Source organism: Tenrec ecaudatus, chromosome 2 (assembly GCF_050624435.1).
Source record: "Tenrec ecaudatus isolate mTenEca1 chromosome 2, mTenEca1.hap1, whole genome shotgun sequence".
NCBI classification, from domain to species: Eukaryota; Metazoa; Chordata; class Mammalia; order Afrosoricida; family Tenrecidae; genus Tenrec; species Tenrec ecaudatus.
Window position 1 is genome coordinate 48,517,081 of NC_134531.1, and position 288,358 is coordinate 48,805,438.

Sequence of the window (288,358 nt, forward strand, 5' to 3'; positions counted from 1 at the left end):
TGATCAATTAAGTTAATTTCAGATTCGTCTTTTCTGAAAAACTGGGCAGACATCGTATTCTGCTAACAGGATATTAGCAACGCTAATAAAGTTTGAGTCCACAATAGTAATAACTGAGCGAACAACTCCTCCTCAGAACGTCTATGCATTTCACGAACCTGGTCACCGAAGGAATTCAGGCTCACCAACTTCCTGGGGGTTTGTGGGTGAACTTTTAGAAGAATCAGCAGATTTGGAGATTTCTTAGGTTCGTCTGTAAAATCGTCAGACATGGTTATGGAAGATTCTCTTTGCAGAACTGTGACTGAGATCATGGGTGGGAAATGGCTCAATAATCAAATCAGCTCCTTGTGTATTTTGCGGTGGAGGATTTATCATACACACACGTCCTCAGGTAAGTACCACTTTGGATAATCATAACTTGTGTGCCATTCTTCTGTCCTGACGGTTTCGTTTCTAACCTGCTCATTCTGCACTTATTTTGGTCCGTCTCTTCTCCACCCACTGTGGAAACACAGAACTGCCTCGGGCGCTTGCAGCTCAGGGGCCAGAGCGGCTCTGGGGCGCTGGGTGGCCTGCACTCCCCTGGACCCTGAGGGTCTCCCGCGGGAAACCTCAGGCTGTCGGGGGCAGGACAGCGCCGGGCGACTCTCCGATGTGCCCAGAAAAGCCTGCCGGGAGGCGCGAGCACCATTCCCAGCGGCTTCCTGTCTGGCAGTGAAGGTGCGGCTGCCGGGGGTGTGGTGGGGCGAGGTCCTCGGGAAGGGGGACCCGCGGGGCGGGGCGGGGCCGGTAGATCTGGTGTCAGTTTAGGCGGGAGGCCGGGCCGGGGCGGGTCTTGGATACCCGCGAGCCGCCCGGCAACTTTTCTCCGCTCTCCTCTCCCGGCGGCTGGGACTCCAGCCCTTGCCCGGCTGCCGCAGACTCTCGGGCTTTGCGCTCCGTCCCGCGAGGCGCCCGCTGCAAGCAGAGCGGCTGCATCCCCCGGGCCCTGCGTGCGGCATGCGGCCGGCCAGTGCGGAGGACGCGCCGCGGCGCGGGCGGCTCGGGCTGCTGCTCCTGCTCGGGACAGGTAAGCGGGCGGGGAGAGGGAGGCTCCGCAGCAGCTGCCCAGGGTCCCCAGAGGACGGACGGGACGGCGGAGGGGGAGCGCGCAGGGTGGGCTCCGCTCCCACCGCGTCGGATTCCGGCGCCCAGCCATCCGGAGCTCACGGAGAGATCCCCTTCCATCCCCGCACCCTGAGGGTCCAAAGTCTGCTCACCGGGCCCTTTGGTTCTGCCCCCGCGCGCGCTCACACCTGGAGGACGTGTGGGGGCGGGGGTGTCTTGGAGACCGCGCGTCCTGCAGCCCACCTTTACCGAGAGCGGACCGGTGCTGCGCCAGGGGGCCCAGACCTGGCCCACCCCTGCACCCCAGCCCCCTGCCGAGTGGAGCGGCTTCTCCTGGGAGATTCGGAGCTCCACGCCGCTTAGCTACCAAAGTCGGTTCCAAGGGGATCAATAGTTCTCCACCACCACCCCCTCTTCACCCCCTAGTTCTCTTCAAGTCGCAGCGCTGTTGGGTCAGCCTTAGGGGACATAGAGACGGAAAAAGAAAGGTTAAAGAAAGAGGAAAAGTTCCCCTAGGTCCCTGGGCAGAGGGGAATTCTTCCTTCCCGCCTGCCTTCCTCTTATTGTTGTAAGGAATATAAACTTGGGACAGGATAGGACTTTTCCACTTTCTGGTCCCAGACTCCGCAGGGGAGGGAGAAGGGGCGTTAGCTGGCGTGAAAGCCCCAATTGAAGTAACAGGGACGCGCCCCCCGCCCTCCCACCTGTAAGCCTGGGTTCCTTTGCCCCAAGTGGGAAACTGAGGCTGGGAGTGTGGAGGTGCTGTGTCCGCAGCCCTTTCTCCATTGCTTGGGAACCCAGAGTGAGCTTCAGTGGCAGGGTTTCCGTTTATTGGGCAGGAGGACAGCATCCTATTTGCATCCTGTCGTTTGAACAAAGATCTTTGAAGAAAATTAGGGGTGGGGTGGTGGTGTCTGTTTTTATGTGTTGTTACCAAGCATAAAAATATTACTTAATCAGCCCACCTCTGCGTCTGACGTTCACCAGGCACTGTCTTTAGTGTGGTTGAAACAGACAGCCTAGGTCCTTTGGCATTCTCTCTAGGTCAGAAACATGGGAGGAATTATCTCTGTCTAACACTCGCACACACTTCCCGTAGCGAATAGGATCCGCTCATTTGGTTTTTGGCCAACCAGCTCTGCTGGGTGGTAGATCTTCTCTGCCCGGACCACATTCCAAATGTATACAATTGGGAGTTTCTATGCAAAAAGATACCTGCATGTATCCTTCGGACTGTCCTGAGCAATATTTGTATTGCTATTTGGTTGTGCTGTTCCTCAGTTTAGCACCTGCCTTATTCTCTCCTCGCTCTGTCTCTCTGTACTCATGCACAATTGTGGGTTTCCTTCGCCAGACTTCTCTGTTGAGTTGTACACGGGCGTGAAGGGATGGAAGAACCGACCCAATGGAAGGACTGGGAAGGGATGAAAAGGAGGCAACCAGGGAAAATAACCCATGACAAGTTGTCAGGGTCCCCTGGGTCTTGATCTGAAGACTCACACACCCAGATTACTCATACCTGAAGGCTACACTTGACATTGACCAGGCCCAGATGCTGATTTCTTTATTATTCTCTTGCATCTAAGGACAGTGTGTTGAGAGGGCTCTGGGAGAGCATAGAGAGACTCTCTTTGATGGGACCCACTCCCGTCTTCTGCTGAACAATTAGCTGTACAAATAGCAGTGTTTTAGGGAGCTATGAACACCAGCCTGGGAGCCCTGGTCGTGTAGTGTTTACGAATTGGGCTGTGCTCCTCATGGTAGGCATTTCGAAACCACTATCAGCTCCATGGGAGAAAGCCTGGGTTTTCTACTCTGGTAAGCAGTCACAATCTCAGAAACCCCTAGGGGGTCAACTATGAGTGACAACTGACTCCATGGCAGTGAGTTTTTATTTATTATTATTATTATTATTATTATTATTATTATTAATACCTGCTCAGGAGTTTTTGATAAAGTTAGACTTAACATTGAAACTCTAAATCTCTGGAAGAACACAGCCTTCCCAAGAGCAAATTGAAATATAAAGGCATGCTCTTCTTCTCTCTGTAATTACCTGGTATTAGAGGAAGCCAGGGAAGCATAACATCATTTTCCTATCTTTGTGGTGTTGAGGCATGCTCCTTAAAGAGCAGTGGGGAATGCTTGGGTGGAGTGTGTTGCTTCAAGGCCTGCAGCCAGGTAGAACTTGAACATGCAGCTAGTTAAGATTGGCAGCCCGAGGCAAGCAAGCAAGAAGTGATTTGAAATTATATCTGGACAAACGGTGGATTTCTTTTCTGCTCCTCTTCCAGATGGAATAGGCTTTCTCTTAGCTTTAAGGTGACCACAGGGACGTTGTGTCATTTATCATCTTCATCAAGGTCTTCCGGCAGTGGCATCGTGTTTTGATGCTGTGCTCCTCCAAGGGCGGCATTCGTAGTTTAAGTTGGTGGCGTATGAATTTTTTATGGTTTAAAGTTTTTGAGCACTCATCATCCCTATACACACAAGCATAAGCTATAATATGTGTAAAATTCTACAACCGAAACTCACACCCAAAATTAAAATGTAAAGGCATATATATATGTGTGTGTGTGTGTTTATACATCTTGCATCTTCTCCAGCATGTCTGTAAAACCACATACAATCCTCAAATTTGACTTTAACTCTTAGATTCACATCTGTTTTCCATAAGTCTTCTCACAGGTGTTTACAAAAATACATTGGACATAATTTAGGTCTGTATTTTTCATCTTTTGTTGAGCATTCCTTATCAAAATGCTTATCATCACTAGAATGGTAACTTGATTGGTTAAAGATAGAAAAGAGAGACTCTAAGAGCCCTATATGAGCTATAAACTAAAAAATAGGTTCACACAGCACAGGTAAACACATGAAATCTCTCACAGTCTCCAGTATTTTGCTAGGGCAAGGATCATCCTTCTGTGAGATTCTGGATCTCAGTGTTCTCCTCTCCAACTTTGGTACTCTGGCCATCAAGTCATCTACTCTTGTCAAAAGAAATGACGTGGGAGTGTGGTGTGTGACCCCTTCCTGCTATGCAGAACTCTCCACCAAACTCACCGCCATTGAGGAGATTCAGACTCAACAATTAATTCCTGTAACTCGTGACGACCTTATAGGATAGGTAGAAATGCCCCTGGGACTTTGCAAGACTGTAGCTGTTCACAGGCGTAGAAAGCCTTATCTTGCTTCTGAGGAATGACTAGTGGTTTCGAACTGCTGACCTTGCAGATTGCAACCCAGAGCCTGCAACTACTACTACACAGGGCAACTGAAAATCAACCGCCAAATCAGCATCACCCCGTGCTGGTTTCTATGAGGCTGAGGTCAGACACACCTCACCCGCCAAACTTCTTAACAATTCTATCACCAGCTGGCTGTCCCTCCCACAGCTCTTTCTGCTTTTCATCTAGATTTGAATATTTATTGGAATGGCCACGCAGAACTTTCAAGACAATATTCGTGATTATGAAATTTATTAAGAAAGTTAATAGGCATATACTTGACACAATGGATGCATATATGGATTGTGATAAGAGCTGTACAAGCCCCCAATGAAATGATTAAAAATAAAGTTAAGAGGCTAGATCTTTATTCATACTGGATAATCTCTTCTCAGTTGTGCTTGGAGGCAGAGCTCTCTCTGGCCTTTGGTCTGTCTGCCACAGGGCCCCTTGGCTTATGCTGTACTTGGGCAGTGTTACAATGTACCTTCTAGGGCAGTCAGTCAGTACTCGGAGGGCATGCTACTCCACCATTAACCCCAGCCTGAAGGCACTCAAGTCCATTTCTTTAGGTCAGCAAGTGTCGCTCCCCCAATTAAGTTCTTGGAAGCACCCCTACTCCCCAAGTCATCTTGCTGCCTGAAGGCAATCAGCTTGACTTGTTTTGTGAGCTGGGAAGTTCAATGTTGTGCCTCAGGCTCCAACTCTTGATTCTTCTGCTGCTGGTCCTCAGATGTCAAAGCTGTCTCCTGGGTCAAGGAGAGTCCATGTAAAGGCTCCTCAGAATCCCAAAACACTCTGTTCCCTGCTCTCCTCCCTTGCTGGTAACGAGATCCTCCCTTCCTGCTTCTGAAATGACTCGTTTCAGACCCTGGAGGATGGCAATAACAATTAATGCCTGTAACAGTCACTCACAATGGAATCCTAGCAATGTCTTCTACACTCTGGTACCCAGAACTATCAGATAAAGGTAATTTGGTGAAAGTAACAATAACCACAGCTAGAAGAGCACATACTTCACTGCCCTGCAATCCCAGGAATATAGACAAGCTCTCTCTCTAATGTTCGTTCCCCTCATGTGAATATGCTAACTCTCTTGTAGTAAAGAGACCGTCCTTTAAATTCAGATATTTAATTTGGTAACTCTTTTTTCTTCTGAAATACTCTCTTGCTGCTGGTTCTTTCTCAGTTGTCCTCCTACTTTCCTGGCTTTTCTTCGTGTCCTTCCTGGGCCCATCTAGTTCTATTCCTGGCTGGCCTCTTCAGAAACCTAGGCTGAGTTCCCCTTTTCATTCTTCTGTCTTGTTCCAGGTCTTTATCAAACCTGTATCTCTAATTATGCTGCTTTCTGGTGTCCCTGATCCGTATTTTCCATCTGCTACCAAATATCTCCACCTAGATATCTTTTAAGCACCTCCAAGTCAACATTTTGCACACTGAATTTAGCACCTGTGTTCTAAAGGTGTCTTCATAATGGATGCAAACACAACATTCCTCTTGCTTTCAAACTCAGTGCCAAACTCCAAATTCTGTCCATTCTGTTCCCCAACCCAGGCAGCTTCTGCAGCTCTCCTGCTCAGGCCCTTACCTTTTTATACTTGCACATTGTAGGTTTTAAACTGTTCACCCCACCATTTGTTAGTTGCTTACCTTTCCAGTACATTCTTCCCATTATCACTAACATTATGGTTCTAAAACACTCCTCTGTATTCACTTTATGCCTTTCTTTCAAGCATTTGCTAGCCCCTATCTCATGTCGGGTAAAGTCCAGATTTCTTGGCATGGCACACAAACTCCTTTGCCATCTGGCTACAGCCTGCCTATTCAGGTCTTTCTCTGTCACTCCCATGTTTGCACACACATCCACACACACATAAAAGCGCATGTGCGAACGCCACACCCCAAACCATGTAAACACTAGTCTATCTTCTAACTACACCGAATCAGATCAGATTCAGTGTTCAACAATTTGATGTTTGTTTTCCATTTGGTGTTTCCTTTCTATTTTGGGGAGTTCCTAAAAGTAAGAATGAGATTTAGAATCATGACCTTCCAATCATCTTGCCAAAAAGGGTCGTAAGTTTTCCCTCATCAGTTCCATTTTATACATTGACCAAGATGCCAGCTATGCCAGTGAGTGAACCCTAGAAGCAGTGTGTGCACGTTGGGGTGAAGGGAAGGAGAGGGACACCAAGAAAGGAAGCAATGAAGGGGAGAAGGAGAAAGCAGCAGACCAGAAGAGCAGGGTGAGGACGCCAGTTAACCCCACACCAGACACGCACGTTCAGGTGTTCATCCGAGACCAGCCCGCACATTTAGGAAGAAAAATCCATCCCATTTCAACGAAATCACTGTCCATTATTTAGTTAGAAAAGACAATACAACACCTAGAATAATTACAAAGTAGGAAACGTTTCCTTTTGAAGCAAAAAGGGAAGTTTGAGGTAACCTCTCATTTCTGGAGCCCTGCATAAACCACTCCTCCTCAGCCCTCAAGGATTTCCGTCCACACTCTTGACAAAGCCTGCCCCCTGCCCCTGTCCGCCTCACCTTCCCCCACAAGGCTTTTTGGTTGGACCTGTTTAACCTCACCTAAGCTTTGCTCTCTTAAAATGGATTCACAAGACATTGACATAAATTCATCAGGTTGGGTTCAAAATTCAGTAATTAAAAGTAATTGCTCAATTTCGAGTATAGCCAGGCTTGCAATTAATTGCTTAAAATGATCACTTCCCGCCTTTCCTAAGACATTAAAGCTCTGGTGTTGCCAGTACTACCTTGTTGTGATATGACCACGAAGACAGGTAGATTTCAACACCAAGAGTCAGTGAATACGTCATTTTAAATGAATGCAGTCTAAATTGGACAATGACTGCTCCTGGCCTCCTGCCTTAGTGCTTAATAGACTAACCACTCAAGTACAGGCGGTGGTGGTTGGGTTGGGGGTGGGGGAGGAAAGTTGATCAAATTAAAGAGATGAGCTTGGAATGATGGCATTTACGACATTCGGAAGAATTAAGACACATTCTATCAGTCGGTGTGTTAAAAAGACACCTTTTTTTCTGAAGGAATGGGGAAAATATTTGGGGCCCAGAGATCCTTCTGGCATCACTTGAATACCAGTGCTAAAGCCACAAAGTTTGGAACACCACCCTGCGGAGCTTGCAATGCAATTGAAAGCTTTAGCCCAGCCTGACAGAGGAGGAGTCTTGGAAAGTTGTTACTTTAATCAGCAAATCCAATTTCTAGAGGTTTTCATTTTATTTGTTGTATAGTGACCAAATGATTTATCTAGAAGAACATTGTAATGCCAAAGAATGCCTCTCAGGAGAGGAATTCGGTCCCGCAAATCTTGAGACAATGAATTCGACATGTGAACGCGGTCCCGTACCATATCCCTTCCAACGCTCCCGAGATAGCAGTGCTCGGCTGAGCTGCAGTTAACTCCGCAGCTAGTATTTGTCATGCCTTTTGTGTTAGGCTGGCTTGTATAGAGACATAAACCAGTGATACTCATCTTTGTACAAAAAAGAACTTTATATCAAGCAGCAACTATAAATCAAGAAGGAGACCCAGGTCAATCCCACCTCAAGCCCATAGGCCAAGTGTGAACCAGGCCCTCTTCACACTCCTGCGGCTTCAGGGCAGATGATGCAGAAAGGCGGTGACTGATACAGGAAGATCACATGCCAGTGAGTAGAGAGAGTCACATGGCTCCAAAGTCCATGGGAACATGACAGAGGGCTGAGAGCTGCCAGGCTTGGGGGGACCCACATGGGGCCACTCCTGGAGGCAGACACCGAGTCCCAGCAGAAAGAAAGGTGACTCGGTAAGAGAGAAGTCCCCCAAATCCCTCCCTCTCTTTTGTGGATGACTATAGATTTATTGTTTTTTATAAAGAATTTTATTGGGGATTCTTACAGCTCTTAAGACAATACATACATTAATTATATCAAGTGCCTTTGTACATATATTGCCATCATCATTGTCAAAACATTTCCTTTCTAGTTGAGGGCTTGATATCAGCTCCTCTTTTCCCCTCCCTCCCCTCCCCTCCCACCCTTGTGAACTCTTGATAAATTATTATTATTTTCATATCTTACACCGTGTGCTGTCTCCCTTCACCCATGTTTCTGTTGTTTGTTTCCTGGGGAGCAGGGGTGGGTGGGCTTTATGTCAATCATTGTGATTAGTTTCCCCTTTCTCCCCCTTCTCCCCTTACCTTCCGCCTACCCCCATGGTATCGCTACTTCCATTATGGTTCCTGAAGGATTGATTTCTCCTGGATTCCGTGTGTTGAGAGCTCTTATCTGCAGCAGTGTAAATGCTCTGGTCTAGCCAGATTGTAAAATAGAACCGGGGTCATGACAGTGGGGGGCAAGAAGCATTAAAGAACTAGAGTAATGTTGTGTTTCATTGGTGCCACACTGCACCATGTTTGAATCGTTCCTTCCTTATGACCCTTCTGTGAGAGATGTCCAATTGTGTACAGATGGGCTTTGGGTTTCCATTCCGAACCTCATTCACATCCCTGTAATTGTTTGTTTTGAGTCTTCTGATGCCTGATACCTGATCCCGTGAACACTTCGTTATAGCACAGGCTGGTGTGCTTCTTCCATGTGGCCTTTGTTGCCTCCCTGCTAGATGGCTGCTTGTTTAATTTCAAGCCTTTAAGACCCAAGACACTATATCTTGTAATAGCTGGGCACCATCAGCTTTATTCACCACATTTGCTAATGCACCCACTTTGTCTTCAGTGATCATGTTAAGAAGAACATGACAAAATGCCGGGTTATTAGAACAAAGTGTTGTTGAGGGAGGACTTGAGTAGAAACTCAATGTCTGTCTGCTACCTTAATATTTAACATATAACTATATGTACACAGACCTATATCTGTATCATTATAGAATATATTTACATATGTACATACCTATATTTGTACCTTTATAATTGTCTTCTGTCTCCTAGTTCTTTCCTCTATTTCCTTTTACTTTCATCCTGTCCGACTATCATGTTTGACCTTCATTTGGCTCTCAGTAATTCCTCTCGGCTACATCATTACACTTGATCAACCCCCACCAGGCTTTCTACGCCCTCCTAGCAGTTGAGTTTAGATTTCTTGTTGTTCCCTTGTCCCTGGGTTTGTTGACTCCTCTCTTCATTCTCCTCCCTCCTCCTCTCCCATGTCCTCACAGAGTCATTGGCCTAGTTGTTTTCTCCTCAAGATTGTTTGTGCTGCCTCTCTTATGTGGATGTACATGAGGGAGGGGGCAGGGAAGCCTATAAATAGCTCCTAGTCTGTCTGCTGACCCTTATGACTGTCTTCCATTTGGGTCTGGTGAGGGACCAAGCTCTGCCCACCAATTCCGAAGTCTATTTTAGGGATTCTTCGTGAATTTTGTTGCTGTGCTCCCCTAGCTGCTCTGTTGACGTTTTTCTCTGGTGTGTGGAGGCTCTGACGTGGCACGCTTCCCGCACTGCGCCTCCAGTGCTGTCCTCCATCTCACTGTGGGTCAGTGAGGGGCATCACGTCTCATGGTGGAGCCTCTCTGTGCCTTGACTGCTCTGAGCAGGAATGTCATCCTTGAGGCTTGGTGAGCCAAGTTGCGATTTTCTCTCTCTCTTTCTCTCTCTCTCTCTCTCTCTCTCTCTCTCTCTCTCTCTCTCTCTCTCTCTCTCTCTCTCTCTCTCTCTCTCTCCCTCCTTCCCTCCCTGCCTTCCTCTTTCCCTCTTAATTTGTTCCTGATTGGTCTGGGCAGACCCACCACTCTCTCCAGGCTGTATTCTCAGCGCTGTCCTCTAGCGCATGCTTCTGCGGAGGGTGTTGATGCAGCTGGGATTGGAGCCAGGCCCATAGACCTTTCTGTTAGGTCACTTCTTCATGCTGGTGTGTTGCCCTCAAGGCTTGGCACCCCAGGGTGAGGTCTGGTCCCTCTCTCCCTTTCTGGTGATACATAAGCAATACCCTCCCATGTGTGGGTTAGTGCCCTGTTCCCCTACTATCCACGTCCTCTTTTTTTGCCCTTTTCCCTTACTTTTTTAGTTGGTTGCCATATGCGTCCCTGGAGTGGGTCTGACCCCTGCCAGAGTGCCTGGACCTTGCGCCAGGAAGTTATGCATTTAGACCCTTTCTCTCTCTCGCTCGCTCTCTCTCTTTTTTTTTTTTACCAAAAAGCCACATCCCAAGGAAGTGTCATCAAGTTACCACTTGATTGACAAGTTGGACTTGACCTCTAGCCAGGACTGTCTAATAGACGTAAAACCACCCACTACCACACCTTTATACCGCTTTTACTTTGTATAAGGGGATGTGCTAGACTCATTATTCAATCAGAGCAAATCATGTCCCATAGTTCATTGGCTTCTTAGAAAGAAGTCCAAACACAGTGGATGTAAATTGTCTAAACCCTTGTGGGTACCTAACCAATTTACATCCATGCTATCTTGATTTTTGACAAAAATTCATTCTCTTGCTACTACTGTCTTCTGCACAGCTAGGATGTTAAGGAGAAGATGGGAGGCTTTGGGCCACTTACAATGGTCCCCTGCCTCTCAACAGTGTGAGATGTCTACACAGAGTATCATGTACTTTGAGCTAGTGGGATTTGGGATGATATTCTGAGAGAGCTCTGGGAAAGAAATTTTTAATCCTAAGAAACATGACCAAGTTTAGATGTGAAGCTTGGAACAGCTATAGTATCTTTAAACCATGTTTTTTTGTAACCTGAGGATAAAGTTAGTAGATTGGGGATGGCCCAAAGAAACACAGCAAGAAAATTATCCTTGGTGCTGATTTTGAGCTCCTAGATTGACATTTAAAACTATTAAGCTTCTACGTACCTTTGTGCTTTAAGACACAGTTGTGTTTGGGTACTTAAGTATGTGACGTAAGCTTCTGTAACATAATAAATGCCATGCAAGTCACTGCCATTGGCCATTGAGTTGATTCTGTCCCATCACAATATCTTGTGCGTCAGAATCCAACTGTGTTCCATGGGATATTAATTGTTGTTCTTTCAGAAGTAGGCATTTCTTTTGAGATTCCTTTGGATAGACTCGAACTGCCAACCTTTTAGTTTGCAGGCAAGTGCATAACTACTTGGGCTATCAATTACTCGATGAGCTGTATTGAAGCAAGCATTGGGTTTAGTGAACAAAGACATATCATCGTGACACTTTGCACTGTCAAGCCTCCTAAGTATGGGAACAGTGAAAGACTTAGGACAAATAGTATACACTTTGGGGGACCTCAGAGAGTCCACTTTGCTCCTTTTAAAATGACCGAGAGTGGCAATACGCTACGGTAGAGAGCAACATGACCAAGAACTCAAGTCTTCTAGTTCCTGGGCCAGGTGCTTTAATTTGAAAATAAAACTCACATGATGAAAGCAAAAGCTCACCATGCCCAGACCATCCTGCTGAAGGTGTGCAGAGATGGAAAAGAAGGCTGAAAGGTTAGAAGGACCAGACTGCCAGGCAACTTGTCCAGCTTGGGAAGAAGCGTGCACTTTATCCCGAGGACTGTGGAAGGTTCGGGAGGACCTTAACAAGGAGGAGATTTGCTCCTTAGGTGCGTCCGAATTGGTGGAAGAAGGAGGGGTGGATTAAAGGAAGGCCAAGTGAAAGAATAATAGATTTGCTCCGTAGGCACATCAAGTGAAGGAAAAATAGAATCTTTAGGAAAGAACTGTTTTTCGTGTCCATTTTCATGCCAGTGTTAGTATGCTCATTAAGCAACGATTGTGATAAAAACTCAGAGTGATAGCAGTACAGCAGATAAGAGGACAGATTTGAAAGATAATGTGGGAGAGGAATGGGCAGTCGTTCATGATGGCCTTACTGTGATGGCAGTGGGACAGGAAGAAGACCGGACAGACAGTGAGGTTTCTGACAGACAACTCATCGTGGTGCTATTTAAAGAAACAGCATGCTGGATGTGGGCAAGTGGGAGGAGAAAGATGATCAGTTTAGTTCTGGACAAGTTGAGTGTAAGACATTTTTTTTTAGTGCTGAGTCACTTCTGACTCACAGCCACCCTGCGAAGAATAGAAGGAAACACTGCCGGGCCCCCTGCCCTCCTCACAATTGTTCTGATGTTTTAGCTCATTGTGCACTCACTGTGAATTCGTCTAATTGAAGGTCTTGCTCTTTTTCACGACTCCTCCACTTTACCAAACATGATGTCTTTTACCAGGTGGGGGTCCATCTAGTCTTAAAGCATGTCCAAAGTACGTGAGACAAAGTCTTGGCAGCCTTAACTTTAAGTAGCATTCTCGGTGCGCTTCTTTCCAGACAGAACAAGCGGATTTGTTTGTTCTCCTGACAGTCCATGGTACTTTCAATATTCCTCACCAGCACCACAATTCAAATGCAGATCCCCAGTTAGTGGTCTTAGGATCAGGGGTATAATATAGATGGAGCTAGAGGTTTAGGAGGCAGCATACAGAAAGTAATTGAAGACATGGGTGTTGCTAAAATGACTAGAGTAAAGAGACTCAAAATTCAATGTCATCTAGTCAATTCCAATTCCTAGCAGCTCTGTAGGTTTGGACCCCAACGTGATCCTTAGAGGAACATGTGACGAAGGGACCCCATGGAAGGGAGCAGTGGGGAGACACTGCTGAGTGGGTTTCCAAGGAAGTTGTTGGCCCACTTCTTCCCAAACACAGCAAATCTTACAAATCAGTTCAGAGCAGTTGCCTTGAAGTGAAAAGAGTAGAAATGGAGCTGAGGAGGAAATGGAAAGTGAAGCTAAGCGGACGGTGTTGGAAAGTTTGGCAGTCAAAGGTGGGACGGAGAGTTGGTAGCAGAGTGGCATGCCAGTGTCCAACATTTTTGTTTAAAGACGAGAGAGACTTGCATAAAATTATAGTATGGTATTTTTTTTACCACTATTACCTATTGTACTTACTGTAGAACACACTTTTCAACAGTGTAAGAGTTGGAGGTTGGTGGTTCCAACCTACTAGCCCTTGTGCAGGAGAACGATGAAGCTGTCTGCTTCCATCAAGATACACAGTCTTGACAACCCTGCATAGCATCAGCAGTGACTTGATGGCAGTGGGTTTTTGTTTGTTTGTTTTTGTCAGTTTGAGCCTCTCCTGGTATCACTTCCAAATGACATGAGGTGACGTTTTGTCATCCTTAATTCCAAGGGACTACTTGCTCATACATCTTCTAAGGTAGATTAGTGCATTGTTGTGGAGGACGTTCAGGGTACTTTCCATTTTCTTTGTCAATATCATGATCCAAGTGCATAATTCTTTTCCCATATCTTTGATCATTGTCCAGCCTTATGAAATGTGGAGTGTGCTAATTGATGAGAGAAAGGGGTGATGTTGATGGAAGATGCAATAAGGGAAAGAAAGCAGCATGTCCCCATGGTCCTTACTTTAATTAGCAAGGACACCATCTTAAATGTTCCTGTTTTGTTTTGGAATGTACAACCTCAAAGTCGTTGTAATTAATGAGCTTACTGATATTTTAGGATAACAACATTCCGCTTTTCATAGTAGAATTAATTTCAGTGCCTTACTCAGATTTCCTTAGATTTTTACTAATTAAAAACTATAGATTTCTATTTTCCCAGTTATGTTTTCAACATTAAAATTTCTATCTACTATAATATACATACCAAAATATTAATCGCAGAGTGCTCATTCCTATATGTCAGAGAAAGACAATGTTGAATTTGAACAATTTTATTAGTAAAGTATTAAAGCATTTAATGTTGTGTACTCAGTGGTGTTTTTTAAAATTCCATTCATTTTAATTTACACAGAATTTGCCCTCTAGTCATATTTTATAAAGTCATAATTAGTTCAAAGTGTTTATATCCAATTGTCCTATCTACTCTGCCTTCTGAATGTTGTACGTGGGCACTACGTTTACTGACCAATAGATACCTGAACTGCATCTTTTACTAATGTTTCCTATTTCTCAATACATTTCAGAGATCTTTCACTTCTTTTGACGAAGATGTCTCCTTTGTTGTCCAAATACTCATGTCCAAATAGTGCAACTTATTCAGGAATGATGCTTGTGTTATTTTATGATGTTCTAGAAGAGGAACGGCCCAATTTTCTCTTTTATTAATCTAAAGTGAGTACAGACAGTTTTTACTACAGAAGTTTTGAAGAACTCTTGATGACTGAAAGGCTCTCTATAAAAATTAGGTTAATGTTTAAACAGAGCAATGGAAAGGAAATAGTGATAAGCATCGTATTGTCAGGGCAGGGGATTACTTCTTTGTGCTCTGAAAAGCATGACCAAAGGTATTGTGTCAACGGATGCATTGAACCCTGGCAGTGTCAATCTTCCTGGACCATTTGAAGGTGACTTTTGTTTGTCTTTGTACAGCCTTGGTCTCATTTCCATTGATACAATGTAGAAATGCAGACTGAACACAAATTGCCTTCTGCCAGTTCAGACAACTATATCCCAGAGTTTACCAGTCGCCTTCATCTCTTTTAACCAAATATCAAACTGGACAAGACTTAGATTATGGACCCAAACCTACTTGGATTTGATAGCCTTTCTAAACTGTATATTGAATACTGGTGCATGAAATACATATTTATTATAATGTTTATTTTTCTTCCTTTTAAAACCATAACAGTTTTATACAATAAATAGCCGGATGCAAAAAGCTTTAAATTTTTTTTTATATTGAAAAAGTTTATATTTAGCATTAGCCAGCTGGGCTCACTTTAGATGATTCCAATCTGAAAAACAAAAGGGAACTTTGTTACAAAGAGCTGCACTATGAAGCTGGAATCTTAAGGTGACAGTTGAGAACTTGGACGGAGAGGTGCCATCAGTCAGTCAGGACTCAGCGCCACATGTCAGGCTTTGGTCACCAACAGGCATCATCTGCACCCAGGAGGTGGACACTGAATCTGTTTAAGAGGAAGCTTACTTTGTTGGCAACATCGAAAGCGTCATAGTCAGGAGCCAGGTGAACATATGCCTTCTTCTCCCCGTCAGGCCTGATCAAGGTGTTGACCTTGGCTACGTCAATGTCATAGAGCTTCTTCACAGCCTGTTTGATCTGGTGTTTGTTGGCTTTGACATCCACAATGAACACAAGTGTGGTTATCTTCGATCTTCTTCATGGCAGACTCTGTAGTCAAGGGGAACTTGATGATGGCATAATGGTCCAGCTTATTTCTCCTGGGGGCGCTCTTCCGAGGGTATTTGGGCTGCCTTCTTAGTCTCAAGGTCTTCGGCTGCTGGAAGGTGGGTGATGTGCGGATCTTCTTTTTTTTGTGGCTGTGGATGCCTTTCAGCACGGCCTTCTTGGCTTTTAAAGCCTTTGCTTTGGCTTACGTTTTGGGAGGGGCAGGAGCTTACTTCTTTGCCTTCGGCGCCATCTTCGTGAAAAGCAAAAAGCTTTAAATTTAAAATTGAAAGGTGATTAAGTTATTATATATATATGTATATATCATAGTCATTAAGAAATTCTTTAATCATCACAAATAGCCCAGAGTGCATTGAGGTAAGATTTCGGCTCCTGACCAAAGGTTGGAAGTTCAAACCCACCAGATTAACCTCATAAAAAAGATGAGGCTCTCTACTCTTCCAAAATGTACAATATTCAAAACCCTATGTAGCAATTCTACTCCATCCTATAGGATTGCTATGAGTTGAAATTTGAAATGTCAGCAGGTTTGGTTTTCTAATTTATTTGTACAGTATTTATTTCTCTCCCAAATAATCAGACATTAATACATTTAATTCAAAACCAAACTCACCGCCATTCAAGTTAATTCTTACTCATATCAACAATATAGGACAGAGTATAACTCACCCTGTGGATTTCTGAGACTGTAAATCTTTATGGGAGTAGGAAGCCTCCATTTTTATAGTAAAGCAATTTCTTCTGACTTTGTTTTATACTTGAGGAATTTTTAGGTCATTTTTGGATTTCTCTATTTCAATATAAATTTTAGAGCAAACTTGTTAAGATATGTCACTTAAAAAATAATAGCATTTAGTCCATTACTTAATTTAAAGAAGAATGTCATTTTGAATATACTAATCCATGAACCTGACATCTTGCTTCATTTATTTCCAAAGCCCTATCATCGAGTCAATCTACCTATAGCCATGCTGCACGTCAGAGAAGAACTGACCATTAGAGGCTCGACGTTTTTATGGGAACAGAAAGCATTGTTTGCCATCTCGTCTCCTGACCTTTTTTTTTTTTTTTTTAACTTAGGGGCTCATACAACTCTTATCAGAGTCCATACATACTTACATCAATCGTGTAAAAGCACATTTGTACATTCATTGCCCTCATCATTATCAAAACATTTGCTCTCCACTTAAACCCCTGGCATCAGGTCCTCATTTTTCCTCCCTCCCCGCTCCCCCCTACCTCATGAACCCTTGATAATTTATAAATTATTATTTTATCATATCTTGCCCTTTCTGACGTCTCCCTTCACCCACTTTTCTGTTGTCCATCCCCCAGGGAGGAGGTCACATGCAGATTCTTGTAATCGGTTCCCCCTTTCCAACCCACCCTCCCTCTACCCTCCCAGTATCACCACTCATACCACTGGTCCTGAAGGGATCATCCGCCCTGGATTCCCTGTGTTTCCCATTCCTACCTGTATCAGTGTACATCCTCTGGTCTAGCCAGACTTGTAAGGTAGAATTTGGATCATGATAGTGGGGGAGGGTGAGGGGAGGAAGCAATTAGGAACTAGAGTAAAGTTGTATGTTTCGTCATTGCTACATCGCACCCTGACTGGTTCATCTCCTCCCCAAGACCCTTCTGTAAGGGGATGTCCAGTGGCCTACAAATGGGCTTTGGGTCTCCACTCTGCACTCCCTCTCTATGGTAAAATTTTTTGTTCTGATGATGCCTGATACCTGATCCCTTCGACACTTTGTGATCGCACAGGCTGTGTGCTTCTTCCATGTGTGCTTTGTTGCTTCTGAGCTAGATGGCTGCTTGTGTACTTTCAAGCCTTTAAGATCCCAGACGCTATCTCTTTTGATAGCCGGGCACCATCAGCTTTCTTCACCACATTTGCTTAGGAACCCATTATCATGGAGGTGAGCACACAATGATAGGATTTTTTGTTCTTTGATCCTGATAACTGATCCCTTCGACACCTCGACTATTTCATTGGGAGTTTATAAACTTCCAAAGAGTGAATGTTTGGCTCTGTTGATTAGCTATATGGCATTTGTCTCTTTTCTTCTTTAATAACTTTTGCTCTTAATTTCAGGTTGCTATAATTGTTGTCATCCATGGAATTTAATATTCCTTACCAACAGTCTAATTTGAAAACATCAGTGCTTTACATTCAGAATCATTCTCTAGGATTCACATTCCTATGAAAGGATCAAAAGTAGCATGGATTGGTCCAGGCCCATCTTAGACTTCCAAGTGACATCTTTGCCTTAAAACACAAAAACAAACAAACTTTAAAGAAATCTTTTGTTTCACAGTAGATTTTTCCAAAGCAATAACTCATTTAATTTTCTGACTGCTGCTTCCAAGGGCTTTGATTGTGGATCCAAGTCAAAAGAAATCTTTGAAAATTTTGTCATGCTATCCCAGATTGGTGGATGTTTATGATTTTGTGTGTGTGTGTGTGTGTGTGTGTGTTTATGTTCAGATGTAATCTGTGATGTAATCTGCACTGAGGGCTGTAATCTTTGTTCTTCATCAGTAAGCCCTTCACGTCCTTTCAGAAAGCAATATGGTGTCATCTCTATAGTGTAAGTGGTTAAGAAATCTTCCTTCAATCCGTTAGCCAAGTTCTTGTTCAAAAAGTTCAGCTTCTTGGATTTTTTTATCCAGCCTAGAGATTACATAAATATGGCAAAAGGATACAACCCTGGACACCGTTCCTTAGTTTAACCCATTCCTTATTTGGTCCTGTCAATCTTCTTTGTCTGTGTACAGATTCTGCACGAACAAACATAAGTCTTCTGGACTTCTCATTCTTGGCAATGTTACCCATAGTTTGTTATGAATTACACAAATACATTTGCATAGTCAATAAAACCCAGGTAAATAGTCTTCTGTTATTCCTTGTATTCACTTAAGATCCATCTAATAATAGCAATAATATCCCTTGCTCTACATCCTCTTCTGAAGTTGGCTTGAATTTCTGGCAGTCCCTGGCTACAACCACTTATAAATGACTTTCAGTAAAATTACTTGCATGAAATAGTAATGTTGAATGATTTCTGCATTCTGTTGGCTCACCTTTCTTTGGAATGGGCATGAACATAGATCTGTTACACCTGGTTAGCCGGCTGGCTGTCTCCCAAAGTTCTTGGCATAGATCAGTGAGCACCAGCAGCACTGAATGCATCTGCTGAAACATTCCAGTGGGTGTTGTGTCATTCCTGAGCCTTGTTTTTTTGCCAGTGTCTTCCGTGTAGCTTGGATTTCCTCCTTTGTGCTATTGCTTCTTGATCATATGCTACCTCTTGAAATGATTGAAAGCCAACCAGCAAACCATGACTTTATTTATTCTCTTTATGTTTTCTGTATTATTCAATATGAATACAAAATGATGGATTCCTTCAATATGGCGTATTGAGGGTTGGATTTTTTCTTCAGTTCTTTCAGCTTGAGATATGCTGAGAGTATTTTTATGTTTTTGGTTTTTCTAACTCCAAGTCTTTGCACATTTCATTATCATTCTTTATTTTGTCTTTTCAGGCTGTCCTTATAAATGTTCTATGTAGCTCTGCCCCCCTCATCATTCTTTCCATCTTCTTTAGCTACTCTAAGTTTAAGAGCAAGTTTCAGAATCTCTTCTGACATATTTCTTTCCTGTCCTTTTAATGACCTTATGCTTTATGTGTATGCTGTCTTACTTGTCATTTCATAACTTGTCTGAATTCAGGGGTAATGTACTCAAGTCTGCATTTTGGCTCTTGTTTCAATTTTCTTTAGTTTCAACTGACCTTTCATATGAATAATTAATGGCCTGATCCTCAGTTGGCTCCTGCCCTGTTCTGACATTATGTGAGCTTCTCCACAGTCTCCTCCCACAAATAAAGTAAATTTGATTTCTTTGTAGTCCATCCAGGAAGATTCAGTTATATCACCACTAATGTTGTTGAAAAAAGGTATTCACAATGAATAAGTCGTAGATCTTTCAAATTCTACAAGACAGTCTCCAGTGGGTTTTATTTTAACACTAAGACCGTATTTTCCAACTCCTGATCCTTCTTTCTTTCCAAGGTTCACTTTAAATCACCAGTAACTATTTATACATATTGATCAACTGTGTGATCAGATTCTGACTCCAGAAGTTAGTAAAATCTTTCCTTTCCTCCCCTTTGGAATGCGTGGTGGTGCATACATTTGAATACTAGCTGGTCTTCCTTGTGGGCATCATCCCATCACCAAAAGCATTGTGTGCACACGGACATTATCCCATCACCGAAAGCACTGTGTGCACACAGACATCATCCCATCACCGAAAGCACTGTGTGCACACAGACATCATCCCATCACCGAAAGCATTGTGTGCACACGGACATCATCCCATCACCGAAAGCACTGTGTGCACACGGACATCATCCCATCACCGAAAGCACTGTGTGCACATGGACATCATCCCATCACCGAAAGCACTGTGTGCACACAGACATCATCCCATCACTGAAAGCATTGTGTGCACACGGACATCATCCCATCACCAAAAGAATTTTATTTCTGATGTAGTAGAACATATGATTATCTGATTCAAAATGACTGGTACCCATCCATCTTAGCTCAGTAATGCCTAAATTATTGGTCTTTGTATGGTCCATTTTATCTTTTACAACTTCCAATTTTCAGCACGCATGCTCAGTTCTGATGATTAGTTCCAATGTGTGCAGGTGGTTTTTTTCTCTTTCCCAGTTTGGGTCCTTCAACATCTGCAAACTAAGGCCCCACAGCTTTGCTCCATAGACTTCATTAAGGTGGAGTCTACTTTGAGGAGAAACTCTTCCCCGCTTGTCTTTTGAGGTCCTTTCCACCTACGGGGCTCATCTTCCGGGACTCTCTCTGGCCATGATCCACTGTTAGGTACAAGGTTTTCAGTGGCTACTTTTTCTGAAGTGGCTCTCCTGTTCCTTCTTCCTAGTCTGACTTCATTTGGAAGCTTCTCTTAAAGCTGTTTATCTTTGGTAACCTGGTTTCCAGGGTCACAGCAACATGTACGTCACCAAAACAAACTGACGGATGAGGAGTGACTTGCTTTTATCTTTTCGCTTATTTTTTTCTGACTGAGATAATTTGCTTTTTCTGACTCAGCCAGAGTCTCTTCGAATACTCTTTGTGTTTCATTCTTACTTTTCTAAGGGGTATTCCTGGCATAGTAAGTCAACAACTCGAATCCACCAGAAGCTCGGTAGAGGAAACGAGACTATCAGCTCCGGTCCCCTCCCTGGCTGTCAGTCTGTGTACTGCGGCGGCTTGTGTGTTGCTCTGACGCTGACAGCTGTGCTATGGATGCTCCACTATAATAAGCAGGGTCAGCAAAGGGGAACAGGTTTCAGACGCGTTTCCAGACTTAGCAGAGGCTGTGAAGAAGGACCAGGAGTCCATTTAGAGGATGCTGGAAACCCCATGGACAGCATCAAAACATTGTCAGGGGTGGAAAACCTCATCTAGTGCCCAGAGATGAGCCCCGGAGGCCCTCCAAACATGACGGACAGTTTTATATGTAGTATGCTTTCTGTAACATTTGTAAGCTTTTAAGAATAGGTTAATTTCACTATCTACAGTATCTGTGAGCCTGTCTCTGTTGCATCCTTTGCGTTGTTTATTATTGATGTTGCTTCTCCTGCCTGGTGATTGCTCTTTTCTGGACGCTATATTTGAAACATTGCCTGAGAAAGCACCTTTAAGCCCAGGACGAGGTTGTCTTTTTCCAGAGTACATTTACATTTGCTTCAACTGAATCAAACCCTAAGGGGCACTAGTTCGTCTTTGTCAATTTTGTTCAAATTCAGGACTTGATCTTTTGTAGAGCACCCTAACAATTTGTGCAAGCGTTGATTTACTTCCGGCACATGTTGTGTAGGGGGCCATATTTCAGCACATACAGTCTATGCACGGAGTGTTTAACAGCTACGCCTGTTTCCATAGCTTTGGACTTCAAAAGTTTCCTCTCCCCATTCCTAAAGCACTGACCTTTCCCCTTCCCTCTCCCCAACAAATGTTTCTAGCCTGACTTTTAAGATTGAGAATCATATTTCTACCCTTTCAAAAAGTTTTCAACTGCTTTGGTCTCTTATCTGAATTCCCTTGTTTTCCTCATCTTATTCCAGAAAATATTCACCTTTCGAATAATCTGAAATATTTATTTATTCATTTATATTCAATATAAATTTTAGACATATAGTTTATTTCCAAAAAGAGCTAAAATGATGTTGTTTCCCTGTTCTAAAATTTTAATTTTGTGATGGAAAATTGTTAACACATTTATCAATATTTATTTTAAATTATTTAAATCTTGTATTTGCCAATATTAATTATTCTCTTGTTTAACTGTGATATACTAAGTACTAAACATGATTAATCATTTTTATATACTGCAAGTTTTCTTTATAAAGTTGAATACTTAAATATCTTTATAAATGTAACACATCCTGAAATATTGACCTTCATAGGAAAACATTTTTAATTTTTATAATGGAAAACATAATTTTCCTTAGATATCCTCACTACATGCAGATGGATGCTTCATCTTTGATTACATGTTGCATTTACTTTTTTACGTATATAAATTTTAGTTAATACATCTTGCTGCATTATGCTTAACTATTGTCCCATTGTTGGCTATTCTGCTTCCTGCAGTTTTTAATTTCCTTTACTGTAAATAACGTGGCTATAAACACCATTGTAGAGATTGTTTTTCCTTTTCTTTTTTTTTGGACCATCTCCAGAGAAGGGTTTACTGTGCCAAAGTGGTTGTGCATTTTTTTCTCTCCACATGTGCCGTTTTTAATGGACGTTGTGTACAAGCCTATTTACTCTTGCATCTACTCAAGCGATTCTTGCTGCTATTTGCCCTTTTCCCGTCCTGCTGGGCGAGCTTTGGCTTTCCGTTGGAGGATCTGTGTGCAGTCTTTGTCCTGCGGGAGCCTCGTGATAACAGCCTTGCTGGGGTGAATGCCACATGGTCGGTTGTGCACCCATTCAGTGTACATGATGGATTTCTTCTTGGAAACCTGGACCACTGGGCCAATCTTCTGCCCTTTGCGGTGCCCTCGCGCACCTGAACTCCATCATCCTTGTAGATGGGCATGGACCGATCATTGTGTTTCTGTGTCCGTTCCTTGGAGAGAGGGGAAGACATCATCTGCCTGCGAACGTGGGAAGGTGCTTTTCTGGTTTTGCTCTGGTCCACGGTATCAAAGGGACTGAAGTTCATTTTGGCAGCTGCTCCTTCAGCGATGGCCCTCAAAGGAAAAAGAGTTACAAGTTGTTTTCTGTTCTGCATGTATATCTGTATGTGCATTTTTATAGCAACTGTTGCATACTGCAGGGCCGTCTTCCAGGCCAGTGTAGTCACAAGAAGTACCCGAGTTTACCAGTTCTGCCAGTATTACATTTCTGTTTATATTTCATAGTTGATGGGTGTAAAGTACTGCTTCACGTTACTTTAATTTGCATCAAATATATTCATAAGGAAGCATTTTTGCTTGTTTGAAATGAGTTGATATGTCCCCAAAGAATCCAGCCAGTTTTACTTTTTCTTTTAGCCGCTCGCTCAGGTCAATGTTCGGATCTGATGGGTAAGGAAGTTGTAATTTATAAATGTCTATTTTAAAAATATATAGGTGTTGATTCTTATTCTAGAATATATGCCTATGACAATGCTCAATAAGTTGAGCATTTAGTTCAGGATCCTACTTTATTTTATTAAATAGTTTTATTGGCACATAATTCAGCTATTAACAATTCAATCGTTTGATCATATAAAGAGTTGTAAAATCATTACCACAACCAACTTTAGAACATTTTCTTCATTCTTGTACTCATTGTTATTAGCCCTCAATCTCCCCACCACCAACCTTCCCTGCCATTCCCCAAAGAAACCCCCAATCCACTTACTCTCTATAGATTTACCTATCACTATTTTTGTAGTAAGACATTTTTGACATGTCTAAAGTTCGCACCACCAATCTTCAGTATCAGCTGTTTCATATAATTTTCTGTATATTTCCTTTTTGAGTTTCCTTTATAAAAATAAGTTTTTGTTGTCAATTATGTTGGGGTTTACATTTCAGATCATCAACTTTGCATTCAATAATCCAAACTACTCAGCCACACCTCCTGTTGCCCCACCCACTCCCCAGCCTCGGTCACCACCCTCCAGGTCAAGCCCATGGACAGCCCAGCCCAGCCCACTGCCCCTTCCACATCCTGTGACCCCACCTGCTTGGAAACCTCTGAAGTCTGTTCCTTGGGGTAAGAGGGTCTACTCCCCCACCCCCTTACATCAGGGGTCACGTATGGTATTTGTCCCTTTGTGATTGGCTTATATTGCATCGAGTCATGGTCTGCAGGCCCATCCATGTCCTGAGGAACTTTGCAGTTTCCTCGCTGGTTTTTTGCAGTGCATAGTAGTCCATCGTGTGTGTAGAGTTTCTTTAATCGCTCTCCTACAGATGGACATTTCACGATGATCCGACGGCCAAGGGACTGATCTCTAAAATCTGTAGAAAACGGCCAAACCTTAATAAGAAAAAAAATGATAACCCAATTGAAAAGGGGGCGAAGACATGAAGTTCGCTGAGGATGACATCTAGACAGCCCAAAACAAAAAAAAAATAAAACCCATGAAGAATAATCCCGATCATGAACCACCTGGGAGATATAAATCAAAACAATACTGAAATCCACCTTATCCTGAAATTGACAGCAAACAGGAAAAACAAACAAACAAACAAACACCCCAAAATGACAAAAGCTGGAGAGATTGGAACCCTCATCGACGCCTGGGAAGACTGTGTGCTCGTACAACCGCCGAGGAAAGCGATAAGATGCTTCTCCAAACACTAGGAATAGGAATTCCATCCTATCCAACAAGCCCTCCACTGAGAGTGTCGCCTAAAGAGGGGTGGGAACTACCTGGTCATCAGGCAGGAGCATTGGAGACGTGACTGTAGTAGACTCTTAAGCTAAATCTGACTTGTGTGGTTGAAACCTTGCCATTTGATTTCCCTTTCGGTGTACTTTGTGCTTGAGCTTGGTTTTTAATATTTTCTTTGGTTATCTTTTTTTTCCATGTTGGGGTTTATCTCTTGCATTTTTTCATTGTTGGTAGCCTTCCCTGTTATGTATGTTTTATGTGCTTCAGTCTATGAAGCCCAGGATGGATGAATCCATAGAGACAATAACTGGGATAAGGGTTCCCGGGGGTACAGCAGGGGAGGGTGTGTGGGGGGTTGGTGGGATAGGGAGCTGATATCAAGGAACACAAGAAATAAGAAAATGTTGTGAAACTGATTGTGGTAGCAGTCGTGCAACACTGCTTGATATGATTGAACTATGGAATGGTATGATGTCTGGACTAGTTCCTAATACATGGTTTGAAAAAGAACATAAGCATCATAACACAAAAACACATACGTACACCCATGTTCAGTGCAGCCTTGTGCACATTTCCTTCAGTTTCCTGTTTCTCCTGGGCTACTTCCATTTCATTTGGACTATGGAGTGGTAGTCTTTGACTTAAGATGTCCACAAAGCCATGGATCAGAACCCTTTAGGACAGTGGTTATCAACCTTACTAATGCCGCGGCCCTTTAATACAGTTCCTCATATTGTCATAACCCCCCCAGTCATAAAATTATTTTTGTTGCTACTTCATTACTGTAATTTTGCTAATGTTATGAATCAGGCGACCCCTGTGAAAGGGTCATTCACCCTCCAAAGGGGTTGCGACTCACAGGCTGAGAACCACTGCTTTAGGAGAAGGAGGAAGGCCTTCTCTTTGCCAGATCACCTGATTGAGAGTTAACTGACTCTTGTGATTGGTCTGGAGCAGTCTAGCCACTTGAACCCAAACAGTGGCTAAAAATCACCAGCATCATTCGTATTTGCATCTAGTTTCTTGGACAGGACTTAGCAAATTGCTTGACATAAACAGTTCGGGGTCTAGGTCTCTATGAAAGTTAACGTCCGAGGTAGGCACCTCTCTTTTGCTCTCTTCACTAGGCACAGGGCCTTTTGTTAAGTGGTCTCTCCTCCGTCACACGTTGAAGGGAGTTGGACTTGTTACCTGGGGCTCATAGATCCAATGGGAGCGTCCCAAAAGGAAGGCTGGGAGCTGCATGGCTTTCCACAAAGTAGGCTAGAAATCATGCAGCAGCCTCTGTAGATTCCAACCTAGATTCACGAGAAGACTTACCTTCTGACCTTGATGGACAGCAAGTCAAATAATTCCTAGACATGTTTTACAATCAACATTGTAACTTTTTCAGTGCGGTGGCACCTACAAGACAGTTCACTGCTCGCATCAGGATTTCTCATCCTTGGAATTGTTAATATCTCGAGCAAGACACTTCCGGAGAGCTGTCTTATGATTGTATGATATCGATTACCTGTTTAATGTCACTGTCACCCTCTCCTCAGTGTGCCAACAAAGATTGATCTAGGCTAAATTGCTAAATGTCTCCTGGGATTCAAAATGCCTCCTACTTTAGTACTTCATTAAGCATTTGTATTAAGTACCAATATTCATAATATCATGAAAAGAATTCCAGTGTGGAAGAATTCAACTCTATTATTTTTAGGGACACTTTAGATAAGTCACAGGACAAATATTCCCTACCTCCCAAGAATATAAGATGAATCAAATGGAATTATGAATGGAAAAGTATGTATTAAAGTAGAGGGAACTATAAGTCAAAAAGGATTGCAACAAAATTATTAAAAAACCTTTATTAAAAAAATATCAAAATGTGAAGCTATTTTCCCCAACATGTCCTTCATACAGCTATACAGTTCTAAGTCTGTACAGTTCCGGGTTTGTTTGTTTGTTTGTTTGTTTGTTTGTTTCCTTCTCTCTAAACATTGTGGCCCTTTCAGATAAGCGTTGGGCTCCTAGCTGCAAGGTCAGTGGTTCAGATGGAGATGGAACCACTTGGTGGAGAGATGAGGGTACCTGCCCCTGTGAAGATTTCCAGCTGATATGAGGAGCCCAGGCTGCAGGGGTTACACCCTGGGCTGCAATTCCCAAGGTCAGCAGTTTGAAACCACCTGCAGCTCCATGGGGAAAAGACTGGGCTCTTTACTCCCGTCAATAGTGGCAGTCTTGGAACCCACAGGGGTCGATGTGAGTCAGCACTGACTCAATGGTAGTGAGATGAGGGGTCATCCAGCCAGCGACCCTGAGTCTGGTTTGGGGTCAACACGTTCCTGAAACATTCTGTGTGCTTGGATTTACACCACGTCAAAACAGCATTTGAGCATCCTCGGAGGACTTGAATTGCTTCTTCTCAGTGTTCTTTGCGTTTGGTGAAGGGAAAGAAGTCCGACATCACAAGACCAGGGCTGTAGGGTAGGCAGGATAAGGTTTCCCAATGAAGCTTTCATAGGATAATCCTTGCCACCTCCAAGAATGAACAGATGCCTCGTCATGATGGCAAACAACCCCTCAGCTCAACCAGTCTGACCTTTTTCTCATCAACACAGGTTATAGTTTTCCTGCAACATCTTCCTAATAAACCCCTGTGATTCTGGCTACATTGAGAAAACCTATCAACATTATCCTTTGAGTGTCCTCCAAATAGTTGCTGTCACCTTCTGAACGGACATTTCTGCCTTGAATTTACCTGTCCCAGCAGCAGGTCCCTTTAGATATTTTTTAGAAGAAGATTATGATAATGCATCTGCTCGCTCTTTGAGGGTAGCAAGGACCATCCGATACATTTTATACATATGTGGAAGACACACAAATAGAGAGGCCAAGAACATCGCACAAAGAGTTACAGAAGTGGCCAAGTTCCATGTCTGTGAGTGATATGTTAGACAGGAGGCTGACCTTGACTTATGCAGCTCCATAGGCTGATGAACCCGAGTTAGGCAAGAAGACAGCCTTCTGGTTGGAGAGGGGAATTATTCCAAGGTCAGCATACCGAGCTTGTGACCCAAGAGTCTGAAGTATTCCAAGGATGGCAGATGACAGGGCAGTCCTTTGATGACTCCTAGGCTCTTGGTTCAAATCTAAAAACCTAAAGGCCAGTGAAACAAATGCAGAATCCAGACCCAGCAGAAAGCAAGCCAACGTTTTCATGGCCTCCACTTGTGTTGGAAGCAGGCCATACTCTTGAGGCTGTCTCATCATCATCATCATCATCGGGGATTGCTAAATCTTCACTGTTCCGCCACTGATAACCTGGTCAAGTCAAAGTGACACAAAACCTTAACTCTCCCACACCTTCAGGAGACTAAGACAAGTGTATTAGGGGAACAATTGTCTGCGTCCATCCAGGATTACAGACAAGTCCTTAAGCTGGTTTTGTTTGGAATAAACCAATGCACCCCACTAGTAATAGGTGTGCGTTTACCCTTTTGTACTGTTAATGACTTTGTAAAACATTCATCTCTTTGTATTCATTTCCAGTTATTTCATTCACTCTGTGAAGGGGCCTTTTCGTGTCAGCAGGGGGGCGGCCACTGGAGGGCTGGGTGATTTAAGGCAGCCTCCTCTAGGAGCAATTCTTTGCTTTTCAAATATCGTCTGTGAAAGAGAAGGGTCTCACATAGATCCCCAGTAGATGTGAAGTTCCACCCTTAAAACAGCCTTAGTCACAGTTTTGTTTTTAAGTGAAAGCAGGGTTCCAGGTGTATATCGATGATGGAGCATCGCGTGTACTTTTGTACCACTTGGCCCAAAGCACTGCAGCTGCGCCAGACTTGCTAGAGCTCCAAACCCTTAGAGCCTGGTCCTTTCCGAACGGGCCCACGTTTTCTAAGCGTAGAGAGTGAGTTTGGGGTTTTGTTTGGGGCTGCTTTTTATGTACAGCAAGAAGCAAACGCTGTTCAGCACGAGATAGCCTGTGGTTATGTGTGCTCAGGAGATCTCACTGTGGCCCAGGACCATTTCCCGTTGATGGATGCATTCTGAGCAGCAAAGATTAACTAGATACGTTTGAGTTGCAGTCTGCTTCCTTCGTTTCAGAGTCAGGTTCTAAGAGACCCCACTTCCTGTTTTTCTGCCTTCAGGAAGATCCATGGACTAATCTTTTTTGTTGTTGTTTCCTGGGGGTGCCTTGAACGTAGTCAAGCAAATTATAGCAGTGTGTCCTGCCCCTACCCATTTTATGGGACATTTTAGAAAGCTCTGTAGAAACTTTATTCAGGATAAATGCTTCACATTAGATGTAAAAGTGGTATAAGTAATCAGTATGTCTTATTAAATTTTTCGAGATGTAGGCTACCCTCAGTAACACATAATGATATTAATGTTAAAGAAAAATGGTCGTTGGTGACACAGTGGGCTGGGCATCGGACCGCTAACCACAGAGTCAGCGGTACACATGCCCCAATCCCTCTGTGGGCGAGAGAGGGGGCGTTTTGCTCCAGTACAGACTTACTGTCTCCGAACCCCTAGAGAGGGCCACTATGAGTCGGAATCCACTTGATGTCAGTGGGTTTGGTTTGGGCTTTTTTCCCTTTTTTCTTTCAATCACTTATGAAACAGCAGAAGGAGTGATTTGTAGGGATCACCTGATCACAATGAAATAAGCACCTATATTATGTCTTTCCCTTATTTAACTGTGACCAGAAAATGCATACACATGTGGCAATCCAGGGCCTAGTGAGTGATTAAAAGACAAAAAACAAACAAAAAAATCCCACCTATTTTGTAAGGATTTTAGAAGTTCTGGTGATATTGCAGGTTACATGTTCCAGCCTACTAGCCACTCCTTGGGAGAACGATGAGGCTTTCTGCTCTGGTACAGAGTTATAACCTCAGAAAGCACAGGAGCAGGTCTACTGTCTGCATAGGGTTGCTATGAGCCAGCATTGACTCAATGGCAGTAGTTTAAAAAATTCCAATTGTATGTATTTTACAGATGAGAAAGCTGTGACACATGTAGGATGAGTAACTTGTCCCAGGGCACAGAGCTAGTCAGACCTTAGAGACCATAAATACTACGCTATGCTGTGTACTTCGCTCAGTAACTGGATTTTTCAGGGGGAAATTTAGCAATGGTATAATGTGCCATCCTAAATAAATTCTCATCTTTATGGTTCTTATGTAACTGGATAAAACAAAACTACCATATATATTTTCTGAAATTCTAAATAGAGAGTAAAATGTGCATGTATGTGTATCCTCCTAGCAGCCATATTGAACGAAGTAGAACTGCCTGAAAGGGTTTAATCTCGTGCATTGTAATGCCTTAATGGCTGTCATCTTGGCAGAAGCAGATTACCACATCTTTCTCGCATGGAGCACCTGGTGGGTTTTACCCACCAACAGTGCTTTAACCACCATGCCACCGAGGATCCTATGTGTGCATGCATGTGTGTACTGATGGACACATGTTTATCTATAACTTAATGCATCTGCGTATATGTCCTCTCTGTAATCAGAGTTCCAGCATCTTTCTTTGTATTAGTCCAGAATACTAAGGATAGATGTATTGGCATATGTGTTAGTCTGAATAGAGAACCAAATTCAGGAAAGTGCGTATGTGTATAAGAAAGAGCTTTATCTACAAGAACAATTGAGTATTGAGAAAACATCTCAGCCCAGTGCAGTTCGAGTCCCTAAGTCCAATATTAGCACGTACGTCCAATACCAATCTGTAAATTCCTCCTCAGACTTATGCAACACACGCAATGACACTGAATGCAGGATGCTCACAGGCCAGTGGGTGGAAAGTCTTGTGGATCCAGTGGCAGTGGAAGCATCTCAGCGCTGGCAGGAGTCTCCACATGGCTCCTTCAGCTCCAGGGCTCTAGCATAGCTCCATGTGTCTTGTCCACAGGAATGTCTCACAGAAAATGTGCACATGTCCTGCCTCCAGCGAGCTATTTATCTCTTTAGCACCTCCAAATAAGGTCATCAAGCTGTGACCTGATTGACAGGCTAAACCCCACCCCTTCACTCTTAAGTCTTAAAGTGACAACAGATTATGTAATGACCACAGCATATGATTCACATATCTTACAATTCAGTTTTCAATGTTCAATCATTAAAGAAGAGTTGAGCAATCATCACCGCAATCAATTTTAGAATGTTATCTTTATTCTTGTACTCATTGTCATTAGCTCCCCATTTCTCTCCAACCTCCCCTGCCGTATCCCTAAAGAACCATTAATCCAGTTATTGTCTCTATATGGTTACCTTTCATGGATTTCATGTATAGGAAAACATTAAAAGCAACAACAAAAAACTAGCAATAATAACAAAGTAAAGCAGATTAAAAACCTCAATTGAAAAGACAGCAGAAAACATTAAAAATGAGGACATATTTAGAATAGGTAAAAAGGGAGCTAAATGACAAGGTACTGAATCTTGACCTCGGTGCATCTGCAGTAGTGCGCTTTCTAGTGCGCTCTGCATGCTAGCAGGCCTACCACATTCCTGGTCCGGAGTCAAAGGGCTTACCCATGTGGATTTCCCCGTCACTTCTTTTAATTGCCATAGCTGACTTTGCAATGCTCTCCGTCTGAAAGACAAGCGATCATATCCCCTAACTCTGATAAGAGGGGTTCCTGGAGGCTTAATCCATGTGTGGACACTGAAAATGGATTTTGGGCTTCCACAGTCATGCATGTTATATTGTTGCTGCTAGGTGCCATGGAGTCAGCTCTGACCCATAGCGGCCCTATACACAGCGGAAGGCAACACGGCATGGTTCTGGGCCATCCTCACAGCTGCTCCCATGCCTGAGCCCAGTGTTACAGCTGCTGTGCCAACCCATCTCTTTGAGCGTCTTCTTTTTATTTTTGCTGCCCCTTCACTTTACCAAGCATGATGCCCTTCTCCAGGATATGCCCTCTGTTGACAAATGTCCCAAGTGTGTAAGATGCCGTCAGGCCTTCCTTGCCGCTAAGGAGTCCTCTGGTCATACTTCTTCCAAGACAGACCCGTTTGTCCTTTAAGCAGTCCATAGTACTTTTAATACTCTTCTCCAGCACCACAATTCAAAGTCATTGCTTTTTCTTTGATCTTCCTTATTCAGTATACAACTCTCACATGCATATGAGGCAATGGACTTAGTCAGGCATGCCTCCATCCTCAAAGTAACACCTTTGCTTTTCAGTACTATAAAGAGGTCCTGTGCAGAAGATTGACCTAATACAACACATCTCTTGAGCTCTTGACTGTTGCTTCCATGAGTATTGATCGTGGATCCAAGTAAGACAAAATCATTGACAACTTCCATTTTTTCCCCCTTTATCATGATGTTACCTACTGTGAGGATTTTGGTCTTCTTTATACTGAGTTGTCATCCACACTGAAAACTTTGATTTTCATCAGCAAAGGTTTCAAATCCTTTTCATTTGTAGCATGCAAGGTTGTTTCATTAACTTTTCTCCAATCCTGATGTCACATTCTTCATATACTACAGTTTCTTTGATGATTTGCTTAGTATACAGATCGGCCCAGTATGATGAGAGGATATGACCTTGACACGCACCTTTCTTGATTTTAAACCATGCACTATTCATTTGTTTTGTTCCCACAACGGCCTTATGATCCATGTACAAGTTCTGAATGAGTTCAGTGAAGTGTTCTGGTATTCCCATTTTTCTCGAAGTTATCCATAGTTTGTTAAGGTCCACAGTCATGTGCCTTTGCATGGTCAATAAAATAGACGTAGACATCTTTTTGGTATTCTATGCTTTGAGTCAAGATCCATCTGACATCAGCAATTGGTCCACCTCTTTTGAACCAGGCCCGAATATCTGAGAGTTTCCTGTTGATGCAACCATTGTTGGATGATCTTCAGCAAAATTTTACTTGCATGAGATATCAATGATACTATTCTAGTTTGAACATTCTTTTAGGTTACCTTTCTTTGAAATGGGTACAAAAATGGATCTTTTCAGTCAGTTGACCAAGTAAGTGTTTTCCAGATTTCCTGATATACATGAATGAGTGCTTCCAGTATTTCATCACTTTGCTGAAACATTTCAATTCCTGAAACCTTGTCTTTGGCTAATACATTCAGTACAGTTTTAACTTCTACTTTTAGTACTATTCGTTCTTGCTCATATACTACCTCCTGGAATGGTGGAATGCCTACTCATTCTTTTTGGTGCACTGTCACTAGTTAAGTTCTGATACCATTCCCTCCTTCAGATTTGGATTATATTATTTACAATCCTTGGATCACATAGTCTGGTGTGCTTCGTCCATCGTGAATTTGGTTGACACCTCACTTATACGGCTGCTTGTTTGAACACACGTCTTTAAGACCCCAGATACCATTCCTTCTGATAACTGGGAACCATCTAGTTTCTTCTCCACACTTTGCTATAGCACTCTTATCTTCAGTCATTAAAATGATCTTTATTGCGCTTCTATTATATGCTTAACTTATTCTTTGGTGGGAACAAGTAAAATAATGTATATTTTATCTCTTTAGTCTGTAATTATTATTGACTGCAACTACATACAAGGTACTGTTGTGGATATCGAGAATATACCAGTGAACAAAATAGTTAAAAGTCCTTATTCTCAGGACAAAGGCTTGAGTTTCAAAGACTCTCAGCACCCAGGCTCCTCCTACTTTGTTAGCATGACCTGATATTTGTTAACTGTGCAATCAAGTTGTGGACTAGAACTGATATCTCGTCCGAACACTTGACTGGGGAAGTATCTACTTCCTCATTTACTTCAATTTTTGGCAGAATTAGTATCCGCAAAGGCTGTTTGCTGGAGGGCCTCAATTCCTTGCTGACTTTCAGAATCTGCCCTCAAATATTTGCCACATGGGCCTCACCATAAAACAAAACAAAACAAGTTATTTCTTATCTGACTCCTCCAGGAAAGTTCACATGTATTCAGAGCAGAATCTGCACTCCATCAGGTTTTCATGACTGTGACTATTGAAGTAGATCGGCACACGCCTTGTTTCCAATGTACCTGTGGGTCCTTTCGAACCACCAACCTTTCAGTCAGTAGCTGAGTGCTTAACCGTGTGTATCAGTGAGGAACTTCTTGGGGCTTTCCCTAGGAGAACTCAACACATGGCAGTGTGCTTGATCCAAGCCAGCATGAGAAAACATCTGCTATCAAGGCAGGAGTTCCAATGTCTTGGTGGGAATTGATATCCCTTCTCCTTGGCTATATTCTACTAGTTGGACATCACAAGTCCTGCTCATGCTCAAGGGGACCGGGATTATCCAATGGTGAGAATATCAGGAGATAAGGATCACTGGAGGAAGTCCTGAATTCTAGCCACCGCAGATGGTGAGCCAAGGCAGTCCTGATTGGTTGACGATTGAGCGGAAACTGGAGACGTGGAAGTGAGCGTACTTCTAGGAAGGTGCATTCCAAGCAGAAGGACCAAACCCAAGTTAAAGAGAGAGATAGAGAAGGAGAGGTCAAGGGGCGAGAGGAGGGGAGTATGAAGTCTATGGAGAGAAATCTACACTTGGAAGCAGTTGAATATTATTTCCAGATAATAAAAGTTGCAAATGGGATCGGTTGTTATTCTTGTTAGGTGCTGGCTAGTAGGTTCCAATTCAGCAACAGAAGGAAGGCCTGCCGGGTCCTGTGCCATTGCTCACACTGTTCCTCCCGACGTCCTCCTCCAGAAACGGCCTGTGTCAGAGGAGTTAGAAAAATGTGCTCTGCTGGCTGGAAGAGTTGAGAACAACCCCCATTGAACATTTCAAGAAGGAGTCTGTAAACAGAGAAAATGGAACAAGTACTAATATAATTTATGTGTATTTTTCCAGGCATTGCCTTAAGATATGTGAGACATATTTTGTTCCTGAGCAAGTGAGTTAACAGGCAGGGACTTGCTAACTGCACAAAAATGTATTTTGAGAGAGAGAGAGATAAATGTGTCTCTCCTTTCACCTCAGAAGAACATAAGAAGAAAGTGGAAAAACAGCGGGAATTCATGTGGTGGAATTCTTAGCAGGTCTCTCAGGAATGTTTGGGCCAACATTCTTTCGCCTGGCTTTCAGTGTTTCCTTCTCAACTGCTGGGAGACAGTGACAGTCAGCCAGATGACAACTCACCCTTAAGAAAAAAAGACTGTTTTGAGTTGCCAGGAGGCACTGGTCATAGATTGAAGAAGTAGCTTCCATGGGCTTTTGGAGATGTTCATTGTCTTTGAGATTGAATGTGTGAAACTGAAAGGACCTTGAAGTTGTCTGGCCTGATGCCACACGGCTCCAGAACCTGATATACTTTGCTGAACACACACACACACACACACACACACACACACACAAGCTTTAGATTTTTGTGTGTCATATAAACTTTGAATAATGCACCTGAAATTGATAGATACTTCTGTATTTGTGTGTGTGTGTGTGTGTGTGTGTGTGTATGCCTTGAGGGGATTTTCTTTGAAAGCCAAAATAGTAATATTTAAAATTTCAGGTCTATTTAGTTTTTTCCCTTAGGCTTAATATACATATAAAGGGGTTTTATTTCTGGCCGTGAAAATGATGCCCTCTTAAACATATATGAACACAGAGTAATCAAATAGATGATAGGTATATATAGAATAAAAATGTAAAGGCTACAAATCAGAAAGCAGCTGGTGTCTGCGTCTTAACACTGTGCTGGGTTCCTTCGAATCCTGAAGCTACCTTGTGAGAAAACAGTATTCTCGGCCAAGATGATTCTCACCGTTTTCATTGTCATTCAGCCACCCAGGTCCTGATTCTGTTCAACTTTTGTTCTCTATTCTGTTGGATCTAATCCTTGATTTTACCCCAGTTACAAAGCTCCTAAGTAACTTATCTTGTTCCTGTTTCATGACTTTCTGAGTTGCGTCTCCTGGCTTAGAGATGAAGGATTCCATGACTCACAGCACATTAATCAGCACACACATCAGCCTATTGACATAGGTGACCCGCACTCAAGTCTTATGGGAGCTCTCGGCACACAGAGAGGGTTGTGATAGAAGAGCTCACCTGGAGCGTATGGGACACATTGTTTTCTACAAAGTCGAACAGGAAGCTTACTTCTTGTTCCAAAGAAAACTGTCACCTGGCCCCTGGAGGTTACTTGTTGTAAACACAATCCTGAGACATTGTCCAAGTAAACCACTGTCAGGGTCTGGCATTCTTGGCATGCCCATAAGACATGGAGAAGGACAAGAGCCCCATGGAGGAGACCTTACCAACACATTTGCCATCCAACAGTTGTTCCTGGAATTCACTCTTCATCGTTGACTTTCCTCTGCAGTCACCTCAAGGTCTTTTATATTGACCTTTATATTGGGGCTGTAACAAGTGTCTGGTGAGATAGGATCCAAGTTGTTGTATCGTACCTGTATTAACACTTTCAACAAGCATAGCAATTCCTAAAAGTTCCAAAGAGTTTTCCACCTCACCACTCAGTCAATGACCATCTGTTCCTTGTTTCCCTTTCAGCAGGCTGCTCCTACCTCCCCAAAGTCCTATTGTGTTTTCTCTTCAATATTCCTGCTTCCCTACTGCCTGTACCCTTCAAGTACTGTCTTCCACTCCTGTTTATCAAGAATTGTTCTAAGCAGTAACTTCCCCCCCCCCTCCAAAATTAATCAATGGCACCTGTGTAATATTGTTTAAATGATCTTTGAGAAAAAAGATTCAAAACAGTGATGGTGCCTGCATGAGGAGAGAGTGAGGGAGAGGGAGCCGAACAGATGGGAAATCCAAGAAGCAAAGGATCTTGGGATTGGAACTGCCCCAAGCTGGGGTGGGGGCCCTGAGTCTGAGAATGTGGTCTCATCCACCCAGACAAATCCCAATTGCGAAAGGGCAGAGTGCGCAGAATGGAAGTACAAGTAAGAAATGTATGGAGGGTTGTCGAAGGCTCCAGGGCAGGAGGTTAGTATGGAGGGGGGTCTAAACTCCCAAAAGTGGTACCTCGGGGACCATGGCTAAAGTTGATCATCACCGCACTAGCTTGCTGGCTGCAGAGGCAGCAAGTCTCCAAGAACAACTGCTCACATGGGGAGAAGTGAAGCTGGTGGCAGACAAAGCCTGCAGAGGGGAGAGAGCCTGCTTTCCACCTGCCATCGTGGTGTGGCGTCATTGGTCATTGATATCTCTGTTGATCTACTTACTGTCTACATCAGTGTTTCTTAACCTGTGGGTCGTGAGCCTTTCACAGGGGTTGCCTGATTCACAACAGTAGCAAAATGAGAGTGATGAAGTAGCAACGAAAATAATCATATGGTTGGGGAGTCACCACAACATGAGGAACTGTACAAAAGGGTCATGGCATTAGGAAGGTTGAGAACCACTGTGTTACATGATCATTTAAGGTATTAAAAAGATATAAAGGCACTAACATTAAATCTGTCTATCATCAGTGAGGTTTTAAATCTACAGACATAAATATGGAGATCCAGTTCTTAATACACACTTAGCAAAAGACATTGAATTATTCTGAGTCAACTTGAGCCCAGTGTTCCAAAGAATGTATAATTTCTTTTTCTTTAAAAAAAAATTATTTTGTTGAGGGCTCATACAACTCTTATCACAATCCATCCATCCATCCATTGTGTCAAGCACATTTGTACATTTGCTGCTATCATATTCTCAAAGTCTTTTCTTTCTACTTGAGCCTTTGGTAGCATATCAGCTCCTCATTGTTTTCCCCTCTCTCATGAACCCTTGATAATTTATATATTATTTTTTTCATGTCTTACACTGACCATTGTCTCCCTTCACCCACTTTTCTGTTGTCCGTCCCACAGGGAAAGGGCTACTGTCTCTCCCCACCTTCCCCTCCCCTTTCTGGTATGGTTACTCTCAATATTGGTCCTGAGGGGACCAATCAGCCTTTATTTGAGTTTCAGTAATTCCTCTCAGTTACATTGCCCTTGATGGTGCCCTACCAGGCCTCCCACACCCTCCTTGCCATCGATTTTGGATCACTTGTTCCCTTGACCCTGGGTTTCTTAACACCACTTCCTTTACCCCACCTCCCCCTCTTTCAAGTTCCCTCTGGAATGGTAAGTCTGCTGTTTTCTCCTCCAGATTGTTTATCCTGCTTATCTTATCTAGATATGCCTGCAGAGATAATGTGCACAAAAAAAAAAAAAGACAGAGCTAAGCAAAGCAACAAAAGAAAACAAAATAACAACAAAAAAAGAAAAGCCTGTAAATAGTTCAAGGTCTGTTTATTGACCTGTAGGAGTAAGTCTGATGGAGTGCCACGCCTGGCCCCAAAGTCTATTTGTGGTATTCCCTGGGGGCGTCCTTGCTCTGTTCCCCTTGCTGTTCTGCTGCACACCTTTAGTGTTTTGCCTCGGTGGGGTCAGATCAGGCACAATTCCCCCACTGTGTCTCCAGTGTTGTCCCCCATAGTGCTATGGGTCAGTGACGGACGTCGTGTCTTGTGGTGGGGCCGGCCCTCTGGTCCTCTCCATGCTTTGGCTGCTGCTCCGATCAGGAATGCCATCCTCAGGGCTTGTTGGCCCAGGATGTGCTCCACTCTCTCCCTCTTCCTCTCCCTTCATTTGCTCCTGTGTGCGCACATCAAACAACGCCCTCTCCCCTAGCTGTAACTTCAGTGCTGTCCTCTGAAGTGATTTGTTCTGCAGGAAGGGGGTGCTGTGCATGTAGTTGGGATTGGGGCCAGCCCCTCAGACCTCTCCATTGGTTCCCTGCACCATGCTGGCATGTTGCATTCACATCTTGGAGCACCGGGTTGAAGTCTGGTCCCTCTTTCCCTGTGGAGACACAAACAACACCCTTCCCTGATAAGATGCACTCTTGATGTGTATGATCGGACGAGAAACTGCACAGTAAAGTTGGAGTGAAAACATGCTTGTCTATAGGGAGCAAGTTGTGTTTGTTCCTACAAATTTTTAACATGATTTTCTTTAGAAGAATTTTAGATTCGAAAGGAAAATTTAAAAGAAAGAAATTGTACCCACAATTGTACTATTTGCTCTTTTCATATCTCCACACACTCTGAATAGAATTTCTCTGTTCCTGTCACTATTGTGGCAGCATTTTATTTTACGCGTTAGTCTTCAGAATTGGTGTTTGGAATGTCTGCACCCATTTCCACCCCATTGCTAGTCTACAAAGGAGCTCGCGGGGCTCGCTGATCAAGCGCTCAGCTCTTAGCTGACAGATCAGTGCTTCGAACTGACCAGCCACTTGAGGAGGGAAAGACGAGAGAGTCTGTTTTGTAAAGATCTTTGTACAGGACCCCTTGGCAGCAGTTCAACTCTGTTTCATGTGATCAATGTAAGTCTGAATTGACTCAATGGCAGTGGCTTTGAATTTGGTCATGTGCTCATTTACTTATTTATTTGGGGTTTGCTACAATAGTAATGAACACATATGTAAATTTATTTATTAGTTTATTAATAACTTTAAAAATAGATGACCAGGGATGTGCAAGGAGATCGGTGGCACAGTGAGCTGCTCCTTTTGCTGTTAAACTCAAGGTCAGCAGTTTGAAGATGCTTCGTGGGATGAAGCTTTCTGCTCCCTTTAAGATTGACCGTCTAGGAAACCCATGGAGGCAGTTCGACACCCCCCCCCCTGTGCTATGTTGTTATGAGTCAGAGTCAGTGCTATGACGGTGAGTTTCGACTCAGTGAGAACTGTGCAACATTTATTAAGACCACCTGCTTCCTTCCCGCAAAAACCAAACCAGCCCATCCTGGTTCCTCGTGCCAGTAAAACTCCACTCCATAGGTGTTCAAGTTTATAGCATTGCAGAAGCCGACTGGCAAGCCTTTCTCCCAAAGCACTGTCTCCGTGGTTCGATGGTTCTAATTGTCAACCTTTTGGTGAATCGTCGTGTGCTTAAGCCTCTGCACCACATGGGCTAATGACAAAATCATTACTAACAACAGCAGCAACATACCTCTGTGGCCTGGGCCCCTACTTGCAAAACCGAGGCCACCTATCCCTAAGGCACGCGTCTTTGTTCTTTAAGGGTAAAGTGACTCTCCTGCACCCTCAGATGCAGCTCTGGAAGTCTTTGCCCTGATCATGTTTCCTGTGCCCTGGTCACTCCAGATCTTCCTGCTGTCCTGTCTCTGGACTGAAATGGCACCCGGAGCTGTCCTCTGATCCTACTCCCCCCGCCGCCCCCCATGCCTCCCCAGCCCGGAGGAGTGACCTCAGAGAGACTCAGGCCTCACAGTCTAGTTCTTACATTTTTGTTCACTGTTTCGATGGACACATTATCCTCTCCACTAAAATGCCACCATCTGTCGGCAAGAATGCGACAGGGTACAATCTGAGAAAGATTACTTGGTATTTTCTTTCCGAAACTACTTCTTGCCTTAGGGAAGCAATCTCACCTTAACTTTGTTTGGTCTCTCATATAAATTTCATCAGGTGAGGTAAATGCTTAAGCGCTTGGCTAAGCATTGTATGAATCTGCCCAGGAATCTTTGAAAGAAAGGTCTACTTCCAGAAGGTTGCAACCTGGAAAACTCAAGTTCACTGGGTCATAACTAACAATAATCACAGTCTCCCTAGAGACCTTTCTGAAAATGAATCCCTTCCCCGAAAAACCCGTTCCACCAGTTGGAAAGCGCAGCAGATGAGCCTCCCTTTGCTTTGCCATCCATGACTGCGGACCTGTTCCTTCAGCTCGAGGGTGGTCTCACGAGGCCAGGAGATGTCAGGGGCCAAATTCTTGTTGTTGTAGGCGGAATGGCATGTTTTCTTTCGCATGCTAATTTGTTTCTGCTTTTCTTAAAACAAAACACTTTCCCCCCCTTTTTTTTCTATCTTTAGGCTTCACTGCAATTTTAGAGCAAAATTAGGTTAACAAGCTATGGGCAACACCTGCTCCTTTTATTTTTCTCTTACATTGTCTTGTAATGCAAAGTTGCGTTCCAGAAAGCAAACCAAATAAAATGAAACACACTTGCGGCCCAGTCCGGTCCAACCCTGGCAGCGCTGCGTGTGTCACAGGGGAACGGTGCCCTCAGGACTGTGGTTCTCAACCCTCCTCAGGCCGCCACCCAGGTACAAGGTTCTCGTGCTGTGGTGCCCCGAACCATAACACTGCTTTCGTGGGGACAAGAAGTCCAAGGGACGTGTAAATGAATGAAAAGAAAAAGCAACCCGTGCTAGAAATCTGTGCAGAGCCATCTGGTTCATGTAGGGAAACGAAAACTATAACAAATCATTTCCTCTTCAAGGATGATGCCCCTCTTCTTATGGAAATTACAGAAGCCATTCAACCCTCCGGGAGATCTGATGTTCATGTTTACACTAAGTTTGAGTGAAATTTACTGGAAAACTGCGCCTTGGTCACGGCTGGGAAATGTAGTTTGTACAGAGTGCACCTTGAGTTTCATATTCGACAGTGTGTGGGCCCTTTGTCCCCACCCTTCTGCTGTAATCCCCTGAAGGCAGCATGCACCTTTCTACTCCTCCTGTGTTTCCTGCTTCCATTTGCCCGCCTTCCGGAACTCCCTTTGTCCTTGGGTATATATTGCACTTCTGAATGGCTGATTTTGCTATCACTGGGGTGGGCTCCCTTCCGGAACTGAGGGGGTAACTCAGGGCCATAGTCTCAGGGATCCTCCCCCTCTCTCTGACCATTGAACCTGGTCCCTTTTATAGTCCTGGGTTTTGTTTCACTGTTTTTCCACTCTCTCCAGAACCTTCTAATGCCATTCTTTTCAGAACATTTGGTGGAGGGAGACAGGCACCGATTGCTCTACTTACTGGTCTCAGGGTTGTGGAGACTACCTCTTGTGTGGTCTGTTAGTCCACCGATCGGATTGTTTTCATAGGTTTTCATTGCATTTCCTCACTCTCCGTTTATTTTTGTTGTTGTTTTTCTGGACAAGGAGACATCAATGGTTGCACCTTATACGGTTGCTCAGGAGCTTTTAAGATCCCTGGTGTGACTCACCCCACTAGGATGTAGACGTGGTCTTTGTGAACTAAATTGTGCCAATGGGCCTTGGTGTGATTTGAGACGATGCTCCGGATTCCCAGGCCCATGGACTCATTTCCTCAAGGGGTTTGATTATGTCTAGAAAGAGTTTATAATTTGCATCCTATGTATGGTCTGCCACCTTCATGGGTATATTTCCAGCGCCTATACACATGTACTCTGTCAAATCCCATATTGTGGGCATACGCCCTCCCTCCTTCCCACACGTCCTCAGGATGTATGGCTAGCTAAACATCTGCTCACAGCTCATACTATTGCAGGATTGCGTGTACCTTAGTATTTTCCCATTGCTATTAATTCTTGCAGACCTCCCAATATCTTCTCTCAAGTTAACACCTGTGTACTCTCTCATCTTTCAATTCCTTTTTCCCTTCTCCTCCCATCGTTGGTAATGATCAAAGTCTATTTATTTTTTGCATGTGAAAACCTATTCTTGAATCTTTACAGCTATGGTTTCATATCATATTTTTCCCTTTGAGATTGAATAGTTTCCTTCAGCAAGATGTCCTTCAAGTGCATCTGTATTTTGGATTCCTTACTATTCTTTAAAGTTGTGTAATATTCCATTGTATGTATGTACCAAAGTTTGTTTATTTGTTCTTTCACTGATGACCACTTAGTTTGCCCCCATTTATTTGCTACTCTGAATAGGGCTCTGATGAACGTGGGTGTGGATATACATGTATTCGTGCTTCAGATAAGCTCAATGATCTGCAAACAAACAAACAAAACCAAACCCACTGTTGACAGTGTATTTGTGATTCATAGTGATCTTTTAGAATTTGTGGGACCTGGATCTATAAGGCTTGCAAGACTGTAAATCTTTTTTCCCCAGTAGATTTTTTTGGGTATATAGTTCACATATCACACAATTTACTAGTTCAATCACATCAGTAAGAGTTGCACAATAAGTTTTAGGACATTTTCTTAGCAAACCTGTTTTAGCATAGAACGAAAAGGTGAATGAGTGGCAAGATGTAAGTGCTGAATAGGAGTGTCCAGGTCCTGAGACAGGCAACTGCAGAGTCATAGACAGACTAAGCTCGGCATGTTCGAAGGACAGAGGAAAGCCTGTGTATGAGGACAATGTGAACCAGGAGGAAAGCCATGTGCAATGAGGTCAGAAAGATACCCAAGGGCCATGTCATGAAAAACCTTTGAAATCATGGTAAGGAGATTGGATTTTATTCTAAGCTCAGGGGTAAGGCACTGAGCTATTTTAAGTAGATGAAATGATCTGATATAAATGTCTAAATTAGAATGTATGTATAGCGTATACCCACATACATATATAGCTTGTGTATACATACGTATATATAATAAAAATTTGAACTGCTAGCGGGAAAGTGGACTTCACTGTGATTTCATGTCATAACTTGGTCTGCCAAGGCTCAGTTAACGGGAGAGAAATGAGATCATTGTATATACAGCCCGATGTGTTCTTTCCACCATTAGTGTTCTAAAAGTAGGAGCAGTTTGGCATCATCTCCCCAAACGCTCACTAGTATGACACATAATTGTCAACACATTCAAACAATGTCCATCGAGCTCTGCACTGTGTGCAAACATGAATAAGCTGAGTGTCCATGAAGGGTGTTTGCTTAATTTGCTGTGTGATTTTCCCCCTCTTATTTTATTAACTAAAAAAAAAGTGCTTTTGAGCAATAGATATAAAAGAAAAATGTGTCATTGCAGAGCGTTGTTGAGTCTTCTGGGGAGTATTTTTCTCCTTGGCAGTACATTTTCTAAGAAATGATGTTCTCTTTTGATTGAACGGATGATCCTCTTGAAGAGAGATTTTGGCGCATTAACTTCTTTCAACCCTGAAGCGCTGTTGGCTTCCTTATTAGTTTGGAAAACTCTAGAGAATCAGCCCCCAGACACAGGAAGGCATGACAGACGAGCCAGCAGTTGTCTTTCAGTAGCTTTATGGAATAGTGCACACTCAGTGCTGCAGAGAAAGCAGGATGTGCTTTGTGAAAAGATTTGTTGATGGAACTTTGCTATTAATGTGAACGAGTGTCTACTCTGACTTCAACATTCATAAATGACCTGAAATTACTGTCTCAATAGGCTGCATCAGTAGTCCCACACCCTTCCTTTCTGTAGAATAGAGGACTATCACCTTTAATGCTATCGTCAAGGGAAAGGACATTTCATTAACTTACTGTATATACTCGAGTATAAGCCGATCCGACTATCCAACAAGGGACCTAATTTTACCACAAAAACTGCATTAAAAATGTGCTGAAAAACTCGGCTTATACAGGTACTCTTTTCTCCCATTCGTTTTTCATCAGAAACAAAGTTGCGCAAAAATTTCTACAAAGGTTCATTCCTTGTTTGTCTTTGGTTCTTTCTTTCTTCTGCTGCTTTTAAAAAAAATGTGTATTACTTCTGGATAACTCAGAAAGAAACATCCAAATGAAGCCACCCTTTGGCAGTTTCTACTGGAGTCAAAGACACGTGACACCTTCCCCTGCGTTTTTATCCTCAACAATTCTTTCGGGAAGATACTGATACACCTTCAGGGGGCTCTGATCTCCCACCTCCTTCCGTGATGGAAACAGTGCTTTTTAAAGTGATTTTTTTTTTCAAATATCTTCAGGGCAGTTAGGAGAAATGGAAGATTTTCTTCAGACCTAGGTGACTTAGAGTCTTATTGAGTTAGAGAGGACAAATAGCCCTCAAATTACATAAGGAGACTTAGATGGAATCGTGGTTTAAAGGATAAGTCTCTTGAATCCAAAATCCCTGTTCAAATTTAGTCCCTACCACTTTTCAGCAGTGAGATAGGCTTACCTCCTCACTCAAACTCAAAAACTCATTGCCATCAAGTCGATTCTGACTCATAGTAACTCTGTGGGACAGAGGTTTCAGAAGCTGTTAATCTTCAGAGGAGTAGAATGTCTCATCTTTATCCCTCAGAGCCGCTGTTGGATTTGAACTTCTGATCTTGTGGTTAGCAGGCCAACGCATAGTTCACTCAGCCAACAGGGCTCCTTGCTTATTTCTGAGAACCTTAAAATCTTTGCAAAATGAAGTCAATATTTATTAGTGACCATATCCTTGAACTAATGATATAATAAATCATGCATATAAAGTACTTAGCATGACACCAGGATCCAAATAAGTACTTAAAAAGCAGTAGCCATTAAATTTTGATAAACATCCATAATCATTATATCAGACAAGTTTTTATAGTGCTTTTGATATTTGTATTACAAACTTATATTCATAAATTGTAAATATGGACTGTATTTTTCTTTTTCTTATAGGGATTTTAAATAGTTGTGTGGCATACAATGTTGGTCTTCCTGAAGCAAAAATATTTTCCGGACCTTCGAGTGAACAGTTTGGCTATGCAGTGCAACAGTTTATAAATCCAAAGGGAAACTGGTAAGAATATTCTATTCTTTATCATTTCAATAAAAATGCTAAATAAATGCTTTAAGAGTACTAAATTAATAATAGTTAACTCCAATTGCATATTCAAATTCGTGCCTGTTATACTATTAATGGATAACCTTCTGACCTGCTAACGCGAGAGCTCTTTCTTTGAGAATAGATTGCTGTAAGAAAATAATTAATAGGGTGATTTACAGTTTGGGTACTTTTCTTTAGACTTGAATAAAAAACGTTCTCTAAACAATGCATCTACAACTTGCTTTATCAGTTTGACCATTTAACACCCACTTACTTGCAAATTAATGAATTGATCTATTGATCTCTCATCTATAATATAACTAAAGACCAAGTCCTTTTTCATCAAATAGATTCCAACTCCTTAGCTCTCCTATTGGACAGGATTGAATTGCCTCCTGGGTTTCCGAGGCAGTGAGCGCTGCAGAAAGAGGCTGCAGCTTCCTTGTACCGTGGAGGGACTGGTGGGTTTGAACTACTGAGGTTTCAGGTAGCAACTGAACACTTAACTGCAGCGCCGCCAGGGCAGCTTATATCTGCTTAGAAGTATACACAAATGAAGATGTGTCCTTTAATTTTTTTTCTGTCTTTTTAATGATCTTTTGCTTTCTTCATGTATGATGTCCGTGATATCATTCCACAGCTCATCAGGTCATTACCGTCAATATGTCAAATCGGTTCTTGACATGTTCTCAAGAGTCATTTGTGTTTAGGGTCCCATCAGTTTGTTTTAATTTTCTTTAGGTTTAGCCTGCACATATATTTGAGCTATTGATGATCTGTTCCGTAGTCAGACCTTGGCTTTGTTTTGCTGATACTTTTGAGCTTCTCCATGGAATCTTATCACATATGCAGTCACTTAGGTTTCTATGTATTTGATCTGGAGAAGTCAACTGTATAGTCCCACTTCACACTGTTGAAAAAGGTATTTGCGATGAAGAAATCATTGGTTTTGCAAAATTCTATCATCCACATTCCAGCTTCATTTCCATCACCAAGACCAGATATTTCAGCTACTCTTCCCCCCTCCTTGTTTCTTAGTTTTGTAGTACAGTCGTCTTCATTACGTGTTTGATAGATTTCAGATGGAAGAAATTGGTAGAATGTCTTCATCACTAGCTTTTGAGCTTGGTATGGAGATTTGAATAAAAGTTGTAATAACTGGATTTCAATCTATCACAGACAGCATTGTACTTCAACTTAGATCTTGAAATGTCCTGCTTGACAATGATGTGGTTCTATTCATCTTGAATTTGTTATTCTCAGCAGATTAAGCTATAGGATTGTCGAACTAAATATGGCCAGTACCAGTCCATTTCAGCTGACTGATGCTAGGAATCTTGATCTTTATGTGCTCCATTTCATTTTTGGGGTCTTCCAATTTTCCTACATTCATATTTTGTACATTCTCCATTCCTATTATGAGTAGCTGTTTGAAGCTATTTTTTCTAATTTTGAGTCAGACCTGATCAGCTAATGAAGGTCCTGAAAGCTTTACTTCAACCACGTCATTATCGCCATCCACTCTGGTGTAAGAGGGCAGCTCTCTTTCATTCATATTCTGAATGCCTTTCAACTTGAGGGGCTTCTCCTTTGGTACGATAGCTGGCAATGCGCTGCTGAGATTTGTGAGGTTTTCAGTATCTGACACTGTTCCACTACTCTTTGTTAGGTTTTCAGTGGCTGATGCCTCCGAAGTGTACAACCTATTCCTTTTTACTCATCTGCCCTTAGTCTGGAAGCTGTGCTGAAACCTGCTTTCCTTGGATGACCCTGCTGGTATTCGAAATACTAGTGACATAGATTTCAGCCTCACAGTAACACACAGGCCCCCACAGTACGACCAACTGACAATCGGAAGGATTGCAGCCTTCAGTATGGATTACAACTTAGTATAAAGAAGGCAAAATTCTTCACAACTGGACCAAGAGGTTACAGCATGATAAATGGAGAAAAGATTGAAGTTGGCAAGATTTCATCTTGCTTGTGTCTACAACCAATACTCATAAAAGCAGCAGTTAACAGATTAAATGATGTGTTGTATTGGGTACATCTACTGCACAAGATGTATTGAAGAGTAAGACTGTTACTTTGAGTACTAAGGTGTACTTGACTTAAGCCATGCTATTATCAGTTGCCTCATATGCATGTGAAAGTTGGATATTGACTAAGGAAGACGGAAGAATACTCAGAGCATTTGAGTTATGGTACTGGGGAAGACTATTAAAATATTGTGGACTACCAAAAGAGCAATGAAATCTCTAGGAGTAAACAGTGGGACCGATGGTTCTGGTGGTCAGGGAAGGGGTTAATAGGGGATGGGGGATCATGGAAGAGGGGGAGACGGGGGGGGGGGGAAGGAAGGGTTTAGCCAGGGTCAGGGGAAAAACAAGTGATCCAAAATCAATGACAAGGAGGGCATGGGATGCCTGGTGGGGCTTGATCAAGTGCAATGTAGTCAAGAGGAATTAGCAAAAGTCGAATTAAGGTCAATATGATAGTGGGACAAGAGGAGAGTAAAAGGAAAGAGAGGAAATAACTAGGAGGCAAAGGACATTTATAGGGGTCTAAATACAGGCACGTACATATGTAAACATTTATATATAATGGTAGGGAAATAGAGCTACATAAATATATTTATATATTAAGTATTAAGGCAGCAGACAGACACTGGGCCTCCACTCAAGTGCTCTCTCAATGAAAGCACACTTTGTTCTAATAATCCGGCACTCTGTGATACCTTCCCAACATGATCACTGAAGACAAAATGGGTGCATAAACAAATGCGGTGTAGAAAACAGATGGTGCCTGGCCATCAAAAGATATAGTCTGGGGTCTTAAAGGCTTGAAGATAAACAAGTGGCCATCTAGCTGAGAAGCAACAAAACTCACATGGAAGAAGTATGCTAACCTGTGTGATCATGAGGATGAGGTATCAATGGGATCAAGTATTGGGTATCAGGCATCAACGACCCAGAACAAAAAAGCATATCTATGCGAAAGAGGGGGAGGGCAGAGTAGAGACCCAAAACCCATCTGTAGACAATTGGACGTCCCCTCACAGACTCACAGAAGGGTCACAAGAAAGGGATGAGCCAGACAGTGTGCAATATAGCACTGATGAAACATACACCATTCCTCTACTTCTTTACTGCTTCCTCACCTGCCCACTATCATGACCCCAATTCTAACTTACAAATCTGGCTTCCCCAGGAGGGGAAGGGGGAAGGTGGGAGGAGAAAAGGGGAACCGAACACAACGATCAACGTATAGCCCCCACCCACACTCCCAGAGGAAGAACAAAAGAATAGTGCGTGAAGGGAGACAGTGTAAAACATGAAAATAACAACAGTTTATAAATGACCAAGGGTTCATGAGGGAGGGAGGGAAAAATTGAGGAGCTGATACCAAGGGCTCAAGTAGAAAGAAAATGTTTTGAAAATGTTGATGGTCACATATGTACACATGTGCTTGACACAATGGATGCATGTGCACTGCACGATAAGAGCTGTAAGAGCCCCCAATGAAGGGATTTAAAAATAAAGAGAGAGAGAGACATTAAGAAATGAGGACGGTGAGACTTTATTGCACATACTTGGGACATGTTGTCAGGAGCCATCAGTGTCTGGGAAAGGACATCATGCTAGGTGAGAAAGGCGACAGTGAGAGGGAGGACGATCCTTAACCAGGGGGCTTGCACAGTGGCTGCAACAGCAGGGTCAAACACAGCAGCGACTGTGCGGACGGGGCTGGACGCGGCAGAGTTGCGCAAGGAGCCATTAGTTCTCACCCGGTGGAACTAGGTGTTTGCCTCAGCAACAACATGCGGTGTGGCTTCTCACAAAGGTCTCTGAGAATTTTCACAGAGCTGACTTCTCCTGGCATACGCAGCTTCTTTTATTGTTGAAAAGCACACCTAACCTTTTAGCACTGGGTAGTGATTATTTTATAAATCATATCATGGCCTTCACCCCCACCCCACCCGATGGCAAACATCACCTTCCTCGCTCGAGATGGGAATGTATATCCCTGTTTCTGGTTTAAGTTGTCCATATAGTAATGAAAATCAATTGAAGACAAATCAGATCATTCTGAAAGTTGTATTTAATAGTGGACAGAACTGTAGCGCTTCGTGGCCTAGAGGTGATGTTCCCTCGCAGACAGTATTGGCTTGTCCCTGGAGCCTTTCCCCCCTTGTGCCGCAGCAGGTCCAGACCGTCCCCAGTAAACCTGGAGGTTCAATTCCATGTCTCCATCTCTCTTCTCTTTTGGATGATTACATGTGCTCTTGCCTGCTGATCAAAGGACAGTTATGATTTACAACTTAATTTCTGGGTCAACTTATCTTTGGATCACCAGACAACTGAATTCACAAACAGTTCGAACATGCCTGTCTCTGTGTTGAGGAAACAAAAGGAAATTATCCCTAGAGAGAGGAGTGTCTTAGAAGCTTCCTGGAGGAGGTAAATTGTTCATTGGATTTCACTGTTTCATATGATCACTTTAAATGTTGGAGAAGAACGTTAAGTAATGCTAGGAGACTAGAGGAGCAGTGTGTGTGGGAGACAGCATATCCACTCACCTGTCTCCTGACCACTCAGGAGATGGATAGGACCAGCCTGGTTGGAAACCCAAGGTTTAGCAATTAACGCAGCATTTGGAACATGAGAGAATTCTATCTCTGTAAATTACCAAATCATACTTCAATAACCATACTCCTTGGCAAAGGCATTAGAAATATAGTTTATTTCGACTTTGAAATTTAGCAGGTGAAGTTGCTAATGACACACTATATGACATCTCCCTATTTTTTTTCTGAGCGTCAGGCTCCCATAGCAGACAATGTATTCAACAACATCTCCATGTTAATGTCTTAATAAACATAGCAACTTTTAAAAATGCCTACCACATTTAACTGAAGGACAACAAATCTCTCGTTATCTTTTTAATTTGATCAGGCCCTACTAAGTCCTTCACTCCTCTCTTTCTCTCATGTCCGACACAGGTAATCCATTCTCTAGTCCCGTTGACCCTATCATCAAACACACAATATATCTGACCATTTCTCTCCTACTGCCAAGACCACCAGTGGCACAGTGCTTAAATTCTTGGCTGGTAACTAAGCAGTTGGTGGTTCAAACCACCAGCGACTCCATAGAAGAAAGATATAGTAAGTAGTCTGTTTCAATAAAGATTACAGTCTTGGAGAAACCATGGGGCAGTTCGACTTCAACCTATAGGGTTACTTGGGGCTTGGGGTCAGAATAGACTCCTCAGCAACATTCTCCACCACAACCCCACCCTATGGATGTTGGCAAGTGTTGGACTGAAAGGTTCAAAACCACTAGACGCTTCTTAGGAGAAAGATGAGGCTCTCCGCTGTGTACAGGTTTAGAGCCTCAGAAACCCTATGTGAGTCACCGTGAGTCAGAATCGAACCAACAGCAGTGGGCTTTATGTGTGGAACCACCACTGTAATCAAAGTCAGGTCTGGCTTTCACGTGTGCGACTGTCCCAGCGCATCATCTCCCTTCCTCCCTGGTTACAGAGATTCAATCTGTTGTCTGTTCCTTGAACACACCAAGCTCCTGCCTGATTGAATGGCTTTTGCACACCGTCTTCTCCGTGCTGGGACAGTCTACCCCAAGAACCAATGCTTGGCTCTTATCTTTACTCTCAGTTCTTACGCCTGCTCCTCACGGAGACCTTCCAGAAAGACCCTCTCTGAAATAGCACTTCATGATATCATCTACTCTTTCTCTAGCCAGTTCCTTAGATTCAGTTTCTTTGTAACAATTATTACTAGCAGGCAATACCTTTGTGTATTATTACCGGTCTTCTGCCCAGGGAAGATAATTTGCTCACTGGTGGGCCCTCAGTACCCCAAGATGGTTTCTGTCACTGAAATGGGGCTACTTCAGAGACCTTCAGATGCACTCTGATTTCACAGGGGTGGCCTAGCAGAGAACAATGTCACGGCAAACCAAGGCGATTCTTTGTACGTAATGACTTTCATGTATACACACAGGACAATGACTATGGGAGACAAGCCATAACAAGCATCTCTATTATTGGCTGGGATCATGCATTCAATTCCAGGGTCAAGCTCTCTGTTAAGGTGTAGCATTCAGTTTGTTCCCCCGAGCCTATTTGCCACCATCAACTGATCTTCGCATACTCCACCCACGCTGAGGAAGAGGAGGCAGTGGGAGTGTGAGCTTTCCGACCTGGGAGTCCAAACCACACAGATGGAGGTGGGAAGCAAAAAGGAAGCGGAGAAAAGCTGGTCGTTCTTCAGTTATTTTATCAAAATGGTCTTGAGAAGCAAAGCCGACTCACAAGCATGGACCGTGACTGCTGAAGATGCAGAAAGTACAGCACATACACCATCATCCTACAGATCATGGAGAAAAGTTGATGTGGAAGATTCATAAACCGAGTAGGCAACTGTGAATAACATAGGACAGGTGATATTACTTAGGACCAATTCTTACAGTTAATTGTGTTTTAATTCTTTTTAGTATAATAAACTCTTCGCAATGTTAAGAGGTTATTTTGTCCTCTGCGGCAAAGGACACAATTGAAATGTGTTTGCTCACCAATAGAGAGGTCTAAGGGGCCAGCCCTAATCCCAAGTACATGGACAGACCTCCTCCCCACAGAAGAATTCACTTCAGAGGACAGCACTGAAGCTACAGCTAAGGGAGGGGGCACTGTCTGATGAGAGCACACAGGAGCAAATGAAGGGAGAGGAAGAGAGAATGGAGCACAACCTGGGCTACCAAGCCCTGAGGATGATATTCCCACTCAGAGTAGCCAAAGCACAGAGAGGACCATAGGGCCAGCCCCACTACGAGACATGATGTCCCTCACTGACCCATAGCGCTATGGGGGACAACACTGGAGACACAGTGGGGGAATTGTGTCCAATCTAATCCCACCACATTGGTTTTTGGGGCATTGGTTTTTGTTGTGGTTGTTTTGTTGCTTTGTTTTGCTCTGTCTTGTTTTTTGTGCATATTATTGTTTCTGCAGGTCTATCTAGATAAGATAGGAGGGATAAACAATCCTGAGGAGAAAACAATGGGACCTATGGTTCTGGAGGGACACGGGAGAGGGGAAGGGGAAAGGAAGTAGGTGTTAACAAACCCAGGGACATGGGAACAACATGTGATCCAAAATCGATGGCAAGGAGGGTGTAGGTAGGAGGCCAGGTAGGGCTTGATCAAGGGCAATGTAACTGAGAGGAATTACTGAAACCCAAATGAAAGCTGAACATGATAGTGGGACAAGAGGAAAGTAAAAGGAAATAGAGGAAAGAACTAGGAGTCATAGGGCATTTCTAGACGTCTAAATACAGGCATATACATATGTAAATATCGGGCCTCTACTCAAGTACTCCTTCAATGCAAGAACACTTTGTTCTGTTAAACTGACATTTCATGATGCTCACCTTTCCAACACAGTCATCAAAGACAGAGCGGGTGCATAAGTAAATGTGGTGAAGAAAGCTGATGGTGCCAGCTATCAAGAGATATAGTGTCTGGGGTCTTAAAGACTTGAAGATAAATAAGCAGCCATCTAGCTGAGAAAACAAAGCCCACATGGAAGAAATACACCAGCCTGTGTGATCATGAGCTTTCAATACGATCAGGTATCAGGCATCAAAGAACAACAAATCATATCACTGTGAATGAAAGGGGAGTGCAGAGTGGAGACCCAATGCCCATCTGTAGGCAATTGCACATTCCCTTACAAAAGGGTTGTGGCTAGGAGACAGGCCAGTCAGGGTGCAGTATAGCACTGATGAAACATACCACTTTTCTCTAGTTCCTTAATGCTTCCCACCCCACGCTATTATGATCCCAGTTCTACCTTATAAATCTGGCTAGACCAGAGCATGTACACTGGTACAGATAAGAGCCCGTAACACAGGGAATTTAGGACAGATAAAACCCTCATGACCAATAATGAGAATGATACCAGGAGGGTATGGGGAAGGTGGGGGAGAAAGGGGAATGGATCACAATGATCTACATATGACCCCCTCCCGGGGTGGTGGACAACAGAAAAGTGGGTGAAGGGAAACATCAGGCAGTGTAAGAAATGACAAAATAATAATAATTTATAAATTATAAAGGGTTTGGGAGTGCAGGAGGGTGAGAGAGGGAGGGGTAAAAAGAGGAGCTGATACCACGGCCTCAACTAGAAAGCAAGTGTTTTTAGAATGATGATGGCAACAAATGTATGAATGTGTTTGACACAATGGATGCGTGTATGTATTCTGATGAGAGTTGTATGCTCCCCCAATAAAATGATTTTTAAAAAAAGAAAGAAACGGGGTTCCCTCTTGACACCTGTTATTAGCCTGGCCTTGCCAAGAGGCCTTGCCACAGAGGTTAGGGCTGAGCTCAAGGTCAAGGTGAGTGGATTCCCCCACTTCTCCATTACTCACGCCAGGGTTAGAGTGGGTCACAGTTAGGACAAGCAACCTCCACAACTCTTTGGCCCAAGGAAAATATCATGAGCCTTGGAAATTCAGGAAGGCCTATTTATTCTGACATTTGGCCCCATGCCCTTCTTCACTCTGGATTTAGGACAATTTCACAGACTTTATGGAAGTAGCAGATGTGGGGAGGATGGTTCAGACATTAACTTTCCTTTTGCCATTCATCAAGTTAACTTTGGACACAGAGAAAAGTGAGTGAGAATTCCTTTAGTAAACCTGTGAGTTCTTGGCTTAAAATGTTATAGATGTACCCCTCCACCCCCACGCCGCACACATACTTTCATTTTTCTATCCTCCCTTCCTGCTTGTTTTGACGCTGTTTTGATAGTTTTCATTCTCCTTAGTTTGACTTTGTTACCATCTGTCATGAGAGAATCTGTCATTCTATCCCATCACCCTTTCCTCCCCTCCAACCACTCACTTTGAATCTCTCTGACTTTTCTAAAATCACAGATATTTTTGAAGCACAAGTAGAGTCATGCCATGTGCTCCAGGTTTATAAAAATGGACAGTCATATTTCACATCGAGAGCTACTTCATTTTAACAGAACAGCCTGGACTCTTTGGCTGGCTTTATTCTACTTTTACTACCCTGTGGCCTTTTAGTCTAGAAACTGTTTAATAGGGCTTTGAAAAATGTTTGGGCCATTTAGGTAGTCCACAGTGGGCTGGGTAATTTTAAAAGCAAGATGATCTTCCAGCCTGTTCCCCAATAGCTCTTCTCTGGCTGTGATGTGTGCTCTCTAGTGGGTAAGTGGTGGGGCCACCCTGCTTTGAAGCCCACAGGTTACATGCAGGATGTTCAAAGGCACACGATGAAAGCCTTATCACAGGTCATCTACGAAGGATTGCAATCTGTAAAATCATTCTCTGGAAGGTTTAGTGGTAAACACAGTTTCTGTCTGTCTTGCCAGAAGGTTTGTCCCTAGGTAAAAAGAACCTGAGCTCATCCTGGGATTCAGCGACCTGTGAACTGTGCAATAACTATGTGATGACGGCGAACAGGGAATTGGGGGAATTTCCAGTCGTAGATGTGTATTTTCTTGCTCTGGCGAGGGCTAGCACATGCTTGTTTCTTGACAAGAGAAGGTAAATATAATTAAAGTAATGGTGGGGGAAAACCCATCTCTATATGAGCCTATGTGACAGTTTGAAAAAAAGATACTTTTTAGGTAAGATTTAAATGCAACAGCCTGGCTTCCACAGGTGTCTCTGTAAGATAACAAAACAGGTAACTTTTGCCAGGAGTAGAAAGCCTTCTCTTGGTCCTTCAGAGCGACTGGTGGTATCAAACTGCCAACCTTGCATTTAACAGCCTGCTGGATAGCCCACTGAGCCATCAGGGCTCCCATGTCCTTTGAGAAGATCTGTCAAAATAGCCCCCCCAAATTAGTCACCATAAAATTCTGAGCAGAATTTCTTATTTTGAATTCTCTGGCCTAGTAGACTCCCTCAAGACCTCTGTTTTGATTGATGCCACTTTTTCTTTCTTCTACTGGTATCCCAGCGAAGCTAAGGCATCACTGAGAACACTTGTCTGCAGTCATTCACCGATCACAGTGATATGTTTAAATGCTTCTTGTTTGGCATAAGCCCATGGATGTAGAAACTGAAATCCTTCTTGTAGTACCCTTGTCTCATAGATTACTTTGGTTATAATAATGTCCAATATTGATGGAGCTTACTGCCCTTTCCAAACATGCAATACCTATCATACCACTAAGAAGTTGGTAACAGTATCCTCCATTTTTACAGATTAAGAGGTGGGATTTAGAGTGTACAACATGGCTAAGACTGCATAGCCAATAAGTGGGGGAGAGGTAGATGCACAACAGAGACAAGATATTCCTAATGGATTTATGTGTTTGTTTGTTAAGAATTTAAGGGAGGAACCAGCAGAATGCAGTTAATCTCTGTATATACTTGTTATTTTATCTCCAGGTTATTTTAATGTCCAGGGAACCAAACTCACTGCCACGGAGTGGATACTGACTCGAGAGCCCCCTCTGTGCATTCCAGAGACCATGACTCCACAGGGCCAGTACAAAGCCCTGCCGTCCTCCTTTACAAAATACGATAAACTTCTCATATTTTGAGTCCAGTGGTCTGTTCTAGACATTATCTATAATTTCCCCTAGTTTTCTTCTAAGTGTCCCTGGACAGGAGTGACGGTCACATGGATCGCTTTGTTCTCTAAGGGACAGGATTTGCCATATGATCCAGGAGTCACAGCTCAGAGGTTCGGGGAAAGTCACACAGTGCCTCTGGAGTACAGAGAGGGTATCACCCTTACCAAACTGGGGTGCTTTGAGTACTAGTTGAGGGAATGAAAAAACAACAACAACAAAATCACTGAAAAAAATGCAGTTATGTGGTTCATTAGCGATAACTCAGAAACTCCAAACTCAGTACCATTGAAGCCCAAGCCAGCAACCCTATAAGACAGAAGAAAGCTACACCTGTGGTCTCCCAAGAATGTACATTTTTACCAGTGTAGAAACTCATTTCTTTCTCTCACAGAATGGCTGGTGATTTCAAACTGCTTACCTTGTGGTTAGAAGCCCAGTCTCTATAGAGCCCAGTCTGCTACTAGAGCTCCTAGTGAGAGAATATATAGGAATATATTCAGGTCACTGCACCTTAGTCATTTTCATCTGCGTTAGATTAGCCTCCGTGCATAATGAATTAGTTTTGGTCTGGTTCTTTTACTTGGCCAAAAGTGCTCTTTGGATTCCTTTTCCAAAAAGAATAATGTCTTTGTCTTTTATGATTGTCTTTAAATATTCATCAATATTGACTTTTAGATTTCTTTCCAAATGTAAAATCCACTTGCCATTAGGTTTTCATGGTAGTGCCATTTAAACTACTTATTTTCTTTCTTTACAGAATTTCACTTTATTATAAGTCATATGCCAAGTATGTATTCCTTTTTTGCCTATGAAATTTTAGTTTCTTTTACTAGCTTATAATCTAAGGCAAATTTTGTGAAATGTTAGAAATCTGACTGTAATATAGGCTTCCACTTTTAAATATGAAAACATGTTTATATTTTAATAACTCACCAAGCTAGTACCATGTAAGGAAACCATTCATCATCCTGTGTAACATAGATGTGTTGTGATCCCCTGTCACCAGGGCCTCCCTTGGCTAGGAGGCAAGGTGAGGTGAGTAGAGAAACACTATCCTTTAGGACACTGCCCCGTTGACCACTCTGGTATTGATTTACCCACTTTTTTCATATCATACTTGTTCATTTCATTTTCACGCAATTAAAATAATTCTATAGTCAAAATTTTCAATGACGAGGCATTTTTCATAAATACAACCCTGTAATAGAAAACTCCACCACCCTTTAGTCCACTCTGAGTCATGGGAATCCTATGTAAGTTTCCCAAAGCTATAAATTCGAACTTGTGATGAGCCTGTAGGATAGAGTAGAGCTGCCTCTGTGGCTTTGTGAGGCTGTAACTCTGAAGGGGAGTAGAAAGTCTCATCTTTCTCCTGCAGAGAGACTTGTGGTTTCAAGCTCCTGACCTTGCAGGTAATAGCCCAATGCATAACCCACTATATCACTGGGTGGGTGTCAGAATCAACGTGATGACGTTGTTTGAGTGAATGAATGAGTGAGTGAGTGAGTGAGTGAGTGAGTCAGTCAGTGAGGGAGTGAGGGAGTGAGTGAGTGAGTGAGTGAAGGTGATATTTATGGATGGGGGTAGCTTCATATTTGTCCCTGGGAACTCCTGGTAGGTTCCAATCATCATCGACCTTGAGGTTAGCTTACTGGACAGCGACATCAGGACTTCTACAAGCAGTTCAGCATGCATGGGAACCCACGGGTGGAGATTTTGCTGTGGGCTAGACCTTCAGATGCTTTAGATAGGCTAGAATCCCCGAAGCCCTTCGATCATCCGTACAACTCCTCCATGCTTTCTACAGTCTTTCCATGTAACATTTCCCTCTGCGACCTCTGCCTGCCAGGTTCTGGAATGGCGTTTCTTTGCAAATGTCATGGATCCAGTACACACATCTCCCTTGTGTGTGGTTGTGCATTTGTCTGAGGTCCAAACAAGGGCAGGAAAATGAATACCGCTCCTAAGGAAGACGTGGCGGGCTGGAAATGATCAGGGATTTGGAGCGAAAGGACATGGGTGTCAATCAGTTGCCACTTAAACACTTAGACTCAGTTGCTTTGTGAAAAGCAGAACTCAGTAGTTATAACATTTGACCTCACAGCCTATTTACAAAGAACAAAGGAAATAATATGTGGGCCTACAAACATGGAATTCGTATTATCACAAGGTTTTAAAATAAATATTTCAGGATTCGACTTTAACATCAGGAACCTGCGTGCTGGATGGGTCAAATAACATGATTGGTTCTATTGATTCAATTGCTTCCAGTGCAAAGCTAATTTCCAGGGTTTTTATGAGACAGGGGACTGGATGCAAGGTGGTTCTGTAATGAGGAGGCTGGTGGATTCTGATCATGGCCCTGGAGGTTAGCTGCGCCGCTGTTTAAGGAAGCAATCTGGCATCCAAAGGAGTCTGAGGCGGCAGTAAGAGGTTTTGATATGAAAATTGCTTTTTAACAAATGCCAAATAGCCCCTGTTAAATGTCTAATCACAACTGTTCCCAGCCAGGACCTAAAAATGAACTGTCTCTGCTTGTCTTTTTCTTTCCCAGAGACATCAAGGTGTTTTTGTTTTTGAGGAATTTTTTCTACAATAAACTCCTTTTATAACAGTCAGACGTGCGAGGGAGGCCATATAGGACTTACCTTGCATTGGCACGAGCTGGATAATAAGAATATAGCCTATGGTTTATATGTAATAGAGTTATCATTCCACGTAAAATCTCTCTTCAATGACTGTTAGACATTTCAGAATTTAAAATATCTCATACTGAACTTCTGAGTTCACTCAATCTAAAATAAAATCATGACAAAGCAGAGCCTCACAAGACAAAAGACCATGGCCTGTGAGTTGATACTGATGAGCATGGGTTCTCCCGGGTATCACCCAACAGAAGCATATCACCAAGCAGTTCTTCTATGGTACAACGGGGTGGTTTCGAACCACTAACCTTTAGTCTAGAATCAAGTGCAAGCCATTTGTACCACTTAGAAATCTGTTCCATGGACAGTATAACCCTTATCTGGTAATGATCTCTCATTCCTTTCCATTTCTCAGTCAAAACCCTTGGACTCATTTTTACTCCTTAAAAAAAAAATTCCCTCTTGAAAGTAAAACCAAAATAACACCTTCCTACGATCAGTTCCGTAGAAACCCTCCATCACCTCACGACTGGAAACAGGCAATTCTCAAGGGGGCAGCCTTCCTAGACCTTCCCCAGGGTAAGTCAGATCACATCACTACTCTGCCCAAAATCTTCCTGTGGCTTTCCCGTTTCATGTTCGAGGAGAGCCAAGTCTTTACACCACAGCCTTGCCTCTGTACGCCCCCACCCCTTTATCGGTAAGACTCCGTCCCCTACACGGTCCTCTTCAGCCACAGGGCTTTGGCACTTTCTCTTCCAGCAGCTCAGACGACTTTCGTGCTCCATTCTTTCACCTCCTTCCAGTCTCTGCTGAAATATCACCTTTTCTGTGACCTTGACTACCCTCAAATAATGACCCCAGTGCACTCGCCTCAACTTCCTCCTGCTCGTTTCTTTCGTCTCCCATATTACTGATTGCCATCTGACATACCATATAAGTTACCAAGTTCTTGTCTATCTCCTCCTCTAGATGTAAATTCAATGAGATCAGGGAGTTTTGACTGGCGTATCCATTATTGAATTCCCAGTGCATAGATCCATAGTTGGTACATACTACATCTTGCCACTCCTTAGAGCCCCACAGTTTATGTATTAGCCAAGACCGTGACATAGCAATCAGATAGACTACATTAGAGTTGGTGCCCCAAGGAGTTGTACAATACCAAGCTCCACAAGTGCTCAATAAACTGCATCGATTTAAAGAAAACAAGGTTTTACCCCCTACTATTTTAAACACCCCTCAGTAAGTTCTGTCTAGAAAAGTCCCTTCATTGTGAGTTTGGAGAGTTTAGACACCCGCAGACCAATGGGAGATATTTCTAGCAGTCCCTGGATTGTGGGTTTGAAAATCCACACTGCCATAAATACTGTTTACTAAATAAACAAAGTATTTTGAATTCCACTGGAGGTGGGCAAATTGGCTATGCTTGGGAAGTCTAGATAATCACTATTTTCCCACAAGATAATTGAACAGAGTAAGTGTTATTTAAAGTCGTCTTAGAAAATTTCCTGGTTTCACTGTAGGAAAAGAGCGGTTAGTAGTTTGGGCTTTGGTTTCGAGGGTCAGCACACAGCTGTTTACGCAGCTCTTTTGTCTGGTGGAGATTAGACTAAATCTTCTACTTCAAAGAGATTCGGTCACACTTTGGCCATCTTATCCTCTACCCAGACCTTTAACTTTTGGCACGTTGTCCGGCCACAACGGATCGCATAACATTTCACACGTAGATATACACCATCCCCTCTCCTCTTCCCGTCGCCTTCATTTAGGGAAGCCATTATTCTCTTCCAGTGACCCCTGCTGGCGTCGTAATGCTTCTTCGTGGAGGCTGAGTTTTCAGAAACCAGTATTCCACTGACGTCATCAAGCGGAGGAAAGTTCAGAGTCAACTGAAAACCGGTGATCTTGCCAATACTGGGAGTGATGAGTGGTCCTTGAATTGTTCACCATAGCCTACAGCCTGGCCTGGAGGCGACTTACTACTGTGGTTCAGTCTAATTAAAGAATGAGTCACAAACCATGAGGACATCCTTGTTATTCTTTAACACTTACCAAACATGGTCTTTTTTTCCAGTGTTGCCTCTGAACTTGTGTTCAGAGATGAATATGACATAATGCTGACCGAAACGTGTGTGTACTTTTTCTCTGAGGATTGCACCTACTCGCAGACCCTTCTTGGTAAACGTCACAGAATGTTGCAGAGGCTTGCCTTTCTCTTCTTCCTGCCTAAGTAATTAGGGGAGTCCCAGTCCCATGTGGGTGTGATGATGTCATGGCCCCTCCTGCGCAGCTCGGTCAGCATCCTGAATTCTGAGACAAGGAGGGAGATCACGAGGAGAGGGCTCGGGGAATCTTGTTGGTGATAGGGAACAACAAAGGGCCTTTTGAGCTGTCCAGTGGAGAAAATGGTAACAGCTTCTGGTCCTCATTTTTGTTTGTCTTGGGCCGTGTTCAGGATCGGTAGGAAGTGTGGACAATCGGCCCACTGCAGTCGAGTGGCTTCTGACCCATAGCAACCTGATGGGGCGACAGAGAACTGCCTCAAAAGCTTTGGGGTTTGCAACTGAGCTCTTTAGTCGCCTTACCACCAGGCATCCTGGTGCCCAGTAGAAGAATCGAAAATGCCTCACGTGCTATTTCCTGAATTCCATGCTTGCCCTGTTCCGATCTGCTTGGTAATCAGTACACACTGGGTCCTTCCGTGTGCATCTGCAGTACCAAAGGAAGGCCGGGGCTGGGTCTGATCTGCAGCCTTTTGACAAACCACACACCCCACCCACCATCACAGTAACTGTGCTCTGAACTTCGGGATCCAGTTTTTTTTCCTTGCTGCCCCTGGAAGCCAATTCATTTCTTCAGATGGTTTTTTTTATGCTGCTGAAAAGAAAGAGAATAGCTTGAGTGGAGCTTTGGCTTCAAAGTTGGACAGACATGGCTCTTCCTAGCCACGTGAACTAGATGAAGTTGCTCACCTCCTTGGGTCTCAGTTGCTCCATCTGTACAAGGGAAATGATGTTGCTGTTTGGTACTGTTGTCCACAATTCTACTCAAGGGGCTCCCAAGTGACAGAATAGAACTGTCCCATAGTTTCTTGGCTGTTTTCTTGGCAGTAACCAGGTCTTTCTCCTGCAGAGCTATTGGGTGGCGTGAGCTGCCATTCTTTCAGTGAGTGACTGAAGACTAACAGTTGGAGCTACTAGGGCTCCCTGAATGGAGGAAACAGTGAAGTGCTCAGGTACCAAACGCAACGTTGGTGGTTTGAACCTACCGGAAGGCAGTTCAGACAACAGCCCTAGCAGTCTGCTTTGGAAAGGTGGCAGTCATGACGATGCTGTGGAAAGCCGGTCCCTGCGACATGTGCGGTTGCTGTGAACCAACAGCAGCTGGCTCTTGAAATGGAGATAAGACGGTACAAGACATAAGTCCTTTCTCATATTCAGTTGGTGAATGTTTGGAAAGTCTCTTACATAGTAAGACTTACTTCTGGTAATAGGACTTCCCAGTATGTCAAGGGTCAGAGTCAAACTTCCTATGATACTTTCTAACTATATAAAAAGAAAAAAAACATCTCTAACTTCAAGTCGATTCTGACTCGTAGTGACCCTATAAAGTGGGATAGAGCTGCCCCTGTGAGGTTTTGTGACTATAACTCGTTATGGATGACCGAGCCTCAGCTTTCTCCTGCAGAGCAGGAGGTGATTTTGAACTGTGGACCTTGCAGTTAGCAGCCCAATGAGTAACCACTATGTCACCAGGGTTCCTCTTTTAACTACAAGGTGCTATTTTATTCCCTATAAAGGGTTCACAGTCACCTTGTGTTTTAAAAAGAAAACAAGTTTGCTGCATAGTAGATGATTGGCAGGTAAATCAGGAACAGTTGGCATAGACTCCACGAAACAAATCTGCTGCCGTTGTGTTGCGTCTCTCATAGCAACCCTGTGGTGTGGTTACTCACTGCCAGCAAGGCTTTGCTGGGCCATCAAATCAGTTCCAACTCATAGGACCCTTTGTGCAACAGAACTAAACGCTGCCTTGGCCTGTGCCATCCTCACAACGGTTCCCGTGCATAAGCCACTGTCCCAGCCGCTGTGTCAATCCATCGCCTTGATGGCCTTCCTCTTTGTCACTTACGTCTGCTTTACCAAGCCTGATGTTCTTCTCCAGGACTGGTTTCTCCTGACAATGTGTCCAACCTATTGTGAGATGAAGTCTCACCATCCTTGCTTCTAAGGAGCATTTTGGCTGTACTTCTTTCAAGACAGATTTGTTTGACCTGTGGACAGCCCATGAGACTTTCAATATTGACATAATTGACAGACAAGTGATCTGGCAATGCTGTAAGACAGTGAGGTAGTTAGTTTATTGTGCCAACCTGGCCGATAAACACATGTGGGGTTAATTGAAGGGAGGAGAGATAAATGGCTCAGTGAGTCTCACCTTTCTACTTGTCCGGTCTCTTGCTTTCTGATGGTTGAACCAGGGTGCTGCTGCCTTAGCCAGTTCCCTGCTACAGCTGGCAAGGCTCACTTCTTGCAAGACATCCCTGAAGAGAAGCCACATGGATGTACCCTGATGTAGCCCTGGGTGCTGAAGCAGCTGTGTGGAGAAACCTGACAGCGCTGAGATGCTTACACGCTCACTGACTCGGCTTTCCTCCTGTAGTCGGCATCATTGCGTGTGTTTTGTGAGATGGAGGACTTGTGGGCTTGGGCAGCACTGGGTTGGGATGTTTTCTTGATGTACATTTAACCTTTATATGAAACTCTCTCTTATACATGAGTTTCTGTGGATTTGTTTCTCTAAAGTACCCAGACTAACACAGACAGAGTTAAACTGTTCCTTAGGACTTGTGAGACTTGTAAGGAATTTTGGGGCGTGAAACAGAACCAAAGATCCAATTGGCAAAATTTAGAAGCAGGCTTTATTGGGACGCTTGCGGTCTGATTCAGCAACTCAGGGAATTGAGTCTTTGAAACCGCACTTTGGGAAATTTAGGCTGTGGTTTTTATACCCCTGCTGGCAGGCACAGCTGGGAAGGGTCCAAGCTGGGGAGGATCTGTGCACACAGGTGCTTCAGAAGGGAGAAGGTCTTTGACCTTATCTATATGCCACGGATGGCTAGAGTGGAGTGTGCATATCTTCAGAAAACATTCTGGCTCAGGAGGAGCCGGCTCCAGGAATTTGAAGGTTGAGCAGGGGAGGAGGAGATCAGTGGGAGAGGGAGGTCAGTGAAAGGGAGGTCTATGAGAGGTGAATTCTGAGAGCCAAGCTGAAGGCACCGGATTCAAATTGGAGTCCCTTTTGCCAAGACCAGGCAAGACTGTCAATCATTCTGCAAACAGACAGCCTCATCTTTCTGCCACGGAGCTACGGGTGGGTTCACACTGCTTACTCTGTGATTCTAGGTAACCCACTGCATCCCAAGGCTCCTTCTGCAGAGAGCAGCCACAACACCGTGCTTTGCTTTCAGTTTAGGTGTTCTTTGTTTGATTTGCCTCCTTTTTTTGCCTTTTCGTTTGTAAAGAATCATGTCAACCGACAGGAACAGAATTAAGGATTTTCTATCTAACTCTTCCTTAACTGAAGGAAGTTATAAATTAATACTATCCATTCTTTTGTTTACGCATTTGTTTCAAAACCAAAAACAAACTCACTGCCTTTGAGTCAGCTGTGACTCATAGTGACCCCCTAGGACGTAAACTGTCCTGGGCTTTCTGAGCATGTAACTCCATCCAGGAGCGGAAAACCTATCTTTCTCCAACTCGTTTGTCAGGAAGCACTTATTCGGGGTTGCCTTCATCAGGCGCGGAACTCCCCCGGCCAATGGAGCTGCCCACTTCAGGGTGGCACTTAGTCAGCCCAGGCAGCCAGTTACAGACCAATGTGGTAAAAACTGAAACAAGTCCACGGTTATGCAAGTCCTCAGGAATGGCACCTTACCTATTCCAAGAACCAGAGAGAATGCCTAAAGGAAGTGGTGCATCTGAGGATAACTAGCTACTGGGTAGAACTTTACCTACAGGTGTGCCAATTTGGAAGCAAGAATTACTTTGACTTGGTGGAGGACCTGAGTTTAATATGGCTGAAACATCAAGTTGCATAGAAAGAGAATCTTCCACAATCGCTCTTTCTTTCTTGTACTTTAAGATGTGTTCTGTACCCAAACCCAGAGTTAGTTAGTCTCACAAGACTAACGCACAAGAAGATTAGCTGCTGGAAGACAGTTTTCATCTTGCAATGTCTTTGTAAGTTTCCTAATTTTCTCTGAGAAGTCATAAATTTGAAGACCATCGATATGCTTAACCAGGCATTCATATCCAGTTACGGAGCCCCTTCCTCTATTTAAGTAAATATTGGTATTTAGTAACACTCAATATTTCTAGTTCCATCTTTTCCAAAAAGCCTTAGCAACATGCAGTTGAATAATTTTAATCTTAAATATGGGTTGTGTGTTAATCAATCATCTACTTAGAAAAAGACAAAAATCGTTCCTCTCGATGATAGTTTTAATCAAAGTTCATTAAGTTAAAGTTAGGAGTCTCTACCTCAGTTTGAGAATAAGGTTATGTGGTGAGTGACAGAAGAGACTTCATGTTAAATTTATAATTGTTCCATCAAAATAATCTGCACTTTCTCCTTTCATGACTGTGCTTGCCATTTCCTTTGCTAAGAATATCATCCACCACCTTCATCCTTCAGTGTCTATCTTTGAATCTTTTCATCATTTTAATATTTGTTCCATAAAGGAACTTACTCATATCCTTTGATTCATTTGAATGATTATTATTAGACTTGTCATGTATTTTAATCAGGGTTAGTAGAAAGAACTATACCTTAGTCTTTTTTATCCACTGTAGCATAGGACATGGAATATATCTCAATATATATTTTTTAATTGAGAATGATAAATTATACAGAAGGCTCATGAAAGAATTTAAGTTTCATAATTAGGCAATACATTCTAGACCACCCCCAGTTTAGAGAAGAATAAACTTTGAATCAATTACATATTCTTAATAACTGAGTTCTGAGTAATTAACCTGCTATATATTTTTTGAAGGTCGGACTGTGAAATGGGCTCTTACTAACAATTCTCCTATGGTTAGCAATGTTGAGAAAACAGTTCTATGGGGACAAGGGTAGCTCTAGTTGGAGAAGGTCGGTAGGGGAAACTACTAAAAGTTCCACTCCAGTCTCTGCCCTTGACGTTCCGCTCTCCAGCTGTGTGTCCCTTCTTCCATCTCAGGAGAGCTCCATCGTCCATCAGCTCTGCCCTTTCCCTGAGGATCCCTCCGGATGACCACAAATGCACATCGTTGTAGTGGTGGTCAGGTGCAGTCTGGTCAGCTCCATCGTGTAGCAACCCTTTGTACAATAGAACTAAACAGTCCCCAATTCTTCGCCATTTCCACAATTGTTTGTAGTTCATTGTTGCAGCCTCTATATCAATCAATCTGATTGAGGGTCTTCCATTAACATAAAGCTGCTTGAAGAACTCATTGGCTCCCTAACTTAATTATATAATATGTGAAAGTACTTAGAGCATGGAACGGACTGAAACATGTTAGTTGTTATTCTTGGTTCTGGGACTATCTCATTCTTTAAATCTGTGCTGAGCAATCTAGAAGTTGCTGGTCACCTATGGCTGTTGAGCAGATGATGTGCTGTTAGTCCACATGGAGATATGCTCTAAGTGTCAAATAGGTTTCAAAGACTTAGTGACCCTCTCCCCCACAAAGGAGAGAGAGAATTAACAATAGTTTGTTAATATTCTCTATCACTTGTCGACGGCATACCATTTTGGATGTATTGAATGTAATAAAATATTTTGCAAAAGTATTTTCACATTTTTTATTGGCGCAAGTCATGAACATGTAAGATGCCGTAGATGGCTCCCATGTGTGGCTTGTGCCACATTTCTTTGGAGCAGTACTGGTTAGGACTCCCTTTCCCAAGCAGAGTGTTGTGGCAAAACAGCGGTAGTGCACACACTCACCCAGGATCCTGATCAGCCGAAACAATGAGAAAAGAGGCTCAAATGATAGCTGAGTACGTCTGACGCCTTCACTTATGAAAAGCTCAAGTTAGATATGGTATTCGCTGCCTCGTGGCCATCTTTTAGAAACTATAGTTTATATTGTATGTCTAATGAAGACCCCCTGTGTCTAGGTTACTGGTGGGCTCACCTTGGAGTGGCTTTCCCGAGAACCGCATGGGAGATGTCTACAGATGTCCTGTTGATCTGCCCACTGCCACGTGTGAGAAACTGAATTTGCAAAGTAAGTTCTAATTAGCGATGTGATATATTTTTGTATTTTACGAACAAACACAACCTTATTTCTTATATCCTAGACTTAAAAACAGTAGCGAAATGGACCATGTTTGTTGTTCTCTCTTCAGTCAAATGGGCCCATTTGAATTCTAAATTTCCAACCCCGTTTGATTTGGTACAATGCATGCGAGTGTACTGGTTCCTGGATCATCTATCCGCAGACTGTGGTGTGGTTCCTATGAACTCTTCTGTGGATTTGCTGATTCCTTACAGAAGACTGAGGCTCTCTAGCACTCTCTCCTTTGTCGTCTCAAAAGAAGCCATCCTGTGTAACAATAACAATTCTAGGGCTGAGTTTGGAGGTGCCAAGACACACTCTGTTCCTAATAATGTCTGATTTCTTTGTACTGAAAGAAATGATGATTTGTGCTTATTTGCTATTTTAATTATATGCATCTTCTATTTCTTCTAATGCACAAGGTTACTAACGTGCCGTGGAATACAGCGTTATGGAAAGCAAGTGTTCCTCCCTTTGATTAATATCACCTGCCTCAAGTTCTCACGAGGGAGGGGCAAAAATGAGGCGCTCATACCAAGGGTTCAAGTAGAAAGAACTTATTTTGAAAAGCAACATATATACAAATGTGCTTGACACAATGGATGGATGGATTGTGATAAGAGCTCTCATTACCAGCATCACCATGATAAAAACAAAAACAAAACAAAACTCTGAGGAGACATTGAGTGTTCCTGAAGAAATCAGATATGATTTAGGAACGATGATATGGGAATCAAAGGCAAGAGGAGTGTGCTAGACAGGGTTCTCTAGAGAGATAAAACCAGATTGCTGATAATTTTATCTCTATATAAAGATAGATATGTAACCCAAGAAATGAACAGTTAAATTATAAACAGATATATAATCTAAGAAATGAACAGTTAAGTTATAAACAGATTGATATATAATACAAGAAATGAACAGTTAAATTATAAAGCAGTACAAATGGCTCATTGCAACTCACTCCCGTGAGAGAGTTGTTAGACACTGGCAGTCCTTCAAGTCTTGAGGGCTGCCAGGTAGTTCTCTGTAGAGAGAGCTAGGTTGTCCCAGCACAGGCAGCAAACAGCAAGGCAGGTCACCAACTATCAGCCAGGTCACCAACTGTCAGTCCCCAGCTCCGGAGATGTAAATTCCAATTGTGTGGTCTTAAAGGGATCTCAACTTACAGCGACACAGTCCACAGGCTAGGCGTCCCACCCTTTAAATTGAGGCACAGAACAAGCAAGACAGCCGCACACTTGTCCAATGATCAAAGAGTGAGAGACAAGAAAGGCGAGGCTCACCTAGCCACTTATCTCTCCGCCCTTCAATTAACCCCACTCGTGTTTATCAGCCAGGCTGGCACCATAAACTATCTCAAGGAGTTTCAGATACTGCGAGGAAACTTTCAGGAAAGTTTGTTTCTTATATATCTCTGTTATTTAATATCTAGAATAAGTTCTGGCATAGAACCCAATCAACCACTGCTGTCAGGTGAATTCCAACCCACAGAGACCCTATAGTATGGAGTAGGATTATTCCCCAGGGTTTCCAAGACTTTAAATCTTTACTGAGGCAGGCTGCCTTGTCTTTCACTCAGGAAGCCGTTAGTGGGTTCAAACCACTGATGTTCTTGTTGCCATCCTAAAGCTCAATCCACTGAACCACGAACATCTCTTCTTTGACAAATGATAGGGTTCAGGAAGATGCTTATGAGAACGGAGAAAGGATGGGCTTATTTAATAAGGTTGAAGTTGACCTAGATCACTAACCTCCAAACTTTTTGAATACTCATCCATGTCTCTATATGTATATCTGTATCTCTTTCAAAGAATAAAGCTTTTGAATATTCACCCCACATTTTTATGTGTTCCTGACTATATGCACACACTGGCACATCTTCCTAATTGTATGTTTGCATAATATAAAATATGAAAACATATTTTTCGGCACCCCAGTGGATCATCCTTTGTGTAAGTTGCTAGAATATAAATCCAGTTGTGCTGAGGGAAGCAGGTAGATTATAAAGAATTTGGGGTAAATGATCAGTGAACAAGTTACCAGGCACCAAAGTGGGCTTCCATCTCCAGAAAGGGAGGCGTGATGGAGAGCTGGAGAGAATTTTTCTGGATAAATCAAAGGAGATGCACTTGTTTGTTTGTTTGGAGAGTGGAAGGAGACAGTGGAGATGGAGTAACCGTTAGTCGAGGATAGAATTAGACAATGGAATAAATGAGCCTTAGAAGAAAATACTTCATCTCTCTAAAAGAGACAAGATCTAAAGACCTAAAGGGAGAGCGTGAAGAAGAGTCCTGAGATGACCTTTGGGTGGTGGTGGGAGGAGTTGAGGGTGCTCTCCCAGCGTGACTCATCTTCGCTGCAGAAGACAATTTGTTCACTGAGAGCGACGGGACCCAGATGGAGAGTGAAGGCTTGAGAGGATAAAGTTTTAAAGCCAGTCTTTTGGAAACAGAGGGAAGGAGTTTCAGTACAGAAAAATGGAAGTGGTAAAGATGACTTGGTAGACAAGAGGACAGGAGCAAAGAATGCGATTGAGGAAATTTGTACGTAATGCGCAGTAAATTAAGGATCAATAAAGTGATGTTCTGGTTCAGTGGCAGAGAGGAGGGTGGAGATATTTATCTGCTACTTTACATGGCTGGTCTCATAACTGGAGCCTCGGTGGCTTAGTGGATTATGCATTGCACTCCTAACTGCAGGGTCAGCCCTTGGAGCTCAGCAGTGACTCCAGGGAGCAGGATGGGGCTTTCCAATTCTCTAAAGATTTAACTCTCAGAAACTCCAGAGTGGTCTACTCCCTTGGGTCACTGTGAGTCAGAACAATTCAATGACAGTGGATTTGGGGTTTTCGGGGGAGGGGGGTTGTTTTTGGTGGTGGTCTTATAACTTCTACTTTAGAATGTGCCCTCTATTGCTCTTCGCTAGATACCTTCACCAGGCAACTTTTGTTAAAACATGAAGAATATTTTACTGATGGAGGAAAATGGCATCAGGGCCTTAGACAGAACAAGGGTAGCAGGTTAGGGACCAAAGCGGTTCCTCAGATGTGTTTTCTTTAGCCAGCTCATTATTCTTATTATTTACCTAAATTTGAAGATTTGCAGGCTGTTTCTTCTCCACACCCTCCTCCTCTCTAATCTATTGTACTCTGCAGCACCATATACTGAAGCAGGCTTCCAGATCACGAGCGATTCCACTTCATTACATAGATCTTGCTCTAGGTCCATGGCACGATATTCAATGCTACATAGAACCCCTGGTACACCCCTCCCCCTTTACCCCTCTTAACTCTCCAAACTTAAACAGGTGAAGGTTTAATCACTTAAAAATGTGCTTCCCTTTGAAAGCTTCGATCAACGTTCCAAATGTCACTGCGATGAAAACCAACATGAGCCTTGGCTTGACCCTGACAAGGAACACGGACACTGGCGGCTTTCTCGTGAGTGTTGCCCTTCCTCACGCTCCTTCCTCTCAGGTGACCACGGAAGCCCCGGCCGCTAGCCGTCCTTCCCGCTGACACGTGCACGTGAGAGCCCACCTGGTCTTCAGTTGTGCTATTTGCCATCCAGCATTAAATGGCAATTTCAACTTCCTAGGTATCCAGCATAACTGTACCTAATATGGTCACAGACTGTTGGGGGGCGGGTGAAGGAAACAAAAGGAACATTAATTATTTGCCCTTGGGAGGAATACTCAGTATTTCTTGATAACTGCAGAATCTCAAATCTCCTTTCTAACTCAGGAGGAACATTATATATAGGTACTAGTATTTTAAAAGGTAGATTTCAAGCCAGGGATCACTTTTTTTTTTTGGTAGCCATTGGCTAATCCGATATTACTTAATGCATGACTCAATGTCGCACATGACCTGGTGTTCATATTTATTCTCATTCAATTTCTGAAATGCTATAAAAATATGATAAATTAGGAAACTGTGATTCCTTATTCAATAAACGGTTCAAGAAGGATCGGTTAATAATTTGTACATCTTTGTATAGTAATTTGTACATTGCAGGTGAATTAAATAATTTACATAAAATTAGGAAGAAATGGAAACTTTTCAAAAGAAGAAATTTTTATGTAAGGTAAACTACAGAGACATTGATAGGAAGAACTAAGGGCATGCATCATGCAGCAAGGGGAGCAAAGAAATGAAGTGCCCGAGGAATCCCAAAAATAGACTTCGGGGGGCCAAGGCGTGGCAACCCATCAGACTTGACCAAACACTCATAAAGGTCAACCGACAGACCTGGGACTATTTATAGGCTTTTCTTTTGTGTTGCTTTGTTTTCCTTTGTGTTGTTTTTGTGTTAATTATTGTTTTTGCCTATCTATCTGGATAAGATAGGCGGGATAAACAATCCTGAGGAGAAAACAACTGGACTGATGATTCTGGGGGAACACGGGAGGAGGGAGGCAGGGGAAAGGGTGGGGAGCACTAACAAACCCAGTGACAAGGGAACAAGTGATTTACAATCAATGTCGAGGAGGGAGTAGGCTGCCTGGGGGTGTCGTGGGGTATGATCTAGTGCAATGTAGCCAAGAGGAATTAATGAAAGCCAAATGAAGGTTAAACATGATAGTGGGACAAGAAGACAGTAAAAGGAAATAGAGGAAATAACTAGGAGGCAAAGGGCATTTATAAAGGTATAAATACAGGCATGTACATATATAAATATATTTATATACAATGATAGCGAAATAGATCCCTATACATATATTTACATGTTAAATATTAAGGTAACAGACGGACATTGGGCCTCTATTCAAGTACTCCCTCAATGCAAGAACACTTTGTTCTAACAACCTAGCATTTTATGATGCTCACCTTCCCTGACACGATCACTGAAGACAAAATGGGTACTTAAGCACATGTGGTGAAAAAAAGCTGATGGTGCCTGGCTATTAAAAGAGATAGTGTCTGGGGTCTTAAAAGCTTGAAGATAAACAAGCAGTCATCTAGCTCAGAAGCAACAAAGCCCACATGGAAGAAGCACACCAGCCTGTGTGATCATGTGTCAATGGGATCAGGTATAAGACCCAGAACAATGTGAATTAGGGGAAGTGCAGAGTGGAAACCCAAAGCTCATCTGTAGAAAATTAGACATCCCCTCACAGAAGGGTCACGAGGAAAGATGAGCCACTCAGTGTACAGTATAGCACCCATGAAACTTACAACTTTCCTCTAGTTCTTTAATGCTTCCAACCCCCACTATCATGATAGATTTTTGGTTAGTAGCAACCCTACCTGACAGGGTACAACTGTACTGGAGTAAATTTTTTAAATCATTTTATTGGGGGCTCTTATCACAATCCATACATCCATCCATGGGTCAAGCACATTTGTACATATGTTGTCATCATCATTTTCAAAACATTTTCTTTCTACTTGAGCCCTAGGTATCAGCTCCTCATTTTCTTTCCTCCCTCTCCCAAACTCCCTTTCTCATGAACCCTTGATAATTTATAAATTCTTATTTTCTCATGTTTTACACTGACCGCTGTCTCCCTTCAACCACTTTTCTGTTGTTTATCCCCAGGTGGGTGGGTGGGTGGAGGTTAGGTGGCCATCACTGTGATTGGTTTTCCCTTTCTCCCTCCACCTTCCCCTACCTTCTGGTATCGCTACTCTCATTATTTGTCCTGAGTGGTTTATCTTTCCTGGATTCCCTGTGTTGCGAGCTTTTCTCTGTATCAGTGTACACATTCTGGTCTAGCCGGATTTATAAGGTAGAATTGAGATCATGATAGTGGGAGGGTGGTGGAAGCATTTAAAAATTAGAGGAAAGTTGTATGTTTCATTGTTGCTATACTGCACCCTGACTGGCTCGTCTCCCCCCTGAGATCCTTCTGTAAGGGGTGTCCTGTTACCTACAGAGGGGCTTTGGGTCTCCCCTCTCACTCCCCCTCATTTACAATGATATGGTTTTTTTGTTCTTTGATTCCTGATACCTGATCCTTTCGACACCTTGTAGGGTTACTTTTATTTGCTTGTTTGTTTGGTTTGGGATGTGAATAAATTGAGAAAGGATCCTATTGAAATTTGGGGATTATGGAATATGCTTTACAATTTTTAATCTGTAACTCCAGATAAAGTGAAATACAATTGCAAGGTTTTTGAGAGACGAATTTTTCAATCAATCTAGCTTGCAAAAGAGTGGGGAGAGAGGAACCAAAGAAAGACGAGAGGAATGGGATGAACCACGTGCTGCCGACCCATCCCAAGGAGGCCAAAGGGTTATGTGGAAAAGGGAGACAATCATCACGCTTTCTTTAACTTTCTGAAATTCTGGGCTTACAACAGGAATGCCGTTCTGGCATTAACTATGGGCATCTCCTAATTTCAACGTTTTAATGCTGCTTTTCACTGCTCAGAAAATAACTTTTTGACCCATTACTTTTTAAAATAATGAAAAAGCTAAAGTGCTACAGTAAACAATTTAGGGGGGGGCATGTCAATCAAACATTGGAACTTGTTGTTTTATGAGCGGTCCACTGCCATCCACCATGGTTTCCCCTAACTAACTGGCAAAATGAACTAGCTTTATCGGAAGAAAGACGATGCCTCACCCAATGAGCATGAAGTAAGTGAACAGTTGCTTCCACTTCTCCTTACAAGCTCAGTTCTCTAATTGATCCGCAGCGTTACTCGATGTAAACTTTGGTATGCATTTTGGAAGGATCTGACTAGACTTCTCTTTCTAATTGTTCTTCTTTTATATCTAGTAATTTTGTCATTCTTTGCTCCACTGTTGGCCACAGTTTGCATGGATTTCATTGTCATTTAGTTAGGGGTTCCTGGCATGCAAGTGCTGCTTAAAGGAGAGAATTGGGGCTGGGCTAATGGAGACTTTACGAATTGGCACCCTCATGGCTGTTTGTAAGGGAGAAGGCGGCAGCCGGCTTTGAGGACTCCCTGTTTTAGGGAGTGGACATAAGAGGGCTTTGATCTTCTCAAGGAAGGAAGCCCTGGGTAATGCAAGTGAGGAATGAACTCAACTGAAAGGTTGGAGGGTACAGTCCACTCACAGGCACCTCGGCCCAAAGGCCTGGTGACCAACTCCTAAAAGTATCACGTCCTACAAATAAAACCATGGGGAGCAGTTTTACCTTGGCCTAGAGGACGTAGATGGTATAAATCAGAATCTAGGGCTTTTCTTTGTTTACTGGTTGGAAGTCCACAACATAAAGAGATTCTCCTCCTACAGAGTTACAGTCTCAGAAACCCAAGGGAGCAATTCTATGCTGTCCTATGGGGTCACTGTGATTGGAATCAACTCTATGGCGGGGTGTTGTATAGCAAAGTTGGAAACTGGCAGTCCATGAACCTCATCTATGTTCATTTAGCCAATGTGATATTGTTTGTTGCGTTTCGTTCATTTTTTTGTATTGAATTTTGAGTTCTCAAATTTTATGACACTGGATATTCTTGAAAACTTGGAAGATTCAGGAACACAGGACTTATATAACCCTGGTGGGTGGACAGGACCCATAATGGCCTGCTCTGTGTAGAAGGCCTGGATTCGTCAGTTCATCATGCTGTCTCTACTTGGCCCAGAGCCTCTTTTTGGTTTCCCTCAGTAGCCCATGCAGCTACTTGGATTCATGGTTTCTCCTGAAGCATGAGCGGCGGGCACGGCATCAACCAACAGCAGCTATGATACTGGATGGCAGTTATGTAGCACTTACTGTTTACACAGGGAGCACTGGGGAGTCCGTCATGAGCGCTCAGCAACTGTCCAGAACACCAGTGAGTCAAAGCCACCACCTGCTGCTCCTTGAAAGAGAGATATGACCATCTGCTCTTATAAAGGTTGAAGCCTATGAAATCCTCCTGGACAGTTGTACCCTTTCGGGTTGCTACTAACCAAAAATCCATCCAACCACTGTGAGCTTGGTGTGGGTTTAGTATCATCTACTGGCACTGTTCAGTGTTTCCCGTAAAGGGACCCATGCTCCCTTCACAACAACCTTAAAGGGTAGGAAATATGAAGAGGCTTCAACAAGTTTCCATGATCCTTCAATTCCTGTTTCCATGAACTGTTTGAAGTCCTGGTATGGTTGGACTCATTTTGGTGCTGAGGTACTCGAGGCCCAGGTAACCGAGCCCCACTCAGAAAGCGAACCTGCTCTTGTTTTCCTCTCGGGTGCTATCCAGGAAGGAAATGCCCTTTTCTCCAGCTATGGTGGGTGGTCTCCTCCCAAGGTTGACATCTGCCCTGACAGTTGTGGTGCTATCATTCAAGGTCATTGCACGCTGCACTTCTGCCTCTGCCCTGCCCCACAACCTGTGTCTACTTGCTCCGTGCACGTTCAGCCAAAGACATTTTTTAATGGTTTGTTTCACAAGTTGACAATTTCGGGCATCTTATTAAAGAATAGGCATGATTTCTGAGTTTCACAAACGGAGAAGCAGAGCTCTTGCAAGGTCGTTGTGATTCCACCGTTCTCATGGCGTTCGTTTCATTTTGTTTTCAGACGTGCGGTCCCCTGTGGGCACAGCAGTGTGGAAATCAGTATTACACAACCGGGGTTTGTTCTGAGCTCAGTCCCGATTTCCAGCACTTGGCCAGCTTCTCACCTGCGGTTCAGAGTAAGTGATGAGCACTCAGCGGGATGGCTACTTTCTCAGTTAAAGCAACGGGAAAGCGCACTGACTAGTCCATTCCGGCTCCTATGGACGTCACAGGACGGGGTAGAACTGCCCCTGTGGGTTTCTGAGACCTAACTCTTTTTGGCGGTTTCAAACCGCTGCCTTTGCATATCTAACCCCCCAATGCGCAATCCCCATGCCATCAAAGGGGGGGCGGGGAGAAAATGATCAACAAGTGCCACCAAAACCCTCACCTCCGTTTTACTTGACGTTTCCACTTTACATGGCCATAAACTTTGATTCGGAATGCCTGGGTGGTGCACAGGTGGAAGCATACAGCCTGGGGTGGGGGGCAGGGGGGCCTGAAAATCGTCCACTTGTACTCAGAGACAAAGGGGCTCACCCTGACGTGGACGTGACTCTGGCAATGAGTTTAGTTTCTTTTGATTTATTTACCTATGGAAATCTATTTCTTTCAACTTTTCCTTTGCAGCCTGCCCTTCCCTCATCGATGTTGTGGTTGTATGTGATGAATCAAATAGTATTTACCCATGGGACGCAGTGAAGAACTTTCTGGAAAAATTTGTACAAGGTCTAGATATTGGCCCTAAGAAGACTCAGGTAATAAAATCAGTAACATATACACTGCTCCACAACTTTTGTTTTGAGGAAATATTGTTACACATGAAGTCTTAAATTTTACATGTATCCTAGCCTAATATGAATTAGGCTGGCAGTAAACTTGGATGGCACTTGCAAATTGTGCTCTGACATGATCGTCTGCGTATGACCTTGCCCAGGGCTGGTCTGTTGAACTTGGATTTCTGTGTCTGGCAGCAGCATCAAGAGTTTGGCGACTCTTTCTTTTAGTTGCTGTATTTCCACCTTCACCCACGACATTATCATCTGTTTTAAAATTCAATATTTTCTTTATGTCCATGCTTATACCATGCTGGTGGAATAAAAATCCTTGTTAATGTCTGAGAAATGCATAAACACGTCTACAGATGTTACAACTTTACCATTTGTTACTGTATAGTCTTGCGTCCTGTTCTGTTGCAACGGCCGTCTCTCCACTTCACAGGACAAGTCTCTTCAAGAATTTGTATGACTCCCTGTATTTTAACAAGCCTTTAAAGTGCTTTTATATCTCCTGGAGGTAGGCAACCACAGCTCAGGAGCAAAAGCTACATGCTTCTACAAGAAGACTAAATAATACCTATTACACTATTTTTGGTTTTTGTTTCCTACCCTTTCTGATTGGATCTACCATTTCATGTTTATTATGTAATTACCCTCATTGTCTATGGTTGTTTATAATTGTTCACAGGTTTATATTCTCTTATAATTAGAAAATTTATATCATTTAGCCCTCCTTGTTCTAGTATCTATTTATATTAAAATATATTAATAGTATAGTTATATTAAAATATAATAGGACAGTTCTGGTCTGTAATGATTCATCTTGAGGACAAAAGTATAAGCCCTAGAAATAGTCTTCCTGGATGATAATGCTTGTTAATGGCCTCTGAGAAGAAGAAACCGCTTCACAGAAAGCTCCATGGGAAAAACTGGGAAAAATTGAAAATGATTCTCTTAAGCTATCAGATCAGTTTACACTTGATTTTGATTGTATTGATTACATAGAAATTATTTATAACTCAGTGACATTCCAATACTTACTAACTCTCTGCTCTTTTGAAGGTGGGGCTAATTCAATATGGCAATTATCCACGAGTTGTGTTTAACTTAAATACGTATAAAACCAAAGCGGAACTGACCGAAGCAACATCCCGCACTTACCAGCATGGTGGGGATCTCACGAATACATTCAAAGCGATTCAGTACGCGAGGTAAGCGGTGGTGTTAATGGAATAAAAGTGTAACAGGAGGGAAGAGCTTGTGTGACAGTAAAAGGAGAGGCAAGACAACGAAAATGGGTCTGAGACATTAAATCAAATTAATAAAGAAGGAAAGCTAAAGCATTAGATAATGCGAATGCTTTAAGAAGAGATCTTGAAAGTGGAAATAAAAAATCTGTAATCTCTGATATTTTAAAGTATTAATCTAAAAGTTTATATGGAATAAATGGAGTTAGAACGATGGGAAAAAGAAACATCTGAAGTTAAGTCTTGATATTGATCGTGGTTGCCAACAACATGAACGAATGGAGCCCCTCATGACACCTTACGAGGACCACAGCTCCAGAACATTGCGAGCCTGAATGGACTTGAATGGCTTCATTAAACACATTATGATCTTTAGGGAGTGTGATGGAGTTCTCATGTGACTTGTTGCCCAGTTTCTCTATTTTCTGAACTCCACTGACCTTCATCTTTATGCTACTTTAACCAGTTACCTTTAAAAATATGAATGGCTTTCTTATTGTTCAAAAAAAAGCACAAACAGCATACCTCTGTGTGCCCTTGCTTTTTTCACCTTATTGTTCATTTGTTCCACTACCATAATACGGTTAAAAAGTATCTTTAGCCTCTTCACTTCCGTAAAGCACGGTCCTCTTAATCCCACAACCCTGAGGTCCTGACTTAAGACGCATCCCTTACAGTGCGTCTGGATATGTGACTGCTGAACGCACCCGCCCCACACCGCTGACACGACACAGCAGACTGCTGGGATGCCTGTCAGCGTTTGGTCAACAAGTGCGGCCTCTTTGCTGTTTCCGCTCCATATGTTTTCTTTCCTGAAGAGAGCATTTCTCAAACCTCAATCTTAGTACTCTTTTCTTTTGGTAGTCTTTCTCTCCTAGGAAGTAGATCAGCTGCCATGCCGGCAGCTACCTCCTGCCTCTCCTGTGAGGCTTACCCCATGGCTCTGTCGTCAGCCTGATGTTCTCCCCAAGGCTGCACCCAGCTGATGGCGAATGCCTTTAAAATAAGTGTCTTAATTTATGCTGCCCTCTGCTACTCCAGTCAGCCAGACTCAAGACTGGACAGCTTTCTTCATTTCCCCACTCCTTCCTCAGAGCCCACATCTGGCTACTCACCACATCTTCTCGTTTCTAGTTCTGTCATTCCTCTTCAGTCCTCCCCTTCTTTCTTCTGTCAGGGAGTTGCATTATTGATATATTTATTTGCCTCTTGTATTACTAACGAGTGATTCTCCCCGCCTGTTGGAGTAGCAGATCTCTCAGAGGAGATGAGGGTCTGTTTGTGCTTGTTTCATCAGTAAGTTCATGGTCATTAGATGAAGTGCCCGCCCTGAACCAGGCAACTGTACGCAGGGGAAGGTCTATGTGTCTATAGAGAGCAGCTGCCCGGGAGGGGGGCTCCTTGGAGGGCCCCTTTCTCAGCAGAGACTGTGCATGTGGCAGTTTGTCCTGAAAGGAGCCTGAGAGCCTGTAAACTCTCTTCCAGCAGAATGGCCACTGTCGAGGGGGGTTTCTGGAATGTAATCATCTTGTAGAGGAACTCTGGTAGCACCAATGGCGTCCCAGTGGCCTCAGGGCTATGAGTTAGGAGCAGTTTCAAAGCACCAGTCGCTTCGTGGGAGACGGACAGGCCTTTCCACCCAGAGTGACCGTCTCGGAAACTCACCGGGCAGCTCCACCCTGTCCTGTAGGGTTGCTCTGAATCGGAATGGACTCAATGACAGGGGCTTGGTTGTTTTCTTTTTTTCTGAGAGCATGATGGTTCTGCACTAGGTTGCTAATCAAAGGTGGGTAGTTTGAACCCACCAGCCACTCCAGGAGAGAAAAACAACAAACCCAAACAAAACCGGACTATCTGCTTCCTTCAAGATCAGCCTAAGAAACCCTATGGGCCAATGCTACTTCTTCCTCTCGGGCAGTGGTTCTCAACCTTCCTAATGCCATGGCCCCCTTAATACAGTTCCTCATGTTGTGGTGACCCCCCAACCATAAAATGAATTCGTTGCTACTTCTACTTCATAACTGTAATTTTGCCACTGTTATGAATCGTAATGTAAATTGTAATGTGTTTCCCATGGTCTTAGGCGGCCCCTGTGAAAGGGTTGTTCGACCCCCAAAGGGGTCGCGCCCCACAGGTGGAGACCACTGCCGTAGGATCACTATGAGTTAGAATGGACATCGGGGCCATGCACAATAGTCACTTTTATAAACTTTGAGTTTCCCTCCTGTACGATTATTTTCTTTTTACTATCACTTTGCCGAGGAAGGACATTTTTTTGTTCCCATTACCAGGGAATCAATCAACTTTTTCACACCTCCCGGCACTTAGTTTCCCCCATAGCTTGTCTGTTGATATACAACATCTAATTTAAAAAATCTGACACTCTTTCAGAAAGTATTGTCATATTCCCCATTCACCTTTACTTTACAGAGAACCTGCTATTTATTCTTCTAAGCACTAAAGGTAATGAAATGTAAAGGAGGTCTAATTTCTGTCTTCAAAAGCTTGCTATCATTTGGAGTTCCAAGGCACAACATAAAATATACTTCACTCAAAAATAATTTAGCTACTGGTTCAGATTGCCTTACTGGTTAATGTGGCTTATTCTCTGTGTGCCTATGTTCTAAAACAAGGAGGGACTAGTTTAGGGGAAAGGTCATGTGGTCAGTTTTAGATATTGCCTCACATGCACTTGAAGGCTGGACAATAAATACAGAATACTGAAGAAGGATTTATATATTTGAATTGCGATATTAGTGAAGAATACTGAATATACCATGGACTTTCAGAAGAATTTTCAAATGTGTCTTGAAGAAGTACAGCCAAAATGCTCCTTCGAAGGGTGGATGACAAGACTTGCCTTGGGCACTTTAAGAGGAGAGATCAGTCCCTGGTCAATGGGAGCGTCAGTGCGGAAGACTCACGTCAAGATGGATTGACACAGTGGCTGAAACAATGTCCTCAAGCACAACAATGCTTATGAAGTCTAGGCAATGTCTTGTACTACATCGGCTTGCTATGAGTCAGAACCAACTCTACAGAACCTAACAGCAACCACGTAGTCCAGAGTTCACATTGGAATCCACTGTTCATGTTGGACAGTTCAATGAACTTGGACAAACGCTTGCTGGCATGTGTCTCCCATTGCAATTACATACAGAATATTGCACCATCTTCAAAATCTTCTGTGCTCCAGCTATTCTTCCCACCCCTGGCACCCCCTGAACTCATGACAAGCTCTGTTCTTTCCAGTCTATGATTTTGCTTTTTCTAGGATTTCCTATGGCTGTAATAATATAGTACATGTAGTTTTTCCAGGTGTGTGTGTAATTTTTTCTGCCTATTAATAAGCATGTAAACTTCCATGTATTTTTATTACAATATACTTTTCATCATTGAATCATATTCCATTGTATGGATGCACCAAAGAATGTTTACCCTTTCTCCTGTTGAAGTACATCTTGGTTGCTTCCAATTTGAAGGAATTATGAGTCAATCTGCCTTAAACATTTCTTGGTTGGTTTTTATGTGGTCGTATATTTTCTACTCATTTCAGTAAATACCAAAGAGCATAATTTCTGTATCAAATGCAAAGATTATGCTTAGTTTTGTAAGAAACTACCAAAGAAAGTTTTTCTTTTCAAACTCTTTGATTTTTATTTATTATGTTTATCTATTCTTTTAAAGTATATATATATATATATATAAGCATAAGTGTAAGCCCACTGACTACAGTTGGTGACAGGAACATATTTACCTGATTGATTAGTATTAATGAATTTCATTTTCTTATCAGACAATAAATTCAAGATATTCTGGCTATAAGTATACATACACACAATGGAACTCATATACATTATCTTTAATGCCATGAAAGTTTCATACTTTTGTATTTTTCTTAATAAGTTACCATTAAAACCAACTTAGATGTGTCTTCAGAAGTGACGTGAAGAGAAATTCTACATTACAACAGGTTCTAGTCACAGAAGCCACTTTCCTGTATATAGTTCAAAAACGGTGTCCATATCCTAGCCTCATCTTTCGAGTGGGTCTCTTGGATTTCTCTCCGCAGGGATTTTGCTTATTCAGCAGCCGCAGGCGGACGACCCTGGGCTACGAAAGTAATGGTGGTTGTGACTGACGGCGAGTCCCATGATGGTTCCAAGCTGAAAGCCGTGATCGAGCAATGCAACAACGACAATATCCTGAGGTTTGGCATAGCAGTAAGTGGCTTTCCTTTTTACTCGCCTTTTCATTTGTGGGCCAATCCTTTTTTGTTCCCAAGACTGCACTTTCTCATCGACTTTACAGACTTACATGTAAAGGAGGTTGTCGCTCTGTCTGTGCTCCTTGACAGGGATCTGTCTCGGTTTACTTCTCCGGCTGTGTTCAGAAAGGGCTAGAATGTGTTAGTAGAGAAACTGGAGTACAGTGGGGATGACTTTCTTTTCCTCTTTCTCTTGCTATCTAAAGGTTCTTGGATACTTAAACAGAAATGCTCTTGATACGAAAAATTTAATAAAAGAAATTAAAGCAATTGCCAGTGTTCCAACAGAAAGATACTTTTTCAATGTGTCTGATGAAGCAGCTCTACTGGAAAAGGCTGGGACATTAGGAGAACACATTTTCAGCATTGAAGGTAAAAATAATCTTTTTTTCTTTTAAGAACTTGTTTTCCGGAAACTTTTTTCAAGACTTATAATGTTTTTCTACCACGTACTTGGCTTATTCATGTTCAATTGTAGGTTATGTATAACTTTTTAAAAAACACCTATGAATTTGTAAGAAAATTAGTCGGGGAACAAGATACAAATGGCTAGGAAACATAATTCCAGCAGTCCATGGCGGATGACCCCTCAGGACCAGGGGTGTGAGGGGCGATACTGGGAGGGCGTGGGGAGGGCGGGTTGGAAAGGGGGAACTGATTTCAAGGGTCTACATGAGACCTCCTCCCTGGGGGACGGACAACAGAAAAGTGGGTGAAGTGAGACAGGGGACAGAGAAATATATGACAAAATAATAATTGATAAATTATCAAGGGTTGAAGGGGGAGAATGGGGAAGGAGGGGCAAAATGAGGACCTGATGCCAGGGACTTGGGTGGAGAGCAGACATTTTGAGAATGATGAGGGTAACGAATGTACACACGTGCTTTACACAATGGATGTATGTACGGATTGTGATAAGAGTTGTATGACCCCTAATAAAAAGTTTTTTTTTAAAAATTACTTATTAAAGTGATACCATGTTTTTGCCTAACGGGTGGAAACAATGCTTCATCTTAGAGGGGTTGTGTAGAAAACAGACGCTCATGTACTGTTGATAAGATTATAAATTACTACCACCTTTTAGGGAGACAATTTAATTATATCGATAATAAATGTAAATAGTTTTTTATCTTTTCATACTATTTCTGAAATTCTTGAATCTGTTTACAAGCATGTTTATATTTTCAAAATTAGAAAAAAAAACATACAGCCAAGGTTTTTGATAATTCCGTCTTTGAGGAAACATCTGAGGTATAAGATACACAATAATTTACAATGTGCCCTAGAAAAGTCTAATCAGTGCAGAAAAAAATCACATTTTCTGGAGTTCACTTGTGTAGGACTGAAACACTCTTCCTGGTTAGTAAACATTTCCACGTGAGCCAAAGTTTGGTTTGTGATAGTCAACTTAAATACACTTGCAGCAATGAAGGACATGAATTTATTAAGAACAAAACTCACATCAAGTATTACCTCAAAAAAGCATGGGTATTAAATAATTTAAATAGGTAGAGGATTAATTAATTGTTTAATTATCTACAATTTTTTAAAAGATGATTTGAAAATCCTGATCTTCTGGAAAGTTCTATCCATGAATTGTCATTGCTCCTTATAACATTCAAGTGCTTTCAGTTGGCGAAGTCATCTTCAACATTGTGCTCTTAAGCCAAAATAAACCATTGCCACCCGCCAATTTAGACTCATAGCAACCCTGTTGGACAAAGTAGAGCCGGCCCATTGGGCTTCCAAGGCCAGAATCTTTGTGGAAGCAACTGCTACCTCTTTCACCAGCAGAAAGGCTTGGTGGGTCAAGCCAAACCAAGCTCTCAACCACAGCCCCAGCAGGGCTCCCAATGTAGCTCCTAATTGTAGTCCTTAGTGAATACAACATTGTTAATCTTCTTAGATTATTAACTTTATGGTGACATAAAATAAGAATAATCAGAATATAATCTTTCGGTCAACTAGAAATAATTTGAATAATGTGTGTTGTCATCACAGTGACGCTACAGGACAGGGTGGAACTGCCCGTTGCGGTTTCCAAGACTATAGCTTTTCATGGGAGTAGAAAGTGCCATCTCTCTCCTGCAGAGAAGATGGTGGTTCTGAATGGCTGACCTTGCGGTTGGCCGTCCAATACAATGAGTCGGCACCGACTCAATGGTAGTGCGCCCGTCATTATATGTTTTGGAGGCCACTGTTTGAATTTAAAATGGTCTCTTTTCAACTCTCAACAATTGACTAGGCCCTACAGAATAATTTGTATTTTCTATTCATGGAAGTGGAAGTCCTGGAATTTAACTTCCTTTTTGCCAATATTAGAGGGCCCGAGCGTTGTAGTGATTACACGTTGGGCTGCTAACCACAAGCTCAGCAGTTTGAAACGAGCAGCGGCTCCTTGGGAGAAAGATGAGGCTTTCTACTTCCGTAAAGAGCGACAGTCTTGGGAACCCACGGGGACCTTCTTCCCTGTCCTATAGGGCTGCTACAGGTCGGCATCAACTCCATGGTAGTGAGTTTGCCAAAATTAGTGAGACGTAACAGCTTTGACAGCATTGAATGGAACACCCAAAACTCACTGCTATCAAGTTGATTCTGATTCGTTGTGACACTACAAGACGGAGTCTTGGGTTTCTGAGACTAGAAATCTTTACGGGAATAGAAAGCCTCGTCTTTTCTCCCTCATGGCAACTGATGATTTTGAGCGACAGACTCTGCAGTTTCCAGTCCAACACACAGGCCACTTCACCACCAGAGCTCCCGGAGTGGAAGATGAGTACTGATCAAATTGTTTGTATAGTGTTCTTGACAGAAAGCAGGGTACATGTAGAAATGGGACTAACTTCCCGGTTGGTAAAATTCATGCTCCATCTTGAGTTCTGGTTACTGAGGATTAACACAAATATTGCTCAACCTGAACTTCACTACATCTCACTTGCTTACTTCTTCCACTTAAAAAGCAAAAACAACAAAACTCACTGCCATTGGGTCGCCTCCGACTCATAGTAACCCTGCGGGACAGAATAGAACTGCCCGGTGGGTTCCTGAGACTATAAATCTTTCGGGGAATAGAAAGCCTCTTCTTTCTCTGGAGAAGCAGGTGGTGGTTTTGAACTGCCAACTCCAGCAACACAACGCATTCAAGACATGTATATATTAGTTATTGTTGTGTTCCCTTGTCTTGATTTCTACTCAGCGTCCCACTACAGGACAAAATAGAGCTCTCCACAGGGTTTCCTGTGCTTTAATCCCAGTCACTGGCTTTCAGGTAGCATCTGAGAACAAATGTTTTATCCCTCGTTTGTTTATTAGTACCCACATTTAAAATAAATAACTTAGCTAGAAATAATCATAGTAGGTTTTGTTTTTTAAAGGGATTTCTGCTCCAGTTGCACACTGAGACGGGCACTAAGGCTTCATCAAGGCTGAATGACAGCCCAAAGCCACCATGGAAGGAGTGGGGACTCCTATCATCCTTTCTAAACACTTCCCTGGTGATTTCTCCCTCCTAGAACTTGCCAGCTCCAAAGTTTGGGGTGAACTCAGAATGTTATATTTGCATGTGTTTAATTTTTTATTTCAAATGCATGGACAGTGTTCTAACTGTTTAAATCTGCTATCCCCCAGGTACCGTTCAAGGAGGAGACAGCTTCCAGATGGAAATGTCCCAAGTGGGGTTCAGCGCAGACTACTCTCCTCACAATGTGTGTAGCAGATGATTAATGCAGCAGGTCACTTGGCATAAGCCTTCCGGACAGTAGTTTAGACATCAGAGGGGGAAACAGCCAGTTAGTGGTCAGCCGTTCTGATGGCTGGTCTTCCTTGTTTTATTTCTCAGTTCTGTTGAGTTATCACTTAAATTATGAAGGTTAATAAATGCCTTCTCTCCCCCTTTTTGCAAGGATTTTATATGGAGAGGGGGATCGGGATTGTTTAAAGAAAGCTTTGAGCGCTTCAGTGTATTCGATCAGTCTAAGGCAGTGGTTCTCAACCTTCCTAAGGCTGCGACCCTTTAATGCAGTTTCTCATGTTGGGGTGACCCCCAACCATAAAATTATTTTTGTTGCTACTTCATAACTGTAATTTTGCTACTGTTATGAATTGGGCGACCTCTATGAAAGGGTCGTTCGGCCCCAAAGGGGTCACATCCCAATAGGTTGAGAACCTCTGATTTAAGGTGTGATGATAGCAGGGATTTCCTTTGAATAAATCAATTACTGAAAATGTTCATCAGGAACACAAATCCTTGTGGTTGTTACTGAATTCTACGCACAGAGGCAGAAAGGAGCTTAAAAAATTAGTTGGAAATGCGAGAGGGGACAAAGCAAGTCCTTATCCCTTTCTCAGAAGCATCCATCTTCCAGGTATCTAATTCTAATTATAGTCAGGTTATGATTGGGGTAGAGAAAGAAATAAAGATATGAGGCAATGGGAAATATTTAGGGGATATAATGAACTCAGATGGAAGAGCCCAGAACAGCTCATTTTGTCTCTCGGATAAAAGAGGCTAACTTTTCCTAGACTATCAGACAAAGCTGATCATAAAGTTATGAGTCTTTCCCTTAAAAATAGAAGTTATAAAGTTATTATACTCCCCCACAGATAATTTCATAGTCATATCTGATCTCTGGTTTCCCCCTGCCTGTGAAGCACAAGGGTCGGACAAGGCTCGACCCTCCATCCTTCTTTATTCTATTTTGACGCCAGTAGTTACTCCCTGGCATTCTACATCTATTCTGGGACCAGTCATTCATTGCCATGGCTGCATAGGACTCAAAGACAAGGCTCACCACAAACCGGGTTCAGTCAATAGTAGGTTTATAGTCATTGGTCCACACACATCTCTCCTCAGCCAGCAGCCTAGTCTCTCTCTAGTTCTCTGCCTCTCACCCACGTGGTCCCTTCGCCTTTGCCTTCAGGAGCCAGGAAGCCAGCCTGCTGCGTTGACTCACTACTTCTCTGATCCCCTTGCCTCTGGTGCCTCTGGTCTTGGCTTCCACCACTTTGGACGGAGATCTCAAACCTGCTTTTCATCCAGTGGTCCTGGGATTTCTCTCCCACTGCTTCAAAGATGGCTTTAAGGTGGTGGGAGTTATAAAGACATGGGGAAAGAGTCACATGAAGACATCTCATGCCACCGCAAGAATTCCACAGACAATCTCATGAGGTTTTCAGACACCCCTTGTAGCCCGCTCATGCACCTCCGATCCAGAATTTTGAGCTCAGGATAGTCTTTGGCGGTTTAAGTCTCATCCTCAAAAGAGTGCGCACAAGTCCTTTTTCCTTATTTATTTGCTTGCTTATTTTTGAAGTAGCTTGTATTTGTAATCCAAAATCATATCTTAAATGTTTTTTTCTGAGATCGAAATAAGACATAACAAACTTAAAAATAAATATTCACAGTGGGTTTTGAGCCAAATCCAGAGTAATCTGCCTTTCTTTTCCCACCTGTTCTCAGAGATGATGGTGGTTGATTTTCCTTCCAATTGATTGAATGTCATAACCAGAACTACCTTTCATAGCTGTGGCCATTGCCAATCAGATGAGATAGGCTACAGATGGTAAGGAAACATTTGAGGAGGAGTCAGGAAGAAAGAACCGAGTTGAAAGTAGAGGAGGTCAGACAAGGCCTCTCAGGACCTCCCAAGGGGAGCAGCAGAATTCTCTCTCTCCACCTGCAGCGTCAGCACTTCCTGTTTCCCGCAGGCATCTCTGTCTATCCAGCTGTGATCTTTTCTTAGAACCCAGGCTCACTTTTAACCCCATCCTAAAGGTTCACAAGGGCTCAGTCTTGGCAAGTATGTGCCTTTGACAGGAAATCAAAAGATGATTTATGTAACCCTCCTGTACTACATTTTACCACCAAGATGAACCTATCCAATGTATCCTATTACATAATGTCCTGGTGACCCAGCTCAGTGGAAGGCTTGTTCTTGAGCATAGATCTAGTTAAATATTTTTATTTATGTTGACATATTTAAAAGATAGAAAATATAAACTATATTCAAGTACTTCTGTTATATAATAGGCAATCCATACATATTATACTTGATTATACTTAGTTGTCTTTACCTAATCCAGGGAATCTATTTAAATATCTCGCCTCTCCTGCTTTATTACCTTTGAGAAGTGACTAGTTTGAAGGACCTTCATTTCTCCCCCATTCCAGGATGTTCTGATGCTGGGTGCAGTGGGAGCTTATGACTGGAGTGGAACCATTGTCCAGCAGATGTCTCACAGAACTTCCATCTTTCCCAAACAAACATTTGAGCAGATTCTGCAGGATAGAAACCACAGTTCGTATCTAGGTAAGCTATAGAAACATTTGACTGAGCTTAAAAAGTCATAAAAACTTTGTAAAATTCATTGTTTGGTCTGCCTTTAAAACAATCTATGGACAGCTTAGTTATGTCTTCTTCCTGTAAGCTAGCTTTGTCTCGACGCTCCGTCTATTCAGCAAAGCCTTTGACCTGCCATCTGATTCTTGCTCTTTGTTACCCATGGTTACGTTGCCTCCATGATCGCCAGGCCTGAGCGCATAGCTACTTATGAAACAGTCCTCAGACTCCCTCATCTCCACGCTTCTCGTTCCTGAGGACGTGACTGGGCGTCCTTACAAGAGAAAGCATTTGAAAAAGCCAATGCGGGAAGAGGTAGTCTTACACTATTTTAGACTTCTTGGCCTTTTTATTCCAATAATGATAGCACACACTGACTTTGAATCCCTGCTTTGAGATGGCCCCTCAACTGGCTCTCCTAGCCACAATGACATCAACATGTAATGTTTCCAGTGACCGCTGTGGAAGGTCTGATTAGCTGCATTTTGCATTTTCGAGCTGCGTTAAATAATTTGTCCAAGGTCAAAGAGCCTCGTGGGAGACATAAAGAATGTGAACCTGGGACTGTTTTCCCCAACGTTGTGTCCTCTCCATCGGACAGAACCTTTCATGCAGTGTATTCATTCAGTCAAGGACTACTTGGTGAGTGCTCGCTGTGGGTCAAGTACACGATGTCTTGTGCACCAATGGCTGATGGCGACAACCCTAATTTAGTGTCTGCTTTATAGGTAGCAGGTGCAGGTCAAAGACAGAGAGCAGCTTAATGGACTCACTGATTTATTTAGGACCCGCAGACAGTGTGCACCACACCTGAAAGAACAGGACGTCGATCACCTGCTCTCAGCCCTTCCTGACTGAACTATGCAGTATTCCCTCGTAGGTTACTCGGTGGCTGTGATTTCTACGGGAAAAAACCTCCACTTCGTTGCTGGCGCGCCTCGGGCAAATTACACCGGTCAGATAGTGCTCTACCGTGTGAACAAGAGCGGTAACGTCACCGTTATTCAGCCTCACAGAGGTGACCAGGTAAATCCCACTGTTCAGCGGGCAAAACTGCTATTATAGTCAACTGAGGGGGGTGAAGGGGGCGGGGGAGTAGAAATGGAAACGGACAGGTATTGAGTGCCTGTCCTGTGGCGGGTCTCATAATCTGAATGGACTTGCCTACTTCCAGAATCTTCACTGGGGTGCTGAGAAGATCTGCACTCGCCTTTTGACAGGGGCTACACAAAATTCATGTGGTTGAACTGACATGAAAGCCCAGTCCTACTTGACCTGAGAGCCTATGCTGCTTCGGGACACTCCGCTCGACACCAGTGACTAAATGAAAAATGGCCGCTTTAGTCATCATGGCAGGAACCTAACCACTGCTTTGTATGCAACTCACACTAGGGATTCAGGGATCTAGAGAAATGAGGAAAGTGAACAAGAAGAACAGCGTTATTCTGATTTATGATATCCGTAGATATTATGACGAGGAGACTATAACTTGGTTATGTTGAACAACCCATCAGGAAAGGACGTTCTTTGCTAAAGTGGAGAGTCAGTGTAAGTGAGGAAAACCCATGATCAATGGGTTGATATAATAGTCTCGACAGCGATCTACAATATCCCAATAAGCTTGGAGGTGGTGTACATTGGACAATGTTTTGTTCTGTTATGAAATTACTGTGAGTCGAAGCAATGGCAACTAATAACCACCACCACCACCTCTCAGCCTGCCAGTGCGTCCTGCTGACTGTGATCTTTAGAAAAGCCAGTAGCTATCACATTCTACTGATCCATGATAACTCCCAGTTCTACCCCTGCCACCTGCACAAAGAACTGGTACTAGAACCAAAGTCAGCTGATGCAGTCCTGTTTCTGTGCTAAGCAACTGGGACCTATGAAAGTGTCACTTGTTTGAAGTGAACATCACAGACCCTCAAAAACAGATGGAAATCGGTTTCCTTCCTTGAGTCAGAGAAACCAGAAATTAGGTGTCCCTCCTAATGCTTCTCTGGGACTGTCTCTGACTTCCAGGGGTAAGAAGATCACAGGACCCGATTTCCTTGACCACAGACTTGCTATGGTCACATATTTTTATGTCTTCATTAATATTTTAAAAATGTGTTTTGTTATTTTCAGAAACTCCATGAAACTTTTATGGAGGAATTATTTTTTAATATGTTTCTGGATCCTTAAAAGGTATTCACATAGTAGGCATGCACGGAACACTTACTCAGTGGGATGTACATTCAAGTTTCCAAACTCTGTTATTTACCTAACCGAGTTATAATTATCATCTATTTCACCCTGGGAGCATAATGGTCTGTCCCTATCCCTGCCCCTCGTGGACCTCCTATGCTTGTCGGACCAAGCACAGCAGAAGCAGCTGGAGTGTCAATGGGAAATAATGTTTCTAGGATGCATCCTAGACACTGCACAATGAGCTCTGGAAATCGGTCTCAGGAGCCTCTCTTTTAAACGCATTTTCTCGGTGAGTTTGTGCACACGAAATTGTAGGAAGCAGGTGTTTGATAAGAACACATCTGAGGTAAGGAGCTAGGTTATCTACATGTGGAAACATGCTAGTGGTACGGCTAGCTGAATGAGTGAAATATCCAGGGCAACAGTGGGCACATACATATCCTAGGAATCCTACAGCTGATGGTTGGTTGGTTGGTTTTTTATTCCAGATTGGCTCCTATTTTGGGAGTGTCCTGTGTTCGGTAGATGTGGACGGAGACACCATTACAGACGTACTCTTAGTAGGGGCACCAATGTACATGAATGGCCTCAAGAAGGAAGAGGGAAGAGTCTACCTATTCACTATCACAAAGGTAAAAAGAAAGTTATTAACTTAGTTTAACTAAGTTAAACTTAGTTTAACTTACTCAAATACTGGTACATAAAAGTGAATCTGAATTTGGAAGAGAAAGTTTAAACCAAAATGAAATTCACTGCCATCGAGTCGATTATGACCCATGGTGACTTCGCAGGGTTTTAGAGACTCTTTATGGGAATAGAAAGCCTTGTCACTCTCCTATGGAGCACCTGGTGGTTTCGAACTGCTGACTTTGCTATGAATACAGTACACATTCAATTCTCCCCAACACCCCCCAAAAAAAGATTATTTTTCCAAGCTATGTATTTAATCTTTTTAAACAAAACGACCTTATCACCTTGAAAGTACTCTCCATTACATTTATCAAATCTGTAATTCCATTCTTGGAAACATTTTTCAAACTCGTCTGTTTGGATGGCTGACAGCACCTCCAAATGCACTATCACCTTCACATCAGAAAAAAAAAAGCATCATCTGATCTTTGATTTCACTTGATGAGCTTTTTTGGGGCCTGGCGGCGATGGCATCTTCCACTGGCTTGATTGATGTTTGCTTTCGGGGCTGTGAGAAGAGTAGCAATGACCGTGGGGAAAACGTCTGGGTCACTTGGGAGCTGTTCTTTCAAAGCATGGACTCTTTCCACGTGACACTCTGTTTACTGGTCAGTCAGAACGAGGCACACATTTCACAGGGACCCTTCTCATTCCCAAATCTTCCGTTAACATTCGCTGAACCGGGATCCAACACATCCCAGGAAACTTCCCCATCTCTTCAACGGTCCACCATCTGTCTTCAAGCACAAGTGAACACATTTTGTTGGCATTTTTGTCCATTTGAGAATTTGATGGACTTCCAGAATGAGGCTTGTCATCAGTTGACATTTCACCTTTTTGAACTGAGAAAACCACTTGTACACTTGAGTTTTTTCACAGCGCTGTCCTGTGAGCTCTGGTCAATGCCACCACTCAGCGGCTTGTTCCTGAGCAGGAAACAAAATTTCACAGCTACACCTTGTTCTCTGAAATCAGCCAGCACCAAAACGAGGTTCAAGCAAAACTGCTTTTACGAATAAATTCACTGTTACCAGAGAGAACCTTCCCAGGCTGCACCCCTGGGCCCAAGGGAGCTTTTTTCTGTTGTGGGGGGTGTGTGCTTTTTAATATAATCTGTGAAATTTTAACTTAGCGAAGATGTCACCATATTTTCCATGTGGTATTTTTCAATACATGTTGTTACACAAATAAAAACCAAAAACCTACAGCCACTGAATCAATTCCAACTCATAGCAAACCTTCCTTGGGTTTCTGAGACTCAGTTTTTATGGCGCAGACAGCCTCATCTTTCCACCACAGAAGAGCTGGTGGGTTTCCACTGCCTACCTTTCGGGACAGGTCAAACGCACTAGCAGCTCTGCAGGAGAAAGACGACTTTCTACTTCTGTGAACAGCCTTGGAAGCCCACAGGGGGTCGCTATGAGTCATCATTGCCTCAATGACAGAGAGAGAGAGAGAGAGAGAGAGAGAGAGAGAGAGAACTTTTCAGGTCACAGCCTGACACTTTTCCCACGGTACCCCCAGGATTCCTTTACACAGATCAAGTCCTTTTTGACACCACTTTTTAAAAAAATACACAGGTGTCCAGGTTATTTCATACAAATTTTCTTCTTTGTTATAAAGATATAATAAGAATCAGATCAAACTCTCAATCATTGGTCTTTTGGAAATATCCATTTAATCCCAGATGCTTTCTACATTAGTACGTCAGGAAATTCCATTGCTTGATGTAATGTTTAGCTATCTGTCCAGATCTTGAAATTTCCAGTTCTTACACTTAAAAAAGCAGCATACTGTAACATGGAAAAGCACAGTTTTTCAAGTTGAGGCTGAATTCTCCAAATACATACATATATGAGCATGGTGCCCTCAATGAAACCAGAAAAGAAAAACAGCATTAAAAGTGTCTGTTGATAAAAGCATTAAATGACGATGGAAAGGAAAGGTTGCAAAAAGGGAAAGAAGCTAGCACTGGTATAATAGAGATTATGCTCGGCTTGCTGTGATACGGTGCCCTCATGGTGTATTAAAATTAATGTAAAACTCAACCCTTCAACAGCAATTGTTAAAACAATTCCAAAGTGCTTAAAGAAGGCATAAAGATATTTAATGACAAAAATTCAATAGGGATACCCCCAGAGACAAACCCCAATAGGAAACAAACAAACAAACACAGGAAATGTTGAAAACCAGAACCGGCACAGCGCATCAGAGCAGGGATCCGCCGACACGGTTTCAACCACTCAAGCCCGGTCCATCAGTTTGATCTTCTGTGCTCATCTCTCCAGTGCACGGTTGGGTAATTAGTTTATTCCCATCTGTTCATTGTGGATCAAGGGAAACCCCTGGAGGCTTGTTTCCTGTGTACCTCTCAAACTGTATCTTGGGCTTCCACCGTCCCCCATAGCAAGCAGAATAGGGCTTCCTTGGGGCACAGTGGCCAGCGCTCCATAAAGGGGGGCTAATGTGAAGCGTTCAAGAAGGAAGGGAATGTTTTGAAAATGATTGGGGTAGTAATTGTGCAATACTCCTTGATGTGCGAGAACTATGGAACGATATGATATCTGTATTAGCACCCGAGAAAATGTTTTTGGAAAGAAATTATTTAGCAAGGGAAGGATCTATACCCACTTGTTCCAAAGCCCCCGTTTCTTAAACGTTGGTGGCTTGCCAGATATTTTGAATTTCCATTAATTGTTGAAGATCAAAAGATAGCCTAAGACTTCCTCAAACCTCAGGAAAACGAATCTCTAAAAGATCCTGCAGAGGATATAAGATAAACATTGTCGCAGCTCCATGGTCGAGGAGCATTGCCTTCAGATGAAATCAGGAGAGAGTTCCGTATTGGTTCCAAAATATGATGGAAAAATGTATTTTCCAAGGATATGTCTTTCCCTGTGGGCAGATGTATGTAGTGCTTCTTAAAATGAATAGGCTCTTCGTGACCTCACTTGGTGCAGCGATGAAAAGACTTGGCTTTTCACGGAATGGTCTGCATTTCCAAACTCCCAGCTACTCTGCAGGAAAAGATGTAGTCATGAAGGGGGAGAAGGGGAGGGGTAAAAAGAGGAGCCGGTACTAAGGGCTCAAGTAGAAAGAAAATGTTTTGAAAATGATGGTGGACACATATGTACAAATGTGCTTGATACAATTGATGTGTGGATTGTTAGAAGAGCTGTAAGAGCCCCCAATAAAATGATTTAATTAAAAAAAAATTACACCTTTGGAAAATCTCTGGCTAATCCTATTCTGTCCTATAGGATCATTAAAAATCAAAATTGATTTGATAGCAAGGCAATTAGTATTTTGGTTTTAAACTATAAAATTTATGTCACTGTTCCATCATTTAAAATATATAAATGAAGCGATTGCATTTTGTTTTGATTCTGTTTTAGTTTTATTCATGGTACCTGTGGCTTTCTACCAGTAAAAAAGATATAAATCAAAATATTTAGAAACAGACGAGGAACTAATAACAAGGGGGGAAGGAGTCAACGTGATGGTTATTTTTATATAGATTGTGCAGCTACTGTAAACAGTTCACTTTGCTTTACGAGCAGTTATCTGCAACCTCACTCAAATTTGCATTTATAATTACCATCATAAATTGAAAATGTTGTATTTGAAGTTTAAACCCTACCTACTTTAAACATCTTGCAAATGGTTAGGGCCTCATTAGCTGTGCACTTTAATTGCACACGTTATTAGGATTGGTGTAATCTCTCTCTCCTTCTGAAAGGGCGTTTTGAACCATCACCAACTTCTTGAAGGCCCCGAGGGTTTGGAAAACGCCCGGTTTGGCTCGGCCATTGCAGCTCTTTCCGACATCAACATGGATGGCTTCAATGACGTCATAGTTGGGTCACCTTTAGAGCATCAGAACTCTGGGGCTGTGTATATCTACAATGGCTATCAGAGCACCATTCGCATGAAGTATTCCCAGGTAACCCATGGTAACATCACGGTAATGTACTGACATGTGTATGTCATCATGGTCGAGCTGGAATATGTATCAGGCAAACCATGGAGTGCATTTCGCTTAGTTGATAAGTTCATTCAATCAGCGAGTATTAAGTGAGCCTTTATTATGTGCCAGATGCTGGTCTACACTCTGGAGATGCTGTCAAGAATGAGACAAACCAAAATCTGTCCTTCATAGGCTCTACATACTAGTAGGGGAGAGATGTAAAAGCAGAGATGCTCATATATTACTGATAGCAATAAAAGCTGATGACAAAGAACTAAAGCAGGAAATAAGGGATCCCTGGTGGAATGTATCTGGTGGGTGGAAGGGTGACGAAATAAGGCCTTGCTGAGCAGGTGACTGAGGAAAGACCTGAAGAGAGTGAACTAGATTAAGAATCAGGATTTGCTCTTGTATCAAGTCTCTCCCCATTCATAGACCTGAACCTATTTACTGCTAATCTGTGAATTTCACCTTACGACTCTTCTTTGATGAACGTGTGGCTGTCAGAATGAATATAGTTCAGATAAGATATTGAAAAGACAGTGGAATTTTGGGGAGAATCAAGACACTCTTGAAAAGGCCTAGACTAAGAGCATAATATGGCAATGGAGAACCTGACATTTTTAAAAGTTTGGTCCAGCTGGTGCACCCTGTAATTTCCTGTCAAATTCGCTCTTGTAGAAAATCTTGGGATCTGATAAAGCCTTCAGGACCCCTCTCCAGTACTTCGGGAGATCCTTGGATGGCTATGGAGATTTGAATGGGGACTCCATCACTGACGTGTCCATTGGGGCCTTTGGACAAGTGGTTCAACTCTGGTGAGTCTGAGAGAGCCTGAGATGAAGACTCGCCTACTGAAAAGCAAAACATATTGTTGTAGCTGCCATGCAATGCCGCATGACTTATATAAGACTCTGTGGGTTACTTATTAGGCTGTTAACCCCAAAGTTAGAAGTTCAGAACCACCAGCTACTCAGGAGAAAGAGGAGGCTGTCTGCTCCCAGAAATCTCAGAAGCCTACAAAGGGAGGTGCACCATGTCCTCCAGGGTCCCTGTGAACTGGAATCAAGGGCATGGTGCGAAGTTGGGCTGAGCTGTGGTATTCTGGGGCATCTATGCGTCAGAGTTTGCATGAAGGAAGGAAGATCTTTCCTAGTAGGAGAAAAAAAATATTTGCTTAGCAGTAGAATCATGTTTCTCTTCTCAGAACACCAAAAGCCTTGAAATAGCCTTATCTCAGCACACTGTAAGGAAGTTTCGTGAGAACACTCAGACCACACCACGGTATTGCAGCTTCTTATGTGATAGTTGTTTCAGGTCACTGACTCATTTCCCTACTCCGCAACCCCACGTAAAACTGAAAGGAAATCTATCCCCCAGGGGTTGTAGACCAGACCCTTGTGAACAGGAAGCCACTGTGTAGGCTAAGATGACCTATCTCTGACCTCGGCAGGAGCTGAAGAATCGGGGAATCATAAAAGTTTTAAGAACCATTGATTCAGGTTTCAAAAATAAATATATACTGCTGATGAGAGAATGGAATCAGGAAGACGTCAAGATTTTACTCAAATGTCTCCAAGAAAATATAGCTCAACTAGTTATTCACCTGTCCGTTGAAATGTATTTAAATGTCATGTCAGCAAGGACAGAGAAACATTCCCCATCATGGTAATGGTATTTATGAACTTAATGACCTTATTAGCAATATCTCACTTAGGTTTTTGAAGGATAAAGGTGCCTTGTTCATTGCAGAATGTGGAGAAAAAGAAAACCCCAGGGTAATATTTAAGATTTTTAAAAATAAGAAAATAAATTTGTTAATGGACTCAGCTAAAATCAGTAAACTGAGTCCATCTTACATTTTTCCAAAAACTAACAGGCTTTTGGAAAAATTTAAGATATGATAATGTAGTATAATAGGACTCTCATGAAACTTTTGTATAAGAAACTCTCTCTCCTGGTGAGTATCAATAAAGTCAGTGGAGACAAAGCTTTGTTCTTTGATGGGGACTTTACCTCCTCAAAACCGTCAAAAGGTACATGGCAGCGAACCGCGGAACGGCATTGACAGCCACACTAGGGTGAGGCCGTGGTGTGACATCTCCCTAAGGCTAGTGGATCTGGAAAAGTCCCTGAGGATTATTTTCAAATAATAAATATTTTACTTGACAGAACAGATAGCTGCTAGTCTTCTGTAAAGAGTTGAGGGTGTGTACTAGGAGTGATTATCATCAAGTACAAATGCCACTGGCTAAGGACTTAGGAGACCGTGGGGTCTAATTTCTTACCGACTCTTACTGAAAATTGCTAACTGTTAAGCCACCAGATGTCTTTGTACCTCTGCTGTTTCATTTATAAAATGAAGATATTCATTCTACCTCTGTGTTAGGCCAGGTTGTCTAGGGAAACAAATCCAGTGACACTCATATAGCCTTATAGAAAGAAGCACATTATATATCATGAAGGCATCCCAGTTTCATCCAACTCATGCCCCTAAGTCCGATGCTGGTTCACAAGTTGCTCTTCAGATTCATGTAGCCACATGCTGGTGATGCAGAGGAGTGAACCAAGTAGCAGGAAGACCACAGACCGGTGCTGCAGGGTTGCGTGGATCCAAGGTCCATGGGAACATGGTAGGATGCCGGCAGCTCTGGGGTTCAAGTGGCCCACATTGGGCCACCCCTCAAGGCAGGTAGTTCCAGTAGGCAGGAAGGTACAGTTGCATAGAGAGATCAGTTCTCTGAGTCCCTCGCTCTTATGCAAAAGGCTTATGACATCAAGGAGGTGGCATCAGGCTGTGACTTGATTGACAGGTTTGACCCCACCCCTATCCAGCTTCTGTGACAACAGGAAAAAGCCAGGCGCACACACACCCCTCACCCCCATTACCATCACCTCTACCTTCACACCTTCTGTCTCTCTCTTGCTTTTATGATAAAAAGTAATATAATTTCTTCCAGTAGTCAACTTACCAGGTATCATGATTTTTCTACCTCCCTTCCAAATTAATTGACGACCCCTATTTTTGTGCTAATGCATTGATTGGCTCATTTGGAAAAAAAATTAAATGTGAATTTTACTGGTGGTACCCAAATAAAACTCCAACCGCCATGAAGGCAATTTTTATTAGTATCTCCCCTCTGTGGAGTTTCTGAGGCTCTGCATCTGACAGGAGCACAGTCGCTTTAAGGAGCGATTGGTGGGCTTGCTGATCTGGGATCAGCAATCCAACACTTACCTGAAAGCCCGCCTGGGCTCAAAGGGACACAATCCCTGCAGTCTTAGAGCTGTCAAATATAAAATGCTGCTAACGTGCTTTGATTGAGCTTTGAGAGAACAATCTGAGAATTCTGACACTGGGACCTTGATGTAAGGTGTAGAGTGTGTGTGTGTAGTTCAGCTACAAAGACCATCTTTCGATTTTCGTTTATGCCTGCCAGGTCACAGAGCATTGCTGATGTATCTGTGGAAGCGTTTTTCACACCAGAAACAATCACTTTGTTCAACAAGAATGCTGAGGTCCTCCTCAAACTCTGTTTCAGTGCAAAATTTCGACCTGCTCAGGGAAACAATCAAGTGGGTAAGTAAACCTAAAACCATCTCAAAAGAAACAGGTGTGTGCTTTGAGCTGAATCCTGAATAGATCCTACATTTTGGATTTACAGTCCAAAGGAAGTATAAGTCGGCACTTGCGGGTACTTAAATTGGCATACATTCGAAGGCTGGCAATGGGTAATTGGTCCGGAGAGAGTGGTTGCTATCGCCCTCTCCTCGGTTCTGGATGATGACACTCTGCCGGGCCAAGTCAGAATCTCTAAAACATATCCTGGGACTCTCCCAAATCGATCCTGCAAACTCTTCTTACCCACGGTTCCTTTACTTGGATACTTGGATATTCCCAGATTATTCAGGATTGCAGGAGTACTGATTAATGGAATGCGTGTTGGCTCTGCTACCATCTAAATTGAATGTATCCACTAAAATATAACATATTATTCCTGATTGAAGCATGAAATAATGAAAGAGAAAATATAAGACAATATGCAGTTTGTGCCCAGTGTTTTAAATCTGATAAATAATTTATCAATGTGAGTAAAAGTCTGAAAGGTGTCCAAGCAGATGGGGAAGCGTTAAGAAGACGCTATGGAGCAAAGCCAGCTCTTCATTGGGTCCAGCCAAGTCATCATTCATGATATGAAGCACGCAAGTTATATTTCATTAGAAGCTTGTGATTAGTTGCTTTCAGATCAGCTTTGGTTCATAATAACCTCACATAAAACAAGAGGACCTCTCAGCTCTGCGACGTACTCGAGTCCCTAGTTGTGGCGATTGTGTGGTGGCTGTTGGGTGTCCTTGAGTGGGCTCTGACACATAGTGCCCCTCTGCACGACAGAACACACCCCGGCCTGGCCTGTGCCATCCTCACAGTTGTTCCTGTGCTAGAGCCAATGGGTGCAGCCACGGCGGCTACTGGAGGACCTTCCAACTGGAGGGGCTCAACTTCCAGGACGTTATTGGGCAGCAGTCTGTTTTGATCCAAAGAGTTTTCATATATATATATATGATCAGTCAATGAAAACTAATCATAATATATATTTTATAACACTTAACTTTTAAAATAGAAGCCACAGTAATTTTAATAATAATGATTAACATTTGTTGAAGATTGATACGTCAAATATTGACAAATACTTCACATCTGTCATCCAAATTTATCCTCGCAAAGTCTTTTGAAGTAGGTATAATCCCAAACCCAGTGATCAGACTAAGGAAATACAGTTCAATAAAAAACTTGTCCAAGTTCTTATTGCTACCAACTGTTTTATAAAAAGTACTTTTAGGTCCCTTCTCAGAGCACTTTAAATTTCTGTCGTTTTGAGATAACAAGCTTTCCCTAATTGCCTTTTCAAGCAAGGTACTTTTTAAGGTACACATTTACAGTTGTTTGAAATGCTTGTCATTTGCTTTATTATATAGAATAAAGTGAATGTCTATGAAAAAATAACAATTTAACTTTTATTGATTGCCTTGATTAATAAGCATATTTGGTGCCTAATGATTTTCAAATCACTACTTTTCCTTTTATTATTTTCTAAATTGCCATTATCCATCCACCATTCAATATTACATTGTATCTATTATATATTTCTTCTATTCCTTATTTGAATTGGAAAGTTTCTCTCAAAAACTGGATGCCTTTTTCCCTCTGCTTTTTTAAACAGATTATCTATCTAATATGAAGGCACCATCCATATCTTGTTATCATAACCTTGATTAAATTAACTTTTTAATGAAAAACTTTAGCCAAGATTAAGTATTTATTTCATATTTGACTTATTTTCTCACTTATTAAAATTTTAAATTATACTCTGACCCTGAATGAGAAAATTATATCAACAATAGAAGCAAATTCTAAAGACATTAAAGAATATTGTCTAATTAATTATTCACATTTCACCCCAAATTCCTTCCTTTTTTGTCTCTATCAGAACTTCCTTCAATAAAAAATATTTGTTATGTTTCAGGAGCTTAACTTATATGTTTTTTGTGTGCCACTTAATTGGTTCAGGGGAGAACCATTTAGGAAAGATTAGAACTACATCATAGGGTTTCCTAGACTGAATTATCTCTCTTTTTAAAACATTTTAATTAATTTCATTTTCTTTCAAATCATTTTATTGGGACCGAATCCAAACATTTCCTAGTTCGATCATATCAAGCAGTATTGTGCAATTGCTACCACAATCGGTTTTTAATCATTTTCTTCCTGCCTATATTCCTTATAGCTGCTCCTTCTGCCCACCTCCAACACACACCTCTCCTGCTGTACTCAAGAAGGCGACCAACAAAGACAAAATACAACAGAGATAAACCCCAAATATGAAAAAAGAAACACCGAAATATTAAAAACCTGCACACAGTGTACCAAAAGGGAAATCAAATGACAAGGTCTTAACCATTCGAGTTAGATTTATCATTTAAATCCATTGCTGTCATCTCTCCAATACTCTCTGTGTGATCGCCAGGTTATTCTCACCCCTCAATTACGGTCAGAGAGAAATCACCGAGACTGATTCTCTGTGTGCATCCTGCACATGTTTGTTGGTCTTGCACTGGCATCCATAGCCTCTGCATGACCGAATCTCACAATTTAAACTCTGATGCTATTCCCTCTTTCATATTGAGATTATATAATTTACAGTCCTTGAATCACAGATGTTGATGTGTTTCTTCCATGTGGGTTTAGTCTATGTCTCACTTCAATGACTGCTTGTTTTAAAACAAGCCTTTAACACCCCAGATGCTGTACTTTCTGAGAGCCAGACACCATCTAGTCTCTTCACCACACTTTGCTATAGCACCCATATCTTCTATGTTTTCTTCATGAGGGAGAATGTTGAGTAGGCTTATGTTGTAAGAACTAATTGTTCTTAGATTGGAGTTACCCAATATCCATTCCTGAATCTGTTTCTTATTTGCCTCTGCTTCACCTTAGAGGCATTCTTGTAATTTTTTGGTAGAGGATTTTATTGATTATCTCCCTGGAGTAGGAAGACCTCCTGTTTGTAGTATCTTTGATTATAGCCCATGGTAATAATTTTAAAACACTATTGAGAAAGGGAGACTGAGCAAGGGTAGGCTAACTAAAAATCACAATGCATGGACTATTGAGTTGTACAGAAGAAATCCTTATATGACTGAACACTAAACTTCTCAGTAATATTCCCTGACAATGTCAGACACGGGTCTGCCAGAATAAGACATACATTAAGAAAGGCAAGTGGGGATTGCAGTAGGAAATAAACGTTAGTCCCCCCACCAACAGATCAATAATCTTAGTATAGTTGTCTGCTTCTTCACACAGCATATAATTTCAATCTTAAGTCTTCAGGTTGCAGGAATGTTTGAGGTACAGCTTAGTTCACCTAGTGGGGTTTCAATGCCACATCCCTCTGATAGGACCTTTGGAGCAAGTTGTGCACCTTCAAGATCCAGGGTTCAGTGTCCCAGTGTTCTATGGCACATGGCTTGGGTCCCCAGGGAGTGGACAGCAAGTCATCCCGATGTAGCCTATTAGGAGCGTAGTACCAGGCACACTCCCCTCTTAGGGTTTTTAAAAGTATTATCAACCACCCCCCCCCACTAGAAAGTTGGTTCTCCCCTGTTTTCTACCAACAGACATGACCTTGTCTTCTCCAAGATGTGTCTGCGCCCATTCCCTGCTCCTGACTTGACTTTCCCAATAGTATCCCTCATGTCGGCTGGTTCTCAGGGACTTCATCACACTTTTGCATGGCAACCACTAAGCTAGCAGTTCTCAACCTGTAGGTCGTGACCCCTTTGGGGATCAAATGACCCTTTCACAGGGGCGCCTAAGACCATCAGAAAACTCATATTTCTGATGGTTTTAGGAACCGAGACAGCGCTCTTCTGTCTCCAGGCGGGTCTGCCCACATGCAGATACGCCCACATATGAGCCCCCTGCGTGAAGACTGTAACCCATGCTACACCACGCTTCAAACAAAATTCCATTTGTCATTAGAAATAAATATTGCACAACATATAATGACATATTATCTTTGTGATTAATCAGTATGCTATAATATGTTCAATTTGTAACAATGAAAATACATCCTGCATATCAGATTACCATTCAAAAAAGTAGCAAAATTACAATTATGAAGTAGCAATGAAAATAATTTTATGGTTAGGGGGGTCACCACAACATGAGGAACTGGACTAAAGGGTCGCACCATTAGGAAGATTGAGAACCATTGCACAAAGCCCTCCTGTCCTCCCCCTCTCTAGAACAATCTAATCCAAGCACACCCTCCAGTGAGGACCCCTGAACCAGAGTGGTCTCCAAGGTGCCCCCACAGGGGACAGTGCACAGTTCAAAGCACCAGTCAGGCTCTCTACCAAGCTTCCTGGCTGCCTGACCGCAGACTGGATGGCCTGAAAGCCTGAACCGGCTCCCCTCCTGGTGCTCACTCCTACAGCCGTGAGCTTACACAGTCTTTGTCCTCTGGGATTGCCTAGCTTCACTCAGCATAATCATTTCCAGATCCCTCCATGTCATGAGCTATCTCATGGTTTCAGCACTGTTTTGGGGGTGCATGTTTTCCACCGTGTACATATACCACAGTTTTATGGTTTTGTTTTGTTTTAATTCATTCTTTTTTTAATCATTTTATTGGGGGCTCATACAACTCTAATCACAGTCCATCCATCCATCCATTGTGTCAAGCACACTTGTACATTTGTTGCCATCATTATTCTCAAAACATTTGCTTTCTACTTGAGCTCAGTTCCTCATTTTTCCCTTCCTTTCCCCACTTTCCCTCCCTCATGAACCCTTGATAATTTATAAATTATTATTATTTTGTCGCATCTTACACTGTCCGATGTCTCCCTTCACCCACTGTTCTGTTGTCTGTCCCCCTGGGAGGGGATTATATGTGATTGGTTCCTCCTTTCTACCCCACCTTCCTCTTACCCTCCTGGTATCGCAACTCTCATTGGTCTTGAGGGGTTTATCTGTTCTGGATTCCCTGTGTTTCTAGTTCCTATCTGTACCAGTGTACATCCTCTGGTCTAGCCAGATTTGTAAGGTACAATTGGGTTCACGATAGTGGGAGAGAGGAAACATTAAAAAACTAGAGGAAAGTTGTATGTTTCATCGATGCTACACTACACCCTGACTGTCTCATCTCCTCCCCGCCACCCTTCCATAGGGGATGTCCAGTTGTCTACAGATGGGCTTTGGGTCCCCACTCTGCACTCCCCTTCATTCACAAGGATATTATTTTTTGTTCTTTGATGCCTGATACCTGATCCCTTTGACACCTCATGATCACACAGGCTGGTGTGCTTCTTCCATGTGGGCTTTGTTGCTTCTGAGCTAGAAGGCCTTTAAGACTCCAGACACTGACAGAAATTTAGTCCGTTTCAAACTTCTTGCTGTTGGGAATTGTGCTACAATGAACATGAGATATCATATGTCTATCTGTGATCTGTCTCTTCTTTCTTTGGGGTATATGCTCAGCAATGGCATTGTTGGGTCCCATGTCCTTTCTATTGCCAGCTGTTTCAGGAAGCACCATGTTGATTTCCACAGTGGTTGTACATATTTTCAAGCCCCCTAGCAGTGTGTGAGTTCCAATCTCTCTACATCCTCTCCAGCATTTGTTATTCTCTGCTTTGTTTTGTTTGTTTGCTTTTTTATCGGGCTATGGTTGTTGGCATTGGATGGTATCTCGTTGTTGTTTTGATTTACATTTCTAGGTGGCCAGTGGATGAGAGCATTGGTGTCTTCTTTTGTAAATTGTGTATTCACGATCTTCGACCACTGTTAAGAGGGTTATTTGTTTGTTTGTTTTCTTGTGTGCTTAGAGTGTTCTATAGATTTTAGTAATTAGTCCTTTGTCCATTATGTAATTGCTAAGCATATTTTCCCAATCTATGGGCTCATGTTTTAAGATTTTAATAACGTCTTTTGATTTACATAGTGCTTTTTTGGTGGACTTGACTCTATCCAGGAATACAGTAAGTTTTATTACACCTCATGCTTTTACTGACTTAAGAAATCTCAGGACTTTGCATCTGAATAGCAACAGATTGACTAAAATTACAAATTATATGTTCAGTGAGTTTCACAGTCTCCAGCATTTGATATTGAACAACTGTCCGTTGACTTTGGTTTCTTCTACAGCACTTGAGGGTGTCTTTGCCTTTGAGAAGCTGGATTTGTCCTATATCAATCTTGAAACAATTCCTTGGGATGCTGTTGAGAAGATGGTTGCTTGCACACGCTTAGTTTGGATCACAATATGATTGATGACATTCCTAAGGGGACTTTCTCCCACTTGCATAAGATGCCTCAGTGAGATGGAATATCACATAGTTGGCAGAAGCTACCAGGTGACCCTTTCTAGTGGTTTACATTTAACAGGTTCCACCCATCTAGTTTGTCTCCTACTGTGTGTGCGTCCTTTGTTCCCGTGTATGCCCTGTACTAGGACCCTTATATTTGTCTCAGTTTTCTCATTGATGATCCTGATAGCTTTAGGTCTCTGATCGACCTTGAGTGTGTTTTTGTGCATGGGTATGGGTTTTATTTCATTCTTCTGCAGGTAGATTTCCATTTTAATCCAGCACCATTGGTTGAAGAGGGCATCCCCTTCCCATTTAATGTTTATTAGGCCATTGGCGAAGATCAGTTGTCTAGACGCGGTTGCTTTGATTTCTGGATTTTCTATCCTGTTCCTTTGGTTTTCTATCTATCATTATAACAGGCCCTAGCTGTGTTGACAGCGGTGGCGTGCAGTAGGTTTTGAGGCCAGGTATGCAAGACCACCTATTTTTTTTCCTTTATGAGAAGTTCTTTGCTTATCTTGGGCCCCTTCCCACTCCATATGAGGTTGGTAATGAGTTTTTCCATTTCTTTAAAGAATGATGTTGGGATTTGGATCAAGATTTCATTGAATATGTAGATTGTTTTAGGTGGTCTTGACATTTTTCACAATACTGAGTCTTCCTTTTCATGAATTTGGGATATTCTTCCTGTTAGGTGAGTCTCTTTTGGTTTCTTATATTAGTGCTCTGTATTTTTCTTTCATTGACTAATCACTGGAAGTAGAGTGGCAGACCTTGAGCCCGCTAGTATTTCAGGTCTGTACAAGTGATATGGTTTTCAGTGTCTTTGTAACACATGGACCAACACAGTGTGGCAAACTGACAGGTGGGTGGCAGTGATTAAATGGTGTCTCCTTTCGTTGACTGCTTCAAGGGTCCTAACATCATGGCTGACACATTCAGCTTCTAATTATTTTTTGGAAGCCTGCAGTTCCACAGGTTTTCCATCGAGTGGCAAGCAAAGTAATTTAAAGGCCAAAAAGTACAGAGGAAAGTTATTTTCCATAATTCATAACAAGAAAAGAATTGGTATGAACACAAAACAGAAGTTAAGCTCATGCCCTGGCAAGCTTTTTCTATTTTCCTCTCCATGAAAAATTGTTCCTTGCAGGTGCTCAAGCATTGCCCAGCACTGAGTAGCATATTTCACAGGGCTGCTTTGTATCCGTTCATTCGATGATCCTTGAAAGCGGGGTCAGAAATATTGCTGTATAAATAAATATTATAATAAACGACTGCTTGACCTAAAAGCTAACTTTGAACATGTATGGTTAGTTGGTGGAAACAGTCGACTGGCCGGCACTATTGACCTTGACATTTAGATGGCCTCATGTGTCTTCCGTTTCTTGGCTGTGCTTTTTCTGTTGTCTTACACTTCAAGAGGCTGCATCATCAGAATTCTCTTTCCATCCTCTCCCTTTCTGGGCCTCCGAGTTTCTTGCTTGTTGGGTGAGTAGTTTCCTTTTAAATCTTCTTTCTCCACATCCCCAAGACCACATGGAGAAGCCAGTCATGATCATCTGTGACATTTCTTCGAAATAATAACATGTATGGCACAAATCGCATCTTTACAACTTTGAAAAGTGAATTCTATTGCTGGCTTGTTTTTTAGTTTGTTGGATACCAATGAGTTGGTTCCGTCTCATAGCGGCCATGTGTACAACAGGGACTCCCCCTCCTGCGCCCTCTGCATAACTGGTGTTATAGTTGAGCCCATTGTTGCAGCCACTGTGCCCGTTCATCTTGGTGACGCTCTTCCTCATTTTTCATGCCCTGAGACTTTGCTACATATGATGTCCCTTTTCAGGGACTGGTCTTTCTTGATAAAGTGTCCAAGTCCATAAGATGAAGTCTCACGAACCTCACTTTTGGTTCCCTGTCATCAGTATTTTTAAAAATCATTTTATTGTGGACTCGTATAACTCTTATCCATCCATCCATCCATCCATCCATCCATCCATCCATCCATCCATCCATCTATCCATCCATCGTGTCAAGCACATTTGTATGTTTGTTGCCCTTTTCATTCTCAAAACAGTTGCTTTCTACTTGAGCCCTTGGTATCAGCTCCTCATTTCCCCACCTCCCTCTCCATTCCCTCCTCCTTCATAAACCCTTGATAATTTATAAATTATTATTATTTTGTCATATCTTACATTGTCTGATGTCTCCCTTCACCCACTTTTCTGTTGTCCCTCCCCTAAGGAGGAGGTCATATGTAGATCCTTGTAATTAGTTCCTCCTTTTTCTACTCCACCGTCCCTTCACCCTCCCGGTATCGCAACTCTCAGCACTGGTCCTGAAGGGATCATCTGCCCTGGATTCGCTGTGATTCCAGTTCCTATCTGTACCAGAGTACATGGTCTGGTCTAGCCAGATTTGTAAGGTAGAATTGGGACTATGATAGTGGGGGGGGGGGGGGAGGAAGCATTAGCGAGCTAGAGGAAAGTTGTATGTTTCATCATTGCTATACTACACCCTGACTGGCTCATCTCCTCCCCACAGCCCTTCTGTAAGGGGATGTCCAGTTGCCTACAGATGGGCTTTGGGTTCCCAATCTGCACTCCCCTCATTCACAATGATATGATTTTTTTGTTCTTTGATGCCTGATCTCTTCACTAACCTCACTTCCAAGGAGTACTCTGGCTGTCCTTCCTCCAGGACAGGTTTGCTTGTTCTTTTGGCAGTCCCTGGTACTTTCAGTATTTTTCTTATCAGCACTATAATTCAATTCCATGGATTCTTTTTCAGTCTACCTTATTCATTTTTCAATTTTACATGCGTATCAGGTGATCACAAATACCATGGCTTGGGTCCGGTGAACTCTAGTCCTCCCAGTGACGCATTTGCTATTCAACACCTAACGAGACCTTCTGCAGCATCCTTGCCCAATGCATTGCATCACTTTTATTTATTCACTGCAATGTTTTCGTATTTATTGAATCAGATGAATATTCCAATTTAAAGTTAATTATATAGAAATGCTATTTTGCTTATAAGACTGCATAATTTTTAACCAGCTGCTTGAAATCAATGAAAAAGTTATATTTTAAAGTAGCATAATGGAATTGGTTTGAGAAGTATATTCAACAAAAAATTCCAAATGAAGTTACCCAAATATATGACTAAGCCAGATTCTCGCTCTCAATTTTGGACATGTGACCAGCAATGCTACCTTGAAAGACTAGTTCTTATAGTTTGAAGACACTGACTACACACATCAATTTTTATTGCATTATTATTTTAAAATTTTTTCATTTTGACTTCCCTTGGTTAGTTTCATTTTAAAAATAAAGAAACAGAGATTCAAAAATTTTAAGCAAAGTGCTCAAGTATACACAGCTCAAAGTGACAAATTAGAATTAAAACCAAGTTTTCCTGATTCAAACCCTATCGCTACAATGACCAGGCCTTTCTGTGCCTGTTCACAGAGTAGAGTTAATCCTTGCAAGAAGTATTTAACCCTCACAAATTCATGTAATCTGATTTCAAAAATACCCTAATATGAACACTTGGGCAAATTTTCAAGCATCTTTTATTCTAGTGTACTATATGAGAAATAGGCTCATAATATCCACTTTCCAGGATTATTATAGAATTTATTCCAGATGCTACGTCAACATGTATCCAACGGTAATGTTTCCGGGAGAGACTGGCAGCATTAGCCCCATTCTCCTGGTTCTTGTTAGCTCAAAAGGCATTCCTATGCAAGCTAGGGAAGCTTTTCAAGTGAGTGGGTGAGCTCATTCGAGTTGCATCAGCACGGATCACGCAGGTGAGCACTCCAGCCAGTCTGCAGGCTACATTGGATGGAAAGTTATTTTCCCCTCATCAAAATTCATCTGCCAAAGAGCAAATGCTAGTGAGAGAAACGCTCACACTGTTGGTGGGTCTCTAACATGGTGCAACCCCTGTGGACAATTCAATGCTGCTTCCTCAAAAATCTAGGAATACCAATCCCATATGATCCAGCCATCCCTCTGGATGATGACACAGAGAGATAGGTGTGCACCCACGTTCATCACAGCATGGTTCACAAGAACAAACAGATGGACACAGCCTCAATGCTCTCAGTGGAAGAATGAATCCATAAACGTAGGCACACGCATACAAGGGGAGACTGTGTAACATCAAAGAACAAAACAGCTCAGAAAGTAGAGGAACCTGGAGGACGTTTTGATGAGTGAACTTAGTCAACCGCAAATGGACAAATATTGTAGGAGATAATTATTGCAGGAACTGTTCTAAAAAGCTAAGAAAAGAGTTTTACACTATAAAAAGTATTTGATGATTTGGAAGGGTGGATGGAGAAGTCATTGACTAAAAGAAAAAAGATTGATCCGCAATAATATTTCCATATCGTTTTTATCATAGGCATTACGTATAACATGACCCTTGATGCAGACCGATTTTCATCCAGAGTGACCTCCAGGGGATTATTCAAAGAGAGCAATGAAAGGTACCTGCAGAAGAACATGGTAGTAAGTCAAGCTCAGCGTTGCTCGGACCACTTCATCCTCATCCAGGTGAGACCTCAGGGTCGTCCTTTCCCACCTCGTTCCTTCTGCTTAAAGAACAGTGAAGGCCTAAAGGACAGAATGAATGCTCACAGGTTAAAAAGTATTTGCCATCCTAATTAATCCTAATAATTAGAATTCTAATTATTCTAGTAATTGCTTACTTGGTAGAACAGGAGATCTGTTTCCTTTATGAGACTATTTAGGATCCACTTCAATTATGATACAACTTAGATGCATCACATTTCACTTGGGATTACAAGTCAAAATCTCCTCTAAGATACTTAGAGAAGTCAAAGACAGATGCTTTCCTAAGTGCTTAACAGGGACATCTTTCAAACAATACATCCCACGTTGACATCTTCCTACCAGGGAAAATGCGTATGCATTTTCAAGCTATTGGAAGGAGCGGTTGCAAGTGTGGTTTCCACCGTTGGAGTGAAGGCGATCGAGGCCAAGACTGGGGATTATGAGACGTTTTGTTGTTAGGTTCTCTTGAGTCAGTTCTGACCCACAGCGATCTTAAATAGGCACAGCAGAGTGAAACCCGGCCCAGGCCTGCACCATCCCCAATTGCTCCAGTGTTTGAGCCCACTCTTGCAGCCACTGTGTCCATCCATCTCCTAGAGAACCTCCCTCTGTTTGGCTGCTCCGAACTTCACCAAGCATGATGCCCTTCGCCAGTGACTGGTCTCCCCTGGCAACATGTCCAAAGTATGCGAGATGAAGTTTTGCTTTCCTGCCCTCTAAGGAGCTGTCCTTCCTTCAAGACAGATTTGCTTGTCCTCTTGGCAGTCGCAGTACTTTCAATATTGTTCACCAGCACCACAATTCAAATGCATTCGTTTTTCTTTGATATTCTTTATTTAATGCCTAACTTTCACACGTGTCTGAAGCAATTGAAAATATCATGTCTTGGGTCAGGTGCACGTTAGTCCTCAAAGAAACAAGAGATATGAAATAGGGTTATTTTTTTCTAATCTTACGATGGAATTCATACGATGTTTTAAACTCTCCCCAAGTATGAAAAGATGCTTCTCAAGGGAAAGCTTTCAACAGAAAATACATTTTTAAAAGATATGAACATCACTCCTTTGAAACCACATGATGAAATTTCAGAGTGTCATTTTAAAGGAATCGTTTAAGAACTCACCTAGAATTTTTAGCACGGTGGTTCTCAGAGATTAAGGTTCATAAGAGTGGCTAAGAAAACAATTATAAAATAACCATTCTGCCCCCCCCCCCCGACATTTGGTCTCGAGGGGCGGCTCAAAGGAATGTTCGTGTCTGCGGCACATATCCAGACAGTCCTACTGTAGACGATACAGAGATGACATTTCAAAAGGTGCTCATGACAAAAGGTGGGAAAGCACTAAGTCAATGGCCTGGGGAATGAAAGCCATCTCAGTTGTTTTATATTTTGTTAGGTTTGTTTTATATTTTGTTATTGTTTATGGCGCCCAGGTTATTTTTGTATGGTTAAGTGGTAATTACACCCAAGGCTATTGAGTTGATTCTGACTCATCGCCTCCCTATAGGAGAGAGTAGAACTGTTCCAGAGGGTTTCCGACACTCTAGGTCTCTATAGATGCAGACAGTTTCCGCTTTCCCTCACTGAGTAGCTGCTCTGTAATCAGCAGTGCAATGCTGAACTCGGGGTGCCACCAGAGCCCCTACGTACTCACTGTCGCTCTCTCACTGCCATCACCGACTCAGTGCCGGGTGACAGTGACCCTACAGGACAGGGCAGGACTGCCCCCTGAGTTTCCGAGACATCCATTGTTTATGGGAGTAGAAAACTCCATCTTTCCTCTGAGGAGCGGGGGGTAGTTTGGAAGCACTGTCCTCGGGGCTCATCGCCCAACTGATAAGCACTGCGCCACGCTCACCGTATAGAGTGTTAAAGTGGAGGAAGTGGCTTCCATTCTCTCGTGTCCACGTACAAGTGTGGATCAAATGACACCAGTTGCCCTTTGTAGGGGGCACAAAGACAGCCAGTCTCCCCACCCCCACCCCCACCCCCGCCTCTATCTCTCTCTCTCTCTCTCTCTCTCTCTCTCTCTCTCTCTCTCTCTCTCTCTCTCTCTATCTATCTATCTATCTATCTATCTATCTATCTATCTTCATTGTCATATGTATAAGGAGCCCTGGCAGTGCAGTGTTCAAGCACCCCACTGCTCACTAAATGTCTGGCAGCTCGACCTCACGCGCCCCTCTAAAGGAAAATGAGGTGGCAGTCTGTTTCCTTGGAGATGCCAGCCTGTGGGGTGGTTGTGTTAATCTTGAGAATAGCGGTTCAAGGAGGAAGTGCCTGCTGGTCTGCTCTGTAAAGATTGCATCCCAGAATAGATGAGGCAGTTCTGCATCATAACACACGAGACAGGAGGAGTGGAGCTGACTCAACAGTAAGGTTTGGGTTTGGGGTTTCCTTTTTTTTGGTAGTCTGGTTTTCAGATCATCCAGTCTGTCCATGTCATCTAAATGTTCAGAATGACTTGTGTACTTCTTTTTTAAAATAAAAAATCACCTTTACTGGGCTCTTGCATCTCTTATCACGGTCCGTACATTCCTCCAGTATGTCGAGCACATCTGCACATGCGTCGCCATCATCATTGTCAAGGCGTTCTCTGCCCACTTGAGCCCCCTGACTCAGCTCCCCATTTCTTCCCCCACCCACCTGTGTACTTCTACTGACATTTCCCATCAGCAAACTACCAGTTGGTACTCCAGAGTTTCTCTTTTGTACTTCTTTCACAGATTTATTGGCATATAATTCATGCTTGATACAATTCAGTCATTCAATCCTCTTGATGCTGAGTTGTACAATCATTGTCTCAGTCGATTTTAGCACACTTCCTTCTTTCTTGAACTTATTGTTACTAGGTTTTCTTACCGAACCTCGCTCACCTCTCTATCATGAGGATGTTGAACACAGGCCAAGGAAAGCAACACGTTTGGGTAATTCAAGAGATGGTTATTCCACATGAGCTAGAGCTGAGTGTAAATAAGTTGATGGTCATTTTCTTAACCAAGTAAACTGACTGAGTCTGTGTGTGTGTATTTGTGTGTGTGCACATGTGCTTAGGAGCCCTCTGATGTTCTTAGCCCTTTGGATCTGCGTGTGAACATCAGTCTGCAGAACCCTGGCACCAGCCCTGTCCTTGAAGCCTATTCCGAAAGGGCCAAGGTCTTCAGTGTAAGTACAGTTGGCCTCTTCAGGTTTTAGACATGCTAAGCAAGTCCCAGATGTAGCCTTTCTATTCTTGGGTTTTATTTGTAAATGAAATACAATGGCATACGTGAAGGTTCATTAGAATGCAAAGTCCATGAAGCAGAGTTTATATCTTGCATGTTCACTCTTCTAGAGCAGCTCCTGCTGTTTGTAACCTTTTTACTGAATTGATCCATTACAATAAAGTAAATCCTGTGCTCACCACCCGCTCAAGATTATCAAACCCCACCAGTGCTTATGCCCCCTCTTCTGCCATTGTACTCACTTTACACCCCCCTATTCACCCCATCCCACCCCCACAGGTCTTTAGGACATCGACACACTTGTTAAGTTGTACTTGACTCGTCTTTGAGCTGTATGTCAATGGCCTCCTATTGTATGTGTATTCTTCAGCAACTAGCTGTTTATGAAGCAAATCGCTAATAGAGGGTTCTTGGGGCGGGTTGCTTTGCTCTTTTGTAGATTCCGTTCTATAAAGATTGCGGTGATGATGGACAGTGTATCGCTGATCTAATTCTAAGTGTTCAGCAGCTGCCAGCTGATCGGTAAGTTGCATTTCAAAGCTCGGTGTGCAATACCGAGATAGAAGATACAGCCGATAACCTTCCCCATGAAAATAGCTTTTCTAGGAGAGAAGCCCTCATCCCTGGAAGAGGCTTGTCTCTATCAATCGAATGCAATTTATGCCGTTTACATAGAGTATGAAACAAGAAGTGTGAAACAATGTGGACAGGGATGGTTCCCTTCCCTGTTTATACTGTCTCATACACTTATGAGCAGCAGAGGGGGAGATAAAGTATATTTGTTTACTATAAATATAAATTTAATCTGAAGATAGCTTCTGAATAAGCAATTATAAGTGTTTTTTATAATTCTAAAGAGTTCCTTTGGAGGGAAAAATGTTTAATACTGGCCTTTCCTCACCTTAATGTTTTTGTGGGTTTTTTCCTTCTACCTTTGTATTTTTAACAGCAAGCAGCCCTTAATTGTCAGCAACCAAAACAAAAGGCTAACATTCTCAGTAACACTGAGAAACGACGAGGAAAGCGCCTATAACACGAGGATCGTTGCTGCTTTTGCCGAGAACTTGTTTTTCGCGTCTTCCTCCGTGCCGGTAGGTGCCTGTCGTCACGGCGTTCCCTGCGAGCGTCACGCCTTGTCTTCCCAGGGCAGGCTGCCCGGGGCTGAGCGCGACTCAGCTTTTCTTTCATGCAAGAGCTCTGGCCTGGCGGCCTCATAGCCACGCTCTCCGCCGGTCAGTAGTTCAAAGGATCATCCTGTCTGCGGGAGGAAGACAGACTTTCTGCTCCCAGCCAGGGTTTCCGCCTCGGCAATCTACAGGGGCGGCTCTGCCGGTTCTGTAGCGTTGCTGGGAGTCAGAATCAACTCAATGGCCATGGGATTTTTTGAGTGTCCATGCAATTAAAAGAAGGGCTGGTGGCACCGTGGGTTAAGCGTCGGGCTGCGAACCACGACGTCAGTGTGTTTTCAAGCCTCCTAGCTGCTCAGCAGGCAGAAGAAGAGATTTATAGTCCCAGAAACCCGATAGAGGGCCGGCTCGGTTGGCATTTACTCCTTGGCAGATAGGCTGGGTTGGTCGGATTATAGCTTTTACAAAACACACTGCTCACCTGTCTCCTGCAGAGTGGCTAGTGGGCGGGAAGGTTAACCTTTCAGTTAACAAGTCCACACTTACCCGGTGCAACAACGCACCAACTACAGCCTAATTGATTTTGACTTGTATCAACTCTCTAAATCTTCACAGGAGCAGTAGCCTCACTTCCTCTCTCAGGCAGGCCAGTGGGTTTGAACAGCCAACCTTGAGGTCAGCAGGCCAGTGTTTCCCCAATAGGGCCACCCGGCTTTATTTGTGTAAAAGTGGCTTTTAAATACCCCCAAACCTACTGCCACCAAGTCAAATACGATTCATCGCCACCCTGAGGAAGACAGGAGAATTGCTCCGTAGGGTTCCCAAGACTACAAAGCTCACTAGTAGGGGTTCGTTCAATCATTTCCCAGAGAACAAATGTCTGTAATATTAAGCGGCAGGTAGGAGTTGTCCACGGCTCCTATGTTCTTAACCTGGGAACTGCTTGTCTGCAAAACTCCATTCATCAGGATCTATTCTAACGTTGTGACTCCTAACTAGTTAAATCACAGGCGCACACACCCTGGCTCTTATTCTTGACCAGTTCTGCTTCATAGCCCGGATCAGATTTTCCTTTACCCCAAGACTTGGCCGCAGTCCTGTAACCCTGCTCAGTCTTCTGATGCTGCTGTTGCCCTGATGCACACAGAGGCTGTGGGCCACACTTGCCCAGGGGCATCCAAGTCCCCAGCTCAGCCCCAGCTTCGCAAGCAGAGGTCTCTTTGCAGCCAAGACGCTGCATTCCGGCGGAGCCAGTTCATCACATTCACTTGATCACCATACCAGAGACACGCTTGACCAAGAATGTCCCCCGCCCCACCCCTGCCACAGGCAAGCAGAGGGAAAGAAGGAAAAACACAAACTCCCCCACCCCATTCCACCCCAAAGGAGTCTCCCAATAGAAAGATTTTTTTTAATGATTTCCTTTACTTGAAATTTGAGCAATTGTGATTTTTAAACATATTCTGACTGTAGTGTTTTAATTGCCTGTGATGAATGTCAACTTCATATCTGAAGGAGGAAAATAAAATCGAGGAAAATACAGATTAATTCTTGCCATGATTTGAAATGTGAGGGTATACCGTTATAGGATTTCATTTTCTTCCCTTGAAAGAGACCAGCTTCAAATCCCTTCAGGCAAAAAAAAAAACGTATATTAAAATCAGCATTTCTGACTAGTGGATGAAAACTGTGTTTGTGGTTCTGAAGTATAAAAACTATGTGTACTTTCTGGGAAAGTATTTCAGATTTGACTTCTCCTTTGGCTTGTTGGGAGTTCTGGTCCTCTTTATGGTCGGCAATAAAAGTAGGATAGTAGTCAGCTGGACAGTCCTCATCGTTTGAGTCTTTGGAGACAATAAATTAATTCCATGGGACCAGCCGTCCTACAAAAATGTCTGCGGTTTGCACACTTCCCAGCAAATGTCTCCGTACACAGGTGGGTTAGATGCTAATTGGTTATTTTTTTTTATCCCATTCAGGTTGATGGGACTGAAGTCACATGTCAGGTTGATGCAGCTCAGAAATATGTTACCTGCAATGTAGGCTACCCTGCTTTAAGGGGCGGACAACAGGTACGACCTGCATTTCCTCCTCTGATTCATGTTCATCTCTCTTCAGTACTAGTATTAACTCACTAACCTCTCCATTAGGAACTATCATTTGATCTCTCACTGATAGTCAATACTGACTCATAGTGACCCTTTATGGTTTCCAGACACGGTAACTGTTTACGGGACTAGAAAACCCAGTGTTTCTCCCGTGGAACTGCTGATGGTTTTGAACGTGAGACCTTGGGGATCACAGCCCAGTGCGTAACCACTACACCACCAGGGCTCCATTTGACTCCTGTGAACAGTTACCGTCTTAGAAACTCAGAGAGGCAGTTCTACTCTGTCCTATAGGATCGCTATGAGTTAGCATTGGCTCAATGGCAGTGAGTTGTTGTTTCGCGTATTTAGAGAAGTGATTTAATGCCTGAATATTATTTCTTTAAACAATCAATCAAAGTTGAATTCCTAGCCCCCTCTCCCTTCACCCACCAGGCCATTTATTTTATAAACCACACAAGATCTAGAAGCTTCTTTTTCTCTGAATATGTTGATGAGTATGGGTCAGAGAGCTATGCACATGTCATTTGTTAATCAAAACAAAGCTTTCAGTTGCAGGCACAGGCCTGTGTCCCAAGAACTTGTATATATTTTCAAATAGGGCATGCAAATACAAAGTGACAAATAAATAAAGGTCATCGTTCACATTTGCCAACTGAATTAAAATCAAATTCAAAATCAAATTGGAGTCAGTTTAATTTCATGCAGATTGTTTTATATATATATAAATGCCGTGTGAAGAATGAAGCATCAGTTTGATACATTTTTATTTTGCGTATAGGTGACTTTCACTATTAGCTTCGACTTCAATCTTCAAAACCCTGAAAATGAAGCAACTGTCACTTTCCAAGCCATGAGGTAAAATATAAGGGCATCATGAGTCAGTGACGGTGGTGTGTATATTTCTTTTGAAGTAATTCTCTAATGTTCTTTATGATAGTGAGAGCCATGAAGAGAATCAGGCCGACAATCTGGTCTCCTTCAAAATCCCTCTGCTCTATGATGCTGAAATTCACTTAACAAGGTAGGTGGAGCCACGGCAGTTCACTGGCGCTGTGCCACATTGTCTGTACAAGGAGCCAGCATTCTCTCTGAGGACACACAGACCGGCTAATGATCCCTGAAGAGACGCCAGGAAACCCTCTAGGAAGCCAGGCCGAAAGCAGTATCTTGTGACAGTCGATTCTCTAGCTCCGTCTTACATCACCCAAGTCCCTGAAAGTGTGGAATAAGTAGATCATCCAACAGACTGCCAAGCCACATCATAAAAAGACAATAGGTTTTCATGTGCAGAGCTTGAGATACCTGAGCAAGGAGAGAGAGAGAATGCTTCTGGGTGGCTCGCCTTGCAAGCAGCACACACAGAAGTGCAGACAGCCACGTTATCCTCACTGGACAGGTACCCACTCACTGCAGAGGACTCTCAAGTCCTCACATTGTGACCAGGCGAAGAAAAGTGCACCCCAAAGTGCCCAATATTTCCTGATTAGTTCTCTTCTCCCCACCTACGTTGATTCTTCCTCCTTCTAATTTTATTATACTGCCGTCTTTTCATGATCCCACTTCCCACCGTGGAAATACTTTAAAATTCACAACAATATATTATAGTGATCACAAGCAATGCCATAAATAGCATTTTAAAAAATAAACAGCTTGGTGATATTTTTTCTTAAAGTACTACCCAATTATTGAGGACATCCCTGGGTAACTATTTTGACACTGTGTAGATATGCAAGCATGTTGTGCACGTATGATGCAAGGAAATTGACCAAGGTAGAATTCTTTCAGAAACAGGATTTCCGTGAGTAGAGATAACTGCAACTATCTGAAAAGACTGACCAACACTAAAGAGACCAGAGAAAAAAGTCCTATCTCCTTAAAATGCAGAGAGAATGTCTGAAAATAGAATACATAAGAAGCTGGCCTAACTGAATAGCTGTCTAAATATCTAGGCCTTTAAGTCAGAAGTATCAAAGTGCGCAGTTCTGGGAAACACTGCATTTTCCCACAGGTCGCTGGATGTCGGCATTCCCGGCTAACCCTCGGGAAGGGTCTCTCTCTGAGGGGAGTCCCTTATCTCCCTCAATTTTCTCCTTTTTTTTAAAGATTTCTGCTCTTGTTTGTTTGTTTGTTTGTTTGACATCCTCATATGGTGCAGCAGCTGCCTTTTGCTGTTCTCCGCTGGGACTGTGCCGATCCTGTAACTCACACATGATGAGGTCAGGGCACGCCCAGCACTGACATAACAAAGAACACCGATCGGGATTTCGACCACTTCCATACTCGCCTCCACGGAGTCTATTCTGACTCGTGGGGACCTACAGGACACAGTGGAGCTCCCTCTGTGCGTTTTTAAGACTGTAATCCGTTATAGGAGTAGAAAGCCCCATCTTTCTGCTGAGGAGCACCTGTTGGTTTCAAACTGCTAACCTTTTTGTTGGGAGACCAATGTGTAGCCCACTGTGCCACCAGGGATGGAGGGTGTCACCATTGAATCCATAACATTGCTCGCACCAAGATCCTTGGGGAGGCAAAGGGGATGATTGATGCACGCATAGGCAGCCCATTGTTTACACAGCTGACTCAGTTGTTCCGTATCCATTAAAAGACGGGTAAATCCTTGCTTCCTCACACATAGGTTACCTGAAAACAACCACCTCTATTAGTCTTCCTATGACAACATATTATCCTTTTGAGGATTTGGAAAGGTGTGTGTGTGTGTGTGTGTGTGTGTGTGTGTGTGTGTGTGTGTGTGTGTTGAAGGCATAAGAAAGAGAAAGGCAGGGTTTGTGTAGACAAATCAAGAAACTGGGAAAATATTCAGTTTATTTTACTAAAAACGAGGATGCATATCTCATAGTTCTGATCAATTGTTTCGTGGGAATAATTGGAGACCATGAGTACAGTGCTTGCCAGACTGGTTAGTGCCGTACCTAAAGACGCTACCTTGGTGGGGATCCAGACTCGGGATCCAGAAGTAAGTGACAAGGGGAAGGAGTCTCTCGTTGTACTGTTGTTTGAGGAATCCTATAGGAGCGCTGGTGGCATAGTGGGTTATACATTGAGCTACTAACTATGAGGTTAGCAGTTCAAAACCATCAGCCACTGCACTGGACGAAATTGAGGCTTTCTACTCCTGTACAAAGTGGGAAACCCACAGGGACACTTCTACTCTGTCTTATGGGCTTGCTACAAATCGGAATCAATCCTGTGGCAGTGAGTTTTTTTGGTATGGGATTCCTCGGACCTGGCATGCCCCCACGTGTACAGCATAGGTGGCAATCCTGAGCGAACAAACGAAAAACTGACCAATGCCTTCAGGTCTAACCTAATAAAACCTACCCATCAACCCCCACAAAGATGGTCCCTGCAGTAGTGGAAACAGATTTAACCAAACCTATCTCAGATCCAAAACCTAAGATTAGTTTGAACATAGAAAAGAAGAGAGAGAATAACAAGGGAAAATATACTAATGAATATTTCAGAAATTAATGCTCAATATGCTACAATTTGGAAAACTGTGTTTGGTAATGGACATTTAGTAAATCATTCATCCGATCACCTCCATGAACTCCCAGTCAACATAAAAACAGGGGTTCCACTATCATCTCTAAAGTAAGACGCCCATACTTATTTTAGAAAAGTGACAACTGACAACATAACAGAATTCCAGCAGAAAGATGATGAATTGAGGGATGTTTTGAAAGGCCTGTGAGCATTTGTTGTTATTTAGTGGTTTTTAGTTTTTATCTAAATGTAAACTGTTTTCCTTGTCATTTAAGCTAGAAGACATTTAAATCAAAGAAATACTAAACATCAGGAGCTAGAGCAAAGCTAAAATCTTTGGTTTTCCATCTCTTAACAGATCTACTAGCATACATTTTTATGAAGTTTCTGCAGACAGCAAAGCTCCTTCCGTCATTCATAACTTTGAAGACATTGGTCCAAAATTCATCTTCTCCCTTAAGGTGGGTAACCCTTAATAAGGACAGGAAAACAGGAGGAAGGGGAAAGAAACATGAAACAAAACTGGGAAATCAGAAAAGAAGTTTGAAAGGAGTTGAATGTGGCAGTGGTTCTCAAACTGCAGGTGACATCAGAGTCCCTTAGAGAGCTTGTTTTCCGGTAGTTTTCTGGGCTCAGCCTAGAGCTTTTGATTTCAACCTTGGTTTGGTTAGGATCCAAATTTTGAAATTATAGAAAGTTTCCCGATGATGTCAATGTTGTGCGTCCAGGTGCCATACTTTGAAAACTACTGAGACACTCCATATTAAAGTCAACAACCAAGCTTTGTGCATAATTATATATGCTGGGCAAAGGATAATTAATCATTTTCAAAAGTACATGCTCAAGACTGATTAGTGGGATCAGAAACCCTGGTGGTGTCGTGGTTACATATTTTGGCTGCTGACTGCAAGGTCGGCAATTCAAACCAGCACCCTATGGGAGAAAGACAAGGTTTTCTACTCCCATGAAAAGTCACAGTCTCAGAAACCCACAGGGACAATTCTACCCTGTCCTACAGGGTCATTGTGAATTGCAACCGACTTAGTGGCAGTGAATTTGTAGTGTAATGCTGTTGTTGTGGGTGTTTGGAATTTAATGATTGCAGTGTGTCGCATTCTAAGTTCTCAGTGAAGACAGTTTGGGGAAGAGCACAGACCAAGCTCTGCTCAGATGGCAGCGTCACTTGGCATTTGTTCGCAGAGTAAACAGAACCCCAAAATACAAACTCGCTGCCAACGAGTCAATTATGACTCATAATGATCCTATAGGGCAGGCTAGAACTGCCTCGGGCAGCTTCAGAGACTGTAACTCTTTATGGGGGGAGAACAGAATAGGGGTGAATGAAATAATGGACATCCTCATTAGCCATGGCTCCTGTCCCAGGCTGTGATCCAATCATCAGTCACCTCTAGACTTACCTCACTCTACACCACAGAAGAGAAATATCAGAGTCCCTTCTCTCTCAGGCTTAAGACATGAACGGGCAGCCATGACAACATCTCAGACAACATGTGCAGTGAGAAAGTAGGGAAAGGGGTAATAAAAGTGGAAAGTCCCCTTTATGATACTCATTGCCTTTGTTTAGAGTGAACAAACACCTAGAGATGATTCTTCTGTTGGTACTAGCCGAGCAATTTTCCCCTAAGGCACATACCTTACTCTTGTCCACTAGTAATGATTATTCCCATTAGTAGCTAGGGAGACTGCAAGAGAGATTAGAGAACACCTTTGTCACCAGAAATATTGGCTTTACAAAGGGTCTTCAAAAATTTCATGGCAGAAAGGTAATAAACAATGGAATTTTTCCACCAACTTTTTGAGCTCCCTAATGTAATAAGAATGCCAATTTAATCTTAGAGAGCACTTCTAGTTGAAAAGATTACAGTTTGGATACAAATACAGATTTTGTAGAATCATTCTAAGAAGTACCTTAAGTATATCTATATTTTAAATTTTTATTGGCTACTAGTAAGCAAAATTAATTTGTGAAAGAATAACTACTTTGTAATATAAAATATATATGAAAAATTAATCTCTGAGCCTAGATCAAAATCATTTTATTTGGTTCATTTCCTTCTAATTCTTTACATAGTTACAATCCTTCAATTCTGTGATTAAAAAGAAAATAAAATGTTTTAAAGAATCTTAATTTGCAATGTAAATACTAAAATTTATAAAATATGGGAGGCATTTAGCAGCTATATCTTTTATTGAGACCTTTTATTCTGAATAGTAATAATAAAATGACATTATTTTTCTGTAGAGTTATTAATAAAAATACTGAATGTCCACTGTTGTGCCAAGTCTTTAATATATGTTCACCCCTTTAATTCTGGCGTCAATTCTAGCTTCAGAATATTAACATGCCAACGGGGCTGGCTTGTTGGGTTGCAAACTACAAGGTCAACAATAGGAATATAATCTTGGAAACCAACAGGGATTCCACCTGTCCTCTAGGGTGGCTATAGGACCTAAAGAATCTTTAGGCTACAGGTGCCTAAAGAATCTACTTGATGGCGGTGAGTTTGGCTTGGTTCTTAGAGGGCATGAATAAGGAGCTCTTATTCACAGTGGTTAAAGTTGCCGACCAAAGTGAGAAGTTCAAACCCACTTACTACACGAGGAAAGAGTTGGCAGTCAATATCCCTATAGATTTACAGCCTGGGAAACCCCATGGGGCAGGTTTGCTCTGTCCTTCCTATAAGGTTGCTATGAGTCGGAATCAACTCTTTGACAGTGGGTTCTGCTTTTAGATCAAGAGTACCTCCAACTAAAACGGAAGCCATCAGAGAGAAAGATCCTAATCAGTGCACTCTACCAGTTGAGTTTCTGCTTGTTTCGACTTTTCAAATGTGAAAAGAGAAACAGAGAGAGGTGACGTACCTTGTCCAAGTCTCACAGCTAGTCAGTGCTAGAGAGAGTTTCCACACCTGCCAGCCCAACTCCATACACAGTGTTTTCAATGCTACTTTATTACAAATTATAGTACAGTTACAGATGGTGACATTTCTCATCAACAGGTGAACCAGAGACCCAAAATGTGAGTGAGAAGTCTGACTTCCATGTGAAATCAGTCTTACTGTAGGGTTGGGTAGTTGCCCCTCATAGACATAGAGGGCTATTGATTATTTTTGTGCATCATGTATTGATCACTCATTCACTGCCAGTGAGTGGACGCCGACTCATAGCGACCCCGTAGGTTATAGCTGTCCCTGTGGGTCCCAAGTCTGGAACTCTTTCCTGGAGTGGATAGCCTCATCTTTCTCTCCATGTATCAATAGCATTGTTTGATTCCCTGTGTAGGTGACAACAGGAAGTATTCCAGTAAGCATGGCGTACATAACCATCCATATACCTCAGCATACCAAAGAAAAGAACCCACTGCTGTACCTGACGGGGGTGCACACAAGCCAGGTAAGGATCGCACTGTTGCCTGTACAACATGTGCGCTTTCCAAATGGAAATACGCCATGACTTTGGGGTGATCATGTCTGGCATTTCGTGGATGGGACCTGCAAGCATCCTGGGCACCAGTTAACTAGCAGCGTAGTTCACATGGGAGCAGCCCGTCCCTGTAAGAAAGAAATGCTTGAGTCTAGGGCAGCGGTTCTCAACCTGGGGTCGTGACCCCTTTGGGGGTTGAACGGCCATTTCACAGGGGTTGCCTGATTCATAACAGTAGCAAAATGACAGCTATGAAGTGTCAATGAAAATGATTTTATAGTTGGGGGTCACCACACATGAGGAACTATATGAAGGGTCACGGCAATAGGAAGGTTGAGACCCACTGAAGGGGCTTATCAATGGCAGAAATCATTCCAGACCCCTCATATTGGCCAACTGAGGATTTGGCTTCGTTAGCAATGTTAAGAGAGAAGTCTGGGGAGAGGTGGAATCTGCAGTTGGTGAGGAGTAGGTCTACACACAAGCAATTAGAGACTGTTCTTTCAGCTGCCAACCTGGACTTCAGCCAGACACTATTCAACACTGGTTGCTCATTACAATCATCTGCTCGTTTTTACACAAGAGTTTAAAATTGCCCAGGCTCTGGTCATTCACTCTAGTATTGGTATCTTTGTTCAAAACCCTCCAGGTGTTCTTGCAAGCAGCCGGGTTTAAAAGCACTGCTTTTTCAAACCCTTGATAGTGACTGCGCTAGCCTAGCCCCTAGCCCATTTTCCAGTCGTAGGACTCCTGAAGTATTGCAGAGATGACTCTGGGAAATCAAAATGTTCCAGGAAAAAAACCAACGTTGAATTTAAACTATTTCAGTATACATCGCACATTTGTCTCATATGAGTTCCAAGGAGCCACACCGCCCCCATGAAATTATGTCAGGGTGATTTAAATACTACAGGACGTGTGGCAGCTCCTTCCTTGCCCCAGTAGAGAAACGTTGACTGTGGTAACATATTGAAAGGAACGTCATAAACTCTCTTGTTGCCTCAGACTGATCCCGTCCTTCTTTACAGGCTGGTGACATCAGTTGTCATGCAGAAGTAAATCCCTTGAAAATAGGACAAGCATCTTCTTCTGTATCGTTCAAGAGTGAAAATTTCTGGCGCATGAAAGAATTGGTAAGGACAGTTGACCCGGTGAACGCTTCCTTTAGCGAGTCTGGGTTTGTTTTATCTGGAAGTCAAACCACTTCTTCACGCCACTCCTTTTCCCTGCTAGTTTATATCCTGCACAACTAAAGTCAGTTCTGATGGATGACAACCACCTGTGTGTCAGAATAGAATTGCACCCCCAAGCCCTGGTGGCACAGTGTGTACGCATTGGGCTGCTAACCACAGGGTGAGCAGTTTAAGACCACCAGCCGGCCTCGGAGGCTTCCTACCGCTGTAAACAGTTAGTCTTGGCGATGCACGGGGACTCTATCTTGTTCTACAGGATCGCTCTGAGTCAGAGTGGGTGGGATGGCAGAGTGTGGTTTTGAGAGAGTTTTCAGTGGCCGAGCTTTCCATAGTTTGGGGGCTTTCTTCTGAGGCCTCTTGGCTAGGAAGTCAACCGCCAGCTATTCAGTTAGCGGTTGAGTGCGTTCACCGTTTGTGCTACTCAGGAACCGTTCTTCTTCCTTTGCCGTTTGTAGCCTGTGCGAATCGAAAGTTAGAAAATACAGCCTGGAATCTAGGTTATTGGAATATTCACACTCGCTGCTGTTGAGTTGAGTCTGAGTCATAGTGACCTGAAGGGAGAGGTTTCTGGGACTGTCACTTTGTGGCCAGCAGTCCAACACGCAAACCACTACGTCACCAGGGCTGCTTTTGAAAGGATTTCTTAGACCATCACTATAAAAGACATCCTCCAAAGGTCATGAGATTAAAGAGCCCGTGAAAGACTTATTCCTGTGTTTCTGTTCCGAATTGCATAGGAACAGATGGAAACTGCTGGGAGGGCCTGGGGGCATGTGTTGTAGCTGTGATGCCTCTGAAGCTCCGTTGCCACATTGTTCCTGATCCTTTTTTGCTCAGCTGCTATTAAATAGGCCTCCCTGGCCACCCAGCCCTGCATTTCTACATTGCATCACCTCCCTCTCCCTTTCAATATGCAAGAAATAGTAATGGTACTGAAGGGCTTTGGTGTCCCGTTGCCCAGAAGTGATAGACAAAAGGAGGATGTCTGGGAAAGGGGCTGAGCTTTGATCAGAGTGAAGAGGGGTTTTGACTGCTACACGCCCTGTGAGTCTGCCCTGCACCTGCTTATCTGTCTCTGTAAGACTGAGGTAGTTAGGGTGGTGGTTGTTTCTTAAACCCATGCTAACCCCATTTTTTCTCTCACCAATGCCTTCAACGGGAAAGAACTGCAGAACTGCCTCATGCAGTAACGTTACCTGTTGGCTGAAGGACTTACAGGTGAAAGGGGAATACTTCGTGAATGTGTCTACCAGGATCTGGAACGGGACTTTTGCAGCCGTGAGTATCTGTATCATTTATTGGGTTTATCAATAGCAAGGACATGGGAGTTCATACCTTCGGACAAGGCAGCTAAGGCCTATGGTGCCCAGGGGCCTTTTACACAGTGCTTGTCCAATTCAGCTGTGCCCTCCAACCACCCGGGCTGTATGGGAAAGGGACTGGATGTTTAGACTCCACCTCCACCTACTACATCAGAATCTCTAGGAAATAGTGCCAAGGCCCCTCTGTTGGCCCTCAGCTGTAATGGGCCCCCCCACCCTTGAAGGTTCCCTCCCCAGGCTCTCCCCAGTTCTCTACTCCCACCCCATCTCCTCCACACACCCAAATCAAAGCGCACAGGTCCATTCTCATCCCTACAGCTCTCAACGATGGTCGCCTTGATCTCAAACCACCAGGAGGTGAACCCGACGTAAAGACCCTTCTTAGTTATTTTCACTGCTATACTTTCCTGTTAAGCCCCTTTGCTGATGACAGCGCAGTGGGCAGGGAGCAGTGGAAGTCATTTCCATCACCATGAAATGTTTGAAGTGAGCGCCCAGACGGTGTCAGCCTAGCTTCCCACATGGCAGGCGTGACTGCCCCGAGTGCGAGCCGCTTTCAGCAGGGATTTTTCCATAGACAGAGTTTCAGTCTGGCACGAAACGTATAAGAACGGGCCAAGGACCAGACCCGAGACTCTCAAGCCAATTCTGACTGAAGGCAGCCCCGTGCGTTTTAAGGAAGAGCTGAGCACCGTGGCGTCTCCTTCACTGTCGTCTGTAAGGAAGCACCTTGCCAGGCCTGTGGTTTCGGTGGCTGAGTGGCGTGGGACCACCGACCTTTTGGTTCGTAGCTGAGTGCAAGCTACTCAAATCGCACCGCGACCTCAAAAGGGTGAACCAAAACCCAAACCGAACCCGCCCGCCAGTCTGTTCCAACTCTCAGGGCCTTTCTGGAGGGTTTCCCAAGCCATGGATCTTTACAGAAACAGGCAACCACATATTGCTCCTGTGGCGCTCCTGGTGCATGTGAACCCCTGACCTGGTGGTTAGAGACCATTGCATAAATTAAGACAGGCAGGATCCCTTCAATCTGACCGTGTACGTGGCTAGCTAATCCTTCCATCACCGTTGACTTCTTAGATTGAGGCGTCAACATGGAAATTAGTCCAGAACCTCTTGGGGGCTGGGACTACACGGGCTTTTGTTTGTTTGTCGTTGTGGTCTGTCTGTCGGCTTGCAGTGGATACGTCAGTTCTTGAGTTACTTACCAACCAGTCTCCATGCCGCCTGTCCTCACTCGTTTGTGATTTCACCAATAAATCCTATTCCCAGCTGTGGGCTTTCATATAAGATGGGGAAACGAGCCTCCTCCCTCTGAACTGGTCCTCGTATCCAAAATCTGAGCGATATTCTTGGATAAAGATATAAAAAGCGGACTTGTTTAAGGTGGGAGAAAAACACGAAGAGAGCACTAGGTGAGTGGGAAGTGAGGTGCTTGGCATTCCCCTTGATTTTTAAGGTTTTGTTTCCAGGTAGTCACATTTGCTTTTTCAGCCTTCCTGGTGACTTCAAGCCTGTAGGAGAGGCAGCGTGCCCATAACCTCACCACCTGCCCAGTCGCTGGAGTCTGGCGCTCTGTTTTGCCACTTGGCTCCTGGACGGAGGGAACAAATGTTTTCCTAGCAACCCTTGGGCAGCCAGGGAGGGAAACTGACAGCCATGCATCAAAATGCAATCACCCAAGCTCTGGAAAAAGCATTTGAGTTTTCTCGAGTTTGTTTAAAGCTACGTCATTTTAAGGGTACGACCTTTTCAAGTACTTCCCCCACAATCTTCAAAAGTATCCGTTTCATTGCTGTGAACACAATTGTGAAACGTGTTACACTTTTCCAATGTGGAAAAGTATATAAAGTTCTATATATCTTCTGCTTTCATGAAAGGTCAAATGTTCACCTTCCCCCTCTTTTTCAGTTATTTTAGCCACAGAGTGGATGTTCTCAGACCACCTAGGAGATCCGGTCTGCAGCATGGGTCTCGCTTCCTGGGGGGAACAGGGTTAAGGCGCAGCCAGGAGTTGTTGCCGTCTTTTATTCTCTGATGCAGTAAAGCCAACATTGTGTTACCAGTGATTTTATAATAAAGCACTTGCTCAGGCCTCCAAGAGGCTGGCAGTGTCGGCCACCATTTGTAAGGAAGCGCCGGCTTGCTGGACAGTAGAAGTAGTGAGACGGCTCTCCCGGGGGTGTTCTCTCTCCACACCACTTGTTCGCCCTACAGGATACTGCATACCTGTGAGAAGGACCTGACGTGGGTGGGCATCACAGGTATCTGTTTTGTAGGGAAAATTCTTTCATTTTGACTCAGTAGAGACTGAAATCAATATTCAACTTGACGGTCATATATTTATTTATTTTCTTCAACCTTTATCAATACACTTAGTGTGACTCCTGAGAGTGTAGTGGGTATGCATTGGGATGCTAACTGCAAGGTCAGCAGTTTGAAACCACAAGCTGCTGGGGCTTTCTACTAACTCTAAAGAGTTACAGTCTACGTAATATATTAATTTATAATGAAAGGGATGGAGGCCTCTGTACATATATTTATATGTTAAGTTTAAAGATAGCACATGGACTTCAGGCCTCTACTCAAGATCTCCCTTAACACAAGAACACTTTGTTCTAATAACCTGGCATTCTTTGATAGTCACCTTCCCAAAACAATCGCAGAATACAAATGGGTGCATAAGAAAATGTGGTGAACAAAGCTGATGGTGCCCAACTATCAAAAGATGTGTCTTCTGGGGTCTTAAAGTCTTGAAGTTAAACAAGCAGCCATCTAGCAGGGAAGCAAATAAGCCCACGTGGAAGAAGTACACCAGCCTGTGTGACTATGAAGTGTCGACGGGATCAGGTATCAAAAGATCTAAAACAATAAATTTATCAATATGAAAGAGGGGGGTTGGAGTGGAGACCCAAAGCCCATCTGTAGGTGATTGCACCTCCCCCTACCGAAGGGTTACAAGGAAGGAATGATTCATCCAGGGTGCAGTAAAGCACTGATGAAACACACATCATTCCTCTAGTGCCTGAATGCTTCCCCCCTGCCAATACCATGACTCAGTTCTACCTTACAATTCTGACAAGGCAGGAGTACACACATTGGTACAGAGAAGAGCTCTTGACACATAGAATTCAGGACACATAAACCCCTCAGGGACAGTAGTGGGAGTTTCAATGTCTTGAGGGTAGGGGAATGGTGGGAGCAGGCGTGGGGGGGTGAGCAAGGGGGGACTTATCACAAGATTGGATATATAGCCCCAACCAGGGGGACAAATAACAGAAAGGTGAGTGAAGGGAGACAATGGACTGTGTGAGACACAAAATAACGACAATAATATCTAATTGATCAAGGATTTATGAGGGTGGGAGGGGGGGGGAAGAGCTGATACCAAGAGCTCAGGTAGAAAGAAATTGTTTTGGAAATGTTGATGGCAACATATGTACAAGTGTGCTTAATACAATTGAATGATGGATTGTTATAAGATGTGTACAAAGCCCCCCATAAAATGATTAATTTAAAATAAAATTAAAAAGAGTTTACCATCTTGGAAACCCAGGAGCCGTTCTACCCTGTCTGTCACCATGAGTCAGAATCGACTTAATGGCTGTGAGATTTGGTTTTGTTGTTGTTTTAATTTGTTTAAGAAGCCAGTGAAGTATAGTAAAGTCTGATGCTGTCTGCATCTTGATTAAATTAACAAGAACCTGGGCCAGTGGAAAGGAAAGAAATTGCTCACTCGTTGGAAATACGTTCTCTCTTTCTGGCTGGTAGATACAGTTTACCGAGTTGCCTCAGAGTATGTTGAATTATGGACCCTAGTAACCAGAAGAGCTGGGTCTCACAGGTCAGAACAGATGACAAACTGAGCATCTTATTATATTTCCCAGTAATCATCAGGCTCAATATTTGCTTTATAGAAAAACTTTTCAAAACAGTTGACCATACACCTCATTCGTGTTTTTATCAGAACCAGATGCATATAAATACACTTCGTGTTACAAAAGTACTTGGAACTTCAGCATAAAATACAGGAGTCCTTTCAATGCACCTGCTGCCATCTAATCTAGTAGATGAATGGCATGCACAGGTTTAGGAAGTCTAAAATTCTGACTGATGGCATGTGACTGGACTGTCTATTGCCCCCAAACTTCAGGAAGTCTGCTGATTACATTCATAGCTGCTTAAATTCATTCAAATATACTTCTCTTTTACTCTTTGATGTGTACTTTACGTACATAGCAGAAAACAACATCCGAACGTGAACAATTCACTGCTGTTCAACCATCACCCATAGGAAACACACACCCTACTCTTCCATTGCCCAGAGCTCCTGGCAGCCATCTGCTCTGAATACCAGAGGTAGATGCAATCATGGAGCAGGTCATCTTTTGTGACAGGCATCTTTCACATGACAAACTATTTCCAAGGTTCATCCATGTTCTAGCATGCACGAGCACAGCTAAATAATATCCCATCATATGGATAAACCACAGTCTGTGTATCCATTCATCTCATAGACACTTATTCTTTTTTAATTTCCTGGGGTAAAAACTATATCTATATCTATAACCAAAAATGATATTTTAAGAATATAGGTCCATTGATTGTATTCACAATGTGATGCAACTCTTATTCTCCATTTCCATTTTTCCCCACATCTTCAACCAGAAACTCAGTCAAGTACCCAAAGCTAGAACTTTTCATCTTTTCCTCCCCTAGTCCCTGGTAATCAACTTCTATCTCATAGATTTGTGAATTCTAATCATTTGATGCAGTGAGATCATAAAAAAAATTGTTTCATTTTATCTGACTTATTTTACTTAAAATGTTTTCAAAGCTCAGCCATGTAAATCAGAAAGTTATTTCTTTTTTATGACTGAATGATACTCCGTTTACCATCATCCCATATTTGCTTAGCTGTTCATTTGTTGATGGAGGTTTGGTTTGTTTCCGCCTTTGGGCTGTTGTCAATAACACGCCTGCGAATCTGGGTGCACAAGCATCCGACGAGTCCTTGCTTTCCAGTCTTTGGGTACATATCTAAGAGTGGAGTTTCTGGGTTGTATAGTAATTTTGCATTTGACTTTTTGATGAACTGCCAACCTGTTTTCCACAGTGACTACACAACTCCGCCTTCCCGTTGTCATTGTACAAGCGTTCTAATGTCTCCACATCCTTGTCAACACTTACTAATCTCCTTTTTCTCTCCCCTAATAGCCATCTGAGTGGGTATCAAGTGGCATTTCTTGTAGATTTTACTTGTTTTCCCCTCATAAGTAATGACATGAAGCATATTTTCTTTTGATTGTTGGCAATTATATGTCTTTGAGAAGTGTCTATCTGAACCTTTAGCCATTAAACAAAGCACGAGGTTGATTTTCTTTTTATGGTTGGATTGTAAAAGTTCTTTATGCATCCTGGATATTAAAGCTTTATGGTTTGTGGTTTGCAAGTAAGTTCTCCCAGACTATAGGGTGGTTTTTTTTTCACTTCCTTTGCAAAAAATTTTAATTTTATTGACGTCCAATTTATCCATTTTTCTTTTGTTCGTGCTTTTGGCGTCATGTCTACGGGTCCATTGTCAGAAGCAGGGTCTTAATGCTTTATCTTTATGTTTTCTTCAAAGAATTTTATGATTTTAATTCTTATCGTTAGGTCACAGACCATTGTGAGTTATTTTTATATACTGTATGAGATATGATTCAAATTTATTCTTGCATGTGCAAATACAGTGGTCACAGCACCGTTTATTAGCGAGATGATTCTTTGCTCCATTACTAGGGACCCTTTGCAATTCTTTACCTTCAACCTACTAATGACTTTGGATCTAAATTAGGTCTCCTGAAAGCAGCATATGATTAGATCATGCTTTCTTATTGATTCTGCTCATCTCTACCTTTTGATTAGAATGATCAATCAATTTACACTTAAAATAAATTTCACTAAGTAAACACTTGCCTCCACCACTGTGTGTGCCCTTTGCCATTTGTTTTCTTACTGTCGACCATCTCTGTCCTTCATTCACTCTCTCTGCTTTTCTGTTTCTTTGGGGTTTTAGGTAGTGACCTATTTTGATTCTCTGCTCATTTCCTTGTGTGCTCGTGTGTGTGGGTGTATTTCTCCTTTTTTTGGTGATTACTATCGGGATTGTATCTAAAATTATAAATTAATAATTGTCTAGTCTAAGTTGGTGCCAACATAATTTTAATAATATATAGAAATTCTGTATTTTTTTATTCTGAACCCAACTTTATCATGATGTTACATATTGTAGTTGATCCTTGAACAGCGTGCGTTTGAACTGTGTGGGTTCACATACGAACAGATTTTTTTTTATTCTGGGTGATGCTAATCATCTCTGTGAGCTGCCCGTCTCCAAAGCGAATTGCGTATCACAGTGAAAAATGAGAACTCATGGTTTTTGTATATTTATTATGCAAATTGTGTTTAGTGTTTATTAGTCTGGGTAGACTAGAGAAACAAATTCATAGACATTGATATGTGTATAAGAAAGAGCTTTATATACAAGAGCAATTGAATATTGAGAAAACATCGCAGCCTAGTCCAGATCAAGTCCATAAGTCTGATATTAACCCATATATCCAATACCAATCTATAAATTCGTCTTCAGACTCACTTTCAATGACGCCAAATGCAGCATGATCACAGGCTAGTGGGTGGAAAGTCTTGTGGACTCAGTGGCGGTGTAACTTAGCATCTCAGCATTGGTGTGGGTGTCTAGGTGGTTCTTCTAGCTCCAGGGCTCTAGGGTAGCTCCATGTGTCTTGTCATCAGGAATACTTTGCAGGGTGTGAGTGTGTCTGGCCTCCAGTGAACCATTTATCTCTGTCACACCTCCTAATTAGGTCATCAAACTGCAATCTGACAGGCCAGATTCCACCCCTTCCTCGAGTTGACAGATTATGTAACTGCCACGGTGTGATACAATAAATCTCGAAGAGCATTATGGGTCCCACACAGAGTGCCACTAGTGATGATGGGAGTGTTCCTAAGACAAGGAGGAAAGCCATGTCTTATGAGAAAAAGATGCATTGCTTGATATGTACTTTAGATTAAGGTCTAGCTAAAGGTGAGTATAGCATAGGGGCTCCTGGGGGTGAGGAGGGGCAGACATGTGAAACTGTAACTGTTGCTCTGCCAGCATGCATAACAACTTCGCACTTTTTGTGAAATGCCTTTTGATCTCCTATTGAAAAATGCCACTTTTATGTGAGTGCATTATATAATAGGAGGCGTCAATAATTTATGGAAAAACCCCATTATCTTTTCATTCTGTTTTTTTGATAAATTTTTGAAGTTCTGTCCTGTGTATAACATACAGAACCTGTGCTACTCAACTACTTATGCTATTGGTAAGGCTTCTGGTCAACAGTAAGACCATTAGTTGCTAAAGTTTGGCAAGTTCAAATTATACATGGATTTTTCAACTATATGGGGGGATGAGGGGTAGGCAACCCCTAATCTCCACGTTGTTCACTGTTAAACTGAGTGGATATATATTTACACATATTGTTATATATTTACATTGCCTACTAAATACATATACAATTATTTTTTATGCACCTGTAAATTGTGTTTGACATAAAAGTGGAGTTATAACACAAAAACACCACGGAAATAGCCTGATAGTCACCTGTGAAATTATTTTACTGTGATCTTTTTTGCTTCATTTGAATTTCTGTTGCGGTCTAGCGCCCTAACTTTTAAATCTTCAAGACTCCTTTTTGTATTTCTTATAATGCAGGTATTATTGTGATGGATTCCCATAACTTTTGTTGTCTGTGACTATTTTAATTCTACCCTCGGTTTTTCCAGCTGTAGAATTCATGAGTAAGAGTTCTTTTCTTCCAGCATTTCACATTTGTCAATGTCTTTTGACCTCTAGCTCTTGAGGACAATTGACATTTGTTCTCATTAAGGAGATCTTATATGTGGCTGTTTGCAGGATGCTCTCTTTATCTTTAGTTTTCAAGAGTTTTATTATCATTTTCTTGATATGAATTTTTGGGTTTTTCTTACATAGAAGTCATTTGGCTATCTTGTACTATAGATTCTTTTCTTTCACCAGATTTGTGCAGTGTTAGCTATTATTTCTTCAAATGTCTATTTCTTCTTTCTCCCTCTTCCTTTTCTGGGACTCCTAGCATGAGTACGTTAATGTGCCTAGTGGATCCGTTTGCTTTTCGTTGTCTCTGAAAACATTTCCTTGTGCTTGACAATTCACCTGTCCTATCCTGACATTTGCCCACACTGTTTTCTTCCTCTGGCAGCTCCCACCTGTTGCTGAACACCTGTAGTGAGCTTTCCTTCAGTCATCCTTTTCAGCAATAATATTCTTTTTAAAATTTCAATCTCTTTGTATTCTCATCTTTGTCCCTATATGAATTTCATTTAGCCTTCCCTTCATCTTTATTTATTTTAGCCCTTTGAGAATATTTAATACTCATTTTACAGTCTTTATTTCATGAGCCTCAGTGCTTCCTCTGAGACAGTTTTGGTCACTTAATTTTATTATTTTAAATAGACTATTCTTTCCTGTTTCTTTGTATGCCTTTTTGTTTTTTACGGACTATTTGACTCATAATGTGGTAAATGTAAACCAGATTCTCCCCTCCTCCAAGGTTTGCAGGATATATATATATATTTGCAGCATGATTGTTTGCTTTGCTTTGTACAGTCATGCATTAGTTTACTGACGTTCCCTATGACTGCAGAGGTGGCGTGACTAAAGCTGTGTGGACATGAGGATGTTTTAATATTCAGCTAGTGTTTTGACAGAGATTTTCTTGAACACCAGAGAGAAAAACAAAACCAAAACAACTCCAAAAGGGAAACCTCCTTCATTCTTGTCCAATGCCCAGGCCATCATTCATTCCTTCGTCCAATGAACCTTCAGTATGGAGATAATCCTAAAGCAGAAACCTCCTTCATTCTTGTCCAATGCCCAGGCCATCATTCATTCCTTCGTCCAATGGACCTTCAGTATGGAGATAATCCTAAAGCAGAAACCTCCTTCATTCTTGTCCAATGCCCAGGCCATCATTCATTCCTTCGTCCAATGGACCTTCAGTATGGAGATAATCCTAAAGCAGAAACCTCCTTCATTCTTGTCCAATGCCCAGGCCATCATTCATTCCTTCGTCCAATGGACCTTCAGTATGGAGATAATCCTAAAGCAGAAACCTCCTTCATTCTTGTCCAATGCCCAGGCCATCATTCATTCCTTCGTCCAATGGACCTTCAGTATGGAGATAATCCTAAAGCAGAAACCTCCTTCATTCTTGTCCAATGCCCAGGCCATCATTCATTCCTTCGTCCAATGGACCTTCAGTATGGAGATAATCCTAAAGCAGAAACCTCCTTCATTCTTGTCCAATGCCCAGGCCATCATCCATTCCTTCGTCCAATGGACCTTCAGTATGGAGATAATCCTAAAGCAGAAACCTCCTTCATTCTTGTCCAATTCCCAGGCCATCATTCATTCCTTCGTCCAATGGACCTTCAGTATGGAGATAATCCTAAAGCAGAAACCTCCTTCATTCTTGTCCAATGCCCAGGCCATCATTCATTCCTTCGTCCAATGGACCTTCAGTATGGAGATAATCCTAAAGCAGAAACCTCCTTCATTCTTGTCCAATGCCCAGGCCATCATTCATTCCTTCGTCCAATGGACCTTCAGTATGGAGATAATCCTAAAGCAGAAACCTCCTTCATTCTTGTCCAATGCCCAGGCCATCATTCATTCCTTAGTCCAATGGACCTTCAGTATGGAGATAATCCTAAAGTAGAAAGCTGAGGGTCTTCTCAAGTAATTTCTGGGCACGAGTGAGTTCACAGACTCAGCAGCTCAAAACCACCAGCCACTCTGCAAGAGAAAGACAGGGTTTTCCTCTCTCGTAGAAAAAGTAGTCTAGGAAATGCACGGCAGCAGTTCTGCCTGGACGCTCACGCTATGGAGTTGATGTCAATTCACAGCGACTAACTTTTGGGGGGAGTAGTAAGTCCCCCTTTTCTTCTGTGAAGCAGTTGGTGGGTTTAAACTCTAATCTTGTGTTTCACGGCCCAACTGGACCTAATATACCACTGAGGTTCATTTATATTCTGACCTATTCGTCAGCAACGGCTCAACGTCAGTGAGTTTGAAAAACGTGTTTCATCTTGTCCTGAAGATGCAAGCAGTTTCCTCAGCCCCCCCTTTAGACATTAAAACAAACCCAAACTCACTGCCTTCAAGGCCGTTCTGACTCATGGTGTCTCTGTGAGACAGAGTAGAACTGCCCCTGTGGGTTTCTGAGACTGCAACTCTTTACGGGATTAGAAAGCCTCATCTTTCTCCTGAGGGTCAGCAGATGGTTTTGAACTACTAACCTCAGGGTTAGTAGCCCAACGCATAACTGCTATGCCAGGAGGGCTCCTCCCTTAGACACAGTGGCTTTTAAAGCCTTACACTTCTGAAGACATGCTCTGACCTCTTTCCAGTATTGTGTATGCCTTTAGGACATGCTTCAGTCCCAGGTGACGACCACATTTACAGTTCTAGGTGACGACATTACAGTCTGGGTCTGGGTTCATAATCCCGAGCTCGGGATGAGCTGCAAGAGTGAGAAAACTGACATCACTGGCATGAACACGTCGCTTCAGTCTTTCCAATAGCTGCTGGACTGTTCACAACAGATCCTCAGCAAAGGGCTTGTAAAGATTTTCTACCTCTTATGTATTGCTTTCATCTTGATTCAGCTTTTGCGTTGTTTCCCTGAGTTATGCTAGATTGATTGATTCTTCCAGCTTCTGTCTTGTGTGTGAGGGATGCGAGCACGTTGCTGCTTCTGCCCGCCATCTTGCTCCAACCTTGACATGTAGTGGAGTATAATTACCTTTAGAAGATTTAATATCAGACCAGCCCCGGGAAGCTGGAGAGTAAAGATGTCCCAGTTGTCACACTCTTCCAAGATGCAATTCAGCTCCTTTTCCCCAGACTCCTCCCTTGAGGACATTCCCTCATGTCCTGGGTTCTGCACATCCCTGCAGTGACCCACGAAAAGTCTGACAAAATCGTTCATGTGGTGGGGGTGCTGTTTAGTCCAAACTCAGGTCAGGCAGGGGTGAGTCAGATGCAGGGCCCAGACCCAGAGACCAAAGATGTCCAAAAGTCACAGCAGGTCCCCTGGCTTCTACTAAAGCTCAATCTGGAGTGTGTGTGTGGCGGGGGGGGGGGGGGGAGAGGGGGGAGGAGAGGACTGGCTTTCCAGGCTAGACCCTATTCCAATTAAAAACACAGATTTCTAAGAGGGCTGTGTTAAGTGTTAATGCCAGGGCCCTGCTGCCTGGCCATTTGGATTTAATAATCCATTGCAGGGGACAGTCGCCCTAATATATTTTAAAGTTTCCCAGCTATTTCTCATATGTAGCCTAGTGGTCTATCACCAGTAGAAGTGACTCGGGATTCTCGAGTCACCCGAGTTGCTGTTTGTTTTTGTCACTTTCCAGAAGAAAATAAACAGATTATAAACATGCCTAATATTACGCCTGAACTTCTGCTAAGATAAAATGTAAATTCTGTTCTTATGTTCTAGTCTACTTTCCAGACAATACAGCTGACAGCCTCTGCCGAAATTGACACCTACAACCCTCAGGTCTATGTGATAGAAGAAAACAGCGTGACAGTGAGTTCAACACACACCTCCTCATGGGTACAATAATTCCTGATAGGATTTCCCTTTCTGTCTTCTTGCCTTCACTTATGTAGTAGTGTTTGATGAGAAGGCTGAGAACCTGCATTCGTGACACTGAGCTTTTGGGAGGCGTGTTTGCTTCTCAACAAAACGCAGTGATATACTTGCTCTTCCCCTTGCCTATGTTGGAAACAGTTTCCCAAGGGATAAGGAATCCATGAAAGATGGGACAATATGGGTTCCAGCTTCTCTGTACCTCCATAGTGGTTCTTAAACCAGCATGTCCAGTTCTTCTTTCTCCTTTGCTTACATAAAACACGTTAGATGCTAGTACAGTACATTAAAGCTAAATTATGAGACATAATAATTTGGGACATCATTTAAGTTATCTTACTTAACCATATAACACATTACCATGTTTTAGAGTGTTTATGTTGTTGTTTTTCAGAGAGTAGTGCTGAAGCATCTTTAGTAAATAAGGCAGTTATTAGAAAGATTCTTTTTTATTTATTTTATTTTTAGCAGTCCTCCTTACAGCCATTCACTGACTTGGTTTAAAATGCCCATCAATTCAGTCTTACATTCTGGAAAACGATAAATGCTCCCCTTGATAAAAAAGTTTTTTCAGAGAAATATACTCTCATAGAAAACAAAGACTCTCTGTTCCAAGAGTTGGCATGACGCAACTTTCCCGAGCACTAAAATTCTGGTTAGAATAGACCATATTTAGATAAAGCAGGATTTCCATGTCCAGCTAATCTGTTGGCAGAGCCCTGAATGTTTTCCGTCCAGTGCTTTTGTCAGGAATTGCAAGGCAGTTCTCAGCTCTGCCCCAAAGGCCAGCTTGGCAGCTAGCCCCAGTCCTCTGCTCCAGCCTACAGGCTTCATTGAAGAGCCAGTGTCCTTATGAACCTGGGCCTCTCTCAGTGACCGAGCTCATGGCACTGCTGTCGGACGCTTGTCCCAGGGAAGTCAACAAGCACAATAGACAATGCCCTTTCCCTAATGTTCAGGAGCCTTGGGGAGACCTTACACCCTCTCTTCAGTAACTGGGGCTTGGAAAATCAGGAATAGAATCCAAGGAAAATGTGAATTTCAGAAACAAAGAGCTTTGTCTTGGTCCACGAATAAAGTTCTTTTATGTTATCTATATTTTAAAATTCATTGTAGAAAAATAATACGGTTCAAAAATTACCTGAAAAAAATTAAAAGAATTACACAGATAACACACACACAAATAAATAAAATAATTTATTTCCCCCCAAAATATATATAGACATACAGGAAACTCTCCCGAAGTTTTTATTTTTCATAAAGCAGTATTAGCTAACTGTATGGATTGAAAATTCATAGGAATGTTTTTAATGAATCTTCTAGAGGATTTGTTTTCTCTGAGCAATACTGATCGTTCCAGAGGCCAACTGTTAGTTGTGTCTATGAAACTAACTTTTTAATCCTAATAATAATTGGAATAATTTTCAAATCATATTTTGAATGTAAATATAAATTGACATCTAGCCACGGTTGGAAAGTGGTTCTTACTGTTTGGGGGGCATTCCTGAGCCACTTAAAAATCTCATAGGCAAAATATTGTCCTTCTCCATTGGGATCCATGGACCCCAGTTCATCGTGGAGCAGAGTAGGGCCCTGACTGTCATTAGAAAGAGCACTACCTGACTCTCGTCACACCACGCACACACTGATGAATCCTTGCTTCAGTTCTTGAAGATACAAATGAGAAGAAATACAGTTACTGAAAAGGCCAACTTCAAGTTTAGCCAACCCCACATAAAGCCACTCTTCCGTGGTTATACTTCAGTATTAAGTCAAGGCTAATCCCTTAATCTTGCTCCTGAGCGCCTCCTGAAGCGCATAGCTCATGGAGAAACTGGCTGAGAATCTTTCCACAATGTACACGATGACAGTTTGACGCTCTGGTACACTGTGGGGCACTCATTGCGATGCCATGCCCCAGTAGTTCCAGGACTGGAATAGCAAAGCATCTGGAATCTCAAGAACAACTGGAACATTAAAGGACAGCTAGAGTCCAGGACATCAATTCTATTTTTCCAACAGGTATCAAGTAACTTTTCATGGGACTTAAGTGAACTCGATCTTTTTGAAACCCAAGACAGTACAGAGGTTGTGGTTGTCGCTGTTTAATCACACGGAGCTGGGGTTTAGTTAAACTTGTCCTTTGACTCTCCCCCCAAGGCTGATCGCTAAATGGTTTCACTCCAAGGGAGTGCAGGCCCCAACTAAGGCGCCTCATTCATCAACACTGAACACATCTGAGATGTCAGACGAGACACGGCCAGGAAACCCTGAAACCATGCAGGAAAGAACTGCCTTTCTCACCTGGACTTGGGAGCAATTTTCTCTTAACAAGTGTACATGACCTTTGCAGAGTATGATGTCACCTTTGTGGAGTGGGGACCTTCAGCTGTCATATTAGGGAATCAGATTAGGTCATCCCACCTTTTTGTCCAGTGCTGAAATGAGAAGACTTCATTGTGAATATGCCCTTACAGATTCCGGTCACAATAATGAAGCCGGATGCGAAGGCTGAAGTGCCGGTAGGCGTTATCGTAGGGAGTGTCATTGCCGGACTCCTCCTGCTCTTGGCGCTGGTGGCAGTTTTATGGAAGGTAAGACGCAATTCCTACTTGGGGCTTTATATGACGTCTGGCTGGAAGTTCTTAACAACACAGCACCTTTAAGTTCTCTCCGGGACTCTTTGATCATGGAGAAAAAGGAAATGCTTGTCTATGTGTACTTTCCTATTTGTGTTCTGAGAACAATGTTTTCTGCTTTGTCTTGCCTCCCTCTTTTTCTGTTTGCTTGCATAGTTTAGCCCTGGTGGCATAGTGGTTATACCTCAAGCTGCAAACCCACAAGGTCAGCAGTTCGAAATCACCAGTCACCCTCTATGGGAGAAAGATGAGGCTTTCTACTCCAATAAAGAATTATAGTCTCAGATACTGACAGGGGCAGTTCTATGCTATCTTTATCTCTGTTTTTTAAAATTGGGAGTTAATGCATGTGTCATATCATTCTATAGTTCAATCACATCAAGCAGTATGGTACAATTGCTCCCACAATCAGTTTCCGAACATTCTCTTCCTTCCTGGACTCCTTGACATCAGACCTCTTCTACCGTCCCTCCCCACTAGCCCCCCGCCACCACCACCACCACCACTGTACCTCCCCCAGCCCACCCCTCCATCCCAGAACCCAGAAAGCCTTATTCTACTTGCTCTCCCTCTAGGTTCATCAGTCCTTGGTTTCTGTAACACAAATTCAAGAGGGTGACCTCCAGTGACATATCATATCTGAAGTAAACACTAATATGAATGAACAAAAAATACAGAAAATGGTGAAAACCAGATCAGGTCCAGCCTGATCAGAAGGGGGTTGACTGACAAGGTTTTAACCGCTCAGGTCAGGTTTAGCATTGTGGTCTCCTATAGCCATCTCTCCAATGCCCTCTGTTTAGTAACCACTTTCCTGCCAGCTCTCAACAATGGGTAGAGGAGATCATCCACAAATGTGTCTTGACCTCCCACTGCCAGCCTTTTGCAAACCTGATTCTCAAACAATTTAGGCTCTGATAGTAATCCCTCCTTCAAATTCGGGTTATATGATTTATAATTCTTCGGTGACTGATGATGATGTGCTTCTTCCATGGGAGCTTAGTTGACACCTCACTTAGATGGCTACTTGTTTAGAGACAAGTCTTTAAGACCCCAGCTGATATTTTATCTGATAGCTCATTGGTTCGCCACATTTTGCTGTAACACTCGTATCTTCTGTGTTCCATTCCTGAGAACGAGTATCAAGCAGGGCCGTGAAGTGTGAACCAATTGATCATAAGTTGGAGCTAGGATTTAGTGTGAGCCCCAAACCCATTCCTGCATCTATGTTTTGTTGCTTTTTATTTGCCTTTGGCTCTTTTTCAAAACCTGCTTGCTGATTTATGGTCATCATATTGATCATCCCCCGAGGGGCATACCAATCCTCCATATATCTTGTCTTTGACTAGCCCCTGATACTAATTTTTTAAAGCCCTGTTGAGAAAGGGTTATTGGACCAAAATAGGATAACTCCATTTCACAAGATCTGCATTATCTACTTGTACAGAATCTGTCCTTCCGTGGCTTGACACTATTTCCGAAAACAGTGGCAGATAACTGTCAGGGAAAATTTACAATAATAATCACTGAGAAGGTTAGTCACAAGTTTGCCGGAATAATACATATCTTCATAAAGGGCGTTGATGTAGCAAGACCATGTTTATCTGCCTACCAACAGTTCAACCGCCTGGGTACACCTGGCTTCTGATTCCTCAGACACCATGTATTCTGACTTAGGTCCTCAGGTTACACGTGTGTCTGAGGTAGATTCCACTTCACCCAGTGGAGTTTCTCCATCGAGTCTCACTGATGATGCCTCTGGAGCATGTTGTGCGCCTTGAAGATCCAGGACTCAATGTCCCCGTGGCCCACAGCACCTGGCCTGGGTCCTCAGGATGCACCCAGAGATGCATGCCACTGGGGACACTGTCCCCCCCCAGTGTGCCCCAACTGGAGATAGGTCCTCTGCTTTTCCTACCAACAGACATGCATCTGTGGCCCCCCTCGCCCAGCTGTGTTGCTCCCTCCCCCTCTCCTGCGTTGTTTTTCCCATCAGTATCTCTCATCCCTCTACCTGCCTGGGGGACCCCATCATAGATTTACATGGTAGCCACTCAGTAGACAACACCCCCTTCCCCTCTCTCAAACATTTGATCCCAGCTGATGTGAGGTACCCTCTGCCAATGTGACCTTCAAAATACTCAGCTAGAGCAGTTCATTGGTGCCGCCAGCCAGGCTCTCTACCCAGGCTGTCTGGCTTCCCCGGCCAGGAGACTGGATGCCCTAAATCATGAACTTGTGTCCACTTTGATGCTTGTTCCTACAGCACAGGACTCATACACTATTTGTCATTTTGTGATTGACCAACTTCATTCAGCATCCTGTCTTCCAGATCCCGCCACATCTCCAAGTGTTTCAGTTCCATCGCTGTTTTTGAGGGCTGTGTAGTATTCCACTGTTTCTTTGTCTATCCACATTTCTATTGTTGGGGATTTAGGCTGTTTCCAACTTCTTGCCTTTGTTAACTTTGCTGCAATGAGTATGGGGGAGCACACATCTGCTCATGATCTGTTTCAGCTTTCTTTGGGGTGCATGCCCAGTAATGGTATTGCTGGGTCCTGTGGTATTTCAATTGTCCTCTGTTTTAGGAATTGCCATTGCGCTCTCCACGGTGGCTGTATGTATTTACAAGCCCACCAGCAATGAGTAAGAGTTCCGATCTCGGCACACCCTTTCAGCATTTATTGTTCTCAGATTGTTTTCTTATAATTGGGCTATGGTTATGGGTGTTGGGTAGCGTCTCATGGTTGTTTTGACTTGCATTTCTTGAATGGCTAGTGAACACGGCAATTGCCTCACGTGTTAATTACCATTCGAGTGTCATCCTTTGTGAACCTTCTATTCAGTTCCTTTGTCCACTTTATCAGAGGGTTGTTAGTTTTTTTCTTGTGGTAGGTTTGTACTGTACTGTAGAGTTTAGTCATTTGTCCTTAATGCCATTACTAAGTGTCTTTTCCTAATCTGTGGCCTCTCTTGATACCCTTTTAATGAAGTCTTTCAGTGTACCCAAGTATTTTATTTTTAATACGACGCACTCATCTATTTTGTCTTGCACGGAGTGTGCGCCCTTTGTTGTCTGTGATAGTCCGAGGGTTCCCTGCGTTCGGGCACTTAGCTTTTCCCCAAGTTTTTCGTTGATGATCCGATAGCTTTGGGTTTTACATTTAGGTCTTTGACCTCCGTTGAGTTTTCTTTTGTGCCTAGGGTGACATTTGGACCTAGTTTCCTTTTTCTATGGGTGGATATCCCAGTTTCCCCAGCACCATTTATTGAAGAGGGCTTCTGCTTCCCATTTAATGCTTATTGGGCCTTTGTCACAATCAGCTGTTTATATGTGGAGACTTTGATTCCTGGGGTTTCTGTCCTGATCCGTGGGGCCGTCCGCTATCATTATACCAGGTGCAGGCTGCTTGGGCCACTGTGACTCTATGGGAGGTGTTGAGGTCAGGGAGAGCGAGACCACGCTCTTTGTTCTTCTAGCGGAGCTCTTTGCCTAGCCTGGGCTTCTTCCCTCTCCATATGAAGCTGGTAATTAGGTATTTCCCTTTTCTTTAGAGAAGGATGGTGGGATTTAGCTCAGCATTGCACTGGATTTGTAGATTGTCTTGGATAGTTTTGACATTTTCACAACAGTGAGTCTTCCGATCCAGGAACACAGGATATTCTTCCATTTGTGTAGGTCCCTTCTGCTTTCTTATAATAATGCTCTGTGGTTTTCTTTTGTTTTGCTGGTTAGGCTATTTCTGGGTATTTCAGATTTGGTGTGGTTACTGTTTCTTGATGCCCATTTCAGTATTCTCATCACTGGCACAGAGGAAGCCAATTGGTTTCTGCTTGTTAATGTTGTATCCTGTTTCTCTAAGAAACTCCTCTCCTGTCCCCCCCCCCCCCCCAGCAATTCTATCATGGACCCCTTAGGAGTCTCAATTTATAAAATCCTATCATCTTTAAATAACCACAGTTTCACGTCTTCCTTGCCTGATCATACTCTAGATTCCTTGCTGCTGTCTTATGGTACTGGCTGGGACTTCCAGCACAATGTTGAATAGAAGTGGGGACACGGGGCATTCTTGTCGGGTTCCCTTATTCAGTGGAAATATTTTCAGCTTTTCTCCATTGGGTGCAATAGGGACTGTTGGTTTTTTTCATATATGAACTGTATTGTGTTGAGGATTTTCCCTTCTAATCCTGTCTTCTTGAGAGCTTTTATTCGGAATGAAGGCAGGGTTTTTTACTGCATCGCGTTCTTGTGTGACCATATGGTGCTTATCCTTTTTCTTGTCTTACAGGGTCCCTGTGAGTTGGAAACAACTCCATGGCAGTGAGTTTGTTTTGTTTTGTTTTCAGCCCCTTGGATGTTTTTGCTCTGCTGCAAATAAGTCATGTTTGAGAAATTTAAGTGTATACAATATGGTTAAATTCTCTAGACACGATTTTCTTCTTCAGGGTGGTGATACCAAGTCTTTGGTTTCCACGCTGTATTCTTGAGGCCCCAGGGAAAGGGGTCTTTAGAGAAAGTGGGAAGCAAAGGTGAGAAAACACCACCCGTCTCTGCTACTCAGTCCACTGGCATTCATGGTGAGCCTGGGTGTGTCTGCAGGACAGTGGAGGGTGGAACTGTGCTCTGGTTGGTTTTCAAAAGCAGATCTCCAGGTCTTTCTTCTGAGGCACCTCTGGGTGGACTGAATCCCCCAACCTTTAGGGTAGCAGCTGTGTATGTTCTTCGTGCACCCCCAGGGACAATGGGCCTTAAAGAGACCATACAAAATAAGTCATCGATGAGCTAACATGTTAGTACCTTCAACTTTACAGCTCGGCTTCTTTAAAAGAAAATATGAAAAAATGACCAAGAATCCAGACGAGATCGACGAGACGACAGAATTCAACAGTTAAACCATCCAGCAGTTCTGCCTGCGGAGCGATCGGAACCAGCCGGGACGGTTATTTGCATGAATGGACTTTTTAACATCTCAGTGTGTGATAATGTACTAGCTACACTAGTCCAATGTTTTCAGAGAAACCGCAGGTCGGTTTGGAAGGAAGAAACTCGTGATGGGGGTCTGGGTAGAAAGGGCAAAAGATGTATTTTATACGGGGAGCGGGGTGGTGGGGGAAGGGGTGTCTTTTAAGCTGGCCGGTCCAGAGTTTACATTTTAATGTACACTGTGTCCGAAACCTAAAATGCCTCCATGTGCGACCAGTCTTCACGCCAAATATTAATACTGCTCAGATGGCTTTTTTGGTGGGGGTGGGGGCGGGAGCACTAGTTTTAAAATCCTGGTTTTGACAGCAACATCAAAGTGGGTCAACCCAGTCCAGGTACACGGTGCACTTGGCTCTTGATGTTAACAAGACTAAGGCTTAACCCTGCGGGGCTTCAACATCACGGTGCTCATCCACGTGGCAGGAGACTACACTTTAAGTGGGCCTTTCGTTTCTAAGTGAGGGAAAGTTTGCCTGCCGTTCCTCGAAGCCCACAGCAGAGATCCAATCCTGCTCTAACTGATAAGCCTTGCTGGAAGAAGCAGCCAGAGCCCCTCTGCCTCTTGCAGAGAAAGATCTCGATGCAAACGGGAGGGGGTCGGGAAGGGGGAAGTTAAAGGCCAAGGAATCACACTCCTGTTTACCTATAGCCCAGTCTGAGCCGGAGTGGAAACAAAACATCAACAAACTTCACTTCCATGGAGCCCATTCTGAGTCACAGCGACGCGATTGGACAGGGTGGAGGTGTCCCTGTGGGACTCTTCTCGGGAGGGGACAGTCTAGCCAGAGGAAGGGCTGGCTGGCTGGCTGGCTGCCATGGCTCAGGTGACTTTGTAAGACGAGGGCTCTCTGGCATCCTTCCTCCTGCCTGACTCAACCACTTCCACTGGACGCCAGCTGCTGTCAGTCGAACTGCGCGCCGCAGATTCTTCTGGAGCAGATCCCAAGACCCTGTTCCCTCACAGCCTCCGCGTGGCGTTATTTCTTGACAGTCCAGTGCTTGGTCGATTGGACCACACAGGGACTGCTCCCCACCGGCTTTTGTTGGTGGTATGTGTCAGGGGCTCAGTCTGACTCACAGCAGCCTGACCACGGAGGACCACAGTTCCCATAGGCTTTCCGAGGTTGGGAGCTCTATGGGGGGCAGCTCCACTGGGCTTCCGCCCGCCTCCCCAGGACCCTCTTCTCCACCAGGAACTGCCGCCGTCTGTTCGCAGCTGAGTAGATTCACCATGGTGCCACCAGCACCCCCTGGCCCCCAGGTTGCATTGTAGACACCCACTGAACCCTGTCTTCCTCTCCCACGGCCCAGACTCATCCACCACCTCTACCCTCCAAAACTCCCACTCGGTCAGGACTGCCGCTCTCAGCCAGGCCCTGGAGGGAAAACTGTGTAATTCACACCCTTCCACGAGCTCTGTAAACCCCTGAGCTTTGGGGGACTGTTTCCTTTATTGCCAGGGGAAGGGAGACAGCGGTCGGTGTAAGGTATGAAATGAATGATTTATAATTTATCAAGGGGTCACGAGGGTGGGGAGGGAGGGGGAGAAAGAGGGGCTGAATCAAGGGCTCAATAGAAAGTAAATGTTTAGAAAAGAATGACGGCAACATATATACAAATAGGCTTGATACAATTGAGATATGGATTGTTATAAGAGGTGTAAGAGCCCCTAATAAAATAATCTTTAATGATAAATTAAAAAGCAATTAAGAAAGTGAGCCTGCATGAATTCCTAAGTGTTGGAATTCCAAGCAGTGTAAAGTAAAAACAGTTTTTGGAATTTGTGAGAAATTGCTGAGTGCCAGGCATGGGGAGGCTCCCTGGGGTGGATGCACCTTCTGGGTTGGTCTCTCAAACTTGCCAAATTCACTGCCATCGAGTTGGTGCCGACTCATAGTGACCCTTTAGGACAGGGTAGATTGCCCCTGTGGGTTTCTGAGATTGCCCAGGTTTCTCCTGCCCAGAGGCTGGTGGTTTTGAACTGCTGACCTTGTAGTTAGGAGCCCAACATGTAGCGCTACACCATCAAAGGCATCATGGATTGGTCTTTAGAATAGTCCAATTCCTGGAAGAGTGAATGCCACCTGGACAAGCTGGTTCAAAAGGCAGAATCTTTGTCCTCTCCCTGGACAACTATCAAGGCTGGGATGAGGCCCCACCGTCTACAGTTAAAGAGCATTCTGATGGGACATCATCATTTCTTCTTTACCCCAGGGGTCCTCAAACTGTTTAAACGGGGCCACTTCACTGTCCCTCAGACCTGTTGGAGGGCCAGACTATAGTTAAAAAAAAAACCTATGAATAAATTCCTATGCACAACGTACATATCTTATTTTGAAGTGAAAAAAACAAACGGGGCAAAAACACTGGGCAGGCTGGATACATGTCCTCGGCAAGCTGCATGTGACCCGCGGACCGTAGTTTGAAAACCCCTGCTTTGCACGTACCATGTTGATTGTTTCAGAGCTCACTCGTATTCTGAGAGAGATCTGTGGAACTACTTCAGAGCTGTGGACAGTCACTTGGTCTCTGTCTCGTCAGTGTGCCCGTTTCTGAAATGGGAAGATTGGATTGGAGCCCAGCAGGGGTGCTTTCAGCTATAAGAGCCTAGGATCTGGGTTTCGGATAATGCACATGGACAATCCTCCAGGAATTCGACATTGCAAGTCAGAAAATGTACTGATGTGTGGTCCAGCTTTCTCTGCCTTCCTTGACTGGCCCCTACATAAGCAGCCCAGGAACTAGCTGGACTATTTACTGACTGGTTTTGTATTGGACAAGACAAACAAATAGCCCTAGCATTCTTGGAGTGTATAGCAAATGTGGCATGGTGCTGTTCGGTGATGTGCTTCAGAGCCTAATTCTTGTAACAGCTGTGTGTGTCTATAACCACTTTCATTCCCCCACAAAATGTATGTGTAATAGTGGAGGAGTTGATAAAGAATATTTAATAAGCAATGTAACTATTAGATATTTATACATATATATATTTTTTGTGAATGTGAATTAGAACATGGTCCTCCTGTTTACTCTGCCTCATATTCTATGGGTAAGCACTGAACTGATGTCAGGAACCCTGTAATCCATATGGTCAGCAATTCAAAACCACCAGCAGCTCTAGGGGAGAAAGACTGGGCTTTCTACTCACATCAATAGTTACAGTCTCGGGAACCCACGGGGGGTCAGCATTGACTCGACGGCAGTGAGCTGGTTTTATGGAAACTCAAGTCACATACAACCAGCAAGCTGGAAAGCCTTGGCAAGCCTGGCCTTCGGTGATCCGGCTTGGTGGCATTGTCACCCATGAAGCAGATGGATCCCCATCAAAGATGCACCAATGGTTTCCACTCTCATCTCCCTAGGGCAGGATTTCTCAGTGTTGGTGCTGTGGGCCTTCTGGACCCAGTTACTCCTTCAGGAGGGGAGGGGCTGTCCTGTTCCCCGCAGCATGTTGAGCAGCATCCCGAGGCCAGTGGGCCCCCTGCTCTCTCACTTGTGACCATCAGAACTGTCTCCAGACCTTGCCGAATTCCCCAGGGTAGGTACCACCACCCCTCTTGGTTGGGGACCATTTCAGGGGGAGAAAGTGGCCCACGCGGGTGGTTTCTCTGATCAGATCACAGGTTCTCGTGAGGCGTATGGTGTCAGCATTTTTTAGCAAAGGTGATTATTCATCTGAGAAACGAATCCATTTCGTGACTGGCATGTCGACGAGACGTAAAGGAGATGACCACACTGCCCGTTGCTCCATGCACGGTGGCGGCAAAGCCTCCGTGCAAGTAACCATGGCAACGACAGTGCCCGGATGTCACATGGTGTGTGACGAGTGACCCGGCTTCCTGAAAAATGAGGCCTCCTAACTCTGGACAGAAAGACTTTCTAGCTTGCTGCTTTCCCAAACCAAGAGACGCTACTTATTGTGGAGCATAAGATAAAAATGAAAACCATGCGTCACAACCACACAACCGACATTAAAAATTACCACGAGTTACAACTGTGCAGCGCGTTTCTTTGTCTCTACCCAGCTGCTGTGTTTCTTGTTAAATGTCACCGATGGGTTGGGTGTGCACACGGAGTGACTTTCAAATCTGCTACTTCTCGGAAGCACGTTGCCAGTGAGTCTTCGAGAGCCTCTCCTTCAGCTACGTGCTTATCTGCTTGTGCCACCCAGGGGCTCGCGACAGACAACTGGCAGCGACGTACGAAAACCTTTTCAGTGCCACCATCAGTCACAGAAGGCGGGATTCCTGTCACGGAACACTTGGTCCATTCTGAATATTTCCCTTTGCACATTCCAAGTAATTGTATAGATGGGTGTTCTCGAACTACGATCTTGGTGTATTTCAAGGTACATCCATCACAGTCGACTTGAAAGGCTAATGTAAATACTGGGGGAAAGACGTAAACGTGGTGGTAACATTTGAAATCAATGAGGATGCTAAACCACTTTGAATCTTAACGACCAAAAATGTAGCCAGTGTGTAAATATAAAAGGTCATTAATATGTACCTGATTAATGTTGATAAAATCAAAATATAAATGTATATGAGTAACTAAATTGGAATTGTATATATTAAGAAATTTTCTTAGAGATTTGTTTATATAGGATATGTCAATCTGTGTTGATATGATTCTGATGAACTGAATATCGCCTTTTCATTCCATCAAAATATAGAAAAGGATGGAGGCGTGTTTATGCAGCCAGCTGCACAATCCACTGGATTTTGGGGACAAGAACCAAATTGGTTCACTCAAACTTATCCCAGATTAAATCAACATCAATCAAATTTATCCCAGATTAAAGTACGCGACTCAAACAAATGTATTATTTAATTTTAAGTTATTTAATTCTATACCTCTCATTACTGAATACCATTAAAAATTGTTCTAAAAATAAAGTGGTTTAATCTGGGCTTTGATTTTATATATATATACACACACACACATATATGGGGCTTCACAAGGGTAGTGCAAAAACTCCATTATCCCATGAACCTGTAGCCACACACACCCCCTATCTTACGACTCCACTTTGCAGTCAAGAGGCACAATTGAAGAAGCCGGAGGCCGTGACCAGCCTAAGGCGCTAATCTCTTGCATTTCAGCCAAGACCACCTGGATGATAAAGTGCCAATCAAGCTTAGAGACTTGGCGGACAGCTCTGCTACTCAGTGTGGTCTACAGAGGCCAGACTGCGTTATCAGGGAGGTGTTACCAAAAGGCAGGTCTCAAGTGCACCCTGAATCCAGACCAAGTTTCACAGGGTTTCCAGGTGACTCGGATGACATTGAAGTCTGAGAAGGGCAGTGCAGCTATTGAATTCGGGATCGAGAGGAAAATGAGAAGTAAACAGGCAGGAATGTGAAATCATAGGTGCATTTTATTTTTCCTCAGTAAGCCAAACCTACTTCCACTGCGCGATGCTGACTCACAGCAACCCTCTACAGGGCTTCCGGGGTGTTGTAACTCTTTATGGGGAGCAGACGGCCTCATCTTTGTCCCGCAGGGCAGCTAGCGGTCCACTGCTTACCTGACAGCGCCACCAGGGCTCCCCTTAAACAGAGGGGCTTAGGGCTGAGACCTCCTGAATATGCTGACAATATGCCAGCGCTAGAGAGAGAGCACTCACTCTACAGAGGCTGAGAGCTCCATCGCCTTCCACGCGCACACAGGTGATCATGCACCTGCCTTCCTGCCCATCAGCACTACAAGGGATCGTTTCAAAAGGGCACCTTACTGGACAAGCACCGCCGCACATGGGGGTTGGCTGTGTGTTTATGGCTGACTTCTGCCCATGGCTGAAGCATTAGGTTTCCCTGGCCCAGAGTTGTTGGGAAATGCTGCTACCCTCAGATCTATAGGAAAGCCATCATTTTGCCCCATACAGATCATTGGAAAGTGGCTTAATATTTACTCTTAGAAAAATTAATTTGTTTTATCCTAAATCATCTTTACCTTAAATCACTAAAAATGATTTTTAAAACTCAGATAATAATTGAAAATTGGAAATCACCTTTTACAAACAACCTAATTTTTAAAAAGCCTAATTTTCATGTAAGGACCATGTGATATAATTCACTTGACTTTTAAGAAAAAGTTATTAAGTTGAACTGTTTGGTTAAATGAAAGTCACAAGACTAAATCGCTAAGAATCTTAACTCCTACCTTACTATAGCTCTCCCTCTACCGCCCTCTGCTGCATTATTTTTGCAACTACAGCCCATGAACCTTTAATACCCAATAGCCCATTGTGAGTGAGTTGAAAGATTCATAGGGACCCTACATGGTGGGGTTTCCCAGGCTGTATGTCTTTATGGGAGCAGGGAGCTTCAACTTTTGCCCCAGGAGCAGCTACCTGGTGGGCAGTCTGGCTACTAGGACTCGTTCTCCTAGGAGGGGAAATCTTCGCTTCATTGGATTCTCAGTAACTATGCAGGTGTTGTGGTAGGGGAGGGGGAAGGCAGTGCAGGAGAAAGGTGCACCACTCAGTCTTTTGGATGGATCCATAAGCACTGTAAATACACATGCCCCCACGCCCCACCCCCAAAGCAAGAAGCCAAACCCACTGCCGTCGAGTCGATGGCACAATGACCCTGTGAGGCAGAGTAACCTTACATCCTGAGGGTTTTGAGATGGCATTCTTCTGACAGCATGCAGCCTCATCTTCCAACCACAGAGCAACTGGTGGATTTGAACTGCCAACCGTGCAGTGAGCACCCTAATTAGCTTCGACCACAGGGCGGCCAGGGCTCCTTATACAACATGCGTTTAAGTCGGGACCCAATACCTAACATAAACAACACAAATACCCAATCATTCATGTATACCATGAGCTCGCATGCTGGCTTAGGCACCATGGGAAACACAGAGCCTGTCTCCAGCTTCATCCCTGGTCTAGTCTATGCACCAGGTGCAAGAAGTTCCAAGACGGAACTTCAAGCCAAGAAAAGCAGACAGTAGCTTTTGGGTGAAGCACTGGTCTGTTGACTGGAAACCTCTCTTAGTTCACTAGGGGTTTAATGTTCACTAGGGGTTGGAGTTGATGGGGTGATGGTAGATTCACTTCTAAATCACTAGGGAGGCTGCTATGAAATAAAATAGACATAGGGTCACTATGAGTCTATATCCACTGGATGGCAGTGAGTTTTGAGTTTGAATGGGATTACCAGAAAGAGGTGTATTCCAAATAAAGGGCTTGGTGAAGGCCTTAGACATGACCTTTGTCTTAGACCTTTGCCTGGCCCTCCTTCCTGTCCCAGCATAGCAGTGAGCTCAGAGAGAGTGAGAAAGAGGGGCAGACCGGCGCCATCGTGTCAGGTCTACCAGGCCACGGAGTGACTGAAGCTCTGTGATGTGATTAGCTAAGGGGAGGCTCTGCCCAGGAAAGGCGCAGGGACAGGGGAGAGTGGCAGTAGCTCGAAGGCCCTGCAGAAGTTCAAGGGAAAACCTACATTCCAGAGTCCACAAGTAACTCCTCCTCAAGGGGGCAAACGGGGAGAAACAGCAGCAGAGCACCTTGGACGAGTTGGACATTTGGGACATCCTTAATCTCCAACTCCTTTGGATTAGTCTTCTAAAGGAAATCCTTACCAGCGTCCCTCTGACCCCGCTCTTGGAAGCTGCTGCTGGAAGACCCTGAGGAATAGCAATTGCACAGGAAGAGAACAAAAGTCGCCTTCAGCCGATTGGTTGGAAAGTTTCAAGGGCAAGTTAAGAGCTCTGGGGTAAATTTACTCCTGAACTTACTGAAGTAGAAAATCCAGCTGCCCGTGCTAGGTTAAGTAGGAGCATTTTGAACGGGCAGTAAAATGACCACTATTGTATCTTCTTTGCAGGAAGTAATAGCAGGTGGCCAACAAGTTACATAGTTTTGTTATTTGAACATGACGTTTAAAATCACCGTAGATGTTCAATAAATTGTAAGACATAATCATTTAAAAGTGAGTCGCTTGCATCTGATCTCAGATCTCTGAATGAAGCTACTGAGAAATCAGAAATTGGACTCTGGCATAGACCTTGAGTTACTGTCTCCCTCTCCTGCCCCAGCCCCTCATCCATTTCCCTTGAACTACATTTATCTTTTTATACTTTAATAACATTTTTTTCTTTTTAATTGGCTGTGAACCAAATTTTAAACATCCACACCACTGGGACATAAAACCAAATTGTAGCTAATTTGCCTGCTTGCAAAACTGTATCCTAAATTTTAGACTGATGCAAAACTAAAGCTAACAAAACACATTAAACATTTATGGTGAGACTACAGATTGGGAAAATCAGAAATGCCCATATTACAAAACACTTTCAGGTGAGACTACAGATTGGGAAATATCAGAAATGCCCATATTACAAAACACTTTCAGTATTGCCACTTGCCGGGTGGGGGGCGGACAAAACTAAATGGGAAAAACGCAGCTCTTAATTTTCCTTCAATTACATGTTTATTAGGGTTCAGTTCATAGGTTATATATGTACGTTCTGAAAAATAGATGTTGAGCCTCTCTGGTACTGGACTGTCATTCAATCCAGGCCTGCCAACATTCCTAGTACACACGGTGAGGACAGGGACCTCCCTGGAGGTGAGGGGACGGAAAGGGGCGAGAGCAGCAGCCGGCGAGGGCCACGTGCCTGTGTGGACCGAGTGATATGGGAATTTAGTCTGCCGTGGAGTGCCACCCCTCCCCCCAGGCACTCTCCTTCTCAGTGAAACTGTCCCCTTTTCATCGTTGGAGCCCTTCCTAGTTCTTAGACGAGGAGGCTTCAAAAAGGCCATGGAGAAAAATGAAATGAAAAGATAAATGGAATTGCCCCCAGGCTTGCTGAGGCCCCTCCGGCAGCCCTCAGCTGACACACCGACTTGGTTCACTTTATCGCCCCTCGTGTTTGTCTTATTTGGTGACAAGTAAGATATTGTGCATCAGGACAGGAAACTGTTGAGAAGAAAATGAAACGGGGCAACAGCCTACCAAATTAAAAGTTCGGGGCTCTAAAAATAGATGCACTTTAATCACTGGTGGCCCAAAAGCACTCTTCGTTTCCTTTCCAAGATGGCGCTGACTCTCCGTACGTCTCCTGAAAGAGAGAAGCGTAGCGTCCATTCAGAAGAGCGCACTTGAAGAGATGCAAACGCGTTAGAGCACATCAGCCAAGTGACTGTCACAGGAGCTAATCGGCTCCTCTTTTAACAGCCCAATGAACACCTGTATGAGCACTGAGAGTGGAAATAAGAGCAAACACACTTCCTACATTTAAGGGTGCCAAATTAGTAGGAGAAACAGCGACATGAAGTTCCACGAGGTGGCAAGGGACAGCATCAAACCCAAACCAGGCCCACTGCCATGGGGCTGACCCTACCGGACAAAGGACAACCGCCCTCTGAGTCCTGAAGCCCCCGGGGCTAGGGGGTAAATGATTCATTACATCCGGGACAGGCCCCCGGGCTGTAAACACCTCTTCCTTGCAAACACACCCAGTACTTCATTCCTAAAGATGCTTTTCCGAACACGCAGTTTCTTGTCATTAGCTGTTCAGATACGCAGCGACCCGCAGAAGGATTTGAACAGGACTGAGCTGCCCTCTGGAGACCTTCTTTCTAAAGCACAGTCTGGGTCCTGCTCGCCTGCCCACCCTCCTCCCTGGACCATGGAGAATTTCCAAGGCCGGGATCAGAGCCAGACTGGAATTTGGGTGCTTAGAGGGAGAGAGGAGGGGCCTGGCACTTGCTCTTCTCGCTCTCCAGTCAGTTTCTACTTCTGCAGGAAACAGGAAGACAAACACAAAGGCCATCGTCCTCAAGCCCCCTGCACCTCATCGCCACCCCCAGTCCTGTCCCGGCCGCGACGCCAGCAGAAGGCCCAGCTGGAAGACAAATGGGTGCATAAGCAAATGTGGTGAAGAAAGCTGATGGTGCCCGGCTATCAAAAGAGATAGTGTCTGGGGTCTTAAAGGCTTGAAGGTGAACAAGCGGCCATCTAGCTCAGAAGCAAATAAGCCCACATGGAAGAAGCACACCGGCCAGTGCGATCACGAGGTGCCCAAGGGACCAGGTATAAGGCATCATGCAAAAAAAAAAAAAAGATGTAAGTGTGTGTATGTATGTGTATATATGTGTATATGTATATATGTATGTATATATATGTATATATATATCATATTAAATGAAGGGGGAAGTGCAGAGTGGAGACCCAAGGCCCAAGTGTCGACCAATGGAGATCCCCTCATAGAGGGGTTTAGGAGAGGAGATGGGTTAATTAGGGTGTGAGGTAGTATCGATGAAGAACACAGCTTTCCCCCGGATCCTGGATGCTTCCTCCCCCCAACTACCATGATCCGAATTCTACCTTGCAGGGCTGGATAGGACAGAGGCTGTACACTGGTGCATATGAGGGTTGGAGGTACAGGGAATCCAGGGTGGATGATACCTTCAGGACCAAGGGTGTGAGGGACGATGCTGGGAGAGTGGAGGGTGAGTGGGTTGGAAAGGGGGAACTCATTACAAGGATCCACATGTGACCTCTTCCCTGGGAGAGGGACAGCAGAGAAGGGGGGAAGGGAGACTCCGGATAGGGCAAGATATGACAAAACAACAATGTATAAATTACCAAGGGCATATGAGGGAGGGGGGAATGGGGAGGGAGGAGGGGAAAAAAAAGAGGACCTGATGCAAGGGGCTTAAGTGGAGAGCAAATGCCTTGAGAATGATTGGGGCAGGGAATGTATGGATGTGCTTTATATAATTGATGTATGTATATGTATGGATTGTGGTAAGAGTTGTATGAGTCCCTAATAAAATGTAAAAGAAGAAAAAAAAAAAGAAAAAAAAAGAAGGCCCAGCTGGCCCTGGCAGCGTGAAGGAGGGGGGCATTCCGACTCTACCCGGCCCCTTATTTTCTGAGGTGGGTAAGTCAAGGATGGCAATACTTCATCTTAGATACTTTGCACGTGTAGTCAGGAGAGCCCCGTCCCTAGAGAAGGCCATCATGCAGGAACGCGAGGCAGGCCCTCAATGAGATGGACTGACGCGGTGGCTGCAACAATGGGCTCCGGCCTCGGAACACCTGTGAGGGCGGAGGGGACCGCGCAGTGCTGCACTGTTGCGCCCCGGGCCGCGGTGAGTTGGCTCTGACTTAATGGCACCCAACAAGTCCGGACCTCAGTAGAGGTGAGACCCGACTCACACTCTGTTCCCTTGGGGGCGTCTTTAAGACTACGCTCCTTAGAGGGTGTCGCTTAGCGCACCATCCTTTGTTTCCCTGGGGGGCAGGGCCAGCTCAACGACAAACACCACACCTCCATCAAAGCCATGCCTTTGGAGGCGAAGAGCCCCCTGAGAAATCCCAGGGCCACCGGAGGAGCACATCAGGGGTCTGTGTCAGAAATGGAGGCGGCTCCGAGACCAGCTGCACCCAGAGACGGGGCGAGGGCACTCGGAGCAGCAGTGCCAAGACGATGCGGTTCCTTCTCCTCGTCTGGCCCGAGACACTGGAACGTCAGCCGGGCTGCCTTTCCAGCCCACGCAGGCAGAAGCCACGGGCCCGCAGGCTGAGAGGCGGAAGACCGAAGAGACTCCTGACTGCTGCCTGAGGAGGGCTGCCGCAGACCACTGACTGTCTCCGGCCACGGAGCTGAGGATCTGAGGGTCAGGGCCCCGGGTGCGGGCTGAGGAGCGGCGTTTTTGTGGCCCAGTGATTGCATCCTCACCCTTCACTGATCTTGACGTGTGGTAACCTGTCACGTCCACAATCAGTCCCCTCACTGTGTGGCTAGCTACTGCCAATAAGAGGATTCTGACTCACGGGGGTTCCGGGGCTTTGAAAATCTTTAGGGCGCACAGAGCCCATCTTTCTCCTGAGGAGCAGCGGGTGGGTTTGAATGGCCAGCACCGCTGTCAGCAGTCCAATGTTTACTGAGGAGCGTCACCCCGGCTCAAAAGAAACTCACTGCCATCGAGTCAATGCCGACCCACAGGGACTCACAACTGCCCCTGGGAGTTTCTGACACTGCACCTCTCTGCAAGCGTAGAAAGCCTCGTCTTTCTCCACGGCTCCTACAGTCAGGCAGCATTTCACCTGTGTGAGCGAGAGACTGAAACTCGGAGGAGGAAAGGATGCCGGGACCCTTAATCCTTACCTCTCACGGAGGCCTCGTGTGGGGCATGCACGATGTGTAGGACTGGCTCTCCATGCTTAGCAGACACGATACAGAAGAGTATATTTTAAAGCCCTCCTTCACAGACAAAACAGGTTTCTATACAGTCAGAAGGAACACAACCACCCGCTACAAGTACGTTACCCTCCATCCTTTCTCTGGGAGCCCCTGAGGAAAAACATGTCCACACCGGGAGATCTCTGTCCAACTTGCCTTTTTCCAAATAGGAACCTTGGCTTTCAAGGCATCGATGGCGTAGCTCACGGCCTCCAGGGACGCAGCCCTGTGCACTGAGGACACAGCAATGATTACGCTGGCTTCTGACACGGGCACCAAGCTGGAACAAGACGAAGAACAGAGTCTGCCATCAGCTCCGAGTGTACATGTCCACCAATCTGCAGCACGTCCGGAACGAAGCCAACAGTAGGCACTCTGCTAGGTACCATTGCAATCCTGCCTTACTTGAAGATCTGGGGTAGCAATTCCTCCCCGGGGCCTTCAGAAGAGCGCTGCAAAGTATGGCAGATGCGCTCGCATCCGTCCACTAACCCGCTCAGATGGGCCCCAGGAGGAAGAAGAGCAGGCTCTCAGCCAAGCAACGTCTGCTTCTGACACACAAGGCACAGGGCCAAGTAGGTCATGCCGAGAAACACAGAGTTGCACCGTGCGCGCCATGCAGGGTTGAAAATACAAAAACAGTTACAAATACAAAGTAATGGGCCTGGTAACATTCATTGCTAATAAAACACATGGCTATTTCTAATACTAGAGCTGTTGAAAAAGAAAGAAAAGAACAGCGGACAAAACAAGATAGCTGCAGTTTCAATTACGAGTGGTTTTTTTTTCTTAGCATCCCAAACTCCACTCTTCTTGGTGGTGGCGTTGGCAGATGAGTTTCATGACCTTCAGAGGCGCTTACGCCCCAAAGGAACCTCTGGTTGTCAGTCATCTCAACCGAGTGCAGCCCAGCAGATGGTTGTGAACAGGCGTCAAGGACGAGCATGCACACTAGCACAGGGATGCAGGCCCAGGGGCTGACAGGCTTTCCGAAGGGCCCTGTGTTCCTGCGACTGCCCACAGGCCCACAGCACCTGCTCTGCGAACGCACGGCCGAAGTAGCTCTGCAGAACGCCCGCTCACCTTCTCTTGGGCACCGCCGGGTGTCGCTGAGAAGATCCCACGGGCAGAATGTGTGCCTAGGGGAAACCCGCGTGCTTCACTTTTACGTTGCTTGAGGAAAACGTACCCGAGCCTGTGGAAGACCGCTATGTGCCGGACTGGCCATTTCTGCCGGATGTCCCCACAGATTTTCCGGACTTCCTTCTCTGCCATAGGAAGGTAGGCTTCATATTCCAAGCTGACGACCTTTTTCCCTTCAAAGTGATTTCTTGTGGTTCCTAAAAGAGAAAAATGAGAAAGCCCACACACACACACAAGAACCATTCACACCAGGCTTCTTCCTGCAACATAAACAGAATGTCCCCAGAATCCAGAAGGAATCTTTACGAAGAGCAAAAGGGAAACCGGTTCCTCTGGAGGGTCCTTTGGAGTTTTCTTAGACACAAACTTCATTACTAAAGCCAAAGGTAACTGATCCGCAAGTAGTTACGGATTAAGCCAGCTTATTGAAACGAATCATATTCCTTGTCTAACAAATCCTATTCCTTTTCTGGCTATTGAAAAAGAGAACCCTTCCGCTCCCAGGAGTATCATGGAGCACCTTTCTCAGTGACAGTGGGAAGGGATAGGTCTCACTCTGACAATGGCTTTCATCTTACTTCTTCATGTCCTGTCGATTGAATATGCGTTCATTGGAAGACTATGAAAACAAAGACAAGACAGGAGGAAGCTCTGGCTCCCCCGCGGCCTTCTTGGGGTGTTGCTCTCACAATCAGATGAACAGGAATATGAAGGCAGACCACGGCAGCCGGCAGCTCATTTCTATAGTCTGTGCAGACTGTGTAAGGCTGCGAACATCACAACTCACCTACAAACAGGGACACGGCACCACAGCAGGGAGAAGTCACCAACTGTGACACTTCATCAACGGAAAGCCTCTCAGCAGTGAATTTTATGACATCTTCAGCTTCCTCTTCAATGTCATTCGCATCCTTCCTAGAAACAAGCCATTAACAGACATTACTGTGGGTAACTACCTCAATGCTACGCAGGCAATGCTGACTCACAGTGACCCTCCAGGACAGCACTGCCCCTGGAGTACTGCCCCCCTTCTGAGACTAAATCTTTGCAGGAGTAGAAAGTCTTTCTCCTGTTGAGCAACTGTGGGTTTCAAACTGCTAACTTTGTGGGGAGCCCATTGCATAACCACTATACCACCAGGGATCCTCGATTAACACTGGTATTAAAGGCAAAACACCTAATTTATGGACTATTTTTCGGTTAACATTTTTTCTACATCAGATGGGGGAGGATTTGAATGATAAAAAATAAGCTGTGTAAAATTTTAGTAAGACTCAATGCATTTATAAACTCAATGTAGTTCCTAATGAACTAGGTGTGGTAGGAAAGAAAAAAAAAGATCCATTAACATGATCGTCTTCCAATGCAATCCAGCTGATACACCAACTTATTCCAGATTCGGCAATGGCTGCCGGTATCGGCCACCATGGTGCAGTTTAGCTACTGCCACCTTCATGTCGGAGCACATCACCTTAAACCACATCCATCTTACCGAGCACCGCATCTATACCACTCTTTTCCTTCAGTCGGAGAAACAGGAGTTGTTAAGCCAAGCTAGGCAATGGCTACGCTACAGGAACTGGGTTTATTGCACAAACTGCTGTGTCGTCAATTGCATAACTGAGGAAATGATTCCTATTCACCAAGTGTGCAAAACCCTTGCCCAGCTGTTTTCTCAATTCCTGCATCAAATACTTAGCACCACACACTCAGGGCCAGAGATTCCTACATCGAATACTTAGCACCACTGCCTCAGGGTCAGAGATTCACGTTCCGGACATAGATCTTGAAACAAAGAGAAAAATGAACTCCCTGACCTCTTGGTGTTTGAACTCTTAATAAAAGTTCCTTAAATTCAAACACACATGCATTCCATGCTTCAGGTCTCTGTTCAAACTACTTTCTTCTACCTAAAATTCTCTCTTGATCCCCAACCCTCCCCTGCAATACCTGGTGTCCACATGCTGAGCAACCTGCTTCGTAATATTTAGTCTTAACCTTTGGGGATGTTGGCAAGGGCCTCCCGGAGAAGAGAAACAAATGAGTGGAAATATTTTATATATATATATATATATATATACACATACATATGTATGTATATCTACATATATATCTTATTCCTTTCTTTAAAGAAACTAATGTTTGCCACTAAATATAATATTTACTATTGATTCCTGATTGAAAAAAAAAAACAACTCCAGTGCCGCAAGGTGTGAATGCAATATCCCGGCGTGGAGTAGGGAACCAGTGGAGAGGTCTGGGAGGCTGGCCCCAGCACCAAAAATTAAGTGGATTCCTGCCCCTCCCCTGAGAAGAATGTGTTTCAAAGGGCGACATGGATTCTGCAGCTCCTGGAGATGGACATATCTGATCAGAGCACACGGGAGCAGATGAAGGGGCAGGGGGAGAGAGTGGAACACAGCCTGGCCCACCAGGCTGTGAGGATGATGTTCCTGAGTAGAGCAGCCAGTCCACAGAGAGAACAACATGGCTGGCCTCACTATGAGAAATGACTAAGGGCGATACAGGGGACAGCACTGGAGACACAGTGTGGGAATTGCACCTGGCCTGATCCCACCACACCGAGGCAAAGCACTGAGGGAGTGCAGCGAACAGCAGGGAATGGAGTGGCAAGGTCCGCAGGGAATGCTGAAAGTGGACTTTGGGGCCAGGGTGTGGTGCCCCAACAGACTGGACTGGAAAATGCTCCAAAGGGCCAGCAAATGATCCTTGAACGAACTACAAGCTTTTCTTGTGTGAAGTGTTTTGTTTTGTTCTTTGTCAGTGGTTTGTTTTTGTTGATTTGTTGTCTGGTTGTATACTGTTGCTTTGTTTTCCTCTGTCTTGTTTTTGTGCATGTTAATGTCTCCACAGGTATGTCTGAATAGGACAGGCTGGATGAACTATCTGGAGGAAACACAACGGGACCGACAGTTCTGGGGGGACTTGGAGTGGGAGGGGTAGGGGGGTAAGGAAGTGGTGTTAAGAAACACAGGGACAAGGGAACAACATAGGACCCAAAATGGTAGTGAGGGGGGAGTGGCAGGCCTGATGGGGAACGATCAAGGGTAAGGTTGCGTAGAGAAGAGATACAGCTATAGCCCAGGTGGGGACGGAGCATGGTAGTGGGGCAGGAGGAAAGTCAAGGGAGATGGAGGAAGGAGCTGGGAGTCAAGGGGCATTTATGGAGGTCTAGACAAAGACATGTACATGCAAATATATATATGAGGATGGGGAAATAGATCTATGTGTCTATATTTATAGGTTTAGTATTAAGGTGGCGGAAGGACCTTGGGCCTCTACTCAAGCACTCCCTCAATGCATGAATACTTTCTTTTATTAAATTTGCACTCTATGATGCTCACTCTCCCGACACAACTGCTGAAGCCAAAGCGGGTGAACAAGTAAATGTGGTGAAGAAAGCTGATGGTGCCCGGCTATCAAAAGAGATAGTGACTGGGGTCTTAATGGCTTGAAGATAAACAAGCGGCCATCTAGCTCAGAAGCAACAAAGCCCACATGGATGAACACACCAACCTGTGTGATCGCATGGTCCCAAAGGGATCAGTTATCAGGCATCAAAGAACAAAAAATCATATCATTGGCTGCACACCTCCATGATACGATCGCCGAAGACAAATGGGTGCATAAGCAAATGTGGCGAAGAAAGCTGATGGTGCTTGGCTATCGAAAGAGATAGTGTCTGGGGTCTTAAAGGCTTGAAGATGAACAAGCGGCCATCTAGCTCAGAAACAATAATGCCCACATGGAAGAAGCACACCAGCCGGTGCAATCACGAGGTGCCAAAGGGACCAGGTAAAAGGCATCATGCAAAAAAAAAAAGATATATATATGTGTGTGTGTGTGTGTGTGTGTGTGTGTGTGTATACCATAGTGAATGAAGGGGGAAGTGCAGAGTGGAGACCCGAGGCCCAAGTGTAGACCACTGGAGATCCCCTCACAGAGAGGTTTAGGAGAGGAGACGGGTCAGTCAGGGTGCGATGTAGTACCCACGAAGAACACAGCTTTCCCCCAGATCCTGGATGCTTCCTCCCCCCAACTACCATGATCCGAATTCTACCTTGCAGGACTGGATAGGGCAGAGATTGTACAGTGCTGCACATGGGAGCTGGAGGCACAGGGAATCCAGGGTGGATGATACCTTCAGGGCCAGGGGTGTGAGGGGCGAGGCTGGGAGAGTGGAGGGTGAGTGGGTTGGAAAGGGGGAACTGATTACAGGGATCTACATGTGACCTCCTCCCTGGGAGATGGACGGCAGAGAAGGGGGGAAGGGAGGCTCCGGATAGGGCAAGATATGACAAAATAACAATCTGTGGATTATCACGGGCTCATGAAGGAGGGAGGAGGGGGTAGGGAGGGGAAAAAAAAGAGGACCTGATGCACAGGGCTTAAGTAGAGAGCAAATGCTTTGAGAGTGATTATGGCAAAGAATGTACAGATGTGCTTTATACAATTGATGTATATATGTATATGTGTGGATTGTGCTAAGAGTTGTATGAGCCCCTAATGAAATGTAAAAAAAGAAAATAATTAGGGCAAAGAATGTACAGATGTGCTTTATACAACTGATGTATGTATATGTGTGGATTGTGATAAGAGTTGTATGAGCCCCCAATAATATGTTTAAAAAAACCTCAGAATAAAACATTTTCTTCCATCCCTAATTTTACATGAGTGTTCATCAGAATTGATGGTCACTTTTTATATTATGTATTCTTCACTTGGCCATACGCCTTACTCTGTCTGTGCATAATTAACATGTTCTCTCTAGGCAGTACCAAATGCTTCTGTAAATCAGCCTACTCAAATCTGGACTGCGTCGCTTGCAAAGTTGATGAGCCATAGAGCTGCCTGCAAGGTCACTATAGTACAGGTGGGAAATGCTAAGCTTTCTTTTTATGCACGACAGTCTTTGGATTCAGGAGCTGTGCAATTTTTTTCTGCGTTTCTCTGAATTCAGGAAGGCGAACCGTCTGGGACCACCATGTGTCTGTCACTTGCCGTCCTGCGGTGGCTGCTGTGCCGCTGGGAATCTTAAGTTACTGCACCTTTCCAAGGTCAGCAGGACCACCTAAAGTGAAGAGGCTTCAGCAGAACTTCCAGGTAAGAACAAACCAAGAAGGAACCACTGTCTCCCTACTCCAGAGGAAGCAGCCGATCCTTGAGCATGACACGGGAACACCGTCGGAGACTGAAGGCCTGAGGGTGGAAGCAGCGCATTGTCAGAGATGGCGCCGGGGTCAGAGGGCGCTCGGGACGTGACTGAGGAGGAGCTGCTTTCTCACAGTCTTGAACAAGGTCATGTGTATAGAGTGGAGCCGGTAGGAGGGAAGCTGTCATTTGCTGATGCGGCACAACTAAAAATGAGAAGAAACAGCTCTAAAAATCTACTAAACTCCAAATCTGGAATGTATGAAGTACAAGTCTAGAAAAATTGGAAGCCATCAAAAATTAAATGGAATGCAAAAGTTGATATAGTAAATGTTAGCGAGCTAAAATGGAGTGGTATTGGCCACATTGAATCAAACAATTTATATGGATTATTAGCCCCAAATAACACAATCAAGACAAATGGTGTTTCATTCACTGTCAAAAAGGACACTGCAAAATCGATCATGAAGGACAATGCTGTCTGTGATAGCGTTATGTCTATCCAAATCCAAAGAAACCAATCAATACAAGTATTATTCAAATTCACCAACCACAAATGATGAAGAAACTGAAGTATCCGACCAATGTGTTCACTCTGAAATTGATCAAGCAAGACACTGATAATTATTGTTGATTGGAATGCAAACGTTGGAAACAAAAAAGGAAGGAATAGTAGTTAGAAAATATGTTGGTGGTGACAGAAATGAAGTTGGAGATCGCATGGTAGAATTCTGTAAGACCAAAGACATGCAAGACCAAGTTCATTTGTTTATAGCAAATACCTTTTTCACCAGCACGAAAAGCGACCACAAACACGGACTTCTCCAGATGGACTGCACAGCAATCAAACTGACTACATTTGCGGGAAGACAGGATGGAGAAGCTAAAACCAGGTGAGTTTAGCTCACCTGTGAAAAGACCATCAATCCTATGAAAGTTCAGCTTAAAGCTCAAGAAAATTAAAACAAGCCTACAAGAGCCAAATATGATCTTTAGTACATCCACCTGAATTTTTCAGACCAGCTCAAGAACATATTTGTTGCACTGAACACAAGTGGCAAAAGATTTAATGATCTATAAAAGACATCAATACTATCACTCATGAGGAAAGCAAAACGCCTTCAAAAACAAAAGAAAGAAAAGATCAAAGTTAGAAGAGACTCTGAGACTTGCTCTTAAGCATGGAAGAGCTAAGACAAATGGAGACAATCATGAAGTCAGAGAACTGAACAGAAAATTTCAAGGAGCAATCAAGAAAACAAGGTCAAATATGACAATGAAATGTACAAAGACCAAGAATGAGAAAATAAAAAACAGAAGTGCATACTCAGAATATCTAAAACTGAAAGAACTCAAGGAAAATTCCAAGCCTCAAGTAGCAATATTGAAAGAGTCTCTGGCAATGTAGTGAATGAGGAAGGAAGCTTCAAAGAAGGAAAGACTAGTCACTGCACCACAGAGAAATGGTCAGCATCCACTTGAGGAGGCAGCATCTGTGCAAGACCAATGGCACTGAGGCAGAAGCTGAAGCTGCGCTGAAGGCACTAGCCAAAACAAGACTCCGGGAATGGATGGGAGACCAACTGAAATGTCGCAACACGCTGGTGACGCACTGGAAGCACTCTCTTGTCTGTGCCAGAGATTGGGAAGATAGCTATTTGGCCAACTGACTGAAAACCATCCATATTTGTACCGATTCCAAAGAAAAGTGACCCAAAAGAATGTTCAAATCATAGGACAATATCACATCGAATAAAATATTGCTGGAGATCATCCCAAAATGGTTGCCGCAGTACATTGACAGGATGCTGCCAGAAGTTCAGGCCGAATTCTGAAGAGAATTTAGAACAAGATAAACCATTGCTGATGTCAGAGGGATCTTGGCTAAAATCTGAGAATACCAGAAAGATGTTTACTTGTGTTTTATTGAGTATGCTAAGGCATTGGGCACTTTGGATCCTAACGAACTGGGTAATCTTGAGAAGAACGGGGATTTCAGAACCCTTCTCTGTGCTCACGCGGAAACTGAGCAGGGATCAAGAGAACAGAACAAGGGAACACGGCATGTTTTAGAACCAGGAAAGGCATGCATCAGGGTGAGATACTCTCACCACACTTAATTCAACATGTATGCAGAGAAAAGCATATATTCATAACCTGGGATATGCAGATGACATAACTTCATTTGCTGACAGTGAGGAGCACTTGAAGCACTTGCTAATGAAGAAGATCAAGGATTGCAATCTTCAGAGTGAAGATTTACAACTCAATGTAACGAACACCAAAATCCTCACAGTTGGATCAGTAGGTGACATGGTAACTGGAGAAAAGACTGCAGTTTTCAAGGATTTCTTCTTCCTTGGATCCACCATCAATGCTCATGAAAACAGCAGTCAAGGAATCAAATGATGCATTGATTGGGTAAATCTGCTGCACAAGACATCATTAGGGTGTTGAGAAGCAGGGATATTATTTTGCGGACTAAGGTGCACCTGACCCAATCCATGGTCTTTCCCATGGCTTCATACGCATGCAAAAGTTGGACCCTGAATAAGAAAACCAAAGAACAATTGATACATTTGAATTCGGTGCTGCCGACGAATATTGAAAGTGCCATGGATTGCCAAAAGACCACAGAAGTTGTGTTGGGGGAAGTAAGGCCTGAGTGCTTATTTTTTTCTTTTAGAGATCATTTTATTGGGGGCTCTTACAGCTCTTATAACAAGTCATACATCAATTGTATCCAGCATATTTGTACCTATGTTGCTAACATAATTTTCTAAACACATACTTTGTATTTGAGCTCTTGGTATGAGCTCCTCTTTTTTCCCTCCCTCCTGTCCTTGTGACCCCTTGATAAATTATAAATTATTATTGTTTTCATATCTTACGCCAGCCAGTCTCCCTTGACCACGTTTCTGTTATTCATTCCCCTCAAGGGGGGAGGAGGGACTATGCGTCCATCATTGCAATCGGTTCCCATTTCCTCCCCTCCTTCCCCCTACCCTCCTGGTATCACTACTCCCATTCCTTTTCCTAAGGGCTTTATCTGACCTGGATTCCATGTGTCGTGAGCTCTTATCTGTACCAGTGTACATGCTTTGGTCTAGCCAGAATTGAAAGGCAGGATTGGGGTCATGATAGTGGGGACTGAGAGAGCCTCAGAGAACCAGAGGAGTATTGTGTGTTTCATCAGTGCTATCCTGCATCCTGGTTGACTCATCCCTTCCTTGTGACCCTTCTATGAGGGGAGGTCCTATTGCCTACAGAGAGTTTTGGGTCTCTGCTCCAACCCCCTCATTCTCAACAATATGGTTTTTGTTTGGTTGGGGCCTTCTGATGTCGGTTGCCTGATCCGGTTGACACCTCAAGAGCGCATCTGAGCGCTCTGAGGAGGCACGGACAGTGAGTGTTAGCCTTACATACTTTGGTCATGTCAGGAAAGATCAGGACCTGGAGAAGGCCATGCTGTGCGGTAGAGGGGCAGCGAAAAAGGCAGGCCCTCCAGGAGCTGGAATGACACAGCCGCTGCAACAACACTGGATTCAAGACTAGGACCCACTCTGAGGAGGGTGTCGGGCTGGGCGATAGCGAATACTGTGGGACACCGGGTCAATATGGTTGGGACCGACTCACTGGCACCTAACAACAGCAGCAGTCTTGGAAGAAGTACAGCCAGAATGCTTCTTAGAGGCAAGGATGGTGAAACGTCACCTCACAATATCTGGACATGTTATCAGGAGAGACTAGTCCCCGGAGAAGGACATCATGCTTGTTAAAGTAGCAGGGCAGCCAAAAAAAAAAAGGAAACCTTTGACAAGATGGACTGATACAGAGGCTACAACGATTGATTTAAACCTAAGAACAATTGTGAGGATGGTACGGGACCGGGTAGTGTTTTGTTCTGTTGGATCTATAAGTCAGAACAGACTCAACAGCACCAAACAACAATAACAGGAAGGCTATTATTCAGTGTTAGCACAGACATTGTGAAAAAGCACACGTTGCTGCTGATGTTAGTTCTTATCAAGGCAATTCCAACTCATGGTTAAGCCAGGTGTGCAGATTGCAACTGCTCCAGAGCGTTGTGAATACCATGTGTATCGTGTGTCCATAGCTTCTAGGTAGATGCACGACAGAATTAGAGCCTCTGCCAGGTAGAAGGCTCTAATTCTGAATTGAGGTTGTCTGTTCCAGGAGAAGGCTTTCTTTCTGTTAGCTATGAAGGAAGGCTCCTGTTTTAATTGAGCATCTGGGGGCCTAGGATTCCATGGAGATCTCTGTCTGGGCATCAGCCTTCACCTGGGTTCAGGAGGTTCCCAGCACAGGGACCCTGAGGTCAATGGATGCCCTCCACTCCTGGCTCTGCTTTATTAGTGGTACTGGATCCCTCTGATCTCGGCTAACTTGTGTACTCTCTTTTTTGTTTCACAAGAGATTGGCTCAAGATAAAATGTAATCCTGAATGTTGCAGCCTGCTTCATCAGCTGAACTAGTATCACATCTTCACTAGTATCACAGCCATTAGGAATTACAACACTTAAAATGATGACTTCAGATCATCAGATGGAGAATAATTTCATCATACCTAGAATCAAGGCCTAGCCAAGTTGACACATACTGTTGAGGGGCACAATTCAATCTGTAACTGTGACCTTTCAGAAGCAAATCGTCAAGTGTGGCACTCAAAATCTCCAAGAGCACACGGAGAATCCAACCATCTCAGTGCACAGGTTGTCACTGCCATCATCACCTATATGACCACATGCAAATGTTCTAACTTACCCGAAGTTCTATTTTCCCATCTACTCCAGAGCCCAGCACTGCTGCTGGCATGCCACAAACCAAAAAATGCACTGCTACCCAGTCAATTCTGACTCATGGTGACCTATAGGGGTCTCAAGATGTAACTTTTTAGGGAAGTAGAAACCTGTTTTCCTCCTGCGGAGCAGCAAGGAGTAGGTCTCAATAAACTATACTAAATGAACCTATTAACCTGATAGTAAATTGTTTACAGTAGAGCTGATGGACAGAAGGTAGGTAGGTACCATGGGCATTACCGAAATGGAGTGACTGCCCCAAAAGGGTTGATACAGACAGACTTACAGCACAGTCACAGCAAACTAGTTACAAATGACCCTCCTCCACAACAGTGATCCAGAAAAGTAAATGTCACTTACTTAAGTGGCTCAAAAGTGCTACCCTCCACTAATGGGGGGGATAACGGCAATTTCGTCTCCTGGCTGAAGCAGGAGGACTTGATCTCCAAGTTCGACATATTCTTGACGAACAGCAAATATCACTTGGTTTCTGATGTCTGCCAATCTAAAGGGGGAAACAAGAATCGATACTATGTTACATCTCACAGATCTTCATTTGACATGAAGGATAGCAACTGTGTTTTCATCTGGGAGTATCATCTACAAATTACCAGCTTCTCATATTCTATTGTGGAAGGACAGAGCCACCAGAGAACACATTCAACTGCTAAAGACATTGTACTGGATGAGGAGCACCCAGTGGGTGAAATGACAGAGGCAAAGTCGAATGGAGGCTGTATCACACTAATTTGATGGTCAATCCAGGCACTTTATGAGCAATTTAAAAGATAGAAAATAAAGATGGAGTGTGTTTTCCGTGTGAGCATGCATTGTGGAGTTGTCTTTCATGTCGAGGTAGTATTCCCAGTTTAAGCATCTACATAAATTTAATTGATGCTACTAATATTTTTGGAACATATAAAAAATCACTTTTATATTTCAAAGCTTCTGAGGTAGCAATGGTAACATAAAAATGACAGACCTTTTAAGAATCAAGGGGAAAAATCCAATACTGCAAAAATCTCAGCAGCGTCTTTCATAGTCTATCTTTGATTTTAGAAAGTACAAAAATTTCTATTCTGAATCTTCTGAGCAGTAGGCAAGATCAACCATGTTTTATAGAATCCATAATAATTCCATTTAAACTTATTACAAACATTGATTCTATCTTGTCTGAATTTTGTAAATTATAAAAGCAGATGTCATCACGCCCCCCTGAGAATGTTTTTTGAGTAAAAAAAAGTTTAGTTGTCTTTAATGAATTGTACATTTCCATATACTAGGATCTTAATTTTCAGTTGTAGATCAGAAAAAATGCGACTAATAACCACTTTTCACATTCACCATAGACATCAAAAATCAATCGTTTTTATCCTTAGGCAATTTGCACATTCTATAAATCATTAAAAGATGTCAATCCTATGCCCTCTACAAGTTTCCATACCCAGGATGTCGGCTTTCTATCTCGCCCCACAGCTGCAGTGTGTTGATTTGTTGTGGCACCGAAATAGACTCTGAACGCACGCCTGTTATTTCTGCACTTCTGGCAAAATACAGCACTTCAACCTGCAAGGAAGAGGCCGGACATGCCTTTAGATGAAGCTTTCACTCATCGTCGTTTTCTGACCACCCCAGCTAAGAAGGTGTCTTGTTTTCCAAATTCCTCTCTCTACAAAATACACAATTTAAGTGAAAGAAAACTGAACGGCCATTTTCAGTGTCTCGGCGGTCCGTGGGGAGTGACTCGGACTCGTCAGGACCCTATGGGATGGAGAATTGTCTCAAAGGGCTTCCAAGGCCGTGGACCTTGTGGAGAAGCAGAAGGTCTCATTTCTCACACCCAGGGGCTTGAGGATCTCTCAATTGGCATGCGAGCGCTCAGCCACTGCGCCACCAGGGCTCTTTCATAAAAGCATGGCACCTTTTACAAACACTTCTCACCCGGACTATTTAAAACGACAAGCCTGTGATTAAATCCAGAGATGAATGGCGAAAGCTTGTCAAATGATCCTTGATTGCAGCCTACACTAAACCCTGCTGCCAGATTAAGTTATGCAACATATAAGACGCCAGACATTTACAAAAGCAGGTGGCTTTGAAATACAGGAAAAACGGGTACTTCCCAGAGCAAACTTCAACCGTCTACTCGGAACCTAAGAGAGCTGGCCCAGTAAAGTGCCCACTCGGGGCAAATGATTTCCTACGAACCAGAGGTGCGCACATCAGGGTTTGCAAATGCAGACCCGGACGTGTCGGGGGTTCATCAGCACGAAGACGAACCCTTAATGAAGGGCACTTCTTTTTCATCGAAAACGTAACTTCATCAAAACGAGTCCGATGAGAAAGGGGCGCAAAGGTCAGAGACTCCTGTGAAGCCAGTGCGGTTTCCGTGACCAGGGCGTTTATTGGGCTGACTTCACTTCTCCCGGGCGGCGCGAGCAAAGTCCCCGAAGCCGGGAGGGGCGCCGCCGGGGAGGGGCCCGCAGCCTGGGGCCGGAGCAGGAGGACGAGGTCCCGGCGAGCCGGCGGTCTCGTGCTTGGACGGCCGGGGCTGGCCCGTTCCGGCGGGCTCCGCACCCTTACCTGGCACCGCGGGACCATCCCGCCCGAACCCGGCCCGGAATCCCGGCGGCGGAGCCGAGTCGCGGGGCCCACTCGGTGCGCACGCGCACCTGCCGGCGGCTTCCGTCCACACTGAGCATGCGCGCGGCTAGCTCCGCCCCCGCCCGTCGCGCTCAGCCGCCGCCTCGCTCCGCGGAGCGCTTGCTGATCACTTGCGGACGGGAAGCTTGAACCGCTGTGAGTTACAGATGTCACCGAATGCAGGCCTGTCACCTGGCTGTGCAGGCCTTCTGCCCCGGAAGGAGATCTCCATATGAGAGAGCAGCCGCGGGACTCACCTGGTCGCTCCCCACCTGCGCTAAGAAACCAGCACTTCGAACACATGAAGCAATGAGTGGTGGAGTGCTGGGCTGTTCTTTGAATAGTGGCTCAGCATCTGGCCCCTTAAAAATTGCAGCAATTTAACTTTGGCGTATTTTACTCAGCCACAGGGGCGCACCAAGTGGACTTGACTATTCTGGCCTTAACACCCAGACTGAAGTTTCTTCACTCAGCCCCGATGCTTCCTTGGACCCTTTTTATCCGCTCTCCCATCCGGTAGATTAAACCCAGCATCAAGTTATTTCGACTCATAGTAGCCTTACCTAGGATTTTCATGACCAGAAATCCTTTTAGAAGCAGAAAGCTTCATCTTTCTCCCCAGGGGCAGCACTTGGGTTTAAGTCTCCAACCTGGTGTTTAGCAGTTGGATGCTTCCCTACAGGGCCAGTATATTAGGATTCCTTAGGGAATTATCAGAACTTTGGCCTTATTAGGGCATTCAGCTGTATCAGATTTACACTTTGTTCTTTACTAATATCCAAATTTTTGCCTGTAAAAGAAAAACAATTGTTTTTTCACTGCCATCAAGCCAATGCTGACTCATTGACCCTACAGGACAGGGTAGAACTGCTGCTTGGACTTTCTGAGACTGTTTATTGGGAGTAGAAAACCCATCTTTTCTCCCTCAAGAGGCTGGTGGTTTCAAACTGTTGACCATGCAGATCGCAGCCCAATGCTGCCCTGCCTATCTAGCTGAGAGGTTCTCAAAAGAATTCATCAAAAAAATTGAATGGAAAGATAAAAATTTTAAATGACAGTTTTTAAAAAGGGAAATAAATAAACATGCTTCTTTTGCCAATAAAAAGAAAGAAAAATTAAAATATATATTCTTTTAAAAAATCATTTTATTGGGGGCTTGTACAACTCATTACAATCCAAATATATATATATTTAACATAAGTTCCATCAAAGTCAAGACACTTATAAGCCATGATGCCAGTCATGCATCTAGTCTATCCCTACAGAATTGACAGTCCTGGGAATTAAATCTAGTCTAAGCAATCCCTTTTACTTGACAAACAAAAGAGAAATAGGTGCCCTTTAATGATATTTTTTAATTAGGAAATTAAAAGAAGTTGGACAGAGCCAAATCAGGACTGGGAGATGGTGTCTAATAATTTCCTATCTGACTTCTCTCCAATTTTCCCTTTTTTGATGAAAGGAATGAGAAGGAGTCTTATGGTGGAGCACCAAGAAGGTGAAACTTACCCAGGCATTTTTTTTCTGCAACAGCTTTGGCTTTCTTTCAAGGCTCTTACAAGAAGCAAAATGTAATTTTTCTTCTGCCACCCCCCCCCCCAGAAAGTAAAAGAATCAGAATATGTTTACCATCCCCCAAAGCTTTTGGAATGAACTTTGCTTCTCACCTGCCTACGTTTGCTTTGGTCAAACCACTTCCGCCTGTTGGTAGCTATTCCTTTGCTTGTACTTGGTCTTCAGGATTGCCCTGGGAAAGTCATCTTTCATATCCTGGTGCAATTCTTCCAAGAAATGCTTGTGGTTCTAGATCCTCGTTTAAAATTTCCATGGAAATGCTTGTCTCCAGCTGCTCTGGCTGCAACTGTTTGGGGATGCATCCGGGGGAAAGTTTGCTCAATTTCAATTTTTCAGGCAGAATTGTGTCAGTGGAACCAACGGAGATGTCTGTGATGTTGACTGTTGCTTCTGCTGGTATTCTTTGGTTCTCTTCAATTAAGGAATGAAAAAGATCAATATTTCCCTCAAACATTAAAAGTGGATGGTCTGCTTCAATGGACTTCATCTTCCACATCCTCTCGCCCCTTCTAAAAACCGATTTCTTCAGGACTTTGTCCCGTAATCTTTTCATAAAACACACATTTTCCACTCACATGCAACATCAATTTGCTGTTTGTTCTGGTTTCAGTTTCAGCAGAGTACATGTTGTTCTGGCAGGGCCTCTTTTCAAATGGATGTCCTATCCTTCCTAGCACCCCTAAGCAGAGCCTGATCAGACATGTGATCACAAGTTAGTAGGAGCGTATTGGGGTGCAATTTCCCCATGCATTTTCAAAGGACTTTTTGAAGACTCCAATAAACTTCTGAAGACTTAGCTAAGTAGGGTCTTCAAAAAGCTTGTGGGAAAAGGCAATGAAAAGATAAAGGGATGTTTCTGCACACTTTTTCAAGTCCCCTCATTCCATCCATTCCATGTTTGTAACGCCACACCAACAAGAGCTCTCTGATTTAGTTAAGTGGCAAATATATTTATGTGATTAAAAGTCAGATGTGCCTGTGAAGCTCACAGTCTAAGATAGGAAAGAATCACTAAGGATAGAATTGTCCCAGGGCCTTTCCATTCTACAAAGAAACTTAGTAAATAAGAAAACAGAAAGTACAGTCTGTCATAAGTGAAATGAAGAAAGGGAATAGAGAAGGGACCAGGTATGATCTTATTAGGGATCACAAAACAATGAGTGCAGAGGAATAAACACCTCAATTGAACTTTAAAAAAAAAACCCAAAAAACTGAGAGGATACAACTTTATACTGTACTGGTAGAGAGCATTCTGGCCAGGCTTCACCTGGTTCTGGGGCAGGAAAAGACTCAATCTGTTATAAATGGATGAATGAGTGAATGAGTAAGTAACTAAAAGCAAAGCTGGGAGAGAGAAGCTCAGGTGGCATCGTGGTTTTGTGTTTGGCTGATAACCCCAAGATCAGTAGTTCGAAACTACCAACCATGCCTCAGGCGAAAGATAAGGCATTCTGTAGCCACCGCTTGTCTATTAGTTGGTTGCATGGTGGTGACTTTATGTTGCTGTGATACAGGGTCACTTAGAGTAAACAGGTTTCAGCAGAGTTTCTGGACTAAGAACAGACCATGAAGAAGGAATTGGTTGCCCACTTTGAAGGAAGTAGCCCCTGAAAACCTTATATATCACTTGGAACAACTGTCAGTCTGAAGGCCTAATGAGTGGAAGGAGAACCTGGTCAGAGATAGTAATAGAGGCTGGGCTCCTTGGGTCAGAATGTACCCAAACTGTGCCTGAGGAGAAGCTGCTTTCTCAGAATGGAGGTGACCATGGTGAAATACGTCAGTTAAAGTTGGTGCCAGTAGCTCTTCTTTGGCTAACTCCAGATAAAGAGAAACAGCTGCAACACACCAGCTATGAATCTAGGAAAGTTGGACATCATCAAAAGTGAAATGGAATGCATAAAGATCAATATCATAGGCATTAGTCAGTTGAAATAGACTGATAGTGGCAATTTGAATAAAAATATATGATTTTCATAGAGTAGCTAAAATTAATTAAAGAAATGATTAAATAAAAGAGTTAAATTAAAAAATTTAAGGGACACTCAAGAAGACAACGTAATTAGAAGGGATTGTGTACATTAGAATGTTTATAATGAGAGACACACCCACCACATCTCACACTGAAGGAATGAAGAAAAATCCATGCACTATTGCAGGATTTTTTCTTTTCTTTAAAAAATACTTTTATTGGGGACTCTTACATCTCTTATCACAATCCACATATTCCTTCAGTGTGTTAAGCACATTTTCACAGATGCCACCATCATTTTCAAGTCATTCTCTTTCTACTTGAGCCCCTGATATCTGCTCCCCATTTCTTCCGACTCCCTCCCCTGCCTGCCCTCCCCTGTGAGCCCTTGAAAAGTTATAGATTATTATTTTCATATCTTACCTCATCCTCTGCCGTCCTTCACCCACTTTTCCATTATTCGTCCCCCTGGGAGGGTGTTATAGATTAATCTTTGTGATCAATTTCCCCTTTCTCCCACCACCTCCCCTAATCCTCCTTTATCTCTAATCTCCTTGTTGGCCCCGAAGGGCTTATCTATCCAAGATCCCCTGCAGGCTCTTATCTGTAGCACTGTGCACATCCTGATCTAATCTGATTTTTTTTGTTTTGGTTTTGTCATTGTTGTTTGTTTTATTTTATTTTATTTATTTATTTATTAACAATTTATTGGGGCTCATACAATTCTTATCACAGTTCATACATATACATACATATAGAATTGAGGTGATGATAGTGGGGAGAAAGAAACACCAAAGAACTAGAGGAAAGTTGTGTTTTATCGGTGCTATGCTACATCCTGACTGGCTCATCTCTTCCCTGTGACTCCTCTGTGAGGGGATGTCCAATTGTCTACTGATGGACTCGGGTCTCTACTCCAAGCCTCCCCCATTCACATTGGGCATGATGTTTTTCTGGTTGTTAGATGCCTGGTACCCGATCCCATCAACACCTCATAATCACACAGGCTGGTGTGCTTCTCCCATGTGGGCTTTGTTGATTCTGAGCTAGATGGCCCGTTGTTGATCTTCAAGCCTTTAAGACCCCAGACGCTATATCTTTTGATAGCCAGGCACCATCTGCTTTCTTCACTACATTTGCTTATGCACCCATTTTGTCTTCAGCAATCATGTCGGGAAGGTGAGCATCACAGAATTCTGGATTGTTAGAACAAAATGTTCTTTTGTTGAGAGAGTACTTGAGCCAAGGCCCAATATCCAACTGAAACCTTAATTCTTAACATACAGATATAAGTACATAGTTCTATTCTCCTCTTGTTATATATATAGTTACATATGTGCATGCCTCTATTTAGGCCTTTTTGCCTCCTGGTTATTTCCTCTCTTCTCTTTTACTTTCTTCTTGTCCCACCATCATGTTTTGCCTTCATTCGGGTTTAGTAATTCCTCACTGCTACACTGCCCTTGATTAAGCCCCACTAGGCATCATGTGCCCTTCCTTCCAGTGATTTTAGTTCAGTTGTTGTTGCCTTGTCCTTGCATTGGTTTTCCACCCGCCATTCCTTTCTCCCACCTCCCCTTCTCCCATATCCCCCCAGAAATTTTGGCCCTGTTCTTTTCATCTCCAAATTATTTATTCCACCCATTTTATCTAGACAGACATGCAGATACATCAATAAGTGCAAAAACCTGGCAAAGTCAAATAAAACTGTCAAAACCAAAAAAACAATATTTAAATGTTTCAACAAACTAATGCAACACTGGAAACACTCAGACCATGCCAAGAAATTTGGAAGAGAGCTCTCTAGCCAACTGAATGGAAGAGAATCATATGTATGCCCTTTCCAAAGGAAAGAACCAACAGAATATGGATATTATTGAACAATATTGTGTGCAGGTAAATTTTTGCTGAAGATCATTCAAAATAGTTTCTGTAGTACATTGACAAGGATCTTCCAGAGATTCAAGCCAGATTCAGAAGAGGACATGGCATGAGGGAAATCGTTGCTGACATCAGATGGATCTTAACTGAAAGCAGAGAATGCAAGGGTGTTATTGAGTGCTAGATAAATTTGTAGAGAATGAAAAGATATTTAACTGTGTGAATAGTAACAAGTTGTGAACATTGTGATAACATTGTGAAGAATGGCAATTCCAGAATGCTTAATTGTGCTCATGTGGAACCTATTCATAGGCAGAGATGCAATTGTTTGAACAGAACAAAGGAATCCTGTGTGGTTTAAAATCAGGAAAGGTTGTGTCAGCGTTGCATCCTTTATTGCTACTTATTTCATCTGGATGCTGAGGAAATAACACAAAAAGTTGGACCGTACTGGCAGGACTGGATCAAGGGCAATGTAACCGAGAGGAATTCCTAAAACCCAAATGAAGGCAGAACATGATAGTGAGACAAGAGGAAAGTACAAAGAAATAGAGGAAAGAACTAGGAGGCAAAGGGTACAGAGATCTAAATACATGTATATACAGATGTAAATATATTTATATACGATGAGAGAGAAAGATATTTGTGTACATATATTTATAGGTTTAGTATTAAGGAAATAGATGGACAGTGGGTCCCTGCTCAAGTACTCCCTCAACACAAGAACACTTTGTTCTAACAATTTGGCAGTATGAGATGCTCACCTTCCTGGCATGATCACTGAAGACAATGGGTGCACAAGCAAATGTGGTGAAGAAAGCTGATGGTGCCGGATATCAAAAATATAACATCTGAAGTCTTAAAGGCATCTGAAGTCTTAAAGCTGTCATCTAGCTGAGAAACAACAAAACCCACATGGGAGAAGCACACCAGCCTATCCCAACTCGATTGCTGAGGACAAAGCGAGTGCATAAGCAAAAGTGGTGAAGAAATGGTGCCCAGCTGTCAAAAGATATAGAATCGGGGGTCCCATAGACTGGAAGATAAACAAGGGGCCATCTAACTGAGAAGCAACAAAGCCCACATGGAAGAAGCACACCAGCCTGTGAGATCACAAGGCATCGAAGGGATCAGGCATCAAAAAACCAAAACAAAAAAAAAAATCATAGCATTGTGAATGAGGGGGAGTGCAGAGTGGGGACCAGGGCCCATCTGTGGGAAATTGGACATCCCCTTGCAGAAGGGCTGTGGGTAGGAGACTAGCCAGTCAGGGTGCAGTGTAGCAATGATGAAACATACAATTTTCCTCTAGTTCTTGAATGCTTCCTCCTCCCCACCCCCCACTATCATGATCCCAATTCTACCTTAAAAATCTGGCTGGACCAGAGGATGTACACTGGTACAGATAGGAACTGGAAACATAGGGAATCCCGGACAGATGAACCCCTCAGGACCAGTGGTGAGAGTGGCAATACCGGGAGGGTGGAGGGAAGGTGAGGGAGAAAGGGGGAACAGATTACAAAGACCTACATATAACCTCCTCCTTGGAGGATGGGCAGCAGAGAAGTGGGTGAAGGGAGATGTTGGATGGTGTAAGATATGATAAAATAATAATAATTTATAAATTCTCAAGGGTTCATGGGGGAGAGGGGAGCAGGAAGAGGTAAAAATGAAGAGCTAATGCTAGAGGCTCAGATAGAAAGCAATGTTTTGAGAATGATGATGGCAACATATGCACAAATGTGCTTGACACAATGGATGTGTGTATGGATTGTGATAAGAGTTGGATGAGCCCCCAATGAAATGATTAAAATAATAAAATTAGAAATCAACCAATAAATAAATATGCAATTTAAAAAGTTGGACTGTATTAAAAAGAACGTGGCATTAATATTGGAAGGATTCATATTAACAACTATGATAAATAATCTTATGTCAACTGGAAGATGTCAGAGTGGAGTCCAACCTGTCACTCAGGTCACAGCCTGATGATGCTTCCCTGGGGGTGTGGGCTTATCATAATGAGGATTCTGGAAACATTCTCCTCTCTCTGCTACCCCACATTCCTACTTTCTGGGACTCTGGCGGCTATGCTGAGAGTCGCTATTGCCCTGCCATATTTCCATCGACCTTGGATCCACCCCCTGGTCTGTGATCTCCCTGAGTTCTGCATCATACCATGTGGCTGCATGCGTCTGAAGCAGTACCTATGGGCTTGAGTTGTACTGGGCTGGGACGCTTTCTTGATATAAAGCTCTTTCTTATACATAGATGAGTGTCACAACATATGTTTCTGTAGTCAACATGGCCTAACACAAAATCCTATGGTATGAAGATGACACAACCTTGCTTGCTCAAAGTGAGGAGAACTTGAAGCAATTCCTCAGGAATATCAAAGTCTAAGACCACCAGTATGAATTGTGACTCAGTGCAAAGAAAAGTAAGCCATTCATAAGTGAGCCAATAGACAACAGAAAGATAATAGAGAAAAATGGAAGGTGTCGAGGATTTCTGTTTGCTTGGATCCACAATCAATACTCATGGAAGCAGCAGTCAAGAGATCGGAGGACTTTTGGTATTGGCCAAAGATGCTACACAGAGCTTTAAAGTAAAGCTGTCACTTTGGGGAGTGAGGTGAGCCTGACCCAAGCTATGGTATTTTTAATCACATCATATGTCTGTGAAATAATCTGGACAATGAGCATGGAAGACTGCATAAAAATTGATGCATGTTAGTTATGGTGTTGGCAAGGAATATTGAATATGCGGTGAAATGCCAGAAGAACCAACCAGTCTGTCTTGGACAACGTATAGCTAGAACGCTCCTTAGAAGAGAGAAAGGGGCGATTTCATCTCCTGTACTTTGGGCATGTTATCAGGAGAGACCAGTCCCTATAAAAGAATACTGTGTTTTGTAATGAAGAGGGTTAATGAAAAAGAGGAAAGAGAGAGAGAGAGAGAGAGAGAGAGAGAGAGAGAGAGAGAGAGAGAGAGAGACTGACTATAACAATGAACTTAGGAATGGCTATGAGGATGCTGCAGGGTCGGGTGGTGTTTTCTTCGGTTGTATATAAGGTCACTATTAGTTCGGCTTACTCGGCACCACCTAGCAACAATAGCAACAACAGTAAAGACATTCATAAATACATTTGGAGAGTTTTAACCTTCATTTATCAGTACCCACTCCCCACTGCCATCAGGTTGACTCATTGCAACACTCTATGGGGCTTCAGGGCCTATAAATCTCTGCAAGAGAAGAGGCCTTCATATTTCACTCATGAATTTGAACCTATGATCTTGGAGTTAGCAGTCTAACATATATCAACACCATCAAGGCTCCTTATCAGTAACTGCGATTGTTTGACATAGCTTTTTCTTCCATCTATTAAGAAGCCCTGGTAGTGTCGTGGTTACATGTTGATCTGCTAACTGCAAGGTAAGCAGTTTGAAACCACCGACTTCTCCATTGGAGAAACATAAGGCTTTCTACTCCACGAACAGTTTCCTTCTCAGAAACCCACAGGGGCCGTGCTAGCCTGTCCCTATGGGCTGGAATCCACTTGGCCCTGGGTTGGTTGGTTTGGAGTTATCCGTACATTTGTAATTCCCACCAATTATGGGGTGGGGGAAGAGGGAAAATAAGGTGTAGAGGACTTCAACCTGGGGATTGGTCAGCTCTGTCATTAAATTGAGAAGCAAGAACAGGAACCCCAGGACTACCAGGAAAGGAGAGCCCATGCAAGACCGCTGCCTGGAGAAAGAGGACACTTTCTGCCCAGGAACAGATTGAGTCTCAGGAACCCACAGGGGCAGTCACCAGGAGCCATAATCAGTTGGTGACTATGCGTCACATTAAAATAAGGTTACAGTGCATGGGAATTAACTCCAGAGCAGTGGGTTCTGTTTGGATATCTCAAGTTGATAGAACAGGCAGACATCTAATTGGTGGGCAAATACAAGATTTGAACTTAAAAACAACTTATTTGATCTGCCATGAAGAAACTACATCTAACAAGTGAAAATGTCTAGGTTGACAAATCTTTTCCCTCTTGTTATTGTTGTTCATTCCCTGTCATTGAGTCAATGCCATCTCATAGTGACCTGATCACACAGGGCAGAACGGTCCCTGTGAGTATCGTAGATGGTAACTCTTTACAGGAGTGAAAAGCCTCATCTTTCAGTAACTGGTGGTTTCAAACTGTTGACCTTGCACTTAGCATCCAATGTGAAACCGCTACACCACTAGGGCTCCATATTATTGTTGTTCCAAAACCAAAACTCCAAACTCACTACCAGCGAGTCAAGGTTGAAATACAGGTTCCATCAAATCCATTTCTACTCATAGAAACCCTACGATGCACAAAAGAACAAAGCACTGCCTGCTCCTGCTCCTGCTCCTGCTCCTGCTCCTGCTCCTGCTTCTGCTCCTGCTCCTGCTCCTGCTCCTGCTCCTGCTCCTGCTCCTGCTCCTGCTCCTGCTCCTGCTCCTGCTCCTGCTCCAACCTCACCGCTATTGCTGTTTCCATGCGTTGTTGCAGACACGGGGTTAATCCAGGTTATTGAGCGTATCCCTCTGTTTCACAGCTTTCCATTTACCAAGTATGATCTCCTTCTGCAGACTCTGGTCCCTCTTGAGAATATGGCCAAAGGACATGAGACACAGTGTCACTATCTTCGCTTGTAAGGCGTATTCTGAGCGTACTTCCGGAGCACGGTTTTTCATGCTGTTGTTAGGTGCTGCCAAGTCACAGCAGAATGAAACACTGCTAGCCCGGGGCCACCTCACAATCACTATCATGTTTGAGCCCAGGGTTGCAGCCATGTGTCAATCCCTCTTGTCACAGGTCCTCCTCTTTTCTCTGCTCCTCAACTTTGCCAAACAGGATAACATTTCCCAAGGACTGGCCTCTCCTGATAACATGTCCAAAGTACATGAGATGAAGTCTTGCCATACTATTTTCTCAGGAACATTGTATTTCTCCCGAGACTATTTGATCTTTTAGCAGTCCATGGTATGTTCAGTATTCTTTGACCAGCACCATAATTCAAACATATCAAATCTTCTTTGTTTGATGTCCAACTTTCCCAAGCATGCCAGATACATCTCAGTCCTCCAAGTACCGCTCTGACTTTTCAACATTTTAAAGTGGTCTGTGCGGCAGACTTGACCACGTCATAGGTCCTGTCAAAATGGTGCTCCACTTCGTGCTAGAACGCATTATTTTCTAACTGAAATCTTCTGTTACTTCATTCCCCCCCCCCCCCCCCCCCGTGGAAACTAATGAGCCTTTTTGTTTCCTCTGCTCTGGATATTTCTGTCTTTCTTTATCGCTGCTTTAAGCAATTTGAATACAATGTGTGTTTTTATTATTTTCCTTGTGGTTCTTACATTTCTGGAATCTATGAATTTATTTATGCTTTTCAAATTTTGATGATTTTTAGCCAGGGCAGTATTTCTTTAGTATCCCAGATATCCTACCCCATGTCTTTTGGAGAATAAAATTACCCACATATTTAGTCATTTGAGTTTTCCAGTGCTCTTGGATTCTGTTTACCTCTTTTCAGTTCTGTTTTCCTCCATTTGAAATAGTTTCATTTGGACTGTTTTTACCTTCAAGCTCACAAACCTTTTCTTCTGTAGTGTGTAATTTTCCACACAACCATCTAGTTATTATTCCCTTCAGATATTTTATTTTCATCTTTCAAAATTTAATTTGTTTTTGTTTATACCTCTCCTGCCTTGTCCATAAATTGCATCATCTGAGTCACTTCTGTGTCAATTTGATGACTGAGTTTCTCCTCATGATGAATTGTATTTTTCTGTTTCTTTTCAACCCTGGTGACTTTTTGATTGAATGCCAGGCCTGGTGAAACTTACCTTGCATGTTGGATAATTTTGAACTGCTATAAATATTCTTGGGCTTTGTTCTGGGATAGATTAAGTTGCTTGGAAACAGTTTGATCCTCTTAGGTCTTGCTTTGAACTTGTGTTAAGCAGAACCAAACAAATGTTTAGGGTTAATTTTCCCTAGGCAAAATTCCTCTATGAACTCTATGCAATGTCTCATGAATTATGAAATGTTCCACTCAGATGACAAGAACAGTCACTAATCCCGACCCTGAGCGACGAGCTCTGGGCATTGTTTCTTCAATGCTGAGGAGCGGTTCTTTCACCAGCCTTGGGAAAGTTTCTCACGCAACCTGTGGAGTACTCAGAGGAATACTCAAAGCTTTCCAGAGATTTCGCTCTGTGCAGCTCCATCCTCTCGGTCTCTGCCTTCCAGTGCACCAGCTTTCTTGGCCTTCCCAGTCTCCCATCTCCTTCTCTTCCTCAACTCGCGGCCACTGGTGTCTCTTTAGGTTTTTCCTTCTGCATCACAGCCTGGAAACTCCCTGCAGGCATTAAACTGGGTCAGTTCTAATGCCTGCCTCATTTTTCCCTGGTCTTCCAGAGCACATTGTTCTTCATTGCCTGACAGTAAGTGTCTCAAATACTATTGCTTCATCCATTTTGTCCAGTCATTTTTATGTATTTTTAAGTTGAGAAGATAAATACATGTGATTCTATCTTTGCTGGAAGCAAAAGTTTGTTCTCTTCTTAATATTTGGAATAAAAGCCGGAGAGAAAACTTTCCATCCATTTCTTAGTGATAGGTATTTAGCTGTCTTTGATTCTTTGCATGACTCCAATAAAAATGGGATTCTTTGCATCCAATGAAAACAGCTACCATTTGATTGTCATTTTGTCATACTGTGGTGGCTTCCCCACGGCAACACTGTCAGATATTGTTCTGGAAGATGAGACTTTCAAGTTGGAAGGCACATAAAATATAAGAGAAGAAGAGTTTCCTTCTCAGAGTAGAGCCAACCATACTGACACGGATGGAGCGAAGCCTTAGAGAATCTGCATTTGCTCCGGAGGAATGATTCAAAGTAAGAAGAAAGCACAGCATATTTATAATTGGAACTTGGACTAAATGAAGTACGAGTCTGGAAAGTTGGAGGTCATCAAATTGAAGTGGAATGAATAAACAAGAATGTCTTAGACATTAGTGCATGCAAATGAACTGGTAGGGGCCATTTTGGATCAAATGATCTTATGACTTATTCTGCGGGGAATGACAAATCCAAGACTAGCGGTGTCATTCATATTCATTGTCAAAGGAACATTTAAAAATCTTTCTTGAGTTACAATGTTACTTGTATAGGGATACAAGTAAATCAAGTTAATACAACTATTATTCAAATTTACACATCAGCCAATACCAAATTCTTTTATCTGAAATTGATCAAACATGCAATCAAGATCCATTGATCATTATTGGTGATTATAATATGAAAGTTGGAAATGAAGAGGAAGAACCGATACTTGGAAAATATGGCTTTGGGATGGAAACAAAGCTAGAGATTACAGGACCAAACTTTGCAAGACCGGTGACTTCAACACTGCAAATACTTTTTTCTAACAACACAAAATGTAACTATACACGTGGATTTCTGATGGAACACACAGAAGTCAAATTGACTACATCTGTGGAAAGACATTGGAGAAGCTCAATATTAGCGGTCAAAATCTAGATGGCTAGGGACTGACTTCAGAGCAGACTACCAATTGCTCATATGTAAGTTCAGGTTAAAGTTGAAGCAAATAAAAATAAATCCATGGGAATGAAAATATGACCTCAAATATGTCCCACCTGAATTTTTAGCATGTTTTAAGAACAGAATTGGGTCATTGGACACCAGTGGTAGAAGACCTGATGAATTATAGGGTAACACCAAGAACATCATACACGAAGAAAGCAGAAGGTCATGGGGGGAGAAGCACACCAGCCTGTGCAATCACAAGGTGCCAAAGGGACCAGGTATAAGATATCATGCAAAAAAAAAGAATATATATATATGTGTGTATGTGTATATATGTGTGTGTATGTGTATATATATGTATGTATATGTGTGTGTGTGTGTGTATATATATATATATACACACACACATAGTGAATGAAGGGGGAAGGGCAGAGTGAGTGGAGACCCAAGGCCCAAATGTCGACCACTGGAGATCCCCTCATAGGGGGATTTAGGAGAAGATATGGGTCAGTCAGGGTGTGATGTAGGACCAATGAAGAGCACAGCTTTCCCCCAGATCCTGGATGCTTCCTCCCCCCAACTACCATGATTCAAATTCTACCTTGCAGGACTGGATAGGGGAGAGGTTGTACACTGGTGCATATAGGAGCTGGAGGCACAGGGAATCCAGGGTGGACAATATCTTCAGGACCAGGGGTGTGAGGGGCAATGCTGGGAGAGTGGAGGGTAAGTGGGTTGGAAAGGGGGAACTGATTACAGGGATCCACATGTGACCTCCTCCCTGGGAGATGGACGGCAGAGAAGGGGGGGAAGGGAGACTCCGGATAGGGCAAGATATGACAAAATAACAATCTGTGGATTATCAAGGGCTCATGAGAGAAGAGGGAGCGGGGAGGGAGGGAAAAAAAAAAAGAGGACCTGATGCGGAGGGCTTAAGTGGAGAGCAAATGCTTTGAGAGTGATTAGGGCAGGGAATGTATGGATGTGCTTTATACAATTGATGTATGTATATGTGTGGATTGTGATAAGAGTTGTATGAGCCCCTAATAAAATGCAAAAAAAGAAAAGAAAAAAAAATAAAATGATTAGGGCAAAGAATGTACAGATGTGCTTTATACAATTGATGTATGTATATGCATGGATTGTGATAAGAGTTGTGTGAGCCCCTAATAAAAATTTTTTTTTAATTTTAAAATAAAATAAAAAGATATGGGGGAAAAGGTCAAAATTAATGTCAAAAGAGACTCTTAAACTTGCTCGTGATCATTAGGCTGCTAGAGAAAATGGAAGAAAAGATGATGTAAAAGAGCTGAACACATCATTTCAACAGGTAGCTGGAGAAGGCTAAATATTATAATGTGCAAAGAATAAACTCAAGGTGGATCACAGACCTTGAGATAAAACCCCAAACAATTAGGGCCATTAATGAGGGAATTGGGACAAACCTGAGATCCTTGGCACAGGGCTATCAGAAACAGGGAAGGCCACAAATACAGAGGAGTCTCAAATAGACAAGTGGGATAAAACACCTGTGTGCATCGAAAGAATTCACCAAGAGAGTAATAAGAGAGTCCACCGACTAGGAAAACATCTTTAGCAATGGCGCATCAGACAAAGGCCTTATTATGAAAATCTACAAAACTTTGCAAGCTTACAATAAGAAAAAAACCTAATTGACCACTGAGGAGGTGGGCAAAGGACCTGAACTGAAGTTTCACAGAGTCTGAAATCCGAATGGCCAATAAACATATGAGAAAATGTTCCCAATAATTAGCCATAGAGAAATGTAAATCAAAACAACTGTGAGATACCACCTAACACCCTCAAAGATAGCCCAATTCAAAAAACCAGAAAGCAACAACTGTTGGAGGGGCTGTGGTGAGATAGGAGCTCTCATCCATGCTGGTGGACCTGTAGGTATGTACAGCCACTATGGAAATCGATTTCACAATTTCTAAAACAGTTAGAAATTGAGCTACCATATGACCCAACAATCCTCCTACTGGGCATATCCCCAGAAAAGGCAAAAAACAAACCACGGCCAGACATCTGCGCTCCAATGTTCATTGCGGCACAGTTCACAATCGCAAGGAGTTGAAAACGACCAAATTTCTATCAACAGAAGAATGGATTAACAAACCGTGGTACATTCATACAATGGAGTACTATGCATCGTTAAAAAGCAGTGATGAACACACGAAGCATATCGCCACATGGGAAGAACAGGATGAAATGATGCTAAGTGAAGTAAGCCAAGCACAAAAGGACAAGTATAACATGAGCACACTGAGGTAAGTTTATAAATATCAAAGAAAGAACAGAAAGGTAAATGCAAAAGGGGCACAGGGAAAAAGCAAACCCCCAGGGGTGAGGTCCAGGTAGTATGGCAGGGGCCAGACCAAATCCATGGGTACATATGGTAGCCAACTAAAAAGGGGGCGGGGAGGGAGGAAAAGTGAAAGGGAAAAATAAAGGATGTGTGATGGGGCAATAGGGCACTGACCCACCCAAGAGGAGGGTATTGTTTGTGTCTCCACAGGGAAGGAGGGACCAGACTTAAAGCCAGTGCTAGAAGAATGCAGCGTGCCAGCAAGGAGTGGGGAGCCAGGGGAGGGGCCTGAGGGCTCGGCCCCCATACCAGCTACGTGGACAACTGCCCCTCCCCCAGAAGAATTTACTTGAGAGGACCACACTGAGGCTGCAGCTAGGGAAGAGGGGCATGTCTGATCAGAGCAAATGGGAGCAAATGAAGGGGAAGGAAGAGAGAGTGGGGCACATCCTGGCCCATCAGGCCTGGAGGACGATATCCCTGCTCTGAACAGCCAATGCACAGAGTGGACAATATGGCTGATCCCACTATGAGGCACACCATCCCTTGCTGGCCCAGGCCCCTAAGGGGGACAACACTGGAGACTCAGTGTCGGGACTGGCCTGGACTGACCCGTGACACCGAGGCAAACCACTAAAGGAGTGCAGCACAGCAGCCGCGGGAGCAGAGCAGGGAGCTCCCGAGGGAGTACAAAGGACAGACTCTGGGGCCAGAGCGTGGCACCCCATCAGACCTGACTGAAGGACACTCCTGGAGACCCAAAATCAGACCTTGATTTATTTATAGGTTTTCTTTCTTTTAATTAATTTATTCTTTTATGGGTCATTGGTTTTCTTTTTTGCTGTCATCGCTGTGTTCTCATTTGCCACCTATCTTGCTATGGCTTGATTTTTGGTGCATATTTTTATCTCTAGATATCTATCTAGATAAGATAGGCTGGATGAATAGTCTGGAGGAGAAAACAACAGGACCAATGGTTCTGGGGGGACACGGGAGAAGGGGAGGTGGGGGTAAGGAGGTGGTGCTGACCAACCCAGGGACAAGGGAGCAACAAGTGATCCAAAATCAGTGGCAAGGAGGGTGTGAGAGGCCTGGTAGGGATTCAGCAAGGGCAAGGTAACCGAGAGAAATTACTGAAACCCAAATGAAGGCTGAGCATGATTGTGGGACAAGAGGAAAGTAAAAGGAAATAGAGGAAAGAACTAGGTGACAAAGGGTATTTATAGAAGTCTAAACACTGGCATGTGTACATATGTAAATATATTTATATAGGATGGTGGGGAAATAGATCTACATGCATATATTTATAGGTTTAGTATTAAGGCAGCAGCTGGACACCGGGCCTCCACTCAAGTACTTACTCAATGTAAGAACACATTGTTCTATTAAATTACTATTCCAGGATGCACACCTTTCCGACACGATTGCTGAAGAAAAATGTGTGCTTACGCAAATGTGGTGAAGAAAGCTGATAGTTCCCGGCTATCAAAAGATATAGCAGCTGGGGTCTTAAAGGCTTGAAGATAAACAAGCAGCCTTCTAGCTAAGAAGCAACAAAGCCCACAGGGAAGAAGCATACCAGCCTGTCTGACCACAAGGTGTAGATGAGACCAGGTATCAGACATCAAAGAACAAAAAGTCATATCAGTGGAGCTACCTTCCAGATGTGATCGCTGAAGACAAAGCTGGTGCATAAGTAAATATGGTGAAGAAAGCTCATGGAGCCCGACTATCAAAAGATATAGCGTCTGGGGTCTTAAAGGTTTGAAGATAAACAAGTGGCCATCTAGCAGAAGCAACCAAGACCACATGGAAGTACACCAACCTGTGTGACCACGAGCTGTTGAAGGGATCAGGTATCAAGCATCAAAGAACAAAAAAAAATCATATCATTGTAAATGTGAGCGGGTGCAGAGTAGAGACTCAAATTCCATCGGTAGGCAACTGGACACGCCCTTACTGAAGCATTTTTTGGGAGGATATGAGGCAGGCAGGGTGTAGGGTAGCAACAATAAAACATATAACTTTCCTTTAGTTCTTAAATGCTTCCTCTCCCTACTATCATGATCCCAATTCTGCTGTACAAATCTGGCTAGATCAGAGAATGTTCATTGGTACAGATAGCAAATGGAAACACAGGGAATCCAGGACAGATGACCCCTTCAGGACCAGTGGTGAGAGCAACGATGCCTGGAGGGTGGATGGAATGTGGGGTGGAAAGGGGGAGCCGATTACAAGAATCTACATATAGCCTCCTCCCTGGGTGATGGACAGCAGAGAAGAGGGGGGGAAGCAGATGTTGGACAGTGTAACATATGACAAAATAATTTATGAATTATGAAGGGTTCATGAGGGAGAAGGGAGGGGAGGGGAGAGAGAAGGGAAATGAGGAGCTGATATTAAGGGCTCAAGTAGAAGGCAAATGTTTTGAGAATGATGATGGCAACAAATGTACAAATGTGCTTGACACAATGGATGTATGTATGGATTGTGATAAGAATTGTATGAGCCCCCAGTAGAATGATTTTTTAAAATGCGCAAAGACCTGGAATTAGAAAACCAAAAGGGAACAACACAATCAACATATTGCAAGATAAATGAACAGAAGGGGAAAAAAATCCAAGCCTTAAATTGACTATTGAAAGGTCCTATGGGCAAATATTTAATGATGCAGGATGCATTAAAAGAACATGGAAGGTGATGCTCACCTTCCCAACACGATTGCTGAAGACAAAGCGGGCACATAAGCAAATGTGGTGAAGAAAGCTGATGGGGCCTGGCTATCAAATGATACAGCGTCTGGGGTCTTGAAGGTAAATAAGTGGCCATCTAGCTCAGAAGCAATAAAGTTTACATGAAAGAAGCACACCAGCCTGTGTGATCATGAGGTGTCGAAGGGATCAGGTGTCAGATATCAAAGAACAAAACAATCATAAAATTGTGAATGAGGGGGAGTGCAGAATGGAGACCCAAAGCCCATCTATAGGCAACGTGAATCCCCTTACAGAAGGATTGCAGGGAGGAGATGAGCCAGTCAAGGTACAGTGTAGCAACGATGAAACAGACAGCTCTCCTCTAACTCTTAAATGCTTCCTCCCCTCCACCCCACCCCTACTATCATGATCCTAATTCTGCCTTAAAAATTCAGCTAGACCAGAGGATGTACACTGGCACACATAGGAACTGGAAACACAGGGAATCCAGGATAGATGAACCCTTCAGGACCAGTGATCAGAGTGGAGATACCTGAAGGGTGACGGGAAGGTGGGGTAGAAAGAGGGAACCAATCTTAAGGATCTACATATAAGCCCCTCCATGGGGGATGGACAACAGAAAAGTGGGTGAAGGGAGACGTCGGACAGGGTAAGACATGACAAAATAATTAAAATTTATAAATTATCAAGGGTTCATGAGGGAGTGGGGGCTGGGAGGGAGGGGGAAAATGAGGAGCTGATACCAAGGGTTCAAGTAGAAAGCAAATGTTTTGAGAATGATGAGGGCAACAAATGTACAAATGTGCTTGACACAATGGATGTATGTATGGATTGTGATAAGAGTTATATGAGCCCCCGATAAAATGATTTTTTAAAAAGGAAGAAGATGGAAGGAATCCACAGTCACGATACCCAAAAGAACTAATAGTCAAGCATTTCAAGAGTTAGCTTATTGTCAAGAGTCAATAGTACTGATGGAAGAAGTTCAAGCTGCACTGTAGCCATTAGTGAAGAGAGAGACTACAAGAATTGATGAAATGCCAACTGTAATGTTTCAACAAGCGGATGACGCACTGGATGTATGCATTGAACTATGCCAAGAAACCCCGGACAGTGTACTCAAGTGACTGGAAGAAATCCATATTTGTAGCCATTCCAAAGAAAGGTAAACAAAGAGAATGCAGGTACTATTGGGCAATATCAATAATAGCACATAGACTCTATGTGATATTAGAGAGATTTCCAACCTTCCTAATGCCGCGACCCTTTAATACAGTTCCTCATGTTGTGGTGACTCCTCTAACCATAAAATTATTTTCATTACTGCTTCATAACTGCAATTTTGCTATTGTTGTGAGTCAGGTGATGCCTTTGAAAGAGTCGTTCGACCACTAAGGGGGTTACAACCAACAGGTTGAGAACCGCTCACATAGAGGTATAATTTTGCTTAAGATCATTTAACAACAGCTACAGCAGTACACAGACGGGGAGCTGCCGGAATTTCAAGCCGATTCTGCAGAGGACATGGGACAAGATATTATCGGTGAGGTCAGATGGATCTTGACTCAAATAAGAGGATATCAGACAGATGTTTACTTGTGTTTCATTGACTATGAAATGGCATTGGACTCTGTGGATCCTAACAAATTATGGGCACTAAGAATGATCATTTTAGAGCAGTTTATTGGGCTAATGTACAACCTGTACCAAGAGGCAGTTATTATAACAGAGCAAGGGAACGCAGAATGGTTTAAAATCAGAAAAGTTGTATGTCGGGGTTTCATCCTTTCATCATACGTAGCCAATCTGTATGCTGAGCAAATAATCCAAGAATCCAGACTGTATGAAGAAGAATGTTGCTTTAGGATCAGAGGAAGCCTTATGAAGAACCTGTGATTTGCATATGAGATGACCTTGCTTACTAAAAGTGAGACAGATTTCAACCACTTGCTGACAAAGATCAATGACTGCAGCCTTTGGTATGGAATGCCACTTAATGTAACGAAAACCAGAATCCTCGCAAGAAGACCAGTAGAGAACATCATGGAAAACCAAGAAAAAAATGGAAGCTATCAAGATACTTCAACTTATTTAGATCCACAATCAAGGTTCATGGAAGCAGCAGTCAAGAAATCAAACAATGCATTGCGTTGGACAAGTCTGATTCATATGCGTCTTTAAAGTGTTGACAAGAAAGAATGTCTCTTTGAGAATTAAGGCGTGCCTTCCCCAAGTCCTGGTATTTTCAAGAGCCCTTTGTGCTTATAAAAGTTGGACATTGAATAAGGAAGACCGATGGATTGGTGCATTGGGATTCGGGTGCTGGTGGACAGTGTTGAACGTACTATGGAGTGCCAGGGACAAAAATGTCTCCAAAGAAGTACAGCCAGAATACTGTAGGAGGGAGAGGATGGCCGGATTTCAGCTCAGATACATTGGACGTGCAATTAGGAGAGAATAGTCCCTGCAGAAGAGCAGCCTGCTTGGCACAGTGGAAGGGAAGCAAGAAGGAGGAAGACCCTCCATCAGAGGGATTGACACAGTGGCTGCAATGACAGTGAGATTGGGGCTGGATGAGGGAATGTTTTGCTCTGTTTCACGTAGGGTGGCTAAGCTAATCGACTTGACGGCATCTAACAAGAACAATAAAATCAGCAATAAAGTCTCAGTTTGTGCAGTATTTAAAACAAAGATAATCAAAATGAAAACCAATGTATTAACTTATCAAAAACTAATGAATAGTTCATTAAAAGTTAATAAAGACTCCTAATTTTAGAAGTGATTCTCTAAGCCTACACTATATTTTGCTACTGCCACATGGTGGAGCCACTGTAGCCAATAATTGCGAACACCATCTGATAACATTTGTTGTAACATTTCAGATAGGCCTTCATACATGAGTTCCTTTAAACTATTCTCTCCCAGTTTGTAGACATGACCAATCCAGAAATTTGACTTTGAACTGTAGCATCGTTTAGAGTGAATTAGTCGGTGCTCATCTATTAAAGTCACAAGTGATTCTTCACAGTGGCAACTAGAACCTATTATTCCCTAAAAAGGTTTACTGTCAACCTTCGGAGACATCCTTAATGAAAAGCAAGAAAAGTGCAGGTTATGGAGTTCTGTCCTTACAGATATTTGCTTCAGAGTTAGCTTGTGTGAGTCTAAATGCTGAGAGATTAAAATGGGATGCAATCAATAGTCCAAAGGTAAGATCTTGGAGATGGAAATGCAAGCCTAGCCAAGAAAAACATAGAGGCAAATTTTAAATCTGCATGAGAATATTTATTGAGTATTTTTGCTCCCCTTTCCTTCCCTGTCTGTTAAGTCATTTAACATCAAGAACACTTCATGCCATTGCCCCGGCGTCTAGCTTCCATCTTCCTCCTAAAAATGACAGCCAGTGCTTTTGTGACATTTCTGTGCACAAAGAGCTCTGTGTCGTTTTTTGCATTTGTATACACTTCCCTCCTGCAGTAATATGTGGGGTCCCTATGTTGCAGTCGGGAGCGGCTCAGACATCACCCAGGCTCATCCATCTAGTAAGATACAGAGCCAGGCTTTGAACCTGACTTCCTATGGGCTCAAGTCTAGACCCTTTCCCTCTAGAATGCGTCCGGGTTTCCCCGGAAGGTGCCTGCTCCACTCCCTGTATGGTCCCTTGTTTCTAGCTAGAAATCATTTACACAATCCTGGATTATAATTTCTTTTAAAATAATCTTTACTGTGGTCCGGTGTCCTGATGAATGTGCATTTTCATGGTCCTTTGCAGATGGTTCTGAGGATTTACTTGATAGAGTAATTCTAGAAGTAGAATGTACAAACCAGAACTGCAATGACTAGGTTCAAATATTTATGAGACATCTTGTGTCTGTAGAAGAGCAACAGAAGTTACTAATTCATTTGGTGGAGCTGGCCATCCAATTAAATAGAAGAGCTTTGGAATCTCACCGTTGGAAGAGATCACAAAGATTAAGCCAAATAACTAAACTTGAATGGCGTCTGCCATGTACCCAATTAAACAGTTGAGCATACTCACATTAATTGCCTACAGAGCCAGAGAATTCTACAGATTAAGAATAATGTTGAGTCTCTTAGGCAAGTATGACTGTCCTTTCTATTCTGACACATAGCAAGAGAGAGTAGCAATACAGGAAGTGGAACAGTAGCCATACAGGAAGTAGAACAGATTGTCTAACCTGCTGGAGGATGTCCCCCCTAGTCAGAACTGGCTCAGGAGCTGGATTTGAGTCTGTTCCTGGGGTCAGTGGCATCAAGTGAACTCTGGGCAGGGCAGATGCTGGAGAATAAATTGCCGATGGAAACGCCGTAGACTTAAGACTTACAAAAGTATTTTATTGCAATGGTTTTATGTGGTTCAGACTTTGATGATGAAATGTAAGTTTTAAAACAATCTCTGATTCAAGTCCTCTGAACAGCTGAATCAGACAACAGCCCCAGTTCTATTGAAGACACCGCTCACTCCAGAAGCCATCTCTTGCCTAGAGGCACTCAGCTTTGCTTGTTCAGTGTGGAAACCCGCTGCTTTGCCACGTGCTGTCACTCTGGGTTCACTCTGGTATCACAGCGCCATCTCCTAAATTGGGCAAGTCCAGCCTACAGGAATCATGGGATCCAGAAGACATGCTCCACTACTTTATTGATGAGAATCAGGATCCCTCAGCCCGGCTTCTGAGATGACTGATTATAAACCCAGTGGGGTGATAAACCTGGGCAACCTCCTCATTAGGGTCCCAACCACCTTAACTCTATGGCCCAGCCCAATCATTTTGTAGGAGTTACAAAGGCTACGAATAGCAATTAATTCACTTCACTACAATTTCCATAATTTGCTTTAAAAGATTTTCTTTTTCCAATAGCTACAAAAGTCTCTTCCACAAGAGGGCACCATCTGATATCTTATTCTCGAAATAAAGGGAAAGTTAGTTTTGAAATTACTTGGGGTGCCACCACGTTTTCTATTTAATCATTACATCCAATAACCTGATATAATGTGACATACTTGGAAAATTATCTTTGTGTTACTGTTGCTCCAGACTACAGAATGGTGCTGTTCCTAGATAATATTGAAAAGAAAGTTTCCTTGCCCATTCAGGCCCAGTAGTGTCTCATTTTTAAACAATAACATTTCTTAAAAATTCACTCTGGAAATGAGATAATACTTTCAAATTATTTGTACAACTTTCTTCATGTATGAAATCTGGGCATGCTTTGTCAACTTACACCTTAAAGGAATGCATTATTGTTGCTTTTTTTTTTTAAATGTTCTCTGAAAACAAACCTAAGAATGGATGGCCTCACAGGCCTGGCTTGAGAGGTCACTAAATTCATAGGTGATTTAAATTGTGCAGATTCTCTAGAACACCTTATGTTGCTCTTTCTTTAGATGACTCTCTACTAGCTTCATTCTAGCAAGCATCATACTCCCGAGATTAAAAGATAATGGAGTTTTTCCAATAACTTTTTGAATTCTTCTTATATATTCCACAGGACTCCAATATATTTGATGCCACACTAGAGTCAATGAACATTTATTTAAAAACTTTACATAATATTTGTATATTTGTGGCATATCATCTTATTTTCTATAACTTATTATAATTATGTAATTTTAATTTCTCACTATATATTTATGAAAGAAAAAGCCACCATTATCAAGTTTATTTCAATTCATAGCAACCCTATATAAGGTTCCCAAGCCTACAAATATTGATGAGGCAGTAGCCTTATCTTACTTCTACAGAGTGGCTGGTGGATTTGAACCATTGGCTTTGCAGTTAACAGTTCAATGCTTACCTGACAGCACTACCTGGGATCCTTACATATTTATAGCACATGTATACACATAAACATATACATATATCATGCATTATATGAATAGATGATTGGTAAAGAAGAAGATCAGCAAAAGAAAGGAAGACAGTCAAGGAGACAGGTTGACACAGTAGCTTCAATGATGGTTTCAGGTGTAACAATTATGAGAATAGCACAGCTTTATCATACCTAACAATAATTATAGCTATATAATTTCAGTGTTTTCAACAATACATACGTTTAATTTCTTCTACCCTTCATTTCTCTTATTTTTGGTCTTCCACTTGTAGGCAAGATGAACAGGAGAATTGATTGGCAGGAAAATATCCTTATTCTTGGTTTGCTGTTGTTAAGTGCCGTGAGTCAGGTCTGACACAGAGTGGTCCAATCTAGCCACGCTCCCCTCTAAGGAACGTCCTGACCACACTTCTTCCAGGACAGACTTGTTCGTCCTTTTGGCAGTCCATGGTACTTTCAATAGCCTTCTTTGGTGAAAGCGTGTCAAACCGGCCCTTTCTAGAGTACAAGGGCAGCCTTTCACAAAGGAAGAAGCTCTGAGTAATTCATAATTATACTGTTTACTGGACACTTTATTGTACATCAAATATTAATAATTGTTACTTTCTTAATAATCTAAAGACATCCATATTAGCAATGCCTCATTTGATAGCTAGGAAAATTACTTCAGTGAAGTTAAGCACTAGCCAAAGGAGCCTCGTGGAGCTAGGTTTGGGATGAAGAGTTGTCCTGTTCTTGAGTCTCAAACTTTTAGTCACTGTTCTTCATGCTCCACTGGCATTCAGCAATAGCTTCACTTTATTGCCAGCCCCATACCCTAGAATCAGGTCTCAGGGAGTATCTAGTGCCCTCAGGTTACTTTTACCCAAATCTAGACCTGAGAAACTAGAGGAATCCTTGCTTGCACAGACAGTTGTGAAGAGTGGAGAAGAGTTATTTACATACTCTGAGTGACACTTCGAGTAATGTCAGCTATACTTTAGCGTGAGGATTATGTTCAGAATAGGTACTGACCTAACCTGGGGAAATTCAGTCACGAACCCAGGACTTTTGTGTGAGCAACTAAGAACTCTCTTCTGTTGATTTATAGTAATGTGAGTCTGAAAAATGCCATGGGCTTCCCCAGGGATTCTCCAGAGTCATCACCTTCTATTTCTCACATAGATAGATAGATAGATAGATAGATAGATAGATAGATAGATAGATAGATAGATAGATAGATAGATAGAATTAAGACAGGCATCAAACAAACTAAAGGACCACCATCACTACACTGTAAATCTAAGACAATCTGATATTCCCAATTGAACTTTTAAGTAAAAGGTTCAATATACTTCCTTCTTGGCAGAGTCATTTGGCATGGTAATTTCCCTCATTTGTCATTGGAGATATCCTACCTGTTTCTGAAATAAGAGGTTGTTTAGCAATGCTTGACAGAGAATGTTTATGAAGTCCTTGCACCCTGAAGAGAGTGGTCAATAATAGACCAGATTCTTGCTTCAGGGCTTATGAAAACTCCAAAGAATTGGCCTTTTATGATAGTTAGGTTTTGTGTCAAGTTGGTTGGGCCAGGATGTTCAAGGGTTTGACTGGTAAGGTTTAGTAACCCTCTATGATGTCACACAATACATTGTAATCAATTCCATGATAGGCTCTGCTCTGAATCAGTTGCAAGAAGATTAGGGAGGAGTTCAACTCTCTTAACTCACAACACTGATTTCATTAACAGGAAATTTCCTTGGGGTTGTGACATACTTCCTATATAAATCCACTCTGTGGGAAACTGGCTGACTTTTTTTGCTAGGTCTAGATCCTTCGTCTGATTCAATAAACTCCCCTTCTTTGGATTTGAGCCAATGGCTTGCCATATTGCCACTAAACCCAGGAGTCATCAACAGTCTTCCATATGATGTGTCTGACCTTGGATTCATGCCCTTCTCCAATCACAAGCTGAGATAAAGTTTTTATTGTGCTAACCTGGCCGATAAACACATGTGGGTTAATTGAAGGGTGGAGCGATAAATGGCTCGGTGAACCTCGCCTTTCTAGTGGTCAGGTCTCTTGCTTTCTGATGGTCAGAACTGGGTGCAGCTACCTTCGTCAATTCCCTGCTTCATCTGGAATGGTTCACTTCCTGCAAGACATTCCCAAGGAGAAGCCACATGAACTTACTTCCCAGATGCAGCCCTGGGAGCTGGAGCAGCCGTGTGGAGACCCTTAACAGCACTGAGATGCTCACATGTTCACTGATTCGGCATCCTTGTATGTGTGTTGTGAGATGGAGGAGGACTTTGTGGATTGGTGTTGGACATATGGACTAATGTTGGACTTATGGGCCTTGGCAGCACAAGGTAGGGATGTTTTCTTGATGTGCACCTAGCCTTTATATAAAACTCTCTCTTATACATGAGTTTCTGTGGATTTGTTTCTCTAATGTACTCAGAGTAACACAAAAACCTGCTTTGTTGACCTTGGATTCACCCACCTCTGCACTCTGGGGTGTTCCTTCAGGTCTTCAATTCATCAGCCCCTAAAGTTATGCCAGTCAAGAGAAATCCACAGCTTAACATCTGATCCCCAAATTTGAAACTGGATTCAACGTTCCTCCTTCTATAAGTATGTGGGCCATTCTTGATACACATCCATCTTTTAGAGATAAGCATCACTGGTTTTGCTTCTGTAGAGAACCGAGCCTAACACACCCTTCCTTAATCTTTTAAATCAGAGAGCAAGGTTAAAAAGTCCCTGGATGGTATAAACAGTCAATGATTCCAAGGTACTGACCAAAAGTTCGGAAGTCAGAGTTACCATATAGGCATCTCATAGAAAGGCTTGATGACCTATGTCTGAATGAAATAGCCATGGAAACACTAGGGAGGGCCGTTCTATTCTGGGACACATGGGATGTTCATGTGCTGGTATCAACTCAATGGCAACTGGCTACTGGTTAAAAACAAAAACAAGTACCTCAGTTGTTATCAAATTAAATGCAGCCTTTCTTCTGAGGCACCACTGGGAGATTTAAATGACCAATTTTATACTAATAATCAAGCTCTAACTGTATGCACCACTCAAAATAGAGTGGTTAAAGAGAAGGCATGGAAAAGACCTACCTGATTTCTGGGTCTTGAGGAAATTGAAAGGGAAGGACAATAGATGAGTCATTAGATACACTCTGGGCCCTGAGTCTAAAGTGTGGGCCTGAAAGTAAGATGAGAATTAAGGTGCTGGTGAATAACATTGAAAGTACCATGGATTTTCAAAAGAACAAACAAGCCTGTGTGGGAAGAAGTAAATGCAGTCAGAACACTCCTTAAAAGCAAATATGGTGAGGCTTTCTCCTACATCCTGTGCAAATATTTTCAGAAGCTAACAGTCCCTGGAAAAGGTCATCATCGTGCTGTGTTAGGCTGGGTTCTCTAGCTAAGCAAGACCACTAACTCTTGTATGCGTATAGAAAGACAATTGTACAAAGAAAGGCTCACACCACTGTAGAAATGGGTACACTCAATCAGCTTCATGTCCACAAATGAGATGTAGCTGAAAGCTTTTCCTGATTCCTGTGGCTGCAGGGGCTGATTAACAGGAAGCAGAAAGACCGCAGGCTGGTCGATGAAGAGATGAATGAGTCAGATACTAGTCCAGAATCCAAGGTCTGCTGATGGCTCCTGGGATTAGCAGGTGACACAACAGGAGGTCTATGAACCAGATTCAGGATACAGATCCAACACACTGTCAGTACTAAGAGTAGACCACACTCCAAATGAAATATCTTTCAATTTATCAAGACTGTGACCAAATTAACTGCTTGGCCACTTCACAGAAGATCCCATCATAGAGCTGATCACACTATGTTAGAACATATCTAGGAAGAATCCTGACTCACCCAAGTTGTCCAAAAGCCTAGCAATTAGAGTCTACCCCTTGTGAATTTGGCACTTGCACACATCACCTTAAACCACATATAATCTCTAAACCAGTGGTTTTCAACCTTCCTAATACTGCGACGCTTTAATACAGGTCCTCATTTTGTGGTGACCCCCCCCCCAACCATAAAATTTTCATTGTTACTTCTTAACTGTAATTTTGCTACTGTTATGAATTGGGCGACTTCTGTGAAAGGGTCGTTCAACACCTTTGGGAACCACTGATTTAAACAAATAAAGTTATACTTTCCCCTATCATGATATAACTAATGTGTGTACAATTAAAACACACTAACCCCACTCATATTTTATGTTTATAAGTGAATAAAATAATATTTGATGCTTACATACTTAGAGGAAATATTCATAACACTCACAGCAAATATTGATAACACCCTAATTTCTGCAGATTGTTACATGGCCATGACTGGTTTTTAAAGCTACTTTATTCAATTGTTCATTCCATATTCAGTTTGGCTCAGCAAGTTCCATATTCACTTTGGCTCACTACCTTGTCTGGCAGTGGTTCTTTGCCTGGTGGGGTAACCCAAACCTTCATTCCTGGAGAATCTGGGCCATTACTAGTCATGCCAGAATTGGGTTGCCATAGTTTGCCATTGACTTTAGTCACAGGACATGGTAATACAAAGAGACAACTTGAAGAATGTCCTGGATTCCAGATATAGTCTTTTCACATCCATTATGCAATATTAATTTGGCTTCCCCTTGATAATCAGGACCAATCACACCATTCAATGCAATGATATCTTTCGTTGCCTGTTGATCCAGAGGCATAAGGAGGTCAAAATGGCCAGCATTAATTTCAGTTCAGTGGAATCAGTGCTGTGTCTCCAGGTGGGACTTGACTTCCAAAAGGGGAAATTAATTAGAAAAATGGTGAAAGACTCAACAAAATGGATTGGTACAGAAGTTGCATTAACAGGCTTTATCATTAGGACAATTGTGAGAATGGCAAAGGATGGGACAGTGCGTCTTTCTGTTGTATCCTAAGTTAGCTGTGTGTTGAAACTGAATTGATGGCATCTAACATCTAACAAGAGAGCAACTTAGAAGCGAGGCGAGGACCTGCAAGGTTTGTCTTCTTACTGTAATAGATGCTTTGGCTACAAGTCAACTCAAAGGGTGCACTGGTTGATTTATCTTATGCCTGTTTGGGTAGAGGATAAGGTACCTGTTTTAGGCAGAATTGTCTACAGAAATGAAACCAGTGACACTCATATATGTATAAGAAATAACTTTGTATCAAGAAATAATTTTATATCAAGAAGGCATCCCAACTCAGTGTAACACACACCTGAGTCTGGTGCTAGCTTGTGGCAGTTATATAACCTGTTGTCAATTTGACAGTATTAGAGTGAAGGTGTGAGGTTTAGCCTGTGAATCAGGTGGCAGCTTGATGACCTCATTTGGAGGCTCTAAGGAGATAAATAGCTTGCTGGAGGCAGGACGCGCCTCACTCCCTGGGAGACATTGCAGCTGACAAAACACATGGAACCACGCTAGAGCCTTGGAGCTGAAGGAGCCATGTGGAGACCCCTGCCAGTGCTGAGATGCCTCTACCATCACTGGATCTGTAAGACTTTCCACCCACTGTCCTGTGATTGTCCTGCATTCAGCGTCATTGCATGTGTTTCATGAGAATGAAGAGGACTTTATAGATTGGTGTCAGACATATGGGCTAATACCAGACTTATGGACTTGATCTGGACTGGGCTGGGATGATTTCTCAATATTCAATTGCTCTTGTACATAAATCTCTTTCTTATACACATAGCTGGAGCCCTCTTCAGACTCATGTAGCTGCAGCCCAATGAGACATAAAGGTGAAGCAGGAAGCAGGGAGATCACAGTGTGCTTGGTGCAGAGTTGCAAGGATTCAAAGATTGTACAGGGCGTAGCAGGGTGCCCAAACCTCTCCAGGTCAGTAGCCCACATGAGGGGCTCCTGGAGGTAGACACTGATGCAGTGAGGAGGAAGGCAAAGGGCATGAAAGAGAGGAAAATTCCCTAGTGTCTTTCTTATTAAAAAGGAGTGTCCACATCTCCAAGGAGACATGATCAGGCTGTGACTTGATTGACAGGTTGACTCCACCCCTACATTTTCACATTGGTGCAAGTTGAATTCAAATGTAACTGCCACAGTACCTAAATAAAGGCAACATGAGAAGAAGGAATGAGTGGATGGCCTGTTTTATCATTGTTTGGTGGAAATATTGAGTTGATTTGGGTCAAGGGAATACCAAAAAAAAAAATCAGGTTTTAATTATCACACCTGCCAACAATGGTGACCTACTGGGCAGGAAGCAATGGAGTAGAGGCATGAGCTAATTAACAGTAGGTGGAAGAGTAGGAGCTTCAGCTGGGTCACCCAACAAGAAACTATGTCGTAGGAGGATCCTATAGGCCTCAGTACTCTAACCTGTACTGTACTAGAAAGACCACAATGAGGCAAGGGATTTTAAATCAATTTGATATTAATACTTCAATGTAACTTTCTCTTTTTAATTGAATACTTTTATTGGGGGCTATTACATCTCTTATCACAATCATCCGTTGTGTCAAGCACATTTGTACACATACCGACATCATCACTTACAAAACATCTTCCCTCCACTTGAGCCCTTGATATCAGCTCCTCATTTCCCCCCTTCCTCCACCACCCACCCTCCCTTATGAACCCTTGATAAGATATAGATTATTATCTTCATATCTTACATCATCCTCTGGCATCCTTCACCCACTGTTCTGTTGTGTGGCCCCCTGGGAGGGGTTATATGTTGATCCTTGTGATTGATTTCCCCTTTCTACCCCCACCTTCTTCCCATCCTCCTGGTATCTCTACTCTCATTGTTGACCCTGAGCGGTTTATATGTCCTGGATCCCCTGTGTTGCAGGTTCTTATCTGTAGCAGTGTGCACGCTCTAGTTTAATCTGATTTACAAGGTTGAATTGAGGTCATGATAGTGGGGAGAAGGAAGCACCAAAGAACTAGAGGAAAATTGTGTTTCATTGGTACTATAATGAACCCAACTGGGTCATCTCTTCCTTGTGACCCTTCTGTGAGGGGATGTCTAATTGTCTACAGATGGATCCCGGATCTCCACTCCATGTACACCCCTCCACCCAGCCAATTCACATTGGGTATGATTTTGTTCTGGGTCTTAGATGTCCCATCGACACCTGATGATCACACAGGCTGGTGAGCTTCTTCCATGTGGGATTTGTTGCTTCTGAGCTAGATGGCTGCTTGTTTATCTTCAAGCCTTTCAGACCCCAGACACTATATCTTTTGGTAATTGGGCACCATCAGCTTCCTTCACTACATTTGACTATGCACCAATTTTGTCCCTAGCGATCGTGTTGGGAAGGTGAGCATCACAGAATGCTGAATTATTAGAACAAAGTGTTCTTGTGTTGAGGGAGTACTTGAGTCGAGGCCCAATGTCCATCTGCAACATTAATTCTTAACATATAGCTAGAAGCTTAATCAATCAGCGAGGAATTACTTACTAAACCTAAATGAAGGCCGAACATGATGGTAGAACAAGAGGAAAGTAACAGGATATAGAGGAAAGAACCAGGAGGCAAAGGACATTTATAGAGGTCTAAGTACAGGCATGTACACATATAAATATATTTATAACAAAGTAACTTCAATGGCTCAAAGTAACTCCAAATGAGTGGGCCATATCCCTGCTAACTAGAAAGGAAGTAACAAGGAAAGATGAATGAAGGCAGTGCCAGGAATAAAACCTTTATATATTTAGAGCTCACTGAGTTGATAGAAAAGAACTTTAGTGGCTCAGTGGTGAAAGCACTCAGATGCCAGCTGAAAAGTGCCCATCAGCCCCTCTTTGGGGGTTAGTGGGGAAGTTGCTATAATCTGCTTCGGTAAATATTTATAGCCTTGGAATCTCTGTGGGGAAGTTCAACTCTGTTCTATATGTTTCCTATATGTCAGGATCCACTCAGCATCAACAAGGGGTTTGGTTTGGTTTAATTGCTCAGTAATTTTAATCAGCTATTGGAGAACATCTTCATAAAGAAATCTGCAAGAGGATGCACAGCGGTGCAGTAGGGATCTGGAAACACAGGGAATCCAGGACGGATGAACCCCTCAAGACCAGTGGTGGGAGTGGCGACACTGGGAGGGAAGGGGGTGTAGAAAGGGAGAACCAATCTCGGGGATCTGCGTTTAACCTCCTCTCTGGGGGATGGGCAACGGGAAAGTGGGTGAGGGGAGACACCGGGCAGTGTAAGATAAGATAAAATAATAATTTATAAATTATTAAGGGTTCATGAGGGAGGGGTGAGCGGGGAGGGAGGGGCAGGGAAAAAAGGAAAATGAGCTGATTCCAGGAACCCAAATGGAAGGCGAATTTTGAGAATGATGAGGGCAACGAATGTATAAGGGTGCTTTACTCAATTGATGTATGTATGGATTGTGATTAGTTGTATGAGCCCCAATAAAATTATTTATTAAAAAAAAAAGAAATCTGCAAATGGCTTGAAAGCCAACAGAAAGAGTAATGGAGCAGAAATGGCCATGATGATTCCAAAATTGGTATCTCTGCTTACAACAGGCATCACTGTATTGACCTTTCTATAAATCCTGTTTCAGGAGCCGTTTCCAGAAGGGAGCGGGGTTGAGGAATGTGTTCCCAGGGGCTAATTAGTTGCGTGAAACTAGACAATTGATAAAAATGTTTTTGACAAGGTGTGAGAAACTGGTCACACTGTGTAAAAATTCTCTCCTTATATTCTATATGTTGGAGATTTCTTTGCTATTTTAAGTTATCCTTTTAAAGCATTACTTTTATCTTCCTCACACATTCACCAGATAAAATAATTCTCTATAAGCACTGGGGTCCTCTGGCATAGTTCTTCATTCAAGGGCAGTGGGGAATGGAGAACGTAGGCAGAAATACTCTGTTTCGAACTCAGGTGTCTAGAGGGCTCTGGCCGAGAACATGGTGGCATGAAACAGTCGAACTGGAGAGGGCATGCCTACTCAGATGAGGCCGCTGCGGCTCAGTCGACTACTCTGTTGCTGGAGAGCGTGTGCTGTCAGTTAGCCACGTTTACTAACAGTGCAAGAAAAATGAAACTCTGAAGTTTTTGTATAAAGCTCATCAATTTTAAGTGTTGGCAACTATTCCACAAAAATTTGAAAACACTGTGTGGGCCAAACAAAACAAAACCCAAAGCTCAGAAAAGCAAAACAAATGTGTGGGTTGCTGGAGCTTGTTGGTTGTCAGCAACCTCTGGCCTAGTTGATGGGAGGAAGTAGTCAATCTGGAAATGGAAGGATGGCTCAGGGCTTATCAACCATTACTTCTAGAATGTGCTGGAGAGCTGAGCTATCTCTCAAACCCAGAAGAGGGGCTCTGGAGAAGGCTCAGAAAAAAGAAGCAGGAAAGTCCTGTAAATTATTGTTTAAAAGAGGAGGCATTGGTGCCCCTGCAGTGATGGCAGCTGCCACAGGGAGCTTGAAAGACTCGTTTTAAGCACCAGTGAGAAGGGAGGAGGAGACAAAGTTCCTTCCTAAGCCAGAATCTGCTCAGGAAACAGAGCGGTGCGTGAGTGTGCTGCAGGTAAGCCCGAGTAGAGTGTCTTTATTGTTTGGTCCAAGTGAGCCTTGGAAAAAGAGGAATGATCAGACCTAATTGCTTCAGAGGCACCTTGGAAGAGGACGTTGGAAGAGATGCAAGGTTCTTGTAGAACATATGCAGTCCAGAGAAAGACCCTCTGGGAGCCGAAAAGGCAGAATGGCTTTATCACTCAGGAAAAGGTTAAAGAGGCTGTGTGAGAGTTGGGTGACTGAGAGTTGGGTGGCTGTGTGATGGTTGGGTGACTGTGTGGGAGTTGGGTGGCTGTGTGAGAGTTGGGTGGCTGTGTGAGAGTTGGGTGGCTGGGTGAGAGTTGGGTGGCTGGGTGATGGTTGGGTGGCTGTGTGGGAGTTGGGTGGCTGTGTGATGGTTGGGTGGCTGTGTGAGAGTTGGGTGGCTGTGTGATGGTTGGGTGACTGACTGTGTGTGAGTTGGGTGGCTGTGTGATGGTTGGGTGACTGACTGTGTGTGAGTTGGGTGGCTGTGTGATGGTTGGGTGACTGACTGTGTGATGGTTGGGTGGCTGTGTGATGGTTGGGTGGCTGGGTGATGGTTGGGTGGCTGGGTGAGAGTTGGGTGGCTGTGTGATGGTTGGGTGGCTGGGTGATGGTTGGGTGTCTGTGTGAAGGTTGGGTGGCTGTGTGAGAGTTGGGTGGCTGTGTGATGGTTGGGTGTCTGTGCGATGGTTGGGTGTCTGTGTGATGGTTGGGTGGCTGGGTGATGGTTGGGTGTCTGTGTGATGGTTGGGTGGCTGTGTGATGGTTGGGTGGCTGGATGAGAGTTGGGTGTCTGTGTGATGGTTGGGTGGCTGCATGAGAGTTGGGTGTCTGTGTGATGGTTGGGTGTCTGTACGATGGTTGGGTGGCTGTGTGAGAGTTGGGTGGCTGTGGGATGGTTGGGTGACTGTGTGAGAGTTGGGTGGCTGTGTGATGGTTGGGTGGCTGTGTGATGGTTGGGTGGCTGGGTGATGGGTGGGTGGCTGGGAGATGGTTGGGTGGCTGGGTGAGAGTTGGGTGGCTGTGTGATGGTTGGGTGTCTGTGTGATGGTTGGGTGGCTGGGTGATGGTTGGGTGGCTGGGTGAGAGTTGGGTGTCTGTGTGATGGTTGGGTGGCTGTGTGATGGTTGGGGGCCTGTGTGATGGTTGGGGGCCTGTGTGATGGTTGGGGTGCTGTGTGAGAGTTGGGTGGCTGTGTAATGGTTGGGTGACTGTCTGAGAGCTGGGTGGCTGTCTGAGAGCTGGGTGGACTGAGCAGAGGTTGATCCATGTACAGAAATACAATTGAAATAGGTCATAGATGCTTCTGAGGAATTAGCACAGCCAGAAACTGGATGGCGAGGTGAGAATATTAGACATCTAACCCAAAGAGGGCTAGATACATAAAGTTCAATGACGAGGACCCATTTACATCTGTACTTTGGTCTCCCTGTTTCAGAAGGTGACCCTGGCAGTCTCTTCTCAACACAGCCGCCAAAATGACCCTTTTCAGACTGAGACCCGATCACTCCTTGGCTAACAATTCTTCAATGACTTCCCATCTCACTCAGGTATAAAACCCTTAAAAGGGACGGCAAGGCCTCCGATAGGGTTCCCGTCTCTCTTCTTTATTGTCATTCACTCCACGTCCCATGCTCCCTTCTCACACTTCTTTAGCCACGCTAGCCCCTCGCCTTCCCTGAACTCAACACGCATCCTCGGGGCCTGTGCACCTCCAATTCTTCTGCCAGAGTATCTCTTCTTCAGACACCCATGCAGTGACGCCCTCGCTGACTGCAAGTCTGCTCCAATGCAGCCGAGCAGAGCGGCTCTCCTTGAGCACTAAATGCAAGCTGACCATCTTCCTGCCCAGCTTTCCTGATCACTATGCTGTTGTTGTTGTTGTTGTTGTTAGGTGCCATAGCAACCTTATATGCAACAGAGTGAAGCCCTGCCCAGTCCGGAGCCAGCCTTGCAATTGCAACCCATGGCGGCAGCCTAGAGGGCCTTCCTCCTTTTGGCTGCACCTCTGTTTCCCAAACATGATGTCCTTCCCCAAGGAGTCCTCTCTCCTGACAATGTGTCCAAAGGACGTAAGACAGAGTCTAGCTACCCTCGTCTCTAAGAGCACTGAGGCTGCAGATTGGATTGTCCTTTCGCAGTCCACGGAGCTTACAATGGTCTTCGCCAGCACCACAATTCAAATGCATCGATTCTTCTCAGGTTTTCCTGCCTCAAGGTCCAGCTTTCAAATTCAGATGAACCAAATGAAAATATCATAGCGTTTCTGAGGTTTTCTCTGATGACTTACAGTCGCTTGATTATTGCTCTCTCGGGTTATTTGTGAGTAATCCTCTCTCCCCACTAGAATCCAAACTCCATTATAGTTTTGTTCACTGCTGTAGGTCCAGAGTTCCCAATGATGCTGGCAGAGGGAGTCCTCGATAAATATTTATTGAATGAAGGAGTGGAAGAGCAACCTAAGGACACTTCTGATATCATTTGAGAAAATTGATAACCACATACTAAAGAAATATGGAGACAATTCTGAAAGAAGTTTAGAACCTTGGGCTATTTCCAAAATTTGCAAACTCTGCCTACCCTCGTCCATTCTTTCACTGTGGTGAGTAATGTTAGTGACATGGAGTTGAAAGGATGGGTGGTTGCTTTCTGAAAAGAAGAAAGGCTGACACCTGGAAGACTGTTGTAAGCTCAGGAAGAATCGATAAGATGCGAGGCATATGTGAAGAAATTGGCCCTGAACTTGGCCAGTAAGGAACCCATATGTGGGTTTACAACTGAGAGGACATTATGCTTGAAAGCTGTTATTGAGATTGTGCCAGAATCTGTAATCTGGACCTTTGACTTTTCTAGATTTCCTAACTTAAAAAAAAAAGACCCATGATTTAGACTCCCCCCCCACCCCACCCCAGAATTCTGGCTGTCATCAAGATTCAGTAGTGACAGCTGTCCTTAAGCATTATTAGTGAGCTTTCTTTATTTGCTGAATAATTTTCTTCTGTAGCACATATTTGTATTTATGAAACAATAATGGAAGGAGAGACAACTACTTGTATATTTATCCTTTCACAATGTTCTCTCTATATATAATGTGTACATCTGTCTATATTTATGTATACACACAGTTACCCCCCTTTACAGCACTGCTTGACCTCAGCCATCCTTTGCTGCTAGAAATGAGTAGGAAAGGCTAGGCACAGCATGAGTAACTTAATTTATTATCTTACATTGGGAGTTCAGCATCACAATAATCAATCAACTTCAACTGGGAAAGACAAAGGGGCACAAATGATTCATATGTGACTTTCACATTACTATAATAAATGTCTATATTTTAGATGGATGAGCTTTTAGCATTTTATAAGATTTAAATTTGATTAATGTTTTGGATTTTAACTTTAATTCGTTTCAAAGGTTTTTTGAGTTCCAGTGTAGAAAACAGAACTTTGTTTTTAGAATAACTTATTTTAATTCAAGTTTAATAAACTCAAGATGGGACAATGACTCAAGAACAATGAAACGTGTTTTTCTAAGAAGCATATTAGGTTATAATACAAAGAAAACATGTGAATAAAACCACAGAGACTACACTGTTTAATTAGAACATTTTATGGGTTCCGTTTTTTCTTATGTTATTCTTATATGCCATAGAGTAGGTTCAGACTCATAGCAACTCTGTGCACAACTGAGTGAAATATCATCCTCACAATCTTTGCTAGGTTGAGTCCATTGTTGTGATCCATCCATCTCGTTGCGGGTTAATCCAGTTCATTGAGGGTCTCCTTCTTTTTGCTGAACTTCTGCTTCAACAAACATGATGTCCTTCTCCAAGAACCTGTCCCTCCTGATGACATGGCCAAAGGACATAAATGAAAGTCTATCTAGTCACCCTGCCGGGAGCACTCTGACTATCCTTCCTCCAAGACAGATTTATTTTTCCTTCTTGCTGTTGATATTGTTGCTAGGTGCCATTGATTCTGGTGTCAGTTATAGCCAAGGGAATGAAATATTACCTGGTCCTGTGCTATGTGTTATTCTGTTCAAATGACTGCCTCTTGGTCTATGTACAGGTTTTACATGGACAAAGTGAAATGATCAGTGATTCCCATTCTTTGCAATGCTATCCTCAATTTTGTTATGACCCACACAGTCAAATGCCTAGGATACATGGAATCATATGCTCAATCTCTATTAAATAAAGAGAAAGGTGGACACAGGCTCACCACACACAGCCCTCAAAATGTGACTTGAGACCAAAGAGTTCCTTCCTTCCTTGTAATCTGTGGGGTTGTCCTCGACTTCGGGGAGCATTTCATAACCTCCTTACAGGAAGGGATGACACTGTTGTTTGGCTCTATCTCCTTTCACCCCCTTCTCAGTTCTGTTCTTCTTAAATGACTCTATGTTTTAGACACTTAGATTCTATTATTCTCATTCATCTACTCATGTGGAAAAGAAGTTAATTGAACATCTAAATTTGAAATCTCTGCAAGGGATAATTTTTTTTTAATTTCAGTCAAGATATTACAGCATAAAAGAATGACATCACATATAGGTAAGAATTATATTCTATAGTTTTATATAATTATTTGTCTATAGAGTCATTATTGTTTATCAATTTCCTGTAGCTTTATAGGAATTCAGAGAGAAAGAGCTGTCACCTCTGGGGATATCTGGGAAGTTCCTGGAGGGGTCCTGATGTAGATCATTAAGACTGTATGTGGCACACTTTGATACAAAGGCATGAAGTACTTTTAAGGAAAAGAGTATTTTTAAAAAAACCAATAAAACGGAATTCTATGTGAAGGAAATCATGAGCTAGTTCATAGAAACAGGAAAGTTCAGATGGATGGCAGTGAGAGGAACTCTTCAAATCAGATGCGGCAGGTGTTTAGATGTCAAGCTGAATTTTTTAGCATTGATGCCATCTGAAAAACAGGAAAACAGTTCAAAATTAGGGATGTTTATTATTTTCACAATAAGACCCGCTGAAGTAGACAATTTCAGGGTTACATCAACAACTCTGTTGGCCGGGACCTACTTCTCTTCAGTCCTGTTTGTTACTAGGGCCATCAAGTCCCTTTGACTCACGGTGGCCTTCCGTACCACAGAACAAAAGATCACACCCTCACAACTGCTCTGTTTGAACTCACTGTGTCAACTGGTTTTGTCGAGTGTTTTCCTCTTTTGTACTGACCATCTGCTTTACATGCTGTCCTTCTCCAGTGACTTATCTCTCTTGGAAGTATGGCCAAAGAACATGTGGTAGTCACCTAATCTGGTGTCACTTTGAGGATTAAGAGGATAGGAGTGGAGTCTAGCCTGTCAACCTGTGGATAGCCAATGAGACCTCTGTGTGGGCATGGCCTTCTCCTGAGAATTCTGGGAAGTCCAGTACTTCCTCCTTGGAGGCAGGAGACACTATCTCTCTCGGTTCACTAAGTTGGAGATAGTGTTTATACTGCCAAGGCTGACCTCCCTGGGAAACATTGCAGCTGAAAAGACACATGGACCTACCTACCCTAGTACCCTGAGTTGGACCAGCCACATGGATGCAACCTGACCTCTGAAGCCAGAGAAGCCTCAGAGAGACCACCGCCAGCGCTGAGATGCTTACAACGCCACTGGACCCAAAGACTTTGTACCCACTGGCTTGTGATTGTCCTGCATTCAGCATCAGTGCATTTGTTTCATGAGTCTGAAGAGGCCTTTATAGCTTGGTATTGGGCATATGGGCTAAACTGGACTTATGGACTTGATCTGGACTGGGCTGGGATGTTTTCTCAATGTTAATTGCTCTTGTATATCAACCTCTTCCTTATACACATATGTGTGACCATGGATTTGTTTCTCTAGTCTATGTAGGCTAACACCAAAATCTTGCTATTATCATATCTAAGGAGTATTCTGGCTATAGGTCTTCCAAGAGAGAGTTGTTTGGTTGTTTATTTTCCTTGCAGGCCATGGTTCTTTCAATATTGCTTCCCAACACCATAATTCAAATGACTCCACATTCTCCTTACTTATTGTCCAGCTTTCACATGCATAACAAGGTGGCTGAAAATACCACGGCTTGGGTCAGGTGCGGCTTAGTGCGCACAGTCACATCTTTGTTCTCTGACACTTTAAAGAAATCTTGTGTTGCATAGTTGTTTGCTGCAAAGCGTCACTTGACTTTTGGACTGCCAATTCCATGGGCAGTGATTATATGTCCAAGTAAAATGAAATCTTTGAAAACTTCAAGTTGTTCTCTATTAGTCCAGCTGTGAAGATGGTTTTATGTACATTGAGGTCTAGTTCATACTGGAGGCTGCAGGACTTGATCTTTGGCAGCAGATGCTTCTAGCAAGCTAGCTTGCGTCATCAGCTGTCACAGGTCATTAATAAGCCTGCCTCCAATCCAGATGCCACATTCTACGTCAGACAGTCTAGTTTATCAGATTATTTGCTCAGGACATAGATTGAGTAGCTATGGTCAAAGCACCTTCCCTCATTTTAAACCATAGTTTAAAGTGGCTTTTGTCCCGTTAAAGTGACTGCCTCTTTGCTGCTGGACAGGATCCACATGACCACTATTCAATGTTCTGGAATTTCCATTCTTTGAAATAACATCCATTATTTGTGATGCTCCACAGACAAATGTTTTTGCATGGTCAGTAAAACACAGGAAAATATCTTTCTAGAATTTTCTGCTTTCAACCAAAATCCATCTGATGTCAGCAACGATATCTATCATTCCATGTCCTCTTCTGAATCTGTAAACTCCGTGTAAACTTACTGTTGCAACTGTTTTTAAATTATCTTCAGCAAAATTATACTTGCACGCGATGATAGTGATATTGTTCAATAACTTCTGCATTCTATGTGTGTCATGTTTTTTGGGAATGGGTACAAATATGGAGCTCTTCTAGTTGGTTCGCCAAGTGGCTGTCTTCCAAATTTCATGACAAACTAGCTAGTGCTTGCAGTGCTGCACCAACTTGTTCAAACATTTTAACTTGTATTCCATGGATTCCTGCAGCTTGTTTATGCTTTAAGCACAGCTTGGACTTCTTCCAATATCATCAACTTTTGAAATGGTTCAACATTGATTGATTCTTTTTGATACAGAAACTCTGTGTGTCTTCATTTCCGTCCATCTTCTTTTCTCTTTTTATCATTTTATTGTGAATTATATTTCAGATCATCAATTTGCATTCAAAACCCTGAACTGATTAGAAACCCTTCAAGAGCTTGCCATACCCACTCCTCTCTGGTTTCTTGCCTCGCTCTTGTGGAATGCTACCTGCCCCTTCGCCTGAGTTAACCCTGATCTACTCGCTACCTATGGCTTCAACTTCCCTCCCTGTCGCTGCCCCACTTGATAACCATCAGTCTGTTTCCTGAAGTCTGAAAACTTTGAGTTCTTCCTTTACCACAACAAACTCATACAATCTTTTCCCTTTCGTGATTGGCTAACTTCACTGCGGATAATGTTCTCCAGGTCCAGCCATGGCAGTGCTTCACAGTTTCATCGCGATTCATTAGTGATGCACAATAGTTGATTATGCTTATTTCCCATTCTTCTACTGATGGGCAGTTAGGTTGTTTCCATCTTATTGTTATGATAAATACTTCTGCGATGAACATAGATGTGTGTATGTCTGCTCATGTTATGACTTGGGCATTCCATTTCTATTGCTATTGGTGAGCCATATTGCTTTCCACAGTGGCTGTATAATTTTACAGTCTCACCAGTAGTGTATGAGGGTTCTAATCTTTCTTCACCTTTCTTTAGCATTTGTTACTTACTCTTTTGTTTTTAACTTTATTGTCAATGCCAGTAAAAGGTGATATCTATAATTGTTTTGATTTGCATCTCTCACAGAGCTAGTGATTTTTAGAATTTCTTAACATGTTTGTTTACCTCCTAGATATCTTCTTTGGTGACCTAGCCGTGTCTTTTGCCCATTTTTGGACTATTCATGTTTTTCTTCTTGAGGTGTTGCAATTTTCTATATATTTAGAGATTAGCTACTTGAACAGCATGTGATTAGCAAAAATTTTCCTTTAGTCCGAAGATTCTCTTTTTCACTTTTTTTTTTTCACAAGAGAAAAGCTTGTAGGTAGTTCAGGGATCGTTTGCTGGCCCTTAGGAGCGTTTTCCAGTCCAGTCTGTTGGGGCACCACGCCCTGGCCCCAAAGTCCACTTTCAGCATTCCCTGGGGACCTTGCCACTCCATTCCCTTGCTGTTCCGCTGCACTCCCCCAGTGCTTTGCCTCGGTGTGGTGGGATCAGGTCAGGTGCAATTCCCACACTGTGTCTCCGGTGCTGTCCCCTGTATCGCCCTTAGTCACTGAGGGGCATCATGTCTCATAGTGGGTCTTTTTCACTTTTGATGAAGACTTTTGATCCACATAAGTGCCTTATTTTTAGTCGGTCCCAATCATCTATTTTTCTTCTGTGAGTGAGTCTGGTTGTGTTTCAGAGTATGGGAATGTTCTGCATAGAGCCCTTAACCTTGTCCCTCCTTCTAGCTTCTTTTGATGCTCTGTCCATCATTCAATGTTTGGTCCAGAGAATCCTTCAGTTTTGTAAATTGGACTTTAATTTTGTTCTTCACTTCTTACCATGTGGAAAATACTGTCATCCACAAAACTAAAAACAAAACAGCCCCCAAACAAATTCGCTTCCATTGTGTGTGGTTTCTGACCCCTGGTGACCTTACAGGACAGGGCAGAGCTGCTCCTGTGCGGTTGTGAGACTGTCACTCTCTGGGAGCAGAAAACTGTGTCTTTCTCCTTAGGGAATTTCACCTCTGATTTTTATTTCCTCATGGTCACAACTTGATGCAGAAGTTCCACCCTCTATAGATTTATTCACTTCCAGAAGTAGGGAGAAGGAATCACAACATGTATGTTCTTATTTTGTATGTGGATAAAATGTACATGACATAGCACTAATCATTGTAAAGTGTATAATTCAGTGGCACTTTGTACCTTTATATTGTTGTGCAATCACCACCTGTACCTGGTTCCCAGACATTTTCATTAGCCTAAAAGAAATCACCATACCCATTAAATAGTTGTTCCCTGTTCCCTACCTTTTCTCGTCTCTGACAGCAACAGTAGGTTCTGGCTCTTTGTTTGGCCTATCCTGGATGTGTCACATATGTGGCAGCAAACAGTATGTGATTTGCATGTCTGGCTTCTTTCACTTGGCACGGTATGTTTCGATTTCAGCCACAATGTAACTTATATCAGTATTTTATTCTTTTAGTGACTGAATATAGCACGTCTTATTTCTTCATTTATCAGCTAATGAACATTTGAGTTCTTTCCACACATTTACTGTTGCTATAATTATAAACAGGGTTATATGGAACTTCTAGACTAAGAAAAATGTGGGAATCTATCCCCCCCCAAAATAAATCCACCCAGACTAAGAAAAATGGGGGAATTCATTTTTTAAAAATCCACCAATTAAGACACTTTGGGTCTAATTGTGATATTTGGAGTCACAATGAGTTGAGAGACAACTTGATGGTGGTTACGAAAAAGACTAATGACTATTTGTGTTGAGTAGCTTTTCATGTGCTTTTTAGCCATTTACATATCTTATGAATCCTTTACATCAGAAAAGCAAAGGCTTTCCCAGAACCCCCAGGAGTCTCATATCACAGCCTAGGAATGAGTCAATGTGTCAAGGGCACCTATAGCTGAAACGGGGCGGGGAACGCATGCCGCCTGTCAGTGTTCACATTTGGCTTGTCAGGAGAGAGTGGTTAGAACGACGGCTACCTTCCCTAAGCAATCCACCCAAGCTAAGCTGCTCGCACGTATCTTGGAGGCAATATTCAATTGTTAAAGGTTTTTAGAAGAGAAACCTCATGGGGTAAAGTTTTAATATGGCTAATGGGATAGCCAGTGAAGAATGGATTAAAGTGCCAGGAGAATGAAGGCAAAGAAGAATAAGCAAGGGACTAATCAAGTACTCCCTTAATACCCAACGGTGGCATGAAAAAAAAGGGCCTGAGGGTTGGGGGTGGGGCGGGGAGGTGATTGCAGAGGAAGAATTGAGTTGGCTTCACATTTGATTAGCAATGGGATTCAAAGTAAACAGAAGCATTCAAGCCACAGCCAAGACATTTTGCCATATTGTCAAAAGACCAAAGGAAAATCAGTAGGATGTGTTGGCTTGAGGCAGTCGAGAAATAGTAGCATTAAAAATGATAATAAGGACTATGTTTTCCGCACTAGTTGTGCACCAAGTTTAAACATTTTATAAGCATAGTCTTATTTTTGTCTCACAACAACTCACAATTGCCTTTAGCTGGTGAGAAAATTGACAAGTAGAAAACTTAAATAACCTTAACCTTAAAGTTTTAATATTTATAAACAGTGGAGTCAATACTAAATCTGATTTTGTCTAATTCCAATACAAGCATGTATATCAATTAAACCGAAGTTAGTGAATACGGCTTTAAACCTTTTGAATTTGAAGTCATACTGGTTATATGGGGGGAGGGTATCCAAAAGAAAACATAATTGTGCTGAATAGAGCAGAACTTTTGTAGTACACATTTTCCTACTAGGCAAGCACCATCGAACAAATAACTGAGTTAGTGCACCCAGTGGCATCACCTGGGGAGGTTCTCTGGTTACAGTGAATTTTTTTCCTAAAAGTAATTTTGTTCAAACCTCACTTTTTGTGTTGGCCAATTTAAGAGAACAGTGAATGGCTGTGAATTTTGTTTCCTGCTCTGGAAAAATGTCACAGAAACCTGTGATGATGAACACAGCTTACAAGGACACACTATGGGAACAGCTCAAGTGTTCAAGCAGTTTTCTCATTTCAAAAAAGGTGAAATGGTGATTGATGACAAAACTCATTCTAGATAGCTGTTAACTTCCAGAACAGATGAAAATGTCAACTCATAGCACATTTGAGTTTGTTCCACCAGGTCAAGACTGTTAATCAAGCTTTCTATTTAGAGTTTCTGAAAAGATTAGGTTAACAGTGTATGACTGAAAAGGTCTCATTTGTGCCAGACAGGGGACTGGTTTTTTCATCACGACAATATACCTGCTCACACAGCCATCTCAGTGTGCCACTTTTGGGCTAAAAAAAGCATGCCTTTCTTACCCCACCCACCCTACTCACCTGACCTCGCTCCCTGCACCTTCCTTTTGTTTCTGCGAATGAAGAAGGACATGAAAGGACAGTGATTTGATGACGTAGATGAGGTAAAGAAAAAATGAAGGAGGTGCTGTCAGCCATCCAAAAGGAAGAGTTTGAAAAATGTTTCTAAGAACCTAATTGCATATATGAAAAAGGTGTTAAGGTTAATGGAGAGTACATTGAAGGTGATAAAATTGTTTTGAAAAAAAAATTTAAATACATCACTTTGAAAATAAAATTCTAAGATTTTTTGTGTGCCTCTGATATAATTCACAGGTGAGGAAGAAACCAATGAGAGAACTGTGAGATTTTATAAAATATTGTCTTCTGCTTTTGTGTGAGACTAAATCACACTAGGTGTGGAAAGGATAGGGTCAAAGTTATACATGCTTACCTCCCTGTCTACAGGTATTACAGGTACTTGAGGACCCCCTCATCATCTCAATTTATCACTTCCAAAAGTACATAGAAATATCCATTGCTTTTCACTATGAGACTGACTATGTAAAGTGTTAATAGCTATTTGTAGAGAAAAAAATGAAATAAAGTCAAGACCAAATATTTTTATTGACCCATTATTTGTGCTATTTACCATTATTCTTAATTTATAATTCAATTATAATTATTTTTATTGTTGTATACTGTGCAAAAAGTACAGTCTTGCTTTTCATACTTGGATGATGCAGTGAGTTTGCTATTCATTCTACTAAAAATATGCAAAATCATGAGAGAACTTCTTTAAATTACTTGCAAACTACCTTCTGAGCCTCCTTGTTTAAATTACTTGCAAACTACTTCTGAGTCCCCCTAGTAATTAAAGTTATCATTTCCCTATCACAAGGATGCAAGTATTAGAATGACAGAAGGGAGCAAGGTATTTCTCCCATTTGATCATCTCTCTTCCTTTACTGGTTATTATAAGCTGCTTCAGTTTGGTTTTAGAACAATATTGAGTGATAAGTAAAAACAAAAGATTCTGGAAGAATGGTTCAGAAGCATGAATCAAAAGCATTTCATTCATTAAATTGGATCTAAATGTAAAATACAATTTGTTAAAACCACAGCAGTGAGGAGGCAATGGTTTCGAACTCCTGAGAGTTGGCATATAGAGTGGTTAGGAGCAAGATACAGGAGACAGAATGTCAGAATTTGAATTCCATCCAGTGACTGTGTGATTCAGGGGAAGTTGGTTAACTTCTCCGTGAAGGAAGATCCCATAAAGAACCATGCCTCCATTATAAGAGTACTTAATGAAGATTATTGTGGAGTTTCAGTGAGGTAACACTTGGACCAGTGCCCAGTGCATCGCCTAGCACATCCTCCAATTTTGTAGTTACTACTGCTGGTACTATTGTTACTACCCCTGACACTACTACTAATACTCCTGAGATAGCCTTGGTGAAAATATATTCTTGATAAACAAAATGTCAGTAGAATCCCCAGAGCTTTTTGGTTGGTTGTTGGTTTTTGCTAAGATCCTCAAATGATCTTGCTGGCAATGATCAAGACGCATTTAAAGCAATGACTCACGTTCTCTTTCTTGACTCACTTTCCTCTTTTGTCTTCCTTTTGCACTCCATCTGCTTTCCCCCTACTCTGTTGGCTGTTGTTCTCAGCTTCCAAGCTGGTTTTCTTTTCTTCTTGCTTACCTTTCATTAATGGAGAGGCCATTCATTAGTCAATGGTCCTGTCCTTTTGTCTCTAGTCATTCCAGAAGTAGTACTGTTTGATCCTTGGTTTTAAACGTCAGCTGTATACTAAGAACCTCAACCCAAACTTCTTTCTCAAGTGCCAGTCTTGGTATTCAATTGCTCAATTCACATTTCCACATAGCAACAGACATTTAAAATAGTATGTGCAAAAAAAGGAATTCCTGGTCTTTGCTCAAAAATGTGTTCCACCCACAGTCTCCTCTGCTTCTGCATATGGCCACTCTATCATTCTAGTCCCCCAAGCCAAGAAAGTTAGAGCTATCCCTGGCTTCACTTGTACTCATGCTCTGCACTTAGGAATCCTGCTGCTTCATCCTTGAAAACAGACACAGAATTGGCTTGATTCATATGGATACTATCCTGGGTCAAGCTATCCTTGTTCTTTTCCCATGTGTCCAAAATGGCCCCTATGATAGATGGTTTGAAAATAAAATAGCTGCAGCGACCCCCACCCCTTGTTATAGCCAAGATCCTGTGCGATGTAACTTTGTTGCTTTTCCTATTAGAATGTGGAATGCATTCCTTCATTCCTTCAATCTGGGAAACCGTGCTTCGGCTCATAGAATAAGCTGCAAGTAAGGGTACATCAACCCTCAAACCTGAATCTCAATGGTGGCTTCCTCGCTTCATAATACAGTCTAATTCTATTGCCAGTATCCCCCAGTCTCATTTATCCTGCTCTGTTTTTTTCAGTATTTTCACTTTTCTAAAATACCATATAATGTCCATAAACATTATGCTAGTTGTCTCTTTCTCTGTGAAAATGTAAGCTATTTCCAAAGGCATCCTTTTCTATCTTGTTAACTAATAAAAGGCCTAAAACTGTGCTTGCCATAAGATTAGTGTATATGTTAAAAGAACGAGTCTTTAAAAAAAATTAAATCCAACAAGAACGTAGTGAGAGTCATTGGAGCTTGGTAGGGTTATTCTGGAAAGTTCCCTAGAGAATTTGTGTTTTATTCGTAGTTTTGAATAGATACTGGGATGTAATTTGGCAGAAAGAAGAGTAAAGGAACTCCAGGAAATCAGTGATGTGTTTGTTGGTTCACAAGGGGGGAAAGTGAACAAAGGGTGCCCTCTAAGGTAACCAGGCCTATGAAAATAAGATACATAGTCCTCGGTTATCCCTGACAAACTAAGCGCTTTCTTATTAGTTGTTGAAGTTCCAGTGGATCCTTTATCTGTCTGTAACAGTAAGAAATTGTGGTCTCTTAGACACTTGAACATTGTCCAAGGGAAATCAAGCATTTACACAAAGCAGACGCATGCAATGTAAACTTCAGGTACGATTGTTCCTGTAGCCACGGGAAGATCACTACAAATATGAAAAGCCATTTTTCAGAGGAAGCCAGAACGTAAAAGCCACAGTCAATTTGATGATTGTGGTGCAGCACCAACCAAACCAGGACAGTTTTCTGCAGAGCAAACAGAATCTCTCCTGCAAATTCATTCAGTGCTGTGTCCAGGGCTCTTCGGTTTCAGCAAAGAGGGCTGTGCTGTCTGCAGATCCCAGGTTCACACCGAGTCCTCCATTCCTGAGGCTGGGTGCTTCATAGCTCGTCTCCTCTGATGACATGCTCAGCATGGGAGTTGAAGACGTAGAGTAAAAGGAAAGAACCCTGATACAAACCTTTCCTGATTTTAAACTACACACTGTCCCTCGGTTCTGTTAAAAAAAAAACACCAAAAATCAACTCCTCTTGGTCCATGTACAGTTTGCACTTGAGCACGATTAAGGGTCGTATAATTCCTGGTTTTATAACGTTATCAATAATTTGTTATGAGCTATGTAGTCAAACGCCTTTGCATGGGAAATGAAACACAGGCAAGCATCTCTCTGGTATTCTTTGCTTTGATTTCTGGCAGCTCTCTATTGAGGCACTGCTGACACTTCTTGAAATTATCTTCAGTAAAGTTTTACTTACATGAGATATAAATGATTCAAAAATTTCATTCTTTAGCAATTTCCACATTCTGTTGGACCACCTCTTTTCTTTGAAATGGGCACACATCTAGCCAGGTAGCTGTCTCCCAGATTTCTTAACACAGGTGAATGAGTGCTTCCAGCATTGAATCTATTTGTGGAAACATCTAAGCTGATATTCCATCAATTCGTGAAGCCTTATTTTTCACCTTTGCCTTCAGTATATGTTGGACTTATTCCTTAATACCTGGTTGTTGATTATATGCTACCTCTTGAAATGTTTAAGGTCAACCAATACTCTTTATTTTTTGTACAGGAACTAGGTTCATTCCTTCTACTTTTTATGCTTCTAACATCATTCAATATTTTGCCCATAGAATCCTTCAATATTACAACTCAAGGCATCTTTCTTTCTCAGGTCTTTAGCACGAGGCATGATGAGCATGTTCTCATTGGGATTTCTACCGCCAGCAATTTTCACATTTCATTGTAATATTTTGTCATTTTGAGCTGTCCTTTGAAATCTTTTGTTTTGCCCTTTTACTCCATCCTTTCTTTTTCTTTTTAACATTTTATTAGGGACTCATACAACTCTTATCACAATCCATGCATACATCAATTGTATAAAACACATCTGTACATGCTTTGCCCTAATCATTTTCAAAGCATTTGCTTTCCACTTAAACCCTTTGCATCAAGTCCTCGTTTTCTCCCTCCCTCCCTACTCTCCCCTCCCTCATGAGCCCTTGATAAATTATAAATTATTATTTTGTCATATCTTGCCCTATCTGGCATCTCCCTTCACCTCCTTTTCTGTTGTCCATCCCCCAGGGAGGAGGTCACATGTAGATCCTTGGAATCGATTACCTCTTTCCAACAAACTCACCCTGTACCCTCCCAGTATCGCCCCTCACAGCCCTGGTCCTGAAGGTATCAGCCACCCTGGATTCCCTGTGCCTCCAGCTCCTATCTGCACCAGTGTACATCCTCTGCTCTATCCAGACTTGCAAGGCAGAATTCGAATCATGGTAGCTGGGGGAGAGAAAGCATTTAGGAACTGGAGGAAAGCTGTATTCTTCATCGGTGCTACATCACACCCTGACTGACACATCTCCTCCTCTAGATCCCTCTGTGAGGGGATCTCGAGTGGCCAGCAAATGGGCTTTGGGTCTCCACTCTGCACTTCCCCCTTCATTCACTATGGTTAGATTTTTTTTTTTGATGATGCCTTATACCTGATCCCTTCGACACCTTGTGATTACACAGGCTGGTGTGCTTCTTCCATGTGGGCTTTGTTGCTTCTGAGCTAGATGGCCACTTGCTCACGTTCAAGCCTTTAAGACACCAGACACTACCTTTTGATAGCTGGGCACCATCAGCTTTCTTCGCCACATTTGCTTATGCACCCGTTTGTCCTCAGCGATTGTATCATGGAGGTGTGCAACCAATGATATTATTTTTTTGGTTCTTTGATGACTAATAACTGATCCCTTCGGAAACACGTGATCACACAGGCTGGTGTGTTCTTCCATGTGGGCTTTGTTGCTTCTGAGCTAGATGGCCGCTTGTTTATCTTCAAGCCTTTAAGACCCCAGATGCTATCTCTTTCCATAGCTGGGCACCATCAGCTTTCTTTACCACATTTGCTTGTTCACTGCTTTGGCTTCAGTGGTTGTGTTGGGAGGGTGAGCATCATAGAATGCCAATTTAATAGAAGAAAATATTCATGCATTGAGGGAGTGCTTGAGTAGAGGCCCAAGGTCCTTCCGCCCCCTTAATACTAAACCTATAAATGTAGACACATAGATCTATTTCCCCATCCTCATATATATATTTGCATGTACATGTCTTTGGCTAGACCTCTATAAATGCCCTTTGCCTCCTAGCTCTTTCCTCCATCTCCCTTGACTTTCCTCCTGCCCCACTACCATGCTCCGTCCCCACCTGGGTTACAGCTATACCTCTTTGTTACGTTACCTTACCTTTGATCATTCCCTGCCAGACCTGCCACTTCCACCTCACCACCTATTTGGATCCCATGTTGTTCCCTTGTCCCTGGGTTTGTTAACACCACTTCATCCTTTCTTATGCTACAGCTATTCTATCGGTAAATGCAAATTATGGAGTTTCTTCTGACATATATTTTTATATTTCTTTCCTGTCTTTTGAATGACCTTTTGCTTTTCTCATGTGTGATGTGATAGGTAGGTTTCTTGTGCCAACCTGGCCAATAGGTATATGTGGAATTAATAATGTCGCAGTTTGAATGGAGGGCAAAGAGATAAATGGTGCAGCAAGCCCCGCTCCTCTCTCTTGCTTTCTGATGATTGCAGCAGCATGCAACTGCTTTAGCTAGTTCTCTGCATCAACATATGAGCTACACTTCCTGTGGGACAGCCAACCTGTGGATCATGTCGCTCACGAGAGCTTGAGGTTCCTCCAAGACCTGCTTTGCCATGCTGCTGTTGTATACATCACTAGAGCTTGAGACTCACGGATCCTGTCATCTTGCTTTGCTTGATTTAGATATCCCATCTGGGCCTACTTCGCTGAGCTCCTGAACTGCTGACTGTTGGTGACCCGCCCTGTTGTTTGCTGCCTTTGGCTGTACTGCCTGCATTGCCTAAAGGAAGACTCAGCTGTCTGCTTCCTTGACCTTGCACCCAGCACCCCTCATGAGTTGAAGGACTTTCAGTATATGAACTGTTCCACAGAAGTGAGTTTAACTTAGCCCTCTGTACTGCTGTGTGGACTAATTAGCTGTTATTTTTATTCGTGCTGTATATATATATGTATATATATATACATATATATGTATAATCATAAGTGTCCTAGTTTTGTTTCTCTAAAGAACCTTGTCAAAAGCAATTGGTACTGGAAGTGGTTCTAGAGAAACAGTATCATAAATAGGGGCTTCTCAAATTGCCTCTTCCAGCCTGATTAGGCTTAACAGCACTGATAATGCTATCTCTATCCCGAAAGGCATGGATAAGTCTGCCACTCTTACTAGAGAAGATTAGCAGGTGTTAGTCCATGCTGTGAAATCACAAAGCTAGTATGCTGCTGGGTACTTTTCCTTATTTTAAACCACGAAGTAGTCCTTTGTTCTGTTGGAATGTCTGCCGCTTGGTCCATGTGGAATACTGGACTTCCCAATCTTCTGAATGCTATCTGTAGTTTGTTTTTACCTACACAGTTGAATACCTTTGCATAGTCAACAAAATACAAGTAAACATCCTTCTGGTATTCTTTGATATCAGCCAATACCCATCTTTATATCAATGATATTCCTGGTTCCAGGACCTCTTTTGAATCTGGCCTGAATCTTAGCAGCTGCCAGTCAATGTAGTGCTACAATTGTTTTTGAATGATCTTCCTCAAAATTCTACTTGTGTGTAATAATAAATATGTTGTTCAGTGATTTCCTCATTCTGTTGGGTCATTATTCTTTGGAATAGGTACAAATATGGATCTCTTTAGGTCAGTTGGGCAGGTATTTGTCTTCCAAATTTCTTGGCATACATGAGGAAGTGTTTCTAGTGCTTCATTAACATGTTGAATATTGCAATTTGTATTCTGTCAATTCCTGAAGACTTGATTTTGTGCAAATAGCTTCAGTGTCGCTTGGACTTTTTATTTCAGTACCATTAGTTCTTGATCATATGCTATTTCTTGGTGCAGTGGTTTTGCCTTTTCCTTTCATCTTCTTGTGTCTTTCCGTCTGCTTGTGATGCTTCACACATTGTTCAATATACTCCCCGATAGAATCCATTAATATTGCTACTCAAGGCTTAAATGTTACCTTAATATTTTTTCAGCTTAAGGTATGTTGAGTATCTGCTCATTTTATTATAATACTCTCCTTTGTCTTTTTTAGCTACCCTTTGAAAATTTCTGTTCAACTATTTAATTTCATTATTTTTTTCATTTGCTTTACCTATTCTATAATCAAGAGTAAATTTCAGTTTCTTCTGAAATCTACTTTATCTTTTCTTGACTCCCTGTATTTTTAATGACCCTTTGCTTTCTTCATGTGTGTTGTTCTTGATGTCATTCACAGCTCATCAGGTTTTTTGTCATTAGTGTCCAATAAATCAAATCTACTCTTGCGATGTTTTTGAAATTCAGGTGGAATAGATTCAAGATTGTATTTTGGCTCTTGTGGATTTGTTTTAATTTTCTTCAACTTGAACTTACATATGAGCAATTGATAATCTGCTCCACATTAAGCACCTACCCTCACTTGGCTGCCGATATTGAGTTTCTCCGTGGGCTCTTCCCACAGATGTAGTCAATTTGATTTCGCCATCTGGAGAAGTCTACATGTATGATTGCAATTTATGTTGCTGAAAAAAGATATTGCAATGAATAAGTTGTTGATCTTGCAAAATCCTATCATGAGTTTTGTTTCTATCATCAAGGCTCTATTTTCCAATTACTGCCCTTCCTCTTAGTTTCCTCCTTTCACTTTCTAGTAGCCAATATTTATCAACACATCTTGCTTTAATGTTTGATTGATTTCATACTGAAGAAGCTGGTAAAATCCTATAACTATTCAACACTGTCCTTAGTAGTACCTGTATAAATTTCAATAATAATGGTTGTGTTAACTGGAATTTCTTGTGTGAATACAGACAATAGTATACTTTAAGATAGATTTTGAAATACCATTTTTACATGAATGCAATGATAGTCCACTTGAATGTGTCATTTCTAGGGTAGTAAACCATCTGACTCAAAGTGGCCAATGGCAGTCCTTTACAGGTCACCGATACCTAAGACATCAGTCTTTTGTTTTCTATTTCACTTTTGATGAGGCCCAATTTTCCAAGGTTCATGTTTTGTACATGTCAAGTTGAAATTATTAATAGATTTTTTATAGCTGCTTCTTCTCATTTGTCATTGTGACCTGTCAGCAAAGAAATTCGTGAAAGTTTTATCCCATCCTTGTCATTATGGTCGACTCTACTTGGAAAAGGCAGCTCTTCCTTGACCACATTTTGAGTGTCATCCAACCTGAGGGCACCACCTTCCAGCACCATATCTGACATTGTTCCACAGTTATCATGAGGCTTTTGATATCTCAACAGGCCCCATTGATGACCAAATGGTCTTTAGAGGCTAATTCCTTAGAAATAGATGACAATTACAAAATTAAACATGCTTTCTTTCATAGAATTCTCTGTACCTGATGTTTCAGAAATCTCTTCGGGCCTGCCAACACTTAGAGGCACTGGCTGTGTAGCTGACTGGGGAGCTGGGATCCTTTTCCACTGGCATAGATTAATGAAAAGTGTTTTTCCTTTTGGTTTCTAGAAAACAAATGATCTTGTATATATAAAAAATTAGCTTATTTTTAAACCACATTCTAGAGGCCACTCATCAGTGTTGGAAAGGGGAGAATTTTAAGTCATTCCAAGTAATAAAACTTTAAAAACATGTTATCCTTATGGATTGTGATGAGATATAAGAGCCCCCAATAAAAGTATAATTAAAAAAAAAAGAAATAGATGACCTATTCCTTTTTCCTAATCTGTTCGTAGTCTTGAAGTTCTGGGCTAACCTGTTCTCCTTAGCTGACCCTGCTAGTCCTTGAAATACCGAAAGTGGTATAGTTCCTAGCATCACAGCAACGTACAAACCAACACAATAGGACAAACTAGCAAACAATTGGTGGGAAGTATTTGGCAGCAAGCATCAGTTTCTTCATAGTTAAATTTAGCTGTTGTTGTGAGTGGTTATTTATTAACTGATAGCATTGAATTCCGGGCAAGATCTTGAAATGCCATTGTGACAATGAATGAGATACCATTCACTTTTAATTTGTTTGCCTAATATAGTATATCATTTGATTGTTGAATTCAAAATAAGCAGTACCAGTCCATTTCAACTCACTAATGCTATCTTCAAGTGTTTGGTTTTGATTTAAAATGAAGTTTAATACTAGAGTTAGAAAATAGAACATATCACAAAAGCCACATAAGTTAAATTATAGGAAAGAAAAAAATGAATAAAATCATGTTAAAGTTTTTACCTAAAAAAAGGAATATAGTGATGATTTTATTGTCACTTATAATAATTTTTCTATTCTATTTTCTAAAACAAATATTAGCTTACTTTATGCCAGATATTGAAACCACTAATTCTCTAGTTGAAAACCTAGAGAATTTTTCTTACGTATAACAAAAGAAAATCGCCAATCATATTTTTAGAAATAATTTACAGATCTGAAAATTCTTACAACCTTCCCACATTTCTGAAAAATAGCAATCACTTTCACAAATTCTGACTAGAAATTAACTGTTAAAGGGTTGTAGCTCTTGTGGACTAACTTCTGCTAGGATTAGTGGAGATGGCTTCTCTTTATTGGCCAGTTTTAGGAGACTGAATTTTGTTTATGTTATAGTCATAATAGTTTTAATATCAGTGGGAGTAGTGAAGTTTTAAAAACTCCATTAATAAAATTATTTCCCAGAAGTAACTGGGAATATTTCATTCATTTTATTTACCCAAAACTCTCACAAGAATACCAAGTAGAAAAAAATGTTCTTATTTAGAAAGCAAAAATAAAAACAAATTTAAATATTGTTCCAATTTGCTCCTTCTTACCCTCACCAGAGTAAGTGAATGACAGTAATATTCCAGTAAAAAAGATTTCATACTAGGTCCACAACCTTCTCACTCTTAGAGGCTCCTGAGCTCTGCCTGCACGTCATCGTCATCTTCTCCTTCTTCATTGAACGGCTCCATTACTCTCCTCTTCTACTCTCCCATAGCCTAGATTTGTCTTCTTCCCCTCTCCCTTACTCCCCATTCCTCATGGAGCTGCCACCGGCGCATATTGATACCCATGAACATTTTCCCATTTTGTCACTTGGGATGGAAATCTTTACTGATATTGGTAGCAGTCTCAGGAGTCTTCTTTCTAAGTCCGCAACAAACACCCTTGAACTTAAATTGATTAAGTATTATGGCAGGGCTGTCATTTATTCTTATTTATTTCTGCTTCCCCTTGTTTTTATTACTTTTTTGAGCCAGAACAGGCAGAACCATCATCCGAAGCCATTTCTGCAACTGTGACGAAGAGTGCTTCTAATGAGGCAGAAGCACTATGGAAATTTTATAGTTTTTCCATCTCTACTGTTTCTTAGTCATGGCTTTTCTTTTTTTTAAGGAAAGGAAACTAAAATAGTGGGGTGGGGAGAATCCCCAATAAAGTGCAGTTTAATTGAAATCCTCAGGATCCATGAGATATTCAGAGATGATTTCCATCCTAGCCTTTGAGTCCCAGATCTATAAGGAAATGAGCGCAGTTCATGATTTCTCACAGAGCATGTGCTGCAGTAATTTGGCACACATGCCCCAAATCCACTTGAAGTAGGAGGCATTAGCCTTTAATTTGTCTCTAAGCTGGCCTTTCAAGATACTTTAATGTCATCCTTGTGTTGTCATATGTACTAAAATTTATAAATACAAAGCTCTTTTATGAGACCATTGTTTTCCTATCAGCTGGAAAAGACGGTCTGAGTAATTTAGGAAGGCGTCGTTTGTTTAACTCGAATACGAAGGAAAATGGTCAAAGCTGAACTTGTTTAATTCTTCCTTGACAAGTAACTGCAGAATTACAGATGTCTCTTGAATGCAATAAATTAATTACAGTCATGATTGTTTATTTGGATGCATGCTGCCAAAGTAAAGTCCTAATTCCAAAATTAATGATTTGAGAATCCATTGAGTATTCTTCTGGACCCAATTCCAATATTTTTCACGTGAGCACACAGGCAAGCTATTCCACAACATAAGATGCAGTCAAATTAGTGACTGACGAAGCAGCAAATGCATGTCAAGGTACACAGTTAAGCTCACAGCTTCAAGCTAAGGCAGAGTTCAGCTGCTTAATTCATCATCTTTAAATATAATTATGTCGATGAGGTTCCATTTATGTGGAACGAGAACCTTGAAAAGTTGGGTTATTCAATGGAAATAACAACTGGTTATACTCCACAGACAAAAATAATGAAAGTATTCAAGAGAAGAAACTTTGTTTTTAAAAAGAATCAGATGTTGGGTTATTGACTGCTGTAGAAGTATAACAAACTGTTTCATAATTTGCCAAATCATATCCATCTAAGTAAACTAATAAAAACACCACTGATTAGTTTGGGGGGAATCTGATTTGAGCAAGAATTGGGAGTAATGTTCACTTACTGGGCTAATAGCTGGGCTTCATTTTTCACCACAGCATCTTTATTTACCCTTCTCCATCGAAATAAACCAGAGGAATCACGGCAGTCTTCTGAGCCTCATGTCACTGTGGAAGCCACTGAACCAAACATTTCTCTAAAGTGTTATCCTTAAGCAAATTCATTCTTATGATCGAACCAGAAGAATTGGGTTATGAAAGCTTTTTGTATATCTTTTGCCAGTTCCTCCTAAGATAACAGCTATCATTTTCTGTAATGTATTTTGATGACCTTGAGAACAATTTTTGGCATGTCAATAGGCAATGCTGTCAGTCCTTGCCCCCTGCCCTTCTTCTTTTCCTTGGGTCAGGTAAAACAATTTTGGAAGCGACTGGGCTATGAATTGGCCTATTAACAGAATGCTACATATGCTCACCTTCAAGAGTTAGGGTCATACTTTCCGCTTACAGAGTAGAAAGCACCTGCTGGCATTATCTAGTCATTAAAAACATAGCCCCAACTTGAATATTATTGTGACCAAACATGCATTTTCAGAGTTGATGAAGTAAAGCTTTATTTAGACTCTTTAGAAGACATCTCATATGTTATCTATTTTTTAAAAAATCCTTTATATGTTGTGAGTTTTGCCTCTTTAGGAAGAATGGTTGACTTGAGTAGTTTTTAATGATTGTCTTCGTAGTGAAAGCTATGGAAATAACTGGGATCCTAAAGCAGGTAGGATAAATGTGAGAAATCCAAGAGTTATGGCAGACAGAGCCCGAAAATTAGGTTTTATGTCAACTTGGCTGGGCCAGAGTTCTCCCATGTGATCTAAGGTAATATAATCAACTCAATGATAGCAGTTAACCAGTTGTATGAAGAGTGAGATGGAGGTCAGGCCCCTGAGTCAGACCACAGCCTTGATACAAGTGAAAGAACATTTCCTTATGGATGTGGCCTACTCCCTTTTAAGTAGATGCTCTCGGAAGATTTCCCCTTTTTTTCTTGCTGGGTGTGGGTCCTGCATTTACTTCCTTGATCTCCAGTTCTTTGGATTTGCGACAATGACCTGCTGCTATGTAGTTTGCTAACCTTGGGACCGGTCAATGGCCTGCTGTGATGCCTATGGACCTTGGATTCCTTTGCTTCTGCCTTTACTGGCCTTGCCAGTTACATTAATCAGGAAAAGCCTCAGTTTAACATCCGATTCACAGATTTGAACCAGACTGGACTTACCCACTTCTACAACTGGGTCAGCCATTTACTTGATATAAATTCATTTCTTTACATATGTATAAGCATGACTGGTTTTGCTGCCCTAGAGAACCCAGCCTTACACACTGAGGAAACAGAAACCATCCAGATAAATAGCAGACACTTCTAAGGATGCTTTGAACCTCCACAGAGCACGGAATTCTGAAAGTTCAAATATTAGAAGGCCTCAGGTGACATCTGAATCACATTGATTGATATGTGAATTCTCTATTACTATCTTTTGGTGACTTAAAGAAAAATTATAATTTAGCACATGATTACTTAGAAAATAATATCAGTGCATCTCTGGTTGCTGGAAGTAGAGAAGGTGGTAGTGATATTGTGCTGAGTTGATTTGCATTCAGATTCTATTCCTGGAGCAATTTTCATCAGCTTCCCTGGGTCTTAATTAAGCTAATGCACCTAATACATTCCATCTAGGATTTGGCTTCTCTTGAGATAGGCATGAGACTTTCTTCAATAAGATAAACATGAAATAATAAAAGACAGTTTCAGAAGAGAAAACAAAGTATCTGAATAGAACATGCAAAGACCTGGTGGTAGAAAACCAGAAGGGAAGAAGACACCAAACATAATCAAACTAAAATATTACAAAGTCAAGCCTGATGCTGCAGTATAAAAGTATTTTATGGGCAAAAGATTGAGTGCTTTAGGAAGCATACAAAGAAGATGGAGAGAATACAAAGAGTCACTGTTACCAAGAAGAATTGGTTGACATCTAACCATTTCAAGAGGTAGCTTATGATCAAGACCCACTGGTATTAACGTAAGAAATCAGTGCTGCATTGAAGGCACTGGGGAAAAACAAGGCTCTAGGTATTTTCAGCTCCGTGAGAGTTCCAAAACCCCTACTTGCCAGGATTTGGGTTTTTTTTTAATCAGTGCCATTTTTGTAGAAGTGAGATGTTATCTCAATGTAGCTTGGGTGGCACCATTCTAATGGATACTAATTGTGAGTAACTTTTTATGTGTTTGCAAGCTGCCTGAGTGTTCTTTTTAGTGAAGCATTTGTTCATGTCCTTTGCCCATTTTGGATTGGACTGTTTGTAGATTTTGTTGTTGAGTTGTTGAATTTTGCTGTATGTAAGACTAGGCCCTTATTGGATGGCTCTTTGTTGATTGTTTGGTCTAGTTCCCCCTCCCCCCTTCCTCTTACTCTCACTGAAATCTTTAGATGATCAGAAGCATTTCAATTTTAGGAGGGCCTAGTTATCTAATTTACCTCCTATAATTTATTCATTTTTCTTGAGTTTGATAAGATGTTTATACCAAAAATTAGGTTTCCTAGTGTTGACCCTGTGGTGTCTTCCAGAAACTATAGTTTCAGCTTTACTATTTAGACCTTTGAACCAAGTTGAGCTCATTTTTGTGTGGTGTGCGGTCTGCATCCTGATCCATTGTTCTGCAGATGCAGATCCTGCATCGGCTGAACCGTTTGGAAGAGAGATGGGTTCTTCCCCATCGGCTGGACTTTGACGATGGAGGCCAGCTGCTTCTGTATGAATACACTTCTTGTGTGTTCTCAAGTCTGTGCCACTGGTTTGTGTGTTTGTCATAAAGACAGTTGTGAGACAGGCAAGGGTGAGGACTTCTATGCTTTGCTTTCTTCAAAGCTGCTTCACTCTTCAGGGCCTCCTTTTTTTCCACGCACATTTGGAGATTGTTTTCTCCGTGTTATTAAAAACCATTGCTGGAACTTAAGTCAGGACTGCATTATAGCTTTTCATTGAATTGCTATTTTCACAGTATGAAATCCCTGCTGATGGAATGTTTATTTCTGTTTCTTTGGATCTCAGTCTATTGTGGTAGCGCTTTATAGATTTACGTATATCAATCTTTTAAACCCTTACGCTTGATCTTACACAACTCTGTATCACAAGTCTACTTTTCTTTCCTTGGTGAAAAAAATAGCCAACTCTTCATGAGGAACCCAGCATTGGTCTTTGTTTTTACCGTGAGTACTTAGTTTAGTCTTGAGAGTTCATGCTGTTTAGTCTTATGCACACTCTCTATTGTTGCCAACACCATTAGTTCATTTAAATGTCATTGTTGATAACACGGGAGTGGCCAGTAGAGCGGACTAAATTATCTTCAAGTCATTTTGTCTGACAGTTTAGTGCCTCTTCTCTGAGTGATATTCTCAGGATAATAGGCCATTTGATGTTCTATTGTCAGGTCCTCTGCTATGAGGGTCCAACAGAACTATTTATTGAAAGGTGTATGGTTTTATACTGTTGACTTCATGGCTTTGCTCCAGAATGCCAGAGGTCTTCATTATGATTCCCTCCTTGAAGCTGACTATAAATTCCAAATAGTGCCCTTTCCTCCTAGTTACCATTCTAATATTGCATGATCGGCTAGAAAGACTTCAGTGTCCTCATGACACTAGTTGAAGAAATATTCTTTCTGAGGTCCTTGCCAGGTTATTAAGTGTTGCACCCTAGGAATGTGATTCCAAGCTGAAAACTGGTGTTTCTTCACATTTGATCAAATACTTTCAGCATCCAGTCCAATATATAAAATTCTAACTAATTTCAGCATGTTGCTGGCTAAGTTCTGCAGCTCTCTGGGGTTATAGCACCATCGCCAGCAGAACAATGGTAGGTGATTCAGCTCCAGAATCACAGCCCAGCACCTGCTTCCTCAAGTCACTTCTAGCACTAAATTATTGAAGTTTGTATTCCCTGAGAAGCAGGCTCCGAGACCTAGATTAGAATGGAGGGGGCTGTGAGGGAGTGCTCTTGACACGGAGACCTGAGGAAGTGGCAGGAGAGAACAAATCTAGCCAGAGGGAAAAGATGGTCTGAGATAAACAGTCTTAACAGATGCCTCATTTAATTCACCAGAGAACTCTGAAGATGGACTGATCCTTTAGGAATCTCCTAAGTGGAGGAGTGGGAACATCATCTGTATAGTCCCTTCCACGAACTGCTGGCCATGCCAAGAAAGGTGGCATTGCGTTAGGCTGCTCTCTTCGGGCAAGGTAAACCCTGAAGGAGGCTGCAATCCAAAGGCTACTTTATTGAGGCTTCTCCAGAAGCCAGGGCAGTCAATCCTTCATTGCTGAGGGGGCAGCTGCGTGGTTTATCACAACCGCCCCTGGACACAATGTTGGCGTCCACTCACGCTACACAATGCATATTTGCAAGACCCATCATTTGTTACCTTTCCAAAATTAGGTGATATTGAAAAACCCCAGAGGTCGCTCCATAACCTGATCTGAAATTTTAGGCCATGGGGGCACTGAAACATGTTGAGAGAACGACCACATCTGTGCAGAATGAAAGCACATCATGGCTTTTCTTTGCACAAAATACTGTGTTCCTCACAATGGTAGCGGAGAGTAGTTGGGTTAAATTTGTATGAATGGTCGTTCAAGGGGGCCTCCGTCTTTGGCTAATAGATTAGGTATCTTCTTATCTCAAAGATGAACCATAGGGAAGCATCCATGTTCCTCAGGATAGAAATAAAGACAAGGAGAGCAGCACTGGGAAAAATATCACCTCCTAAGTTGAACACTTACTCAGCTCCTGCGGCACAGGAGCGAAGGCTTCAGAAGGTGGTCAAGTGATGGATCTCTGCAGTCTGATGTCGGTAGCACATGACTGATGGTTTTAGAGACTCAGGATATTCCTCCACCGCTTACATTAGGAATGTGACTAAGCAAGCCAAGAGTGAAATTACTCTTTGACATCCCAGTCTTGAGGTGACTGCTGAACCTGACCTACCAACAAGGTTCAGCCCATGCTAAGAAATATATTACTATTATAATGTGGAAGTCAGTTCGTTCCTTCAGTAATAATCTAGAATTGTAAATATCTTCCCTTCCCATTCAAAGAGCAAACAACTGGCTCTAGTTGCAGGGTGGGGGGTGAGGGAAGGAGAGAAAATGGTAGGTCTGACAGCAATGGTGATTCTGTCACCAACATTAGGCACCCTCTTCCCCTAGGAAAGGATGAGAGAACTGATGAGCACAAGCTCTGGAAAATATAATCTTGCTACCAGTGTCACATGTGACATCAAGCCAAAGCCAATCAGCCCGTAGAAGTAGGAATGCTCAGTAATAGTCCTCATGCAGTGGCTCTCCACCTTCCTCATGCTGCAACCCTTTAATCCAGTTCCTCAGGTTGTGGGGATCCCCCCATCAACCATAAACTTATTTCTGTTGCTGCTTCATAACTGTAATTTTGCTACCGTTAGAAATCATCATGTAACTATCTGATATGCAGGATGTATTTTCATTGTTACAAAATGAACATAATTAAACCATACTGATTAATCACAAAAACAATATGTAATTATATATTGTGAAATATTTATTTCTAATTACAAATAAATGAAATTTTGTCTTGAAGCATGGTGTAGCATGGGTAACAGTTTCCATGCGGGCTACTCGTATGTGGGCCTATCTGCCTGTGGGCGGACTGGCCTGGAGACGGATAGAGGAGCAGTGTCTCAGTTCTTAAGACCATCGGAAATATGTGTTTTCCGATTATCTTAGGCTACCCCTGTGAAAGAGTCATTTGACACCCCCTCCCCCCTCAGGGGTCACGACCCACAGGTTGAGAACCACTGTCCTAACATCTTCTGAGAGCAGCCTCCACAGATCTGGGTTTGGGTAACACAACAAACAAACAAACTGAATGTGGAGTATACACAGCAGCAACCGTGTCTTCACAAGAATTTCAGGTACTATCGGTGGCCAACGCACAGAGCTGTTGATTACATGATTTTGTGAAAGACACCCTGATTGCGTGGCAACCCATACAGCGCACAAAGTGGCTGCACATACTTTTGAACTTTGTGTGCACAGAGCTTCATGCATCCCGAGCAGCAAAGCACACGGGCTTGCCAGGTCCCACAGTCTTTCTGAGAATCACAGTAGCAGGAAGCAGGGGCTGGGCAAAGTTGGCTAACGTCATGTTTAAATGGGTGCTGATCTCCCCTGAGGGCCTGGAATGTGCAATTAACCATCAAGTTCAAGGCCAGAGCTCTAACTTAATCCCGTGAATTTCCGAGTGGGAGCTTTCCCAAGGTTCCCAGGGGTGTGAGGAAGGTAGGAAGGGCAACTTTCATGTCTTGTCTACCTCTGAACACATGGCAGAGTTGGAAGAATGGCAAGGGCTCTGAACTGGATTCGGAAGTCCCCTGGATGCCCACCCTCGACGACGGTAGTTCTCAATGTCCTCTTTTTATAGCAAATAGTCACCAGCCTCCTTCTCATGCTTCAGAAATGAAACATATGTCTTCCTTCCACACATGTTAAAATAAAGCAAAACAAAGCCCAGAATGCCCCTACTGTATTATAAAGGGGAAGCAGTCAATTATCAGAAATTATCTTCCAAAAGAGCAAATGCCTAGTCATGAAAACAGTACAAGGCCACAATAAGCACATGTGTACACTAGATGGCAAATCACCATAAGGGTGACAGGGATGCTGGTTGATCCTGGCAGACATCTTGGAAATGCAAACGCCAGATGTGTTTCTATTGTAGTGACATGACTTTCTGATACTGTGAATGGTGTCTGGATATATTTTTTAACACTCTTTTTTCTCAACATACAGGGTATATTTCCCTCCTGGAAAATTCAGTGTATAAGAAATTAAATAAGACACTTGGTATTTTTATGTAAAATAATTTTGTTTTGTACCCAGATGATTATAAGCAGGCTTTACACCCACATAAATGTCTGGCAGATGTGGGACAGTTCTGGACTGAATGAGAACTTTCCACAAAGGGGACAATCTCAAGTATCCCTGAACCCTGTCCCCTGCAGGTCAGTCTTCCCTGGCAGCATGCCCTCTCAATGGCACCACTCTCTGGGGCTCTGAGTAGGAGGAATTAGGGCAGCCTCCCCAGCACAGAATGCACGTCCTTTCTGCTCTGCCCTCTGGGGGCTTACTGTCCAGCGGGCTTGTCCCCATGCAGATGCTTCTGGTCCCCGATGCACTGAGTCTGCAACTACCAGGCGCCACGGAGGACCTTGTCTCCATTCTCCAGGCTGGGATAGATGCCTCTCACTTGCATTTTCCTGCTTGACTCAAGTTTTAAGCTCAGCAAGCAGCATATTCTAATCATCTGCTTATTTTTGGTGCATTTCTTGAGCATACTAATGATGTCTTATTTACAATGGAATGCCCACCACCTAGCGCAGTGCCTGGCCTCTGATGGATTCTCAACTCCCCTATGTGGAATGTAAAGTGCTTAGAAACCAGGAACTGAATAAGGAGAGAAAAGTTGTTGTTGCTGTCAGGTGCCTTCTAGTTCATTCTGACCCCTAGCGACCTTGTATGCAACAGGATGAAACACTTCCCTGGCCATCCCATCCTCACACTTGTTCATGTGTTTGAGCCCATTGATGTGAAAGTTGTTTGTTCTTTTGGCAGTCTATAGTACTTTCAGGATTCTTCTCCAGCACCACGAGTCAAACATATCTATTCTTCTTCAGGCTTCTTATTCAATGTCCAGCTTTCTTTTTTTCTTTTAAATCCTTTTGTTGGGGGATCATACTACTCTTATCACAATCATCCATCCATCCATCCATCCATCCATCCATCCATCCATCCATCCATCCATTGTGTCAAGCACATTTGTACATTTGTTGCCATCATCATTCTCAAAGCATTTGCTTTCTGTTTCACCCCTTGGGTATTAGCTCCTCTTTTTTCCCCTCCCTCCCTGTTCTTCCCTCCTTCATGAATGCCTGATAATTTACAAATTATTATTGCTTTGTCATATCTTACACTGTCCAATGTCTCCCTTCACCCACTTTTCTGTTGTCCATCCCCCAGGGAGGAGGTTATAAGTAGATCCGTGTAATCAGTTTCCCCTTTCTAACCCCTTTCCCTCCACCCTCCCAGTATCACCACTCTCAGCACTGGTCCAACTTTCACATGCATAGGAGGTGATTGAAAATACCAAGGTTTGGACCTGGAGCACTTAGTCTACAAAGTAACATCCTTGCTGTTCGACACTTCAAAGAGGTCTTGTGCAGCAGATGGGCTACATTTCAGTGATATCGGTGGTGGTTGTCTTTAGCTGCCATTGAGTTAGCCCCCAGCTCCTGGGGGCTTATAGCACAGTGGAGCAAAATTCGACCTGATTCTGGCTTCAGATTGAATTATTGTGATCCAAAAGGTTTTCATAGGCTGATTTTTGGAATTATATCAACAGATTTTCCTTCTTATTCTTACTTCAGAAACTCTGCTAAAGTTTGTTTAACATTGCAGCAACACACAAGCCTCCACTGAAATCCAGGTGGTGTCTATAGGTCAGGCATTGGCTAGGAACTGAACGGAGGTCTCCTGCTTTGCCCCCCACTAGTGTTAGCACAGAGAAGGAATTTTCAAAGAGTAAAAAGGAGGAAGAGCAGTCACTGGTGACATAGTGGTTACGTGTTGGGCTGCTAACTTCAAAATCAGCAGTTCAAAACCACCAGTCGGACTGTAAGAGAAAGATGGGGCTTTCTACTACAATAAAGAATTGTATCTATAGATACAATGCAATACTAATTCGAATCCCAAATTAATTATTTAAAGAAGTGGAAAAGCGAATTACCAATTTCATATGGGCAGGCCAAAGACCCAGGATGAGCCAAGAACTTCTTAAAAGGAAGAACCAATTAGGAGGCCTAGCACGGGCTTAATTAAAACTTACTACACAGCTGCAGTGGTCAAAACAGCCAAGTACTGGTGCAATGGCAGACACATAAACCAGTGGATCAGAACAGAAACTCAAACATAAATGCATCAGCCTCCAGCCATCTAATCTTTGACAAAGGACCTCGAAAGATCCTATGGGAGAAAGACAGCCTCTTTAACAAATACATTTCCCCATGCACAAAAATGAACTCAAGATGGATTAAAGACCTAAATGTAAACCCCGAAGCTCCTAGGATCATCAATGAGAAGGCTGGAACAAACTTAAGGGCCCTATTGCAGGGCATAAATAGCCTGCCAAACATAATGGAGGAAGCACACCAAGCTGAAGACAAAATAGGTGATGGGACAAGCTGAAATTACATCACTATGAACACATAAGGACTTCAACAGGAGAGTGAAGTAAGAGCCCACACAATGGGGGGTGGGGGGGGGAATTCCAACGACACATTGGACCAAGGGCTAATTAATAAACTATGCAGAACTCTATAACAGCTCAATAAGAAATAGCAAGTGACCTGATTAAGAAATGGGAAAAAGAGATGAACACACAGTTCACAAAAAATGATGTCCAAATGGCTAGCAAGCAGAGGAAAAAATGCTCACAATCATAAGCCATTAGGGAGCTACAAATTAAAACCACAACGAGATACCACTTTGAACCCACAGTGCTTCCCAAATTAAAAAAAATTAATAACCTGAAAATGAGAATGTAGAGAGAGTAGAACTCATATACATTGTTGGTGAAGTTGTAAATACGTACAGTCACTGTGGAACGTGATATGGTGACACCTAAAGCAACTGGGAGTTGGAATCCCATATGATCCAGCAACACCACTATTAGGCAGTTACCCTGAGAAAATAAGAGACACACAAGAGTGGAGGTAAGCTTGCCCATGTTCATAGCAAAACAGTTTGCAATGGCAAGAAAGTGGAAGCAGTCAACAGTGAAAGGATGGATAAAGAAGGTATGGTACATACATATAATGGAATACTATGCATCCCTGAAAAACAGTTATGAAAGCACGAAGCACCACATGACATGGAAGGACCTGTCAACCATTAAACCATTAAAGTACGACAAGTACAGAAGGACAAATATTGTATGAGTCTACTATATAAGGAGAAACATCAATGAAATAAATCTTAGAGACCAATTCCTGAAGGAAAGGGGAGCAGGCGACCTACTGACATGAAGCACACGCCATCACCCTTTTACAAGACCCCCTTGAAGGAAGAGACCTCCACTGTCTAGGGTCACTCCTCCAAGGGGGCTGGGAGGAGATTGAGCAGGCCATCCACTGAGGCTGTGCAACATTGAGACAAGGCGGGGTCAAAGTAATGGACCCCACGCAGGAAAGGAAGGAGAATCTTTAGGGAAAATCAAGCTAAGACCAGGGGAGAGGAGCAGCTACATTTCAGAGGAGCCCCTGATACACTGCTAGTTTTGTTGGTGAGTATGGTGGGTCATTGGGGGAGAAGTAACCATACTTCAGGAAGGATACTAAACCAGGGTGATAGGGAACCTCATTGGGGTGGGGGGCACGCAAGTGGTCCAGATTTTATGTTCCTGGATAGGCACTACTAATACATTTCTACCCAACCCCCCGTGAAATATGCCATGGACTAAACACCATATGACCTTGGGTGCTGACCTTGAGGGCAGCATGGCATAACCCAGGGCTACACCCAAAGTAGTTACCATAGAGGCCCTGCAGAATGAACGGAGCCCTGCCTCCAAGCTGCCTGCACCCTCGGACTGAGGACTGAGGCACTCGGATGGGGGAGGAAGCAGAGTGTCCGGCCCGGACCTGTGGAAGCGCTGGTCATTGGACCTTGAGCGGAAACCCCGCTTTGGTGGGTGTCCAATGGAAAGGGACCCACAGTCACCACGTATTTAGTACCTCAATGCCCCACTTGCAGCGGCATGGCAGTGTTTGAGCTGTTGGGTAGGGATTTGAATTTGGACGAACTGATCCAGGAAGCTTCGCCGGCCCCAACTCTCATGCCCCAGGGTCAACAAAGCGCAATCGAATGGGAGAGGGAGTTGTGTGGAGCAACAGTTCGGAGGTCACAGCTCAGATGGAACTGTATTTGCATAGACTCCTCCTCCCTTCGGTGTCCAGAGTGCTGGGTCATTGGAAAAATTGATTTTGTTGCAAGTGCACCTGCTTTATACCCAAGGGGGATGATTGACAAGGTTTTACTTTACTGTCCCTATGGGGTTTTGTTTTCCTACCTGTAGATTGCTTGTTTTTGTTTGTTTGTCTTTTATTGTCTGCTAATTGTTATGTTGCAGATTGTTGGGTAGCAGGTTTTGAATTTGTTATACTCCAACTGCCATATAAATCTGCGTCATGCAGATCTCAGGGACAAGTAGATAGATTCTGGGCCCTCAGTGAACTCTATGACCAATGCAAAAAGAGTTCATTCTGATAACATGGTCCTGCTCGATACTCACCTTTGTGAAATGATCACTGGAGAAAAAGGTGCTATAGCAAAGTGTGGTGAAGAAAGCAGATGGTGCCCGGCTATCAGTCGGAATAGGGTCTGGAGTCATCTAAGCAAAGAGTTCACTAAGCCCACATGAGCGAAGCACACCAGCCTGTGTGATCCAAAGATGACAATAATAACATTCAAGTATGGCGAAGGGAAAAGGATCAGAGCTAAAATGGTGAACACCCAATCGTGGAAGGCTCTGAAGGACAGTGGGGTCCAAAACCCATCTGTTTGCAGAGTAGCTAATCAGATGACGCCTCCGGCAGATCCCCATTAGCCACAGGCAAAGATCTGGGACAGCTTTATTACCAAACATAGGTCATTGTCGGTTGACCTCTCTCTAGACCAGTGGGGGTCGAAAGACCCTTTCACAGGGGTCGCCCAATTCATAACAGTAGCAAAATGACAGTTATGAAGTAGCAACAAAAATAATTTTATGGTTGGGAGTCACCACAACAGGAGGAACTGTATGAAAGGGTGGCTGCATTAGGAAGGTGGAGAATCACTTCTAGACCCAACCAAGAATTTGTTCCAGGTGCAACTATCCCTCGCTTTTCCATGACAAAAATATCTTCTCTGGCTTTGTAAATATTGATGGTGACCCCTTTTCCTTACTCATTGTTTGTTGATTTATCTTTATATTATTATTGTTTTATACCTACCAGTTCATTTTGTTTTTCATTTCTGTTGGATTTGTCAGCTTGTTAAGCACAGAAGGAGCGGATACAGAGAGATAAGAACTGATGAAAGGGTTGTCAGGGATGGGGTGGGGGAGGGGTGGAGATTTCAGGAGTAAACCGTTAAGGTGGGAGGGGGAGGGAGCACTAGAACTAAATGTGATTACACAACTCATTTTAAAGGTGATTTAATCATGGGAGACAAAAAGAAAGTGTTCTGAAATGTATTGTGGTAATGATGGTACCATTCTTCTTGATATGATCGAGCTGTGGAATTGTATGATATGTGGATTAAGTGCCAATACAGCTGTTAAAATTAATTCATTAATATTAATAAAGAAAAGAGGAGTTATAGTCTCAGTAATTCACAAGGGCTGCTTTACCCGGTCGCACAGGGCCACTAGGAGTCTGCCTCGACTCAATGGCAGTGAGTTTGTTTTTCTGGAGACAATGAGAAGTTGGGAATGAGAAAACGACAGAGTAAAAGTTGGTTTGTTGGACTACAGACAATTCAGAGAATATAGATGTAGATAAAAAACTACAGTTTGTTAAAAGGACAATTATGGGTATGATTCATAAGAGAGTTTCATTTGAATAAGGATGAAGAGGAACCAGATAAGGGAAGTTTAAGGAGAAATTAAATAATGGGTAATGGGTATTTTCATGAACCATGAACCACAGGTTCAAGAATTTGATGGTTACCTGAAAGGTAGTTCTATATTAATATATCTCAAACTGAATTTTTTCTTAAGATAATTTTTTAATTCAGGAAGTTTAAGCCATAAAATAAAAGTTTAATGGGAAAGCAAAAATCATCCAAAATTATACACCCTCGAGGTAAGCAGTTTTTCTATTTTATTTGGGTGAGTGTTATCCTAGTCACCTTTCTATGCAGTTATATATTTTAGTGACAATTGATGAATATCTTTCTTTTGCAGTTCCCATTCCTCATTCTTTCCCAGTCCTTTGAATGTTGCTTTTGGTTGAATGCTGCCATTTTGATCCTAAGTAGTCACTTATTATACCATGGGGTGAATTTAGTTCCCGAGCTGAAAGATGACTAAGAGTCAGAGACTTGGCGGGTCATCCTGTCTCTATCCGACCAGTAAGCTTGGTCTCTTTTGTCTCATTACATCTCCATGTGCTACAGATTACTTAATTAAACGGGAGATTTCACTGAACTTAGAAATGAACATATTTTACCCTGGGGAGTTCGGTTCTCAAATTAAATCAGGTAAATACTTTTCTTTGGTTTTAATACTTTTGTGTGTGAAGAACTTTGCAAATCGATGGTGCTTTGGGGGAACCTGTCTCCTCACTGCTGGCCTAAACTTTATTTTCACTAAACTCCAAATCCAGAGCCAAGTTTCTGGATGGAGACTATGGTCTTGCCTTTAAGTCATGATTTAAGATTTGATGAACACCTGGGGACAAACTTCTTCTGTGGTTTGGGAGAGAGGTGTGGGGAGAAGAGCTGCTTGGCTGCACCATGTTCCCCTGCTGCCCAGAAGAGTGGAGGCCCTCTGGGGTCTCTCATTGTACCTCTTGCCTATCCAGCCAGGAGAGGCCGAGCCCTGGCTCCTACCCTGAATGGAATTTGAAGGTGGGACCAGTCCTCTGCTATGAACTCTGGACTCCCCCTCCCTGTTGTGCAGAGGAGAGAGTCTTGCATCGGCAGTTAAGCAAAGTCAGGTCTCCGAAAATGAGGGACTTGGCTAGTTGACCTTCAAATTTCCTCCACGATCCAAAAGTGCCTTGGACTCTAAGGCAGCAGCTCTGCAAAGGCAAGGACATTTCCAACTGATTCTCAGGAGCAAACTTAAGGGTGAATCTTTCAAGTGAGGGTGTGAGACGCAGCTCCTCTGCGCTGAAAAGAACAGCCCTGGCAGCTCTCCCTTCCCGTTCTATAGTTTGGTTCCAAAATAAATGATTTTTCCTGAATATGTACAAATGGAGCTGGAAGCCTCTAAACCAGTGCTGAAAAAAGGGGTGGTGTTTTTTTGTTTGTTTTTGGGGGTTCTTTTTAAGAGTCAAACAAAACCCTCGAGTTGGCCCAGTCTGTCTCAAACAAGGACAATTGTTTGCTCTGAGACAAAAATGGGAAATTAACAGAAAAAGGACAGGGAACTCTCACATTTAGATACTTCACTCAACATTAGGGATACTTTTTAACACACCTAAAGATTTTAAATAGAAATTTTAATTTCCTTAAGTGTCCAAAGTGAGTCGAACAGATATGGAGACAGAGCTTGGACAAGAAGCAACATCCCTGTAGCTCACTCAAACAAGATACTTATAAAAACAGATGTCTATAAAATCAAAAGCTTGCTGCTATCAAGTTGATTCCGATCGGTAGCCACCCTGCAAGACAGAGTACATTTGCTCCCGTGGGTTTCTGAGGCAGTAAATCTTTATGGAAATAGAAAATCTCTTCTCTCTCCCAAGGAGTGGTTGATGAGTTCGAACTGCTGTCCTTGGCATTAGCAGAGCAATGAGTAGCTCACAAAAACACCAGGGCCCCTTCTATGTATATGGACTCACATATAGATTCATCATCATCATCATCAGTCACTTCCAGCATTTATCCACATAATGTGGCACTCAAGGATATTGTACTTTTCTCCTGAAAAGTGCCCACAGCTGCTTATTGTGAACATCTGGAATAATGGAACTCTAAACAAAATAGAATGTGAATAATGTCAGGCACACTTAATCCCTCTTTTGAATGAATTACCAAAATCAGTGTGAAGGAAAGAATTCAGTAGACCTAATAGGACCCAACCTTAACATCACAGCTAATTTATCGCAACAACAACTCAAAACCTCTCTTGAAGTCGGTTTCTTCATATGGAACCCCTGTCACACGGACTGAACACAAGCCAGGACACCACATCCAAAAGCAGTGATGAATGGCCATCTCTGAATAGGGGAAGGTGTCCAGTGAGGTCTCGGAGGTATTGGAGTGGGACCAGCTTTATTTAATATCTTTATTTGTGGTCCAGTAGGGGGGTGGGGGATAAACAGTACTCCTTGCTAGTATGATAAATGTGTTAAGTTGGCAACTGTTTAAAAATTGTAATGCTAGAGGATATAATGCACCATGGAAAAGGGAGGCTAGAAATATGGCAGAAAATCGTGAAATGAGATTCAACTTGGAAATATGAATGCCGATACAACTGGGAGTTATAATGTGAAACAGGGAAGTTAAGCCAAAAGTTGGCCCGATTGGAGAAAGGAAAAAAAAAAATAATAGAGCAAGTAACAAAAGTCACAGTACTTTTCATTCCAAACAGGATCCACCACTTCCAAGAATGTAGGTTAGGGTTTTACATGTTGGCAAACATTTGGGGAGCTAGGGAACTAGAGTGTGTGGAGGAGAAGCTTATAACGGACGACAGAAGGGCACCTCAGGTCAGTAACCATGCAAGGCCGCTCTGACAGTGCCACAAGGAAAGCTGTGGCCCTCCCAGGAACGCCAGGAGAATTGAATGTGCCAGATCTGCTAGATAGCCTTTGGTCACTGGAAACTACTCACATCAGAAAGATTTGGGGACCCGGGCAACATGGAGTAGACGGAGGGCGACTGGCTTTGTCATGGTCATCCATTGTGCAATGGAGAGTCCAAGTATTAGAACAGGTCACTGAGATCGAGGTGAAAAATGAGATGTGAGTACCCAGCGCTCCTTTACTCTGACCAACGGCAGAATCAAATCCAATACACAGTTTCTCTGTGTTGTGTGTTTTATGATTCAAATAGTACGTCGTTCAAATAGTGCTGCTCATGAGCAGAAGTGATGTGGAGACCACAAGTCTAATCCTAGATGAATGGACTTGCCAAGGAATGGAGAATTCATCCGCCACCCACCCCCACCCCCGAAATCTCATCTCCAAATACTTCAAAAGTTATTTTTGGAGCATCATTGATTTGTCAGATTTTTTTCCCTACCCATTAAGCATCAGCTTTGACATCATTCAGGCCTAGGTTCAAATCCTTCTATAAGGGTATAAATAAAAGTTTATTATTCTTGATTTCTTCATCTCAAAAAACACTTGAGGACACAATCCACAACGCACAACAGCACTTTAGATCATGCCTACTTGTGGAAAGGCCTTTTAACAGAACCAATATAGTTATATCTGCTCTCAGGTCTTCCACAACTGACTGTGGGCAAGTCACTTAACCATGCTGTGGATCTCCTTTCAAACTGTTTAATACTGAAAGCAGAAGAACCAACCTTCTCATATTCTCGTATGGCTGCTATGAGACTTACATGAGAAAATACATGTAAAACATTGAAACCCCAACCCCAGCCAAACTGCTCATCACTGGGTTCCTTCCAATCTGCTGTGGGCCTGGGTGCTACAGAGGGCCGCGGCTCCGTAGGGTTTCCTTGGCTGTCGTTATGATAGACGCAGAGGTAGTATGTGGTGACTCACTAGACCGGCAGTAGTTCAAATTGACCAGCCATTCTGCAGGAGCATGACGGACAGTCTGTCTCCATGAAGATCACCACCTTGGGCCCCATAGGGCAGTTTTTAAACTGTTCTTTCGAGATCCTATGAGTCAGAATCTTCTGGAAGGCAGTGGATTGCTTTATGCTTATTCTTTTCATCTGGGTTGAAGCAGATGTCCAGGCCTTTCTTCTGAAGAGCCATTGGTTGAGTTTGAATTGTCCAACCTTGAAGGGTATTAGTTGCAAACTTTGTGACACTCAGCAACCTGGCAGTGCCCGGCATAGAGTAGCTTCTCATAAACTGCCATTGTTTTTCATAGGTGCCCTCAAGTTCATTCTGACTCATAGTAATGCTTTGTGACATAGTAGAAGTACCGCCATCAGGTTTTCTTGGCTGTTATGTTTGCACAAGCAGATTGTTGGTGGTTCCTTCTATGGAGCTGCTGAGTGCCTCAAAGAGCCACCTCTCAGTGGTCAGCAGTCCACCATGTAAATTCATGTGTCACACTCAAGAGGCTTTAAACTCCCAATACACTAAATAAGATCATTGATTAGTCCATTTGGGATGCATTTCTTTTGTTGCACTGGTGAAACTGAACGTCCTAGCATTTATTTATGTTGTGGTATATGGAAGGCAGTTGTCTATAATGATTAAGAATCAGATGTACCTGGGTTTAGCTCATGGCTCTGATTCTCCCTGGCTGTGCTATTGGAGCATGGGATTTAACTTCTCATAATCTTGGTTTCCTGATTGGTAAAAGGTTGGTTTGTCTCTTGGGGTTTTTGTGAAGGCCCAAGGGCTGAAGGGCATAATCATGAGACTGGACAGAGCATTGTTGGGGGTTGACAAGTCCCTACCTCCACAGAAGTGTGTGGCCAAAGAGTTGAGAGAGCCCAGGCCATCTCTGTTCTATCCCTCCCGTCTTGTGGGTCAGTTTCGCCTAGTGAGTTCCTAAACCTGGGAACAGTTCCAGGGACAAGCTGCAGCTGAGGACACAGAGAACAGATCTGAGAAGAGAATCGGGGACAGTTGGGAGACAGCTGTGGGTAAACTCAGATCTTGCAGAGAGAAGTTGGCTGGACCTGGTGTCATTGGGCAATGACCATGGGAAGGAACAGACAAACAAGAAATCTCAGTGTGGCCTTAAAGATACAGAAATAAAGCAGCCCGGAGTCAAAAGATGGGATCAGGTAATATCTGTGAGTTGGCCCAGGGGATGTTGTGAGGAAAATCAGTGAGGATGGTGCTGGAAAAACTTCAGAGACTACAATGTCTGTTTTCATTATATCACAAATAGTATATGTGAAACGCGACATGCCTTTGAACCACAGTGACTCTTTCATTAGCTGACTGTTTGTTTGTGTCCCAATTCATAAAGCACAGATTTATTGTAGATGAATCAATCCAATAATTATTATTTTAATCCCTCAAAACACTTAAGTTTTATCGTATACTGTCTAAAGCAGAAAGTCCGGGATAGGTCAGAGAGGAGCATCTTTTCATATTAAATATTTCTCCCCCACAGAACACTTTGTTTTCTCAGCTCCCTGGAAAAAGAGGATCATAGATAAATTTTGTCAACAGAAAGCAAAATATCTCCCTTAAAAGGGGCTAGAAAAACTCAAAGACAGGGCCCTGCAAACAGTGGGTGTACAACTGATATTACCAGTAGTGCTATTAACGATGGACGACGGGGTTTGAGGTAATGAAATGAAATTATACGGAGTAAATCTGGGCCTGTAGCTCCAAACCAAACTCGCTGCCATCGGTGGGCTTCTGAGACCGTAACTGTGTAGGGAAGGAGAAAGCCCAGTCTTTCTCCATTGGAGTTGCTGGTGGTTTCGAACTGCTGATCATGTGGGTTGCAGCCCAACACATAACCACTACACCATCAGGTCTCCTGTGGATCCAGATCCAAAATAGAGGGAGCCAATTAGTCAAGTCACCTTCTGATCTATAGAGTGAGCCCGACACACATTGAAAACAGTGACTTCTGCTCATGAATACTCTTTGGGAGTGAATTGGACATTTTCAAGGAGCTAGTGATGTAAGTGTGGATTTTCCAACTGCTACCCTGAGGAGCTCATGGGAATGAAGAAGCTAGAAAAGTGACTTCTCCACTTCAGGGAGCCTTGGTGGTGCAATGGTTAAGTGCTTGGCTGCTTACCAGAGGGTCAGTGGTTCCACACCCCCACCTCCCCAAACCGCAGTCCTCCCTGGGAGGAAGGTGCCTCCTTCTTCCACAAAGTTTTACATCTCTGGAAATCCCCTAGGGCCATTTTACTCTTCCCTGAAGGGCCACTCTGAAGTGGGATTGCCCAGGTTGCAGTGGACCTGGTTGGGATGGGTTCCTGCACTTGGAGAATTTGGCAAATAGGGAAAGTAAGATGAACTCTTGCGATTTGGGCAAGTCAAAGCCTGGTCAAGATTTGCGTGGCTATGATTCTCAATCTCGGTAGATTGGAAAGGATGCCAAGGAGCCTTAATTTTGCCTGGGAAGACCTAGATTCCACTGTAGTCCGTTAGCAACCTTTGTTTAGACAAATTATTCATGAGAACCCAGCCGAGCAGTTGCATTCCATTGTGCTTAGTCTGTCGTTCGAGCATCGCCATAGATTTCACAAACACACAAGCTTTTTAGGAGAGTCTTTTATTGTTATTCAAGTACTAGAATTTGGTTTGATCATATGAACTTTACCTGCTGTCTTTGACATAATTTAAAATTATAGTAGTTGCTTCTTTATGACACAGGATAGCTTCCAATTATAGGAACAATTATGCTAGTTCATGAAATAATCCACTGATGTGCTGTCCAATCACTCTTGCATCCAGTAGAACGAACCTCGGCCTCCCATCTTAAGTCAGAATGTACTAGCCAAGCTATAGCAGAACTTCCCTTGGACTGGATAAAGGATTTGTCTTTTTGCTTATCTTTATAACCACAGCATAGCAAGGCAGCTACAGTGGACACATAGTAGGTATGCAAAAACTATGTTTTGAATGGGTACATAATGTTGATCACTTCTGGCACTCCAACGAAACAAAACACAACAAAGAACTCTGCATACTCTGTTACTGAACGGGTGATTTCCGTAATTTAATTCAGGATCCAGATGAGAAACTTACAACATTTTTTAACCCATTTATTCTCTCTTGACACATTTCATAATATAATTTGAATAGCCACATGATAAAACATTAAGGGAAAGTGTTCCCTTTGAGACCTGGGTATTATTATAATCAAATGATAAATTCGGAAGGGCATGGCTGCCTATGAGAATTTGTCCATAAGTCCAGTAAGTCCCAGAGGGCAGTGCCAGAGGGAGGCCTTCTGCTCAGCTGAGCTAACAGAATGGGCTCTGGTTTCAACTTGCTGGAGATCCAGTGAAGACCACTGGTTATTTGGGACTTAGTTGAGAAATGAAAGTGACATTTTTGACTTAAATTATGACAACATTCTCATTCAACTGGAATTCTCCCCCCCCCCCAACTTATGAATTTCCTAAATGAAGCAATCCTTGGAATCAGGGCCACCTTCTTCAAAAACTCATCATGGTAGAATATCCTGCTCGCTCTGTGCTCTTGTCAAGAGAAAGCGGTGGGCACACGTGGATCATTTCAGCATATTTTTATTGGTCCTGAACATCTAAGTGATTTTAAGAACTTTTGAGGAGAGTTGGATATTTCCCCCTTGGAATAATTTTTATGAGAGAATGGTGGAAGTAACACCGAGGAACATTCTAGTTAATTCCTTCTTTCAAGCAATCAGGGCCAAGACAAGCTACCCTTGATAAACACAAATTAGACTGAAATTTAATGACTGTAGGTAAGAAAACTCTCAGTGGTCAATTCAAATGCTATTGTTCATGCATCATAACGTGGAAAAGTGACACTTACCATGTTGATATTGTTCCAGTGAGAAAGTTATTTATCGTTGAGACAACTCGAGCTCACTATAAGCTATTTCACTATAACCCACTGCCATGAAGTCAATGCAGACTCATGGTGACTCTATAGGACAGGGTAGAATTGCCCCTATGAGTTTGGAGAATTTTACTCTCTTTTTTTTGCTACTAAGTTTATTTTTATTTTTTAAACATTTTATTAGGGACTCATACAACTCTTATCACAATCCATACATACATCAATTGTACAAAACACATCTGTACATATTTCCCTAATCATTTTCAAAGCATTTGCTCTCCACTTAAGCCCTTGGCATCAAGTCCTCTTTTTCCCCTCCCTCCCTGCTCCACCTCCCTCATGAGCCCTTGATAAATTATAAATGATTATTTTGTCATATCTTGCCCTGTCCGGCATCTCCATTCACCCCCTTTTCTGTTGTCCATCCCCCAGGGAGGAGGCCACATGTAGATTTTTGGAATTGGTTCCCTCTTTCCAACCCACTTACCCTCTACTCACCCAGCCTCGCCCCTCACAGCCCTGGTCCTGAAGGTATCATCCACCCTGGATTCCCTGTGCCTCCAGCTCCTATCTGCACCAGTGTACATCCTCTGCTCTATCCACACTTGCAAGGTAGAATTCGGATCATGGTAGTTGGGAGAGAGGAAGCATTTAGGAACTGGGAGAAAGCTGTATTCTTCATTGGTGCTACATCGCACCCTGACTGATTCATCTCCTCCCCTAGGCCCCTCTGCAAGGGGATCTCCAGCGGCCGACAAATGGGCTTTGGGTCTCCACTCTGCACTTCTCCCTTCATTCACTATGGTAAACTTTTTATTTTTTGATGATGCCTTATACCTGATCCCTTTGACACCTCATGATCACACAGGCTGGTGTGCTTCTTCCATGTGGGCTTTGCTGCTTCTGAGCTAGATGGCCACTTGTTTACCTTCAAGCCTTTAAGACCCCAGACACTATCTCTTTTGATAGCGGGGTACCATCAGCTTTCTTCGCCACATTTGCTTATGCACCCATTTGTCCTCAGAGATCGTATCCTGGAGGTGTGTACCCAATTATATGATTTTTTGTTCTTTGATGCCTGATAACCAATCCCTTCGGAACCACGTGATCACAAAGGCTGGTGTGTTCCTCCATGTGGGCTTTGTTGCTTCTGCGCTAGATGACCACTGTATTTTACTCTTTATGGGAGTACAAAGTCTCATCTTTTTCCCTCAGAGCACCTGGTGGTTTTGAACTGATGACCTTTTGGTTAGCAGCCCAGTTTGTCACCACTATGCCACCAGAGCTAAGACATTTTGATTTTTTCTGGGTCTGGAGAAGAAACTCCATTTAACTGAAGTGCCGAGAGAAAGCCAGTCCAATCTGGAAAAGGCGGGATGATTTACACACCTGGACGCTCGACCCAAGTGGATATGTGCCCTGGAAACCTAAAAGCTGCGCCATTTGGGCACATCTCCATGGGGTGGCAGCACATGTTCAGAACAACCTAAGCTTCTCCCCAGCACACCACTTTAAAAATGGAATTTGTACTTTATTTTCATGGATTCCGGTTGTGTTTGTATTGATCATAGAATTCTTAAAAGGCATCTAGGAACTAAATTATCTTTAGGCTATTTTTTAATGTTATACTCAATGATAATTGAATTGATTATATCAGGGAGCATCAAAAAGTTCACAGAAACATCAAATTAAAAGATAATGGAAATTATCCATGATTTTTCTGCAGTTTTAACTAGTATTTTATTACCAATATATAGTTCAGTCCCTTGCCTCCTAAGGAGTAGGCATGTTCAAGTACTTCTTTGTTTGTTCATTTTTAATAATTGTTGCTAATATGAAATCGATAGGCAAATTATTCTGAATTTGGAAAATTATGTCCCTTGCCTATGAGAACAACTCTTAAGGATCTTAGCCTAATCTATCACATGCTCGGTCATTTAAGCTGTATTGAGCCAAATGATCATTTCTGTCTGGCCAGGCCCAGCTTTTCACACAGGAAAGATGGCAGCAATTCAAATGCAGTGTCACCCAATCAACTTTTTATTCCTTACACATTTGTGCTCTAAAATTGATTAGCCACACCACAACCACCAAAGTAGAACTAGTGAGGGGAAAAGAGTCAGTCAGTTAGGAGGATCATAGGGACGTCGATTCTTGTTCATCTGCAATTTGACTGCCTAGGTTCATTAAAGATGCTTTTCAATCGTGTTTACTAAGCTACAGTACATTTTAGAAAGTATTTTCGTGTTTGGTTTTAGTTGTAGAAAAACACCATTTATGTTAAAGTGAACTTTGAAAAGAAATGATTACTGTTACCCAAGCCAGAAAATGCTTCTGAAACAGGTTCTTGGAGAAAACAGAAGAATAGACAAGACACTCTTTCATTTAAATAATGGTCATTTAATGGTGGTTATACCACAGGGGTAATTTTAAGTAGCCCTTTTCACTAAATAGAGTTTAACTGAATTTTAATGGGTTTGATAGCAATAGAAAAGCTCCAGTTCATTAAAAACAAGCTGAATCAAAACAAACACATCATTCCAAAATGTATATTCCTAACTCACGTGCACATATACAAGTAGAGTCTTTTACATATCGAGGGATGAAAAACAGAAGAGTCGTACTTTGCTACTGGAATAATGCTGCTAGCTGCCTTCAAGTCAGCCCCTTACTCCTGGTCTCCACGCACACTGAAGCAAATCGCTGCCTGGTTGCACCATGCTATGATGTATGGGGGGGCACTGTGACCCAAATGGTTTTTATGGGCTGGTTTTCAAAAGAAGGTTGTCAGGTGTTTCTTCCTACTTGAGGTAGTTTATTGTGCCAGCCTGGACGATAAACACATGTGGGATTTATTGGAGGGCGGAGAGATAAATGGCTCAGTGAGCCTCGCCTTTCTTGTCCCTCGTTCTTTGATCATCAGACCAGTGTGCTGCTGCCTTGCTTGTTCTGTGCCTCAATTTGCAAGCTACACTACCTGTGGGACACCTAACCTGTGGACTGTGTCGCTGTAATTTGAGGTACCTCCAAGACCTGCTTCGCCACACAATTGGAATTTACATCTCTTGAGCTGGGGACTGACTGTTGGTGACCTGGCTGACAGTTGGTGACCTGTCTTGCTATTTGCTGCCTATGCCGGAATAGCCTGAATCACTCTACAGAGGACTATCTGGCAGCCCTCAAGACTTGAAAGACTGCCAGTGTCTCACAACTCTCTCACGGGAGTGAGTTGCACTGAGCCATTTGTACTGCTTTAAAATTTAACTGTTCATTTCTTGTGTTATATATCTATCTATCTGTATATAATTTAATTGTTCATTTCTTGTGTTATATATCTATCTATCTGTATAAGTATATATAAATATATATAACATTATTAGCAATCTGGTTTTGTCTCTCAAGAGAACCCTGTGTAACACACTACTTCAGTTTGTCTAGGAGCTCTCCCGGAACCCATTCAGTGTGCTAACAACACACAAACCTCCCCTGATAGATGGGTAATGGCTGTGCATGAGGGACATTGGGCAGGAACCAAACAAGGCCTCCTCCTAAAATGTAAGTATTCTATTGGCGAACCATCCATGCCCCCACTGCTAAAATGTTTATATGTGAAATTGCTCCTGCGCAAATTAAACCACAGAGAAATAAATACACAATGTAGCCCTTTTCTACTTCACACACACACACACACCCACACACGCTCCGCGCGATGTGTTTATAGAAAGTTAGCATGGAGGTAACGAAAACAAAAGGCCAAAATTGAGTCTACTTGGACTACTTTGAGGAAACTCACTAATGACATTGTATCCCAAATGAAAACGACATAGATGAGGGTCAATCTCACGTATTGCTTCTAGGGGTCCAACTCATCCATGCATGGGCCTACTCCTCATAAAAGATGTTGTACCCTTGTCTCTGCTGCCAGTGGATGGTTGCAAACATCTGCCAGTAATATCCCTGCCTTAGTTGCTTTAAAGTGCCTTCAAAAAAGAAGAGTAATCAAGACAGTGGCTTCTGCTGGGATCTGCTGGACCAGTTACATTCCAGGCAGAGGGCAGCTATCTTAGGATGATTGTTTTCAGGGACTCCCAACTGATCAATTTTCTTGAAGAATACAGAATGTTCATGGGGGCTTATTATGAAGAAGTTTTAAGAAAATTGAGAACTATGTTGGTGAGAACAAGGCCAGGAAATTCTATCTAAGAGTTGTTTTCTATCACTATGAACCTGCTCCTTCCGCGGGGGCAGCAACGGCTGTCCTCTGAGAACATCACTGGGAAACCTTACCTCATCCACCCTTCAACCCTGGTCTTGCTCCCTCAGACTTCTTTGTGCTTCCTCAAACTCAAAGAACATTTTAAAAGAATCTGATCTGAGCCCCTCAAGGTTGCCCAAACTGCAGTTCAGATGTGGTGCAAATCTGAGAGCAGACTTCTTGGGGGAAAGGCTAAGGAGCTGGAAACAGCACCGTCAGGAGTGCACAGACCTGGATGGAAGATGGGTTGAGAAGCAACAACTTCACGCTGTGATCGTTTTGTTGAAGGTTTCTATGATTTTCTAGCAATACTTCCTTTGGGACTTGTACTGTAAATCTGTCAAACGAGAACACAACGTATCCATCAACCACAACACATATCATGTAAATTGTTTCTGTTTAGGCCTTAATCAAATATTCAGATGCTATGCACTGTAAAATATTTCAGATATTTTTAAAATATATGATTTGTTATTAGATGGTCGTTAAAGAACATTACATATAGGGTCTAGGCGGTTTAGGCTCATTAGACTTCAAACACCCCAAAAGTTCTGTTATAAGAAAGAATGATTCTTTGATCCTGAATACCATCAGATAGTTTAGTAGGAGGCTTAGATGAGCATATTAATTATGCTGAGTTGGGAAATCAAGCACAAATCATACCAATTATTCTACTTAGTATATCTTCTTGTTCGGTCTACTGTTCCGAGAGCATGCACATGGGGGTGTGGTTGAATATATGTAGGAGGATTTTGAGGTTCCACATTCCCCATTCCGGTCTTTGAGCCCATGGATTGACCATCACCGCCCAGGCGCTTGCCTGGGTAAACAATAGAAATCTTCAAAGGGCAGCTCATGAGGAGACTTTGCCGACACTCGATGCCAAATATTTTCTCAGTTGGTTTGTAAAGACTGAGATGAATAATCTCCCTGTGCATCAGTCCATGAAGAGCTTTAGGAACATTTGGCGCATTGTCCCTCATGGTGGAATTGGGCAATGCTTATAAATCACCATCAATGGCGCAGGTATATACAGATTCAGTATTTAATGAGACATTCCAAGGATTCACCCTCCACTTAGACAGCTTTTAAATTAACCTGTCTCAGCGAGGAGTATTAGCTTTGGATCGGAAATAACGTTGTAATTGCGACCTGCCAGCAATTAGTATGTTTGCGTGAGTGCGTGTTCTTTCCGATCTTGTCTCAATGCCAAGTTCAAATACTAATGGAACGAGTTTTTAACAGAAACTTAAAGATGACCGATCTGATTGTTAAGTCTCACCTCTCACCAGGCTAGAAATCACTAGACTTATTTCTCTTCCCAGCAAACCAGAAATACAATTCTTGAAGATGTCTGATTGCCATGGGTTTCCTCTGCCCTTATTGCTAGTCTTTTCTCATTTCTCCCCTGGCTGGCTGGACCACAAATCTCAGAGCCCGACCTCCACAGAGCGGCCCTGGCATGTCACCTTCATCAGATTCATGCTCGCTCTCTATCGTGTCTAGCACAATTAATGATTATTGTTTTATTTTCTTATTATTCGTCTTATTGAATGGCTCTTACAAATCTTTAACAACACACAGTTCAATGGTATTAGGCACACTTGTACATATGTTGTCCAAAGCATTTTCTTTCTGTTTCAGCTTTTGTTCCCCTCGGGGGCGAGGGGGTGGAGGGCAACCTAGTGATGGGTTCCCTCTTTCTCTTCCTTCCACCACCCCTTACTATCTCCCTACCCACATGGTATTGCTACTCTCACTACTGTTTCCGAGGTTTTTATCTGTCCTGGATTCCGTGTGTTGAGAGTTTTATCTATACCAGTGTACATGCTCCAGCCGGACTTGTAATGTGGAACTAGGCTCATGATAGTATGGGGGTGGGGAGGCGAAGCATTAAAGAACTCAAGGAATGAAGGCGTGTGGTGCTATGCTCTACCCTGGTTGAATCGTGCCTTCCTTGTGACCCTTCAGGGGCCGGGATGGGGGAATGTCCAATTGTCTATAGAGAGGCTTTGGATCTGCACTCCTACCCCCCTCATTTGCTTAAAAATAATTGTTTGTTTTGGATATTTTGATACCTGATACCAAATCCCATCAACCCCTCATAATCACTAACGCTGGTGTGCTTCTTTCATGTGGATTTATATGCTTCCCTGCTAGCTGGCTGCTTGTTTAACTTCAAGCCTTTAAAACCCAAGATCATATACCTTTTGATAGCTGGGCACCATCTGGTTTCTTCATCACATTTGTCTTCAGAGATTGTGCTGGGAACATGAGTATCAGAGTGCCAGGTTATTAGAACAAAGTGCTCTTGCGTTTAGGGAGGCCATGATTAGGAGGCCCAAAGTCCATCTGCTATCTTAATCCTTAACATATAAGTATATGTACAATGACTATCCTTATTATTATAAATTAATGTATTTGGATATATACATGCCTATAGCTATATCTCTATAAATAGCTTTTGCTCCCTAGTTATTTTTTTTAAATCATTGTCTGGGGGGCTCATACAAGTTTTTCACAATCCATCCATCCATCCATTGTGTCAAGCATATTTATACATTTGTTGCCATCATCATTTTCAAAACACTTTCTTTCTATTGGAGCCCTTGGTATCAGCTTCTTATTTTTACCCTTCCCTCCCAACCCTTCCTCCACCATTAACCCTTGAAATTTTATAAATTGTTACTATTTTTTCATGTCTTACCCTGACTGATGTTTCCCTTCACCTATATTTTGTTGTCGGTCCCCCTAGGAGGGGGCTACATGTAGATCATTGTGATCAGTTAGCCCTTCCCCCACTTCCCCTTCCCATCCTGGTATTGCTACTCTCAATATTGGTCCTGAGGGGTTTATCGGTCCTGGATTCCTTGTGTCTCCAGCTCTTATCTGTGCCCATGTACATGCTCTGGTCTAGCTGGGTTTTTAAGGTAGAATTGGGGTCACAATAGTGGGAGGGAGAAAGCATTAAAGAACTAGAGGAAAGTTGTATGTTTCAATGGTGCTATACACCCTGATTGTCTCATCTCCTCCCCATGACCCTTCTGTAAGGGGATATCCAATTACCTACAGATGGGCTTTGGGTCTCCACTCCGCACTCCCCATTCATTCACAATGATATGATTTTTTGTTGTTGTTGTTGTTCTAGGTCTTTGATGCCTGAAACCTGATCCCATCAGCACATCATGACCACACAGGTTAGTGTGCTTTTTCCATGTGGGCCTTGTTGCTTCTTAGCTAGATGGCTGCTTGTTTATCTTCAAGCCTGTAAGACCCCAGACACTATATCTGTTGATAGCCAGGCACCATCAGCTTTCTTTACCAAATTTGCTTATTCACCTACTTTGCCTTCAGCAATCGTGTTGGGAAGGTGAGCATCATGGAATGCCAGATTATTAGAACAAAGTGTTCTTGCATTGAGGGAGTTCTTGAATGGAGACCCAATGTCTATCTGCTACCTTAATACTTAACATATATGCACATAGATCTATTTCCCTATCATTATATATAAATATATTTACATATGTACATGCCTGTATTTAGACATCTATAAATGTCCTTTGCCTCCTAGTTCTTGCCCTATTTCTTTTTACGTTCCTCTTGTCCCACTATCATGTTCAGCCTTCATTTGGGTTTCAGTAATTCCTCTCGATTACATTGGCCTTCACCAAGCCCTACCAGGTCTCCTACACCCTCCTCACCATCAATTTTAGATTAATTGTAGTTCCCTTGTCCCTGGGTTTGTTAAAATCCACTTCCTTTTCCTTACCTTCCCTTCTCCCGTGTGCCCCCAGACCTCTTGGTCCTGTTGTTTTTCTCCCCCCAGATTGTTTATCCCACCTATCTTATCTAGATAGACATACAAAGACAATAGTAAGCACAAAAACAAGACAGAGCAAAACAAAACAACAACAAAAAAGAAAAGCCTGTAAATAGTTCAAGGTCCATTTCTTGACCTTTAGGAAAGATTTTTGGTCGAGTCTGATGAGGTGTTCCGCCCTGACCCCACAGTTGTTTTGGGTATTTCCTGGGGACTTCATTGCTCTATTCCTTTGCTGCTCTGTTGCATGCCTTTAGTGTTTCACCTCAGTCTGGTGGGGTCAGATTGGACACAATTCCCACACAATGTCTCCAGTATTGTCCCCTGTAGTGCTATGGGTCATGGTGGGGCTGGCCCTATGATCCTCTCTGTGCATTGGCTGTTCTGAGCAGGAATATCATCCTCAGGGCTTGGTGGCACAGGATGTGCTCCACTCCCCACCCCCCCCCCCCTGCTTCATTTGGTCCTGTGTGCTCTGATGTGTCCCTCTCCCTGAGCTATAGCTTCAGTGCTGTCCTCAGAAGTGAATTCTTGTGGGTGGGGCAGCCCTAGTTCTTTCCTCTATTTCCTTTCACCTTCCTCCTGTTCTATTTCCATGCTCACCCTCCATTAAGCTCTCAGTGATTCCTCTTGGCCACATTGCCCTTGATCAAACCTCACCAAGAATTACACACCCTTCTGGACATCAATTTTAGATTTGTTGTTGTTCCCTTATCCCTGAGTTTGTTGGCTGCTCACTCTCCCTCCCCACCCTCTCTGTTCCCATGTCCCCCCAGGACCGCCAATCCAGTTGTTTCCTCCTCAGTATTGTTTGTCCTGCCTACCTTTTATAAATAGACATAGAGTGAAAGAAGAAAAAAACCCAAATTATAAATACACCCAATTGTAAAACATTATAAGGGTCAGCAGACAGACCTGGAATAATAATTGTTTAGTGTATTTGTTAGGTAGCTTAGCCTAGGGAATTGGGAAGTCCATTACGCATGCCCAGGAGAGCCAGCAAAAGACAAAAACTGGATTTTCCCGCCGGTGGGCTTGGATGGGCATTACACCTGGAGCAGCCCACCTGGGCCGGGTGATTGCAATTAAGCCAATGGGATCGACCTGGGGTCGTTCACCACACCTCCTCCGGGAACCCTTAAAAGGCAGGGACCTGAAGGGAGAGGGGCTCTTGGTCTCTTGGTCTAGTCTTGCTTGGTGGTCTGGTCATCTTCGTGGGAGGAGGGAGATCCTTGCGTGACCTGGGGCAGTCTCTGCCAGGCCGCATGGTCAAAGAAATCCTATGGGTGCCGCCTAAAACCTGATGCTTCTTTGAACTTTCATTAAATTCACTTGGATCATGAGCCCGGCTTCGGCGTGAAATCTTTCTCGCGTGGAGCCAAGGACCAAGGCTCAGATTTAGGCCGGAGAGAGAAACCTAACATATTCACTTATATATCTGTTGTCGGCTTTCCCCACTAGAACATATCTCTAGTACCATCATTGTAACATTTTCTGAATAGTCTGTAAGAGGAATGGAGGGGGGTGTCTTAAAGGCTTGAAGATAAACAAGCGGCCATCTAGCTCAGAAGCAACAAAGTCCACATGGAAGAACACACCAGCCTGTGTGATCGAGTGGTCCCGAAGGGATCAGTTACCAGGCATCAAAGAACAAAAAATCATATCATTGACTGCACACCTCCATGATAGGATCGCTGAAGACAAATGGGTGCATAAGCAAATGTGGTGAAGAAAGCTGATGGTGCCCGGCTATCAAAAGAGATAGTGTCTGGGGTCTTAAAGGCTTGAAGGTGAACAAGCGGCCATCTAGCTCAGAAGCAAAACAGCCCACATGGAAGAAGCACACCGGCCAGTGTGATCACGAGGTTCCAAGGGACCAGGTATAAGGCATCATGCAAAAAAAACCAAACAACGATATAAGTGTGTGTATGTATGTGTACATATGTGTATATGTATATGTATATATATACCATATTAAATGAAGGGGGAAGTGCAGAGTGGAGACCCAAGGTCCAAGTGTCGGCCAATGGAGATCCCCTCATAGAGGCGTTTAGGAGAGGAGATGGGTTAATTAGGGTGCGAGGTAGAACCGATGAAGAACACAGCTTTCCCCCAGATCCTGGATGCTTCCTCCCCCCAACTACCATGATCCAAATTCTACCTTGCAGGCCTGGATAGGACAGAGGCTGTACACTGGTACATATGAGGGCTGGAGGTACAGGGAATCCAGGGTGGATGATACCTTCAGGACCAAGGGTGTGAGGGACGATGCTGGGAGAGTGGAGGGTGAGTGGGTTGGAAAGGGGGAACTGATTACAAGGATCCACATGTGACCTCTTCCCTGGGAGAGGGACAGCAGAGAAGGGGGGAAGGGAGACTCCGGATAGGGCAAGATATGACAAAATGACGAGGTATAAATTACCAAGGGCACATGAGGGAGGGGGGAAAGGGGAGGGAGGGGAAAAAAAAGGAGGACCTGATGCAAGGGGCTTAAGTGGAGAGCAAATGCCTTGAGAATGATTGGGGCAGGGAATGTATGGATGTGCTTTATACAATTGATGTATGTATATGTATGGATGGTGATAAGAGTTGTATGAGTCCCTAATAAAATGTAAAAAAAGAAAAGAGGAGAAAAAAATGATTAGGGCAAAGACTGTACAGATGTGCTTTATACAATTGATGTATGTATATGTATGAACTGTGATAAGAATTGTATGAGCCCCAATAAATTGTTAAAATTAAAAAAAAGAAGAAGAAGAATGGAGGGGAGGACATCAATTCAGAGGGCATGGTAGTAGAGTGTCAGGGAGAGAAAGTGATGATTTGGGCCAAGATGCTGGGGAGATAGGCTGGGGACAAAGATGGAATGAGACCTATTTTGAAAATATAAAACAATAGGACTGGCTGATGGATTGGATCTTGACAGAAGGCGTATGGAAAATGCTAAGTACTGAAAAAAAGAAAATGCTAAGTACTGAATTTGGGCTTGGGTAGTTAGAGGATGATGCTATGATAAATTAAGATGGAATAATTTCTGCTGCAGATTGATACCACATATGCCCCACATTCTAACCTACTCTTGAAAGTAAACGTATACATCACTTATTTGGGAATCTTATTAAAATGTGGAATCTGACTTAGTGAGCCTAGAGTCTTCATATTCTTTTTTTAGTAGATGGGTCAATTTTTACTCATATATCTTACTAGAGCTTTACAGTAGTTCTTCAAACCACCATCAAGGTTCCTCACACATTTTTCTCTTTTGAAAATTATTTTGGCTATTAATTTTCATATATATATATTTTAGAATCAGCCATCCATTTAATTCACAACCTCTTCATAAATTTTATTTGAATATTGGAATTCAATTTTGGGATAGCTGATATCTTAAAATTGACTCAGATTCTAGGACAGAGTGGATCTCTTGACTTATTTCAGTCTTTAATTCTCCTATGCAATGTTTTGTGGCTTCAGCATCTAAGCCAGTACACAGTTTATTAAATTCAGCTTAGGTCTTTCAGTTTCATGCTAAAGTAAATAATATTTTCTTACAATTTCAAATAACAAATGTTCATAGGTAATAGATGGGGATTTTCTTTGATATATGGGCCTTGTGAACTTAACTTGCTAAATGAACTTATTAGTTCTAAGATCTTTTGGATTTCTTACATAGTCATGCCATTTCTATATAAACAAAAGTATTCTTTCTTCCCAACCTGTTCTTTATGAAGAACTTTATCTTGTTTCAGATGTCAGAGGGAAAGCAATCTTTTTTAATCAGTTAAAGTTAATAGTTTAATGTTAATTTTACTATCAGACTGACGAGGTTATAGTAATAGGCTTCAGAAACTACTGTGGATGGATTTTCAATTTAACCCAATGCTTTTCTGCATCCAGGGAGATAAAAATGGTTTTCCTTTCTGTATGTTGGTATGGTGCATAATATTGACTTTTAAAAAGTGAACCAACTTTACTTTCTTAGGATGAAGCCTACTTGATCATGATATATTATGTGTAAAATAATTGATTGCTTATATTTCATTGAAGATTTTTGTTTCCATATACTTGAAGGACATTGATCTATAGCGTTCTTTATTTGTAATATTACATTGCACGCACAGGTTGCTTTTTTAAGCTTGTCTCCAGATCCCAAACATCCCTCTGAATTAAGGAGAATTCTAATCAATGATAGAAACCTCTCCATGGATATTATGTTAATTTATCCAGACAAAATCATATACACCATAAATATGTGCAGTAAAGGCATCTTGAAACCCCTTCTAATAACTCACAGTCAACAAACAGCACGCAACAGGCAAGGCTCCCTCACTAGCAGCCTTCCGTGCTTCAAGAGCTGTCTGTGGAGGGTGGAAACCTTCATACACAAAAGATCCCGGGGTCACTTCCCACGCCATTTCATATTCCGGATCGTGTATTTCAGCCCCCCAAGTGCAGTGCAACTTCTGCCATCGCAATGGAGCAAGAATGGGCATCAGACATGTGGCCCCCATCCTGGAATTGAAACATGGGGTCACAGCTCTTTAGCCCAACTCTTTCTTGGACATACAATCAACACTCAACATCATCTGTTGTTAGGGTCACTGAGTTGGTTCCAAGTCATAGCGACCCAGTGTGCAATAGAACAGAACACCCCTCAGCTTGTCCTATCCTCACAAATGTCCTTATGTTTATGTTTGCGGCCACTTTTCCAGTCACCGTGTCCGTTCATCTTGTAGAAGGTCTTCCTTTGACAAGCACGGCATCCTTCTGCAGGGACTGGTCTCTCCGAAAACATGTCAAGAGTTTGCAAGATTAAGTCTCTCCATCTTTGCCTCCAAAGAACATTACGGCTGTTCTTGCTGAAGCAGATTTGTTCGTTCTTTTGGGAGTCCGTGACATTTTGACTGTTCTTCACTACATTCAAGTTCAAATGCATCCATTCTTCCACCTTCCTTATATCATGTCCGGCTTTCACATGAATAGGAGGCGATTGAAAATACCAGGGCTAGTGTCAGGTGCACCGTAGTCTTCAAAGCAACATCATGCTTTAAAGAGGATTTGTGAATTCAATTGACTACTGCTTCTGATTGATTGTGAATCCAAACAACACAAAATCACTCACAACTTCACCATTTTCTTCATTTATTATGATGTTATCTATTGGACTAGTTGCGAGGATTCAGTATTTCTTTATATTAAGGTGTAATGCATATCAAAGACTGAAATTCTTTTTTTTTACATTTTATTAGGAGCTCTTACAAATATTATTACAATCCATGGTTCTATTAGATCAAGCATAATTGTACAATTGCTGTCATCATTTTCAATACATTTTCTTTTTTCTAAACGTTTGGATATCAGCTCCCCTTTACGCCCTCCTTACTTCACCCTACCACTCCCATAGACCCTTAATATATTCATTATTATTGCCATATCATTCACCATCTAATGTATCCATTGCTCTACAATTCTGTTGTTCATTCCCCTCGAATGGGGTTACACATTGAGCATTGCTATCAGTCCCCCCCCCCCCCGCCACCTTCTCATGCTCTCAAGGAATAGTTACTCCCATTACTATTTCTGGAATTTTCTGTGTGAAAATAATTTTTAAATAAAAATTCAATTTACTTAATAGGCATAGGACTACTCAGATTTTCTATTTCTTTTTGAAAGAGGTTTGGAATTTATGCCTTAAGTAATGTTTTTCTTTCAGCGCGTTATCTTTAAGATAGCACTCTATTATATTGTGTTTTGCATAGTTTCTTACAAAAAAATCTACTATTTTCTTATCTTTGTATACCTGTATGTAGTGTATCTTTTTGCTCTGGCTATCTTTAATGCTTTCCTTATTTTTGGCTTATAGCCATTTTCCTGTTGTGCCCATGTGTTTAGACATCATCCATAAGTTTCTCTGATGCTCTTGGATCTATGGTTTCTGACCTTTCACTAGCTTTGGAAAATTCCTGCCATTGCCATTCTTGCCCCTAAATATTCTCCTACTCGGTTCTTTTTCTTCTCCTTAGACTCTGGAAACACATTTGCTATCTCATTTGATGTTGTCACCAGCATTTTGCTTTGCTATTCTATTTTTGTCTGTTTTTTCCTTTTATGTTTCAATATGAATTATTTCTATGATGAGTGCTTTTTCCCCCTTTTTGTGCTGTGCCTGGAGATTCATTAATCTTTGAAATTAATTATGTGTTTACACTTTTAAGAGTTCCACTGAAATCTGTTTAAAGACCATTTGCTTGTCTCTACTGAAATTTTCATATATTCATACATTTTCTCTACCTTTTACACCAGTTTTTAAATATGTTTATCAGTCATTTTACATTCTTTGTTTTTTAAATCATTTTATTGGGGCTCATACAACTCTTATCACAATCCATACATACATCAATTGAGTAAAGCATTCTTATACATTCGTTGCCCTCATCAGTCTCAAAATTTGCCTTCCGCTTGCGTTCCTGGAACCAGCTCATTTTCATTGTGTTCCTCCCCCTCCCTCCCCCCTCCCCCACCCTCATGAACCCTTAATAATTTATAAATTATTATTTTATCTTATCTTACACTGCCTGGCGTCTCCCTTCACCCACTTTCCTGTTGCCCATCCCCCAGAGAGGAGGTTATATGTAGATCCCCGAGATCAGTTCCCTCTTTCTACCCACCCCCTTCCCTCCCGGTATCACCACTCTCAACGTTGGTCCTGAGGGGTTCATCTGTCCTAGATTCCTTGTGTTTCCAGATCCCAACTGTACCACTGTGCATCCTCTGGTCTAATCAGGTTTGCAGGTAGAATTGGGATCATGATAGTTGGGGGTGAGAAAGTGCTTAAGAACTAGAGGAAGGTTGTGAGTTTCATTATTGCTATATTGAACCCTGAGTGACTCATCTCCTCCCCACTACCCCTCTGCAAGGGTTGTCTAGTGGTCTACAGATGGGCATTGGGTCCCCATCATGCACTCCCCTCATTCACGATTATATAATTTTTTAACCCCGCCTTTGTTGCTTGACACCTGGTCCCCTCGGCCCTTCATGATCACACATGTTGGTGTGCTCCTTCCATGTGGGCTTTGTTGCTTCTGGGCTAGATGGCCGCTTGTTTACTTTCAAGCCTTTAAGTCCCCAGACGCTATATCTCTCAATAGTCGGGCACCACCAGCCTTCTTCACCACACTTACTTATGCACACATTCATCTTCAGCGTTTACGTGGAGAAGGTGATCACACAATGATGGTTTTGGTTCTTTGGTGTCTGCTACCTGATCCGTTCAACACCTCGTGTTCACTTAGGCTTGTGTGATTCTTCTCTGTGGGCTTTGTTGCTTCTGAGCTAGATGGCCGCTTGTTTGCCTTCAAACCTTTAAGACCCCAGATGCTATATATTTTTGATAGCCGGACACCATCAGCTTTCTTCACCATGTTTGCTTATGCACACGTCTGTCTTCAGTGATCATGTCGGGAAGGTGGGTATCATGGAATGATTGTTTAGCTGAGCAAGGTGCTATTGTATTGAGGGAGTGTGTGCGAGGAGGCCCAATGTCCACCTGCTACCCTACCACTAAACCTATAAATATATGCGCATAGGTTTATTTCCCCCATAATCATAAATATATTTACATATGCACATGTCTGCATTTAGGCTTATATGTATGCCCTTTGCCTCCTACTCCTTACATTCTTTGTTTAATAATTCTAACATCTAAGTCATCCACTCATCTATTCTTACTGACTACTTTTTCTCTTTACAATAAATCAGTATACATATGTGTGTCTCATAATTTTTTATATGTTAGATAAGTGTTAAAAATAAAAGAGGCAGGGATTGAGGTGAGTAGTTGTTAGCTTAAAATAACTTGCTTCTTTTTCAAAAGGCAGTCAGTAAATAGAGCTAAGTTAGTCTACTCAATACTTAAACCTGGTTTGTGTTTTGTTATCTGTTCACCAACACAAATAGTGTACCACAGACTTTACATTTCTTCTGTGGTAATCAGCTGTCATGTTGTACTTAACATAGGACCTACAGTGCTGAATGACTGTCATTTGTTTGTCTACTCCATATTCCTGTCACTTTTCAGCAGGCTCTATGCACCTGCATGTCATTGTCTCTCTGTAAATCATAGATTATTATTGCTTGCTATTAAGTGCAAGGTTCCCAGTGGGGGAGATGTGGTTCTCTGCACTTCTAGTCCAGTTGTAACCTCAGACAGGAACTGTGTGTCATGAACTCAGGAATATGACTTTGGAAGCATTGCTGCTCTACCAGATTAACACATTTTCTATAGCTGAAGGGTCTTATGCAGGAACAAATTTTCTATTCCATGCCCCTGCTTTGTTTAATCAAATCCTAGGCCTGAAAGGGTTTTCTAAACTTCCACAGTAATAGATGCTTTTACTTCTTTAAAAAAAATAAATCATTTTATTGTGAGCTCTTAAAGCTCATATAACAATCCATACATCAATTGTATCAAACCCATTTGTATATATGTTGCATCATTTCCAAAGCATTTTCTTTCTACATGAGCCCTTGGTATCAGCTCCTCTCTTCTCCTCTCCTTCCCCCACCCTCCCACCCTCATGAACCCTTGATAATATAGAAATTATTTTTATTTTCCTATTTTACACCACCTGCTGTGTACCTTCAACCATGTTTCTGTTGTTCATCCCCCTGGAGGGGTGGGGTGTTGAGAGCTCTTGTCTGTACCACTGTACATGCTCTCATCTAGCCGGATTTGTAGGATAGAACTGGGGTCATGATAGTGGGGGGAAGGGAGCATTAAAGAACTAAAGGAATGTTGTGTGTTTCCTCAGTGCCACACTGCACCCTAAGTCTGTAGATCTTTATGGAAACAGAGAGTCTCATCTTTCTCTCTTGACGAAGGCCAGAAACGGGCGGTCCAAAGCTACCGGGAGGCTCCCCGTTGTTAGGAAGCCAGGTCCTTCTGCATTGTTGCATTGACATTCATAGCTTCCATTCTCAAGGGCATCTCATGTCCCAAGATAGCTGCTGAAGTGCCTTCCCGACACAATCGCTGAAGACAAAATGGGTGCATAAGTAATGTGATGCAGAAAGCCCAGCTAGCAAAAGATGTAGCGTCTAGTACAGAGTCTTAAACAAGCAGCTGTCTAGCAGGTAAGCAAATAAGCCCACATGGATGAAGCCTACCAGCCTGTGCAACCATGACATGCTGACAGGATCAGAAAGCAGGCATCAAAAGATGCAAAACAAACAATTATATGAATGTGAAAAGGCTGGGAGAGGGCTGGAGTGGAGACCCAAAGGCCATCTGTAGGTAACTGGGCATCCCCCCAAAGAAAGGCCACAAGGAAGGGATGATTCAACCAGGGTGCAGCATAGCACCGACGAAAGACACATCACTCCTCTAGTTCCTCCACGTTTTCACTTCTACCTCTCCTTCAATGGGGATGAGAGACCAGGGCCAGCAGGCATTTACTTCCACCTTTCCACAACTTGGAAACCTGTTCTAGCACTCCCCTCTGACCTGCAGCTCTTGCTTTATAAGAGTCAAGTTTCTAAGGAGTAAGGGGAGATTCCCAGAAATGCTCCCCTGTTTCCTCAAACCAAGTGCCCTTTCGAGGAGGCTTTCTCAGTTCTCCTGCACTGCCAGCATCTTTCCCGTGAGCACACAGCTGACATCTGTGAAAAAAGAGCGGTTGAGTAAGCATAATTCCTCTTGTGTCTTGGAACCCAACGGGCTAGAAACCAGAAGTCAAAAACGTGGTTTCTGAAAACAGGCGCTAGAGTAAACATTGTAGGCTTTGCAGGCCACGTGGTCTTTATCGTAAGTGCTCAGCCTTGGTACAGTCGCACAGAAACAGCCGTAAGTGACCGACTGTGTTAATGAACATGCAAGTGAGGATGTCTTATTGGCTTTTCACCAGTTCACTCGGTTTTGCCCCCCGTTGGTCATTTGCATTTCCAGCACTGATATTGAAAAACTCAGATTGGATTATTACACAGCCCGCTTATAGGAGCGATTTCCCCACCTGTTGCTATTGCAGTGAGCCTAAGTCTAGTGCGAATATTTAGTTAAAACACTAGGCTACTCTGACCATCTCCACGTGAGCATTAACTTCCAGCCCCTCACTCCCCCCCGCCCCATGCCCGCTAACTGGGAGACAAACTGCTCACATAGATGAACGTCACACAGCGTTTGAAGCAGATCGCCGAACACCCGGACTCACTGGTGGGGGTGGGGTGGAATCTGTCTATTAAAGGCCCTGCCCAGTTCAACCCCGTGTTGTTCAAGGGTCAATTGCAAATTGTATGACTTTTTGACGTGTGGGAAGTCAGAGGATTGGCATTGTTGGAGGGATATGTGCACTGAATCAGAATCCACATTTTAGCAAGCTCCTGCAGTGATTCTGAGGTACACGCAGGGGTCCTCCTGGAAGCTGTCAGAGTCACCCTTGGGGCTCGTCAATCTGTGGATTTCCATTCAGCATGCATTGGGTGGACGTGCAAATTCTCAGCAAGGAGCCCAACTGGTAGAAACAGGCCAAAGCCCTGGTTGTAGTTTAATAAATTTTATCTATGGACATTGAAACTCTAATATCATAGAGTTTTTAATGTGTCATAGAAGATTCTTCGACTTCTTTTTTGTCCAATGATTTAAACAAATAAAAAAATAGGCAGCAGTCTGGATTTGACTCATAAACTCTAACGTATCTTCAGACATTTTGCAGAAAGAAACTTTCTACTTTTTTTCAGTAAATGTTCACTTCTCTACCAAAGTAGCTTGTTTTGCTTGAAAGATAAATTTTATTATTTCAGTCAGCTTAAAATTACCTCATGTGATACTTGAAAATCAAATTGTAATGTAGCATTTTATTTATTTTATCACTCCAATTGTAAAACTTCAAAGATGGAAACTTAGCACGTATTTTGTTTACATACCAAGTTGAGTAGATAGACTAGAGGTCACTTTCAAAGTGGGGTGGACTTCAAGGCTAACAGTAGTACAACTTGTATTTGAGGCCAATATGTACCGTCAGTGCTTACACGCAGCCCTCATTGATGTTGTGTGTGAGTGAATGAGGACATTGGTTGGACCTCTGACAGTAAACAGATGTGATCCAGAGACACATGGGAGCTGAAGCTATGGTTCAGTAGGAAGGTGACATAGTTTTCAGAGTTGCTTTTCTAACTTTAATCATGATCTCAGGTTCATGTGGCCAAACATGGGACTTAGAAGTTTCAGAAAATCAACTTTGTCTCAGATGTAGTGAAATCTCCCATCAGAAGGGATTAAAGTCATTCAGTGAACAATTGTAAGTACTCAAATAATCTTCAAAATGATTCGCCATGTTAACATGGTATAGCTGAAATCTTAACCCAAGCCAAAATAAACCCACATAGCTTTATTTAACTAAGCCGCCTCCTTGTGAGCTCAATGAGTTTTAGTTTTGTTTGAAAAGACAAGTGATGATTTTGTGACTTTGTTGTATATCTCTTCCAAATATTGAATTCATCTCTTTTTTAAGGTGGTGAGATCTATTCTTTTCAGAAATAGTTCTGGAATTTCTTAGAATGATTGGAGATAGAAGACTATTGGCTAATTCTACATCTAATATGAGGGCTAAAAATTATTCTTCTTTCTAAAAATCATTTTATTGGGGGCTCGTACAATTCTTATCACAATCCATTTTGTCAAGCACATTCGTACACATGTTGCCATCATCATTCTCAAAACATTTGCTTTCTACTTGAGTCCTTGGTATCAGCTCCTCATAAAAATAATGTCTTTAATAATATTTGCATCCTACCTTGCTGAGTAGTGACTGGTGTTTTAAAAGCTTGGAAGTAGCTAAGTTGCAACTATTGATCTTTATCTATCCATGACAAGGAAGCTTGAAGAATATAGAAGACTCATGGGAACAATTAGTCCAAATGACAGATGGAGGACACAAGTCTTAGCCTTCATGGCCCTGAGATAAAGAAGAACTACATGATGCCCAGCTCCCACTGTTGACTACTCTGAAAGTGATAAGCACAAAGGGTCTTGATTAGAGTATGAGAAAAACGTGGACCAAAACGCAAAATCATGAAAGACCAAGCTTACTGCTCTGACAATGACTGGTGGAACCCCTTCAAGCCTGGAGGTGAACTCACCCTTTGGCATAATTTTCATCCAAACTATAGACAAGCTTACAGGATGAAACAACACACAGGGGGGTAGTCATTCCTTCAAAAAGTCAACCACAAGAGTCCAAAATAGCAACAGTAAGCCAGGGATAAAGCTGAAAAGAGAGAAAATGATAGAAAAGAAAGGTAAGAAACATCAATGGAAATATAGACTCAGGGACTAGTGCTGCTGCATTGTGGGGACTGAGCTCAGTGTCACAATACAAAATTTGCATGAGTTGTAGAATAGAAACCCAATTTGTTCTCTAAATGTGCACTCCATCACAATAAAATGTTAAAAAGAAAGCTTTCCCCATTTAATTTATATATTACTATTATATAAAAATATAATAGTCATAAAAATTAAAGACTCAAGGGTTAGACACAATATCAATCTCTACCACTGAAAGAAGAGTCACATTTTATATATCAGCCTACTGAAGAAATGTACCGAGAGCTAAGGACGTGCAAAGGCATGAGATGAGTAAAGGAAAGATGGATAGAGGGTCCTGTGGACAGTTTGATTCCAATACATATCATTCCAACGTTGTGGGTCTCAAGAAACATACCAGTCTTGCAATTTAACTTTTAAAATTAAATTAGATAGACTTTTGGCAAAAATAATGATCATCAAATATGTGTTTCCCATGCAAGTGAGACACTAAATCTAATTAGCACACTGGCTGATCATGCGGCTTCAGGCACTCATAATGTATTAAGAGCAAAATCCGTAACAGGAGCCAATGGCCAAAGTTGTACAGACAAGGTCATGGTTTATCCAGGGTTTAGACAGTGTCCAGTGAAAGCTCAGTGTCAGACTACAAAGTGGTTGCTTTTCCATGTTATAGTCAGCATTGGAAAATACAGTGAGAGCAAGGCTGGTGGGCTGCCGTGCATTTCACATCCTACATCAGCAGAGCCTTGCCAATTTTCTTCTCGAAGCCCCAGGAGCTCTACTTGGCTGTGTTTTAAATGCTGCTGACATGCTGCACATTTTTTAAAATTTACTACAAACTGAGCTTTAATGTCAGACATGTTCATTCAATCTTTTAGAATTCTGATACATGACTAGGCCTAGAAGTGAACTAGTGATAGACTAATCCAATTAATATGATGAATAAATTAGTAATGATTTCATAGTCTAGAAGGATTTCTTGGCCTTTAGACTAAATGTTCTTTTTAAAAAAAAAATCCTTGATGACTTTTTATGTGTGCTCCTTGCACTCTAAGCGCTTCAAAGACTGTTTCTGGTTTGGCCTGTTATTTAATGTTGCGACCTCCATATTTTTATGTTAAGATGGCAACAAGTTTAGGTCAGTGTGGTTATAGATGGTGCAATATAGAATATATGTATTACAGAAAAAAAAACAAAAGACCCAGGCTGAGACCAGAAGCTGAAGCAAAGCGTCTATGAGAAAGAACAGAGGAGCAGTGCTGAGATTATGAGGCTGTCCGACCGAGAACTGGGTGGGCTGCTTGGTCCACAGAAGTAGAGGCCATAGACCATATGCCTGAGAGGGTGAGGATGAGAAATATACTTGGACCAATGGACCAGTATGGACTGTATCCTTACTGTTTAACAATTCCTAAAATGTGGTCAACTTTTAACTTCCTTTATTAGCCCCAAAAATTGTGCTTATTGTCTTTGACTTCTACATGGCCATTGTAATGAATCATCAAGTCTAGCAGAGGAGTAGAGTGCCGTGGGAGAAGTGGTTGGTGTCGAATAGGTAAAGAGAGATAGAAGGTAGAGGCAGGCCTGAACCTCTACCAGTAAGGCAGAAGGCAACCAAGGTCGTAAGGCAGACACCCTTGCCATTTTTGCAACAGAAAGTTTCAATCATTGACTCATATATTTGAAAAGTCCAAGATCAGGGCTGGCTTCAAGCACTACTTGTACCAGTATTTGAACACCGTGTCTAGGCCTGAGTTTCTCTCTTTTTTAGTTTCTTGATTCCATTTCCCTGGGTGGCTGCACACCTCTACTAAGAACTATAGCTGCAGCGACTCTATGCCTTGCATCTCCTTTGCTTTAAATAAGAAGATAAGAAGAAGCCTCCTGAGAAATTTCAGCAAGAAACTAATTTCATCTTGGTGTTTCTTATAGGACGTTGAACAGGGAGTTCTCTGCTTCAGATGGCCATTTTCTCCACCCCTGAGTTAGGGAGAAGCCAGAATTCATACGCTGAGAAGTCAGGGGAGGGGTTCTTTTAAGAGTGATATTTGATTCGGTTGCTTGAGCAAAGGTAAGTGAATATTCAATATTGAGCATATAATATTGATGTCATGAACTGAAGCCTACTCTTTCCTGTTAAGCTTTTCCAAGCATTGTTTTGAAGGACTCTTTACACTGCAATACCAAATGCATGCATTGCAAAACTCCTGCAGAGCCTAGTGACTCTCTCTTCCTCACTGCTGTAAACTACCACACATAAATGGTGCTCTTACCTTTTTATATAGCAATGGGTATGTTCTCATCCTTACTCTCTCAGTGCCTGTCTTTTGACACCAGACCTTAATGCTACCATTCAGTTTTGTCCCAGTTTATCCTGAGAGCATCCCATCAGCCACACCAACTACCTCTCACTTTCTGCCTCAGGGTTTCTCTGTCAGAGACACAGGATCCCTGCTGCCATTCTGATGCATGAGCAAATCTGGGATCCAAGGATTCTTGTCAGGTTGGGTGTGGGAGTTCATGAATAAATGATCCCTTTGGCATAGTGGCTGTGCATTGACCGCTAACTGCGAGGCCAGCAGTTCAAAACCACCAGTCACTCTGAGGCTTTCTGTTTCCTTAAGCAGTTAGTCTCAGAAACCCACAGGGGCAGATCTACCCCGTCCAACAGGATCGCCATAAGTCAGAATTGACTTGAGAGTAGAGTTTGGTTTTTTACTGTCTCTTGAGCTGAGAATTTCAAGACACATTCTACATCAATCCTCAGTGGATATCCACAGGAGTCTTGAGTCCCAATTACACATGTACCTGCTCCTTTGAAATCAATTATCCAAATAAACTACCTACCCTCAATTCTTTGCCTCAGTTGATGTTTTCTGGACACTACTCAGATTAAACAGAGTGGACTTCCTAAAGGAAACTTAAAATCTCGAGCACCGTGAAGCTTGCTGCTATTACCTGCCATCAAGTTGGTTCCAATTCATAGCAATCCTATGTACCACAGAACAAAATAACACTTGATCCTGTATCATTCTCACCATCGCTGCTGTGCGGAAGCCCATTGCCCTCACTACTGCCAAATCCATCTCATTGTCGTCACCGTCACTCACCCTCTACTTTACCCAGCATGCTGTCCTTCTCCAGGGCCTCATCCCTCCCAGGGACTTGTCCAATTGATAAGACACAAAGTCTTACCATTTTCACGATGAAGAAGCATTCTGGCTGTACTTCTCCCAAGGCAGATTTGTACCTTTTTCTGGTATTCCATGGTATATCACTGACACCATAATTCAGAGACACCCAGGATATATTTATTGATACAATAGTGTTCAAAGGAAAAAAAAGGAGCAATAAAGATGACAACCAAAGTGCAGACATTTTTACTGGTGGGGGCACGTACCAGATGGCGCAATTTTAAGTAGATGGATGACGCTTGGCAGCGTGAATATTGGGAATTGTACTCAGGGGCCAAATAAAAGAATTGCAAGTCAACAAGTATCAGAAACCTGAAATGTATCAATTTCTTGACATAATATAATCATTTCACCTCTTTTCATTCTAAATATAGAATTGCCTATTATCCTTTACAGTAATTGTTAAATTAATTCAAATCTTTGCTTTTTTGACAATATTTTATGCCAAATACTTGTTATTTGTTCTCTTGACATAGATTTGATAAATATTTGAAATATGTCTCCCTTGACCCAAATAAATGCAGAGGTGCTGAGTCTATAAAGGTCTACAACATCCAAATACTACTAGCCCAGCACTTTGACTCTTAAGTTGCTCCTAAGTGCTACTTGACCTCTGCAACGATTTCTCTTTCCATAGACTGATGGGGAAAGAAGAATGAGTAATGCTTAAAGGAAAAAAAGGAAGAGATCAATATATAACTACTCTAACTTGCACACAAAGCCCATTTCTATGCCTGACAAAATAAATCGTGGCAGAGAAGCCATCTCTGAAATGTACCACTGGGTCCTCAACACAGTAATTCTAATGGATTAGACTACATTAGCAAAATAAACACTGATTATTTCCTGCATTAACACAAAGCAATTTGTCTTTTTGTTATTTTTATTTCCGTAGTGACAGGCTTGTCTGGAAGACCAAAGCTGTTAAGAAAGACAAAGAAATGTCTCACCACTGAGATAAAAGGACCATCGATGTTGTGTTAGTCTGAGTAGACTAGAGAAACAAATTCATAAACACACATATGTATATAAGGGAGAGGTTTATTATATACAAGAGGAATTGAACATAGAGAAAACATCCCAACCCAGTCCAGTCCAAGGCCATAAGTCTGGTATCAGCCCATATGTCTGATACCAATCTATAAAGTCCTCTTCAGACTCACGAAACACATGCAATGATGCCAAATGTAGAAGATCACAGGCCAGTGGGTAGAAAGTCTTTGGGTCCAGTGGTGTTGTAAGCATCTCAGTGCTGGCAGGGGTCTCTCTGGTGCTTCTCCTGCTTCAGAAGTCTGGTTGCATCCATGTGGCTTGTCTTCTGCAATGTCTCCAAGGGAGTAACAGAGAGAGAGATAGAGTGTCTTGCCTCCAAGGAGGAAGTACCAGATTTCCCAGAAGTCCATGCCCACACAGAAGTCTCACTGGCTATCTCCAGATTGACAGCCTAGACTCCACCCCTACACCCTTAATCCTTAAGTGAACACCAGATTAGGTAACTGCCACAGATGTCACAGGTAAAGTATGATATAGAGAAGGTGGGAAGTAAAATTTTTTGAGGATTCCTGTACAAGATCATTCAAGAGCCTAAATAATGGGTCCCAAAAATATCAGGTCTTGATTCTCTAACCTCGTATATAGAAAAAGGATCTTAGCAGATATAATTAATTTAAGGATCTTACAATAGGGCTGTCGTTGTTAGGTGCCATGGAGTTGGCTCCAACACATAGAGCCCTAGGCTCAACAGAGCGAAACGCTGCCCTGCCCTGCACCATCCTAATTGTTCTTGTGCCTGAGCACATTGCTGCAGCCACTGTATCAATCCATCTTATTGAGGACTTCCTCTTTTTCTCTGTACTACACTTTACCAAGCATGATGTCCATTTCCCAGGATCTGGACTCTACTGACAACATATCCAAATTATGTAAGACAAAGGGATTATTTTCCTAAATTATTGACCTGGATATCTCAGATTACCCAATAAAAAACATGTCTTTATAAGATAGAGACAGATGAAGATGAGGCAGAAAATGAAATATGGTCACAATCGAGGCACAGTCATCAGAAGCTGGAAGGAGCAAGGAATAGATTCTTCTCTAGACTCTACAGAGGGCATAATGTCAATACCTTGATTTCAACCCAGTGATACTGATCTTCTGTTTTCACTGCCAGCCAGTGTCAGGGTATAACAACCTCTAATACATCATCATGGGTCTGGTAGGTGCAACTGTACAGCAAAAATGAGTAAAGATTATAGTAAAATCATAGAAAGCAGGAGAAATAGAAGAGAGATTGAAATAATGGAGTCATACACATTTCATTGGTAGCATGCTCACCTCAGCCCTGCTTGGTGGCCCACGCGGAGAGGGAGAGAGATATTTATTTCTAACCAAGGCCTTTATATTCTCTGGGGATGTGCAAACCCCCTAATTACAGGTGAGGACATACATCACAGGAAAGGATTGTGCTGTAGGTAATACAGTAATGGGAGGGGGAGAGGTGATCTAGGGGTATCCACGAACTAGAAAGAGGAGGAATTGGGGGTATATATGTGACAAGAAGGGTGCATTCTAAATTAAGGATGGTGGCCTAACTTTGGGTGTCACTGAGCAGGTTTGACCTGTCCTCTAGATCTCCATAGAAACCATTATCAGTAGGGTGTAAACCCCACCTACAGGGACCAGGTTAATGGTTGCAAGGCTTTAGGGAGAAGTAGCCCATTGTCCTTAACAGCAGGGGGCAGCCCTACCTGTGGTGGGCCCAGACAGTAGTCTGGCAACTGACTGCCTTCAGGGAGGTAACTGGACAATCATTTACCATTAGCTGCAAGCAGTGTCTTAAGTCTAACATCTATTTGGAGGAGATGACTTGGGAGAAATATTTCTGTTTCCCACAAGCCAGAGCTGTAAGACTAAACCGATGTTTCAAGCCACCAAGTTTATTGTTAATACTTTTACAGAAGCCACAGGAAACCAAGACAATTGGTATTGACTGGTCAGCTAATCTTCATTACAACCCTCAGATGAGGAAACTGAGAATCTGATTAAGTATTCCAAATATGTGACAGAAATGAAAGTCTAATTCAGTTGGATTCCAAAGTACAAGTTCCTTTCTCTCACACCATAATCTGGGCACAGTCTTATCCAAATACCATTTCTGGTCTCTTTGATGCCCATGGTCTGCAGCTTGTCCTGAATGTCCTCAAGAGTACAGATCATGTTCTTTCATGATTCACAACCTCTGGGCTGGTAATTCCACTCTTTTCTTTTTCCCTAACATTTTATTAGGGACTCATACAACTCTCTTATTTTTTTTAAAAAAACATTTTATTAGGGGCTCATACAACTCTTCTCACAATCCATACATCAATTGTATAAAGCACATCTGTACATTCTTTGCCCTAATTCCACTCTTAATGATGATCTTTTGGAAGGTTTTTCTCCTCTGGAGACTGTTCTATAGCAGACTGTGCCTGTATTTTTGCTCTTCGAATATACTTAGTCTCTACTGCTTGGCCCATAAAACTCACTGCCATTGAGTTGATTCCAACCATAGCAAAGGAAGGGTTTCAAAGACTAATCTTTACAGAGCCAGATGACCTCATCTTCTTATGATGGAGCGACTTGTGGGTTTGAACTGCCAATCTTGTGGCTAGCAGGCCGCATCTACCCCATAGGACCACCAGTTCATGCTTAAACATATTTGTTGAATGAGTGAAGTAAGCTGCATGAACTCTTAAGTAAAGAGCTCTGGTGGAGAAGTGTGTTATGAATTGGGCCGATAATCACAAGATTAACAGTTCAAATTCACCCGTAGCTCCATGGGAAAAAGATGAATGAGGCTTTTCACTCCTGTGAATATAGATCATCTTTGAAACCCAAAAGAAAGTTTACTTTGTCTTACAGAGTTTCTATGAGTTGGAATCAACACGATGACAGGGAGTTTATAGAACTTCTAAATAAATGGAAGAATAAATGATGCTACATTAGTGATAATGGTCTTTTGAGACTCAAGTTTTAACAAGGTGAGATACAAAAGAGGGAATCATCACTTTTTCTTATCTGTACATCTTAATATCTTCATTGCTAAAGTCATTACTGAAAGTCATGAAACTCAATAAGGGAATGAAATCCACTTTATCAAGTTTCTGTGAATATTGCATGAGTTAATATGGATCAAAGGTTTGAGATGACTAGTACAGATGAAGAATTATCTATTTTCTCACTGCCATCAAGTTGATGCCAACTCACAGAGAATCATAGTGACCTGATAGGACAGGGTAGAATTGTTCCTGTGGGTTTCTGAAACTCTATTTATCAGAATAGAGTGATTCTTCCTTCTTCCCTGGAGAAGCTCGTGGTTTTGAATTGCTGACTGCATGAACAGAGCTCCTTGCCACGGGCACGTCTGCTGTACAAAACCTCTTTAACGTCTCGAAAAGCCAAGACATTACTTTGAGGACAAAAGTGTGCCAGACATAATTCATGGTGTTTTCAATTGCCTTAAATCAGTGTGAAAGTTGGACACGGAGTAAGAAGACCCAAGAAGAACTGGTATATTGGAATTATGGTGTCGGTGAAGACTATTTCAAGTACCACATCCTGTCAAAGGAACAAATAAATCTTCCTTAGAAGAGGTACAGCCAGAATACTCACTGGAGGCAAGAATAGAGGCTTCATTTCACACATTGTGTACATGTTGGCAGGAGTGACCAGTCCCAGGAGAAGGACATCATGCTTGGTAAATTAGAGAGGCAGCAAAAGAGAGGAACACTCTTGACAACATCGATTGACAAGGTGGCTGCAGTGATGGGCTCAAACCTAAGCACGATTCTAGGGATGAGGCAGGGCCAGGCAGTGTTTCATTCTGTTGTACATATGATTACTATGGGTCAGAACTGACTTGATGGCATCTAACAACAATAAGTATTTTCTATTTCTCCTTTTCATGAACTCTTCATTGTTTTTAAAAAGAAAAGTCTTTTTCTGAAAGCAGAAGAGCAAATGACCTAAGAATAAGAAGTTTTGAAGTCTCAGCCAATTTTTTTAATGTTGTGCTTTGGTAAAATGCAGAGCAGATACCAAGAGGACAAATTTGACTTTGAAATGAGTATCTCACTTGACGTCAGCAGTAGCCCAGAGCTTCACGGCTTTTCACTCAAACGGAAACCAGAACAACATGGCATTTAGAAACAATATATATCCGATTATGGAAAGTGTATTGTGAAATTCATAGGAAACAAGCTGATAGAGTCTTTATCTTAATTTTTGATTAATCTTTCAATTCTTAGATATTTCTCGATTGGCCCATGCTAGGAATTCAGTTTGCTGCTTTGTTTCTCACTTAGGAACAAATTGGACTCATTTGAAGCATGTGAAGAAGAAAGCTCAACTCTCGTGTTTGCATGTGTGAGACCTGACGTTTTTAATTGGCTCGCACGTCTTGCTATAATGAGTGCACGTCAAGGCTTCTCGGGAAATACACAGATGAAAGAATAAACACGCTGGGAAGTTTTCGGGCTGTTTTTGGTTTTATCTTCGTTTGTTTCTGGTCTCACGAAGTAAATACAAATCTTTTTGCAAGGAACACATATTGCAGGGGACAGGGAGGCACAACTTGAGACCTGGGAACTCTTGCCTAAACTTAAGCAGACAAAACCCTGTTGTAAACCATGGGCATTGATAACATGGAAATATGTCAGGCCAGTCTAGTTTTGTAGGCTAATTCTTGTCATTTGTTGTGGGAAAAATGTTGGCTTCACTAAAGGAAATGTGCCAACATATTCCTGTCCCCAGAGGCTTCCTCTGCCCCAAACCCCACGGAACATGCCTCTGTATTTTATTGAACACAATTGTTTTTGATTGGCTGAAATATATCATGACTGCAGGCTCTGTAGGCACACGTGGTCCCATCAGAAAGCACTAAATACCCTGTCTATCTGCATACCGAAATACTCCACAATCCAATCAGCCCTAGTGGTCTAGTGTTGAGAGTCAGCGTTCTCCCTGCATGGCCCAGATTCGATCCTAGATCAGGAAGGCCTGTAGCCTTTGAGTGTCTGGCTGGTCCAAATGGTCAAATGCTGGACTGCTAACTCAATGGTTGGTGTGGTAGTTACACAATCTCATGTCAACTTGAGGATTTTAAGGGTGAAGGGGTGGAGTCTAGCCTTTCAATCAGGTCACAGTCAGATGTTGCCTCCCTGTGGGTGTGGCCTTCTCAGGAGGATTCTGGGAATTTCTTCTCTGTCTCTGCCTTTGGTTTCCTGTGCACAAATCATGTGGAGCTTTGCTGAGACCTGAGCAAGCCGTGTGGCGTGGACCTGTGGAGACAGCCCTGTGTTGCTTCCACTGCTATTGGATCCACAAGCGTTTTCACCCACCGGCCTGTGATCTTCCTGAATTTGACATCTTTGCTGTGCTGTGTGAGTCTGAAGAGGAATTTATAGACTAGTATCGGACATATGGGCTAATGTCAGACTTCTGGGCTTGATCTGGACTGGGCTGGGATGCTTTCTCAATATGCAATTGCTCTATAATATAAAGCTCTCTCTTACACATATGAGTGTCTCTGGATTTGCTTCTCTAGTCAACCTGGACAAACACAATTAGCAATCAGAACTTACTAAGAGGCACCTCAAAGGAACACCTGGTAATCTGTTTCCAAAATGTCTCAGATAGAAACTGTATAGAGCAAAGATCTACTCTGAATCACATGGAATCACTAGTCAGAATCATTCATCAGAATGCAGTGATATATTTTTAGGTTTATTTGATACCACACTCATTATCTCTACAATCATCACCCAACACAATGACCCAAGTACACTTATTGATACGCTCCCATAATTAAACCATAATTGATATAGATGTAATAATGATGTATGGAAAGAAGAATAAAATTGATCAGGTAGAAAAGAGGGAGCTATGGGAAAGGAATGGTGGATGCATTTAAGGGATCCTTTAGAACAGTGGTTCTCAACCTGTTCGTTGTGACCTCTTTGGGAGGGGGGGTGGTCAGACAACCCTTTCACAGGGATCTCCCAAGTCATAATAGTAGCAAAATTATAGTGATGAATTAGCAATGAAAATAATGTTATGGTTGGGGGGGTCACCACAACATGAGGAATTGTATTAAAGGGTCGTGGCATGAGGAAGGTTGAGAACCACTGCTTTAGAAGAAGCATCAACAACATGTGAAAACTGATTGAATAAGGCAATTAAGAGGGTTCATTTGAGTTGCAGGAGACCTTGAGTTTCTCTGTTGGAAACAATGAGTGATTGATTCCCTTAACTAAGAGGAAAATCAGGGGGTAGAAGATAAGATAAATGCTGTGGGGCAGAAAGAGAGAGCGAGCTAGTTTGTGTTTGAAGAGGTTGGATTTGAGGTGTCTCGAAGGCAGCTATGTTTAGATAGATGTCTATTAAGTAGAAGGAAATTCAGAATTGACACGGAGAAGAGTAGGAATGGTTATGGTTTTAGATTTGTTTTTCTTAGTTACAAAAGTAAGCAGGAGAGTTTAATTTTTACATGACAGGAAATTAAAGCTCAAAAAGGTTAAATAACTCGCTCCAAGGTCACATTGTGAAATAGTGCCAAAGCTGGAACCAAACTCATACTTTCTGAAATTTATGCTGGTGTTTCCAAAACACTGTACCCTGTGAAACTAGAATCCCATTCTTAATGATTGCTAGTCTAGATTTGATCTGTTGACCTTCCAACTGTGTTAGTTGAGAAGCCTATCCGGTGGCAGAAGGTGAGGGATTATCTGTATGAAACCGCAAACTGCAGGACAGGAAGCCAGGGAAGGCAAAAAGGGAAAAGGTGGGTAGAGATGTAAGAAGAGAGGCAGACACGATAAGGGTAACAGAAAAATAAAGGGGAAACTAGTTCAGAGACCAAGGAGCAAAGGCTCTCAACTATGTCCAAAGTTGGCCTTTCCGAATTCCTTTCCACTCCACTTCCCATGCCAGTCCTATCCGGAGTGGGCGTGGATGAGGTCCCATGACAATTGGATATAGCAGGGAGACTACATGCCGCATGATGTACCTCACTCCACATAGAGAAAGCAGATATGTGTTTCCAATTCCAGCTCCTTGTCCAAACCTTAAAAATTCAACTCAGGGCTACTTGAATACATTTTTCTATTTACCAGTGATAAAGCCATCAGTAAATTTCACAAGATTCCATGTGTAACCTTTAGCCATAGATCAATATGTAATAACATACTTTTAGATGTAGATCACCTCCGGGAGGCCATGTCTAAACAACAGCAAACAGATGTTTGAGAAAGAAGAGGCTCCATATGCGCATGGGTGGCGTATCTCATGGCGAGAGGCAGTTCCCACCCTTTCCTCATCTTTGTTTTCAGTTAGATTCTAAAACATTTGTTTCTGATATATGAGAGGTACATTTCCCAGACAGAAACCTGGCTTTCAAGGAGCTAGGTTTTCTCTTAAAATAGGATAACAATGTACAAAAGGGAAGCCAAAATGAGTGGAATCAAACCACTCGACAAATTTTATGGGACAAACATTTCTTAAGAATTTGCCCATGTATGGTATAATATGCTAGGTAGTCTGGAAAAACCAGTATGTAGAAACATCGCCCTCATGGATAACTCATTCGTACTCAACAAACACTCTGTCTTCTCTGGCACTTCTGGGGTGCTTGGTTGGGAGGCAAGGCTGTGTAATTCATTGTGCCATGGTTTGTGGGTGGAAAGCCAAACACAGACCAGCTGGCTCGTTGCCTCCTCTGGTTCACTTTCCCCTCTTTGATAAATAAAGTCTCTTCTCAATATTGAAATTTCACAATAATAGAACCTCCCATAGCTGGAAATTCTAGTAGCTGAATGAAGTAGACTTATGCTTGACATTGACTCTAACAATCCTTTTTTTAAAAAAAATTAATATAGCCAATGAGATTTTTGAGTTGTTACTTTAGCATAAACTTGACTGATCTTGACCAATACACGTGCTTTTCTGAAGCAAGTTAGACACACACTTTAAAATAGTTTGAGAAGTTGATGATCTAGCCCACTTTTTCCAAAGTAGACTTGGATAGAACCCAAACCAATATATTGATGTAAATGACGTGGGTCAGAGTGGATGGGCCAAAGCCCATCTGTAGACAACTGGACATCCCTTCACAGAAGGGTCACAAGGAAGGGACCAGCCAGCCAGGGTGCAGCATAGCACCAACGGAACACACAACATCCCTCAAGTTCTTAATGCTTCCTCCCCACCCCCACTACTATCATGACCCCAGTTCTACCTTACAAATCTGGCTAGACTGTAACATGTACACTGGTACAGATAAGGGCGCTTGACACATGGAATCTAGGACAGATAAACCCCTCAGGACCAATCATAAGAATAGTGATACCAGGAAGGTAGGGGGAAGGTGAAGAGAAAAGGGGGAGAAACTGGAACCGATTGCAATGATCTATGTATAAACTCCCCCACCTCCTTCAGGGAGATGAACAACAGAAATGTGGGTCATGGGAGATAACAGAGGGTGTAAGATGTGAAAATACTAATAATTTATCATTTATTAGGGGTTCACAAGGGTGGGGGAGGGAGGGGTAAAAAGAGGAGCTGATACCAAATGCTCGCGCAAAAAGAAAATGTTTTGTAAATTATGATGGCAACATATGTACAATTGTGTTTGATATAATTGATGTATGGATTGTTAAAAGAACTCCCCAATAAAACAATTTTTTAAAGTTCTATAAATCATCTAATACCTGTTATATTTCGTACTTATGATATTTAGCCCTTTTTTTTTTTTCACTTCCGAAGGCATTCTTGTTAGGAAGATAACCGACATGGTTCTTTCTATAGAGGAGACAATCTCTGACAAATAGTTATGGAATCATAAAAGTGGAATTAGAGAGGGAAAAGATAGCCCTCTTGAAATAATTTGATCATCTTTTTACATAAAAGGACCTCCTCCCTCATTGTAAAAGGCAGATCTTCTGGATGAGACATGGAATAAAGGATTTTAATGGTTTCATGAGAGTAATTAGATATTTTGGCTAATAGTGGCCAGCTTAAGAAATGCGTGTGGTAGCAGTGGGGTGGAGGGCTGGAAAGAGGAGAGAAATGGGAGGAAGGTTCACTGGAGACATTCCTGAGGATTGTAAAGGTACAACGCCCTGGATGGGAGTTGATTTGGGATGGCTGTGCATTGCACTGGATTTTTCATGATTGGTTCTTTCTTTCACCTTCAATATTATGAATCAAATCGTGGGTAATCCAATTCATAAAACAGACTAAAACATATATTTGAGGGGTTTTAATAAATTTCAAATAGAACTATTAAAGATACGATAGACCAGCAAGAATAAGAAGGTTGTTCAGTTCAATCCAAGTGTGGCTGATGCTCAGGGAAATATTTTATAAATTACAAAGTGTATACCCTGAAACTGGCACCATGTTGCAAATATGGAAATCCATACACCGAGAAACCCTAGAATACATTCCAAAAGACAACAACTGGAAGTAGCAGGCAAATGTGAGTTGAGCATTCTGATTTTCCTGAGACAGGTGCAGCTCCTGTCTATTGCCATTTTACTCTCACAGCGACTTAAAATCATATGACAAATTATGTTATCCTCCTATTTATGAAATTTAGGTAGTATAAAATTTCACATTCCTATGTGTTCTTAATCTTCTCTGTCGTAGTTAGGATTAACTTGAACCTGCATCCTCTAAAATTTGGTTGGAATTCCACAGTTCCTCACTTGGGTGCAGTGGCATCTCCACAGGTGGAGGGGAAACGTGGGAGACACCAGGTAACCCCGTCCGCGGAAGTAATACCAAAATGACTGTTTTCAAAACTTTAGTTCAGTTTTGCAGGGGAAATATTTCATTATTTTCAAATAAAAATATCCTCGTAGTTAGTTACAACAACCAAAACAATTTTTTGTAAGTTCAACTAATATGTGTACCTACAAACTAAAACTCTATGCTAATTCCCCTTTTAAACTTTCTACTGTGCTCCGGTCAGAGCTGTCATTACTCCCTAACTACAATGCCACCTTGAACCACCTGAGTTCATAGGGACACCACACACATGCACTGCTGTTTTCGTTGTTGCCGGTGTTCTTGATTTGTCAAATTTCCTGGCATTTTAGCAATTTTTTGTGATTATTAGCATTTGGAGACACATAGCAGTAACTTTTTGAGAATTAGGTACAAATTAAAGGGAACGAAGGATAAAAATGAAAATAGGTTTCTGTTAAGTTACTAATAATGTTATGATTCAAGGTATTACAAAATCATTTGCTTTTAGTATTCATATAAGACATACTACATTCAAACAATTTGAAATTTTATTATATATTATTCTGTGATTAAAATCTACAATAAAGAGGTTCTTTATGGTCTGATACAGGAGAAGGTCCATGGGAAGTAAGAGGGCACTATGAGTTACCAAGGCATGAAACCAACCCTAGATGACGATAGTACAAGAGGCTCAAAGCCCCAGCACTTCTCCCTCCAGTTCTCCGCCCAGGCCGGATCCCTTCGTCTAATCTGAGCATCTCCTCCCATTAGCACTTGACCGTGGTTCCCATGCTACAGCTTTACTACCGATACTTATCTGTACTTCTACACCTAGAGTTTCTTTTCAGTTAATAATACAGACATGAATAGCACATGCCTGTGGGAAAGACATAAAATAAACATTAACTCAAAAGGTTACCTATGACTAAACAGGGTCAAAGAAGTTTTAAGGGTTTTGAAAAGAATATTTGAAGTGTTCTCTGGATGTCATCATTGTTATTGTTCAGGGCCCTTGAGTCAGATCCAGCTCGTAGCAGCTCCACATCCAACAGAATAAAGCACTGCTTTGTCCTTTGCTGCCGTCATGACAGTTATGTTTGAGTCCATTGTGGCAACACTGTTTCAATCCATGTCACCAAGGGCTCTGCTCTTTTTCACTCATCCTCCAATCAAGCATAATGCCCTTTTCCAGGTACTGATTTCTCCTGATGATATGTTTAAAGTACACAAGATGACGTCTTGCCATCCTTGTTTTTAAGAAACCTTCTGTCTGCATGTCTTCCAAGACAGGTATGTTTGCTCTCTGCCAGTACAGGGTTGAATGGCAGTCAATATTCTTCAGAAACACCCTAATAAAATACTTCCATTGGCTGCAGTCTGCCTTCTTCCTTACCCAGCGTTCGCATGCATAGGGAGGCGATTGAAAAGACCGGGGCTGGCTCAGGTGCTCCTCCATCCTCAAAGTGATGTCCTTGCTATTCTACACTTTAAAGAGATCTTGTGCAGCAAGTTTGCTCAAATGTTCTTTGGTTCTTTTCTTTAATATACCAACATTTTGCTATTTATTCCCTCCACGATGGCAACATACATGTGTAATCGCATGCATTGAATCAACAGATCCCGTCCTATGAAATATCTCTCACTCACTCCCAGTGCCACAGAGTCAATGCCGACTCAGCCACCCGATAGAAAGAGTCGAATTACCCTGCAGGTTTTCCAAGACTGTAACAGTTTATGAGATGAGACTGTAACAGTTGATGGGATGAGACTGTAACAGTTGATGGAATGAGACTGTAACAGTTTATGAGATGAGACTGTAACAGTTTATGAGATGAGACTGTAACAGTTGATGGGATGAGACTGTAACAGTTGATGGAATGAGACTGTAACAGTTGATGGAATGAGACTGTAACAGTTTACGGGATGAGACTGTAACAGTTGATGGGATGAGACTGTAACAGTTGATGGAATGAGACTGTAACAGTTTATGGGATGAGACTGTAACAGTTGATGGAATGAGACTGTAACAGTTGTTGATGGTCTTTCTCCTGTGGAGCACCTGGTGGCTTTCAACTGCTGACCTTGCAAATTGTAGCCACTATCTATAACCATTGTGCCACCAGAGTTCCTGTCTATCTCCTGCCTGCGTTCACTTCCTAAAAGAACAGAGGAAGGTCAGTGTTGAGAAAGAATTCTCAGGAATAACTGGATACAGAGCAATAAGGTTTTTCAGAACAAAATGCACTTGGAAACTGTAGTTTTTAGTTTACATTCCTGAGATCCTACTGGTCCTTTGATTTCTTGACTACGGCTTCCATGAGCATTCATTGTGAATCCAAGTAAAACTGAAAACTTCGGTCCTTTTTCTGTTTAGTGTGATGTTGCCTATTGGTTCACTTATAAATGATTTTTATTGTCTTTTGTTTTTCTTTACATTGAGCTGCGATTCATGCTGCAAGCTGTATTCTTTGATTCTCTTCAGCAAGTGCTCCCAGCCATTTAGCTCTTTGCCCTCCAAGTAAACTGTGACCTTATTCATGCCACATGTTCTTATTGGCCAGGTTGGCACAATAAACCTACCTAAAACAGTCCACCCCTTGCCAACTTGGCACTTGTACACAATTCTTTAGCCATATATAATTTCCCGACATTAATGAAATTGCACTTATAATGAACATCAATATCTATAATACATATAAATGAAAACACATGGAATCTAGTTTTAGCTGGTACACCATACATGAACAAAGCAAAGATAAGCACATATAAAGAAAATAAACTGACAATCACAAACTTCGCTTTTGCAATTGATCACATGGTCGTAGCTGATAGGTAGAACTACCTTCTTCTACCACCCATTCTGAATTACCTCTGCCCTCAGCAAACACCTTCCCTGGCTCTGATTTTTTGACTGGAGGGGTCACCCACAACTTCATTCCTGAGGGGTCTGGGCCATTAGGTATCCTGTCAGGATCAGGTTGCTATAACTTACCATTTACTTTAATCACTGGGCATGGTAGTACTAAGAGTCAGCCTATGGGATCTCCTGGATTCCAGACATTACCTCCGTTATGTAGCACCAGTCCAATTTCTCCTTACTAATCAGGATCAGCCACACCACTCAGTACAGTGACATCTTTCCTGACCTGTTGACCCAAAGGTATGAGAAGCCCAAAGTGACCAGGGGGCATTCTCATCTGCCAGTTCAGTGGAATCTATGCTGTGTTTCTAGGTGGGAGAGTTCCTTCCTTTGGACCAGGACCTCCAGACTTGAAGCACATTAGGTTGCTGGGACAGGAAGCAAAAATCCTGCAAGTGGATCACTAGGAGTAATAGTGAGTGGTGCCATACCATCTTCCACCCCTTGGTTCCTGGACCTATGAGTTCTAGCTATTGGAGACACAGCACCATATATTGGCAACTGGTTTAGAACCTATACAGCTTCCTGGAGAACCTTGCCCCAGCCCCGTAAGTTGGTGCCACCTAGTTGGCACCTTATTTGTGTCTTTAGGAGCCCATTCCATCGTTCTATCAAGCCAGCTGCTTCATGATGATGAAAAACATTATATGACCAGTGGGTTCCATGGGCATGAGCCCATTGCCACACTTCATTTGCTGTGAAGTGAGTTCCTTGATCTGAAGCAATGCTATGTGCGATGCCATGCCGGTGATTGAGGCATTCTGTAAGTCCACAAATAGTAGTTTTGGCAGAAGCATCACGTGCAGGGAAGGCAAATCCATATCCAGAGTAGGTGTCTATTCCAGTAAGAACAAAACACTTCCCCTCCCATGACAGATGTGGTCCTATGTAACCAACCTGCCACCAAGTTGCTGATTGATCTCCCCGAGGAATGGTCCCATATCTTGGACTTAATGTTGGTTTCTGCTGCTGGCAGATGGGTCACTCAGCAGTGGCAGCGTCCAAGTCAGTCTTGGTGAGTGGAAGTCCATGTTGCTGTGGCCATGCATAGCCTCCATCCCTGCCATCATGTCCACTTTGTTCATGTGCCTATTGGATGATAACAGGAGTGGCAGAGGAAAGAGAAGGACCAGTCTCCACAGTGCATGCCATCTTATCCACTTGATTTTTAAAGCCCTCCTCTTCAGAGGTAATCCTTTGGTGAGCATTCACATTAGACACAATTACTTTCTTGGCCCATCCAGAGAGAGTTATCCATATACCTCTTCCCCACACCTCCTTGTCACCAATTTTCCAGTCGTGTTCTTTACAATTCCCTGACCATTCAGCCAAGCCATTAGCCGCAGCCCATGAATCAGTATACAGTCTCACATCTGGCCATTTCTCCTTCCAGGCAAAATGGATAGCCAGGTGCACTGCTGGAAGTTATTCCCATTGGGAGGATTTCCCTTCACCACTGTCCTTTAGGGAGATCCCAGAAAGGGGCTGTAGTGTTGCTACTGCCCACTTACGAGTGGCACCTGCATACTGTGCAGAGCCATCTGTAAACCAAGCATGACTTTTTGGTCTTCAGCATGGTATGGTAAGGAACTCCCCAGGAGGCCATAGGTGCAGACTGGGAGAAAGGAGGTACTGTGAGAGGAGTGGAGACTGTGGGCATTTGGGCCACTTCTTCATGCAGCTTACTTGTCCCTTCAGGTCCTGCTTTGGCCTGATCTCGTATATACCACTTCCATTTAACAATGGAGTGTTGCTATGCATGTCTAACTTTATGGCACTGTGGGTCAGACAATAGCAAGTTCATGATGGGTAGCTCAGGCCTCAAGCTAACTTGGTGGCCCATGATGAGGTGTTTAGTCTCCACCAAGGCCCAGTAACAGGCCAACAGCTGTTTTTCAAAGGGGGAGTGGTTGTTGGCAGAGAATGGCACAACTTTACTCCAAAATCCCAATGGTCTATGCTGTGATTCACCAATAGGGGTCTGCCAAAGACTCCAGTTATCTACAACTGACACCTGTGGCACCACTGGGCCAGCTGGACCATATGGTCTCAGTGGCAAAGCAACTTGCATGGCAGCCTGAACCTGTTGCAGAGTCTTTTCTTGTTCTGGGCGCCACTCAAAACTGGAGGCCTTTCATGTAACTTGATAAATAGGTCAAATTAGAGCAACCAAGTGAAGGATATGTTGCCTCCAAAATGCGAAGAGGTCCATTAGGCATTGTGCCTCCTGTTACTTGTTGGGAGGACCAGATGCAATAACTTTAGTAGGAATGTCTTGACATGCCCTACACCAGTGAACCCTTAGAGATTTTATTGAGGTAGAGGGTGCTTGAATCTTCAGTGGTTTAATTTCCCAATGTCTTGTATGCAGATGCTGTACCAATGAAACTAGAGTCTTTGATATATCCTCTTTAGTGGGTCAAATCAGAATGATGCCATCAATATAATGAACTAGTATGACATTTTGTGGAATGGATAGATGATCAAGGCCCCTTTGGACTAAATTATGGCACAGGGCAGAAGAGTTGATGTACCTCTGGGGGACTTGTGAAAGTGTATTTTTACCCCTGCCAACTAAAGGCAAATGGCTTCTGGTGGTCCTTTGAGACTGGTATTGAGAAGAGGGCATTGACCAGATCAATAGCTTCATACCAAGTACCAGGAGAAGTATTGATTTGCTCAAGCAATGAAATCACATCTGGAATGGCAGCTGCAATGGGAGTCACCAACTCGTTAAGTTTACAATAATCCACCGTCATTCTCCAGGATCCATCTGTCTTCTTTTCAGGCCAAGTAGGTGAGTTAAATGGGGATGTGGTAGGAATCACTACCCCCTGCATCTTTCAAATCTTTGATGGTGGCACTGATCTCTGCAATCCCTCCAGGAATGTGGTATTGCTTTTGGTTTACTATTTTCCTGTGCAATGGCAGTTCTAATGGTGTCCACTTGGCCTTTCCTACCATAATATTCTTTATTCCACATTTCAGTGATCCAATATGTGGGTTCTGCCAGTTACTAAGTATGTCTAGTCCAATGATGCATTCTGGAACTGGGGAAATAACCACAGGATGTGTTCAGGGGCCCACTGGACCCACAGTGAGGCGTACCTGAGCTAAATCTCCATTGATAACTTGACCTCCATAAGTCCCCACTCTGACTGGCGGGCCTTCGAAACACTTTGGGTCTCCTGGAATTAGTGTCAGTTCAGAGCCAGTGTCTAGTAATCCCTGAAAAGTTTGATTATTTCCTTTCCCCCAATGCACAGTCACTCTTGTGAAGTCCCATAGGTCCCTTTGGGGAAGGCTAGAAGAAAGACTAACAGTATAGACCTTCGGTGATGTAGCAGGGTCCTCCTTCAAAGGGACCCGGCCTACCCATCATTCAAGGGGTTGTGGGTCTGTAAACTGGCTCAGGTCTGGGAATTGATTGAGTGATAGTGACTCTCTATTCTGCTGTTCACCGGATCTAGCATTCTTCCGCCTGTACAGATCACATAAATATTTATTAGGTTTCCCGTGTATTTCACTCCTAGGGACACCGTGGCTAAGTAGCCAATGCCATAAGTCCACACGAGACAGGTTGCTTTGATTGCTACGGAAAACTTGCTGTCTATAATGATACCACCTCCGCCCTGTCTGTGTTGATTCAGTGCTGACACCTTCCCTCTACCACCTCGGGGCCCAATCAGCCCCATTGTAGGCAAATGTTGGCGTTCACTTGGGGCACTTCCCGGTGTTAATCCTGGTGCACATAAAATAGCAATTACCGGAGTCTTCAGAGATGCTGGGACCCACTTCATGCACTTGTCCCTATGGTTGTGGTGAAGAGTAGTCCTCAGGACACCCTCTTTTGGGGTCTATGGCAATATCCCGATAGATCCGTTCCAGCATATGAATTTCCCTAAGCTTGGGGTGCCTTCCTCTACAGGTTTCCTACACCGATTCCATCACATTTTCCCACATGAATTACATACTGCCCAGTTTTGCATGTTTTAAA

The 288,358-nt window shown here is 42.7% G+C and overlaps 2 protein-coding genes and 1 non-coding gene across 4 annotated transcripts; 1 reads left to right on the forward strand and 2 right to left on the reverse strand.

Annotated features, from left to right (window-relative positions):
- The first annotated feature begins 243 nt into the window (after nucleotides 1–243).
- ITGA2 (integrin subunit alpha 2) lies at nucleotides 244–149,044 on the forward strand. Of its 2 annotated transcripts, none has more exons than XM_075541024.1 (30): nucleotides 244–394; nucleotides 44,696–44,816; nucleotides 66,296–66,405; nucleotides 69,807–69,898; nucleotides 74,938–75,052; nucleotides 75,546–75,673; nucleotides 76,757–76,905; nucleotides 81,014–81,164; nucleotides 81,415–81,580; nucleotides 84,836–84,912; nucleotides 87,378–87,516; nucleotides 88,427–88,572; nucleotides 90,225–90,368; nucleotides 94,166–94,369; nucleotides 95,075–95,211; nucleotides 97,834–97,973; nucleotides 108,683–108,834; nucleotides 111,911–112,021; nucleotides 112,520–112,602; nucleotides 113,030–113,171; nucleotides 115,187–115,279; nucleotides 116,097–116,173; nucleotides 116,256–116,339; nucleotides 119,181–119,283; nucleotides 122,126–122,236; nucleotides 123,295–123,399; nucleotides 124,624–124,737; nucleotides 136,376–136,465; nucleotides 139,006–139,122; nucleotides 143,980–149,044. In XM_075541024.1, exons 1-30 carry the CDS (start codon nucleotides 271–273, stop codon nucleotides 144,058–144,060), a joined length of 3,606 nt encoding a protein of 1,201 aa, XP_075397139.1. In that variant the 5' UTR covers nucleotides 244–270; the 3' UTR covers nucleotides 144,061–149,044. The 2 variants fall into 2 exon arrangements, with proteins under 2 accessions (XP_075397139.1, XP_075397140.1); XM_075541025.1 differs by lacking the exon at nucleotides 244–394 and adding an exon at nucleotides 818–1,072.
- On the reverse strand, nucleotides 15,151–15,220 carry LOC142442102 (small nucleolar RNA Z17). Its single transcript, XR_012783350.1, has one exon. It is a non-coding gene; the product is annotated as a small nucleolar RNA Z17 (small nucleolar RNA).
- A 3,525-nt stretch (nucleotides 149,045–152,569) lies between the features above and the next one.
- Nucleotides 152,570–169,056, reverse strand: MOCS2 (molybdenum cofactor synthesis 2). Its single transcript, XM_075541026.1, has 6 exons — nucleotides 168,935–169,056; nucleotides 167,851–167,995; nucleotides 158,286–158,413; nucleotides 157,545–157,695; nucleotides 156,512–156,635; nucleotides 152,570–153,223 (listed from the first exon to the last, which is right to left on the reverse strand). The coding sequence occupies exons 2-6, from the start codon at nucleotides 167,946–167,948 to the stop codon at nucleotides 153,155–153,157; spliced, it is 570 nt and encodes a 189-aa protein (XP_075397141.1). The 5' UTR covers nucleotides 167,949–167,995; nucleotides 168,935–169,056; the 3' UTR covers nucleotides 152,570–153,154.
- Between the last annotated feature and the right edge of the window lie 119,302 nt (nucleotides 169,057–288,358).

Coding starts and splice junctions, on each gene's coding strand:
- MOCS2 (XM_075541026.1), bottom strand. CDS start 167,948: ATGTCGAACTTGGAGATCAAGTCCTCCTGCTTCAGCCAGGAGACGAAA. Junction 157,696..158,285: donor TGCCGTGTCCCTGTTTGTAG/GTGAGTTGTGAT, acceptor TTTCTCTTTTAG/GAACCACAAGAAATCACTTT. Junction 156,636..157,544: donor GCGGTCTTCCACAGGCTCGG/GTACGTTTTCCT, acceptor GTCTTGTTCCAG/CTTGGTGCCCGTGTCAGAAG.
- ITGA2 (XM_075541024.1), top strand. CDS start 271: ATGGTTATGGAAGATTCTCTTTGCAGAACTGTGACTGAGATCATGGGT. Junction 81,581..84,835: donor ACACATTTTCAGCATTGAAG/GTAAAAATAATC, acceptor GCTATCCCCCAG/GTACCGTTCAAGGAGGAGAC. Junction 84,913..87,377: donor CAGACTACTCTCCTCACAAT/GTGTGTAGCAGA, acceptor CCCCCATTCCAG/GATGTTCTGATGCTGGGTGC.